Source organism: Strix aluco, chromosome 13 (assembly GCF_031877795.1).
Source record: "Strix aluco isolate bStrAlu1 chromosome 13, bStrAlu1.hap1, whole genome shotgun sequence".
Classification (NCBI taxonomy): Eukaryota; Metazoa; Chordata; class Aves; order Strigiformes; family Strigidae; genus Strix; species Strix aluco.
In genome coordinates, this window is record NC_133943.1 from 21,551,982 (window position 1) to 21,780,190 (window position 228,209).

General features: G+C 48.6%; 2 protein-coding genes across 14 annotated transcripts; one reads left to right on the forward strand and one right to left on the reverse strand.

The window, feature by feature from the left end:
* Window positions 1–3,064: 3,064 nt before the first annotated feature.
* NRG2 (neuregulin 2) lies at window positions 3,065–174,753 on the reverse strand. 5 transcript variants are annotated; one of them, XM_074839007.1, is made up of 12 exons: window positions 174,289–174,753; window positions 66,350–66,521; window positions 54,268–54,386; window positions 50,186–50,251; window positions 37,932–38,052; window positions 26,901–26,959; window positions 16,332–16,355; window positions 11,895–11,997; window positions 10,884–11,007; window positions 9,498–9,625; window positions 6,626–6,850; window positions 3,065–5,539 (listed from the first exon to the last, which is right to left on the reverse strand). In XM_074839007.1, the coding sequence occupies exons 1-12, from the start codon at window positions 174,716–174,718 to the stop codon at window positions 4,882–4,884; spliced, it is 2,229 nt and encodes a 742-aa protein (XP_074695108.1). In that variant the 5' UTR covers window positions 174,719–174,753; the 3' UTR covers window positions 3,065–4,881. The 5 variants fall into 5 exon arrangements, with proteins under 5 accessions (XP_074695108.1, XP_074695113.1, XP_074695110.1 ...); XM_074839012.1 differs by lacking the exon at window positions 174,289–174,753 and adding an exon at window positions 173,106–173,208; XM_074839009.1 differs by lacking the exon at window positions 50,186–50,251.
* Window positions 174,754–196,591: 21,838 nt separating this feature from the next.
* On the forward strand, window positions 196,592–217,830 carry PURA (purine rich element binding protein A). Of its 9 annotated transcripts, XM_074839014.1 has the most exons (5): window positions 196,592–197,831; window positions 214,486–214,551; window positions 214,639–214,695; window positions 215,769–216,063; window positions 217,267–217,830. In XM_074839014.1, exon 1 carries the CDS (start codon window positions 196,665–196,667, stop codon window positions 197,616–197,618), a length of 954 nt encoding a protein of 317 aa, XP_074695115.1. In that variant the 5' UTR covers window positions 196,592–196,664; the 3' UTR covers window positions 197,619–197,831; window positions 214,486–214,551; window positions 214,639–214,695; window positions 215,769–216,063; window positions 217,267–217,830. The 9 variants fall into 9 exon arrangements, with proteins under 9 accessions (XP_074695115.1, XP_074695117.1, XP_074695114.1 ...); XM_074839016.1 differs by lacking the exon at window positions 215,769–216,063 and having other exon boundaries at window positions 214,639–214,840; XM_074839013.1 differs by having other exon boundaries at window positions 215,769–217,830.
* Window positions 217,831–228,209: the final 10,379 nt, after the last annotated feature.

The following is a 228,209-nucleotide window of genomic DNA, read 5'->3' on the forward strand; positions in this document are numbered from 1 at the left end:
GTGCCAGTCTGCCATCCTCAGTTGAGAGTAAGTTGCAGGGAAGAGCAGGATCTTGCAAAGTCTCCTCTGGGCACCAGGAAGGAGCCCCAGAGCTATGACACTCACCACCCCATGGATATGGAAAGGAGTGGCAGCTGGCATTAAACAGCTCTTGGCAAAACAGCTAAGAGGGTTAAACTTGCACTTATTGACAATCAGCAGGTTGCCCTGATGTGGTGAGTATCTTACCTAGAAGAGGGCACTGAGAGCACCTAAAAATGCCTTGTTTGACCAACCTGCAGCCTCAGCTTGTGACCAGGAAGAAAATGCTTTTTTTCTTCCTCTTTCCTTACCTGGAGGTGAAGGACTCAACCATCCACCACTAAGAGAGAAAAGCAGCATCTCAGAGGAATTAAGCAGACATATCTTCTTCTCCTTCTGGAAGTACCCAAATGCACTTTCTGACACAGCCCCAGCCTTTGCCAGGCCCTATAGCAGGCAGTACAGCTGCTCCGGGTCTCAGACAGCATCCCCTAATGGTGCTGGTTCAGCGTGACCTTCCTGCCAGGCCCCTTCTCCTGGAAACACTCTGACATCAAATTCATTTTAGAGGGACTTTTTTTAGGGGGAGGCAGTATCTGACACTCCTCTCCTGCGTGCATCACTCCATCTGTGTCAGCAGAGCAATTCCCTCTCCTCTGGGAAGGGTGGCAAAGGCATCATACATGCAGAGCAGAGCTGGCAGGAGGCTTCGGTGGCTCCCCCAACCCGTGAAAATTGATGTAAAATATTTACGGCCGAAGCCTAGGAGTACACATGGCTGGAAATGAGGGGTCTAAAAATAAACCAGCCAGGGAAAAAGGAGAGAGAGACAGGCTTCCTTCAGAGGCAATTGGAGAGAAAATTGAAGTGGTGTAACTGCCTCCAAATATAGAACACAATTATGGGAATCAAGGGGCATGTTGAACAAGAAATCACCACAAGAAACTATGAGGCTGCCATGTCTCAGCAGATGCAGAGCATCACAGGTACCTGCAAACCATGGAGCTGTAAAACATCCCCCTGTATAGGGCAGCGCTGGGCACCTGCAGCTCCTTCTGAGGAGGGACCCAGAGAGCAGACCATGATGGTGATGCCGGTTGTGGGTCAGCTGCACTGAGCACACCCCGAAATTTGGCCACATCGTCGCTCTGCACCCCAGCCCAGAGCGCAGCAGCAGGAGGCCCAAGAGCTGCAGCCTTCTTGCAATGCAGATGCTGCTGTGCTAGCCCTGGGGGGACTTCTCCATGAACAGAGCTCACCAGCTCACAGATGCTGAGGAGAGCCAGGCAGGGAGATGGGGTTGCTTTGGGAACTCAAAGGCTCCCCATCTCTCGTTTCTATGTGGCTGGTTTCCCCAGGGATCCTTCCCCTCAGTGACCTCCCACACATGTCCCTTCCGGGGGTCAGGTGCTCTCTGCCCATTCCTGTCCATCTCACCACACTCCAAGAGCTGCTGAAGGAGATAAGTTGGGGGACCAACGGCAGTGGGGAGTCACAGCTTGTCCCAGGAGTAATGGGAGGGTGGAGAGCTGCACAGTACTGCTGCTTTCAGCCAGCAGGGCTTGGGGCTGTGCAGAAGTGGGGCATGATGTGTCCAAAGGTTACATGGCAAATGTCACCCAAATCATGACTTGACCCTAGCATACTTATGTCCAGTCCTAGACATTTAAGACCTCCTTTGCACATTGCTGTTGGGTCACATGGGCCCCTTGGCAGGAGGGCAGAATCCGTTAGTCTAACATTTTAGGAAATCAGTGTTGAGATGCCTTTATTTAGGGTGAAGTGCTGAGCCCTCTGATCTGGCTGGAGTTCCTACAGCATGTGGGATGGATGTTCGGGGTAGCCTGTGGCCAGTCAGGTCAGCTCCGAGGCAGTGGACATTCTGAGGGTGTTGGGGCAAAAGCAGTCCAGGCTGTGGGTGTGCTTAGCCTGGCCTTCAGCATGGGCATCATTGTGAGGACTGGGGACTTCTCCCATGGCTCTGTGCATTCCTATGGGGTTGCATCAGACCAGTGTGTAGCAGATCCTTCTTCTACTGGGTGAGTTCAGCTGGGACTTTTGCACACCAGTTCATCTCACTGAGCAGGAACAAGTGAGTGGGGTCCAAGCTGGACTGAGCCTCAGGAACTGTGCTTCCTGTGAATATACCATATTCTCAGTGATTCCCCTACATGGGGGCTAGCCAGAGACACAGACCTGCCATGGAAGAGCTGAAGAAGGGATCTATTTTGTGGGTGGGCAGATGTTGCACGGCAGCACAGCACTTGCAGAATTGGACCCAACACATGTCCATTATACTGCAAAAATCACTGAAATCAGTGCCAGCATGTGAAGCACCTGCCATGCATCTTGGCTTTTCTTGACAGAACACAAAGCTTCCACAGGTAGGGTGAAGGGGGAGCTCCAGGTCTGCAGGTGGAGAAAGAATGGCATCCCCCCAGGAGACTTGTGGGTAACATCAACTCACCTCAGTAAGCCTCAACTCCTGAGCCCTGCAGTGAAGGTCAAAAGTCTATGCCAGGTAGAAAAACACCCACCTCTGGGTATCCACAGGCAGAAAGATGTTTACAGAACCAGAGCATCGTTCATATGAGGAGAGGCTGAGAGAGCTGGGAGTCAGCCTGGAGAAGAGAAGGCTCAGGGAGACCTTATCCATGTGTATAAATACCTGATGGGAGGCAATGAAGAAGAGGGAGCTGGACTCTTCTTAGCAGTGTCCAGTGACAGGACAAGTGGCAATAAGCACAAATTAGAAAACAGGAAATTCAGTCTGAACAGAAGACCTTTTTTGCTTTGAGGGTGACCAAGCACTGCAGACATTGCCCAGAGAAGTTGTGGTGTTGCCATCCCTGGGGATATTCAAAACCTGACTGGGCACAGTCCTGGGCAACTGGCTCTGGGTGAGCTGGCTGAGCAGAGGAGTTGGACCAGTTGACCTCCAGAAGTCTATTCCAACCTCAACCTGTCTGTGATTCCATGTATGGTACCTGTCACAGCTCCCCATCTGACCCTAGATTGCCTGAGATTAAAGGACCCACAACTTGTTCTTTCTTATTTTATTTATAATATAAAAAATGTTCAAGTGTTAAACAGTCGAGAGTTCTGACATTCAGACAATCCAGAGCAAACTTTGACAATCATCTTATGACAAATTAGCAGAGTTTTCTATCTGACCCCATCATGGGTGAGGAATAGAGGGTTTAGTTACTTTATTGCTAAAAGTTAAATGAAATACACTGTCAATTGTTGTATTATCTTCTCAGTCACAGCTTCACCATGCATCCAATCTACAGTATCTGAAATGCAAAGGACATGCAGAAGTAAAAATATAAAAAGAAAAAAGTCAGGCTACAATGTAAACAGGTTTGCTGCAGAGAACTGAGGAGAGAGGGGCACTTCCACGGGGGATGCTCTGCTGCCTGGACACGCAGGACTGTCTCTTTGCGCCACAGAGCTGATGGCCAGAGCCGCTCCGAGTTTGGAAACACGACGTCCATCATCAATGGCAAGACGTGACGGTAACAACTGTCTTTACAACATATGGCACAGCAGTACAGAAGAATCCGCTCGCTGGGTTGCCCCATGCAGGGCCCTTCCCGGCCAACGCAGGGGCGACAAGCGGGGCCAGAAGTGCTCGTTCAGACTCCCACCAAACCCTGAGGCAGCATGGCTGGCAGCCACCTGGCACGGCATCCAGGGCAAGGCACAGCCATGCTGCACGGCGGGCCTGCCCTCTGGGCGTCCTCCCGGCACTGCCAGAGCCACGGCCAAGCATGGCACAGAGGACGCCACAGCCCCGGCAGCCCTACAGCATCACGGCACGAGACACCGTGGCCAATGCCGCGCTGCGGCTACGCCGCTCGGTCAAGGGGACGCCGCGGCCAGCACGGCACCAGTATGGCAATGGAGCCACGGGACACCGCAGCTGAATGGAGACCGCCCTGTTGGGACCACCATGCAGGGCCGTCTGCCTGCCAGGGCTGGCTTCAGTGAACTGGATTCAACCATACCTAACGGGGTATTATTTCACCACATTCCTACGGGTGTCTGCCTTGCTTGACTACAAACCTGTGACAACCCAACTTCAGACCCACAGGTGAAATGGCCAAAGGTTGAGAGCTATATTGTAAGGGCTGCTGCTGCTGCGCAATTTCATTTTCTCTTCCTACCTGTGTGGCAAAAGAAACATTATTTCTGCATTTCAGTACCGTGCTGTTGGGTTTCTTTTTCTCCTGATTTAAGTACAAGTATTTTACAGGGCAAGACAGATCCCCATGAGACATGATAATGGAAATGCTCCCACTCATGTCCTTGATGTGTGTTTAAATGATACCTTAAAGAATAAGACCATTAATAGCAGGGTACGGGGCAAAGTGGCGAGGCTGTTTTCTTCCAACAGAAGAGCGCCCTTGTGACAGGTTGTCTCCCAAACAAAAATCTATGATCTTAAAAATGCTACTGAAACAGAATCCTCGGCATGAATCCCAGCACTAGCATACAGCAAAAGGCACCACGATAGTTTTGTTTTCTATTTTTAAGTAGTCAAAAATTGGCCCACTTTTTTTAAACTTTATTGTTTGTTTTCTTTTCTTCTTCTTTTTTTTTTTTTTTTACTTCTTTTTTCTCGGAAGCTGTAAATCAAGACATTACATATAAATAGAGATTCCCTATAAAAAAGTCATTGTCGTTAGCTATTATAAGACAACTTTGCTAAAATGAAAATAAAACATTTTATTTGTTATATTTTTTCCCTCTTTTATATAAAATAAAAATATTTATTTTTGTTTTGTTTTGTCTCGTCTCCCTCCTCAGCCTCCTCCATGCGGGTTACGTCTGTGGGCGCGCGAGTCTGAGAGGCGCCTAGAGAGGATCCGGGTCCGGTTTGGGCGTCGTGTGCGCCAGGCTGCTGGGCCCGCTCTCCCCGTGAGCGCTGTGTCTGCTGCAGGAGTAGTGAGTCCGGCTGTCGCCCGGCCGGTGGAGCGGGGGCGACTCTGTGTGCGCCGCCTCATTGTTCTGAGTGCTTAGGAACGGGGTGCTCTCGGCCACCAGCTCCTCGTCAGACTCGCTGTAAGAGGCGCTGCTCAAGGAGAAGGAGTCCCGGACGGCTCTGGCTCTGTGAGGGATGTGCCCATTCAGTTTGGATTTTTTCCACCGCCTGTTGCTGCTGGCTGTTTTCTTTGGCTGCTCTAGCGCTGTGACGTACTCCTGCGTCGTCTCGTACTCGTCGTCCTCCGTGATGCGGAAGGGGCTGGAGGGCAGGCTCCCCATGCTGTCATTTAGGTAGGTCTTCCTTTGGTAGTAGCTGTCGTACCTCTGCGTGTCCTGGAAGGGGAGCTGGTACCGCCGTAGGAGGGGCTGCTGTTCCTCCACGCGGAAGCTGATGGGGGCCGCCGGCGGCAGGGATACGGCATGCGCTGAGTTGGGGGAGGTGATCTCGAAGGTGGGCACCTGCGTGGCCATCGAGTAGTGGAAGTCAACGGGCGACAGGCGTGCTGGTGTGGTCAGGGCTGACACGTACCTGAAAAAAGCAACACCTCTGTTTAGACACTGAACAACCCCCAAAACCTCCAGATGTGTCCTCTGCTGAATACCTGGTGCAGGGACCCATGAGGCCTCCAGTGCACCTGGTCCTGGAGCTTGGCATCTCCTGGGGAACCAGGCAGAGGGACCTTGCACCACTGTGCTGAGGGAGCATGAGCTGCTGGCTTCGGTGGGTGCTTGGGCACCATGCACTGTGCACCCCAGGACCGCCTCTCCTGAGGGTCTCAGTGGGCAATTCCCACCCTGCATCACTGCAAACCTTGCAGCATCTCCCAGCAGGCTGAGTCAAGACTTGCCAATTGGTGTCTCCGCTCCTTTCAGCTGCCCAGGCTCCCTGGCTCATCCGGTGCCTTTTTACCCATGTGTCTTGTGAAGTATGAGACGTCTGTACAAGCTGGGTCAGCCTGCCTGAATGGACCGGGGACAGGAATGAAAGAGCAGGAGATGCTGCCCCATGGACACATCCCACCGCCTTGAAGGGTAACTGCCTGAAAGTGGCCAACCAGGGTCGCCCACGGCTACCCACAAAGGGCTGAAGCAAGGGTGGAGATGAGCTTCTGTGCCATGAGGAACCAGACCTGGCTGCCTCTCACTGGCTGATGTGTTTCAGCTCCACAGTTGTGTTCTCCAGAAGGCTGGGTCACACAGAGCCTTCTCCCAAGGCTGTGCCCACATACAGCACCCCTTGCCACCCAGGACAATGCTGAGGATGAAGATCTTTTCCCCATATATTTGAGGGCCATCCCACCAAGCTGCACGGGGTGTGCTTTCAGGCAGTTTTTCTTTGCCAGTTGCTGACTGCAGCCAGGTATTTTCTGCTCCTCTCATCCCCGTGCTCCAAACCTACATTGCCACCAGGTGAGCAGGTGCAGTCCTTGCTGCTGCTCCTACCAGAGTGGCCTCCTGGAGTAGTGGCTTCCTCTGGTAGGACCAGAGTCAGAGTTTCTCCAGTGCTACCACCGGACTGCTGCTCTAGGGCTGGGCAGAGGCATGTTAGTGTATGGCACAGAGGGCATGGCTCGCCTCTGCTGTGCCAGGGCAGCACCACGCAGTGGGGTCTGACCTCTCGCTGTGTGGTGAGTCCCGCAGAGAATCCACTGAGTCACGATACTGCGTCATGGGCCTCCGCGAGTCCTCGATGCAGAAGGCGGCCCCGCGGCGAGCCCGTGCCTCCACGCACGCAGGGCTGTTGCATTTACTGGTTCCCACCGAGGACAGCATTATCCCAGACTGGGAATCTGAAGTCAGACTCTCTGTCCGCTCCAAGCTCCAGGTGTGGCTTTCATGTCTGTGGACCAAACCCCATATGGACAGTGAGCAAGGAATTCCCACTGACGTCTTCTCCAAAGAGCTGTATGCAGGCACAGCTCACAATCTGCTCTGCACTGGAGTCCCCTTTCTCTCTCTCACTAGGATACATCTGGCCAGGGATGCCCAACTTTCCAACTCTGCCTTTGATTTGACTTTCTTTGCTACTTCCTAGAGATATGATCAGAGGGTAAAGAAAGGCAAACCAGTGCATAACAGGTATTTATCACACCACCTCCTGACATCCAGGGACAGGATGGGACAGCCTCTGGAAGGAGGCCAGGGAAATTCTGCTTTGTGCTTGCAAAGTGTTCTGGGAGTGGAACAAAGCACTGGCCATGCCAAGGCAAGTCCACATAGGATCTTCAAATGTGTCATCTGCATGTCCAACTGACAGCCCCTTCAGAAATGCTACCAGAAAGGAACCAGAAAAAAACACTCAAAATTACTTTGCCATCAGCAGAGAAAAGCATACCAAAGGTACATCTAGATGCTCAGTTTCCACTGTTTTACAAAAGATTTTGGCAGCAAAACACTTTCAGGGTGCTAGACAAAAGCTATGTCTATACCTTGCTGAGCACTTGGACCTCCGCCTGCCCTAGTCTTGGTGCAAAGAAGACATCCCACAAGGACTTACCAGGGACACAGGGGGCCATGCACACAGCAGGGCTCCACCTGCACCACGGCCACCAGGCTGGCCCCTCTCCATGGCAGAAGTATGGGATCCATTAGAGCAACAGCTCTGAACTCCCAAACTGCACCAGATGGATCTGTGCCAGCAGAGGATTTTGGTTGGGGGTTTGCAGAGGAGAGCAGGCCTCGTTAAGACTTCCCAAGAACTTCTTAATTGTTGGTGGCTCCAGGCACATGCTTGGCTGCAACCACTCATTTATAATTTCAAACGGTGTCCTCATTAGAGGTACTGATCAAGTAAAATGGAGCCTGATTATGCCAGTAGTTTGCCTCTGGCATGACTTCAAGAAACACCTGCTTGCTGCACTTGACTCCGGAAGATTAGGTGGCAGGTAGCCAGGACCAGAGGCTATGCAAGGTAGGTGCCTCCCCACAGCTCTCGTGTGTTAATGCTGCCCTCCAGACACACCTTTTCGTCTTCAGGAGGTGCCCAGAGATGGCTCTGCAGTCCCAGGACTTTGAAGTGAGCATGGAAGGCCAGCAAGGTGCAGCTCTGCAGGCACAGGAGCCTCTGTGCACCTGGCCCAAGCTTGCACACACCTAGCCAGGGTTGGCCTGCAGCATACAAATTCAAAAAAAACTGGAAAACACCGTGTGCCTCACCAGGGGTAGGATTTTCCCAGACAAATGCAGTCATTCCCAGCAAGCCGTTCTTGGCTCCCTGTCTACTTGTTCAAGGTCTAGCCAGAGAAGTCTGGGGAGGAATTCACCTGGAAACCTAAGTTCAATATCGCAAGTTGATCTGATGCATTGTACACTAAGAGTACTAGCTCATCCCTGATGCATGCCCGAACCCTGAAGAAACCTGCCAGGAGCCATCTTTGAGCTTTAACTGAAAGGATGATCTTCAAGGCTTTTTCCAACCTAGACAATTCTGTGATTCATTGCTCCCTGGATGAATGCAGACATCAGGCTAATGAAGGACATCTTTTGCTTTATGAAATCAATGCAATGTGATCTATATGTCATCAGCAGGCTGTAGATATGGCCCCCTTGTACCCTGTACCTTTTCAAAGGCAAGTGCTCTCCTAGAGAAACACTGTCACTGAAAGAAGCACAAGAGAAGGAACCTGAAAATCCAAACCCAAAACAGCACAGGACTTTCTCTAGAGCATTTAAAGGACTTTTCCGGATGTCATAAAAATAGGGAAGCTCCATCAGCAATTTAAATGCACTCAAAACCCATGAGAACTTCAGCTTCTGAGCTATGTTGCTCTTCCCCTGATGGCTATTTTGAAATGTAAAAAAAAATGATGCCTCATCCTGTGTAGCAAGAATTATTGGTACTTTCCTGCTAGCCCCAGTGTTCCTGAGAGCTTCAGAAAGATTTCCAGTGAAAGAGGTGCCACCACCTCAGAGGCTGAGATTCTACCATAAGTTTCTGGACTGAGATAAATTGCACAGGAGTGTTTTTTCTGGTGAAAAACTATGACTCCCAAGTCAGACCCTAACTTTGAGGAACTGGCCAAAACATTTTGTGATATTTTGTGTACTTTGCCTTCCACAAAGCAAATACATTCTAAATACATCAAGCATGAAACAAATAACCTGTGTGTGCTTAATGAATTATTACAGGTGTCCAGTGTGGTTACAAACACAACTTGCAAAACCTTTCTTAGATGCATCCTCCTGTTTGTGTCTGTGCAAAGCATGAAAGCACAACTTCATTTCCTCCTAGTTTCCAGCTATGTCAGTACTGCACGTTCCTGCTGGCACCTCGCTGCAGGTCAAGGATCACACCTTTCCACACCTCTCACTAACTAGCTGTGCCCACAAAGAGCCGCAGTGTTAGCATGGCCTGTATCCCAGTGTAGTGCCAACATCAAGTAAAAACAGAAAGGGAGATGAAAGGAAAAACTTTCACTGGCTTTGAATCTCATAGCATCCTAAGGAAAACAGCAGGAGAAAGTTCAGGGGAAAATGGTATACATCACCTCTGGCTGGACGTTGGAGTGGCTGTGGAGCAGTGATGAGATGGGGAGCAGGAGTGACTTCCCGAAAAGGTTGTCTCTGTTTCCCTTCGGATCACATGCTCAGTGGCAGAAACATTCTTAGAAATATACTGCAAAATATGAAGAATAACACAGATCAGCCATCAGCTTGCCAACACTGCCACAGCCAAATTCAGCTGACTTGGTTATTTCTGCTGAAATCAGATGCGGACTGAGTGAACTCGGCAGCTCTGCACCCAACGGAAAGAAACAAGGAGGCTGGAAGCTCTTCTCTGCTCCCGCACTTTGAACACTGGAAAAGGGCCATGGCACGGGGACTGCAGAAGGGTATGAAGAGCCAAGGAGTTCCCCAGAGGATGGTGGTACCATGTGTAGCTACTGAGCAGAAAAACATCTCTGCTCACATGAGGTTATACACCCAACACAAGCACAAAGACGACCACATGAGATCTGCCAGAGATTGGAGTCCTGCAGAAACACCAGGTGTAATCCAAATATTTATGATGAGATACTCATCTAACAAGGGACACTAAGGTCTCAGGGGGATTCAGTATGTTCGGGCCAGAGGGCTGTGGTTCTTAGAAATTCCCTTTTCCTCTTCCTTCATGGCCGGGATTCACCCTAGCTGAATTTTAACATCAAAAGGGTGACCCAGCAGAGCTTGTAACTGGCTTATTGTACTCATTTCCATCAGTACTTCTTTTTTGTTTGGCTCTGCCTCCCCCTCCCTTTTTCTGACCCCTTTCAATGTCTTGGTCCAGCAAGGCACTTAAGCATGTTGATAGTCCATCCTATTGAGTTCATGGAGTTTGCTGGGAATCTCATGTGACTGAACTCACGAGACTGGCTGAACTGCCCTCCTGGATCTCATCCTAAATTCTTAGATCATTCTCACTGGTGTGACACTGACACTCCACCAGGACGTCCCACCTTGCCCAGGATGCAACTCTTGGCACAGGCAGGTGGGTTAAAGTGGTGCTGACCAGTTCACCATGACATGCTTCAGCACGGTGTGGTCACTGCGGTGACTCTGGGCACTGCTGTGCTGACCGCATTTGCCATGCTGCGAAGTGGGGCTTGACAGGGTAGCTTAATAAACTGGAAACATCTCTCTTAGAGGACAATGGATTCTTCAAAACAAGCCTGTGCCCTAGTCTCACCCTGTGCTTCAAAATAAAATCTATTTCCCTTCAGATGCTGGTTCTGGAAATGTTTCTATGCAGAATCTCATCTTTTTGTTCAAGTTTGTTAGTGTTTTGCTCCTCACGCACAAGCACACAGATGTGCAAGCATACACATCCATGTCAAATCCTCAGCGGAAAATAGGCACTCAGTAACATGCAGGGAGATGGAGACAAAAGGTCTTACATCGGCCATTTGGATTTCCTCAGGATCCAAACGTGGATGACTTGGCCCGTTCGCAAGGCTCCTGTTCTGATGGGCAGGGCACATGTTCTGCCGTAAGTGATTATGCATTTGTTTTCTTTGTTTCCTTTAAAACAGAAAGGAAAAAAATCTATTAGGAAGACTTATCTCATGGGGCTCTTTGGCCCTAGAGACACCTGGGGGATGCAGATGATAGAGAAGACATGTCTCGGACACACTTGATGTTTCAATGGTGTTTGTGGAAACCTGCAAACAGGAAGAAGCAAGGCATTCAACATTTGCCACCTTCTGCTGCTTTTTCAAAACAAGGTGAACATTTCACATCACAGGTAATTTGGGAAGCTGGGTCCAGTGTCCCCTTTTGCAAGACAAGGCCCAGCACAATGCAGTGGAGCCAGAGTCACCATGGTGCTGGGGGCAGAGGAGAAAAGCGGGGAGAAGGAAAGGAGGAAGCAGGTCCTGTCTTGGTTCTGGTGGCAAGGCACTTGACCTGTCCTGCATTAAGCACAAAGTGGCAAAGCCTGCACATGCCCCTGGAAGGGCATCCACTCCACAAGACATCCCCTGTCCTAGGGCACCCTGAACTGAGGTGAGGTACAGGGGTGCTGTCCAGGCAGGGAAGGCTGCCCCAAGCCTCTTGTTCCATCAAGATTGCTCTGAAAGTCCCTGAAATGTACCTAGCTGTGTCCACAGTGTGCTTCTGCTGTCAGGAGATGAGCTGCTGGCTTAGGGGCCAGCTTTTTCCAGTAACACAGCATCACCTGGCTGGGCGAAATGATGCTGAATCAGCAGATAAGCAAACGGTTCCAGGAAAACATCCTGCTCAGGCACAGCATGGTAGATGGCTTCACTGGCCTCCTTCATGAGACCTTCCTGGGAATACCACAGCACAACATCTCTTCGAAACAGCATTTGGGTGAAGAGCATGGAAGCATGAGCAGTACCACTCAGTAACCTCTGGCCAGTTGTTGTCTGCTAACCACCCATACTCACTTGGTTTTACAGTAAGCTACCACACAGACGATGCCCACCACAAGCAAGGCAACACAGATTCCCGTGATGGTTAAAACTCTCTTCTGGTAGAGCTCTTCTGCTTCTGCAAATGGAGAGAAACAAAGCAGTTACAAATGGGCTCCAGCACCGGGGATGCGTCTGGCTGCACAGGAACCAGCACTGTGTGTGTGTAAGATGGAAAACAGGGCTGGGTCAGACCTCCTACCAATCCACTGCCTGTCTCTAATAGCTGCCCCAAACCTGAGACCAGCTGGCCCAACCTTACTCACCCCTCAGGAGATCTTCACTCCTTTTGTTTCTCTGCACCTTTGCCCTCTCTTGCTCAGTAGCTCACCCCTTCTGCACTCAAACATGTTTCTTGTTTTCTCTTCTTTTCCCGCAGCATAACTCGGTGACTAATCTCAAAAAGCCCCACAACTCTCCTCTCCCTTCCAGCAGATCCCCCCTTCTCGGTAATTTAGTAGCCTACCAAGGAATTCCCCAAGCATCCCCCACTCACCCAGTACACGTATGCCTTGTGATGCTCTCATCACAGGCTCTCTGTTCTGACGGACTCAGAATGCCTTTTCCTTGCAGCGGCTGCATGCCCTGGAGCTCAGCAGTGTGCTAGAAACCACCGAGCAACAGGCCCCAAAGCATGTAGGTGCTGAAAGGGACATCCTAAAACAGTCAAAAGGCAGAATGAGGATGGAATTGTGATAGTGCATTAGACAAAGAAAAGGGAGTGGAGTAAATACAGTAACCAATTACAGTTATGGATTTTTAATGAAACCCTAGGAAGCAATTAATTCCATTGCACCAGGTAACGCAGATGCACACACAAAATTCAAGCAGCACGCTGCTGCTTCTCTCAGATATCGCCATTTGTCATGGACCACCTTTCAAACCAGAAAAATCAGTCACTTGCATGAAAACCCAGACCATGCTGGACGTGAGGTAATGCATTCACATTAATCAAAGCTCCAAGGAAATGCTAGCATATTGCTTGCAGCGTAACTCAACTACACCTAGGCAGCAATAGCACGGCAATGACACCTCTTCCTCTGTGGCTACACCAGAGCAGATGCTCTGGTGACATCCAGCAATCTCCACTGACCTTTGGTTCTCCAGCTGGATGACTGAGAGAGACTCAGTGTTCAGCTGCCATGAGCATTTTTAGTTCAGCATCTGCAAACGATGTCCTCATGCCCCCATACTATGTGTTGATGAGGTTATTGGGGTTTGTGCCTTCTTTAATATTAACGGAAATATTTTTTCATATAGATTAGGCAATAAAACTCATGCCATGGTTGCTGTGCTCAGCATGGTTCCCCATGCCACACTAAACACCTTGAATGGAATATATGATATACCCAGTGCTACCAAAGAACAAAATACAAAATGAGAAGAGAAACCGCTCTGGTCCCAGAAACTCCTGGGACTTTAGGAAAAAAGCAAGGGGGAAGCAATGAAACATTCCAGATAACTCAATATTCAACTCAATTTCAGCTTGCCATTTTAGGAAGGAAAAGGCATTTTTGGAAGAAAAAAAAAGGTGCTAGGAAAAATGTTTATCTCTTTCTAACTCTCAAAATGGGAATGAAGAAAGACTTGCTAAACTAGGGCTGAGAATGACAGCCCTGGCATGAAGATGCAAAACATAATCAGCAGAGCTTGCTTCACGACTGTGCTGCAAAGCTACACTTTAAAGGAATACGTTTCCATCCGTCTTGTTTGCGCACTGGCCTTTGGCTTCATGAGGTGCTCCGGGTGCCGGTGGAGTTGCCAGGAAGGCAATGTCTCACCATTCACTAGACAGGTGAGCAACTGAGACTCTCCCAGACTCCATCTCCACAGTGCTGTGGACCGGGAATGACAGGTCATGGGTCTCACTTGGGCTGAAATTTCCTGTGCTGCAGCAGCTTCACAGTCGGCTGCACCTCCTCAGAGCCAGAGCCTGTACAGCCTGTGACCTGCTCATAGAGGGGTGTTCGGGTGCTGGCTGACCTTACACTCCTAGTGTTTTACTACAAGGAACCAAGTGGAGATGGCATGGGGAAAGAACTCACTCTGGGGTGAAACACGTCCTTCAGTGGTGTGTGTTCCTTGCACAGATGCCCCATTCCAGGCATCAGCAACCATGGCAGACAAGTTTTCTTGCTCTTGCACACCTCTGGGACCTAAATTCAGCTGTACAGCTTTTTCCTTCAGACCCGAGTTTCAGAGATTTTATCAGAATCAGGAAAACCAGCCAGGATCATGTCCTGGTTACGGATGGCACTGGGCAAGAATTTTGCCACCACCCAGGAAAAACTACTTTTACCAAAAAAAAGGCTGGGCAGGTGGTCAGTTTTCACCATGGACCCAGCCAATTTTTTTGAAGATACTTCACCAGCTATGTTTGTGGCTACAAAGACTTTTTTTCCTTTGAATCATGGAGGAGGGAGAAAGAGCAAAGCCATAAAAACTATGGCTTTTTTTTTTTTTTTTTTTTTTTTTTTTACTTATTACCTACATGTCAGAATTTCTCCTAAGGCTCAAATCACAGCTTCTGTTGTGGTGATCATGTCAGTATGGGACCCTGACTCTGGCATGTCTGCCTGTTCTGAACCTTCACCTGAATTGCATGAGGAATGTTTCAGTTCATCAGAAATGCAGATTTAGCCTCTCTGTCTTGAGCTGACAGCTCTGCTATGTGAAGCAGTGAAGTGTGAGGCTGCGCATCACTGCTGCAAAACTAAAAACTAAATGACCTGCTGACAGTAATTTAGCTTGGCTCCTAACATCTCATTAAAGTTGATGCTTGATAACACAGTGTCTTCATGTTGCACAAAACCATCTCAACAGTGACAGAAAGAAAAGAAGAGAATGCACACTACAGTTTTGCATTTGAGAAGGTAAGATCCTGGAGCAGGACTTGTCCATTTGTGTCTCTATGCTCTACAAACACCAGGTCTTCATCAGCAGCATCGTCACTCTACAGCAGCAAACACTATGAACAAACCATGTGGTGCCACATAATGCCGACAGAATCACAGTCCAGCCATGGGTGTCACAGCAACGCATGAAAGTGAAAGACGAATGACAGAGAAGAGACGACTGCAGACTGGAAACGGGATGTGTGCGGTTCTGTGATGACATTAAGAATGGATGAGGAAAAGGACAAAAGGTCAACAAAAAAGGGATGTCAAAAATCCTCAATTTTAAAGTTTATTTAAGTGTATTAGCATTAGCAGCACCACTTTCTCTGAAACACCTGACCACAAAGTGCACACAGTTTCTGCAGCAGGGAAGAACTGCTTGGGGATACACACCAATCCCAGTGGATCAGGCATGCAAAAACCGGAGAAGACAAGTTTCTCCAGCTTCACTTAGTGCACGTCCCTCTACCTCAGGGACCAGAGAAGACATTTTAGGATCCAGAAGTGAAAGATTGGTGTTCCCATACCTCTAGCAAATGGAATTGAAGCATCTTCCTGTGAAGATCTGCTCTGGCTGGCACTGCTGCGTCAATGTTTTTAAGTGATAAAGATCAATCTCTCTGCTCTCATCTGGCCAAGCCCTCCCTGCAGTTGGCCTGTAAATTCAAGGGAAACCTAGCCTCAAGGATCTAATTTCCCAGGTGCTTATCCAAGAGATACTTGATATGTTTCTAAAAACAGACTGAGGAGAATGGAAGAAAAATAATAAGATTATGAGCAACTGGGCAGGAGCAGGTAATTGCCCAAAGGGGATATTTTTAAAAGCATTTAAGTTACTGTAGTGTTTTCCCAAACTTCAGCTTGCCACCATGATGCTCACCGTTACACCCTCTACTCTCATGGAAGACTACTGACTTCCCTGGGCTCACTGTTTTCTTAGACTAACTTATCTCATGCCACCTTTCTTGGAACAATTTCCTCCCAGTCAACAACTGAAATATGCTGCTAACCTTTGGGAGGAGGAATGGCAAAGCTCGCTCTGACCCTTCGTAGGAGCCAGTGGAGGTTAGTGCGTCTAGGATGGCGATTTCTACAAAAGCCCTGATCTTCCTAAAACTTGCCTTCCTGTTCCCAGAATGCCTGCCCGTTCCCAAGTGGTGCCTGCTGGCAACCTTTTGGATGGACACAAACTCCAGCTTTTCAGTTAAATACACAAAAGCATGTTAAATGAGGAGACGTATGGCAATTGTAACATCCCAGTCACGCCACACACACCAGGCTGCTGTTTGAAACAAAGAAAAAAGTGCTGCTAAAAATACACATGCATTTTTATAGGTTTACATTTAAATTTTGTGTTTTGTTTTGTTTTGTTTTGTTTTTTTCAATCCAAATATCTATCTTGGTGCCAGAGAAGAGAACAGAACAGCTGATTTTTTAATCATCCCATTAAAGCCATAAATATAATGTGGGCAGCTCTTAATGGCTTCTGATTAATAAATGAATGGTTGTTCCATACCCTTTAATTCAAATCCAAGATGCTCTGCCAATGCAGAAAGAAGACAAGGAAGAGAAAGAGAAAAAGAAAAACAGGTCTGTCAGAGATCTCTAATATACAAACACACACACTGTGCAGTTACAGCAGGTTAGCTTTTCTGTAGGCTCAGCAGCAGTTACACAGAAGACAGTGTATGCTTCAGAGCATTTCAAATTCCCACCAGAGCTTATACCTTATGTAAAGAAAGACCCAAACAAATTGCAGTGGAAGTTAATTATGAATTCTTTTAGTTAATTATGAATTCTTTTGAGATGAGCCATGTTTGTTAGTACCTGATGTGGAATTCACAGTTTAGGCAGGAAAAAAAAAAAAAATGAAAAGAAAAAAGAAAAAAAAGGTACACTTGTTCTGAAACAACTCCTGACAGGTCAAAACACATAGCGACTGCATGAACCTGGTAAAAACCTTTCATTCACTTTCTACAGGCAAAATATGCCCCGCGTGGTTTCACACGCCCCTCTCTGCCTGGGGGCCGGTGCACCAAAGAAGAGCACTGGGCAGACAGATGTGCGGGCACTTGCACGGGGCCCTGAGGCCTGCCAGCACAATTCTTCTGCCCGCGACCTCAAGTCTGGTCTCGGATGCACAGCGTCATCTGGCAGCGTTGCCTGTAAATCGCCTGACGGCACGGCAGTTGTGCGAGCACAGCTCTGGGCAGCACAGATCTGCAGCTGAACCACCGCTGCTGCAAGTGATGAGTCGCCCAGGCAAGGCAACGGATCCCTTGCAGATCTAAAAGTGCAAATTGCACGGAAAGTTTCCCTCAAGTCTGTGATCTTCCAAATTTCACTCCTGCTGTGGTTCTGCATTGTTTTAGAAACAACAATCATTCTGAAAAAAGCACAAATTGGAGCATCTGCTTTCAGATTCGTATTCATTACAAGTAAGATCGCAGTTCATCTTGCAGAGATAGTGCTAAGCAGTTTACCTAATGAATCAACAGCACAGTTATCCAAAACAGCTATCCTGAATTTTAGTAATTTTCCTGGTACAGGCCTCACCTAAAGATAGGTTTTCGTACATAAACATTGAAGTTCTCCATACTTACCATTATACAAAAAAGTGAGCTCTGCTGTTCCCAATCACCATACACACAAGATTATTTGCAGCTTGAAGATGTCGAGATTTATTTACTATATTGTTCATAGGAATTGCTTTTTGCTGCACAGAAATATTGGCTTTCTTTTGCAATGCTGCTCAAAATTTAGGTGGGGGGAAATTAGCACTAATCATCATGGAACATGTAAACACGTTTTCTAAAGCAGGTTCTTCTCTTCAAATCAATGCTGATGTTTGGGGGGTTGAGAGAGCAGGAGTTGGGTGGGATTGGGTTTTTTTTTAAATTTTGTATAAATTAAAGGCCACAAAACCTGGCTGCCCTCTGCTTCACATCTCACATTTGTGCGAAAGGAATGGCAAACTCCACCATCCGTTTCACAGTCGTTTTGTACAGGTTGCAGTGACACGGACACAATGTTGTGGGCAGCAGAGAACTGGACAGAATACATTCATCTTAAACCTCTTGGTCATCACATCTAGCCTTGACCTTTTCCTAAGGCGTGCTACCATTACACACCCCGTTTCACCTGACACTATGACAAATGCGTGTAGAGATACGCTAAAATTCATCTATATATCTACGCTATTGATCCATTTGATAGCTTCATACTGCCTATACTGCCACATTTCCTCCCTGTTCCAGGATTTGCTGCAACATCTACATCTACAAATGGGTGCAATTCAAAGCATTTTCATGGTTTTTTGCAAGCTCAGAAATGCCTGTGCAAACAGAGCTGGTGGGCAGGACCTGAGGAACTTTACCCTTCCCACTGTCCCTCTCAGATCACAACTGCAGTTTCTTTTGGCTCCCCAGCCCCATGGAGCAGACACAGCCAGCTAGCTCACTGGATCTTGGCTACAGGTTCCCTGAGCAGGAGAGAAACCATGCAGCAGCTGGAATGCATGTGCCTGCCTGTGCCTACACACCCACTGGTAGCTTTGCAGATAGAGGAAGTGTTACCCCAGCCTATGCTCCTGCATCTGATGTCCATGGCTACTCAACACTTCTCTATCATCATTTCAGGCTACAGACATTGCTTCTCTATCACCCATAACTGACACATCGAGTAGAGAGCCACTCTCCGCTTCCCCTGCATATTATTTTTCTCACATCATCAACCTTCTCTCTGAACTGAACTGCACACATCCTCCCTTGGTCATGGCAAGGAGCTAGGGCTGAGCACCCTGAACTGCTGTGAAACTCTCCAGAAGTGGGGGCATGTTTTTTGGAAAACCTTGTTCCAAATGTGCTTTCTGAACCTTTCTGAAGATGTTGGACTTTTAAGATAGAACCCATTCTTCCTAATGTACTCATCAATGTTAAGGAAACAATATCTAGTGGCCTCTTTAATGCATAACTTTGCAGTATTTACATTGCTTCTTGTACTTAAAGGCTAAAAGCTAGGCTCTGCTGTGCTGATCCCAAAGGAGACTGGACCAGTAGTTTGGAAATGTTCAAATACCTAACTACTGTATGTGTGACAGAAGGCTGTCCAACAGAGAAAGGCAGCGAGCATGGGAGAGTTGAAGAAGGGAAAAAGGGAAAATGTATGAAAGAGATTACAAAAATGTTTCATTTTCACACTCCTCATCTCAGGTGTAGCACACCTGCATGGGCTTCAGGTTGGATCCCATCACCCAGACTGGTACCACTCAGCTGTTCAAAGTAGGGCGTGCTGAATAGTCAAGGGATGCATGGACCTTACACTCAAGGCCCCCAGATGTTGGCATTCAGCTGAAGGGGACTGAAAGAAACTATTTAGTTAGATTTAGGTGCTACCAGTAGGGTGGGTAGTCTGTGGGCCCACTGTCTCAAATTTTGGGGTGGATTTTTTTCTTATCATTGGACAGAAGGCAAAGTCCTACACTTACTTGATCCACGGTGACTTTGTGACTGTGTTTTTCTCTATAATGTATTTTACCTGTTTTAAAATATGAACAGACAAAAACATTTAATCTAAAATATCCTTATAGAAGTAACACCTCAAGACAAGATGGGTCTCACTGAACTGTACATTTGCAGGATGCTTAAGAAGGAAAAAAGCCTTAGCAAACAGCTGTGAAAACTGGGCCTATGCTCATGTGGACTTCAGGTTGCCCAAGAACATAGTTAAGATGTTTGCTTACTGCATGCATTATTCTCCCCAAACACACTTGGGTCCCCCAGAGGGCTATCTGAGCATGCTCCAAGGCACAAAACTAAGTGGAGAATTAACATCTGAGGACCAGCAAGACTGAGTATTAATAATAAATTGTACTGACAAGAGTAATACTTGCTGCACCATGGTCCAGGCTTCCCCCAGGGAGCAATGCAAGACAGTCCTGTGATGCTGGGGACAGAGGACACTGTGCTCGTGTTAAGGGCTGGGCAATACGTGGGATCTCCAAGCACAGAAAGTCTGAAAACCTTCCATAAACTGCACAGCCATTTAGCTTGTCCAGTACTGTGTCAATAAAAATAACTTGGTAGGCCTCAAGAGTCCAGATACTTAAAAATAGAGTATTAGCAAGCTGCTGTGGATTAGCATGCAATTAACTTTAGGAGATCCCAAAGGGTAACCTGTACTGCTGTCCAGGGGAGAGGAATAACCCTGTTATGATAAACCACAGACACCCTGTAATTACCCAGCCACACCACAGCATACTCATCACCCTGTAATTAAGTGGTCAGCAGTTATCGTGTCACTGAAAGGAACCTGCAGAATGTTTGTGCAGTTTAAAATGCTGCTAAATATTGATTTAGGCTTCAGATGAGGAAGAGGTGGAGGAGGAAACAGAAAGGTAGATAAAAAAAAGAAGTATTCTTCTGCTTATCATTTTCATACCACGATTAACAGGTAGGAAACTACTGCTGAATAAGTGAATTTGAAGTGAAGTGAACAGAGAAGCTGAAATTCAGATCTAGACTTTCCCAGAAGAGCTTGCAGTGGTACATTTATTCCTCTGTCCATGGGGACACATCACCTCAGTGTGAGGAGCAAGCATCCAAAACCCACCTGTCAGAAGGGTCACTTTTACATGTGAGGGATGACCAGCACTCCTCCAGCTGCAACCTGGTGACTTCAGATTGAAGGGGACCATCCCTCAGAAAAATAAGAAGCCTCTCACCTGATAAACCTACACTGCTCTGCTTCCACAACAGTTCAGTTGGCAGCGTTGAAGCCAGGTTGTGTGCCACTGTGGGAGCACGCGATTCCGTTTCCAGCCCAGAGACCCTGATATAGACACTGCAAGTAGAAACAGTTTATGCTTTTCTGGCTGGAAAGGCTCTATGAAAGCAACTTCCTTGGAAAGAATGATGGGAAGTCCAGGACATCTGATCTACAGGAAATATGCTATGATAGGGCAGGAATCATGCTGCTGAGATCATTACACAGATCACACCCAGTGACGTTGAGGTGGATGCTCAAGAACAGATGGTTGTTCTCATCTTGGAAATATCCATGCTCATCATCTGTTGTTGGAAGGAATCCGTAATGCCGATGCAAGGGAAATGTCCTGCCACACAGCAAATCTATCAGGAGCCAGCTCCATCACACTATACTTTTGATGGCTACAGGGAGTCCTGGGAGATATATCAAGCTGGGAACTCAGGATGCACTTTCATATCAGCGTCCACTGCAAGCAGAATTGACCAGATAGTCTGCCACTGCAAGACTGATTTCTCAGCTCAAGCTCTTCTCTTCCATGTTTCCAGGGATCTGATGCCTGAACAAAGATTCTTAAGGGAGCCCAGTTGAAGAGAAAGCCTGCTCTCCCAATGGATAGCAGAAAATGCTGCTTTGTGCTTCCAAAGCAAACCAGTAGGAAGACTCCAACTAAAAATGAAAATTCGGTTTGTAAAGAAACCAAGAATGAAATATGGGGTAAAAATGGAGAATATGCTAGATTACATCGTATGTGAATGTCAGCTCTATTCCAGGATGTTTACAGGCAGGCTACAGACTTCAACTTTAATTAGGTCATAAAGTACAAAATGAAAACATTTCACTAAACAAGGAGATGGATGGTATGACATTTGTCCTCCAGATCAGTGACAATTATTTTGGGACATGAATAAATAGCAAAGTTAAGATGAAATTTCAGATTCCACAGACAAAATACAAGCATAAACATAAAAATTCATCCCAAATTTCTAAATTGTTCCATAAATCACAAGTGGAAAGAATCCAAATGTGCAGGCTTAGGCAAGGTATAAATGTTCCTGCCCACTATGTTTAACTTTCAGTATCTTGGCCCCATGAAGAGTGAAATAGCTGCCAGTGTAATTTACACAACTTTTACAACCAGCCAGCCTGGCAATTTTTTGGTAAACTTCCAGCAGGGTTTTACAAAGACCTGAAAAGTTCCTTGTAGAAGAGAGAAGATAGAGCTAGATCTTGAACTGATGTAGAGCAGGCAGCTATGAAATACAGGTGCCAGCTGTGTTGATTCTGGACGTGCTTCTGCCTTATGGAAGGAGCTGCCAGCCATAGTTGTGCCTATGAAGTTGGACCCAGCAGACAGCTGTCAATTGGGTGAGTCTCCAGTACCCGCTAGAAGCTCTCATATTAGGAAGACTTCTTGACTCTTCTGTGATATTGCTGAACTCTTCACCCACGTGTGCCAGCAGAAGTGAAGAGCTGACTGCAAAGGAAAATGGTTCTGGGTATTCATGCAATGGATTCATCCAGGCTGCGGATCAACAGTTTGATGTATTAAACTTCTGTTCTCAGTAGTGCATGGACAGCCAGCCAAAAAGACAGCTGTGATCTGTGACTCTGCAGCTACCTGTACCAGGGCTCCAGGAGAGACATCTGACAGCTAAACCTGTGAGTTTGTACTCAACAGCCTCCGCACCTCTGGGGGATGAGGCATCTCATCCTGATGGTAGCATGGGAGTTCAGTTAGCCAAATACACATCCTTGGGTGCCAAACCCTCTGCAGTGACTAGGAAGGGGGCCTGGGGTATGAATTTGGAATCAAACCTCTAACACAGATATCTAAAACCCCACTGAAAAAATAATGAAGGTCTGGCTGCACTATTGCTGCAAAGAGGGGGTGGGGAGAACAAGGGTCAGAAGATGAGTTCATGATGTGAACTCAGATTGACAGTATGGCTGGTTACTCCTTGCCTGCACATTCCATCCATTCCTTATGGCCAGGGTCAGGAAGGATTCCTGATTTAGGTCACATTTTAGAGTTAGGATCTCCTAGCCCTCTGGTTTCATTGGAGTTACATCATAACTGCAAGATCTAACTCCTGAAACTAGCAGACAATATGACTTTACCATCATATGTACAATGCAGTATATATATTAATTATATCTGCAACTATAATCGTGTGGAGGCATAGAACTATGAAGACCTTGATGTGACAAACATTTTAGTAAGATGATTTAATGACTCCTCACCCATGGAAGTAATTCTCTGTATTCTCATCTACCAGGGCATTCCTCTGTTTTATATTGTGATTGCAGACAACCACTGTCCCCTCTGTTCAATGCCAATAATTCCCCTTCAGTCTAAATTAAAACTGCTTTAAATGTTTCTTTAACGGCCCTCAGTAATATTGTACAGCCTCTGTGAGGCTTTCCTCTTACAGGTTAGTTAAAGCCTAGACAATGTGATCTTCTGACCTTGATCCATCAGCCAATTCCTTATGCATGGACGGAGGAGCCTGCACAGGGACCAGCTGAGATCATTGAAATTTCATACAGACAAAAGGGATCTAACCAGGCTTAAGTCAGCACATCTTAAGTCAGGACAGCTTTTTCTTCTCTGATATGTGCCTTTCAACTATTTTAATCTCAGTGAACGTGCAGTTGTTTGCTCTGACATCTCTCCTTCCATCCTTCTGGTAGGTTTTCTGTTCTGATGAATGTGGGAAAGCCATCTGTCATACTTCCTAAAACTGACCTATGATAAACAGGGTAAAGCTTTTAAGTTTCCCTGTGAGACCCTGCCCATACTTACTGAATGTGGGATTACTATGTGTCAGTGTCTCAAAGGCCCTCATCTGTGTTGCTGTTGCTTAGCAGGTTGTTGTCCATCTGCTGACTGATGGTAGCCAACTGCCTACACATCCCTAGCCACTGCTGCCCAGAGTAAACGTGCTGCCTTAGATCTCCTTAGGGTATGAGCCTTGCTAGAAAACAGCCCATCAGGGTGGCTTAGACTAATGCAGACTTAGCATAAAGGCAGGCTTAGAGACCCCATACAGTCAGGTACAACAGCTCTGCTCAAAGAAACACCGTGCTAGGCCAGAGCAATGTTGTCTGCACTACGTATCCATTTTCTCAGATAAGGAACAGTCTTGGCATGCTTTGTTTTTTTTCCAGTATTTCAAGACATTTCCCATTACATTTGCATTACAATGCAAGCAAAATAAAATGTAAACTCCATATAAGCAGACAGGAACCAACCGCTGAGATACTTGCTTGAATTCTGCTGTTGCAAATTCCTACCAAAAGCAAATGCTATTCATCCAAATAAGGGCCGAGCTAGGACAGACTGAGACGTCTCTGAGCTAGTCCAATAATACAATTCCTAGTGAGTTCCTCTGTACCAATCTGTTAGAAAATAGCAACAGTGTGAGTGCAACATAAGAAAAAAACCTCCATCTTTAACATTTCCTCTTCATTTTCAAGTAGTAGGGTATATACCCAGCACGTCTGGCAGTAGGCACTTGGTCATTGAGTTGTCACAGCAACACAGAGAAACATCACGTGGGAGAAAATCTATCTAAATTCATGTGATTTTCATCAACATAATTGCAGTTGTCTAGCAGGTATTTCAGAGAAGAACAAACCTCCAGAGCTACCTGTCACATACACAAAGATAGCCTGAACTCCTCGAGTACATGGGGAGTTTTACCTAAGCAAAATCTGAATAAGAGTTTAAACTGATGAGATAGGAAGCTGCTCCCAGAGGGAAGACACACACCTGGCATGATGCTGGGATGCTGTACCTTCTCCATCTCTGGCCCAAATTCAGCAAAGTATCTGCCATATCTTTTCAGAACAGCACCTTAAATTTAGTTCACTCTGCAGAGACTCTCACTCGGCCCTGGAATATACCTACTAAAAGTCATATTGTAATATTTAATTCTGATATTTAATAATATTAAAGAATCAGAAGGCTCCAATCTGAAAACCTAAAATACTCCAAATGCATTTAAAACACCCCCAGTGTAGGTGTCATTATTTACTATTTAAGTACCTGTCAAGGCTGGCAATGTTCTCAAAACATGAATCAGGACAGAGCTATTTTATTTCCAGTGGAAATGCCTGAACCTCATTTAATCTGTTTCAGCTTTTGACCTGTCAGAACCCATATGGGATGAAGCACTAAGTTTATTATAGAGCAACAACAACTTCGACTGTGCCCTAATTATTGATCAAAGTAGAAAGTAAGCCTTTGCACAGTCCAGAGTCAAGTGAAACACCTCTCCTATTCAGAAAGTGCAAGTTCAGTGCATGCTTTTCTGCAGTGTTTCTGCTACATATATTACCCAACTGTGACCTGAAAGTGAAAACAGCTATAAACACATATGAATCATCTTCTTAGATGATTTTTATCCAAGTTCAGACAGGTAACCTGGATTGTTAATCTGTTTTTACCTTACTATCCTGTGGTTAAAGCAGAATTGAGGTAAGTAAATGTACATATGCCGGTCTTAAAGTTCTTATTGTTCCTTTAACACATGAATAAAATTTAAACAAATTTCATTCCCATAAAGAGCTGGATTCTGCAGGCTGGGCAAAAAACACAATGCTGTTTACTCTTGTCATTAATGTTCTGAAAAGGCATTTTCCTGACATAAAACTAATTTTCACCCCTGATTTGGTTTTGCAGCATGGTAGCAATAATGTTTAAGCCTGTTGGATACCACCTCATGAAACATGCTATAAATCACCTTCATTGGGTGAGCATCCCACTGCTGTCTGCAGCCAGGGTCTCTGATACCATGGGCTTAAAAGCAGAAAGGAAACCCTTTAGCATCAGGTTAAGGATCAAAACAGAACATTTTGTTTTGTCAATTTAATAAGAGCTTACTTGGATGTTTTAGTCTGAAAAAATAAATCAATGGAGGTTTCAACTTTTGAAGCCAATTTGGAACAAAAGGCAATGTAAAAACATCAAGCTGTCCCAAGGGCCTCACAAAGCCTATTTGCATCTTGTCTGCATACTCTGTAGAAGGGAGTCTAATGGGAGCGCTTGCCAGCTATTAGCACGTGCTAATGAGACTCCTGCTACTGCCAGATCAGGATGAGGACTGCAGGATTTCTTACAGAGCGGTGGGAGAGGGGGTACTGGCAATCAAGGAGTCATCCTGGAGAGGCATTTCTCCTCTGGTTCCCACTAATTAAAGCCTCTTTTGTGGCGCTTTTAAAAAAGCCACTTTTTAAAACACCATTTGTGGGTGTCCAAATGGACAGCATGGAGGCAGGATAGGTCACACAGAGGGTCACCGTGGCCGATTTCCTGCACTGTAACTGCACCCCCTTTCAGGGCAGTTCTTACCCAGACCAGGACCCCACTGTCTGAGTATGGACCTGGAAAAATTACCTGCCTTGAACAAAATGAGCTAATGATGTCTATAAGCAATGTATCTCTGGAGACTTAGAGCCTGTAGGAACTGAAAACTAGAAACAGGGAAGCACTAAGTGCAAGGACTCTGGAGTATAGACACCCACTGAATAGGAGGTTAAAGGGTCAGTCACTGTGGTTAGGCACAACCCCAACTGCAAGGCTGTCCAACCCCGCAGGAGAGAGACAGGAACATCTCTGTGTCCAGAAGGGATACAGTCTGAGATGCCCAGTCAGCAGATTTAGCCTGCATCCTACGTGGTACTGAGGTGTGAGAAGCCCTGAGACAGTGGCAGCTACCAACGTGACCCCTGGGGCTTCAGGGGTGCAGGTTGCCCTGTCCAGCCCTCTGGGCCTGCTCCAGGCTCTGACTCTGAGCCAGCCTCCAACCACCTCACCCGAACAGCAACTGATGCTTACTTTAGCTTCTGGAAACAGAAATACAACCTCACCTCAGGGGAAATTTCATTACAGCCCTCGCTGTGATTTCCTCAGTTGGTACAGAGAGACTCACATACCCCCTTCGTGGGAAAATGCACATCTCTTGCACTGCACAACATAGTCCATCTTGAGACAGTAATGCTAGCAGATACAGCTTATCACACAGACTGTTCTCACACAGCACACCACATAACGTTGTGCCTTATTTGCATTTTGCATGAAAAGAGCAAGCAACATTAAGTTCAATCAGAAATGAAAGCAGAACCCATTCTATCAAATGGGGAGATAGTAAGACCCCAAATTCTCCTCTTGGACGCGATCACAGCTCCTCTTACGGCCAAGCAGAGCTGGGAGCGCACAAGGCAGGAAGAGGGCTCTTGGAGAACAGAAGAACCTGCTTTAAGGACACAACACAGAGCTACAATAACCAGGGAGAGAGAGAAGTAGAAAGAGACATACTGGAGAAGCTGACCATTGCGAAATGCTGACACCGGTCTCCTGTGAATTCGATGGGACACCTACCGGAAGAAAGAAAACCAGAAAGAGAGAAACAAGATAGCAAAATGACACCCAAACAGACTGAACTGAGGCCCCTTCTGATCCCTTCCACGGCTCCTATCCATCTGCTTTCAGCCTTCACCCTTACCTGCATCCCTAAGCCCTAGCCCAAAGCTGACACCAAGAGCCATTCCTGACTAGACCACTCTACATTCACCGCTGTGCCCGGGAGGTTTTAAGTAGTGTGGTGTATTTTTTGTCTTCAAACATACTTTGCTTAGGATCTGGCATGTACAATCGCAAAGGCAGTTTCTCCAAACATCTCTGTCCGAAGAATCCATTTGGACATCTGGAGGGGAAAAGGGGAGAAATCACAGAACATGTCTGGCACCATTCTTGAGGCTAAGGTCAGAAATAAAAAGTGCATTGTGATGAATGGAAAAAATAAAGGCTTTTACGCGCATATTTACTCTTCACTTTGCTTTAACCAGGCACCTGCAACATCAGCATTCCAGCTCTATTTTTGGCCTGGGTCTTCAAGCAGCCAGCCAAACCCCTCCTTTCCTCCTCTGCCTGCCTCCTTCCACCTCACCTGCTAGAAGCACCAGCTGGCAGGAAGATCGAGATGGGCTGGATGCTACTTTCAGAGACTGTCCTTGGAGCTGCTATCTAGACAAGACTGGCAAGAGGTGCCATAGAGCGGTGAGCAGCCGATCAGGCGACAGCGAGCGTTGTGTATGGCAAGCGTCTTCCTGTTATTACCCCAGAAGCACCCACAGGATGTTCCAGGGAAAAGGGTTACGTTGCAGTTAGAGAGAAAGCATGTGCAGAATCTCTGTGTTAACAGAGAGAAAGGGACAGAGAAGAAAGCTGAACCGAACAGATCTCACATGCTGCTCAACTGCGAGGCTCTCGGGCTATCCCAGCCAAGGTTATGTGATGGGCCAGGATGTGGCAGCTCATGGGCACGATGCTGCAGTGGCAGGGATGGTGCCCTGTGGACAAGGGCCATCAGACACAGGCCTCAGCTCGTGAGTAAGCTCCCCGGAGCAGCTCCCAGGCTGAGCCAGGTTTGGGGAGCACGGGGATGTAGGCAGGGGTGCAGCGGGAGGTGCTGTACCATGCCTGGTGCAGCAGCACCCACACCTCTGCGTTGTGACCTGCCACAGCTCCAGGTGAACCTGGGAAGTGATGGGAGCTCAGCAGTGGGTAGTCAAACGCTTCTCCCCCAGGCACCTATCTCTCTCCCTCACTTCACATCTTTTCTTCTGGCCTCTTTGGATAGTCCCTCAAAGTTATCCCTAGTTTTCTTGAAGTCCCAGTGCTTACCTGCCTGTCCCACAACACCCTCCCTCCCCAACCAACCTCTCCCTCCTCTGTGCTTAAGAGGGTTTTATCACTGTAGCTAGCGTCTTAATGTTTGATTTACAACTTCCCGGGATAAGTGGGGCTGCAGGCTCTGCACCTCATACTTGTCAGACCTTCCTTGCTCTCAGATGCCACCCCACAAGATCTCACTATCCCTCAGTGTTCGGCAGACCCCAGCTGGTCAACAATAAGGGACTGAAAAACACCTCAGCAAAAAGGATGTGGACCAGAGTTCAATGCTTTGGCTCCCTTACAGTCCACTGTAAAGGACAGCAAGCAGCCAGTGTCAGACAACTGGTCCCAAACTGCGCATACGGTGGGGTGGAGCAGGGCAAGTGCAGGTCCAGGTCCCACGTGCTCACTGCCAGCCCTGCATGGGCAGTGCAGATCTGACCTTCTCATGCCTCCCAAAAGTATGCTAACGCCTGCTCCCAGTCTTCGGACACAGCAAAGGGGATGAGGAAGGGATGGCTTTGATGTTTAATAAGACCAAAGCTTTGTAGTTCCAAAGCTTGTTGGCAGATTAGTTCTGTACTGTTGTTCAAGGGCTATGGCAGCATTTGTTGTTCTTGACAGATTTAGGTTTAGATGGCATGTCACAGATAGGCAATTCCAGTCGCAATAAAAAAAGTCAAGAAGGGAGATGAATTCCTGCTTCTCTCTACTTGCTTAAGGGAACACAGAGAGTTTTTGTCAGCAACTATTTAGTTCCCTTGGGGGAAGAGGTAGAAATTGGAGAAGTCTTCCCTATTCATTATGACCAGAAAACCTGATTTTTAATAGTTCTCCCTCATCATGGACATACACTGATCGGGGCCAGCAGGTGGGGATCACATGAGAGAGCACTAGGGGCTCTCAGCAGCCACACCAGCTGCGTAAACTAAGGGTACACCAGCCCGTCTGTCAGGCCCACAAGCATACACACTTCTCCAAGCTGGAGGGCTCCTCTCCAAATGGGAGAAGTGAAATTCAGCTGAGGTCTGGGGAAGGACTTGAGGAGGCACCAGGTGGCTGGGCAAAAGGCAGAACAAGGTGTCAAGGTCTCCCAGCTGTGGTGACGGACATGGCTGGTGCCATTCCCCCAGTGCACAGATGTCTAAACCCTGCCTGGAGACCTGCATTAAAACTCCCAGGGCAAAAGGCTGAGACATTTGCTGACACACGGATACACCACTGCCACAGGCTCCTAAAGGAGGCCATCTGCCCATGGGACAACCTGCTGTACTCCAGAAGTAGTATGAGCCTCAGTGTTGGATACTGGATGCTTACAGGGGACCTGCAGGTGCACCTCTGAATCCAGCATGATCCAAGGAGAAGATACAAACAATAAAAGGCTGCATAATCTCTCCATCCCATCTACTGTTGTCCTCCTCAACAGCTCCAAACCTGTTCATCTTTCCTTTAAAGAAGGCATTTCCCAGATCTCCAAGGCAGGGTGCCCCATGTCCAGGGGACATTTCACCTGCTGTCCTTCTCGCAGAAGAAAGCTTTGGAAGGCCCTGTGTGACTGATGTGGCTTGACACCTGATTTCTTGCTGGCTTTCACTGCAGTTTTGGTAGGTCTGCACTAAGCAAAAAATCTGGTGCACCCTCATTGCCCATGACCAAACCTGTTTTCTGTGCTACACAGCATCTGGGGTTTGGGACCTGTGCTAACACCTCCATGTGGGAGTGTGCTGGGCTATTTGTGCTCCCCGAACTGCTCAGGGAGAACTTCAGGGCATGGCTCTGCATGAGGCTCCACTGAACTCCCTAATCCTACACTTAAGTTTCTCAGTAACCAAGTCACTTTTGAAACTGTAAATCTGACCCTCTGGTCAGGTAAATATCTTTGAAAAATTCATTCTCTTCTCTCATATTTGAACATTCATCTTGGAGCAGAGGAAAGGTAGACATACCGGTAATGTCGTTTCAATACCAGGGAGCCCAGCCAGCTCCAAGGAAAGCCCAGCCCAAGGGGTTACCATCAGACACGAGGCCTGTTGACCTTCCCCGTGGTGAAGCAGAGTAGGCTGGTGCTGGGAAGTGGAGTGAAGAAGATGCCCTGTTGGCAATCAAAGAGCACAAACCTGAGGCAGCTGGGTGATGTGGACTCAGAAGGACAGCCCTAGGGAAGCATGACTTTGGAGAAACCTTTAAGAGATTTCACTGGGATTCGAACAAGGCATCCAAAACAGAAGATGGCTTCCCAGTCCTGACTGGTAGAGTCATGGACTTATTCACAGGGTCCTCAAGGGTATCCAGTTTAGCTTGCAACATGCTGCCCATTTGTCTGGGATCTGAGATTTCATATATGTCGTGAGCACACCGACGGGGCTCAGGAGTGCTGCAGAATGAAGCAAATGTCCTACCCACCTCAAAAAGAGGTGCTTTGTCTGAAAGGAGCTAAAACTCTCAGGTGCACATCTGCAAGAGGTCAGCCAAGTCTGGAACCTCAGTGTGACTGAAACTGCATGCCATTAAGGAAAGACTTAAGATTATGTGAAAAATGGTGGAAGTAAATAAAAACCCAGAGAAAGAAATTGGTGAGAAGTGAAAAAGCAAAACATAACAGTGTCAAAGAAGCTTTGATGCCATGACAGCTACCACACAGCTCATCTTCAGATCTCTGCAGTCAGCCTAGTGTGAGTGGGGAAAAGAGCTTTCCAGGGAAGGCAGTAGATAACTGTCTTCTCTGTGTCTAGGACAGCTTAGGCTTTTCATCTTTAGTTACTAGTGAATCAGCACTGGGAGAAGTGACAGAAAAGAAGCCCTCATGAGGATGAGCACCTCTGTCACCTCCCAAGCTGTCAAGACACATGTGCTGCTCTGGTGTCCCTGGTTCCTGATTCCTCACAGGCAGGGCTGCTGGCAGCAACAGTGACCAGGAGACCTTAGAAAGCATGCAGTCCTCATGGTTTCCTTTTTTTTAGCTGACTCATATGTCTAGGCTGATGAAGATGATTTCTTATTTATTACTATGGTTCCAGATGTGACTTCTGGGAAAGAAATTTCCAGCATGCATTGAACATGAGTTTCCCAGTCTGGACAGGAAGAGCAGTGGAAAGCACACCTTCTGCATGCAGAATCTGCTGCCTGTGGTGCAGGCTTCTGGGCAGCTCTTCTTCAGTGGCCAAGCATATGGCCTGAGGGATACACCTGAAAGTTAAGGCTCACTAAGGTTGAGAACCATGAGATAGTCTTTGATCATGGCATCCTTCTTCCTGTACATTTGGCCCTAGTCAAGAGGTTTTGGCTGGCACTCCCAGAAAAATGGAGTCCCTCCTCCTTTTGAAAACTCTTGCAGGGACGACACAGATGGTGGACTATTCCTGCAAATAGTACCTTTGGACTTCCTGGTCCACTCCTGGGTGTCACAGAGGCCCAATATGTCTCTCCTCAAAGGCCAAGGGAAGTGGACAAAGCTGTGTCTGTAGGAACAGTCTTGGGGAAGCACAAGGCTACACCAGTCTCTTGCAAACAGCACCTTGTCCCCTCTCTAGCCTGTGTGGAGAACCCCCAAGACTGCCCGTGCTTAATTCCATCCATCTGTGCCTAACCAGGTGCATGAAAATTAAAAAAAATAGCCACATCTGAAAATTAATTACTTGAAAATGCCATTGATAAAACTGGTCAGGGTTTTTCTGTCCGGATTCTGTTGTTGCTGGAAAATGTCCAATTCTTTCAGTTTTGACTGATTCCTTATGACTCTTTTTTACCCCATTTTGAAAACATCCACAAAATTCTGCTGTTGGGTTCAGGATGCATTGCAGTTGAGTATTTACATGGTAAAAAAAAACGGAGTAAGATGATCAGCCAAATAAAACATCTCAAAAATTACACAGCAAAATGGTTCGAATGACCCATTTCTATGTTGTTTGCAGAGCACTTATTTATGAAAACTGAGAAACTTTGACCTTTTGCCCTGTATCAGGGCAGAGCAATAATTATTGTTAATTATTATTTGCTACTATTAATTAATAACATCATTATCATAACGTTCCTGCTGGAAGCAAAACTTTTTCTGCCTAGCTGTTGATCTGAATCTTCCAAGGGTTGGGACATTTCCTTTGCTCCCCCGGATCTTAATTAAAGTGTGCCAAATTCGGTAGCTCTCATAATGCAGTCCAGGTTACAGAAGAATGTGAACGAGCAGGTGCTTCAAAATAACGGGATAAGGAGAAGCTGTAGCAGAAGGACACAATGCACTGATAGAAGCAAATGGAGAAATGTTTCAAGCATGTTGCTTATTTGTGCGAAGGGCTGAAAAAGAAGACAGTTCTGTCATTGTCCCCTGACCAGTCCCAGATGATCAGGCTCTGGAGAGCCCCAAAAGGCTGGACTCCACAAAATCGCTGATGGGAAGAAAAGAAAGCAACCAGAATAAATACAGAGGCCTTATCCAGAGCAGCTAATCAAGGCATGTTTGCTGTATGGTAGTCTAAACCTCAGAGACACCAACTTCCAGGCTCAGTGAAGACAACAGCGCAGCTCCAACTGAGCTGTGGGAGCTCAGCAGGATCCGTGCTGTTGTCTTCACTGAGCCTTGCTGTTGCAGGGTCAGCTTCCACACCCCGATGGTTCTCAAGGGTCTACCATACTTACATGTGCATTAAAAAGCACACATTTAACAAGATGCATAGATGGGCCACTTGAACCTGAAAAGGTCCCTGATCTCATCACCTAAGACAAACAGCATGCAAAACCCAGTGAATGAGTCCTGGCTGGTTCGGGAGATTTGGAACAGGATGTTGAGATTTTCACCACTAGCTCAACACTGGGGGCTCTTCATTTCCAAGGGCGCTGCAACACCTCCCCACAGAACTGCTCATATATTCATGGCAAAGTGACATCCCCGTGGTTGCGCAATGTGCAACTTGTGCTGACCAGATCAGCAGAATCACTGGGAGGGACGGCATAGCTCCTGACACCACAGGGGACCTGAGCAAGCTGTGCTGCAAGGAGGACCACGGCTGTACGAGATCAGCCTGATGTTCACTCCTTTGAATGGTGCTCTGCAAAAGCACAGGGGAGCTGGCAACGTGGCTGACCCTTCAGAATGATCCTTCCCCTTTCCTGGGCAAATCTGCAGGAAACAATATACACGGAGGAGGTAAGCAAATGGGCTTCTAGGAAGTGAACATGTCATTTTGTAAATTGGTGATTTTCATACATCAGCCACTTTGAAAATGAATTGATCATTTCTCTTTTGCTTTGCTTTGCTTTTTATTCTCTCCTAGGCTTTCACTTTTTGCCTGAGGTCCTGCAGGCTTCTGACCTCACTCTCTCACGTAACACAATGCCGTCAGCCCAAACGCAGAGAGTCTGTTTATCTGTCAGCATTTGTAAATCCTTCAGCCTGACTATTGCAAGCACAAGGTCCAACATGATGGGGGGGTATTGCTCTATGAAGCTCTTTAAGTCTTCTGATCCCATGCAATTTAGGAAGATCCTGGCCCAGGGAACCAGCCACTTCGATTACGTCAACTGCACAAAAGAGTCTTGAAGAGTATTTAAGTGGCCAGAGAAGGACTGTGCAATGATGACACTTGGCTTTGTTTCTTTGTTTGGCTGGGAAGACCCCAACTGTAGATAATGTGTGCCAAAATCTAACTGGGAAAAAGAGGCTTTATGCTGTGATACACACACTAGCACAACCCCATGGGCATGGCACCCAGCAATGAAAGGTTAGAGCAGCCTCCAACTGCTCTAAGTTGTGCCAAGAACCCAATGGGCTCCAGGACCAAGGCAGACCCAAAATCAGAGGCTGATAGCCACCCCAAGCGCTATGTTCAGCTGGACACAACAAACCAGACACTGCTCTTTTGTGTCCCAGCCCAACTCAAGGCCTTGAGACTTGCTTGTGTGCATCCCTTCTGCAGGCACTGAATTTGCTCTAGTCAGACTTGCCGCTTCCCTACAGTTATGGTGAGAAATCAGTCCAAATTGTAAGGCCCCTCTGAGCAAAATGGTCTGGAGAAGGGTCGAGAAATTCTTTCTGTCAACAAGAGCCTGGGGCTTTTTAATTTACTAGGGCTGTTGAGTTAATTCTGTATGTGTGTGGCTCAGTCATTTCCTGGGTTTATGCTGAAAATTTGCAGAATATCTGAGGCAGATCACACTTCTCCCATCTAACTTCCAGGTGGTCTGTCTGCAGATCAAGATAACAGCACAGATTTTATCATGTTCAGGTTTCCTTTGACACTGGCATGTGTAGAATTTACTTCTAATTAATGACAAAATTATACAAGCACACAATCCAAAAAGACACAATTTCTGGAACAGTTCCAAGTCTTTTCTGGGCTCTTCCCCAGTGCAAGAAAACGCATTGTCCAAGGTCTAGCTGCAGTGTATTAAAAAGGGATGGAGGAGGTGAGTTTACAGGCAAACAGTTTGTTCCTCAGCATTTAAAACACCAGGAGGAACACGTTTCTGGGAAACCTGTTAAAAAGCCAGCTGCCAATTCAGGTGGTATCTGTAACATATCAAGTATGAGCCACTTCAGGAAAAGAAATAATTTGAGAACCCAGCTACTCTTTTTGCTCCAGAGTGCCAGGAGTAACTTGTACAGAAAAGATCTCCTACACTTGTGGACAACTGCAAACAATGAAATCCACTCCAGGAAGCTGATTACAGGATGGTGGCAGGTAGCAAAGAAGAACACTCTAAAATTCTGTTTTCTGATAGCTGGTATTGGAAAGGCTGGTAACATCACATGGGTGCCAGGGTGCTGGAATCTCCTCAGCACTCAGTGAAGGAGGACTGCAAGCTGGCATATGGTGCCAGAAGACCCCCAAGGTCCTGCTGACTCTAATCAGAATAGCAAAGTGGGAACAGCGCACGGACACATGTGTTGTTCCTGGCTCAAGATGTTCATGCAGCTCTTTGATCTCCAAGGCATTTGAAGAGATTGTATGCAGAAGGACTTATCAATGTCCTCCATGCTCATGTCTCAGAGGCACGGCATGGCTGCAGGACCAAGTCTGGCTCCCATGTTACAGAGTTCAGAAATGCAAGTCAAAGCCTGCATCTTTGCCTCCTCTAGTTTCTCCTCTTGAATCTGTATCGCGGCATCTTTCACAAACCACAGCAGCAGATCTCCTGTCTTGGTGTAATGAGGAAGCTGTGAAACATTTCAGCATTTTGCTAGTTTGCAGGCAGACAAATGTGAAGTCTATTTATCCATCATCAGCCTTCCCCAAGAATCATCCATTTTATTAGGAAAGCCATTTTATGGGAAATACTATGTTCAGCTCAAATGCTTCTACATTCCTCAATAACTAACTATTGTCTTCTGGAGTCCAGAAACCTAAAATGACACCACTTCAAAAGCCAGGATTTCTTATCTTCAGTCTATGAGTTAATGATAAAATACTTAAGGAGAATGAACATCCAGGTATCTTCTCAAGCAGTAAGATCAGAAACGACTGTACTGTGTGGAAGGCACCTGGGTCCCCTGGGTTCCTGTTAACACAGAACTGTCTTTTCTGGCAGCTGAATAGTGACAGTGCATACCTTCAAAGCACATCCTTTTGGTTAACATTTTGCTGCCCTTCCGTACACACCCATTCAATTCCCATCTGATTTTAGCAATTGGTATCTTGGGACTCATCAGAAAAGGAAATAATTTTACTATCTGCAAGTAAGGAAGGCTTTCAAGTGATATGAAATAATTAGGTCTGTTTTGTATGGCATATAAAATCTTAATGGTATCCATCACTGAGCTTCCTCTCTGTTCATCAGCTATCATAGCAGCCTGGTTTGAAGGTAGACTGTTTCTTCACAAGGCTGGAATTACTTTGGTTAAAACAGTCTGTCTACTGAAGACACTTGATAACTACCATGTGTATCCTTCATTAGGAAAAATGGAGCCTTACCATTATAGCTGTGTATGGCAGGAGTTCAGGTAACTCTTGCTGCAATTAGAAATGTATCCAATTTGAAAAGTCTTGGTCTGGATTCAAGTTCTTCCCAAAAGAAATAGCCTTGAGATCTACGCTTTTGGCACCACGTTGGTAGAGATATTGATTCATACACTCCTCCAGGCGTCAAGGGTTGAGCCCTCCCCAGTATGGAAAGATGGGAACTGCTGGGGCTTCCTGGGGCTACAGCTGCAGCAGAATAGTGGCTGTGACTTTGATTCATCATGTGGGGCTTCCCCCATGTTTCCGATGAGGAACTCTGGCAAGATGAACTTACGGTGTCACCAAGAAGCCAATGGCAGAGACAACTACCCTGAAGCACAGGTCTGTGGTGTACAAGGGCTGCTCTCACTTCACACACATGGAAGTGGAGGACCACAGCATCTGGTTTCTGTCCCACCCAGCTCTTTTTATGTCTGAAAGGACAAGCCTGGGAGAACTGGAAGACACTGTTCTTCCTATGTCCTGACCACCACAGCTGATTCTGCATTGGAAAGTGAGAGCATGGGAGCTCAGCAGAATGCATTTCCACATGGTCTTTCCTACTGCTCCGTGTCAAAACAAAGGAGTACTGGGAGAAAGGAGGAGTTGTGCTAAGCGTAGTCCAGCTCACAACCCTTCCAGAAGGGGTGATGGTTCTGTTCAGCTGCATCCTTCAAGGCCTGAGGAGCTGAGGTGTCTAGTGAGCATCACACCACACAGTGGCAGAGGTTCTAGGCTGACATCCACAGATGTAAATACCTTTGGCTGTGCATCTCCACGGAGAGGCCTCTGGGCCACGCAGGGCAAAAACAGTGAGCTCTGGGCTTCTCCAAGCTAGGCACAGTGACACCTGGGTCCTCAGGTGAGCTCAGGAGCTGCGTCTGCTTGGTAAATGCACACCAAGGGCACTACCTCATGCTCACTCCACAGGAGCCGGGGGGGCAGGTACAGGTGTGCTTTGGGTACTTACATCTCCATCATTGACATTCAGACTTCACTTATCATTCACAGTCCCCATTAGGCTTGAAGGGTGAGCTGTGAGATGCTATTGGGCTTGCTGGCTGTGATAGGTTTGAACCAGAGGTGAAAAGGTCTCACTCACATCCCGTTCCATATCCCTCGGACTATACAGCCCCACTTTAACCTCTCCAAGAAATGTCATTTGAAAGATAACTTAAGTCTCCCTGTTTGGGTTTTTTTTGGCAGGTTTTAACATTTGAAGGGGAGAAATAAACAACCCACATCCTGCCACAAAGTGGCCGAGAGTGGTGAACAGATGTGTGCTAAAGCTGCTTCTGGGCCCATGAGGTGCAGACAGGAGAGCTAAGAGGCAGGTCTCAGCAAGGGACCCCCTCCAGTCACAGAGGAGTGAGGTGACTGTGCACTGGGGAAAGCTGCCCTGGTCAGAGGGGAGGACATGTCAGCGGGGGACGCGGAGCTTTGACCTAGCTCAGGGAGAGCAAAAGGGACCCGACCCTGGAGCTGCAGAGGAGAAAAGGAAGAAAGGGAAAAGAAACAGCCAGGACAAACATATTCTTGGAAAAGTGAATAGTGGGACTCACACAAAAAAGAAAATATGAACCCTCCTCCCCCACCCCTCTAATCTCCCTTTCTGAACCTGCACAGCTCAAACTGCAATTGCCAGAATGTCAGAGCTACGCCTCCTCCGGCAGCTGCACAGAGGTCTCCTCTCCCCCAGCCAAGTAATTTCCATATTGACACAAGAACTACACTCACTTACTTGCAAGACAGCTGATTAATCCCCTCGATGTAGTAGCATACACCACCATTGACACAATAGGACTTGGCTGTTTCATTGCATTTTCTAGCATGCCCGGACCAGGAGGAGAGAGTTGTGGTTACTGCAAGGGGAAAAAAAACACACACAAAAAGGGTATATTGTTATTTCCTTTGTTGGGCAATTCTGTTTTCTTAGATGATTTTCAACTAGCTAATTTGCCAAAGTAAAAGCCCCAGAGCTACAAGCCTCAGCCTGTGCCTTTAGACCCACCTTCACCTCTCCAGGTCCTGGGTCTGCGACTTGACCTTTCCTTTCCCAGCAAAAGTGGCCAAGTGAGTGAGGAGCTGAGGACACGCCTTCCTCTAAGCAGCCAGCATGTCGGGACAAGATCATATTTTTGGCAAGCTGTAGGGAAAAGTGTCCCTTTCCCACCTCTCCTTGCCCTCCCCTTACACATGCATGCAACCCTGCAACAGCAGACAGGCAGGAGGGTAGGAAGAACACGTGCTGCAGAGTCACAGAGTCATGGTGACATGCTGCTGAGGCCTGATTTTCACCATGATACTGGACCAAGATCCAGAGATACTGCAGGGGACATTTCACTGCTCCACATCTCTGGAAGGAAATAAGTTTTCAGAGCCAGAAGCAAGTGCCCTCATTGTCCCCGGAACAGGCCCAGCACAAGCAAGAACAGCTCCTTCTCTCCCTCCCCTATTTCTGAGCATTTCTCAGTCATGTCCCAATGGGGCTGCCTCAAGAGACCAAGCAGAAGTTCAGCAGAAGTCTGTCAGCCTCGGTATGTGCTAAGAGGAAGACAGCCAGCATGACGCAAGTTTCTTGGGATACAGATGCTTTTCCAAAACCAATTTTCTTTCTGGAGAAAAGCTTTCCAGTCATGTAAGGTACAAACAAAACTGACAGTACTCTGCAGAGTTTCACTGCAATTCCTGTCTCTGAATGACTCAGACAAACTTACAGCCCAGCACAAGAGAGCCTCCATAGGCAAGACAAAGGCTCTAGGAAGGGAAAAACCTTTTGTTAGAGCAACTGATACAGGTTACAAAAGCCAACCAGTTTTGGGGAATGCAGACCCACCTTCACATAACTGAAAGAAGGGCTGGGCACTAAAAACCATCTCCTTTTTCCAACTGAATCTCATTAAAGATAGTCCCCCCTTCTGGACTACCCACCTTGCTTATATCCTAACACAGTTACATCACCAGCAGTGTGGTTACTACCTACTTTCCAGTGCCTTTCATGCTCTACTTGAGGTTTCTGAGGAGATACCCTCCTCCATCCTGTTTTCCAAAACATGAACAAACCTCATGGAGAGGTTAGTGACTTCAGACCAGTTGCTGAAGACTGAACATCTCATTGACACAGGATTCGAGGAAGAAGGCTGGAGCCAGAGCCTCAGGCAGGAGCTAGTCAGAACCACGGGAAAAGCAGCTAGGCATGCCAGAGCTTGCCCTGGAGGGAGCTGGGGCTGCTCCCCACACCTCAGGCAGCCCCTGTGCCCATCCTGCCTCCGCAGCAGGCTCAGAGCCTGCCGCAGGTCCCTGCCCTGCTGCCTCGGGCTGCAGCCCACACTGTCAGAGCCAAGGTCTCCATTCTCACGCTCCGGCTGCAGCCCGGTGCCTGCCGGGCATGTCCAGGCTCTCACAGGTAAAGGAGGGCTTCCAGCATACTATGAAGCCTCTCATATATGGGTGATGCTTGGCACGCAAGCAATCAAAGAAGCTTGTTCTGGCTCTCTTGTTTTTAGGACTATCTCTGTCTGCATGGGGTCTATGTCTGTCTGAATGAGGAGTTTGCTCCTCAGGCTGTGCACAGCAGGAGTAGCCCACACTGTTACCTGCACACAGCTCAAGGCAGAGCCAAGCTTACTGTTCATTTTGCTTGAATCAATGCATTGTCCAGCCCCATTGTCTTCTGATCCCATAGGGATGTCAATGCCTTCCACTGTCTGACAGAGCTGGGGTTGTGCACCAAGCAGAGCTATTTCTATGCTTTGCCTGAATATCCATTGATTCTGGGGTTGTCTTTTCACAGTTATCCAGGGCAGAGCAAGTTGTTCCAAAGTTCTCTGCAAACCAGACATGTCAAATACTTCAGCAAAGACTGAAAATGCACATGGCCCTGGAACAGCAAATAGCTGCTCCCCTCCTAGGGCATGAAACGCCAGCCAGCTGGAAGTCAAATGTGCAGAGCAGTATACACATACTAGAGTGTGTGCTGGGTTTTAGAACAGATGATGATTTGACCAAGCCACCAAAGAAGTCCTTGCAAAAAACCCTCAAATATGAAAACTCCCAAACTTCTGTGGGGAAATTCAGCACTCCCTTCCAGTTAAGATTAATGGGAACTAGAAGCCAAAGCTATCGTAATGCCTTTGTAACAAGTCTGTATAACTTACACCTTCACAAGATAGTAGCACATTTCTTCTAAGGCCAGTGGAGAGCTGCAGGTTCAAGACAGAGGATCTTTGTCTGTGACAGCACCTGGACTTTCTTTGCAAGGCCTTTCCTTAACTATTGCTTGATCCAGCCACTTAAGCCAAGCCTTAACTAATACCAGATGCCATTTTAAAAATGAGGATGAAAGTAAAACCTAGCCTGTGCATGGGAAGCCTGGGGTTGTGCAGGCTGTTGGGCGAGTAGGAGCTGCCTGATCTGCTCTGCAGCTCTCGTGGGGTTGGCTGGGCCAGTCTTGTGGAGGCAGAAGCAGCAGCAGAGCAAGAAAGGCCCTGCTAGAGAAGTGTGAAAATTGCAGGGGAGAAGGTACACAGAATACAGACACTGTCCCATCAAACAGTCCCCGAGTGCTGCCCGGCCAGCACACAGCATGGGACCTGCTGAAAGCCGCTCGCAGGGCGGCCTTTGGTTTGGAGTGCTTGCACTGAAGTACCTTAAAACTGCACAATGAACAGGTCTCTGTTAAAGCTGAAAGCATGCTGTCAGATCAGGGAACACTGAAACGTCGTGAACCAATGCACTGGTGCAAACTGAAAGGCACATGGGTGAAGAACAAGCACAGGAAGCCGTCACCCCTGCAACCATCAAAAGTACCAGTTGCTATCAAGCAAAAAAATCCATCTGGCAAAGTCTCACATCATAAATCCTACAGGAAAGGATTCTGGAGCAAGCCTTCCCACAGTAAGGGAGAAACAGAGGGAGAAATAAAAACAGAGCCCAGCAACCTCCCCACAGAAAACACCTCAGATAACAAGGTACCCTTTCCACCAGCAAAGCTGGATGGGAAGATGCAATGCTGTGTGATGTTGTGATACCAGGGTGGATTACAGTGATAACCAGCCAGAGATTGCATGGAATTTTCATCCCATGTAAACAGTTTTGTTCCTTTTAAACAAATAAAAAAAAGAGACTGACATGAGTGAAGCTTGGGACATGCATGTTGTGCACTTCTAAAAAGAGAGCTGTCAACAGAGTTATGTCTGTCAGAAAAATACGTGGTTGATCAGTTCTCCTAGAAGCAGCTTGTTAATGTCGTTATCTTTTAAATCCTGTTTTCTGCAAGTACCGTGCCCTTTTTCCCAAAGAAGCACAAAGTGTTTTAAAACTGAATCACAAAATCATATTACTATGGTCCATTTGTTAGCAGCAATAATGTAGCAAAGGCTACAAAAAGAGGCAGTCAGCGCAGTTCCCTGCTGAAATACAGACCATTATAAGACTATAAACTGAGCAGTACTAGTCAAACCAAAGCCCTGACAGTGGCCAATAGGCAATGTTTAAGCATGAGCATGCAATGATTATTTTCTTCTGGCCATCTGGGATGAGCAGCTCAGAGACAACTTAAGTCAGCTGCAGTGTCTTTACATTTAATCGTCTTTGATGGACTTCTCTTCCACGAACGTGTCTAATTGCTGTTACAACAAATTTAATCTTGTAACAACCACAGTATTTGTGACAAGAGCTCCAGTGTTATGTACACAGTGTGCAAAGACACATCTCCATTTACTTCTTCTAAACCTGCCCCTTCCTGGCTCTTGCATTAGAAAAAACAGTGATCATCTGCACCCACTTCCCCTGTGCTACCTGTGGCTTTACAGGCACAACCAGCATCTCCTTCTCTAGCTGGAAGGCGATGATCTCTTTAGTAGCTTCTTATACAGAGGTTGACCCAGCTGCAGTTCATCTTTGTGCCATCTCTTGTTCTGTTTTTCCCTTTGGAGATGGTGAGACCATCCTGCATGCACAATATTTATGTCACCCTGGTTTGTTCTCTATTCTATTCACAGTAATTCTTAATGTTCATTTTGAGTTTTAATGTACCAAATATAGATCTTTCTCTATTATAAACCTGAACTCTCACTCCTGCATGGTGACACCGAGTCCAGAGCCTCCCAAGGTGCCTGACTGCTCTGGGATGTGGCTGCAGCTGCGACTTCACGTTCATGAGGGCAGTAGCTGCAACTAGTTTGGGAGCCAAGATAGACCTGACAATTCAGAGAGCAGCTCTGGTGTTGGGACAGAGGGAAGCGAAAGCCCTCACTTAGAAAATGTTAATTCTGCCTGGGTTGAAATGTGTCCCCCTTTGACACCATGTGGCTGCAGATCACAGTCAAGCACCCTGAAGCATGAGGCCAAGGGAGATTTCAGGGGGTTTCCACTGCACCACCAGGATAATTCCCATATTCACAAATGACTCCATTCAGTTATTTGATGTTTAGCTGTATTTCCCCATCAGTCTGGGCCACTAGATAGACCTTAACAAATATCTACCTGGTCCTGAGTCATCTGCGGTTCGATGACCGATGTTGGTAAAGTGAGCCTCACATACAGTTTATATGCAGTCATGCATGGTCATTCACCTCCACTCCAGACACCACTCAGGAGTGCCGGGTGATCAAGAAATGACTTCCCACAGCTATTTTACCTTAACTGCCACACGGTACCAGGCAGATTTTACTCCCTATTGACTAGTGTAGTAGAAGAAGTCCTTCACTCAGCCTCCAACACAACTCCATCTAGCCTAAATGACTTGGAAAGTTGTAAAATTACTGAGTTAAATGGAGTCTGAATAAGCAAGGGAGCTTATACCAGTTTTGGGTGCTAGTTGCAACCTGTGTGGAAGGGACTCCTGGGAAGGCAGTGGGAGATGAGGGGGTTTGTGCAGTAACAGCAGTCATGCAGCAGTTGCCTCCCCAATACTTCAGCGAATTAAGAGCAGGAAACGGAGTGTTCACAGGTCAAGCTACAGAACAGAAATGGTGAAATTAGACAAGTGGGAATAAGCAAGGTGCCCCTGAGACAGCCCTCTGCAAACACACAGGCAAACTGGTCACAAAGCTTCTGCAAGGTGGAAGAAGGCCTGGAGCAGTTCACCCACCAGCAAGTCAGATCTCCAGCTGGTCTCAGTGCCAGGGCTGAGAACAAAGCAGAAGGGAATAAGGAGGTGAGGATGGGGAAAGAGGGCTGCGTCTTGATGGATGTGATTGCAAATCTGAAGCCATTTTTTATTGTTACTGTCCTAGTCAGTGAGGCCAGTGTAGCATAAACATATGAGAGATTCAGAGCACTGTAGTCATTCAGAACATCTATTTTCCATTGCACGCCTAGGTTATTCAGGACGAACATCAATGACAGGGCAACGGAGAGGAGAGCCACGGGCACTGACATCGCCGTGGGGACTTCCTTCACACAATCCATCCACGCAGATTGTGCAGGGATTGTTACACAGTTCCTACAGTGCACATCGTTTAACTTTTGCAAACAGCTCACCAGCCTGTTCTCAGAAAACTGGTGAAATACTCCTCCTGCAAGGAGTTAACTAATGCAGCTTGGACTATAGTTAATTTTTCACAAACTACAGCTACTGTCGAGGAGAGCAGGGAGACAGCGATAGTTTCACTGCTCCTTTTTTTTATAAATAACTTTGACTGGTGGGTTCATAGAGTACAGACACTTTAATTCTCTCAATATTTAGACATTCAGTTAGACAGATGAACTCAGCTGGTTGGAGAGTGTATACAAATTGCCTGCTCTGTATATGCCTCATGTACTTACTGATAAAACACAGAATTGCTGAGGTTCCTCTCAACCGAGTTCATCCAACTGCTTGTCAGAAGAACATGGATGAGAAGGTGCCTGGCCAAGCTATTCCTTAGTTGTAGCACTGTAATCCTGCGCGAGCCACACTAAATCCATGATTTACACTGATGAATACACTGAGGGGCTGTTGATCCTAACCATTCTTTCTGTGGCAGATTTCTGTATGTCTGGTACGACACTCTCTTCTCTTAATAAACCTGAACAGATGCTGGATGCTCACTGCTGCTATCTGTACATAAAATCAGAAGGGCCTGTGCAGACTGGGGCTTGCCTGGCAACAGACTGGGGACTCTGGAGCTCATAAAAATTCTGTTCATGTGTGTTTATTCATTTGGAAATGACCCAGTATTTACCCCTGCATTTTATTGAAATAGATCCTGCTGCAATTATGCTCCTAGTTCCTGAGGGGATCATGAGGATCGATAGCTGCAGACTAGAAGTTCATCCCAAAATACATACGCCAGACTGCAGGACACTCATCTCAGAGCATTAGATATTGCTGATCAAAACAACACAGGCAGCACTCCCCGTGTCTCCGATCTGCACTGTTCAGGTGCTTCACTGAGGAGCAATGTTTCTGACTGCCAAGGGACTGCCTGCTTCCATAGGACAGGTGCTATTTCAGGGGCAAAGTCCTGTGTTATTATAAAGCTTCCAGTTGCTCTTCCAGGCCGATCTCTCCAGCTTTATGAAAGAGCTCTTCGTATGCTTTTCTCTACCACAAGGATCCCAGAATGCATGGGTTAGCACTGCAGGATTTTATTTTCCAAAATCCCCATCATCAATTGTAAAAGCAGAAGCATGCTACTTCAACGAGGGGATTTGTTCAACAACCTAAAACACCTTTTGCAGGGCCAGTGTCAGCATGAATGCTTTGCAGGCAGGACAGCTAAAGCCCAAGAAGTGAAACAACATGCCAGGATCACATGATGGAGTCAGACAGAGCAGATCTCCTGGTACATAGCCTCCTGATCTGAATGCTGGGCTTACAGCCTCAGGTCTTCCAGGGGACACCAGCTTCCATCCCATGCTTCACTCCATACTGCCCATCTTTGCCTTTAGAGTCACAATGGCCTGTCTTTACATCACATCTAGAGATGTGAAGGCTACTTGAAAAATACACAGTGCACAAAATAAGCAACAACCAGGACCTGACAGCAGCCAGGCACAACACAGCTCTCTGTGCAGACTGACAGTGAGATCTCCAACACATACACCTTCAAGGTATCATGTCTGTGTGCGTGCAGGCTCTACTCAATTATCAACCACACCTCCAGTTGTGGGTTTTAAAATATCTGAGTAAAGGCCACACCAGGACTTATTTTTAGCCTAATATTGAAAACTGGTCTATCCACACGGCCCTTGGTGGACTGACTTCTGTCTGTTCTACCCGTGCTCCGGGCTGGCCGGACACCCTTCAACTCCAAACCAACAGCACCACGCTCACGTTTGTACTATTGCTGGCTCCAGAAGAGCACAGTGCCTTCGGACTGGAGTGACCAAAGACTGACCAGCCAGTTATCGTGCAGGTCCTCTGTGATCACCCTGTAAAGGTCAGGCCAGACTGGACTTGAGAAAAGGTTTTGGGGAATTGGCTGAAGCTTAATTACATGGCACCTCATACTGTGGTATATGCTGAAGCTTCAATTCAGCTGGATGTGACTTACAAACCACGTCACAGTAAAGACATCACTGAGCCATTGTAAGCATCCAAGTCCACCAGGCCTATCTCACTTGAGAGACAGAAAGTAAGGAAAACATTTCCAACACCCAGCCACGCTAAGCATTGGAGAAAGTATTAAATGGGAGGGGGAGAGCCTGAATGAGTCTAAACCAATGAGTCTACAAACTTAATCCAATGACATCACCAAGATGACATCTATGAAATCTGTGGACCTGAACTGGTGTGTGGAGAGTTAGACTTAATTGGAGAAAGAAGGGCTGTTTCACCTACCCTCCCACGGGGATCTCTAAAGAGACTTCAGGGAGGGCTTGTGATCCCCAGTAGTTGAAATAAAGTCCCCCAAAATCAATCCAGAGAGCTCAGCTTCCATTCAGGTGCCTCACATTATCCCCCAATCCTCATGTTTCCAGCACAACTCAGCACTGCCTCTTCTGCTCTTTCTCCCTCTTTCATCTTCTCATCTGATCCCAAATCTTTCCCTGCTGCAGAGCACCCGTAGAGTGAGATTAGACAGATGTAGCCCTGCCAGCCTACATAGGCTGGTAAGTAAGGGCACTCAACCAGATCAGCTAGACAGTGACCCAGACAAAGGGCATGAGCAGCATCCAGGTGAGCAGCTGCAATGGTCCACATGTTGGTTTAGAGCATCTGCCCATTACTGGCAGATTCTCTTGTATCCTGATGGTACTCAAACCACGCTTCCTCCACCCAGCCTGTATTCTCTTTTTACCTGGTTGTTGAAGTCAAGGAAATAAACTAAAGGGGAACTCAACAGCAGAAAACAAGCAAATGGTATTACCTGTCCTTTTCAGAGATTTCAAATGTTATCTTACCTTTTAAAAATAAAACTTTGATAAGATTTTAATATCTCTGTCCTGCATAAACCTTCCATCTCAGAATGCTCTACAGATTGCTCTGAACTGTCTTCCATTTTGGCCTCCATCAAAACGTCTGTAAACTTTGACACTGATTCGTATTCTGTTTACCAAGCAGGTCTGTAGCCACAGACACCTGAACCTTGTTTAACTGCTTCAAGCTGCACAGTGACAGGATCACGTTACCATTTTGAGTTCTCTAGATGTTGACATTAGCATGAAGGACCTTTCTCTCTGCATCAGGGCACATGATCAAGTTATCCCATCCCTGCAAGTTCCTGCCTGTGAGCTGAGCCACTGTGACCACCCAACTGCACAATCTTAGCCTGTGACACCAGACATGTCTTATTTAACACTTTTTCACTATGGATGAGGCTACTGCAACTATCTCATGCTTAGTGACCTCAACAGGAAGAATTCTTGATAAGAGTAGTAAGCATGTCTTCTCTTTTGAGCCCCAGTGCTTTCTTCAGAGAGCATCTCTAGGGCTGCTCTAGTCTGCAATGCTCAAACAAAAGCATATACTCAGAGGAAGGTGTAAGACGCTGGTACCATGTCAAAATATGCAGCATCATGGAAACACTTTCCCAGACACCAGATTTCCTTTCTGAATCTGGCCCTCAGAGTCCAATTTGACCATGTGGAACAAAGCTGGTGTTAATATCAACACTACACCCCTATGACCAGGCTAGCACTCATCACACTCAGTGGTCCAGCTTGTTACATCTGCTAAATGGCTCTGGCTCATCTGAAGGTGTCCACACCACTGAAAGAAGCTGAATGGTACCCCTTGCTATGAACACACCATGTAGTGGGAGCACCAAGAAAACCGACTCTCTGTCTGGCAGGTCCCAGTACTCACCCCGAGTATAGGGTTGCATCCACACGGACTGGACAAGGACGCAAGGCAGATTTGAATCCAGACAGCTCTCAAAAAGCAGCACCGTCAGATTCCAGATCTCCCAAGTGTGCTGTCTTTAGTCCCAGATCCAGTCTGGTATCAGGGTTGTTTCCACACCAGAAACACCATGAGATCCTTGTGTTTCTCCATACTGTCATGAGATCTGTGAGGCCCATACCAAGCAGTGCCCCCACCAAAAAGAACCAGAGGTCCTGCTCCAGCCAGCCCATAGGCAAGGGGAACAGCAGCTGGGGAAGAGATCCCATGCACATCATCATAACAATGCGGGCATTTCAAAGAACCTGTGGCACCAATCTGCCTCCTGGCACTCTGCAGCCTCCTGTCAGATGCTAGCTAGGCATCGGAAGGTGCTGAGATGGAAAGCAGTGCAACAAAAAATACTCTTCCAGACAAAAAAAGTTACTCAAAAGTGGAGACAGAACACCTTGGAGACCTGGGTTGCATTTTGAGTGCTGTCCGGTGTGTAAAGCTGCCTTGTGTCAAGGATGCAGCAGTGCCTGTGTGTCTGTGGCTACTGGAGAAGAGGAGGAGGAAGGCAGAGGTGACTCAGAATGTGATAGGATTTGCTAGTAGCTACACTTAGAGGTGGTAATAACGGCTTTAACAGTGCTCTAAGGGGGAAATATGTGATATCCCACTCCTTTTCCCAAGGCAAGGGTAGAAAGGAAGGCCAGACCATCCAGGAAGGAACTGGGACCTTCAGGAAAAACACTAGTTAAAAACATAACACCAGGAGCAACAGGGCTATGGGGTGTGAGGTATTTGGGGCTACACAGAATGATGGGGTTTTATCTTGTCTAGGCCATGGGGAGAACACAGTGAGCTTCTTGAGGTGTAGGGTCTAACACACTTGCCCAGCCTACCTGGTAAGATGCCTGCCTTGCACCACAGGCCAAACAGAAGGGACCAAGCGCCGTGGCCAAGCTGTCTCTGCAAGGCAGTGTCTCCCAGGGAACTGCAGATACCACCAAGTTTGCATGGTGCTTTCTCAACACAGTGTTTAAAATCCAGTGGACCATTTACAATGTTTCAGTGAAACAATGAGAGGTGAGACAACCTACAGGTGCCAGACAAGCTTTTGAATACAGAGATTTAAAAGAAATGCAAGAATCTTACAAGGATGAGATACTTGTCAGCTTTCCAGATCATCACACCTCACAACATCTTCATTACCTCCCCACATGTTATACACATGTGCAATTCTATGATCGATCATCAGCAACCATAGATATCAGGGGGACTATGTGTTATTTAGATAACAATTGAGCAAGATCATAAAAAAGGAATGTGAAGGAAAAAGTCAATTACAACTTTAACTCTGGAGACTTTACCATCTTTTCACATCATTAATTAAAAAACAGACAATCAAGGATGATTTTCCCACAGAGGAAAGAAGTTTTTCAAAAGGAGAAACTTCTGTGCAAGCCACAGTTTCCAGTGCCAGTTTCCGTCCTATTGTTGAAATTAGGCTTTTAGTAAAAATAGCATATATCTAATGCAATGCAAATATGTAGCATGGATCTATGCTGGTGAACACAGAGGAAAAACCCTGGGGAAGGATGATATGGTCATTGCAGTAGTGGTGCTGCGTCTCAGCTTGATGTCCCCAGTGCAGTGGAAGGCTAAGCACAACACGAGCAAATTTTAAGTGCAGTTTTCTAATCACAAAAGATTTTGAAGGATACCTGGCTAGTCCCTGTTGTGACTGCAACCAGATTTCCTTTAAAATCATAAATGATTGAGCTTTCCAAGGAGGAAACATCCCCATAAAATCCGCAAAGTGGAATTGTCAACAGAGAGGCCCAGCCAGCTATGCTGGCGTGAGCAGCTGGAATGGAAATATAGCACAGATCTCAAAATAACCACCAGGTCCTCGGCTCGGCGGGTGCCTGCCCGTTTGGATGGGGTCCTAGTGGGCTGTCCAGCATGCTGACACTGCCCGAGCGTCATGGCGTGCCCCCCAGGGAGAGCCTCTCCGACACAGAAATAATGCACTCCACCAGAAAGAGCTGAACCAACGGCCAGGCACCTGGCTTCTAGATCCACACTTGTATACGTGCTTTGATTTTTATTTTTGTGTGCATTTGTGACAACTGAACAGGAGGGAATGCTAAAAAGCACTTCTGCCACATTAAACCAAAGTAAACGTTTTGCGAAATCTGTTCTTGCTTTCTGGAGACTCAAGTTAAAATGTGATGGCAAGGTGCAGGTGTATTTTCTGCAATTTTTTTACGACTTATGCTTAGAAGATGCATGTCTTTCTTCTTGCATTTCCTATAGCCTCTTTTGGTTTTCTCACCCATCCTCAAAAAAAAACCAAAACCCAAAAAACAAACCAAAAAACCCCCCCACCCCCTAAATCAAAGGCCGTAACAAGCACATCTTACAAGTATCAATAAACCCATGTATTGAACGAGCTGGGAATGCTTAAAATCCAGCTGCAATTTTAAGTAGCATGTTCTTCGAGTTACCATTGCAATAGTTACCAACCTCTCCCTCTCTAAGACAGACACCAGCAATATAAATCATATTTTTTAAAGATCTAAGGAAAGATCAGTGGCTTTGGGAGAAATCAAAGGGAAGTAGCAATTAAAGAAGATTCCAGGAGGCAATAAAGCGTTTATGCAAAATGTCTCATAACACCAAAACAAGTAAGGGGAAAAAAGCTATATGGGGGGAGCGGGGGGAGAGGTACTTACACTCTTCTTCCATAACAACTATTTTAGTTTCTGAGGCTGGTAAGACTTGTGGTGCTTTCGTTGTTCCTGGGGAAATTAAGGTAAGAAAGTAGTGAACAAAATATCTATTTTGCGCAGAGAAGAGTGGGCTTAGCTACTGCAGGGAGGAGGACAAGAGCAGGTGCTGCTGGGTGGGGCAGGCTGGGGTGGCTGTCAACATGTTAGTACTGGTTAGAGGTACTCTCAGATGGGTAACTGGGTAACAGAGGCAGATAAACCAGTGCCCCTGCAGGGGACGGCACGGGGCACACTGGCCCCCTGGCTGTAAAGGGCCTCAGCCATTAGGATCTCTGTCATGAGAAAAAGTCAGAAATGGGTCAGGATTCACCCTGCAGGAGATGAGAGAAACTGTGGGAGGATTTTTAGCCCTGAGGGCCATGAAAGTGTGAAGATAGGATCACAGAACATGACAGTGAGAAAAATGTGGAGTTCAAGAAAAGAGGTCATCTGAAGAACCTCCATCCCACAAGTATGTGCAGCTTTGCAGCACAAAGTAATGGTCATACAAGAGATGGAGGAACATGAAACAGATGGAGACCATGGCCCAAGGCAATACGGGAGCCGAGCACATGTAGCAATTTCCTCTTTATAAACCAGGATACTGGGAAAGTCCAATGTCCATAGTCACCAGCTCTACATAAGCCTGCTGACAGCAACAGCCCCTTCTGGATCAAAGCCCCTCACCACCCTCTAGATGCACAAAGGAGAAAGCCCCAGGAGCCTACACCGTGTGTGCAGCGCTCTGTCAGAGACGGGGTGAGAGACAACCATGAAAAGGTAAAAGCGGAAGGAATTTTGTATAAAAGTTTGATTTTTCCTGCAGTGTTTAGCAAAGGGGAGACGGGGTGTCAGTTAAGGAGGTGTCTAGAAATTTTCTGAGGAAGAAAAGAGTCTGAAACAGCCGCATTTCAGCTGCGCCCTCATGCCCATGTGATACCAGTATTAGACTACTCAATGAAGAGAACTGGGAAATGGGACATTTTTCTAAGAAAGAATCTAATTTACCATAAAGTAATAAAAATCTGAAAATAGCACCAAAGCACAATATATTTTGGCTAAGCCCAGAAACATTTCCTCAGAAACTGACACACTTCCAAACCTTTCCAATGAGAAAGCATTTATTTCTAAGCTGGGCATTTTGTGGAAATACCAGAACTGCAGAGGAGAGATGAGGCGATGGGTTTGGCTTACAGGCATTTTCTTTTTTTTTTTCGCTGCACTGCAGCCACTCTCTTTCTAAAGAAAATTTATCTTTAATGTGTTTTGGGTAATTTGAAACAGATTTGCATGGCTGAAAAGGTGCTCTTTTAAAACTGGTATAAACCAAAAAGTGGTAGTGGAATAGAGCAAAAAGTACTTTCAAGCAGCAACGCTGCCTCATCAAGCTAATTTTTTACCAGCGGTGACTGAATTTCCATGGGCCTGAGGGTCCCATCTGTGAGCTCCTTCTCTGCCAACCAGGACTCAAGTGGGCTCAGGAGCCTCTGTCTCTGGCCTCTGCACCCCTGGAGAGGAACAGCATGTTGGGCTGATGACACCTTGCTCCTCCACGATGCTCATCTCAAGCCTCAACACCTCAGGCCAGCTCTTGCAATGCCACCTCTCTACAGGGGCACACAGAGATGTCCCCAAACCTCGTGTCTCTGTATCACAAGATGTGGTGTTAGCTCTGGACTTTTTCCTAGTCCTGGATTCCCCCATCTATATCACAGGAACATTACAGGACCTCCAACAATACTGCTAAGTGTCAGGTCAGAAAGTGTGCTTCCAGCAGATGGTTCCAGAGCATCAGTCCCCGCCCAGCCTGCCCAGGACAGGCAGATGCACCAGGTTCCCAGGGACAGGGCAGCAGTAAGAAGCAGAATATAAAGCAGCAGAACATACAGAAACAGCAATAGCTGGAGTAAGCTTCTGGGAAAGAGGGGAAGGCTCCGAGGGCAGGCCAGCTCGCATGTCTGCTCTGATTAATTGTTATAAGCTGCTAGAACTTCATAGAGGACTGTGTTGAGATTTGGCCGCAATAGGATCAATGCTAAGGAGCCTGGAGAAGAATGCAGGGACAGAAGACAGCACATACTTGGATTCAGAGACAAGCAGATGCCCCGAGGAGTTTTCTACTGAAAGATATCACAGAAGAAGGGAGCTTGCAGAAGTGAGGAAAGCTGTCAAGGTCCCAAAAAGGCCCAGCAGTAAGGGAAGAGAGAGACTCTAGGACAGCAAGTGCCTGGACACAGATGAAGGCTGCTCAACTCTGGGTGGCTCCAGAGGGAAGTGAAAAAAGTGTGAAAAAAAAGGGTGACAGATCTGCAAAAGCCTACAGCAGCCACCATCATCTCGTTTACTTTTGCAAGGGACTACAACTGGCATTCAACTGCTCTCCTGCCAGGTGACCTGCAAATAGCAGCAGCAGCAAGGTGTGCATGCAGCTGAGAGGGGCAGGCCAGAGGCAGACTTCAAGGCAGCTTAGAAAATGGATTAACCAGGGCACTGCCACAGCAGGGCACAGCAGTCATTCTACTGGATCTGCAGCATCCTGCAGCCACAAGCTCCCACTAGGAAAAGGTACAGGGCAGATCTTTGGGTGTTTTTCAGGTCTCAATACATTTCTGGGCAACTCAGGTGTGCCCTCACACCCTCTGTGTCCTGAGTGAGAGCAACCACCTGCCCTTGGCAGAGGACATGCCAGACTCCATTCCTGTGGAGGAAGAGTTAAACTGACAAATGCTGCCACTATACCTGTGCAGGTGGGAAGGGGCAGTTCGAAGTTGCAGTGGCTGGATGTGCGTTTTCCTGGTGCCATACGCAGTGTGCAGGGTCAGAGCCTTGCTCTGCTCGATCACAGTCTTCCTCTTGTGAAAGGGGATTGCTAGTGACTGGGAAGGACGAGTGGAGGAGGCAGACGGGGCTCTGATGGCAGGCACACGCTGCCTGTGCACATTGCACATGGGGAGCAGGGGTTGCACATACAGCTCCCAGTCAAAACAGGAACAGTTTACATTGCAATGGGACAGCCAGAACGTGAGTCAGGAAAAAAAAAAAAAAAAAGGAGTGGCACTGCCTCAGTTAGCTTACTCTGGACCTTTCCTATCGTGATCAGAAAGAAACACAGCAGAGCAGTAGAGCTAACTTCATAGATGTGAAACATGAAGGCACGGAGGTCTGAGCACGGATGGCCTTTCTCCAGACCTTGCAGACTTTGCAAGCACTGGGTTTTTATAGGCAGAGTAACTGAGGGGGAGGCTATGTGATACGGCAGCTTTGCAGAATAAAAGATTCAGGACTGCAAACACTGCTGAGACAGAGGTTAATACAGAAAATAATGCCAGAAAGCAGCAGGAGAAGGCTACCTTCCTTCACATCTGACTAATGCTAATAAGAGCACAACAGATAAACTGGATCACACTGAAGGGCTGCAGAGCACAGCCCAGGCTCCCACAGCAGCCCATTGTGAGTGGCAGGAGGAAGAGCTTAGGAAACAGAGCTTGTACAGAATCATCCCTCCCCTAGTCACACCCTCCCGGCTTCTGGCAACCACTGTAGGGACTTTCTGAGCTGGAGGGTGCATCCAAACCATCATGTTAAGCAATATCATTATTATGACCGAGATAATAACAAAACCACCTAACCTCAGACTCCATCCACTGAGCTCTAAGAGATGGAGCACACAGTCTAGGATGAAAATCAGAAGCAACTTCACTCATCACAAAGCTATGGTTTAATTACTCGTCTTCTGGTGAGTTTTGCTTCTCAGAAATTCTTTAAAAAAAGAAAACATCAAGCCCACCAGCTTTCTTTCCTCTTTACCCCTTTTTAAAAAAAGACATTGACTGTAGGTTTATTTAAAATGTAAATTAACCACATTGCCAGTGACAGATAACAAAGATAAACATTTATGCTAAGCTGCATTTTTCTTATCTCCCAAGATTGTTTTACTCAATATCCTGAAAGCATGAAACAAAATACAAGACAGATCATGTGCAGAAACTCCTGCTTTCTGCATGAATGGTAGACAGCTCAAGACATTTGCTATCTTCTTCACTTACCACTTTTCACATTCAGGCTGCCTTTTGCGGTGTCTTTCCCTAAAACGTTCTCCGCTTCGCAGCTGTACTCCCCAGCATCTTCCAGCTTCACCTTGTTGAACTGCAGTCTGGAAATCTTTCTGTTGAAAAGTACAGCAGACATTTCTTACTCAATTGCTAACCATCCTCATGAATTGATAACCATTCCTGGCCCTGGTGCGCTGCCTGCTCTGCCACCCCTTCTTGAGAGGATGGGCTGCCTGACCTCACAAGCTGAATAGGCACTCAAGCCTGGTCAGGATTCAGATGAGACCCTTTCCAGTAATCACATCCACCATGATTTCCTAACTGAGCATCTCCCTCTGAACCCACTGCTCTTAGCATGTTGCCATGGTTTGGTCTGAAACGTCCTCTCATTTGCACAGAAAGTCTTGCGAGGGGTTGAGCCCAAGAGTCCCAGCATCACAGCACACAGGCTTTCTGCACGGGAGAAAAGCTACTTTACTGATGGACAGCAGGATCTGCCTGTGAGACGGGGCTGTGGAGATGAGACACATGTTCTGCACCTTCCTCAGCAAGGAGGCTGAGCAGTCCGGTGCCTCACCGGCTGTGTTCAGCAGTGCCACACACTCAAATGCAAACACCCAGGGGGTCAAGGGGGATTCATCCCTTTCCAGCCAGCAAATCAAAACCTTGTGTTTTGACCTAGACAGCTAGCTTGTAACTTTATCTGGGCCAACAAATAGGGCAAGCACTTCATCTCCCCCAAATACACACACTCCAAAGTACCACAGACATGTGGGGCTGAACTGCACACAATCATCTCATCAGCCAGAAGTGCCCAGAAAGAGCAGGAGATGATGTGCCCCTGTCAACTACCAACCTGTGCTGCGTGCCCCATGGGAGAGGGAGCAGCTCTGCGGCAGAGCTCTGCAGCCCTATGGGGAAGACAAGCATCACCTTTCCCACTGGCTGTGACTGATGTCTCATTCCTTGGGATGTCTCTCTGACTAATAGGTAAAACCTTTTGTGTCTAGTTTAACAGAGATCTACAGGAGCCTTCAACACACACTGAGTACCACTCATGAGACCACCGTGGGATTCCTACATTAAGCCCTCTATTTTACTACATTTCCTTCCATTTTAGCCATCTTCTCAAAAAACACTCTGTGTACTCTTCTTGTGAGAACACCCCTCTGCTTTCTACCCCAAGCTTTTATCTCAGGTCTGTGTCATACAGTCGCTTTATTTAGAGGACTGGAAACACTGCCAGCTTTAGACAGAGGTCCCAGTGGCCTATGTCGCCGAAGGCAAACAAAATTCCTTTTATGTGGAAAATAATCATTAGCTTTGGACATATTTGCAATGTTACATGTGTCATCCGAGAAGGACTTTTCTTTGGGCTGTGCAAATCATCGTCCATAGGAAGTCCTTCACAGAAGTGCACTGGCATCTTTTTAACACCCTGACATGCTGTTCTACTGGGAGGCACAACGCAAGGACACAGCATGAACATCTCACTAGTTATATTAGTAAATTAAAAGCACTTGGAGACAACTTGGTACGGCTCCCGGGATACTGGCGCTGCCCTGTTTTACAGGATGCGGTCAAGTGTTCAATTGCGCGAATTTAGGCCCCATGTGGAGCAATTTTTAAATGAATGTTGACAGTATGCAAAGATCTCTTGAATCCCTCTAATCCCAGGTCTCCCCTAAACCACTGTGCAAAGCCAGTTATTTGGGCCAACGTGTTCCAACATGGGTGCCTAAACAAGCAGGCCGATTCAGAGGGGTGCAAAGCTGCTCTGACTCCCAGTGCTGTACACTTCTCTGAATTTTCTCAAGTCTCTTAGAACAGCCCGTGACAGTCCTGGACATTGTGGTCCTCGCTGCTGTGATGTCTTAGGAGTCAAGCAGCGTCCAAGAGACAGCAAAGCATTTAAGGGCCTCCAGGTCCTTTTGTTGCCTGATGGCAGTTGGGTTCTGCATCTTGCTGGGGAGTTACGATGGGTGCCTGATGAAGAGGGTTGGCTTCGTTGGGCTGTAGTGCCCAGTCCAGGACCACGTTCTACTCCCTTCACAGAGGCAAAGGGGCGAGGTGGGCTCCTGGTACTTCTGCATGCAACTCCAAGTAGTCTGCCCCCAGCAGAGCCCAGCCATGGCTTTCTCTCAGCTGTCTCAACCCTCATTGACAGAATACACCATTTGTTTCATAAACCACCCCTATGACAGGCTTGTAGCTATTGCTGCAACGCACAGCAAAAAGGCAGGCAGCACGTGTTGAAAGCAGCTTGGAAGAGCAAGGCTCTAACTTAAAGTCCTGTAGAAAACACCGCCCTCACACACCAGCGTGCTGAGGCTATCTGCCAGCGCAGAGCCGAAAGCCTTAACAAACCCACTGCCTTCAGCTGCCAGAGGACAGATATTCTAATGATAATTGGCTGTATTGCAATCTCATATGCACAACACATTTCATTGTGTGTAGTAACTGAAAAAAATCCACTACAGCATTAGAATATCACCTGTGATGTGATCTTTTACAGATAAAGGGTTCTAAGTCCCAAAGATACAAATTAGTAAGTTTCTAGTGACACAAAAGGCTAACGAAAGGGGGCACGTTTGCCAGATTCATCTCCAAGAACAAGATGAGAGACATTTGGTCTTTTACCTGGAACTGGAGAGGAATGTGAGTAGAATAAAAAGCAATGTTGGCATTTATAGCATATTAGCATCAAGGTGAAACCAGAGGATTATTTTGTTTTAATGCACAAGACTGTTGTACTGTCAGAAAGAGCTAATTTTTGTTTTCCATCACAGTTTGTTGAAATTCTTCTGGATTGTAAGATCCCCTTGAAAAATCAAGAGCTTTTTCTTGCTTTTCATACCCCAGACCAATGGTGTAGCTACTCTTGGTCTCCACACTGTGCTGTATTATATTAGGTAACAGACTTGGGGGAGAGAGATGAAGGGTACAGACAAGGATCAGTTTGACTGTGGAGCATAACCACAGTAAAGAGAATTTCCCTATTCCAGGAAGCACTGAAAGAGCCAGAAAGATACCTTGTTTCACAGTATTAGTCATGCACCTTTTGATTCACATGGATAATGCCTGTGCACTAGAAGAACTGAACTGAAGGATGTAAAGGAGACTAGAGCTTGCTTGATCTGTGTGTGGCAAAGACAAAGATGACCAGTCTGCATCTGTTCTATTTTACTGTCTCCGAGTGCTACTGGATTAACTCAAAACTGCCTAGGAAATTGGTTTTTCAAGTTTGTGTTCTTCCTCCTGCTGCCCCTGAAGGCAGGTACTTTGTTGAGGTCTGAGGCGTGTTTTTACAGAAATACCAACTAGTAGCACACAAGGAATTACGTTGTGCACAGGAGTTTTGTATCAAGTCCCCTTCTGCCCTTCTGGGCAGCATGTCCCTTGGGGACGCCAGCCCCTGGGAAAGCCCTCCTGTGTTGGTTCACAAGGGTGCCTTGCTGCCAGACGATGCCATTCTTCTGGAGGAAGGCGCTGCCCTGGGCTGTTTGTTCAGTGAAAGGGCCAGGGTCACTGACAGATCCCATCATTTCACTGCAGTGCAACTCTGTTGACACTTCTTTACCCCAGGGGAAAATCTGCCTCATTGTCTTTTCTGACCCTCAGCACATATGACTTAGCCACGTACTAATTATCTCCTGTAGTGCTAGTGGAGGAATAAACCATGGGGAATATGTTGTCTGCAAGCTCTGGGGGACAGGATTCACAAGGAGACCTTCAGCCTGGCCAGAAGAAGATCCCCCAACATACCTTTCTGGCCAAGAGAAAAAGAGTCCCCCAAAAGGCACTTTGGAGCGATGAGTAAATCACCCTCTGCGGTACCAGACTACAATAGGAAATAGGGAGATCAGCCCTTGGTTGGGACCTACACAAAGATCCTGGCAAATTCTGGCTGGGAAGGCTGGGCTCCTCTGTTGTAATTCAGACATCTCAGAGTTAGACATCTAAATGTGAGCTTGAGCCCGGAGGCCTCCAGTATAGTCAGAGGAAAAGAAACAGGCAATTCATCTCAGCCAAGGAGGAACTTTTCATGACAGGAGTCATGCTCCCACCAGCACTTTGGTCAAGCTTGAATCATTTTTCCCCTCTTACCTACTGCCAAGTGGAAATAGGACCATCTTCCCAGGTCATCTCCTCGCAAAGCCATTCATCTCAGAGCATGTGAGCAGGAGAGCAGCTCAGAGTTCCCTATGGGAGTTTAGCCTCTTCTGCGTCGTTCAGGACAAAAATAGCTCTAGGATTACTACTGGTGTAGTATTTTATTAGCCTTCTAAAAATAGGGTGTCTGACACATAAGTAATAAAGAAGTCAGTGAATTAGCTGATGAAGAGAATTTGAAGACTACAGTATATGTGGCCCCTAAATTGTCAGCGAAGAACACCGCACATAGTAAACATACCTGAGCTCCTAGGAAAAGGAACTTCCCGAACATGACCCTTGCAAAGGACACACCGAACACATTGCTGTGGTTACCTATTAACTCCATTCCTCTCTATTTGCACAGAGCCGGTGGCAGGAAGCACACCGATACCGCAGAGAGCAGCAACACCAGCAATTGCTGTAACGTGTACTGCTTACACTCCTGCCAAAGGTTTAATTGATGCCTCTGTGCTGTCCTGGCATTCTGCACAGTGGTGCATTTGCCCTGAGAGAGCAGGTTAATGATTGGCAAGAAGATTCAGAATATCCAATTCTTCAGCTTACAGTCAAGAAGCGTTGTCCAGCAACCATCAAACATCAGGCAGCCCCACGGGTTGGAGCAGGAGCTCCCAGTGCCCTGGCCTCAAGGAACACATTCATCTTCCCCAGCACACAGTGGGATAAAATCAGGTAGAAGAGATCACTGCAGTGTGAAGCAGAGTGGGGACAGCCACAGCAAAGCACCTCTGTCGAGCAGGGCAGAAGTGGCAGCCAGGAGCATCCTGTCCCCTGCACAGCCAGATGGAAACCACCCTTATCTTCCCTGCGCTTCAGTTACAGAGCACCACGACAGAGCTGGGCAAGCCGGCTGTGCCTTGTGGTGCTTGGGAAAAACAAGTGGCCCTATGCTGGCTGCTACAGACTCTGGGGCATGATCTGGCTAGCTCAGGATTAGCTACAGAAACAGCAAATGAGAAAAGGATAAAAAATGCCCTCAAGCAAAGCAATCAAATAAGAGGGGGAAGGACCAGAAGGTTTGGACTTTTCAGCTCAGTCAGCATCCCTTCTGCAGTGGGTGAAGTCCTCCTTCCTCCTCCCATCACAGGATCATCTGCCCCACTCAGTGTTTGACCTGCTGGGACTGTGGGAGAGGCAGGCGTGGGAGACAGCTAATGTCCTTGCGGGTGCCCAGGATAGGACCGACCATCCCCTGACCCACTCTTCCTGCTCTCTCCTACCCCTGTCCCCCGACATTAAAGTGCTGTTCTAACCTGAAAAGCAGATTTGCCCCTTCTCTGCTCAGCAGTGCTGTTGTCTCTCTGTGCCCAGGCTTGGGACAGGCTGACTTTAAAAGGAAGACTCGACCAGTCCTCACTCTGCAGAGCTGACACTGACACTGGTCTGAGTGAGAGCTGGAGTCCCTTCTGGGTCACGCAGTGTCAACAAAAGGGGAAAAGATCGATAAGTATGCTCCAAAGAGCAGGGTCACTTGTGCAACCCCCTTCCATCCTCCAATTTGGCCTGGGGACACATCACTGAATTGCCACAGTTGTTCCCGCAATGGGAAGAGGTGTAAGGCAACAGAGGCAGCGTAACGCAACCACACACCAGTCCCTGGAGTGGACTTTGCGGCCACTCCGTTGAGAGGCAAACTCCTGTGTGCTGCTGCTCCTTGTGCCAGGCAAGTCTGTGGCAGCTGCTGGGGCGTGAAATCAATAAATACGTAAAAGCTGAGTTTTGGGTTAAGGCTGATGCACAGACCTGATGTCAGGGCAGGGTCTCCTGTACTACTTGTCCTGGAATTCAAGGCAATTGATCCATCCCATGAATGTTTCCTCCAACCCCAATGCCAGGATTTGAACTTCTTTGAGAAAATGTAGATCCTGGAGTAGTACTGAGGCCAGCTCAGAGCAGGTTCTTTCCATGCTTACTGTGCTATCTCACAGGAGCACGCTAGCAGCCTCCCAAGAGCCAGGAACCTCCCAGCACCAAATGTGGAACAGATACCTCCCTGTCCCAAAGAGCATAAGACCTCAATACAGAGATGAGACACCCCTGGTAGGTGTGCAGCCAGGACACTGTGCAGAGGTCTCACTATCTCAGCAACCAAACCACAAGCTCATTTTGTAGCGGGGAGGGAAAGAGAGGATCAGTGCTGCTGCAAAGGCGGCACAGAGGTCCTAGTTTGGAATTGGATCACATATTAGATGGAGGCTGATAGGTTGGGCAAATCAGAGGCAGGACCAAAACTTCAGGGATCGCTAGAAGCGGGAAGGAAGGCCTGAGAAGGCCTTTAAAGCAAAGCCAATTAGTTTTAAAGAATCAGGGGAGGAGGAGAGGGAGGTGCCATACAAAAAGCAGTTGTCTGGCGGGGGAGCCCTGTGCAGAGCACAGGAATTCAGATGAGCAGAGCCACGCTGCAAATACTCAGATCAGGAAAAAGCATTTGTGGGAACAGAGGTCATGGGAAAGGGATGGCACCTTCAGATGGACAGAGAACTACCCCTCCAAAACCTCTACAAAACATAACACCGCGGTGGCGCACAGGTTTGTGCAAGAGATTCAGTTACAGTTTTGGGGCTCCTTTCTGTTTGGAGTCTTTGGGATGCATGTCATTCTTTTCTTCCTAAGCCATTTTTCTGCACCTGGTATGTGTCACAGATACTCAACGGTGCCTGATCCATGAAGTATAAGGGGGACCTGGCAAATTCATGCCTGTGGGTATATAATGTGCTGTCCCAGATTAACTGCCTGCAGCCTCAGCCCTCACCCCAGCCCTCCTTCCCCAAGGCAAAGCATTTGAACTTAAACTGGATGAATGGGATTTCAGCTCATGTCTCAATGAGTGCTTCAACCTAATGTGTGACATTTTGCAACTGAAGCGGGCTAAGGTCTGTAGGGAGATTTTTTTTTTAAAGCAGCCACCATCACTGGAAAAACCATACAAAATTTCAGGCACATAAAGCTCCTTCCACCTCTAAGTCTGCACACACCATTAGTTGAAGCAGCCCAGCATCTGACTATAACTTGTTAGCCACTGTAACTCAGTCAAGTTTGATTAAATGCCCATTCCCTGAACGTCTTAGGAGCCCCAACTTGCAAAGTTTGTGGATTGTTCTAGCTCAAGACCCAACTGCTTCTCCTTTCAGTTCTCAAATTCCCTGGTTCAGTCCCAGGTGCATTGGCCAAGATGATGTCCATCATCTCCTTTAAAACAACAAACAGACAAACAAAGGAGATGCTCTCCTTCACACCCCCCTCCAATAAAGTGCCTTCAGCAGCTAAAACCAAATCCCAAATATCGGAGACTTATAATGACATCGTGAGAGTTAGCAAGGCAGAAGCTCCCCTGGTGATTATAACAACACCGGTGCTTGAGAAGAGTCTTTGCTTCAAGGCATCTGGAATTGCTCTTGCAAGATCCATTGTCAAATGAGCTTTTTCCTTTGTTTAAAAATGTCAGCCTGAAGACCCCTGCCAGAGTGGTGGTATAGCCTGCTTGGGTTCACTCTGGCTCCCACAAGGCTTCAACAAGTTCTCTTTGCCCCTCCTTGTCTCCAGGCTTAATTAGGAAATCATTTATCTTTATTGGCATTCTCTTTCCCCTGCTGCTTTGGCATTATTTTTTTTTTGCCTTCATTCCAGAGCAGTGAGCTGTACAGGGAAGACCACAGCCCCATTCATTGTGGGTGGGGAATAATCTACAGCAGGGAGCTCTACAAGGAAGACCCCAGCAATGAATCTGCCCCAACCAGCATTGCCTGAGGGACTACTGTACAGAAACAGGAGAGGAGGGTATCCCTTGGCTCCACTTACAGGCTAACAATAGGGATTCCTGGTGATACTGAAAGTAGGACACTACTCCCAAGGGATGTCATATGGTCAGCCTGTCCCAAACTGAACTGCCAACCCTCTCCAATCTAACGATACGCCTACTTCATCACCCCAGCAATCTCCCTTGGTAAAAGAGCACACAAAGAGAAGAGGCTGTAAGGACAGCCACAGCTAGGAGACTACCAGGCTCCTGGATTTCTTCTGACTCCAGCTGAAGATCTACATGTGTCAGGGCTGAGCCCCGAGCACATCCTGAAGTGGGGTAGGTTCTCTACACCTCCACAAACAGAAACTCCCTTGGCTTTCTCCACAATTGGCATTTGACCATTTACCAGGACAGTCAGAGAGTCAAAACTGAGCCTTAACTTCTTGGGAGCTAGCAGCTTCAATCAGATCTCAAGACACACTCAGCAGAAAACAGTATTGCTTTGGCAGCTCAGAGCGGGAGCCACTCACTATGCTGTACCTCCACAACTGCATGCAATTCTTTCTGGGTCATTTCTCTAGGTTCCCCATCAACTGTGTTTTAATTTGAGCCAGAGATAAAATTCCAGCCAATAATTTCTTCCACCTTAAAGAGAAGTTTCCTCTTCGTGCAAGCCAGGCTTGCCCCAGCCTGTTACTCATTACAGATGGAACATGCAGTTCAGAAAGGAGGAATCAGAATTGTTCCCCTCCCTCCAGAAAATATCCATTGAAAATACCCGACTCCTTTGCCTGATGGCACCAGAAGTTTTGGCGGTAAATTTGAAAAACAGGAGGGAAGATGATTGATGGAAAAGCTGAAGAGCTGGCCTACAGTTAACTGCTCCTCTCCTCCTTACAACATATGCTTCCCCTATTTTCAGAGAGATCTCCTACTCTAAGAAGGCCAGTGGGATCAGATGAAAACTTGATCACAAAAAAAGGGCTTCAGTCATGCTTTCTAGTTAGAGATCTCAAGGCTCTTTTAACACACAGAGAGGAAAGCTAGGCACAGAGTGGCACAGGAATGAGTCACAGAGGGCAACCATGTTCTTCTTGTCTCCCGTCCTAATCCTCTGCATGTTGTCCAAGGACCACAGCGTTCCAGGCAAAGAGTCTGACACAGAGCTGTGCCCAGCTCTGCTGGGGACTCACAGGGCCAAGGGAAACACCATGGACAACACCTCCACATCCTGGCAAGGCTCATTTTGCCTCACTCCAGCAGACAACTCTATTAGGTCTTTGGATCAAACTTTTAAAGAAGTGATCCTGTGCACCTGGCCAGATGCTGCATAGTCTGTGAAGCTTTTTGCCTTGTGTACTTCCTCTATGAAAGTCCCTCCCGAGTGTTCTATTTCTAGCCCTCTGAAAACCCCACTGTACTCTGAACTGAAAGGAAGACCTGAGGATTATCTGGAGACCAGTGTTATCTCTAAGTGGAGCCAGATGTATAAACCCCATTATTCTTGAATTAATCATCATAGAGTAAGACTTCCTTTCTGAGCTTTACAGTTTAGGATGCTTATCCTTCCCTGGAGTCCCCTCCTAACATGCTGGAAATAATGATGTACACCCATATCCCATGTGCAGTTTTGGATCCCTCTACTAAACTCAGCCCCACTACCTACTTAACGGAGATATGCAAAGTCATGAGGGCTCCCTCAATCCTCAGCATGCATGCACAGAGCAATTTTTAATGTTTATTGCATGCAGTCAAGATCAGGAGTCAATGCCAGTGAGCACTCTGCCCTTGAGGTGTTTTCAAGCACTAAGACCTAGGAAACGCAGTGGAGAGGAGAGTCTGAAAGCTGAGGATGCCAGATGGGGTGTGCACAGACCCAGCGGGATCTGCGTGGAGGAGCGTTCCTGCATTGCCGACTCCTCAACAAGGGGAAAACGGTCAACAAGGGGTTATCATCTCCAAGCTGTCCCAGCTCGACAGCTGCTTGAGTCTAGTCTCTGTAGTCAGGCCCCAGCCCCAGCCAGGTAACCTCTCCACTGAATGGCGTGTTTTAATGGCAGCAGGGAGCAGAAGCAGGGATGGGAGGCGATTCTGGGGGCAGAGCAGCTGGGGGTGCTTTGGGCTCACACCTTTGCTGGTGAGGGAGCTTCAGACACTGGAGGAGGCAGGTGCTCAGCTTTCTTTACAATGTTTATCCTTGGGCTTATTTTGCCATCAGGAAGCACTTCTAGCACGCACATGTCTTTGGCCTGTCACTGGCAGGCTGTGAGCCAACGTGTTGCCATGGAAACCGGTAAATGCAAAATTATTACTTGACAGCAGTGTCCTGAGAAAAGAGGATCAACCTTCTGCCATATGTTTATGTCCCTGGCCCAGAGAGTGCTTGCCCCCCCTGCGCCGCTGTGGGTGGGATGCCATCCTGTCACAGCTTCGTGCTGGACACAGGGTGCCAGGAGGCAAGGAAGAACTGTGATCTCTGGGAGCACAGCAGGGAAATGCTGCAAGAGGCACTTCTCACCATTGCCAGGATCCCTCCCCAGAGAGTTTTGCCGGGTGTTTGGTCTGGGGCTGATTGCTCTCTAGCTCTGAGGGAAATAGCTCCCCAACATCCCTGCAAGACCCCAGCACCAGGGAGCTCAGGGTCCCACAAGCTGCCTGCCCGCAGGGATGCAGCGTCCACAGGCAGGCTTCCCACGCCTGGCTGCAGTGCTTGGTGCAGACATTCCTCCAGGGCATCCCAGCTCCAGTACCCAGCAGTAAACAACTGCGGCCATGAGGCTGACAAGGGCCACAGAAATACTGAGGGCAACAGAGCAAAGAGGCAGGCAGTTCTGCCCCACCTCTGCTGCCTGCAAGCCCAGACAGCCCTTCCTGAGCAGACGGCTACGTACAAGCCTGTTATCCTGGATCTGCTGGTGTTTCTAGCCTAAGCCTCGCACTGACCACCTCTCTACCTCATCCAAAAAGAGCCATGAATCTTACAGTTATTACTGTAAGGAGGTCAACCATTTTGGGTGTGACTCTGAAATCAAAACCAAGAGAACTGAAATTAAATTAGAGCAATTGACAATGACCCATTCGAGCACTAACTGATTTTTCTGACTGATTTTTAGTGGCTTCTAATTTTAAACATTAATACTCTATCAAGTCCATAATGAGAAGAAGTGAGCTATTTTTCATACACACAGACATAACATATGTTAGCAAAGAATTAGTTTCGAATTTTCCAAGGGGTCAGGCAGTTGCAAGCTGATTTTGTTGCTGGTTAGGTCAGGATATATGAATGTAAGCATAGTTACGATTATGGAATAATTTTAAGATACATCATATGTAAATATTTGACCTAGAAAACCGTTAAAAAATCCATTTAAATCAATTTCCATTGAGAACCCTTTAGCTTAGTCACTGGGGCCTATTTCTCCTGGTGTTTTTGCAGTGCCTGAATGAGGCAGTCCCTAGGATGACACTCACTGAGAGCAGCTGCTCAAGACCTTTGCTGCGTGGGGAGTTTGGGGCAGCCACGATGGAGCTTGCCCTGGGTGCAGCGATGCAAGGTCTTGAGTGAGACAAGGCCTCAGTGGGTGACTATAGGCCCATACCAGATAGTATCGTGATGTGCTCTTTCATCCTTGCAGTTGCCTTAGATGCTTTTGAGTGCACCTAAATTTAGGGGAGAACAGAGCAATTCCTCCCACATTTACGCAGGCCTGCTGTTGGCTGGTGGGGCAACCGCTGAGTTTGGATAGCTTCTGCGTTCAAACACCGAATCACAAAGCAGGATTCACCCCTGGTAACCTGAGCTGCCTACAACCAGGCTACAGCTAATAGGGAAAGAGTTGTCTTCCCAGGTCACTGGACACCCATCTCAGATGATACCCAATGACACAGTTACCCAAGGAGAGCCCCATCTACAAACCCAGCATCTATCCTGTGCACTCCTTGCACCCCTCTCTCCACTACTCTCTGAGGAAACTGGGAATTTTGGTCACTCTCTCGGGCATGGTAAATGGACTGGGCATGGCCCTGTGACTCCAAGGAAGCATCGCAGTGTCGCTCAGCAGTGACTTGGAGAGCACAGCACCACTTCTAGCCAGACGGTCCCCCGGACCCAGACACTCAGCATTAGTGAGCAGAGGCAAAGCAGCCCCATTGCATACTTACTTCCCATTCCCATACTTGATCCGGATGTCTTTGCTCTTCTTCAGCTCTTTGCCATCTTTAAACCATTTGTAGGACGGCTGAGGGTTTCCAGCAGTCGCCTCACATTTCAGTGAAATCTTTTCACCGACATGAACGTTTGGGCTTTTCAGTTTCTTCAGTTTGGGAGGGACAGCTACAAAAAGAGAAACCAGACAATGTGAAACCTGCCTCTTTCAGAGGCTGCGCACAAGTGATGTGAGCCCACCAAGCCCCCTCCCGTGGGAAAAGCGTTTGCTGCCCCTGCTGCCGTGTGATGGCTGGAGAGGGGCTGCATGCCAGCTTGGCTACCCAGGTTCTACCAGCACACAGGTAGGGAAGGAGCACAGAGTCAGAAACATTCCCATGAGGAACAGAGGGAGCCCCTGGGTCTGGCTCGCTGTTTTCTCTGCTACACGTGGCCAGATTTGACTGCTCCATGGCTGTCCTTACTCATGTAGGCAGGACCTGCATGTCTTCTGCTAGCTTAGGGGTTTGCTGTGCTCTCCAGGCTCTCCCACCATGCCAGAGCCGCGGATGCAGGAGCTCAAGTTCTTTGGAGACTATTTTTCCCTGCATCCTGACATTGCTGCCGATGATTACCAACGCATACATGACCTCTGCCACTGCCAACAGGCATGCTGCCAGTCCCACAACCCCACCAACCACAGCCAGAGCATTTCGCTGCACAAGGAGCAGAGGCAGGTCACAGAGAGTGGTCCCCTGTCCCCCAGCAGTGTGTGCCATGGATGCTCTGTGCCTGCTGCTAAGATGGACGGTCATTCAGCTCGACAGCATCAGCAGCAGATCAACAGCCACTGAGAGGGGCTGCAATGAAAACCTGCACGTATAAAGGATGAAAGGGGAGGGACACCTATTCTTCATGTTGCAGTTAGAAAAATGAAAGAATAAAGCTATTTAAAATGGCCTTAGGACCTGCAGCATCAGGCTGGCCAGGACCTGCAGTGTCAGGATGGCCAGCAGCCTTTCCAGCCTGAAGCCTGGCTCTGCATGTGAGCTTTCATGGGTGTTTCAGAGAGGTGATTTTACCATGCACCTGGAACATGAGGCAGAGAGGGAGACACTTCTTATCAATCTCTGCCAGGCTTCATATTAAACCTGACAAGAAAGGATTAGCAGGCTTGCAATTTTTCTTTCAACTGACAGGTCTGCACTCTTCTAGCTCCCTTTTTCATTCTCAGCATTAACCTTAAAAAAAAAAATAGCAAGTTGCTGGTTTTGCCTTAAGAATGTTGGTAACAATGGTTTCCACTTGTCTAAGATGTGTTACAGATAAAGTATTTCCTCTGTCTAATATAAACAAATCATCTTCTAATTGCCTTGTGCATTCTGATCTTGCGATATGGAAGAGCAATCAAAGGAGGAGGAACTGGATGGGTTGCATTAGAGCAATCGCTGTTTTATAGATCTTCGCATGTCTCCATTCATTCTTCATGCCAAGCTAAGTTATCATAGGCCGGTTTTATTTAAAGACTGTTTTCACTGAAAGCGATCTTGCACAAAATAAAAAGCACAGCGATCATCAGGCATATGCTCGTGTGGTAGGTAGACTTTCATTTTGCTTTGTTTCATGTGCGGAGGGTATGAGAAGCAAAATTGTCCTTAATTGAAAAGATACAAACATGGACAGAAATGGAACAATTCAGGGTAACACAAATTGTCTGAGCAAAGCTCACACTGACTGAAATGCAAACCCAGCGATGTCTGCAAGTGTGAGAGGAGAGGTGCCTGGCAGCACACGGGTGGGTAACGCAGCAGGTCTGATCCCAAGCACACGGGACCTTATGCTGACTCCGAGCTGCACAGCTCCATGGGCACCAAGGCACAGAAGCAAACTTAAGATCCAGTAGTGCAAAGAAAGCATGTTTAGCACACCAAGGAAAAAAAATAATAAATCCCACCAACTATTCTTCCTGACTGATATTTTTGCACACTCAACCCTGCTGCAGGCTCCCTAGAAACCTGTGCCACAGGCAACAGGATGGGGAGGGCTGCACATGAGCTACTGGGGCAGGGACCACAGAAAAAACTTGGACAGCTGCAGGCAATTGCTTCAGGCTGCACACCAATGTCTTGCAGTGTTTCCCAGGTCACTGTGCTTTGGCACAGACAGAGAGACTTCTGAACAAGAACTGAGTTTTCCCCAAATTTCAGGAGCTCTGTGAAAATCCAAGGTGTCCTGGGTTTTGTGAAGCCAGTATTGCTGATCCTTGCCTGGAAATGGGTCACCCAGAAGAGCAGGAAGGCAATGAATGGAGAAGCGAGCTTGTCTCTTCTCAGAACACTGTGCACAGAGAGCCGGGAAGGTAAACAGGACCTTGCTTTTATAGGGGTCATTTTGGGGAATAGAGAAATAGACTCTGTCAAATATTTATTCTGTCTGAATGTGTGTTGGTTGGCTCCTGTTGTACACTGAGGTCACCCTGTACCATGTCAACAGTATACCTTAAATATTAAATATGCCTTAAATACTGGGAAGGTCCTGACCTTGGCATTGGTGCATCTATTATTTCCAGGCTTGTGGGCTGCACAATAATGAAGCAGGCAGCATGGCCTGGGAGAAAGATGTGTCAGCACTGTCCCTCTCCCCAGAAAATGCTGGCAAGAGCAGAGCAAAGCTCAGAAACCTGGTGATTGTTGAAGGAGAGGGCCAAGGACAAGCAAGAAACCTTCCAAGATCTCTATTCCTTGGTTCCTCCCCACCGACATGAATCACACCTCGTCCAAGCATATGCATTTCTTGCACCTTGTGCTCTTGGTCACCAGTGATAAATTACATGCCATTCCTAAAGAGGCAGGTCCAAAGAGACATATGCCATGCGTGGCAGAGATGGAGCTGACACTCACACAGGGCAGGGGCTCTACCTGCATCACACCCCTCCAGCAGAGTCCTGCCCAGAAAAAGGGAGGAGAACATGTTTCCTCCTCAGATTGCATGTTTTCTGCTGTCTTACTACAGGAGGGAACAGGACAGTACATTCAGCTCGCAAACCACACTTCATGGACTGTAATTCTCCAGTTGAATCAGACAGGCTAGTGAAAGGGGACTCCAATCCAGAAATATTTTGGACTGTGTCTGGGAAAAGCGCTGTGCACAAAGAAACAGAGCTGTGCTCCCTGACACCCAGCACATCTGGGCACCTTACTGCTACACTACAAGCGTGGCTTGTGTTTGGACAGCATCATGGGAAGAGCAGGCAGAGCCCCAGGCCTGGGGACACAGCACCCAGAGCCACGCACAGGCTGCACCAGTGGAAAGGGAAGCCCAGCCTTGGTCTCCTGGAAGAGCTGCTCTGGACTGGAAAGTCTCTCTTTATAATTCCTGCATCTCTGAGAAAAACACAGAAATCCTCATTTAGAGCCATTAACTGCTGGTAAGTCTGCTTAATGCCAGCCAAAGACCTTCCACTGTTTTTTATCCATATTGTTTAAACTGCAGCCCTTATTCCTAGCCTGAATTTCTCTAACTTTGGCTTCCAGCCAAGAGATCTCTCTGCCTTTCTCTGGTAAATTTGAATCCCATCTAGCAACCAGAAACCTCTCTCCTTTTTAGGTTCTTGTAAACTATGAATGAATCACCTTTCAACCTTCTCCAGCAGTAAACTAAAGTAGCTTGAGAGACCAAAGCAGCGCACAGAGTGCTAACACTGTAGTATGTCCAAGTTTTACATTTTGGTTCATTTTCAGCTTCAACATCAACCCATTTCCTATCTCTGTCCTGCCCAAATCACAGAGGTGCAGCTCAGAAAGTCATGTGCTTGGTTCAAACACACGTGAGGATTTTAAAAGTGCCCCCTTTCTTTAGTGCTCTGAACATTTTTGGTCACTTTTTCAAATACATTGGGAGAACAAAGTCACTAGCTTCATACATACCAAGATAACATACTATCCCTGGCAAACAGTCTCAGATGTATACCAAGCGGGATCCAGGTCCAATTTCCTCACGTTTCCACCAGCTCCCGGCTTCCCAGCCTCCTCCACACAGGTTACTGCTTCTCAGATGAGCCAGCACAGCTTTCGTCAGAGCCAAAACACCGAACCATGGCCACCCAAGTCACCCCGTCACCGTGGCGCAAGCTGAGCTGAAGCTGCCATTTCAGCTCCTCGCCATCCGAATCTCATGGCTCTGGTCTGCCAGCTTGTAGTCTCCTCCACAGCTAGTTCAGCCACACACACTGCTCAGCCACCGCTGCCGCTGGGTTCATGAAAATGGGGAGGAGGCTTTTGGCTGCGCTTGTCAGACTGAGGCTACAGGTAGCTTCAGGCAATCATTTAGGTCACCTTGCAATCCTGTCAACCCCTCCTCTATCCAAGTCTCCTCTCTACGGGCGTGAAGAACAACCAAACTCACAAAGCCTGAGGTATTGGACAGAAGAGGAAGCTGCGCTCCAGGCAATTTTCTAACAGACAACCACATCAAGAGTATGCTGTGCTGCAGAAGGGAAAGTTTAATTCTGCTAGAGCTGAGACCAACAATAAATACAGATTTTCTACAGGTTTTTGCTCACTCCAAGGTCAGATGAAACCCAAGCAACCATTAGATGCCAGCCTACACAAGTTGTGTAAGCCATAAGAATTAACCCTAAAATGTGCTGGGGCTGGGATCAACAAATGCACACAATTTCCTAACCTGTTTCAAGAATCATGTTTCACTAAGAGGCCTTTCTAGGAGAGTTTTGCCCTCTGACAGCAGTCCTGGCATCTACTGCCAAGTTACCACCTTCTCATGGAGAGGAGAGGGTTACAAAAGTCTAAAAAATTGAGCTCTAAATTAGGCCATATGAATTGCTTGAACATCCACCATAAAAGGACTTATAATTATACACTGCTTTAATTAATTCACTTCTGATTAAATTTGATATTACACTGAAGTACCTTGATGATAACAACATCTCTTTTACTTCTGGTACCTGAAAGCACCTTAGACCCTCAGCTCAAAACATCATTAATCATAAACGGGCAGAGTGCCCAAAGAGAGTCCAACAATGGAGCAGTAACAAAACCACATCCCACCCACAAAACATCATACATAAACAACCCCTCGGCAGCATAAAGCAGAAGCAAGTCCTCCTGGGAAAGGTGCTCAGGGAACTCTTGAACAGCCAGCAACACTAGCCACAAACACTGCTTCAAGAGCTGTGTCTTGCTCACTGTGGGAGATCCTCCAGAGTGGACAATCCACAGACACATCTGGGATCTCTGGGCAATAGACTTCATGAGTAGATGTGACTTATCTTCCTGGCCTCCTCCAGAGAATGCAGTGCCAACCACTGGAGGCTTCCCCACACTGCCTGGCACACACGGGTGGCAAAATGTTTAGGTAGGTGGATCTGGAGAACTGAGAGGAACAGGATCCTTCTGTGTCTGAGCAGCTGAGGAAGAAGGCAACTTAGCTTGAATTCCTATGGCCATGGAAAAGGGAGGCTGAAAAATGCTTTCTCACAGGAACAGGGGGAAATGCAAGGAGAGTTAGAACCTACAAACTCACAGATGATGCCTTGACATGCCTCCCTCAGAGTAATGGCTTTCAGCACACTCAGACTGCCCAAGCCATTGGCCCCAGGACAGCCCTTCCACACAGGTGCCAGGGCTTCCAGCCTCTCGGCTACTGTGCTGGGGTGGAGAAGCTGCAGGTCCAGCAGTGTCTCCAAGGGTCTGTGCTTCCAGTTCTCAACAGGGTAATCTGGACACCCAAAGAATGCTACAGGCACCTTGAGCCTTTCAGGCTCCTTGCCATTGAAGTACAGGATCTGGAGGCATGACACCTGCCCAAGTCATGTCTCAAAGGTCACTAAGCTCCTTCAGGAGAGTCCCCACCACTTTGCTCACCCACAGGAGTACAGGCCTTCCCTTTTATGTAGGGCACCTCAGATGGAAGGGTTTCAATCTTCTCCCAGATAGAAAATTCCAGAATTCATCTTTCCATGGGAAATGTTTTGCAGCTTCGACTTGCCCCAAATTCAAATACAAACTTTTGCTAAGGTGGCGACTCCTTACCAAACAGAATTTTTCCCATCTCTGTCATCTCTACTACAAGGTGAGGACACACGTCCCTGGCACTGGGCATCACCATACATGTCTGGAGACCAGACGTGTCTTTGGTGAGCCAACATACTCTGCACTGGGCCAATACATCCTACTTCTTGGCTAATGCAGCCCTACTGCTTCTGGTATGCTTGTTGCCTGTACTGTTTTTATCAGATGTGATGTTCCTTTGGCCTCTGTTTGCTTTGGCTTTTATTGGACAAGGAGACAAAACTGAATCTCAGCAGCAGCAGCAGCTCCTGACCACCTTGACTCTTTGACCTTTTCAATACTGGCTGCAAATGCCAACTTGTCAAAGAGGGACCTACTCGGAAGAAAACGCCCTCCAGTCAGAAGGAATGGAAACATAAGACCCACTTGAAAAAAAGCCTTGCTTAACACTTTCCATGCTCTAAGTGTTCGTCCTCCTTTTTTCTGTGTTTTTATAGAGAGGGTAAAGACGCAGTCACTGCTGTGCATCTAGGCAGGCTGTGGCATCTGCAGCTGCAACTCTGAACAGGGTTCAACTCTTTGGTGGCAGGGTCACAAGAACTCCTCTGAGTCTGTGACCCTCCAATGCCCCTGAAGGTAACAGGGCTGTATTTAACTACAACTGTATCTGAAACACGGGAGGGAGTGAAAGACCCCGGCTTTAATCAACGGATAGACACAACCTCCACAAACCACATGCAGTCCAGAGCCTGCAGGAGAGAACCTTGATGTCAAACCAACATATCGCCCTATACCAACCTCTGCCACAACCCACCAGTGGGTAACTACAAAACTGAAAAGATAAAATATAATATGGTATCTGTAATATGCTTTATGCTTTAGGCAACTTATATTTCCAATTTACGCAAAAAGGACGATCAGACTTTCTCACAGCTTTTAACATGACTGTCTTTGCACACTGCAGCAGCTCACTCAGATCTCTGCAGCCTGGTCAGGGGTACATGGCAGGTAAACCACAATGTCCAATATAAATTTTCAAGGGGAAGCATTCTGCTGTAGCCACTATTAGGCCTTTTAATTAACACACAACCATGTTTCTCTTACTAGATCTATGACAGTGAGGTCTCCACTGGGAGAGCCAGCACTAGACATCGTGGCTCACTTTGAGCATTTACATCTCGCATCCACTGTCCATGGGTCTATCTGTGCAGTAACTGCAAAGACACAGGCTTCAGCAACGGTTAATAACCTAAAGCTCTCCAAGGACACGGGAGATGCACTCTGTGCCTAGCATTCATCATGCTGCTGTGCCTTTCCCACAGAGGTACGCCAGCACGAGTCAGAGGCAGAGCTTTGTGTTTCTGGGAGAGGTCCCACTTTGATAGCTGGAGACACTAGGTATGACAGTGCAGGAGCCATTCCTCCAGGTCCTAGAGGGTCTGCTGAGAACATCCACCCAGCTGACTCACAGAGGACAGACAGTGTTGTGGAGAGGACCCAGATGACTGAAGTGTTAAGATGCTGAAAAGACTGAGATCAGCAGACCTGGGGTTGGAATGAAGCTTGGAAACATTGCTGGAGCCAAAATGGCTGCATTATTCCTCTGTACATGCCCCATAGCATCCCTACCATATAAGTTCTTTTCCCTTAACTAAGTTCCTGTAGCCCTCTATCTCAGGGAGGAGAAATGACTGCAATACCGATCCACAGCACTGTATATATTTAAAACTGGGAGTTAAAACAACAAGTATTTCCATGACCATTCCCATCGGCCAAAGAAAATTGACTGAAGAGTCACAAGCAGGTTTGCTGATTTAGGTTTGCTCTCTATAGGATGCCTCTGGCAGCTCAAATCACATGAAAAGGTGCCACAAAGCCATCAAGTTCACTCTCCTCTTATAAATACTGGCTCTATTTACGTAAAAGAGCAACTGATAAATTCCTCCTCCTCTGTCTTTCTCTTTTCCACACTTAATATTTAGTTATTCTTCTTTCAAGTGAAAGTTTTGAAATTGGTGTATGATTTGGTCCACAGCCCTAGGCTGAAATCTCAGCTCCACTGAAATCAATGAGCATTTGGCTACTGGGCAAGGATGTCTTCCCAATATCCAGGCTTTTCACTCAAATTGTTAAAGACAGCTAGGGTATGCTTTTATCACAGATTGGGCAGAAATGCTGGAGGTGCCCATGCACATGGCCACTCAAACACTTACCTGAATGACACAACAGCTACAAGTAATTCACATGCAAATAGCCAATATTAAAATCCAGGGCTGAAATGCTTGGATTTGCCAAACCTAGTACTCTATGAACACTAGCTGGTTTGCAAACAATGTAATTGGAGTAGAATTGCTATTGTGTTTGTTTGTTTTGAATATTTTTGGCCAGGAAGTTGTCCTGGAGGTATAGTTGAGCATAAGTGGTCTGGTGGAAAAATGTCATTCATTCTGTTCCTATTAAAACCAAAAACAATAGCCACACAAAGACAGCAGCGACAATTTCTGCTCTTCATGCCTCTAACAATGTGTTTTCAACCCTAAAGGCAACATCTTGTTTGTACCCAATTGATTCTGGGATCATATTTTATATAATCAAATATATCTTTGAACAAAGATATATTTTATGAACTGCTCAATTTCCAGATGACCTTGGAAACAGCAATTCATAAAATATAGCTTTATCTCTATCTTCACAATCAGCTAGAAAAATGGCCCACCCATACTCTATGGACTGCCAGTCAAGACCCAGCCAACAAATTAATTACCCAGAGCATCCAAAACTTTAAAATACATTAATTCTTTGTCTCAGTCACTGAACACTAAGTATAAATTACTTGTCCTAGCACCATGGTAAAGACCTGGGTAGCATCCATCATCTTTCAATCACCAAAGGAAAGTGTAACCCTCACCCCAGGAGACAAATCAATCTAAGCAAAAAAACTTGTTTCATTAAATGTTTATTACGAAATCTGTACATGAAACCATATATAGACCCCTTATGGTCATGGCAAAGCTAAAGGCTGTGTTTTGGTTACAGGGAAGGATTTGCTGATGTAAAATGGCCATTAGTGTAATAGCATTGGTTCTAGAAAGGGATGAAAAAAAAAATTTAGTGTTTTACAGTTCTGTCAACCACAGGAGTGTTTCTTTAAAACATGGGGGGGAAAAGCTCAGTTAAAGGGAAGCTGAAATTCTTTTAACAGAGACTGCCTGCACTGCCTGGGCTCTCCCAATAACAAGGGGACAGAAAACACACCATCATGGACTGGCAGCAGCACTGTAGGTAAATTTGAAAAAACAAGAGCTGCTGCAATGCTGTAGGTACAGAACAACCCCAACCACCACCCACCGAGTCCTTCAGATAAATCAGCAAGAAGGACCACTACAAACAGATAAATGCAACCACGTCTTTGTTTGAGTGAGGCACAAGGTTTACCAGGTAAACCTCTCTCTCTCTGCTTAGCCCTGTCTTGTGCCCATCAAAGTTAGGTGTAAAAGCGAAGGAGCGGGGATGCACTCTTAGATAGCACAGCACTTCTGGACATCTCTTTCGTCCTCTCTCAATATATTGCATTTAAATAGAATAAGGACCCCAGAGGTGTTAAATTACTGAGATGTGAGGCCTGAGGTCAGGAAGACCATAAACACAGAGCAGTCTGCAGCACCTCACTGCGGAGAGACTGTTCAAGCCCAGCCCACAATCTGCCACCTTCCCTTCCCCAGAAGACTCACAGGTGTGAGTCAGTTTTAACAAGTGTTTTTAAACATGCTTAACATTGGCAAGTGGGAGAAAGTCAGCAAAACCTGGGATCAGTTATGCAGATGTTAATTCAGGGCAAGCAGAAGTCAAGTGAAGGGCAGATGCAGCAGCCCAGCTTGCAACTTTTTTTTGATATTTCGACCTCCCAGGAAGTCCTGGGCCAGAGGACGTCCTGGGATTTCACACACCACCAGGTACAAACACTGCACAAAGTAGGACTTCAAAGAAGAAAGCACTTTAATGTCTGGACAAATAAATTCGATTAGCGGTCTCTAACATTGAGGCAGGAAGATTTTTTACTTTTAACCTATAAAATCACATTTGCTAGCATTCCGTGACAAACGCCAACTACTTGCAGTCTTAATTACAGTATTTTTTTCCATGTCTCTGCTTACTTTGAAAGTTCACCACTGTCTCTGGCAGGGTTTTGACAAATCCACCAGAGGGTATTTCCAAAACAGAAAGCCGTGTTTTTATCGGGATCACCCCACAAGAGACCTTGGGGCTTGCATTAAAGACTTGTTTGTTCTCTGTAATGTTATATTAGAAAGACTAAAAGTTTTTCTGTTAGTTCAAGAAATGCTTTAAAGCACTGGTACCAAAAGAACCTCAGACAGTGACCGCAGGTCTGTTTTTCATCCAAACACAGGAAAAGGAAAGAAAATAAAGATCATCCCTGAGACAGCTTTTTCGAGGCAGCCAGATACATCCATGCTCAAACCCACCGAGTGTGGATGGAATTACCACCCTATACTATAATATTCTCCCAACGCCCAGGACATCCTGGGTCCCTGCCGCTGCTGGAGTGACAGCCCACATCAGGCCGAGTTCTGCTCTCTTCTCATGTGCTGACCTCTCTGCTGCAATCAGCAGGACCCTTTGCACAAGAGAAGAGGCTGTGCTGCGAGGGGCCGGCTGCGCGCCATGCTGGCAGCGCCCGCGCGCTGGCCGAGCCAAGGGAGCGCCCCAGCCCCGCAGAGAAGGGGCCACCCTCCTCCGTGGGCTGCAGGGAAGCAGCTAGCTGTAAATTCCGTTTGGGACTCTGGGCACTGCCCAGTGGAGACACTAACACAGCGTGTCTCCTGCCTTGTCCAGAGTGTGGCTTCCCAGCATTGTTCTGAATAGCTCCGGACCCCCACTGAAGCACAGCGATGGGTGGCTTACACTGAAATGTCCCCCAACCAGGCTGATTTATGGTTGCCAGGAGTCTCAAGGATGTCAGCTCTTCCTGATTAATTTTTTTATCCTTATTTTCCCTCGTTTTATATTTGAATATTGCTTATTGCAATATTCTTCAGAACTATTCTCTGGAAAGCCATACTGGCTAATTTTTGGCTTGTAAATTGCTCATGAGCAGTTTGTGGCTTGTGTTTAAAAAAAAAAAAATCAAGCAACTCTGGCTCATTTTGGTTGGATAAAGAGATTTTGTGGCCTCCATCAATTCTAGTCCCTGACAGCAGTGACAGAGCTCTTATTATCACAAACATACAGTTGCAATTTTAAAATTTGCTTCCTGTGACTCTTCGTTAAAATTTAATCAACATTTTCTGCTTCCACAAACATTTCCAGCAGAAAGTTCACTTTATAGAATATTCATGGCCAACAAGTAAGAAGGAAGGTAAAAGAAATATGAGTTTGTGATGTGAGCAAACCCCTGTTGGTTGTCTAGCTACTCCACTGAAGGATTTAGGGAAGAGCAGCAGCAGAAGGTGTGACCCAAGTAATTTTCTAGAAGATATTGCAGAATGCAAGCAACCAAAACCAAAGACCAATAATGCAGCAGCGAAACGTGGGTGAAGAAAAGACAACAGGCAACATAGTGGTGGCCCAAGCAGAAAGACTATGCTGAGTTCACATGGATAGGGGTTTATTGGACCTGCTTTACATCTAGCTGTAGATCACAAGGTAGGAACTTTTGCCAAACTGGCCAACAGATCCTGCACAACACAAACAACTTAAGGTGAAAACCAGAATTCTGAACAAAAGATGGTTGTTGAGCAAAAAGCTATTAATAGTGCTGGGTTTTATCCCAGAAATGTTGCGTAAAGTGGGACAATTCACATCCCTTCTCTGTGCTTCCATTTCCTCTCTCAAAGATCCCACTTAATATATTTGGGGCAGGGACTGTCTCTTGTTATGACTCTGTGCTGTGAATAGCACAAGGGGAACAATGCTGCAGTCGGGACCTCTGGATGCCACCACAAATGCCAATTTTAAGCAGCAGTGACAACAAGCGGAAGGACTTTGGGATCTAAGGAAGACCTGAGAAAAGACAGGGCACAATGTGGAATTCATCTTGTATTATAAGCATGGATGGTTCTCATCTCCATACAAGAGTGACAGGGAAAAGCAAGGAAGCAGTTGAGCTAGACAGAAGGAAGAACACTCTTTGCCCAGGCACTCCAGCTTAAGCAAAATTCCTCCAGAGCTGCTCCTTCACTTCTGCACTCTCACTGCCCCTCCCCTTCACCATCTCCCCAAGCCATCCTTGAATAGCTCCACGCAGAAGACAGCACCCACCTACAAACCCAGAAAAGGGATGTTCAGGGGGCTGAGACACAGTATGAAAAACCTGATGGGGAAGAGTGGGGTCTCTTCTGCTGGGGAATATTTTTGTAGGAAACAGTCTAAATATCCTGTGCAGGTGACTTGCTTTCTGCTAAACATGTAGAAGGTGCAGTGGTGCTGAGGAGCTGCCCTGGAAACGCCTGGATTGATCTTTACCATCTTCAGCACCAACATGGAAAGGCCCAAAGACAGCAAATCCCAGGATTACAAGAATAACCTTGGAAGAACACTTCAGAAGTTGAGCAGACCACATCCCTGCCCTGAGGTAGGATCAGCCCTGCAACATCCATCCAACTCACCAAGATCCAGACACACAAACAACCTAGTAATACACATCTACACTGCATCCCACAGTGTGCCCCAGGACCTGGCTGACTTCAAGGATATATACATGATCCCAACCTCCCAACCTCTCCAACAGACAACACTAGATCCCCTCTGGGAAAAGGCCCAGGGTCCCTGCAAGACAGGCTGTTCCTGCAATGGGTACACTAGTTAGCAGGTGATGGGGAACCCAGCTACATTATCAACTGTTGAGACCTGTGAAGCTCTTTTGGTCCCCAGGTGCAAAAGGAATGTTCCACCTATTCCCAAAGATGTAGCCCATCTCTCCTTTTGTCTTCCAGCCCCTTACACTGCCCCTTCTTTCTGTTTTCTTCTCCTTGCCCATGCCAGCTGCCACCAATCACAAGTAACCAAAATTACTCATCTTTGTCCTTCCAGTCTCAATTCACCTTGGTTGTGAGATGCAAGATTTTTTTCCTTCCTTTGCAAAATCAATGATCTTGAAAACCTTGAACATCACTCTTAAGCCCCAGCCTCATCCTCCTTTCATTTCTGGAGATGCTGGCTCCCTCCCACACCGCACTAGAGCGCCAGGCAGCCTTGGCTTCATGAAACCAAGAGGGCTTGAATCATCCTCTCAGACAGGCACCTGAATATTGGTGCTGTTTTTCTGGTTTTCTGTCAGTTTGGGATGGCGCGTCAGGAGCTCTACTATCACACACAGCTCAGAAATACTTCAGTGCTGCTCCGAGGCTGTGTCGCTCTCCGGTCACACTCTCCCCCTGGCTGCAGGATGGAGAAGCTGAGCTCACTGTACTCACACTCGGTGAAAGGTGACTGCTCTTCACCCTCATGCCCTGTCTGTCCCTGCAGTGGCAGTTCCTCTACGTAATGGTCAAGCCTGAAACACCACGAGAACAAAGCCTTCCTGCTCACCTAGATGCTGCTCTTACAGGAGCCCGTACACATGCAGAGGAAGGATCCATCCCAGATCCACTTTTACAATGATGCTTCTGAGCAAGGACCCACACCAGTAGTTACCTGGGTCTCACCCAAAACCAGGGGATCATGAAGACTGAAAATCACAGTCAAGCGCAGCCTACCCTATTATGCTTTTCATCCCAGTTTTCAACTTGCACCCCTCCCTCTGTAATTTGGTGGTAAATAAATGTCTGTTCAAAATACCAGATAATTAACTGAAAGCGTCTTTGTGAACATGAACAAAAGCTAAACCGACACCTCAGACAGGATCACACATCAGCCCTGGCATATGAAGGAAGTTCTGAGAAACCTTCCCAGGTAACTAAAGATGAACAGATCCAACTTCCCAAGTACTCGTAATTGCTGTAGGAGCCCCAAGGAAATGCAGGAGAGGTTAACTGTGTGCAGCTCACCATGAAGGGCAGTAATTGGCAATACTTTAGCTCCCAACACTGCACTCTCCTTCACTCCCCTGACAATTTGACACACTGCTGTTTATCCTAATCCATTGTTCATGGTCCTCCCCACCCAGTTTTCAGTCCATGTGATGCTCTCCTGTCCCTACCAAATGGAATTAATTTGGGGTGCTAGGGCTCTATCAAGAGACTTTACTACAGTCTAAATGCTGGCAAAGTAATACCTGCTTTCATACTGATATTTTGGCCTTTTATCAGACACTCAGAGTAAACAAGCAAGCCATCACATTTTTCTGAGGCAGTTGGCTCGTAATCCCTGGCTCCCTCAGTGATCCTCTGAATAACCAGATAACTTTCAGAGGGAGATCCTGGTCAGCAAGGACTGTTTATCAACATAAACCTTATTCTCCTGGAAGTCCCCTCTACCTCTAACTTGTTATGTAAAGTTGATGCTGCTAAAACATTTAGCTGAACTTGGGTCAAGAGAAGATGGCTTTTGAAAGACTTCCAATGGTTCATTTGCAATAAATGGCTAAGGAATAAATCATTTCAGCCCTAATGAGTCCTCAAGCAGCCAATTCTGTTAGCAGGGCAACTCCAGCAGCGAAGAACAGGGGAAGGCTATGGTGACATGCAGGGACTTGTGACAAGCACAGAAAGCAGACAGAAAAGACCACCATGATGCAGAGAGGCTGCCATGTTGGGTTAGACCATGATCCTTGCTAGACAGGGACCTCCACTTCATGGCAGCAAGTATCACTTACTCCTTTTGAATAACTTCCCAGTAGGGAAGTCTTCTGCATTCTCTCAAGGACAGAGCTGTTTTTCTGCCCTGATGCCCAGAGGCTTACAACCCCCGCGTGCATTTTTACCCTAGTTAATCCAGTTGACAGCATGCCTATGCTTCATATAAATGTCTCTCCCTTTCTGCCAGTCCTGCTATGCTCTTGCCTTCAGTGACTGCAGTGACAACAACTTCCAGGGATACTGATGTACCAAGCAAAAACCAGCTGGGAGCAGTTGGCGATGTCTGGGCTTCCACCTTTGGCCTCAGCAGAGACATGAAAAAAAAGTGTTTAATTTACATGACTTTCTGTACTGTCATGGTGTTCCTTCTTCTTTCAGGGACCTCAGATTTCAATCCTGTGGGGTGCAAGCTCTTTCCAGGGCCCCTTCCCCCACTCCCAGGTCCTTCCCTACTCTCACACCATCCTTTCAAGAGCCACAGTAATGCTTCACATGGAAAGCACTAGTAGCCTTGCACCAGTGTGACTGGGGGCATGGGACCTCCATCCACCACCAGAAGTTGGGCTGGGGACCACCACCACACCTCCAACCCCAGTTCAGCAGGCACAGTCCACCTGTGGACCACAGCTAGCTCCCCATAGGACCATTTCCCCAACATCTCAGGTCTGGCATGGTGGGGCTGAGAGCACTGGAGGGGCGGATTTGAGGAGAAGGCTTCAGGAAGCTTCATGCTCTGGCATGTGAGGGCCACAGATGACAGCTAGGGTGGTCAGTCTGATAGCTCTCCGTGAGGACCATATTTGTTGTCTACAAAGCTAAATACCATACCTACATACAACTCCCATAGCACACCGCCCCAGCAACTCAGCCAGTTCACACGGACTGCAAGCGCAGCGTGGAAGAGCTGCTGATTCAGGGTAATGCATCAAGTTGAGTCCCAGGCTGCTCTGACAGGTTTGGACTCGAGCAGCTAATCCAAGCCCAAACCTGAGGAAGCGGGACTGTCAACTCAGGTTGGGCTGCACAGCCTCTCTGTTTAGGGTGGCCTCTCCCGAGAGCACCCAGAACCCCTAAGGTAGGCTTTGCTCTGAAGTGGTCCCTCTTTTCCGGGGACACAGGGAGCCCAAGGGCACCAGCCTCCTCCCTGCCACCCCCTTGTCTCCTCCACAGTGCTAACCAGAGCCAGCATCGAGAACCCAAGGCCAGCTCAGAACAGAGCTGCCACAAGAGCCTTTGGCTGCTCAGGTCAAGTACGACTGTTCAACCAAGTCCAGTCAGCAGCACAGTAAAAATACCTGCCTTTTTCTGCAGAATAAGAGGGTTTAAGGCAGGAGTCTGGTGCAGAACAGTTCTTTCCCTTTAAATTCACACCCTAGTCCAAGCATGTTTTGCAAGAGCCTCCCTGTGCAGACAAGCCCTGAGGCTTCAATGCAGAAAAACGCCCCTGCTGGGGGAAGCACCCAAGACATTTTGAGGCCAGGGCCCAGAGTATTACGATGAGGTGGCTGCTAAGCCTGCACGTGGCAGAAGAGATGGGGCAGGCTCAGAGACATGCAGTTCTCCATTAGCGTGAGCAGACAGTAAATATGTACAAGAGACACTCCGTGTCTCTTCCGGCCTGCAAATAAGACCACAGAGAAAACAAGTGGAAAGGAGGAGAGGACAGACAGATGCCACACACTCAGCTCAGCTCACTTGGAAATCATGAATTGCGCCTCTTCTCAAAATGGTGATACCGGATTAAATATAACGAGCTATCCATCTAGAGATGTGTTTGAGGCTTGTTATCATCTTTGATATTGTGACTGTTTAGACTCCAGAGAGGACACACTGTATGGCTTTGCCCTGCGATGACAATAGATAAGAGAAATTGGAGATTCCCACAAAATAAAGCAAGTACAACACCTGGGGCTTTACGGGAAATACCAGATTATCACAGTTCTGGTAATAAAACCAAAACTGTTGGCAGTGCTTCAGATTACTACTGCTTCTTTTTTTCTTTCTAACCCCCCCAAAATGAACAAGACACCTACCTAACCCTGTAAGAAAACCAGAGCTGTGACTCATGCCATCTCTCTCAAACACTGACTCAAAACATTACCAACATAAAATGTTACAACACATGAAATGAGCAATGGCCCTGCTAACACAAGGCTTGTTCTTAAAATTGCATGGCCTGCCCACATTTTCTAAATATAGGATAGACAAGGAAACCTCTCCAGAAGCACTAATAATTCAAACAACACACCAAATACATGCTATGTGACCAAGGTGGTTTTGAAAGCTGTTATCAGCATATTTCCACTGTACAACCTTTCTTAGCCACTCCTGCTTTCTCTTCTGACCATCAGCAGCAGGTAGAATGGATAAGCTTGATGACAGAAAGGATCAATTCCATGAAAGGCATCTTAAGAAAGTCCTAAGCAACAACAGCAGCATTGCAACTGCGTATCTGCAGATTCAGGAGGGCAGTCTTTACACCTGGAAGTTTACCAGTAGAAAAGCTAGAGCTATTACTGAAAAAAATTAAAGTTTGGGAGTTCTGTGGAAGCTGAGGTCACTTGCCCTGGGAAAGGTCTGCAGCACCTACACCATCATCAGAAGGACATGTCAGCATCCATGAGCCTGCCTTGACAAATGAGCTGACAGAGAGGAGCACTGAAGAGGCAGAAGCATACACTGTAACCAGTACGTAAGGGCTAGGTGCTAGGGCTACACAGTCCAAAATCTAGTGTGCCTTTACTGCTGCTTTATCAATACCAGTATCCAAGCAAGCGACAGAAAAGCTTGCTCAGGACACCTTCGTGTAGCAATGTTCTTTCCTGACTGCAGTGCAGACACCACGCTGGCTGGGTGAAGACCGTTTGCCCATGGCTGCCTCTTTCACTTGACAGCTCTTCTTGGTTATCAACAAATCTCTTCATCGTCTTGCCTGAAAGTGTGCAACTGTGAATCGGGAAAGCTGAGTCAGATCCTCAGCCTTGTGGTTAAGGAATGGGCTGCTGCAGTGCAGCATAGGTGCCTACGAGCCACCATGGCAGCGTGGGATGGGCGCTGTCCTTCACCTCCTGCCTCCTGAGGAAACTCAAGTGTTCATTTAACCATCATCCACAACCATTCCTCCAGATTTTTATCATTTTCTCCCCCCAGCTATCAGCATTATTTTCCAAGAGGTCCCTCCTGAAATCCACCCACTGAGATTTCTTCAGGAGGTCCCAAACCAAGATACCCAGGAGTGTACGAGGCCTCTCCCTTGATCTAAATGTTCCCACTTCAGACAGCAGAAAGGTTTCCTTATTCCTAAGTGGTCTCACTAGCCCTGCTGGACCGAAAAGGGGTGCCCAGGGCTCATCAGGGTTGACAGTGGGAAGGACACCCAGAAATAGGTAATTTGTGCTGCCTCCCATTTTCCTGAGATGACCTTTTTAGGGAAAAAGGTTCAGATTCTGGACAAAGACTATTCATACCTGGAAGGACTGTGAGAGGTAATCCAGGACTGAGTGGGAAATGTTCTTTCAAGTAGAGAAGAATCATGGACATTATTATACACACAGTGCTTTGGTACTGAGTCATCATTTCATGTAAGATCCAGGATAATTTCTGTTTTGTGCTGAATCTCTTTTCCATGATCATATAACTGGCATCTCTGCAATGTTAGGACCTCTTCTGCAATGCAAGTTTTAGCTACGTTTGTTACCCAACAGCTAGCCAGAGAGTTTATTTTAGCATTCATTAAATGTGCCTCTCACACAGACTCTCAGCACTAATACAGAAACCTAATCTCATTTACGGACAAATGTGAAGCAAAATACACTTCCATGCCAAAGAGAAGTTAATCACATTCCTTGTCCTTGCCCTTCAGGCAAAAGCCTGAATGAGCAGATGAAACATGCATGATCTCTGCAAGGGAAACAAACTGCTTCTTGGGTAGCAGCGATCGGGCAGACTCCTGGCCTTTGAAAGACAGCCCGTCTAGTTCCAGCACCCTGACCTATGGATCCAGGACCTGTTAGCAAGACTTTCTGGATCTGAATCACTTTACCACCTCAGTCATTTTCAGGCAACCAAGATTCATAGCACAAGACCTGCAATTTGCTCTGCTCATGGCAGAAGTCGCCCAGCCTAGCACTGGGATGTTGTGTGATGTAGAACTGATGCTGCTGCACAAGCTGCTGTGCCCACCATGGAGCAGGCATAGCAGCAGTGCAGGCTGGCTCTGAAAACCTGCTGGCTGAGAAAGCCCTGCCTTGCATTGCCAGCTGCCTACCCAAAAGGAAGCAATGTACCAACAGCAGTGGCTACTGGAGTGTCTCCCAAGCCTCTTCCCCCACCAGTATTCCTCTTGCTTCCACTGCAATGGAAGTCAGGCAGGTGATTTTTTTTTTTATTTGCTTTGTAGTGCAGCTGAGGCTTCTCTCCTGCAGAGAGCAGCAAGTTAGCACCGGTACAGCTGAAGCTGGTTACCTTGCCGTGCAGAACTGTGCTAGCAGCTGAAAGATCCTCCCTCCCTCTGCCTGGCCCAAACTCAGCATTCCTCTCTGCCAGCCCTGTCCCTCTCACCAGAGCTTGGAAATGGGCACAGGAGACAGGCGTCTGAACACTCATGCGGTGCAGGCAACAGGGACGTAGCCAGGCTCAAGGCAGCCCCTTTGCCTCACGTCCCTGGCCATTTTTCTCCCAGGAGCATCAACAGCCAGTTCCTTGCTGGGACCCAAGCTCATTTGCTGATCTGACTCCTCATATCATGAATGTGGGAGAGCTATTGATAATCTGGTCAACACCTGGTGCTCTGAGTAGACTCTACAAACCCACGCCTGCACACACACCACTTCTGGAGTAAGACCAGTCTGCCCACAGAGCAAGGAGGCTTCTCTCCAGGAGCACTTAGGTCAGGCTGAGAGGTGGGAAACAGCTCTTTTGGTGTGCTTTGAACCAGAGACATAGCTGTTGAGCATGGGAGTTTTGTCAATGGTTTGACTGGAGGAGGAGATGTACAAGAGGCATACAAGGAGCAACAGGATCAGTACAGGCTTTGACAGAGTGGTGTGCTAGCCAGAATCACACACCCCACCCCCCAGAGGGCTGGAGTGCATCAGGAACCAAGGGACTCTTGCAAAGTGCCATGGATTTCAATGTGGAATAAAAAAATTCATGTGAGCACAAACATATGTACACATGCACACACACAGAGCTTCAGAGTTGGAATAAAGTCCCAGCCTTCAAATCAAAAAGCTGTTGAAAGTGAGAGGGTCAGATGCTCAGCTGGTACATATCACACACACACCAACAAAGCCAGAGAAACATCTGCTGAGAACCTGGCTGATGGATTTTAACCTGATTTTACCCCTGAATTAAGAAAATGTGCAAATTCTGACACCAAAACCAGGTTTTCTCTGAAGGGCTTCCAAACATCAGTCAATGATGTAGGAAATCTGCTTCGAATTTTTGGAGTGTTTTTTTAAAAACACGACACTAAAGCACCTGACTTTAGTGTAGTTTTAAGGTAAGTTAAAGTTTCACTGCTTCCCTAAAGAACACTTTTTCTGTCCATCTCACACATTTGTAGCTGTCTTTCTGAGCTGCCAGCCACCAAGTCTCAGACTTGGAGAACAAATGTGGTTCCCTTCCCCTCCCTATCCTTACCAAGCATGAAAATTCAGCAAGAAAAATTGGGCTGTGACTTCCACGTGTATTCAAAAATTTAAGGGGATAGCAGGGATGAGACAAGCTGTAGAAGAGCTCCCTGACCATCGGACTCCTCAGAAGCACGATCATCACCATTACTGCATAGAGACAGGCTTGGATGGCTTATTGCTCTTCTCTGCAAATTAGCTCTCCCTCATATTGAGGAGCTCTTAGCTTCCAGACATGCCTGAACTAAAATCCTTTATAAGGACCGATGACTGAGTCTGCCAAGCCTAATTACCGGAGTTATTAATTACCTAAATGTTTAATTTTTACCATTATGACTTGTATCTGTTGTTACAATTTGGAACATCTCAAAAATGCAGCAACATAACACTGCCCTTGTCAGAGAGGAGACAATGCCAGGTCACATCAGTTCAAAACACAGCTTTCTGTTGGAGCACAGCACAGGAGCCAGCACCATATCCTGGCCAGGAGGCCACGCACGTCTGGCACTGCTCTGGATGCTCTCACAGGACGTTGAGGGAACCTGCAGTTCTGCTCTGATCAGGCCCTTGCAGGTCCAGTGAGAGCTTCCCTCTTGGGCAGAGTCACATCTCCCAGTCATGTGAGTTTTGTTATCCTGCCCCAGATAGGAGGTCAGTGCAACAGGCGATGCATGTCCGAGCTCCAGCCTGGCTGGAGAGGCCTTCGCCCTCCCAGTCCACCCCTGCTGCCAGCACGTCCCTCCACTCACTGGTGCGGGCAGATCAGTGGAGGGTGACTAGCGGCCAGGACAGCACTCACTGACAGAAACAAGGGCGAGTAGCTTCAGGCAATCAATGCTGAGCAAACTTCTGGGTGAACCAGGAGTGGTGGGTGGCTCCTACCCAGCTTTCCACTCCCCTCCAGCCTCATCCTCAGTGACATGATATGCAGCTTTCCCAAAGGAAAGCTCCGGGTTATCTCACTGCCTGGCAGCCTCTGCCCTAAACACGGTCTCCAGCACAGAGTGGATGACCAGCCTTTGCTGGGACTTCACAGTTCTGAAACTTCTCAGCCAAAGGAAATGGCCTGGATTTATGGTCCTGCCATGAGCTGCAAGCTCAGCTACTCTTGAACTTATGTTCTCCAAGTTCTCTTCAAGAGACACTCGGGTTTTTATGGAGCTTTGCTCCCAGAAGAAAACAAGCACATCCAAGCAAGAGCCACGTGTGACCCACAGTCCAATCACTGCCTATTGCAAGAGCATGGCCCCACTATAACAAAACTCCCAGGCACAGAAAATGGCACAGGGTCATGCAACCCCATGCTGACCTCCCCTTATGCACCTGAAAGTGTTCACTGGAGTCCAAGGGTAAATGAGGAGGGGGTGAGAGGAACAAGAGGCTCATCTCCACTCCTCTTGCTGCCTCTGGAGCTACGCAACTGAAGGAGGAGGATGCAGGTCCACACACTCACCCTGTCCTAGTCTCATCCCATCTTCTCCAGTCGGTTTTGAGTTCAAGCACTGCTGCAGTCCTGTTAGAGCTCAGTGCTGAGCCAAGACTGGAGATCAGGGTAGCACTCAGAGCAGGAGGCTGGCAGTCAAGATGCAGGAAGAAGGATGACAGATCCATGCTGCTCATGGCAACACAGCTTTCCTTTAGCCACTTTGCAGCTGGAGCCCATCACATTAACAAAGGCAGAAGAATGAGGTAAGGGCATGACCTCAAAGGTCGGCAGCCAGGCTGTGCTCAACCCCTCTCCAGATGTTCCTCCTCTCACCACAGACTGCCTTTCCCAGGTTACTTACACCCACCTCCAAAAAGGGATGGAAAATACCCAGGGCTCTGACTCACCAGCTTTTGGATCCATAGTGGGTTTACTTACTAATGTACCATTCTGCTCCATCCTGCCCCTCTGCCAGGATTCCTAGTCCCTGAGTCTGCCTGAATGGAGAGATGGGTTATTCCTCAACCCTGCTGTGTCTCTCTCCCATAACCCTTCTGTTTGTATTAGCACCTGAGACTATGAGCCATGGCCAGTGGAGGAACAGAGCTGCATGCTCATTTATCAATCCCTCCTTCTGTAGAGCTAGCGAGCTCCAGCAAAAAGACCAGAAAGCAGCTGGGACACATAACCTCTTCCTTTACCCCAGCATGAATCACTGGAGCTTGTGAGTCAGACCCCCTCCATTCCGAAAGCTGAGCAAGTTACTGCACGTTCACTGATCCATGGTAACTGGCCACATGCATGCTCTCAGCTACATGGCAATGGCAGCAGCAGTCCATTAGTTTAACCAGTGGAAATGATCAGTGAAAACATGCGTGTGGCCAGATCCTGGAGCACAGCTGATGTCTGGTACCTTGTGTGCATGGGTGTCCACAAAAAACAAAACTGCTACTGTAGGATATCCTTGTAAACAAATCTTTTGGCTAATGTTTCTACGAGCTCCTTAGAACTGGAGTCTTTCCTACAATCAGAAGACTAAGAACAAATCAAGAGCATGTTCACCCTGCAAATAGCTCACGCAGAGGTACCTTAGCCAGCAGCGAAGTAGCTATTTTGGTTGCACTACTGTTGACTATCTCTGATAGCATGAGCTTCCACCACAGAGCCTGCACCTAGCATCTGCAAGGGACTTTCACATCCCTCACCAAACTCTGTGTTAATGTGGCAGCATTCTAAAGTACCCCAGACTGGTGGACCTGACAAATGTACACCTGCTTCTGCTGCAATCCCACCACTGGTTCACACCCAGGGACACCTTCCTCCTTAAGACCTCTGGAGTTTCAATTGCAACACCCTCTACACAACCTTTCTACCAAATTCTGACTCATCTGGGAACTGAGGTCAAGCTGGTTCCTACTGAAACATGAGATACTCTCTGCAGAGACTCTTCACCTGCTCTCAGAGTAGTTTTCCAGCATTAGCATTTGCCACGGGCAGTTCAAGAGAAAGGCACAATTCCTGTGTTGCCAGCCTTATTAGCACTGAGGAACAACAAAAACCTTAAGCACACGCAATGTTTTCCTCACCACCAAGTAAAAATAAGAGAAAATGCCTGGAATTGCTGGGGAATTTAACCAACCAAATGCTTTACATTTCTCTGGTCTTGTCTCCCCAAGCGACCTCATGGAAGTACAGATGAAACACAGACTGTTTCCAGTCTCATAGACCTTCCCTTTCCAACTTGCTCCTCACCTACCCCACTATCAAGGCTTCCTCCAGCCCTTTTGCTTCTCCTGCCTGTCTCTCTGTGAGGCTGGTGCCTCCTAATCCACTGTCACAGCTCTAGCATTTGCTCACCCTGTTCTTTTCTGAACATTTGCACTGGCACTGGTCCATTTGTCCCATTTCTCCAAAGTCTACCCCAAATCTTTCAGAGTGCAAAAGGGCAGCTTCTTTTACACCCATGGTCTTGCCTCAGTGTCAAGTCTTTGATTGCCCCAAGACATCCAGTGTCCGACAAAGTACCATCTTCTCCTGCAGTGAGGAAATTTTCTTCCAGACCTGCAATTTGCCAGCATTGCGGGAGCATTATACATTTATCTGCTGGTCTGGTGCTACATTCTGCAGCTCACGTAGTCCCTGCAGGGTGTGCCTTCCACGTGTGTTGGGTGGGACACAGCCTGTCTGTCTCTCAATGCACGTTACAAACAGCTAAATGAGGGATTCTGATGGTGCTTCTTCACAGGTGGACACCATCTCCCTCTGGAGGCCTTCGCAGGCTGTTCCACTGGCTAGATCTGTATCTGAAGCACTCACTTTAGGACAGCTGCATCACTAGAGGCATAAAAATAATGTGTTTAGGTTAAAGACAGCCCTTGTCCTCAGAACAAAGCTAGTACTTCACATGAGATCAGCGATCCTCTTTTACACGTTCAAATAAACCAAACCAATTGTGTTAAAAGCCACTGCGGAAGAATCCTTTCCTCCCGAGTTTGAGAGACCTCAGGGGAAATCTCGCACCCACCATGGCACATTGATGTTCTTTCCAGAAACAACTGTTTCAGCTCTCCTCCTCTAAGAGGTTTTTCTGCTACTCTGATTCACTGGCAGTGAATGGCTTTACTACATGGGGCAATCCTCCCAGACCAGCTGGCAGGGCTGGGGAGATCACCCCTGGGAGTTGGAATGAGTGTTTTTCCATGCCAGAGCTGTCCTGGGGCTCTCTACAGAGCACTCCATGAAGGAATGTCTAAGGGTAGTTTCCCATGCAGACACCTACGAGCACAAAGGTAGATCATAGGTAACCAAGTTTGGCTCTCAGCAGCCAGTGACTGGTCAGGGATGCAGTGTGAAGAAGGAAGGCTTTCCACCCTGTTACCATCCCCTGAGCCTCCCCTGCACTGGCAATCAAACAAATGTTCCTATCTGGATCTCCTTTGTAGGTTCCTCTTCTGCCTCCTGGTTTCAGAGGGGTTAGCTCACCCTATTTGCTTGGAAATACTACAGCCTGGGAAAAAACATAGAACACAAATTCCCCTTGAAGTGTCCTGCCAGTTGCCTGATTTGTGCCAGGGCTGGGTTCCTGCATCAGCCCGAGCATGCTGGAGAGGCAGTCTGAGGTCCAGCCACAAGCTGAAGAAATAGAGTCCACAGGATAATCTGCTGCCTGAAGTGAGGGTTTATGTACCAGGACTGGGGCATCTGCTCAGAAGTGATCGGGGGAGGAACTCTTCTCTTCTAAATGTCCTTTTGGTGAAGCATTGCTGTGGTGCCTCTGAGATCGCATGGCAAAGGTGACCTGTGATGGGAAAAGGTGTTTGCAGGTTTCACCAATCCCAACCCAAGCCAAAATGGGATTTGGTTCGGAGACACCACAGACAACCAAGCGTCTTCCTCTGATGGACCCACAGAGCAAACAATGGGCACCCTCTGCAGCAATACAAGGCAAAGGAGTGGCCTGGATCTAAGAAATCTGGTTAGTAACGAATACAGACTGTGTTCATGTTGTGCAAGCCAAACCCAGAACCTTTCTTTTCTTTGGCTGAGATGCAGATGGGATCAATGCAATCACCCTCAATTCTGCTCTGGATCCATTAGTAGAGAGAAAGGAGGTTTGCACTCTGGCCAAAGTGTCCCATTGTGGGACTTACAGGTGATGAAACACCCTTACAGTGCACCTCAGCAGAGGACTAGGTTATCAGCATGAGTAACTACAGGTAAAGTGTCTTTACACTTTCCTTCTAGAGCAGTGAGCTACTGCAGGGCATTGATGTGGCACTAGAAAACAGCGTGGTCTGACCCCTCAGCTCACACCCAGTCCTTTTTCCCCACATGCAGCCCCCATGGCCCCCGTGCCTCAAGGCAGGTGGTTGCTCCCTCTGCAGTCCCAGCGTGCCCCATTCCCCCGCTGTGCCCAAGCCAGTGCCTCTCAGTCCCACCAACCCCTCCATGTTGCTCCCAGTGAAGAAGATGCCCACGATGTAAGCACTGCCCTGTCCCATCTATGCACTTTGGAGGCAGGGTCGTCCTTCCCATGGCTGCGACACAGCCCCCAGTCCCTGCACACTCCAGAACCCCTTGGGCAGATCCTGTCATCTTCAAGCAGCTGCTGCATCTGCTTGGTGGTTTCAAGCTCCCTGTCCTGAAGCTATCCCAAAAGTCTCCTCCCAGATCCCCCAGCACCAGCTACGTTCTGATGTCATTGGCAGGAGACCATGCAGGAGGGAAGCCTGCCACAGCATCAGCACCCGCTGCCACCCCGGCAGCTCTGGGGCAGAGCCAGTGGAGGAGCCCATGCCCTGGGCACAGCAGGGTGGTGGGTCTCTGTGCTCAGGGTAAAGGGATGAAAAAGAGTAGGGGCAAATCATGCCACCAGTGATGCCGGTGTGAAGCCAAAGCAATTCTGTTCAGGTCAAGAGCACTCACTAGCATCATGGCAGCAGGACCAAGAGCAGAATTGCATCCAGGTAAGCCAAGAGCTGAAGTGACAGACTCCTCCAGGACCCAGCTTGTAGCCTCTCTTAACACTGATAAAACACAAAGTCTGACAGGGCTGCTGCTTTGTCCAAATACATTGCCAGATAAACCACAGATAAGAAACAGCCAGGGATAATCCCTCCCTGATACCATGACAGAGAAAGAAATACCACTATGCTGCATTGCCACCAAACCTTCTGTATCTAAGACAGTTCTCTCATTGCCCCAGTTTGTAGTCCCCATTTACTCAGGAGCTGAACTTTATCAGTTAAAGGTAATCTAAATATTTTATCCTGGCAACATCTTAAATATTTCCTTGTTCATTCAGCAAGGAACAGTTAGATCTCCTCTAAGGAACAGCCTGATTTCATGAATCATATCAGCAAAGAGTGAAGGTTTATAGTCCATGTGTCTTTAACTACAACTCAATGCAGTTACCCCAGAAAGTGAGGCTGTAACTTAAACCTGATCTCTGAGTTGGTCTGTCCCAAGTAACAGTCCCTGTGATCCTCCAAAATAGTGGCTTTTGATATTTACCTCAGGAAGAAGCAAGAAAACAACAAACCAAACAGCAAAACATGACATACCAGAACCCCCAGAGAATTAGCACAAACCCCCTCAATTACCATATCACTGTGACAGGAACCGAGTGCTGCTGTTTTTTGTAAAAGCACATTGCCCTGAATTCTTGGGGCTTTGGGTATTAAAAAAAAAAAAAAAAAAAAAGAGAGATCAAGAAGAAAGCAGACCTATAACAGCATGAAATATGAATGAGATGCAGAGATTTGCACGCTTGCGTGGCAAACGCTCCCTATCATTTGCACCCTCATGCAACCCACAAGTACTTTCCTGCTGGCTTTCTGGCTTCTCTCTTCTTCCTTTAAGTAAAATTTGTTAAAAATGGGAAGTACCTTTTCCTGGGTCAGGTTCTCTTTCCCCTTTTTTCCCTTCTTTGTTCTTTTTGCTCTTTCCTTTCCCTTTTTTCTTGTTCTCGGACATTCTGCACAAGTGTTTACAGTCTCAGGAAAAGACAGTCCACACCAGATCTATATGCCCCACGACTGCTACTCCAAATGTTACTTGCCAGCTGCAACTTCCGACTGTTCTTATATTGTTTCTGACACCGACAACACCCACCACTGGGTGGAGAAGCAAAACTTTAACCGTTTGCTCACTGCTCCCAGTTGTCTGAAAAGATGCACTGGGTTACAGCAGGAGGGCAGGGGTAACAGTGCTACAGGATGGGAATAGCTCTCCTGAGAGTGTCTTGAACACATGAACTCTAGAGGTGGTTTTCCACTTGCTGATTCTCTCTCTGGCTGCAAATAAGTTCTGAACAGCCACAGAAATAAGTGTTTTGGGGAACTGCTGAGGTTCAGATCCCAGTGATATGTGAGAGGCAGTGGAGTCTGAAGAAAAGGGTAGAGGCTTGCAACCCATTCTTGTTCTGCTTCCACTCTGCAGAGGGATTAAGTTGACCTTTCTCCTCATATTGTTCCCACCGTAAATCCGAGTGACTTCACCTGCCCTTGCACCCAGCTCTTTTGCAGTCCCAGGAGGTCTTTCCAAAAGCTAAGAGTAGCTGGGAAGCCCTTACCTGCACTTCTCGTATCTGTCCTCCATCTCTGGGAGCTCTAGGTGGTTCATTAAGCCCAGTTCTCATTTGCTTGGGGGTTAACAAGGCTCTTTTCCACAGGTCCAACGTGTGATGAGTCACTCAGCCCAATCCCCTTCTGTGGGGCAGGCCATGCTGACATCGCCTCAAGAGTCCATCAGGATCCCCAGCTGGAAAGCCCCAGAGTACTGTCAAATCGTTCCCAGATGCAGTTAAGAGTTTCAAAGGCCCAAAGGAGCCATAAGCCGTAAGGCACTGGGTAGCACATTCAATCCAGTTATCCATGAATCAAATCCAATTCCATGTCCGTGAGTAAAGCATGTCCTCCAGAGAAGCACTCCCGCCTGGTGTATGGACATCAAGCAATGAACGAGCTATCAGCCCCCTTGGGATCTTCTCCCAGTGGTTAATCACCCTCATTGTTAAAAATGTCTGCCTGCTCTGAAGTGGAATATCTGGCTTCACTGTCCAGCCATTGTTTCTTACTCTTGTTTTCTCCTCTAGATTAAAAAGCCCTTCAGCAACTGGTATTTTCTCCCATGGAAGTACTTACACACTGTAATCAAGTTATCCCTCAATCTTTTTTTTTTTTTTTTTTGATAAGCTAAACAGATCAAGCTTTTTTCCATTGCTTGCTGTATGGCATTTTCTCCAGCTCAGGGATCATATCTGTGGCTATCCCATTTTGCAATATCCTACTTAAGCTAAGAACACAAAAACCAGGCGCTATTCCATTGTCTCTTGTGTACAGAGGCAAATACAGAGGCAAAATCCCTCCTGCCACCCGTTCCCAGCCTTTTAACCCCCAAGAGTCACATTCGGGCACTGCGCTTCACAAGGAAAATCTGCTTCATTGTGTTTCTAGTGCTGCTCCTACCAAGTCCCCGCTCTGCCACACATAGTCCCCCGCTCTCTAACTAGGAGGAATTTCCTGCTCCTTCACAGCACCACTCTCTGTGGTGAAGCTTCATTTTGTTTTAAAAGAGCCAGTGTGCCAAGCCACTCCGATTACCATCTCTAGCTTCTTTCTTCCCGCTGATGCTTGAAGCTGCATCAGTCTCTGTGTCACCTTGCTGATTTTACGAGCGTGTTCACCTTCAGGTTGCTGGTGACAATGATCTCACTAGAAACACTTCACGGAGCAGTGACTGCCTGCCAGCAATGACTTCTCGGTATGCACTAGTCCATCACTGCTTCACCTGTATGTGAGGTACATTAGAGAATTTACAACACTTACTTTCCAGTTTAAGCAGAGGACATCACACTGAGTACCGTGTATGCAGCCTTGCAAAAAGCTGAGAGTTAAATGTCAGAGAGCACCTAAGCAAACTTGCTTTGAGCTGTCAGATAAAAGCTACCGAGCCTGCTGATTTGGAGTTTGAGCCTCATAAACACTTTTTTAACATCCTCTGTGGTTTCTTGGTCACAGGACAGTAGTAGCCCATCATACTGTCTCTTTTCCAAATGCAGGTTAATAGTGGTTACTGACCAGTTAGTGTCTTCTAAGTTATTATGAATGATGATTTCCATATGGTTATTTCACTGTTTGGCTCATAACCATACTCCTCTTTGCTAATATGTTTCTAGAGTCCCTTAATTCTGTACTTGAGCTGTACTTGACAGGTGATTTCTCTTCAGATGCCTTTAGCTTGTTGTCTACACACCAAAACTCCAGATGCACATGGATTGCTACTTATTTTCCTCTTTTCTGAATTTGTTAATCTTATTACTGCTTCCAGCTGCTGCTTTCATTACTACCAAGCTAGGATAGCTATTAGCTAAATCTTGTCCTCTTTCTTGACTCTGAAATCTCAACTTTCCTAGCTTCTGCTCAAAGAGCTCCCAGTTCTTACTCACATCTTCCTGTGAATGTTTTAACACCCAATCAACTTCACTCAGTTTTCCTCAGCCTTGGGAAATCAGTTCCTTTGAAATCACAGGAGTGTCTTATATATATTTATGATTAGGACTTTTATCTGTTAGCTCATATGAATGAAATCCCATCATGGTCACTGGCCCCATGTCCACCACCAGTGATTAATTCAGCCATCCAGGTCAGTAAGGCAGCAATTACTGGACATAATGAGGTCCAAAGAGAGTTCCCTTGCTTTAGTGTGATAACTTAGTGCTAGATTTACAGAGTTTTGAGAGACTTCGATGTTTCACTGCTAGCAATAGCTCCCTTGACAGCACATGTCTCCCGAATGGATGTGTCTCATAAAAACCACATTTCCCTCCCTTCTTTCTTTTCTTCTGCAATTTTATTTTCATCTTGAAATATCTTTTACCACGGGTTCCTTCACATGCTGTGTTTTTTGCTCCCTCCTGTCATTACTGAAGATAATACTTGAGATCCACTCAAGCAAATCTGTGCCTTCATTTCTGTTAAAGACACAAAGGCTGTGTTTTCTTGGGATCATCTTTCCAAAGTGCTTGTGTTTAGCAGAGGTTTGTTAAAGTTAACAAGATGATGCCCTACCTTTTTTTCCTCTTTTTCAAATTAATGACTAATCAAAGATTCCCTATTGCTGAACAGTGCTCAGAGGGTGAAGCTGTGCACAACAATGCACAGCTCAGCTTCAGCAACAGAAAATGAAAATTACAAAATCTAAGAAGCAGAAGTGGCAGTGTCTGGCTTGGCCCCACTGTCCTAAACAGCCTGGGACATGTGATGGGAAGAAACAGCATCAGCGACATCTGATATGGGTATTTTTGTACCTTGGCAGCAATCACAGTCTCACCTGTAACAGATGAGGAATATTATATACGGATTAATTTTTGCCTTGGCAGGTGTACATCCCGTACATCTTGATATCTCATCCACCTGGCTGGCCCCTGTCCCAGGGCAGGAATCTGCCCCTCTAGATCCAGCTTTAGCATCACAGACATATGGAATACGCTCTCTCCTGAGCAATCCTTACACGCAAACAGGAGCTAAATCCAGCAAGCAACTTCAGTCCTCATGTGGCTACACTTATATAACAAAACCTACCAATGGGAAGGGTATTCCAGTTTGGTGTCCCAGGTGCCTCATCTGGTGGTCAGCATGTATTTTAATGACTGTGCTCTTGCGAGTCACTTACTTAATACTTCATTCTTAAATAGCTTTTAATGCTTATTGCTTTAAGCAGTCTCATGGAGAGTTATAACCTAAAACACTATCAACCTGTGGTTTTTCTAGTCTTTACAATTTCTGTACAGCTTTAAGCTTAAAAAAGAGGACACATGTAATGATATAAGAGACTGAGCCATACTTTAAGCACAGCTAATTCTTGCATGAAATCAAGCATACTGATTTTACAATACACTGCGAGAAGCAGGGCGAGTTTACCAGGCAGAGCATCCTTACCATTGTTATAATTTGCCTATGTGCCAACCTCACAAGTTGAGGAGGTCAGAACTGAGATCAGGTGAAAGAGAACCTCCCTACCTCTTCCCCCACACAGTACCCATCGCAGTCAGTGGCTGTAAAATTACTTTTTCAAACAAAAATCCCAGATCGGCTCAGCAGAGAATGGAGTCCACAGCTAAGAGTCACACTGCTGCATTGCATTCTGGTTTCTTTTCTGGGAGGATATAAGGCAGAGCTCCCATGCAGAACAGCAGTGTGCTCTCCAGGGGGAAGCAGGGCAGCTTGCAACAGCAAGGTCTGCATCTGGAAAAGAATTATTAATATTACACTCCCCGGACTGATGGAGATTAAAATAAAAGCACTGACCCATCAGTGCTACTTGATATTTGCTGAAGCCCAGACAGCAAGCCCACTCCAGCTGCTCCAGTCTCCAAATTTCAGAAGAAAAGTCAGGCACGCACGCTCCACAAACTTCTGAGGCTCTATTTATGACAGCAATCTTGGGAGCACAATGACCCATTTTACATCGTGGTGTTTTCAAAAGCTCTCGGTATTGGTTTAACTCAGCTCTCACTGGCATCACCAGGAGGTGGCCATCAACTTCTGGGGAACCTCTGTGTCACATCACATGGTCAGTCCTAGAACTGTCAGCTCCTGTTTAACAGTGGAGTCAACCCAAAATTGGTGGTAGCCAGAAGTATTTACATGTTATTTCTAGAGAAGTAGAATAAAAGAAGACACAGTAGAACTCTACCTGTCAGCATCCCTTTGGTTTAGCAAGGCAATCTGCTGGACACCATTTCTCCATGACCATCTTCCTACAAAGCACTGCAGGCTTGACAGAAAGACTACGGTATCACGAAAGCAGCAAAGCTCAGGCTCCTGACCCACCTTGAGCTGGAGATACACAAAATTCTACCAGAAGGTTCTCTGAAGCAAAACTATTGAAAAGCAGCACCACTTTCCTGTCATTGCAGTTCAGACAGCACCTCCAGGACCAGGGTAAAAACCAGATTCTGGGGGTTATCTCCTCACAACAAGCATCTTGTGTCAGAAGAAGAGATGTTGGCGCTTGCGGTATCATCAGCTCAACAAACACTGTGCTATAGGTTTGTCTGCTGGGACCAACAGGGGGGAAAGGTATTTCTAAACTGAAAATACCATCCTTCTTTTCGCACCTCTTGCTGCCACATCTTTTGTGGCCATGCAGGAAAAAAGAAAAACCATGCAACAAGTACAGCTATTTATATTTGTCCAATAAGGGCCCAGATAAGTTCCATCTGACCATCACCTGATGCCCCTCTTGCACAAATGCCAATTTGCCATGCTCATGTTTCACATCTGCACACTCCCAAATCCAGCCTTACCCCAGTGCACGTTCAAATGCAGCTCTGAAACAGGACAGGTCTTGTGGATGATTGATAGAGACCTGACCCAGCCAGCCCGAGTGGGATATTTCACATTGCATCTTCTTTTCTTATTCATCCTTAAGGAATGAAATCCTCATCTTGACATGATTTATTATGTAGCAGTTATGTCTTATAACCATATACATTTTTGCTCACAGAAGTGAGCATATATTATCAACTCGTATTGAAACCCATCTGAATTTGCTTCTGAAAGCAGGCAGGAAGACAGGGAAGCCAGTGTTGATCTGTCTCCTGAAGATGGCCTCTCCCCGCTCCTCATACATTCAGAAAGCGGATCTCTTGGATGCTGGCGATAGCAGAGACACTGCCAGCTTAGATAAATCCTAGCCCTTGTTTCCACCTGCTCCTTGCGGGTCCGAAGCAGGGCTAGAAAAGGCTCCACTACTGGAGAAGATGGGTGCTATGGGATGTCTCTGTGGGGTGCCTCACACAGGTGCCCTCACACAGCAGGCAGGTCAGTCACTGTGCTTTGCTGTTCGGACACTCCTGGTGACCATGAGTGCTCCTGGCCCACCACAGCCGTGACAGGCAGTCAGTGCTGAGCTTGGATGCAGGCTTCGTCCTTGCTTTGGAAGTGGCAGCACCGAGGGCTGACTTATCCTCACAGACCTATCCTCTCCTTCTCACAAATTGAGCTTCCAAGGCTGCTCAGAACAACCCTGCTGTGAAGCAGCCCAAACTCACTAACCGGTCTGCGACAGCTCCAGTTGTCCATGCCCATGAGCCAGCCCTGACACCTTACAAGCAGAAGTCAGCTCCTAGCTGAGCCAGCCACCCCAGTCCTCAGAGTGTCTGAAATCCTCCTGGACACTTTTCATCCTAGCTAGAAAAATCTGCCATTTCCCTCAAAACTTCCTCTTTGTTTCCATTTCCTCCTCCTGCCCCTGCAATCAACAGCAATTTCCATGTGAAACCAATGAACAGGGCATCCTCCATTCACATCTCCATCCTAAGCCTTTCAAGTATGTCTGGCCAGAAAAGGTCAGGAACTTTTGTGAAAAATTCCATGAATTCTTATGGTCTCTTTTTCTCTAGATGCAGCTCTGCTGAAGTGCTGAAGGCCCCAGCAGGTTATAGTCTCCTACAAAGAAATCAGAAAGTTGCTTTTAGGAATGTTTATATTTAAGTGATAGCATGACGCCTCTCCCCCTCGGCCCTTCGCCTGCTCTCAGGGTCAGTCTTGTGCTGGAGGATTGGAAGCAGAGGCAGAGTCTGTGCATGTGTGGACCCTGTGATGAGAGGCACTCGAACACCTCAGTTACTTCTCTGAGTGGATCTAAGAGTGATCCTCTGCTAAGGACTGTGCCACACCCATGTACAACCTAGAGAAGTCTATAGGAGGTAGTGCTTACATGGGATCACTCTAAATTGTGCCTCCCCTGATTCATCATTACCCCTTCCTGTCACAACACCCATATATCCATTAGTTCCTCAGACCTACAGCCTAAAGGTTTCTGCCCAGACCCAGGGGATGTTCTGCAAAGATAAAATGCATCCAAAGCCGCAGTCACATGGCCAAGAACAGAAGAGGCACATCTGATGTGTTAGTTCCCCCATTCAGAAGAGAACTTGGACAGAAAAAAGGTTGGACAGGAGAAACTGAGACCACCTGCAGCAAGAATAATCAGAAGCTGCTCTTGCAGTTTCTAGAGATCCGATCTCGGGCAAGAGGCTGCATGTAGGACATCTCAGATGTGTAAAAGCTCACAAGGCTCCATGAAGCATGAGGATTCCCAGGCTCATCTCACCATGGGTCCAGCTTACCTCTGGTTCTGTGCAAGCACCAGAGACTGCAGGTGCAAGCCCCTGCCAGTGACATACCCACCAGATCTCACTACTTGGAAAAGTTCTGCAAGGATATCAGCTGAAACAACTGAGCTCTGCCTTACAGAACTGTTTAAAACAGCAATTATAGATTACATCTCTACCTAAATGAAAGGGTTCTTCCCCAGAAATCTCTTCTGGAAACCTTAAAAGACCAAGAAAAGCAGATAGAGCATCACTGACTGCAATGCTGTGGGTGGAGAGCATGGTCAGATGGACAGGTACATTATGCAGGGCAGGTGCTGTTCTGTGTTGTATTTACCTGGTTAAAACGTGCCTGAAGCAACCAAGTAATTGGATCTACTGCAGATCTGGTGGAGGAGATGCTGTGGGTTAACCCTGGTGGGCAGCTAAGAACTACACAGCCACTCACCCCCTCCCTCCCACTCCCAGTGGGATGAGGGAAGAGGAAGGGAAGAATAAAAGCAAGAAAACTTGGTGGTCAAGATAAAAATAAAAAAAAATAATAACTATTTTATAAGTGAAGGATGAGTAGAAGAAGAGAGAAGAAAACAAAACAAAAAAGTGATGCAAAGGCAATCACTCACCACCTCCCATGGGCAGACCAATGCCCAGCCAGTTCCCAAGCAGAAGACGGCTAACCCTTTTATTGCTGAGCATGATGTTATATGATACGGAATTCTCTTTGTTCAGGTCATCTGCTTGGTTGTGTCCCCTCACAGCCTAGTAGACACACCCCCAGTCTATTCACTGGAGGGGCAGAGTGAGAAACAAAGGCAATTTTGATGCCGTGCAAACACTGTTTAGCAAAAGTTACAACATTAGCCTGTTATCAGTATTGTTTTGGTCAAAAACCTAAACCACAGCACGGTATGAGCTGCTATGAAGAAAATTAACTCTATCCTAGCCAGACCCAGTACAGGAGAGCATTAAAGAGTCCATTCAGGGAGGGTACAGATGTTCATGTCACCTCCCCGTGCCTGTGCAACGCTAGGGAACGCATTCCCCTGGGCAGGGTCTGCTGGCACTGACATCACGGCCATCTGCGCCGTGACGTGCTTCGGGTGGCCACAGGACAGCAACAGAGCAGGGCCACAGCTGCCAGCTCTGCTCCTCCTGCTCCAGGGAGAGAGATGGGCAGTTGAAGCATCTGCCTTTGTCTCTGCCCGTGGGAGAAAAGAAAGGGGGAGCTCAGGCAGCTTCAAGAATAGTTACATCCTCTCCCTGCATAGGAACCAGAGAAGTCAGGTGATGCTTCAGAGGGGATTCCTCCAGGATGTGTGGGGAAGAAGGCAGAGAGGGGGGTCCCTGGTGATTCCCAGAAATAACTCAGCATGAAAAGGCCTCAATTGACAGCACCGGCTACTCAGCCAGGTAAGATCAGCCTGCATGGATTTTAGGCAGCCCTCTGTCCCCCAGAGACATGGGAGAGCTAATCTGTGCCTTGCTCTAGGCTGCTTTTGGATCAGGGCTGTGCAGAGAGCATTTTTTTTGCATAACTTCTCTAATCCAGAGACAGAAGAGCCTGGGGGAATGGCTTGTGACTGCCGCATGGAAGTAGCAGCAAATCCCTGTTATTATTTTTGTCCTCCCAAACAGGCTTCCTCTTGTGCAGGTGTGGGGGCACAAAGTGCAAGAGGAGCTGTCTCTAGACTTCGATTCACTCCCTCTTCTCACTAGCCACTTCATATATTTGGCTCCTCTAGGTCAAAGGAAGGCCTCCTGCCCTCCACCAGCCAGTCCATCCTCTTTTTGGGTCACTGCCAATTCACCTCTGCCTTGTTCACTAATGCACAGTCCAGGCCACAGCTGGCCCCAGGAGGTACCACCTACTGCCACCGCTCCCTGCAGATGCCTGGGAGCGGAGCGCTCAGCACCACTTCATATTACAGATGGCTGTTGACTTGTTATCTGCTCACATAGCAGGGCTCTCTCAGAATTACTGCTTTCCAAACAGCTCCTTCTCATTACATAATTCTGCCTATAATTGTTCTTGCCCAAAGGTATTAGCTGTGTTTCTTGCAGATTATAGCCAAGACTATCCTTTTCTGCTCCATCTCGCCCTTTATTCTCTGCTCCCTCCTCACATTTGCATTACGCCTTTCAAGAACCCAACATGGGGGTTTTCCATGCCAGTCCCCCCATGTTACCACTAGCACGTTACGTAGTGGGGGGAGTGAGTATTCGCCTGGGCAGCATCTCCCCTTTCACCCTTGCCAGACGAGTGCTTGGTGTGGCCACTCCTCCCGCCATCAATCCTTTCCACATATTGCAAGCTATTCCAGCTAATTGGTGCTCCAGTCTCCGACAAGGTCTACACCACACCACAGCACACTGTGAAGGGTTATCCGCTGTCTTCCCCAGTCCACTAATTGTGTAATTATGCAGAAATGGCCTGTCTGGTACAATCTATTTCTCATACTCCCCTGTGGTGCTTGTTGCTTACAATGCTCATTATTCCTCTAAGTATTTGCAGACCTTCACCCTCCATCATATTTCCACAAATTGCAGTTCTATTAACAAGGGAACAATTCCTGAAGTCCTTGCAAACATTGTATTCATTTTCTCAACTGCTCCCTCCTTTCTGGTCAGGAGCAGATCTAGCACTGTCTCCAGGCTGGCTCAGACTCCCTTGCTGTCTCAGTTCAGCAAAGGTGCCTTTGCTCTTGAGTCTCTCCCATGCAGTTTGCTCATCTGCCAGACTCATGAGGTCGGGCTGTGCAGGACCTCAATGTGCAAAGCAAAGGGAGGTGTGCTGTCCTACGTTGACTGCCTGCAGGGTCCACATGCCTCACCCTCTTCTGTGGGTACGTACTGCTGGCTCTTTACTACTCAATCCATCCTGCAAGTAGCAGACAGGTGGGCTCTTTGCTTCATACAGCATTTCTCCCTGGTTCCAGACTCATCTGTCTGTGCAATTAAACACCAACTAAGGCCTGTTCTTCAGACTCAGCTTCCTGCCACAAGCATGCACTAGGTCTGAGCTCGGAGCACTCCCCCTCCAGAGAGAAGGAACCGATGCACGTTAGGATGCCCCCACCATTCCCTGCTTTCATCTGCCTAATGTGGCTAGCAGCATGCCTGGACAACATCAGCACCAGACCTCCCCAGTCTGGACCTTCTGAGCTGGAGGAAGGCTAATGGCCAGAAACTTGGCTGGAGATCCTGATACACTTCAAGGTGGCACAGCAAATGTGAGCCACTGATTTTTGGGGACAGGGCATTGGAGGCAGGCTGGGGAGGCTCTGGACCAAGCACCAAGTTCCCTGGGACTGTGGCTGGTCTAGGGCTATGCTGGAGGTGGGGGATGGCTGCAGGAGGCCAGGCCAGGCTGGTGTAAGTCAGCAATAGAGCTGGAGGGAGCTGGGGAACAAAGGTTGGCCCATTGCCTAAGACTCAACATGTCAGGAGACCTCCAGGCCCTGAGAAATAGTATTTCAGGGAATTTCCCTCTTTGCAGACAAGAGGAATCAGAGGAACACCAGGGCAGCCACCAGATGACTTCTTAAAAATTAAGAACCTTGTGTCAGCACCACCACAGACAGGAGTGGGAATGGGAGTCTCAGATCCAGCAGCTATTTTTTGGATGAGAGCTAGATGCAGTACTGTTGAGCAGAGGTACTGTGTGTCAGCATATTCCTCACAACCCTCATCCCTCAAATGAAACCTTAAGTGAGGTTGTGTGAGATCACCAAAGGACCAGGAGTAAAGGACAGTGGGAGACTGCACTAACACAGCAGCCCTTCGCATCTGTCTGGGCAGGTACACCAACCCAACAGTGAATGTTGTCAGCAGGACTTACCTCTCTCTTGTTGTAGCAAATGCAAGTTCTCAGAATCAACTGGGAGTTGAGGGAGCATTTAGGATGGGCAAGGGGATACTTAAGCTTGGTGGTAATAGTTAGTTGGGATGGTCTTTAGTTTTGGTCCATTTCTTCAGCTTCCATCCCTGGCCCAACTCTGCCCCTGAATATCCTCTCTGCCCTTTCCCAGCATCAGATGCTCAGTTTCTCTTAAACTTGCTGATGCTTCTCCCTCGTGTTTTCCTTCCCAGCTCCAAGCAGGCAGCTTGGTCCTGTGACACCCATGTCCTGAGTATGCACCAAGGCTGAAGGCACAGAACAGCTCACATGACTGAGACATCCATGCAGTTAGGAACCGATGCACCCTTTTGGAAGAGGTGGGGAGAGCTGGGCAAGGTAGGGCCAACACAAGCCTTCCAGGGGCACATTCACACTGTGCACCTTGTCTCCCAGAAGGACTCACAGTGCAGAAGTTGCATCACCAATGCCTGTTATCTCTGGGCACTTGAGGTCCCACCACAGTTCCTTGGCAAGCCACAACCAAAAGAAGCCAAGTGACACAGACACATAGAGATGAAATCTTGCTTATGTGCAAAGGGTGAATCTGCAGCATCAGCCCTGCAACTGATCCACTCCTTCATTTCATGTCCCCCACCCATCATGCCCCAGCTGCCTCCATTCCTTATGAACCACACATAACCTCCCTTCCTTGGAGAACCCTGGGAGAAGCCCTACAGGCACAGTTGTTGTACCTTGTGCATCACACCTCACAAATGGGTTAGAAGAACACAGCAAAACAGGGATGGTCATGCAACGGACAGGCTCTAACGAGCCTAGATGGTCAGTTGGCACTTAATACATTTTTGATCTCTTCCTCTCTGCCAGTCGCAGTGCCTGTGTAACCTGTACTTCTCACTCACTCCCAGAGCTATGCAGCAGATCCTGTGGGCGAGAGCTCATGGCAATAGTCCCAAGTTGATCATCTGCCCTTATCAGCAACAGCCCAGGGAAGGGGCTCAGAAGAGACCTAAGTGACCTTTCTACAAAAATAAATTGGAGTTTACTGCAGAGCTGGATGCCCTGGGCAGTCTGACTATTGGAGATATTCAGAGGAAACTTATGTCAGGCTTAATTTCCATTTTGAATTTCCAGCATAGCTTTTGGCTTATTTGACTTGTGCCACAGACACAGAGCAATAAAAAAAGAACTGTTACAACTGTTGATCATGATAATAGACCAAGTGTGTTACTAAGCCTCACACAGGGTTATCTCCAGCATAGTATTCCACAAGAGAATTTAAATGTCCCTATAAAATTTAATTTTAACCATCTTTCTCCTAGATATTTCTGAAAGGGGGTCTCCCTTGAGAGCCCTGGTGCTCTCTGCTTTTACTAAGTCTAGACATTTCATAAAGCAGTCTCTCCTTTTACTGTTCTGGGTTCCTCATTGTAAGCCAAGAGTTGATAAGACTTCACAAAAAAAAAAGAGGAGAATACACCAAAAAAACCCACTCTGACGCCATTTGGTCAGCTCAGTTGTAGATCTCAGCAGAGAGTTAATGGAGGAGAATGAACTTGCTGCTCAGTCAGACAGGACTCCTCCATCCTTCTTTAATGACAGACCAACTGCTTTTGTAACTACCCCCTGCAGATATTAAAGCTGAGAAAAATCCTTCTCATAGCAAACCACAAAAAGAAAAGAGTTTTTTCTGGAATGTCATGTCAATTAACAGGATGAATTTCTTAGAATTAGTCTGAAGGCTGCCATATCTTAGGCTTCTCAGGCTAGGAGACCATTCACAGATACACCTGGATGAATTATACATTGCAAATAAATTCACTGAAGAACTAGATATTCCTTCCTGTTTGTAAAATGTTTCTTAGCTGATCTTACCAGCTAAAGATTACAAATACATTTATAAACATCTGCTGAATAGTTTACAGGAAGAAATGTCAGGCTCTGACGCAGGTCATGTGTTATGATCTGCATTATGTCCACACAGCAATCAAAGATACAGTTGTCGCAATCACGCACATAAAGGCTGTGGGCTTTTATCTGACTAGCACAGGTAAGTGCATCAGTGAAGGGAGAGCTCAGGGCAAGCCAGAAACCCATGTACACAAAAAGTATCTGGTTCTGCGCTCTGAACAGGAGACTCGCACTGACTCCCCTGCAGCTATCATTTTTATATATATACAAACTTGCATTATATAATGTAGCACTTTGGCATCTCTCCTGCTCAAGATGCCCGTGTGCTAAGCAAAGCAAGGTCGCAAGTCCCAGCAGTTCCCGTAACCACCAAACACAGCCCCATTAATGATGACCTACAACTCTGGCAAATGCAATACTCAAGAAATTGGAGGAGGCACCCAAGAGCCCAGCCAACCTTGTTAGGCCTTTGCCAACAAGCTGTCTTAGACAAAGCCTTTGATAGCACTGCAGAAAAATAAGCTGGTTGACAAGTCTGCCTGATGTCCAGTGGCCTCATTCAGTCCCAAGTTTCATGATGGAGGCCCTTTGCAATACACCTCCTTGAGCACAGCTGAAATTGAAACAAGCAGGAGGGAACCCTAGGGAGAGGGCCAGGGTCTCAGGTGAAAGCCACAGGCATGATTCAAGTGCTCAAGCAGTGGAAAAGTGCTGCATAAGGACTAGGGAGGACCTTAGACTGGCACACTGGAGATTAAGAGGGTACAGGGCAGTGCTTGCACCTTTCTATGGTGCATCTTCTTCCTATGGTGTTAATTAACAGGTTTTGATCCCATACATTTCCCCCAATCGTGGGGAGAAAATTCTTCCCTCTTCCACCATTCCCAATCAGTCTTTGCTTTAGGAGTCTGTCTGCTATTCCTTGGTCTAACCTAATGAAGTGTTTTTTCTGCCTTCTGTGCCATAATGAAATGATAATGACCTTCTCTGGCAATCATTCAGCCCTGAATAACTTGATCCATAAGCAATGGAAATGCTTGTCCCATCTACCTCTGTTCAGAGCACAGCCAAGATGTTCTGCTCCTCTTCTCGGCTAAGGCATAAAACTTATAGTGACTCCATCACTCAGTCTTGTCCGTTGAGTTCCCCAAAGGTAAGCTGGTAATTTTAAAGGCAAATTCAGTGCGGATGACTAAGTTAGTAATGTCCATAAATAACTCAAGGCCCCATCCTGCTCTGAGACATCACACATCACACAGAGAAAAGCAGAGTCCCTCAGTGTTCCAAACCATGAGAGAGATTCCCACGGTTCAGAGCAGTCTCTATCCCTCTTGGCTCTTTCAGTTGCATGTGTCAGGGTAGAGAGACGGAGTCAGACGGACCAGCCCCTGCACCCCCCAGCCCTCTGGCATTACCCCCCCCAGTACTCCCACATTCAGAAATGGCTGACAAGCAATCCATCTCCCACTGGCTCTGGTCTTGAAGACATCATCAGCCCTTCCTGCCTGTCACATTCTGTGTTGCAGCATCTGCTTCTGCTACTCCTGGGACAGGGTGGGTGGACCATTGAGCCCAGACTTCAGAGCCCCTTCACAGCGTCTGCTACATCCAGGACTTGTGCTTCCCAATTGAATTTTTCTTACAGGAGGTCTTGCTCTGCACTGTCACCTCTACACCATGAATCACAACAGCTATATGACACACAGCATAGCAGCTGGAAACCAGTAGGGAACTCAAAGGATGATGAGTGTCCTCAGGTCATATGAGCTCAGAGTCACCGCAGCTGGCCAAGGTGGTGCAAAGTCCATGCTGGCCATTCCAAAGGGCCTGTTGAGATTCATGTCATCCTCCAGACATACTTGTCTCTCTTGTCTGTAGGAAGGGCCTAGGACACCTTAGATGACATGCGAAATGAAGTACTTAACCATGGCACTAACCAAGCAGGGTTCTCCACTTACGACATTTTGCAGGCAATGCTTGCCCACACCTCTATCACAGCAGTCCCATTTACAGTCCAGGGAACTGAGGTGATACCAGAAGAAAATCACGAATGTGACTTTCTCCATACAAAGTTCAGCAGGTGAGGGGCCAGCAGGGCCAGAAACACTCCTTGGCAGGCATGAGAAACACAAGTCAACTAGCACTCATGTTCCCTGGCTCACGCAGAGTGACTGGAAGTGTCAGAAGGAGCGGCAGGAACTCCTGGGCTGGGGAAAACTCAGGTGTTGGGTGGAGGACAGTGGGGAAGAGATTAAAATCATATACATGTTAGCCTAGATGGAGGATTTATGTACGGCACAGATATTTCTGTTTATGCCCACAGCCCAATTCCAGTATTTTCAAAAGTGGAAGTCAGTTCTGGGTGCCCACACCCAGGTACATGGTCTCCTTCCACTACTGCTGTGTTTGAACACTCACCCCAATGACGATCCCATCTGAGACTGTTCAAGGTAATTGTGAAGGATGAACAGACTTGGGTTTAAACACCTCTCTGCCTGTTACCTTTCTTCAGCTCCTAGAAGAAAAAGCCCTTAGAAAAAAGGGACATGGATATCTTTCTTCATTATTTATTTCATGCCCTATGCTTCTCTGGGAACTGACAGACTCTCACCCATCTAGAAACACCAGTTGCTTGCCAGCCCTTAGTGCTGCGTATTAGCCCCTCTCTATAGAATAAGGCTGGATAGTGCAACCTACAGTGGGATTTTTTTTTTTTTTTTTTTTTTTGGTACTTCCTAGCTGGCTTTCTTGGTTGTCTGTACAGAGAGAGTAACAGGTCAACCTCGTTAAGATGCCACATTTCTCAATGGCTCACCTCTGCTGAAGCCCTGGTAATGACTTCCGCACATGCCCTGGCTCCAAAGGTTAGGCATAAATCAATGACTAAGTCCCAGTATGCATCATTCTTCTAGCTGCTTGCTGGGGAATTACCCGTGTTTGATTTCTGAACTGTTGCAGATAGCCCAGAAAGCCAGACTTCATGGTTGAGCAGCTAAGCTTCTCAGGAGTCTACAGTCCTACTGGGAAAAATGTTTTAGAGCTCCACAATTGAAAACCACTTCTCCCAGGCTCCTGTTCTGTTAACTGCACTTTCTACCCCATATGTCAAGTTGTCACAATTCACACTTGGCAGCAGCCACCCGGCCCTGCTTGGGTGGTGGCAGGAGTAAAGCAGAAGAAACATGGAGCCAAGTCTTTTAAGGAACAGAGATGTTCTTGGCAGAGATGGGAAAAGAACACAAGACAGGCAGCATTCAAGCTAGAGAACTGTGCACTACACCAAGGTCCCAGCTGTGCTCCCTGGATCTTCCCAGAAGGACTAGTAAATTCATGCCCTGGAGGAGCTCTGACAGAGACCATGATCTAGCCCTTGATCCACAAAGCTCACCAGTATGGGGTGGCTCAGCTTTACCCAAGCAACCAGTGCCATTTGGATGGATCCCAGCTGTGGTACCTGTTGACTGTAGCCTCATCATGCCAGTTTGATATCCCCAGCTCAAGGACATCTCCATGGAGAGCACAGACATTCAACACTCCTAGCACCAGCTCTGCGTGCAAAGCTAATGACAGGCTTGCTAGGCACGTCTGTGTGCGCGTGTGTGTTCCTCCCTGGTCCAAGTGGTAAAGCATGAGAAGAAACCTTGGCGCTGGCCCAGAGACATCTGAGCTTAGTAGCAGCATTTGACGACAGATGTGTGTCTTGCAACATCGCTACTGAAGTGTCTTTTCCTTTCAAAGTAGGAATCATTTTCCCTCACGTAATAGTCCAGGCAAATATAATCCTATTAACAGGGCTATTAAACTAAACAATACTTGGCACGCCATGACCTAAAGAAACAATCCACCAACACCGGCAGCTTGTAAACAGCCCTATCCCTAAGGCAAAATGGGCATTTCCTATGCCCAAGTGCCCTCCTAGTCAGCAGCCTCCCACCCTGTTGCTGCACCAAGCTCTGCAGGACACCCAGTCATTAAACGTGTGGGAGGGAAATTAAGTAAGAAGCTGGTATCTTCATTAAAATTGTCTTTCCTGAGACAAGTGGGCCCCTTTCCATCCCACTCTCCCACCCTCAAAATTGACTTTACTTCCTAGCCCAATTAGCATTCACTCAAGTTTATACCAAGACAAGGCCTGGGTCTTTGCTGGCATCTCTGCAATGTCTCTAATCTCTGGGGTTTATAGCTCTTTTGCTCTTACATATATCAGAATTCCCAATCCAGTCATACCCAAGTTGAAAGCCTGGGCCCACATCTCTTTTTGGTAGGGCTGCCAATGAAAGTTCCTCTTTCCAATCTGGTTTCTCCACTGAAGAAGTCCTTGTTTCACTCCCCCAAGGATGCAGCTGGCCCAACTCTGCCCTTATTTGCAGCTGTGACAGGGAATGAGCTCTTGGCAGCACTGGCTGGGGAGGTGAGCAATGCTGGGATGCACAGGTACTCCACGTGCAGTCCTGGGCACTGACTCTGTAAGCATGAAAATAGCTATCATTTCCATGGTGCTGCAGCAAGTAGAAGAGCAAGGAGAAGAGTTTGGGCTGGGGAGCAATTTGGGCTGCATAAAGACTTCTAGGAGCATGAAATTATGCACTTGCCCACAGATGTGACATCCACCCCATGGGGTACTAAACTGCAATCAGCAAAGGAGGAAACCACAGAGACTAAACACCAATGTTGATGACCAAATACTGTCTTCTTATTGCTCATCAGAGCTACCCACACAATAGGACCTCAACAGATCTATGTGCTATGTAATCCTCTTGTCTCTAGCCTCCCAGCACTGTTGGGGTCCCCAGGTGGTTCTAAGGAGAAAAGACACACTTGCCTATCAAAGCATTGCTGGTTTCCTTCCCCTGCAGTGAGCTCAAAACAAGACTCTGCCTCTCTGCCCACACTTTACCCCCTGCCTCTGTATCCGCAGATGTGCCCAGCATACTGCTGCACTGTGTAAGAAGGCATCATCTCATCTGTCCCTTCCAGCACAGTTTGTCCTTCGACCCCTTGCTAAGCAGCTGTTCTTTCCGTAGGCTGAGATCAACTGCAGAGGATTCATTGGCAGAGATCATTTACCAGATGGGTGAGGGATGTTTTATCATCATCCCAAGCACTTCCACCAGTTCCATGAAGAGAAGCAGAGGTGTTCGTCCAAATTACATCCCTGCCTTGGCATGTGTTAGAGCTGGGGTTTCCAAAGAGATGCACCATCCTACCACTCTGCTTTGGAAGGAGATCTGCTCCAGCCCCACCAACCTGTGGAAATCAGATTCCCACTGAAGCTGAGGAAAGACAACCCAAAAACAACTGGTTATTTTTCAATTCCTTTGTTATTGTACATTACCTCAGAAACCTTTGTAAAATAAGTAATGCAAACAAATCTGGATCAGTTCTCAATGAACTGTGTGGATCTCCACAGAGTCCCAGCCAGGAAATCTAGACTAGAGAAAATGATGTATGAAGCAATATGGTTAAAATAGCTCATTATCACTTGACTCTTTCACAGTCCAGCTACTTCATATTTTCTCCCAGCCAATTTGGCTTTCCTTGTTGCTTCGCTTTATGGGGAAGGTTTTGATTATTGCAGTTTAATATCTCCCTCATCTGCTTTTATGGGGAAAATGTATTGGGAATTCCCCCTCACACAAAACTCCCGCACGAAGTGAAGCAAGGACAAATGGATCTCCAAGAATTTCTTGATCAGCTGCTTTCTCAAGGCTCTGATCTGGGCAGGATCTGAGATAAGGCTAAGATGAGCAGTCCTGCACTAAAACACTCGAAGGGATCCGATAGGATGAAGATCTACAAATCTGCCCCTATCAGAAAGTACAATCAAATTACAGGAATTCACTCAGGTAAACAAACAATCCCCAAACGTGTCCAGATATGCACAGGGTGATTCGATCCAATGACAAATAGACCAGATATGGCTCCAGCCACTTAAACTGACCACAGCACTTTTCACCCCCGCCTCGAATTCCCGGAATAACAGACATTCTGTGTTGTTCAAACAAACAATATTTATTTTGTTCTTACGTAAAATTGTATGGGTTCTGCAGATATAAACATAAGTAAACATTACCTCCTTTCCCCAGTGCTGTAATGCACAGCAGTATCACAGAGAGAGGAGGACCACTGTGCCTGCATTCACCTCCCACTTCTTCCCAGACCTTCACAAACAACTTTGCAGTGGTCAAGCATCTTGAGTTTTGGTCTCCATCAGACCAAGAACCTAAAGCCAATTTCACTTCAACGTATATCAGCACAGCTTGCTTTTCAGAGGTGTTGAACTACAGCAGCTGTAACCAGCATTTTCAGCATTTGACAGCCAGGTCACTTCAATTTATGTAGCTAAATATTTTAAAATATTGACAACAAACATTCTGTGTTTAGCCACCTAAAAAGAGAACAAGACAGTTTTCCTAATGAGAAGTCTGAGTTAGGCTCTTGGTGACAGTGAATAGAGGACAGAAAGAAGCGCAGAGCATTACAAAATGAAGAGCAGCAAGTGCATATGCTGGATTCAAGAGGCTAATTTATTTCTCTTTTAGCAAAAGCATTCAGAAACTCACATTTTTGTCTCTTCACAGATGGTGCTAAGCCAGATTGTCCTGCTGGAACCATTTCTGACAGCATCACTGAATCACCTCCATTAATCCCCATGAGGAAGCATGGGTAATTCTGAAAGGCTAGTGCAAGGCAAACCACAGTGGGGTTCATTCAGTACTTTATAAACAGTTTTGGAAAGCCGAGTTCAAGCCTACAAAGCCAAAGATCAGCTCAGGCCAAGGTTAAGAAAAAACCCTACCTAGGTGTCTGCCAGGAAATTTCATGCAACTCAGTTTCACCTTTCAACCAGCACTTTGGGAATTGCTGAGATTCACTGGAGATGAGGATCTAAGATCCATCTTTCCACAAATTCATTAACCCCAGGAGCAGGGAAAAAACATGAGAGAAAGTGATACTTGCAAGTCACGCTACAATTCTTCGCTGCAACACCAGTTGCAGGATGCAAAAAGAACAAGATTGAAGAACCAGTCATCCCGGGGAGGGTTATGAAATGAAGACCAATAAAGAGCACATCTAATCGCTCCCCAGTGCGGACCAACCCTAAAAGACAGCGATCTCTTCCAAAGCATCTTCCTAGAGGTTATGTGCTTGTGCACTTGTTCTCCGAGCATGAAGTTACTTGGGCAAAGGGTGGGAAACACGTGAGAAGAACTTGACTATATTACGTAAGTCCCTACTAAAAAGGGAGAGCCTTTCTGCCACCCTCTCACCACCTCGCAGGAAGCCAAGAGCTGCAGAGCCCCTGGAGCACTCAGCACTGGCAGGCAAAGGGCAGAAGGAATGTTTGATCGGGTGATTTTTGACTGTCACTGGGAATTTGCCAATCCCCCAGTCTTGCAGGGCTTGCAGCTCTCTGAATACACTGGGAATCAAGGACCCTATTATGCCTCATAAGCCTTAAGGATTTTGTCTCTTCTGAAGCCCCTTGCTACCCAGGTAATTTCATTACCTAAAAAGAGGAGACCTTCTAATGAATTTCAGATGCAACAAGCCATTGCAAAGCTCCCCTTCATCAAACCCTGTGTTATGACAATGGGTAAACCAATTGTCAAGGGTAATTTTAACAATATATTCTGGAAGAGGCAATAGCATTATGGAGAGGAAACTATGAAGAAGTTACAGAAAGAAGTCTGTTGTCTTTTCTCTCACAATTCTCTTTGACAAAAAGCAGTAACAGCAATCAGTGCAAGTAAAAATATTGCCACCTGGGGTCAGATTTTGGGGGCTGCATCCACTGAGAGCAAGACAGTGGAAAACACCCCTTTATCTGCCCTTGGTCTCTATTCACATAGTGGTTAAGAACCTGCTTAGACCTCAGAGCAGCATTTGTGCCTAACCATCACAGGGAGAGGGTACTTTTCCTGGACCTCCATTTTATTACAGCACAAGATGATTTAGAAACCTGGACTTAAAAAAAAAGATTTAAAGTCAGTTGATCACTGGGATTGAAGATACACCTGCTGGAAAGAGCCTGGGGACACAACAATAATTTCTGGGGAGAGCTGTACTGTTACCAAGGTACTGGTTTATTATGGGAACAACTAACAGCTCCAAAGGAATTCTGATTTCAGGTGGGGCTGTGTAGATCCAATGTGCTTACAGCACAAACAGACAAGGCAGAGAAAAGAAGGACTCAGCCTATGCTTTGGAGGGGAGGAATTAAAGTAGGGTATGCCTAGTCCCAGGTCATCAATGATATTTCAGTGTGGGATGTGGATGCTTGAGTCCCACCAAGTCTTCTGGCCTGACAATGCAAGTACTTTGTAGACCTGCTGGGAGTCAAGCACCCATGTCCCATACTGAGAGCACATGAGTGCACTGAGTGGTGAAGGTAGAGGTAGAGAGTGTGCAAGGGCAGTCAAGGGAGGAGTTAGGAAGTCTGGCTTGGAGACACTACGTTTAGCACATGAGGGAAGCACAATCCATTTGCAGTCCCCATCAGCTACAGAGCCAATCTGGAACTTTTTGTAAATCAAATCAAGCTTGACTTAAAGTGCTGCCAGCACCTTCTCCATGAATGGCAGCCTACAAACACCAAAAAGAAGTCCAGCCACCACACAGATGGAATCGCTAATGAACAGGAGAGCCACTCTGAGAGCGGCCAGCTGGCCAAACTCTAACTAACTAGCAACTGCAGCACTGGACACTCATAACAGCAGCCCCAGGAAGTTTTCAGCCCCAGCTCTACACTGCACATTATCTAGGCAGCTATGGCATGACCAAAGCCTTTCTCTAGACAGAGAAGTTCATGGTCCCTCCACTTAAGTATGGGGCTGAGTAGGCAATGCTGACTCAGGTGGTCCTGCAGGCTGAGTGCTCTAGAGCCTGAAAAGACTTGGGTGCCTGTTTTACACACTCTTATAGTGAGTTGGAGGTATGGCTGTCATGTTTGTCTGAGGGGTTGCTATAAATTGTTTATCTGGGCCTGTGTCCTTTGTGGCCTTATTTCCCCAGGCACACAGCGGGGAGTTTGTAAGTGACACAGAGCAAGGAGCAGCTGGAGCCAGTCTGGTGATCAGACCTCTCCCAGGATCCTCACCCCAGCTCTCTGCAGGTTACAACCTCTCTGCAGTTCAAATGATTGAGAGCAAAGCCCCAGCCTGGTCAGTCGAAGCAGAGCACAGCTTTTCTGCGTAAGTGGCAGTGGAAATGCTGTATACCACAGCAAGAGGCCCAAGTGATTTGTACAGACAGGAGGGTGGGCAGGCTGGGTGGCCCAGAGAGATACACGGGTTGCAACCTGTGAACAGACCCTGAGGCCATCCCCTTTCACTAAATAAAATTGAGGTGCTTTCTTGCTCCAATGAGAACTTTCTAGAGCTAGCAAAGTCCCATCTGTCCTCCCATCAGGTTTTGAAGCTCCCAGTCAGTTTAGCAGACAACCAGGGGAGCATCCCCTCTCCCTTCTGCAGGGGATCACAACTTGGCTGTCCTCTCCTCATTTGGGTACTGCTATGAGCTTAGGCCTGGGCTTCTGAACACTCCATGATCCTAAGAGACCCCTGATGTTTCTTCCAGCTAGATGACATTCACCCTATGAAAAGGGCAACGCCAGGCCCAAATTTACCCAAACTCACCTAGTTTCCCTTTCCACCATTTGCATAGCCAAATCCTCTGAAAAGCCAGGACTCTTAACATGTGCTTTCCAGATCCAGAGCTGAGCCACCTCCAACCCCTTTGTGCACGCTAACCCTCTAGGCTTGTTAGGAAACAGCTTTCAAATCACACAGAAAAATATAAAGATAGGGTTCTTGTCTGGTGCACCAGGTGAGGTGAGAGAGGAAGAGCTGGTGCAGGGAGCTTTCTTGATCTCAATAAGAAAAGCCCAACTGCAAATCCCTCACTTCACCACCTGCTTTAGTAAGATAGTATTAAAGAGAAATATTGATAGAGAGTAAATCTTACATCCCTCCAGATGGTGGGGGCCCTTCATTCATGCAGCATTGGACAGACCCTAGATTAATTTTCCTACCAGGCTGCACAGATCCTGTCCCTGGAGAGAATCTCCTTTTTTGTCATCTGAGATATTTTTTTTCTTACAAGAAAACAACTCTATTCACCATATGTTCTGTCAAACAGAAAGGATGTTCACATGAGAACTCCTTGTCGCACTGTTAGATAAAGGCAAGGCCATGCAGGTGGTGTAATCACCCATACCCAGTGGGAGCTGCCCACGGGCTCCTCCATCCCCATGAGGTGGCTGAGTCTGTCCTGCAGCCGTGGGGTCTGTGCAGCACAGCCCAGCCTGAAGGCCATGCTGGACACCCAGCACAGCCCAGCCCAGCACAGGCTGGGGTGTACTCAGGGTCACTGTGACATGGATCACTGACTTCTCCATGCACAGTGGTTCCTGATCAGGATCACTGCATTCACCCCTTGATCCACATGCAGTTTTCCTTTCTAAAAGAATGATAAGTTACAGATTATGTTAATAACATACAGGCTTCCCAAGCCCTAAGCATGAGATGCAGTAGAGCATACGTGGCATGTTCAAGATCACTGACTCCTCCAAGACGATGTCTTCCGCAAGGCTCCCAATACAAAACCTTACCATAACCAGCCATGCAACAGCAGGGTTCGGGGGCATTTCTGCTGAGTGCTGCTGAGCTCATTTTATGAGGATCATGCTGCAATTTATACGCTGTTGTGGAATTTCATTTGTCTTTGGCTGAATTTTCCATCTGCCTAAACATGCCCAGTGGGAGCTGAAGATGCCCACACAATTCTTGTAACGTTACACCTGAGTGACCATACCTGCAGCTCTGCCCAGCCACCTCCCATCCTGCTTCTGCTTGGCTGGCAGCGGTCAAAGGGCCTTTGCCTCTGCATCTGGGTTTGTGCGGGCATTTGTGCCCCCTTGCTGTTGTCTGACGAGGACACGCAGCTTGCGGTGCCAAGACCTGCTCCTTTCCAGTGGGCATCACTCCTTCAGCTCCCCCTGGCACAGCCCTGTGCTGCAAAGCTCAGCCTGCTAAACAATGAGATCTCTCTTCCACCACCCAAAACAGGCACCCCTCCTAGGGCTTTATTCAACAGAGCTAAGTTTCAGTGAGAAAGGGGGACACATAGAGCCAGATACCCAGATTTTGATCTCATTTGTCCGGGTCTAACAACCGCAGGAACTGCTTCACAAGTACAGAACACCCAGCAGAGCTTGCAGAGCAGCTCAGCAGCCTCTCCAACCCAGAGATACAACAGTTGAGCTGCTCTGGCTCAGAAGTCTTAACAAAGTCTTTTCTTCCTGGAGGAAGTCAATGTCAGTCTCAGACCTGCACTCACTTGAGACCTAACAACCCTTGGGTCCTAAGAACATGGAAACTGAGAGGCTTTTCCAGTGAGGACAAAAATATAGTATGGACTGCATGCTTGTACAGCTCACAAATGGGTGGCAACGTCACCAGTACTCAATAAAGAAGAAAAAACAATTTTTAACTGATCATTCAAATACACCTGAGTCCCCTTCTCCTTTGCATAAAAATCACTTCTAATCCTGACATCCGGGGCAGAGCTCTGATTCACACACATCCCCTTTGCAGCACTGCAGTCCCTTAGCTCCAGTTTACTAAAGGAGCCAAGCTACATTTTGTTCACATTTCACCTCCTCCTTCCTCTCCTCACAAGAATTTCCCCAGAAGGGAACCTGAGCTGCTGCATATACCAAAAGGCAGAAATCACCTTGGGTAGTCTTGGTTGGGAACAGCCACCAAGACACAGCTGCATTCAATTGACTGTGAATCATCAAAGCACCAAGATGAACAGATTTCTCATCACAGCACTTAAGTATCCATCTGTGGAACATGACTGATGCTCAAAGCGTCAAAGTCTTGGTGCTCATCTCAGCTCCTGCTCCTCAACAAGAGAGCACACCATGCAAAAGGTACACACACACACACACACACGCATACGCACAACAGTGAATGGCTCTCAGATCAGCCTCTCTTGAATCAATGGGACTTCCCAGAAAACATCTGCTTCCTATTGGGGCAGGTCCAGAAAGCTACCTGGAAAATGTGCCATTGGGAAAGCATGGAGAATTTTCTGCTGCTTTTTAAGGCAACTAAGCAACTGGAAGCAAGAGGAAGTCAGCAGCGATAAGCAGACAAGCATCTGAGAACCACCATTTTAATGAAATTTGCAAGCAGAGACTGTGATGTTATTCCTCATGTTCCAGCCAAACAGAATCTAAATGCTTCTGAGTACAATGAACACAAAAGCACCATGGGCCCAAAACCACACCATCACAGAGACCACAGGCTTGTAGCAAAGTATTAGAGGATGGGGCTTGGCAGGCAGGCACATTGCAGTTATTTTGGAGTTAATGTTGTGGTTCTTGGTGCCACCAGAAAAAGCAGCATGCATGAGTCCAAAAACAACGTAGAGCACTGCGGGCCGTTGGAGGTTTGCAATGGAGGTAGCAACTTGCTACAAAAATCCCCTCCTCCCCCAAGCAGGGTAGCAAAGGGAACAGGTCTTTCCCTGACCCAAGGTTGTCAGACTTCACTGCCATAACCCTGAGGTCTCTGTAGCAATGGCCTCCTGGCCAGAGACCACCTCGACTCAAACCTTCTCGGCTGCCTTGGACGGATGCCCTTGTTGCATCCAGGGAGATGTCACACATACATGCTGCTGGAGCCACTTCTGCTGGCAAATGGAAACCCTTCCATGTGGCAGCTGAGCCCAAGCGCTGCAGCTGTCACTCACTGCATGCATGACTGAGTCTTTCTGAGTAACAACTATTGATGTCAAATCAATCTCCGGGAGCCGGTTCAGCTATAAACAAGGCAAGGATCTGCTTACTGTGAGTTACAGTGGGGCAGAGCAGTACCATCTGACCTACAAGTAGCCCCACAAGCGGGACTGTTTGTAAGTGTAAGCTGAAGGCACTTTTTGCTTTACACCAACAGACATCTACTCAAGTGAAGAATCAGAAGATGAGCCAGGTACAGGGGCCAGACACCATCAGAGCCCATTTCTTCTCTTTTGTTACAACCATTCAAAATGGGTACCCTTTTATGGGAAGCCAAGGGGTGATGCTGATGCCAAATCAGTCAGGTGAGAGAAGTATCAGGGCTCTTTGTTTGTTGATACTCAGATATTGCCCAGGTGAAGTCTTCATTGCACACAGCCATGGTACCACACGGATCTGGTGCAGCCTAGAGCCCTTCCAGAGGTGCCAATGCCATGCAGAGCTGATGTGCTTGCTGCTGCAGTCCTGCCTAGAGCTGCTACGCAAGGCCCACCCTGTAAAGCACCAGCACCAACCCCGGGTTGCTCTCCCCAGCCCCTGGTGCCAGCCCGACCCTTTCCCTGGTGTGCATATCCTGGCCTGCATCAGGCTGTCTCACCCTGTGCGGCAAGCGCAGCTGTGTGTGTTTAGTTTACCCAGAGTGGCACTGGGGGTGGAACAGTGACCTTTCTCATGAAACTGTATGGGAAATGAAATTCCCTCTTTCAAAACTTTGTCATGTCTCAACTAGCTACTCTGCAAGTAATTTTTACAAAAGAAGGAGGGAGCTGTCAGCTGAGACCTGTCAGTGACCGAAAGCACAAATCACACTACCTCCCCAAGCCATGGAGACAAAAGCAAAGCACTTGGCAAGGCGACTGCTAACCCCACTGCCTTGGTGCCAAGCTACCCAGGCTGCCTCCTCCAGCGGGCTCCTTGGAGCAACACAGACGGGAGGAGCTGGCAGCCATCGTGACAGGCGGCAGGGGAGGGCTGGGAAATCAAAGAAGGGCCATTTCCACACAGAGAAACATTCCCGTGCCTTGAAGCAAGCAGGAGCTTGTGCCTAGAAGCGCATGTCCCATCCAGCCTGCCTTGCTAACGTAGCAGAGCTCATGTACCTTGTTGCTCTCATACACACCGCCTTAGCAACACCAGCAGAGTCAGTGCTGCTGGGTGAAGAGCAGCTCCCATCCTGGGGAGTAAAGCCACCCAAAGGCTAAACCCAAGGGAGGTCTGGCTCCTTCCCTCTTCCAGCCAGAGCAATGAGGCTAAAAACCTCCTCTTCTCCATTTGTCAGGATCCCCAGTCACAGAATTTTTAACTTTGTAATAGCCAAGCTGATGGCTTATAACTGCAAGCAGAACTGTTAGGAGACACTGAGAGACAGAAAAAAACCTTTGGCATAGGAGATCTAAAAACAAAGGAGCAGAGACTATTACCTTTATAGGAGAGGTCTGTCTAAGGAGGGGATTTCCCAAAGCATCACGCTCAGCCTCTGTTTCAAAAGCATGTGTTGAACAGGGTAAAAAATGCTTCTCTGCAGTCAGATAAATACATGCAGTGAAAAATCACCACCTCCAGCTTCATCTGAGCTCCAGGCTGTTGCTCATGGCATGCTGATGGTTTCATATCTTGGGGAAATCTGTCACTTCAAAGTCATGCTGTCATATGAGGAGTGAAAGGCAGGAGCAGCCTCACATTTGCATGCTGTAGCTAAATAAAGCAAGTTGCCAAGATACATTTACTGCTCTCAAAGTATGTTTCTGAACATGATCCAGGTGTGCATAGACATTAGACACAACCATTCATCCTTAGCGCTATGATGCATTCGTTGGTCATTCACACGTTGAGACCTCTCTTTCCGTTGCCAGGTTCTTGCTGGATTTTGTCCCACTACTTCTATCCCAGGTACCTGCATGCCGAGTGCAGAAACAAGATCACTTCCTAGCCCTCAAAGGGCTTAGGACTGGATTTTTCCAATCATCCAATAAAAATACAGCCTTTTACTCACTTGAGATCAATGCATTTGTGTGCAGAGGATGAGCAGCTTTACTTATCCATTAAGACACCCTTGGAAAGGTTTGGGAATCTTGTACTAGACTTTTAGAGGTTGATGGCACAAAATTCTGCTATGTCAAGGGGAGAACATGCCCTTTAGCTTAGGCCTGTCCTTTTTTAACAACTGTGCTCATTAGCATTAATTACTTGTCTGTAGCTTTTTCTTTTTTTTTTTTTAATGAGCTCTTTTGGGAGAGGATTATGAACAAAAGGAATTCCTAAGGAGTTAGAGACCCTCTTTAAAAGGTGCCTTGAAATGTCTTGGCAGTGCTAACTGAGGGTGGGTGGAAGTCCTAGCAAAACTTTTCCGTTCAGGTCAAAAGCGTAGTGACAAGATCCTGCTCCTGCAGCGAGAGTGGCAGGATTAGCCCCTTCCATCTTGTGGCACGGTAACATGTGATGCCCTAGACACATATTGAGTCAGTTCTGCATCATATCTGAACTCTGCTTGGTACACCAGCATCCTATGATGTAGGCCCAAAAATCTGCCCTCAGCATCTCTGTTCAGGTCCCAGAGCCTCAAGCTGTGGGTCCAGTCTGGGAAGAACCATGGCTATACCGACTTCTTGGAGTGCTTCAGCCACTTGCTCTGATGGAGCAAGGCACCTCAGCACTGCTGAACTGCACATCATTGGCATGGCAGTGTCAGGACCACGACAGCCAGGACCTCTGCAGTCCAGGCAGGGAACCCCTGCAGCTCATGCAGCAAAACAGAACCCTGTGTAAAAGGGATTATCCCGAAGGGAAATCTCTATTAATGACTACCACTGAAATTATTAGGCCTGGCAGTAAAATCCAACTCAGTCTTTTATCAGAGAGTCACTAGCACACTTCAGGTATGAATAGAGGTCTTCCATGCAGTGCCGAGGTCAGATTTCAGGTCACTAGGATCAGAGCATGAAGATGTTCTAGACTCGATTGGGAATTTCCAGGGAGAGATTTGGGACGCAAAGTTTCCAGAAGGTGGTATAAAAGGAAGATTTGATGAAAGCAGCACAGGCATTAGTGCTTGCCAAAAGTAAGGAAAGAGATTATCCAAGGCCTGGGTACTTAAATATGGACAAATTAGAATTTAAATTTGAAAAAAAAAAAAAAAATTGGAATTATCAAATGGGAAATGCGTTAAGGATCTCCCCAAAACCTTGGCTCTCTTCCACAGCACAACTCACCATGGCAAATTATTTCCCCTCCTCCTAATAAGCTCTTTCTCAGGCCCCTTCTTCACCCAGGGCTTGCTTTCAATTCATACTGTGAAGTCAAGCACTAAGCTTGCCCCCTTCAGTTCACTCCATTTACTGTCCAGAAACCAGAGAACAGTGCAGTCACATCACTTTCCACACAGCATGAGCAGTTCAGGTCATGCAAGACACAGTCCAGGTCTTCTTTTTCCCTGCAGGTCAATTTATTTCAGAATCTCTCCTGGCATCTCCCCTATCTTTTCCCACTCATGCCTTCCTCTCCCAAGAGCCCCCAGAGGTCACCCACAAGGGTCTCTAACAAGCAGCTCCACTGGTCAAAGTCAGAGAACCACCCTGTGGTCCCACCAGCCACTGCAGCTCTTCCATATATTCTTCAAATAGCCCATGAGCTGTGAGGTGGGGAACAAACTTGGGAGGTGAGCTGGAGTGTCACTAGCCCACTTGATCTAGGATCACTTAAATGCTCCCACCTGGACACTCAGGACACTTCAAGACAGCAAGCCAAGGGGTCTACACAGGCTTACCTTTTGGGAGGCAGTCAGCAACCCAGGCAAAAGCCTTCCTGCTATCTTTTACCTTTTAAGCTAGTGTTGGAAGCCAAGGAGTGGTGTTTTCTTTTCTCTGTACCTCCTACAGGTGAGAACTCCCAATGTGGATCAGATACCCTTTGTTGAATAGAAAGCCAATACAAGAGAATCAGCAGTGAACATATTCCTCCCATTTCTGGGAGTTTGCATAGGCTCATTATTATGTTAGTCAATACCCTAAGGGGGCTAAGAAAAAAAAAAAAAAAAATCAGAGGAGGTTTTCCAAATCACACAATGGCATGGTATTTACTGGAGGGTCTGAAGGCAAAGGCTGTGTTGTGCCAAACCAGCAGGGTCTGCTGCAATTACGAGCTTTCCCTGGAGATGATGCCTACCTCCATTCTTGTCTCTAGGTTCCTGACCCCAAATTCAGCCAGCACCCTGCACCCAAACCATGGTATTCACTATTGCAGAAGTAGCTTATAAAGATGATCGCTCAACTCCAGAACCCCCAGGGCAAGATGCCTTGTTTTGCCAGAGAAATCCAAAGGGAAATGAAGGGCCAAACTTACACACACACACACACACACACACACACATATATGTGTCCTCACTGCCTTCCTCCAGTCTGCATCAGGATCATCTGGTCTTTGCAGATCACATGACACCTCCAAATTCCACCTAGGCCAAGTTCCTCACAGCAGGGACAGCCTGGCCGCAGCAAACACTAACTGACAAACATGTGGAGTTTGTGCAAAAGGTTCAGCAGAGTTGCAGGGAGAGTTAACGCTTGCAGCACATCCCCTGGCAGGAACCTGCCAGATTCCCCACAACACCCACCCCATGTTGTTTTCTCAGCAAGCTGCTGGCAGGGCCCAGGCCAGAGCACATACTGTGCCACCTCAGCTAGGAAACACAACAGCCAAAAAACAGTGCCAGGAAGGTGTCATGGAGCTGTTCTGGAAGCCCAGACCTGTTCCTCCCAGATGATCATGGGAGTATCATGTTCTGCCACTCACAGGACATCATTAACAGGGATGCTGAGGCCAGGCCCAGTGATCTGGAGCCAGAAAAGCAGTTTTCTTCCATGGGCAAGGAAAGCTTCTGTTTCGTGGTGGTAGAGCTGATGTCAGTGGCTGGAGCAGCTGCAAAATTGATTCAGATTAACCTGTGTGGCTCTACAGCAGATCCCTCCAGCAGGAAAGCAAGGGTTGATTTGTCTCCAGTAACCAATAGGTGAACAAGGATCCACTGACACTTACTGGGGCTAAATGCTACTCAAAGCATGTCATTGAAGGGAACTGGCCAGGAACTTAAATGCTTACTCAAGCTTGTTGCCAGAGACAACTGGGTGTGAAGCAGGGAGCCCCCAAATTAAAGATTTGATTAACCTAGATGTCAGGTATTAGGGGGTCCAAGATTCAGTCAGTGTGGAAACAAAACCAACACGAGCAATCCCATGTAGGCCAGGATCCATGAAGCACTCCTTGCAGTAGCAAGGTTTCCACTATTAGACTATGCAGACCAATAGTAGACCAGTACCTTCAGCAGGGCACTTTTGTAGGTCTCTTCCAATCCCTCCCCACCCCTTCCTTTGGTTCTGTTCAAGCCTTTTGCTCTCTGGCAGAACTGCTCTACATTGAACGGCAGCTTTGGTGGTTGGACCTACATTCAGATAAGGAAGAACTCTGCATTTCTAGAAATCAGAAAAAATCATTTTAGCCTTTTTACCTAAGAAACAGGTCTAATTAAACTGCTTGATCTGTGCATGGATCTGTATTTCTCCTCCCAGAAACTTCTGACTCTCCTTTCTGATTTCAACTCTATTTAAGAAGATAGGCAGAAATGAAGAGATTGTGGCAGTCAAAGATCTGCAGTGTGAGCAACTGCAGAGGTAGAGAGCCAGGCACAAAGGCTCTCATGTGCCCAGGGAGCCTTTAACCCTACTACTCACTGGAGTAAGTGTGGCTGCCTGGAGGATGTCACCAGGATGTTCCAGAAAGGAGAGAAATGATGCCTCCACAAAGCTCCAAAGGATGCAATGTCTCTGCAGAAATGCCCACAGGCATTGAGGGTGATGGTTTTCCTCAAAAAAAGTAGCTGCCTAATGCCAGAGAAAAGGGTATGTTAGAGAGAGAAGAACAAGCTAAGGTCAGGAAAGAGCAGATGGAGGAAGAGTAAGAGAGAGCACAGAAGCCTGGGAGTGTCCTGGAGAGGAACAAGAGAGAGCAGAGAGATGCAAGCTGCTGTAGCTGTTAACTGTGACGCTGCTGTAGCTGTTAACTGTGACACTGCTGTCCAATAAAGCCCTAAACAACTCCACCTGATGGGGAAAGTTTCTTGAAGACCAATTGCAATGCTTGTCACAAATTAGACCTTCCTGAAGCAAGCCAGGATCCACTGGCCCCAACACTCATGAACAGTTTCTTCTAGGACAAATTTCTAGGTAACTTTCTTCCCACACCCACCACCTACACAACACACCAAAGTCAACAGAGCTACAGAAGGAGGGACTTGTGCCCAACCCTACAAAGCAATTTTTCAGTATCTCAGCTGCTAGCGTAACCATTGCAATCCCATGCAGCCAGCTGGCAGATGTACCAATGAGACAGACCTGCAGGCACGGGAAGAGGGATGCTGGGGCAAGAAACAGAGAATGCCATTTAGATGTCAGACTGGGCTCACAGCTGGGGCAACAGAGATATTAGCGTGGTCAGTGCAAACCTGTCAGCTCAGAACTGCAACAAAATGAGATGCTCCACTCTGCCCCTCCTCAGGGCAGCTCACAGCTGTGTTGCTTGCCTCAGTACTGACCCAGTGTCTATCTGGCCCCTGCAGAGTCCACAAAAGCTCCATTACCCATCCCAGACAAGCTGATGGCCTGGGGAACTGGTGGCCAGATCTGCAACCTGACAAAGCAGAAACCTACAGAATTACAGCATCTCTCCACAAATCAGGTCTGTTTCCCGAGAGCCTTCACGGGGCCTGCAGGACAGGTATCAGCATCTCCTCCACCTTAAAGGACCTGGGAATACCTGCAGTCCCCAGAGCAGACATTCTCCTCCCCCACGGTGTCTTCTTCTTTCTGGTTCTAGTCTCAGTGGGAGCACCTCTTCTGACACCTGCACTGTCAGCTCAGGTAACACTTTTCAGAGCCAGGCAAATGTATGCATGCACTTGCTAGACAGCCACGTTTGTGCAGAAGAGGGCTGTTTGGACCAAACAATTTCTGAGAAAGCAGAAAGAAATCAATAACACTGCTGAGAAGGCAGTCTGGTAAGCAGCCTCTTACTACCTCCTGACCAATATGTCAGGACATGTCCAATCCACTCTGGAACTTAATTCAGTTCAATGCCATTCTTACAATCTTCTGAAAGCTACAACATTCCCTTGCTTTCTCTCCTCAACCTGCTTGTTCAGCCTTGCCTTCAGTGCTGGGGTGATCTCCTCTAGTGAAATTTCTACCTGGGACAGTGGGACTCAGAGCCTGTTCAAATCCACTTGATCTCTTCCGCTAGGAAACTTCTGATGCTGAAGTATTTTACGCTAATTGCATGCAAGCCAGTTATAAAAAAAAAGGCAAAAGGTTATATATGACACACTTCAGTGTCTTCTACTTTTATAATGTATTTGATGACACCCCCTGGGGAAAACACTCCTGCACGAACAAGTAACAACACAAGAGAAAAGCATAAGTAGGGCAATCTGGGTATGGATGATAATTACTGACGCATAAAAATATATCATGAGATACGCTTAAATAACTTCACATGAGGCGGCAGTTCTAGCTTAGCAATTCCTTTACCATGATATCATTTTTGTGCTCATAGGCCAACTGAAAGTAGCTAAAAATCTCAGGACCAAATGGACTGAGGAGTCAACAGGGGTGAGTCTGTGTCCTGTGTCCTGTCACACTCTCACTGGCCTTGAATTTGGCCCAAGAAAGCTCGAGCTAGTTTTCCCTGTGCTTCCTCTTCTTGGCAAACCGAGCCTCAGTTCACCCTGCTGTAGCAGACTCCAACTCAACAGACATTCCCTCTTCACAGCTAACCCACGATTTGCCTTGGAATAAGAGACTGATCAAGGTCTTTGTACCAGAGACAACAACTTCTTTTGGTCCAAGCAAAAGACTCCCGAACTGAGATAATGTAGAAATCATTTATCCAACTCTCAGGAGTACAGATTCCCCTTACTGTAATGCCTTGGGAGTTTCTGGAACTAATTGTGCCCTTTGGGCTGGCCTGAAGAGACACATCTTGCATTATTGCTTATCACTATCCTCCTTCAAATTGTGTACTCATGTGCTACTTGACAAGCAGACACATCTCACTGAGCAGCAGCGTGTGAGACGACAGTCCCCCCGAGACATCTCCCAGCTCAACAGAACATGTACATGGTTTTCTTTCTATCTATATCTCTGCCAATGCACCGAGACTCATTCTCTGCACAGGTCTCCCGCAGACTGCCTGGAAAGTCCGATGAAAAGAGGCAACTTGAACACTGTGGTCTGCCAGCACTGGCCCCAGGAGATGCCACCACAAGCTCAGAAAGTCCTAGACAGCAAGAAAGGCTAAACAGGCATCACAAGCAGATGATGACTGGGCATGTCAACATTGCAGGCAGGAGGCCTAACAAGTAGGCAGGAACCCGAGCTCTCCTGGAGACAGCGCACCAGGCAAACAGATATGTGTTCTCCTCCAAGCTGCTGGATCCAGGACATGTGGAGAAGCCAGAAACAAAAGACAGGCCTGGAAACAGGGACTAAGGGCAATTAAAGTGTTTTATACCATTGCAGGTGCATGTGTCTTGCGTAAGGGTGAGCTGGTAGGGTTGAAAGACAGACAGCAGCCTACATACCTAAGCTTTCTACCTGAGCACCAATACCATGTCCCTCAAATCAAAGCACATATAAACATGTTCCTCAGGCCCTTGACTGTGTTTCTGGTATGTAATTTAATGGCTGAGCTATGCTTCAGCTTGGGATAAATCTAAGCTTCTTTGCAAGAAGGCTTGCTGGAGGTCTATAAAGTGCTTGATGCTGCTCCTGCCATTTTCCGTTCAAGACAATCACATCCTTCTTTAGCCCACACAGTTAACGTCCTTCCCCAGTGAGAGTTATAGGGCCCAAAGCCCCTCCTCACATCCTCACACACATAGTGAAAATCCCAGAATACGTTGTGGAGAAGCTCACAGGAGGGGAGTAAACCAAATACTCAGAACACAGTGGCAACCAGATTGTAGACGTCTCACACTGTTCTACCAGACTGGGAATGGCTATCTAGTGAAACAACCAGGAAACCATATCTGTAATGCTTCATACAACTCAGGTTTGCCTCCTGGAATAGACAGCAATGGTAAAGTTTGTCAGTCTTGGGAGAAAAGAAAGAAGTCCCTACCTACCTCACCAACTCCAAAATAGCCCTTTGTTGGGCTCAGGCCAGTCTGTATCTCTGAGCAGTTCTGCCCAAATTTTCTGCTGCCCACTGAATGTCTTTTCTGCCTGAGTCCCTATGACACTGTTATATTCCCTCCTTGCATAACATATATACAGTAGAAATACCAGTGGCTTAATCTGTACTTTCTACTCCTATTGTTCTCTAATGACCTGCTGTAATTATCCAAACTGAACTCTTCTGGCAGAGCACCATTTCTTAAGTGGCTCAGTCTGTTCCCAGTGGGCTACTGACCCTATCTGGAAGCATGTTCTTCTGGTGAAGTGTCCTAGGAGCCAGTGATCCTCTTAGAAGGGCAAGTCCTGCATCTCTGGGCTGAGATGGAAATAACTGCTACTGCATTAGCAGAAGAGGGAGAGCTCTCCCAAGCGTTCCTAGAGCTTCACACCCTGAGATGGAGAGAAACAAAAATACCGTCTTCCTTGACAGAGGGAAGAAGGGAAAACATTGAAAATACTTTCCAGGTGCCCTACTACAAGCACAGTCACGTTCAGACAGGAAGCTTCATTAGCAACCTGTTAGCTTTGGTGGGGTTCTGTGATTTGTTTTGTTTTTTAATAAGACACATTGCCTCTTTCCAGAATGGTTTGCTTTGGCTTCCTGTGCTAGTAAGCCAGGAAAAAAAACCAAAACCTTATCAAAATCGTGATCTTTTCCCCCTGGTTTCCTTTTTGAAATCTGCTGAAATGAGGTGGACCAACAGCAATTACCACCCTGTCCTTAATCCCTGGTTTGGATATGAGAAGTGAAACTGAACTCCCTGGGAGCCAGTTAGGAACTGGCTGAGCAGAGCTCGCACTCATCTTTTGAAAGCCAAGAGATCAGAAGGAGATTGATCCTCCATTTTCCCTCCTGGCAAAACTGCTATCATTATCAACAAACACATGGTGATTCAGGGACAAAGAGAGTCCATTTGAGAGAAGATTGTTACAACTGCTCATTTAATTTCAGATTCCTCATCATTGCAGTGGTTTTGTTGCATCTCCTGCACCCATTACCCAGGAATCTCCGATGATGGAGATCCCTCACCTCCCTGGTGACCCATCCTCCACCCTCCTGAGGAAAGAGCCATTGAAGGCACAGGGAGCCTTCAGGCTGAAAGGTCACAGATCCACATGTCTGTGCCACCAGCACAGAACAGCAGTCTGGGGCAGCCCAGGGCTCACTTCTGGACTGCCTTCCCCATACAAGCATAGCTCACCCTGCTCCCCAGAAAAGCAGCTGCAGCCTCTTTTGCCATGTGAACCCACAGGCTCTGGCACCCTGCCAAACTTTAGCATTGATGGAGGAAAAATAAGTAAGCTGCAGTGTTTAGAGATAGAGAGAGGATTAAAGCCTTTTGTGAGCAGCTAGTAACCCAAACCAGAGGTGCAGGGCAGAGACTGTGTGTCATGGCACCCAGAGTACAGAGTGGGATATTAAAGGCAGATTAGGATAATTTCACGTGCCAGACACCAGGAGAGACCTTGCAGTCCAAACATGCTTGAACTTGCTGATAAACCTGTTGCCTTCAGTGGTTAACCACCAAAGCAGGCTAAAAAGCTGGGGCCACAAAGCAAACACCAGGCCTGATAACAGGCATTTAATATTTATTAGTGCAGGGTTATAAGCCCCTCTCTCTATACTTCTACCTTTGCTAACAGCATCAGCCCTTCTGCCATCCCACCAGGAGAGAGGCCTTTCCCTGGTCAAATGGTTTGTGTCAGGCTGACACCAGACGCCTCTGTGTCTCACTGAAAGGAGCAGTTTTATGGCCAACTGCCAAAATTAGTTTATAACCTGTGACTGGTACCAGCAATCGCTATGTCTGACTGAAGGGAAAGTGCCCTGATCCCAGGTCTATGATTATATATGTCAGGAGAAGAGCTAACTGTATTATCATGCATACTGCTTTAGGGTAGCTCACATTATCATTTTAACCCCTCAAGCTCAAGACATGCTGCAAAGAGCATCTGCCCTGAAGTGCAGAGTGAGGAGAGCTGTGGACACACTGGGAAATACCTGTTCTATTGCTACCCCAGCCTGGGCGTCACACGTCAGTGGTCTCTTTTCATCAGATATAGTCTCCTCTGCAACTGCATCATTCTCTCTGGCCCTGGGCAGGTATTTCTGTAGATTTCTATGGCTTGTGGTAGAACAGCACTTTACATCTCCTACTTAACAGTCTTAAGAGCCAAACAAATGTTCATTGCTTACACGAACACTAAAATACTAGCCCTGTTTTACACATTCATTGTCATGATTAAATGATCTCATACCCCGGAAGTTAGTGACTGTATGCAGCCAAAGTAGCACTGAAAATAACTGGGTCCCTTAAAGGAGGAGCAAACAATAAAATGGCAGAAATTTTCTTTATGCTAGAGTTAGCATCAAGGTCAGATTCACCAGCCCATGGTCTATGGATCTAGAGGAATGTATTTCCTAGCACTTAGCACCTTCACAGGAACAGGATGCCACACAGAGATGAAGCAAGTGAAGGGTTGAAAACTACAAGATGAGTTCAGAAGCCTTCAATCAAGGAAAAGGAAGAGGGCAAAGGGGAAAATGCTCTAATGAAATACGAGAAAAATCTATTGTATTGAGTCATCATAGCAAGCAAAATGGGAATACTTTAAAACTTGCTTGGTGTACTAGAAAGGAGAATGCCGTTGAGTGATCATGAAATAAGAGGAAACTCACAGCAAGCAAACAAGGTCTGCAGAAGAACTTCAAGGAAAGGAAAGCGTTTTGGCAAAAGCAAGGTTGTGGCAGGAAGATGGACATCCTTGGGACAGTCAGCTCCATCTCCTCTGTCCTTTGCTATGGTAACGGAGATTGGACTTCCAAAACGAGTTGTTGGCACACAAGACCTGTACATAGTAGCATCCTGGTAGCACAAGGGTCCCCACCACTATTTCAGTCTCCACATATCCAAGATACAAATTACTAGATGCCCTATAATCACCACTGCATCCAGGATACTGGCCTGGATATCCTCTCACAGCATATCCTGGCCTGGCCCAGCTCAGCATCAGCAGGTTTTCAAAGAAAGCTACAGACAGTCCAGCCCTTCAATAGGAGATTATCTCTACTCATTCCACATACAATAAAGCAGCCTTTCTGATCCACTAACAGCAGCAGAGTAGCTAGTGTCTTTGCTAATCCCACAGAGCTGCACACCATTTCATTCCAGTCTGGTATCCATTACACTGAATGAAAAACAAGAGCATCAGTGCAGGGAAAAAAAGGCTTCTGGTTTGCTTTAGAAGGATTTCCTGGTTTAAGGGTTTCACCACAGGACTCCCATGCCAGCCAGGCATAGTAGTTACTTGTGCTACGTGATCTAAACATCTCCATGTCAAGTATCCTGCAATCCCCCAGCATAGCTAGAGGGACCTTGAGAAGTCTTCATTGCCACAAGGGAGATGTCAGCATCCTCTTGGGCAATAGCAAGATACATATGAAGAGCCCAAATGCCCTGCAGGTCATCTGGTCAACACAGTGGAAGGACCATAGTTTGGTTGAGTTTGACCACACCTCTGGAAGATCTAGCAGCACTACAGTAATGAACACTTGCAAGGTCATCTTTGCTCTGTGACGTGTATCAACTATATAGCTAGCCACTACATACTACAGGGTAAACCAGGAAGGACAAAACATTCATGCATCCCACATTCAAGTGATAACGAGACAAAAATAGCATTAAAGAGCCTTCTTTCTAAAAAAACAGCCTGGTAACTTTGCAGGGGTGGCTATAGCAGAAGCACAACAGGTCCAGACAACAGTATCCAGGAAGAAGCTAATAGAGGAGTCTCAGTTGCCATAGGAGGAGCACAAGGAACCTTGCATCAGTTTGCCAAATGCCCTGGAGATGATAGCTTAAAATAAACAGAAAGGCTTTATAAATGACCAGAATTATGATTTACTAGATGCAACAGATTGTCTGGGAGAATTCAAACTGAACCCAGAAAAGTATCAGCCTGTTCTGGAATGACAAGCAACACTGTGCTTCAAAGACATAGGTACTGTCTGCAGGGTCCAGGGAGAACGGAAAATTGAGACCTACAGAAAGTCCCAGCAGTGCAAAGAAGCAGTTTTGGGGACAAAAGGGCAAATTGGAACATACTGAGGACTATCTGCTGGGACAGGAACAGTGCAGGTGACTGATAGGCTTACTCTCGGGAGTGACTTAGTCTGGAGGACTGGGGAGAACATAAATGTGGAAGGCAACATTTGTGAGAGTGACTGATCCAAAGGGGCTGGGGAGCCTTCAGAAGGTTACCAGGAAAGTTGAATTGCTGATTTCAGAAAGGCAAACCACCATAAACTCTGAACTTTGTTATGAATATCTTGGAAAGCTGAACTACAGAAACGAAGAGCAACGACAGATCTGCTAGATTGTTACAGAAGCGGGCCTTGAACAAGCTCTTTTGCTGCCAGGGAAAAGGCAGGAAGAAAAGGAAGGGACCAACACAGCTGAATCATGAGATCCTTGTCAGAAAAAGGAATCGACACTAGATTAGATTACAACAGGCAACAGTTAAAAGCAGTCTCATGAGCACAAAAGGACAACGCTGAAAAGCCAAGACACTTAGCTTTGAAGGAACAGTGAGGGCAAGAAACTGTTCTAAGGCCATCAGTCGTGAGAGGGAGACATAGCATGTCCACCGCTCAGAGCTGGAAAGCTATTAGCTGTCTTGGATACATGTTGAAGGTTACAAAGACCAGTGTGAAAAAAAGCAGCAGCTGATGAAGCACAGCTATTATCAACTACAAGAGGACAAGACTTAACCCTCAGATAAGGCAAGAGGAGAGTAAGGAGTACTCTTCTATGTGAAGGTTTTCCAATGTGGCTGATAAGCCTTATCTCAAGGCACTGATGCAGGTTGCTGAGATTTGGGCTCCAGAGACAACCAAGTAGCCTTAGAAGGCTGCAGAGAGGGCAAATGAAGTGGTGCTTTACAAAATGGAAGAAAAGAAAATCTGGGCAGTTACAGATCCACTAACTTAGTTTTCATTACCATAAGCACTAGAGGCAAGCAAGGAAGGGTGCAGGAAGTAACACAACCTCTTCAGACCAACCCAGCTTACCTGGACAGCCAGGCAAAAGAACTTGTGTAGATGAGGAAAAACAACAGTTATGACTTCTTGGTGTTAGTAAGACTTCTGATATTTGTTTGGCAAGAGTTGCCTAAGCAAGTTAAGGGAGCTTCAAATGGCAATACGATGGGAGAACATCTAGAAAAAAAACATACTCAGAGAGTAGTCATAAATGGCTTACTGTCTGATGGAAGATGCATCAAATGAGGATTCACAGAGATGGGGCTTAGGTCAATCCTAATTAGCCTTTTTACTTACAGCCAGATAACAAAAAATGAAAGAGGCTTATTCATCATGCAGATGATGCCAGCACAGAAGAGGCTGCCAGTATATCACAGGACAGGCTTTGGATTCAAACCAGTCTCAAGTACTTGGGAGGTGCAGTCAGAAGAGAAGTAAGAAACAAGAAACAACTGAGTCAGTGTGAATATACCATGCCAGACTTCAGCAGGGCAGTCAGCCCCACAGGCAGAGAAGGATCTAGAAGGTATTGTGGGTCACAAGCTGCACAGGACTCCATGCCCACTGATGGGCATGGTGGGGAGGGGGCATGAGTCTCATGGGTTTTTAGTATCTCCACAGATGAAGACTCCACATCTTCTCTGGGCAACCCATGCCAGTGTTTGATCACTTGCAGTAGAAAAGGGGGTTTTTGTTCAGATGAAACCTCCTGTGTGTCCATTGCCTCCGGTCATGTCACTGGACACTACTGAGAAGAGTCCAGCTCCCTCTTCTTCATTCCCTCCCATCAGGTATTTATACACACAGATAAGATCCCCCTGAGCCTTCTCTTCTCCAGGCTGAACAGTTCCAGCTTCTCAGCCTCTCCTCATATGAAAGATGCTCCGGTCTCTTAAACACTCATAGGTACATTTTCCTTAAGTGCTCCCTAACCTGAGGGTAAGTCTTCCTTGTCCCAGACTTTTCCCTGGTCTCAGGATTTTGGGATTGCTGAAGGCTGGTCTTGCCAGTAAAGTCTAAAGCAAAGAAGGCACCGAGTACCCCAGCTTTTTCCATGTCTTTTGTTACCAGGTCCCCGGCACCATTCAGCAGCAGGCCCACATTTCCCCTAGTCTTCCTTTTGCTGCTTATGTACCTGCAGTATCCTTTCTTATCACCCTTCACACTCCTCACCAGATTCAACTCCAGGTCACCCTATCCCTGCAAGATCAGATAGCAACTCTATACTCCTCCTAGGTCACCTGCCTCTGCTTCTACCTCTTATATGTCTCCTTTATATGTCTGAGTTCAGTTATGAGCTCCTTGCTCATCCATGCAGGTCTTTGTTTGATTAATCTCAGTTATATCCCTTCAACTTTAGCTTACGTATGAACATTTGCTTCTTCTTCAGGTCCTCACCTAGGTCTCTTGATGGGAATAGCTTCATTACCCCAAGCCATGTTGTCTAAAACCAACCTCCAGCCACCAGCTAGATTTTTCTGATGTCATATGGATATTCAGCTCTCCATCACAACAGATCTTATATCAGCCAATTATGGCATTTTCTTGTGTTTGCTGTCTAAGTGGAGCAGATGGAAAAACCACAAAGGAAGTAGCGGTAGCTAAGTCTCCCCTCTTACCCTCTTCACCCATTTAAAGCCTTGCTGCGCAACATGGTATGTTTCAACACCTGCAGTGATAAATAGTAGCACAAACCAGGAACAACCACTTGATCATGTTTATCCTCAAGTGTTCCTTGGTCACATTGCAACCCACAATAGCATTCGTTAACAAGTGTTAGAACATAGTTACAAATTGCAGCAAACACAAATGCTCCGTCAGTGTTATTGCAGACTTCATTAATGATGATCCTTCGCATTTCAGCAACAGCCATTCAAGGATCTGAAAACATTTATATGCCTCTATGAGCCAAGTGTCACGCTCCATGTGTGAGCCAGATGTTCACAACATCATTTTACAAATGAGGGAATGAAGTTCACAGGACTGACTCCAGACCCCTTTCCTCCCACTGAGTAATCCACTGCCCACCAACTAGTCATAGGGGAATTATCCAATTCAAGGCAAGGCAGGATACCATTATGGTCTCTTTGTTTCCTTGCATTGTCTCTATTCCCTTGCTCCTCATTTTGTATTCAGATTCTAGGCCTGGAGGGGTACCTCTGAATGTGTCCACTGCAGCACAGCATGGCACAGAGATGAAACTTAGCGCTACTCAGTACAGCCATGCAAGAGGCAATGGTACCAGAATCTGGATAACAGAGAGCTCTTGAAGGAGATCTCCAGCAGCTCCATGCGCCAGACCAGACCCTTATAGACAGAGCAAGGCCAGTTAATTTGCAGTACTGGCAAAGCCAACTAAATCCAGCATCTGTCCCATTCCAGCCATCTCCACTGCAGAGCATACAGTGCCTGCACTTGTCAGGGCCCTGTCTGCCTTCAAAACTTTGCACTTCCAAGAGTCAAAAGGTCAAGAAAGTGATTCCCACTTAGCAAACTGACATTTTTACAGTGCTTAGCTCCTCCCTTTACCCCCAGACCCTGCTGACTGAGCAGGACAAAAGATTCCCTTGCAGCTAGAGAAACACCTATGTTTATGAAGCCAAAAAGACTGCAGCATCTCTCCTACATGCCTCTTGCCAAACCGCTCCACCAGCTGGGTCTCTGCATCATGTCAGTTTTTCAAGATTGAGGAAAAATCACATGCTGCTCCCTCTAGTGACAACCTGAGCACATTTAAGCAATCTGGCCACAACTCGCATCACCACTGCAATAGTTGTTTTTAGGCACAACAGGCAATTTTTTACACAAGACCCATTCTCTGGCATCATAATCTTTCTCTCATGTCTTTGGCATATCCAAACCCACCTTAGTTGCCCTCTCTAAGGCTGCTGTTCTGCAAGCACAGGTCTCACCAAGCTCAAAAGGCTGCTAACAGGATCTGCAGAGCTTCACCAGTCCTCAGTTAAAATCTAGTCTGAACTAACTGTGACCTCAAGGTAAAAGCACTGGGCGGCTGCGGTCACCTGAGCAGGGTCACCACGTGTACACTCTGCAACTGGCACTTGTTGATCAAATAAAAGCAAGTTCAGAAATTAAAAGCAGCTACACAACAGAGAACAGCCACAGCTCAAACCAGCATTCCAGCTCCTGCATTCATTCCAGGGACAGCAGTAGGTTGTTAAACCCAGGTCTAGTCACCATAAGCTAGAAACAAAAAGGGATATTACAGCTTCATGGATAAAAGCAAACTGAGCTGGGCAAAGAAAACAAATGAAGGGAGGTTGAAGTTAACACAGCTATTGCCTTTCTACTAATTATAGGCCACCAGATAGCACAAATGAAGACCCAGGGCTCCAGCTGAACAGGAGCAGCATGTACACCAAGAGACTGCATCCACCTCACTTCTGCAGACGCCGATGCAGGCAGCATAACAGCTCTGCACGGGTCCTTCACACTCATTTTTCAATCAAGAAGAAGCACAAATAGATAGCTGAAGAGGAGGGGGGTCATTTATTTCTTGAAATTTCCCAGTGTACTGGTTTTGGCTGGGATAGAGTTAATTTTCTTCATAGTAACTTGTAAGGTGCTATGTTTTGGATTTGTGAAGAAAACAGGTTTGGTACCATAGGTCTGTTTTAGTTATTGCTGAACAGTACTTACTCAGTGTCAAGGCATTTTCTGTTTCTCACACCACCCCCCCAACGAACAGACACAAGAAGTTGAGAAGGGACACAGCCGGGCCAGCTGACCCCAATTGACCAAAGGGATACCATATGACATCATGCTCAGCAATAAAAGCTGGGGGAAGAAGGAAGAGGTGACGTTTGCAATTAGGGTGTTTGTTTTCTGAAGTGGCTGTTATGTGCAATGGAGCCCTGCTTTCCTGCCAGTGGCTGAACATCTGCCTGCTGATGGGAAGGAGTGAATAAATACCTTATTTTGCTTTGCTTGTGTGTGCAGCCTTTGCTTTACCTATTACACTGTCTTTATCTCAACCCACAAGTTATCACATTTTTATCCTTCTGATTTTCTTCCCCCATCCCACCATGGGGAAGTAATCAAGCAGCTGGTGGTGCTGAGCTGCCTACCAAGGTGAAACCACAACACCTAGTTTCCTGGTTTACCTGTCTCTTCCACTGCAAGCAAATAACCTGCTGAGATACCAAACTCCCCTGGCCCAGGAACTCAGCCATGTGTGGAGAAGCAAAGTCTGGCAGTCCCTTTCAGGGCTGGCTAGTGCATGCACATGTACCTAACCGCCTGCACATCTTTCCAGCCCCCTTCCCCAGCTCTAGGTCATGTCCCTACAAACACTGACCTGAAGCAGGTGACCAACTTTCCCCTGCATGGGAAATAGTAACACACTTGCCCTCCATTCCCACTCACACCAGAGCCCAGGCCAGCACTGACCTACAGAAGGGAAGATGCAGGAACTGGGATGACAGTTACGCAGCAGCTCCCTGGCAAGGCACAGTGCAGGCAGACAGGCATTCCCTAGCCCATCCTAACCCTGGATGACTCTGTGCTCCAGGACTGGCTCCTCAGTCCTTGCACGTGCCAGTATGGCATAGACACACGCTTGACTTTATCAGAGAGACCTTCCAGGACCCCTGTGAGGGACCACTGTCCCCTCTGTCCCATCGGCCCCATCACACAGCCACACCCAACTGCAGTCAAACGACAAGCACTGGCAGGATAAAAATTAGATTTTTTGCTTTTTTTTTTCCTCTCCTTCCAGTTCCAGAATGCCTAGGAATGGCCCCAAAGCACCGACACCTCTTTCTGAGTTTGAAGGGAGCCTGAGAAAGCTGCTCTGAATGGGGAGAGCCATACTAACAGGGCCTGAACCCCTACGTTACCCACAGGCTGGTCAGGGCGAGGGGGAAGGAAGGAAGCATCACATAATTGCTGCCACCTCTCACCAGCTCGACAGTGCTGGCTGCTTCAATTCACATTATCTACCTTATACCAAAGAATCCCAGAACATAGAATGGTTGAACTCTCACTCAGTCCCCATGACATTGTCCTTCCCCCAAGCATCTTTCTCTGCAGTGCCATCCACATGATGGCTGCCTTATTCCCACATCCCCCAGAAAAACAGCCACCAGACAGGGTGCTGGAGGAGAGGCAGGATAATCAGAAAGGCACCAAGAGTAGCAGAGGCCTGGACATGGAGAAGGGAAGATTTTGAGGTTTGGAGGGAGGAGGCGTAGGGGTGTGGAGGCTCCCTGAGGGACACAGGCCACAGCAACAGGGAGCTGGCAACGGGAATCAGTGGGAAGGCCCCACTGCCCTGAGGGAAGCCATGTGGCCTGAGGGAAGGGCATGGGGCCTGAAGGAAGGACATAGGGCCTGAGGGAAGGGCATAGGGACTGAGGGAAGGGCATGGGGCCTGAAGGAAGGACATAGGGCCTGAGGGAAGGGCATAGGGACTGAGGGAAGGGCATGGAGCCTGAAGGAAGGGCATGGAGCCCGCGGGAAGGCCTTGGAGCTTGAGGGAAGGGCATGGGGCCTGAGAGAAAGTCGTGGAGTCTGGGGAGCTATAGGAGAAGGACGGGACATCTGCATGCCTTGTGCTGGAACAGCGCACACATGGGGAGGTTAGCAGCCACCACAAAACCCAACCTAGTGACACAGGCGACCCTTGGGGGAGAGAGTCTGTCCCGCTGAGACCATCCCTCCTGACTGCATGGCTGGGACCCTGCTTTGCTGCACACACCCCCCCTCTGAAGCGACAAGGCAGAGACTGGAAGCTTTGAGCCCAGCTGTGCCGCTGACAGCCATTCCCCACCCATCACCACAACTTCCAGAGGGCAGGGTGCTGGGCTCAGCAGTAGAGATGAAGAAGATCCCTGAAAAGAAGCTCCAGCCACCATGGGATGTGACAGGCAGCACTGAGACAGCAAGGCTGTCAGGGCATGTCCCAAAGGACAGCGTGTGGGACAGAGAGACAGCAACAGTGGCACCAAGACAGGCATGGACAGACATCTGTCACCTGCTACTGCTCCTGGGAGCAGTGTCAAAGGATGGCAAGGATGCAGGGTGTGGTTATTTAATGCCATTTAATTCTCAGCACTACAGATATTTAAAATAGAATAATTAAAATAATCACAGTGCCATGGCACCCCTGTGTCCACTGCAGACGGGAAGTCTTCAGCAGAGCAAGCTGGGTGTCCTTGATTCTTGTCATGGGAGCAGGAGATCATCTCTGCTGGACCGGGTGAGGAGACCAAACCAGGGGAATGGGGTGCTGTGCCACAGACTGGCACAGACAGGAGAGGACACTGTGTGCAATGTGCCAGCTACTATAGTGACAGGGCCAGCATGTGACATGCTGACTCCTAGCGAGGCAGAGCAGGAGAGCAAGAAACAGAGTTCTAGCACACCCGTGATGCACCAGCTCCCAGCAGGACATGTGAGACTCACTGACTTCTCATGAGGAACGGTCAGCATACACTACACTGGCTCCTAGCAGGGCAGGGCTGAGGGCAATGCGCACGCTTCTAGAGGGACACGTGGGACCTGTTCGCTCCCAGCAGGACACATGACATACTGACTCCCAGCCAGCCAGGGCTAACGTGTGACGCCCCTGCTCCCAGATGATGCCCTGACTGCCACCATGTGATGAACTGACCCCCAGCAGGACACTTGTGCTGCACTGGCTCCCAGTGGGGCTGAGCCCCATGAGATGCACCAGCTCCCAGTAGGACACAAGGGACTGACTGATTCCCAGCAGGATACATGCAGTGCCAAAACTCTCAGTGGGACACACCTGACACACCAACTCCCAGCAGGAAACAGGCAACACAACAACTCCTAGTAGGGCAGAGCCAGTGTGCAAGTTACCAGCTACCAGCAGAATAGGTGCAAAACACTGAATCCCAGGAAGGCAGAGCCAATGTGTGACACACAGACTCTCACCAGAGCATACGTGCTGTGCCAACTCCCATCAGGACACACATAATGCACCAACTCCCAGCAGGGCAAGGCCTGCTGGTGATACACCAGCTTCCAGCAGGATGCTTGTGATGCAGTGACTCCCAGCAGGACACCTGTGACGCACTAACTCCCAGCAGGCTATGTGCAGTGCAGTGACTCCCTGTGTGACACACACGATGCACCAGCTCCCAGGGAGACACACAACACACTGAGTCTCAGCAGGACACACGTGATGCACTGACTCCCACCGCGACTCTCACAGTGCACCACTTTCCAGTGAGACACATGCAATGCAATGACTCCTACTATGGCCGGGTCAGCATGCGAAGCACAGGCTTCTGGCATAATACGTGTGAAGCATTCCTAGGATGACAGGCACTGGGTGTGAGACACCAGCTCCCAAATGACACAGCAGGTCCCAGTGGAAAAGGGCTGGCGTGCAATGCACAGGCCCCTCTGTGCCCTGCTCGCAGTGCAGGAGAGTCGTGGGAACTGGCCCGGCAGAGGAAGGGTGCAGGGGCAGGCCAGGCTGTGTGGCTGGGGGGACAGGGACACCATAGCAGGGCTCCCAGTGCCACCTAGTGGGGACAGCAAACGCCCAGGGGCCACCCAGTCCTGAGAGCTGGGTGCTGCTGAGCACAGCAGACCTTCCCCAGCCAGGCCAGCCTCTCCCACCACCCTGCCAGACCTGTCTGCCTCCAGCAGCCACCCCAATCCCACACGCTGCCCTGCAGCAGGCCAGCATGTCCTGCCAGCTCTCCTCCCACACTTGCTCATCCTGGGCCCTGGAGATTGTATAAAGCACCTTCATGGGAGGGACAGAGGAATTTACTCCAGGTGCAGTTTGTTAATCACATCAAGTACAGTCCTGTCGAGTCACTGGGTTCCCATCCTGCATGGGGTGAGCACAGAGGGACCTGGTCAGAGATCCATAGCTTCTGCCCATGAGCTGCAGTGTCCAGAAAGCATTAGAGCCACTCTCCTAAGAGGATGTTTCAAGAAAGCCCCCAAAAAGTATTACATCTTCTGAGGCACACACTGATGCTCAATGCATTTTTTATCAGCACATCTACCTGCAAATTATCCTTCATCTGTGCACATTAACTCTGACACACACAGTCATGCATATACAAGAGTGCATCGCAGACACATCAGCCAAAGAAAACACTGGCACAGCAAACAGCTTGTGTGACTGCACGAGTTTTATTTTATAGGCTTTCTCCCCCCAAAACAGACCAGAGGTTCTGGGAGATGGAAACAGCAGATGGGGCCATAAAGGTGCAGTACAGAGCTGTGTGAAAGTTTACACATGGGAAGTCTAAAAACGAGTAACAAATGCAAATTTAACAGGGGGTGGGGGAGGAGGGGGTGTGAGTGGATTTGCAATCCTGGTGCATGTGAATGCAGTCTTTCCTTCCATCACTCCACCCAGCAGGCGACCTTCAATCTCTAGAGCTGTATCTCCACTCATCTACAGCCGTTTAATTGCTTGGCATTTTCTTACGTTCCATCTGCATCCTCAGTCTCTTCCTTCCTCACACGTCCTCAGTCTGAAAACAATCCCTAGGATATTAAAGAGAAAACCATGACACCTTGTGGAACAGATGGAGCCTTCTCCAGATAAAGGCACCCTCATGAATACTGGTGTGTCAACAAGCAGGTCTGCCCAGCGTAGAACAGCGCAGACAGTGAAAACAGACCAAGTAAGGCCCCCAAAAAATATCAGTTTCCAGTAGATGCCCTAGGTTCACCTACTGATAAAACATAGCCCCTCTTTGCTCAGAAGATCAGCTACCAGATTTTTGTTGGCTTTAATCATGATTAAGCTGAGCATCCCTCCAGGGAGTTTTTCTAGGGAACTCAAATCCCTGCAAAAATTAAATCAGCTGCAAGATGCTCTATTGTCTTCATGATCCACTCTGAAATCAAGGCAAAGGTGAGGCTAGAAAATCAGGCCCATCATAGTGATGATCTGAGTTAGGCTGGATCCCAAACACTTCTGCAGTAATACGTGAAGAGAAGAAATACATTCAAAAAGAGATGGCCACAGAGTTCAAGGCAACACGTGGGAAAGAGCTAACAAAACCTGTCATTATGGAGGCTATTGGTACAATCCAGGGCCTGGGCAAGCTAACGGGTTGGGCACATCTCTCCAAACATGAACGCAGCACAAAGCCAAGACACCAGATGAGCAGCTCAGGTATGCCCAGAAAGGCAAACAACATCCCCATGGGGTCACACTCTCCTGAGCCCCTGCGCCCTAAGACAACCTACAGCAAAAACCCTGCAGGATCCCAGTGAAACACCAGCTGGTCCCCAAGCACTTAAACTGAAGGCTGTCTTCTTCCCATGAACTCACCTCCTCTGCTCTCACACATCCCAGCCGCCAGCCTACTGCCTATTTTAAAAACCGCAGAATTTGGGATTGGAGTAGTTAAGTGAGCTGTGGTGGTCCAACAGGCTTCCTCACGACTAGTGTCCTCCAAGAGCTGCCCTGTCCTCCCAGAGCACCACGGTCTGAAAGAAAGGAAAGAGGTGGGGGCAAACATCAGTCTCAAAGCTGAACTTCTCCAACTGCTTAGGACCAGATCATTATTTTAAGAGCACTTACATGAGAGAAAGAATAACTTGGGAACTGCTAAGGAGAGACTTGGCTAGATCCCCTCCAGGTCACTGAGTGCACGCAGGGCAGCAGAAGCAGCTCCAGGCTCTTGGCTCTGTCAAAATTTGGTGGCAAAACTGAAAAATGTAGTAGAAGACATTTTCATTTTGCAAATTTTGCCAACCTGTCAGGACACACTGGTGGTGATGAGCTGCAAAGAGATTTGGGCAGGCAGTGAGGGGAGCTAGGCTTGGCGCAGGTGAGGATGGTCAGTACATTGTGGGGAAGGAAGGAGGAGACTGGGAGAGACATGAACATAGCAGGGCTAACACTGTTACTAGGAGAAGGGAGAAGACTGGAGAAAAGTGTGTTTGGGGGTGGGATAGTCAGACCCAACAGATTCTGAACAGCCCAAACGATCACAGCAATCAAGCCCCTGCTGGTGCATGACCTGTCCCCAAGGCAGAGAGAATGATGAGAAATACGTGAGGCCAGAGAGGCTTTACACTACCTCCAGGCCAGGTAGACCAGCTGGCCTTCAGTGCTGCACTCTCAGGCAAGCCCTGCTTCCCTCAGCAAAAAGCCCAGAGGGCTGGCTCCACCATGCTTGTATGTGACAGCTGGCCTCTGCATAGGAAAGGGTCCTTCAGCATGACATGTCATCATCTAAATCCCAGGAAAGGTATTAATGTCTGCCATCTGGCTCTAGAGAGGCTTTAAGGGTCTTGGGGAATGAAACAGGTAGCTCTAGATCCTAGAACCTACAGCAAAATAAGTTTGGGGTCTCAAACTAGACCCCTCCATGAAAACTGAGGTCTCCTCAGACCTACTTACCTAAGCAGGCCAGGGCAGTGCTCATCAGGGAGGCAAGAGGAATAGTTGGAATGGACAAGAAGGAGGTCTCAAACAAAGGTGTTTGGAGGGTACTGAGGTGTTGCTAAGTTCCCTCTGGGTATGCCTGCGCTGCCCAACAGCTTTGCTCCTTGTCTTGCTTCCTGGTCCATCTCTGAATGTCCAACCATGCTGCAGGGACAGCTTTTTACACATGGGCTCTAGTTTGGAGGAGATCAGTTCAGCCTCTCCTAGATCACTGCGCATGATGGATCATGCTTGGGTTGCCACACCTCTCTTTGAGATCACAGCAATCTGGGACTGCTGAAACCCCAGCAATTACTGATGGTGTCTCAGAGCCAGTGAGCACTACAAGAGGCCCAGAAGAGATCTGGGCCAAAGATGTGGTAGTGGTCATCCCCAAGCACTGTGGACTTAAGCCATGCTTCATCACGCGGCATGGGAGTCAGGGACTGCTCACAGAATGAACTCCCTTGGTAGTAGATGCTGAAGCTCTGTCTCCACCACTGGAGGAAGCTCAGGCATCTGTACCTGGCCTGTGGTACAAGTTGTACTGAGTCAGAGCAACAGTCTGCCAAGACTAGTGCTCTTCCCCAGCAGTGGCAGGCAACTTGGTAAAGGCTACAAGAAATGAGGTGAGTATGGAGTGATTCCACCCCTGACAGTGCCTTCCCAGCTGCCTGCAAACTGCTCCTCAGCCCACCTCCTGAGCTAGAGAATGTAGTTGCCCTGCAATATTGAACAGTGCTGCTCAAGAAGTTATGACACATTCTGGCTCCTGCCTTTCAACCAGGAGCGAGCAATCCCTGCATATCTCATCGCTAAAGGCCTCCTTGAAAGCTTTTCAAAGAGAAGTTGTATATAAATATCTCCAAGTTTAATGTTACTTTTAACCAGCATGCTGAAACAAGCAGCGTGCCAGGCTGTTCCACCTTTCTCTCTGCAGTACTGGGAACTTGCAGACAAAGAGTAGACCACCTCCAGATGGGCAGCAGAGTAGCAAAACCTGAGGCTGATGTCCTCCAAACTAACATGCCTAAACTCATCACGTCTCCAGGGGATCCCAGCAGTCAACGCTTAATTTATGTCTTCTCCATAGTGACCAGCAGCCAAAAAGGAGAAATGCTGCCCTTTACCTCAATACCTCTCTGCTCTGCAAATCACCAATGTTTGCCTGTCTATAAGCACAAACACACTACCTCAGACAACTCGCAGTTGACAATATTTTATTCTTGACTGTTGAACCTGCTACCAAGGTAGGCCCTTGCTCACTGCTTTCTGGGTATGAAGGCAAAGAAACATGAACAAAACTGCAGCTCAGCTTGAACTGTATTTTTTCTGAGCATCAGTCACTCCCTATAATTAATTAGATCCCTAAAATACACAAGAAACTAAGAAAAACAACAGCCACAAGGTAAGGTGACTGCGCTCTATCAAAAAAGCTTTTATCTCTATGCAATGAATAAATAACTCTGACGTAACTACACACAGCAATTTTTCATCAGATGTCTGAGTACCAAACTCCCTTTCCAGACCTACTCTGATACAGCTCTCAGCAAATGTGCTGATGGAAAACCACTGGCCACGTTCACAAATGTGTCTCAAATCTAGCATATAAATCCAGAAGAAACTGTTCCAAGGACCTACCACACCACCTCCTCTTTTTAGAGCAGTGCCACCTTGCAAGACTCAGCATCTCTCTGTGCACTTCATGGGTATTTTAGCCCATAGCTGCACCATAGAAAGCACAAATAGCGCTTTTTCAAGGACAGACAAGAGGTCAAAAGCTGAGTGGTTATTTGCAAAATCCCTTAGACATCTTGAGGTTGAAAAAAACCCCAGAGGATTTAAATGCAGCTTTCCCATGTGTATGGCCAACAGACTTAGTCTGTACCCAAACCAGTGCCGATGATGAACAATATTCATCTCCAGATTCCTACTCAGCTGGAGTCATAATCTGGTGATTTCATGTGCTACCAGCCTCTGACTGCAAGGCAATGCAAATTAAACAGGTTATTTCTGCACTAACAATCGACCCTTTTCGGGGAAGGCTTTTTCATATCGGGCAGCCCATATTGCCACTGGTTAATCAGGCTGAGATTTAAGAAAGCCCACTGTGAGATGACACAGATTGTTTCCTCCCTCGGGACCTGGCGTACACCACGGTCAGTGTGTAACTGGCAATGCCTGCAAAAAGAATCCCCATTATACACAACAGCTGAGTCCTCTTCTTTCTCTGCTGGCGCTCGGCCTCCACAGACCTGGACTAGGACCAAGGGGCTCCATGTGCTCAGCCATCCCACATGGTGACCCCTCTCTTTATTCCTCAGAATTCTTAAGTGGCCACAGCACAGTGGTGGGAAAGCAGGCACTGAGAGAGGGAATGTGTAGCTGTTCATACATCTCTTCTGCCTCCCATGTCAGCCCTGGAGACAGAGCCTTGTCTGGGTGTGGATGAAACCATCTGCTCGGTGTCTGGCAACTCCAGGCAGGCAAAGGACAGGGAAGGCTGCCGCGTCCAGCCGCCTGCCACCCAGGCAATTCCTGACTGTGCTGAGCAGCCAGAGCAGGGGAACTCCGGCCGAGAGGCACTGCCAGCAGGGAGGGGAAAGGAGCCCATTGCCCAGGACAGGTCTGGAACAGGGCATCAGGATCAGACCAAATAGTTCCAAATAGCTGAGACCTTTTGATCCCCGTCCGTCAAGGCCTCTGTGAAAGACTCAGCAGATGCCCTACAAGAGGCACTGGTGAGGGATTGTGCCTCCAAAGTGCCCAGGGCCCTGGATTTACCTTCCTGTCAGGATGCTGGAGCTAAGCAGTGTGCCTTCTTACATGGACTTCGCAGGGGTTCAGCAGCCTTATTCCAGTCTGGGTGTTAAAGCTGCTGTTGAGATGCAGAAATCAGGCATGCAGGACACTCAGCCACACATATCTCCAAACCCACCTCCATCCCAGCGGGGGACATAGGGTGTCCCAGGCAACAGCCTCATTAGCACCATCACCACCCCACACCTCAAGACACTTCCAGCCTGCCTGGCAGCTTCTGCCTTTGGGTCCCTACCCTGAAGCTCAGCTTGTGTCTAGAAAACACTTCACCTAGATCAGAACCTGCTATTACTCCATGCCCAACACCTCCCTTGATTTAACAGACCAAATCCTCAGGTTGTACAAATGACCTTGCACAAACACTGCAATTATGACTATCAATGTGAATGTCTTCATCAATCCATGCCCCCAGCCCAGGACCTGCTCCAGATTCTCCTGAGTTACATTTGATGCTGCACCTTGCACCAGGCAACTATGAGTGGAAGGTTGGACTGGAGCCCTCCAGATCTCATTCCACACCTATTTTACAGATTATTTACCCCTCCAAACATAAGTTTAGGGAGCAGTCTCTTGCCAGCCGGGAGATCTTGAACGCCATCCAAAACCTCCCAGCATCTCTCACAGGACTGCCTTCAAGAGGTATGGGGCAGTCCCTTGTAAGAGGTGATGCCTTTTCAGGTCCCTCCAGCCCTTTGGCCCTGCATGTTCCCATGCCAGGGCATGGCTCATCGCTTCTCTCAGTTGGTCATTCTGAATCCTCCATGATCTCTTGTGATTCCCAGCACTGGTGCTCATGTAAGAGGTTACAGCTAGCTTTTAACAGGGTTCCTCATCTCATAGCAGCTTAAAGCATAAGGACCCTCCATGCATCTGGGTGAAAGTGGAGATCAGGAGGGCTACAGAACTGGTCTGCTATGGCAGAGCCCCTGCAAACCTCCAGGCCTGTGTCCAGACCCACTGCTGTTACAACTTATTTGAGCACTGTCTTTCATGCAGCCACTCATTAGCGTCCCTCTATGGGATATCTCTGCAGCCTGGAGATCAAGACAAGCAAAGACCATTTTGTTTGGCAGGTGCGCAAGAAGTCAACTGGAAGTCGCAGCAAGCTCTTGACAATGCTACACAATGATAGCTGTCCATCATTGGCTTCCCCATCCCTGGAAAACAATTCCCATGGGAAATCACACAAGGAGCAGAAAATGTACTTTTAGAAGAGAAAGTGTCAGCAGTTTTTCCTGGAGACATTGCTTATGATCATTGAAATATATATATTTATGGACTCCGCACATGAGTGTCTACACAGGCATAAATACAAAGCAGACAGCTGTGTGTCCAACTGTTTTCTGTGGCAAACCGAAAAAAAAAAAGCATTGGTATCTTGGTGTCAGCTCTGCCAAAGCAGAGTTGGGTAGAAGTGATGGAATGAACAGTACTGGGCACAAATACACAATCCAAATTGCAGAGGGGCTGCTTCTATTTCCCATGCATTTGTAAAACTTAAACAATCCTTTAATAATTAAAGGAGTTAGGGATGTATATTTTTACCACAACTAAATGTATCCTGGTTGTTTCAGCTTGCAGAATAAGAACAAGACATGTAGGAGACCCCAGACTGGTTCCCAGGCTGCTCCTGCATCCCAGACTGGTTTCCTAGATGCAAGTGGGGCCTCAGGAGATCCCACACCATCATGCCCAGCCAGACTCTGCAGGGGCGAGACAGCCCCAACAGGGAGAGCTGGCTACACAGGAGCCAGGAACCAGCAGGAAAATAACGGGGCAGAACAAAACTGACAGCTTCTCTCACCTCCTCCAAACTGGGGAGACGAGGGAGTACCACAGGGTGGAATAAAAACAAGGACAAGTGTACTTGGTTTCTGAATGTCCCCTGACTTCACCTCATCAGCTGTGCTACTAGAAACAAATGCAAGGGAACGCATTATTATTTCCAGGTATGATTTTAATCTGAGATCCCCTTTCAACACAAAGTGGTAGTTGTGTTACAGTCGAATATCTCATCTCAGGCAGATTTCTCCACAACACTGCGGCAAGAACAAGCTTCACCCTAAGCAGGTTAGAGTTGATATGGATCATTCCAGACGACCATCATGGTCCACCATTAATAACAGGTGCTGCCTATTAACCTTAATAAGACAGGTGATGCTAATAACTTAATCAGTCCTTAATTAGGTTCTGGAAAATTTTTAGGCATAGAAAAAAAAAGCCATTTGGGCCAGCTTGAGATACTAGCCTTCATCCTCCCTACTTTGGTTTCCCCTCCATGTTTTTCTAAGCCCATGGGGAAAAGCCACGTCAGGCTCAGACCAGCAACTGTACGGGAGCTGGCAGACATCGTCATTTCCTCCCCAGCTGAGCTGGCACCACGTCAGAGCTGTCACCAGGTCTCTCCTGTCCCACTTTCCTGCAACTGGATATCACTACACAGGAGCAAGGGCCTTGGAGACTCTGGGACTAACATGCGCAGTTTTCTAGGACAGCATGTTCTAGTTGTGAGCTCCAAAGAGCATGTTGAACACAACGGAGAATCAGCTCCTGCCCGGGGGCAGTTTGTAGCACCACCAAAGTCAGCTCTAGGCCACTGCTCTGTCTTGGCCACAGCAAACTGCTCCTTCTGCAGAGCCCACTGGCAGAGCTTGGTCCCTCCCAGGGATGCTCTCCCTCCTCCAGACCCTCCAGAAGGGAAGGACTCTGAAGGCACTCACCATGGAGAAGCCATCTCATGAAAACCTTTCTGTGCCTCAGCTTCCTGACCTCCTGCAGCCCTGTGCTATGAAGGGCAGAGAGCAGACCTAGTCTGAGCTTTCCACAGCCTTCCCACACCTCTCCCAGGGAGTCCAGAAGACTTGTGCTGGGAGAGGCTGTTGCTCTTTCCCCGCACCGCTCACCTCCTGTGACGGGATTAGAAGGGCACAGTTTGATAAATACTCCGAGACAGTCATCCCACTATGGGCTGCCCCTACCTTCCCAAAAGAATACCTTTGGGGTTTAGGGTTTTTGCTGGGTTACAAGCACCACAGGACAGCAAAGGGTGACCACTGAAGAAATGTTCAAGCAAGTCCTAAGGCTCAGTCTTTATGTCACTGAGCACCACGGGAGTCTTGCAGCTGCTATTAGCTGTGAGCTCTCAAAAAACAGACACTAAGTAATAACAGTACTAGTATATTAAACTGCACAAGGATAATATGAGCATCTGCACTCTCATGCTGTTACAGACTCCTTGACACTGTTTTATCTGGGACGAAATAACTCCTGGTCACAGTTCAAGGGCTGGCATGGCTAAGAACCATTCTCTATAGGTAAACCTTTTTCAGTGATTGTGTCCAATAGCGTGGACACAGGCTGCATGTTGGCATCTGTACCAGAGAACAATCTCATAGCAATGTAGCTATTTGAGGGATTCTGAGATGAGCCATGGCAAGAGATGTCCAGTACCCAGCGGGACAGGAGAGCCAAGTTTTCCCCATTGTCCCCCAGTACTGCGAACCACATGTGCTACAGACACACAACAGAGCTAGCGTGCAAGAGAAACAAGAACTGCCTATCTGAGCAGCCCAATTCCTTCCTCAGTTTGTTTTATCTCCAGCAAATAAAGCATTACAAAATTAAGTAGATCGAATAAAATGCAGGTCAGTCCATCCCTCACCCTATCCTCCAACAGCAGCAAAACAACAGCCGGCTGGAACTGGCAGTTAAATGGGTATCTGAATGCATGTCGCAGCCTAAAATCCTCACTCAGTGGAATGAGGCCTCAGCATCTGACAAGGCCACTGACAAATTGCTCTGTCACCTTGGAGCTTTGTCAGAGGCTGTCTGTGTTGGACACAAGTCTTCAGTAGAGCCTGCATGGGGAGACAAAGGCCCCTTTGCACTGGGCTCAGCCAAAGATGACCAAAAGCGCATTAAGACTGCTCTAGCTTCATCCCTTCTTCCAAGAGACCCTTTGCTTCATGACCTTGAGGTGAGCCACTCCAAGACTCAGACTGCCTGGCTGACCCTTCTGTGGAATCAGGTGAAATCTTTATCATAATTGAAATAATCAGTTATTTCAATTGATTGCCCTTCCCCACCACACCTCCACCAGCTCTCCTACACCCCGCTCTCCTGCTTCCTCACATGTGCTGCCCCTGTCCTCTTCCCTCCTGTCTTGTGATCTCCTCCCAAAGACGCTGCCTGAAAAGCAGCAGGAAGCAGAGCAGAGACATTTCCAGTGCTAAGAGCAGAGCACAGAACCACCTCCAGGCAGAGCTCTGGCAAGCACCTTGCCAGAGCTTTCACTGCAGACCCTTCTGGGGACAGCAGCAATGAGAGGTTTTCCACCTTGATGGCAGGTTCCCAGCCTTCCCCACTCTATCCTTATTGTGCGTGAGGGAAACTATGCCAGTGCACCACTGCTCAGAAGCTAGGATGTGAGACAGCCACCCCACGGCTTCTGCCTCTGCATTGCACAACGGGGGTACAAGCCCCAAGTACAGTCCAGCTGCATCCCAAATCCTTGCCTGCCAAGACCAACAAGCCCTGTGATTTCTGAGTGGGCGAGTTCTTCCAGACACCACAGGGAGCTCAGCAACATCTCACTGACATCCTGGGAGTTCGTTACCCTGGAAGATGAAAGTGGTCTCTTTGCAGCAGGCTGAGGGCAGCTGGAGAAGCTGTCAGCCTCCTACCCCACTGCCAGGCCCTTGGCTCCCTCAGAGAAGCCTGCCTGTTTTGCCAGACACTGCCACAACCTGGCATCCTTGGAGCTGTGAAGCAAAACTGATCCAACGACTCGCCCCAGCTGTTGATGCAGAGACAGAGCTGGCGATGACAGCCAAGGAGCTGCCCAGGCCAGCAGGATGTTTTCCATAACCATTAGCAACCAGAGCCGTCGGGATCAGCACCATCTCTGTCCATCAACCTTGGCCTCCTGTCCAGGCAAGTCAAGAGGAACAGACGATGTCTGTGAGACCCTAGAGGTTCCCAGCATGGTGGATTGCAGCCTGTTCATCTTGCATGCTGCCTCATCACACTCGGTCAGTGCTGAGGAGCCAGCTGGCCAGCCAGGAGGCATGCTGCTGCACAACGAAGCCTTGGGACAACAGACTGAGCTACCAGTGCTGGACATTGATACCCAAAGCAACCACACCATGGTCTAACAACTGGCAGCAAGCTTTAACTGGGAGAAACCTTGGATGAGACATGCAAACGGGGAAAATGTTGGGGTTCTCCTTGTTGCTAACCCACAGTAGTGCAGAACTGAGAGCTGGACACTCTCAAGCTGGGGGGTGGATTTCAAGCACACAGAAAAGATAATAAATAAATGCTGGGATGTTTTCACTCATCTCCTGGTGGGATGAGCTTTGCTCATTCATATTCGCAGGCTGTCTCAGTCACTATAAAACTTCTACAAGGAAACCAAGATTCATGTGCAGTCCCACAACTCTTGGGGCTTTACGAGAAACCCTTGTGAGCAGCCCCATCGCCATTGCAGCAGCTCCTCAGGTGCCGGCCCAGGTGGCGAACTCCTCTGTACAGTCCAGTGCCCCTGACCCGGGCCAGGCCAGCCACACATACTGCGATTTCCTCCACCATCATAAATCCCTCTTAATTCCCTCTAAACTGTTCCTTGTCTCCATCAAAGTGCAGGTGGGGATTAGCACAGTCCAGTGGAGCGGGGACCGCAGGCAAAGTGAAGGCAAAGCAGGACTGGCCCTGCCTGTGGACAGGCCTCCACCCACATCCCTGCACCCCTGCCCTGATTTCATGGCTAATCCAAACCCATCACAAGCTGGGAGTGGGGCCACCACAGAGGCTGCCATGGCATCAGCCTCCCCTGCTCTCTCCCAACCATATCACTCTTTTCCCATCCCTTTGCTTGTCTCCCACCCCATCCCAGCCACCATGCTCCTCTGCACTGGGAGCCAAAATTACTTCTTCTGACATCTTCCTGACCCACACACCAGCACCCGCCTGCTCCCATTCCCCCGCTGCATCTTGCCCAGGAGGCTGAAAGCAACCCAACAGTCCTGGGGCTTTCACATGCTGGCTTCAGCCTGCAATGCAGCATCTGCACACAGATCTGGGGGCTCATCCCTCACACCGGCTGAAAGGAGCACACAGCAGGAGAGACCTGATATTGTTTATGCGGGAGGCAATAGGAGATGGCTCCAGCCCCCTGTGCTCTAACCATTCAGGAGTAACCATTTCCTTACACGGTAAACCCCAAACCCTTCATCTATCTCCAGATCACTCCCTCCTCCAGACTGCTGCTGTGTCCCTCACTACCTCTGGCATGACCGTGGGAACACACCTTCTCCACTGACAGGGGAACAGCACCAAATAACAACAGCCTTAAATGCATAGTGGTACTTGCAGTCATCCCTTGCAGTCCCATGACTCCAGGAGTTAGAGATTCACAAACACAGGCCAAGTTTTGGTGACAGCACAATCAGTTTGATAAGAACAGTTAAGATGCCAGACTAGCTCCCTTTCTCAGTCCCTAGTGCAGGAAGGTTCGGGACCTCGGGGGCTCTGCTGAAAGCAGAGCACATGCTGAGGCTGAGGCCAGGATGAGCCGGAGCTACGTGGGGAGCCTCAGGTTCCGTGATGGGCAAGCACAGCATCACACTGGGCTGGAGCCTGGGGCACCCAGCTGCACCAGTGGGGTGAGCAGGGGGGGTGTGGAGGAAGGCACTCCACATTTCAGGAGTGCTTCAGCAGCAGGAGTGTGCTGGTCCTGGCCAGGAGACCACCGTGCATGGAGTTAGCGATGCATCTATACCCTGAGTACGCCCCTGCCTGTGCTGGGCTGGACGTACAGGGCTGGGCTGGGCTCAACAAATCCTGTGGCCACAGGAAAAACTCAGCCAGCTCCTTGCTGCGGAGGAGCCCACGGGCAGCTCCCACCCGGTCCCGGCGACCATGCCACCGGCGCGGCCCTGCCTTCACCAACAGCGCAGCCAGGAGTTCCCGGGAGAGCATCCTTTACGAATAGTTTTCTTGTAAGAAAATTATATAACGGCTCGAGTGACCAAAAATGAGAGCTTATCTCCATGGATGGGAGCTGCTCTGAGCCGCGAGAGAAATCTATCTGCTGATGCTGCAGAAACACGGGGTGCCCAGCATCTGAAGGGATGTAAGATTTACTCACTGTATATACTCCTTAGTCTGTCATATTAAAACTGCTATTTTATTGAGACAGTTGTTGTTGGGCTTTTCCTGTTGAGAACTGCCTCGCTCTCACCTCACCCCCGCGTGGTGCAGAACAGAGAGGACACCCAGCCTCCCTGGCGAGCACAGGCAGCAGCAAAACCAGGGCTCAGGCGACGCGGGGCTGGTGGACGGGGGCACTTGAAGCACGAAGGGGCAGGGAAGTGAGGGACTGGGGGACAAGAAGCTAAGGGACACAGTCCCTGGTGGGGCTGGGCCGAATCTCTGCAGCTCTGCCTTTGGCAGCCGGGACTCAGCACTGCCTGCAGAATGTTCATTGCTGTGTATTGCTCTCCCTTGCCATGGTTTGTCCGCTCCGGACACAGGCACAAACCCGACTGCAAGTTCCAGCCAAGATGTCCCGGTCCATGCCTGGACCACTCTTTACTCATTGGCCAGCCCTGTGCTTAGCAACGACCAATCCCAAGAGGCTACTGGGTAGGAAGATGCTGGGATTTCTGCCCCGCCCCCCCCCCCCCCCCCCCCCCCAGCCTCCAGCACCGATCATTTCTGTCTCCAGAGGAAGTCTGTGGCATAAACACACGGACATACACACACTAACTTCCCCAGGGCCCCTGCTTCAAGAAAGGAGCATCCCAGGACCATCCCCACATCATTTTACGCTGCAGCTTCCACTGCAGCATGATGTGTCCCCAAGGCAGGTCCCAGATGAGAACACAGATGTGGGGGATCAGAGAGGAGAGGAATAGCAGCATCCACTTACAGCTCCCCCACAAAGCCTCAAGGTTGTTACATCTTACCCTGGCTGTAGCTGGGACTTTACCACCTCCTGTTGTGAATCGGGGATACCCCCTGGTAACATCAGCCAGGGCTTTCCCTACTGCAACAAATAGAGCCTCAATGGGCTCCAGAATGAGCACACCCCCCCTCCCCCACCTCCACATACCAAGAACATGTGAAAACAATGTGCTGCAAACCATTGCCCACAGAAACAAAACAACTGAGCCTTTCCTTGTCACTTCCAGATGGAAACTGCAGAGAAAAGGAGCAGGGTCTGGTGCAAATCCACAGCAAGGCACCTGGGGAAAGAAACGACCTGCCTCCCCCCACTTCATGAGGCCAGTACCATCAGTCCTCACTGCAACTGAGAGACTTGAACCTCCCCAGAAAGATCGATCTGAGGACTAAAAGACTTTAAAATTCTGCCTGCTGCCTGACAAGGGGTTAATATGTTGAATGCGTAGGGGCTGACCTTGTGCACAAGGTGAGGCAGGCCAGCAGGAGAGACAGGGATGAACTGGTGTTCTTCTAAACCCTGGTTAACCTCCAATCTCTTTTCAGCTCTGCAAAGAGTTGAAATTAATGAAAACCCAGTGAGGACCCTGTCAGGAGGTGGCAAGCAGGGCCTTAGCTGTCCCTTAGCCATGGGGTTTGTCGCCTGGTCACCAGGACACCTTCTCTTTTCGGTGGCACACACCCTGCAACCCCAGCTCTGAGGGAAGGGACGGAGCAGGGAGGGCAGGAGTGGGACACGCTGGCAGACTAACAGTGGCTTTCATTCCCAGCACAGTACCCCTCTGGAAAGGTCCCTAGAAAGCTGCTTCTTCACAAGAACAGGGCATTTCTCAAAAAGCATCCAATGCATTTTGAATTTCATCTCACAGTAGACGGATGACAGTGGGGAGGAGCTCAGAAAGCAGTTGGACATGGGCATGAGTACATCCCTCCTGGCCTGTCACTCTGGCACACAGGCACAAAATGGCTCCAGCATGGTCATGTGAAGGACATGCACTGGGGTTTGTCCCACTGCTGGGCTCCAGAGCCAGAGCCATAGGCAGACCCTGTGTATGCATGGTGGCCGTCACCGCGAAGCATTACGATGAGCAAGCCACAGGTAACGGTACTGCTGCTGAGCAGCCTGCCTGGTGGGGCACGGGAATGAATCAGCTCCAGCCTCAAGCCTCAAAGCCAGCCTATGCATGGTGAATTCGGGCCTGGGGACCTTCCATCCTGCTACACTCACAGAGCCCCAGCACTGGGGAGCGTGCTGCCACAGGCTGCTGGGATCTGCTCTCCCAGCCAGACCCTCCATCAGGTGACAGCACCAACCCATGGAGCAAAGCCTAAGAGCAGAGCTCCAAGGTCTCACACTCTCCATGGCTTGGCCACCATGGCCAGGCTTCCCCAGCCAGGCTCTCACAGGCCGATGTGCTGCTGGAGGGACATAGCCACTCGGATGCAGTCCTCAACACACCCAAATCTGGAGGCAAGGTTCCCTGGGGTGAACCAGGATGTGGGGAAGCATCCTGGGGTGACCAGCAGTGGGTCAGCAAGAAAGAAGCAGAACAGAGGACCTTGGACCAGCCTTGCCTTTTGGCACTATCAGAGAGGAGGGTGTTTTGCAGTGGTCAGACCTAAACTGATGCTTTGACTCCCTTTTCTCACCATGCCAGCACGGGACTGGGGATCTCACTGGGGCATCTGCTGTAATGAGTTCAGCTCCGGCAGTTAAAGTTAGAGCTCACCTTGGCCATCTGTTTAATGCCTCTTTAATTTAGTCAGACGGCTCATGGTAACTTTTAAGGACCTTGTTGCTGCTCTCAGATCTCAGCAGCTACGACCGCTCTGCTGACAGGCATCCCAGGCTCCCTGAAGCGTCTGTCGTCTTATTAGCAGAGCCTCCACTTGGGATTTATTTTCCATCCAGAATTTAAGCTGAATTTATGTATTAACTAAAGACTATTAGTGCCAAAAATAAGTGGAATGCCACTTGCTCAGCAACACAGGCCTTACAAGAGACCACGTGGCACAGCCAACCCACCCAATCGCAACCCCAGAGAGGCTTTTTATAGACACCCACGTCTGATGGAGTGCAAGTGATGCTTGGCTTGCTGCAAGCTTTGCTCTGCAAGCATCTGATTGCAGGGGGAGGGGAGGGAAATATCCCTGCATCCACGGGCAGGAGGCACAGTTCCCTCCTCTCTGTAAGCAGCCAGGTGGAACTAGAAATGGTTTAGGAACAGGTAGTGGCAGAGGTGCCTCGTTGCCCGGCTATAAACACCCGCGCGTGCAGCATGCAGCTTCTGACATACAGCGTGTGTGCTGCTGAGTGTCTCAGTGCAGTATCTCAACATCAAGGGTCCTCCAATTCCCTCTCAGCAAGACTGTTCGAGGGAGAAAAAAGGTCACCCAACATTGTACAGTTCTAGCTGATGGTGGCTTCTCTGTTTCCCAGGTTGTCCCCAGGGTATTCTTCCTTTGAGTACACCCTCCTCCAGCACCGAGCTGGAGTGACACTGATGTGACTCTGAAGGTTTCTCCAAGGATTCTGACCAATCTCCACTGTAGGGGATGTGAAGCTACAGCAGCAGTCACAGCACTCTTGCTACCAGCAGCCCCAGAAAGCCCACACTGCACAAGGCAAGGTACAGAAGGGTCAGTGGCAGCTGGAGGGCAGCCCTCACATACCAAGACAACCATAGGCACCTGCTTGGCACAGCCTCTTCCCTTCCACTGCTCCCTGTCCTACTTCCCTCTGAACCAGCCATCTTGCACCCTTTGCCAAGCCAGACTCAGCTGCTGAGTGTGAGATGGGCAGCGGCCAGCACGGGTTTGCTGGTCTGGTAGCTCTCTGCAGCACATCTGGTACATGGGGCTGGAAAGGGGCTGCTCTGGCCACGATGCAGCATGAGCAGTGCACAGACAATCCATGGCCCATGGCTTGGGCCAAAGGAGCACCTGGGAAAAGAGGTCACAGGCTTGCAGCAGAGGTCAGCAGGGCTGGGGCAGGCACAGCTTGCCTCTTTGGTCCAGCAGCTGCTTGCAGAGGTCTGAACAGCAGCTTTAAGGCCATCAGCTGGACCAGAAGCTCCAGGCAGGCTGCTGGACTCCACTCTCCTGCTTGCCCCAGAACACGGTTTGCTGGCAGAAGCATCACTGTGCTCACAGTCCCACCACAAGTAGGATGCTTGCTCCCCAAGCTGCAAGGCAGAGAGGCAGAAAGTCCACCCAGCAGCCTTCCCAACAGCCATTCTCTGCTGCTTCGGTCCTGTCATTTCTGTGTCACTGATCTGTGCAGGAAGACAGAGCAGGGAGAGCAGGCGATAGCATCTGAGAAACAGAGAATGGGCAGGTCTGCAAACAACAAGCCCAGCACTGGGCCTCACTTTGCAAAGAGTTTGTGAGATACAATCCAGTCTGGCAAAGATGGCAGAGCTGCTCTTCATCCTGCTTTGCCCAAGATAGAACCTGGACAGAGCTCAGCCCACTGCTGCTGCAGCCCCAAGTTCCCCAGGTACGGTGCCCAGCCATGCTGCTCCGGTGGTTCCCGACCCCCAGCCCCGCTCTCTGCGGCCTGGCCCCTCTGCTGCACGTTCACTTGAGAAAGACTTAAATAAAAGCATAGTTTATCCTAGGAGTGTCCGGGGTGGGCTACAAATAGCAGCTTGGAGAAGCAAGCCAAGACCAGTCAGGCCATGTGAAAGAGGTTGCTGCAAGCAGAGGGGGCTGGGCGGGAAGCTGGGCTCTGGGGGTACAGCAGTGTCTCCCTGGGACACGTGTTGCCAGGTTTCAGACACAGCCCAGGGAGTTTGGTTCTCAGCCTTCCCCGGACAGTGGTAAGCTGAGGGTCCCCTAGGAGGGTGTCAGGCATGGCAGGAGGACAGTATTCAGGAGCATGCACAGGTCTTTTAGACTCCTACCTGTCCTAAGTGCCTTTGGGCAAGGACAGGCAGGGCCTTATAGCGCACTGGATGAGACCTACAGGGAGGGAGAGAAGGGAGAGCAAGCTGTGAGTATATTCTGGAATTGATCCAGAGCAGCCTGGGTGATGGAAGCTCCAAGGAGTCAGTGCAATGGCTGCACAAGAGCTCTTGCATGTGTCCTTGTGCATCATTTTGACAGCAGTGGGGAGACTGCTGTCCCACGAAGCTGAACAGGGGAGATGTTACCCCTCCACAGCACTGGCTCTGAGAGGATGGAGAACGTAAAGACAGTGTCCAAGGCCAGACGAGCATGGTGAGCGCACAGGAGCAGTCTGGATCCACGCTCTGCAGGCAGATACAAGGCTGCCTGACCCTATTGCTCCTCTTTTATGGGGAAACCACCACTGAATTTGCCAGGAACTGGGAGACACACAACCAGAGTACTGGCCCCAGGTGCCTCCTTGGCCAAGGGTCTGTGGCACACTGTTACAGACACTAATTCACAGCCCAACACTCCCTGGACAAACCCAGGGGGATGCACATATCCTCCAAGTCTCCAGCTGACTGCAGGCCTTTGGTTACAGACAACTGAGAACCACACAGGTCCTGGGGTCCTTCCACACACAGTCACACAGTGGTCGAGGTTGGGGGGACCTCTGAACATCATTTGTCCAACGCCCCTGCTCAATCACAGCCACCCAAAGCAGGTTGACCAGGATCATGTCACCAGCTTTTGTATACCTCCAAGAGATTCCACAACTCCCCTGGACAACCTCTGCCAGTGCTCAGTCACCTTCACAGTAAAAAAGCATTTCCTGATGTTCAGAGGGAACCTCCTGTGCTTCAGTTTGTGCCCATGGCCTCTGGTCCTGTCACTGGTCACCACTGAAAAGAGCTGGGCTCCATTCTCTTTGCACCCTCCCTTCAGGTGTTTATATACACCGTCAAGGTCCCCCCCGAGCCTTCTTTCCTCCAGGCTGAACAGTCCCAGTTCTCTCAGCCCTTCCTCATGAGAGAAGCTCCAATCCCTTCATTGTCTTGGTGGCCCTTTGTTGAACTCTCTCCAGTATGTCCATGTCTCTCTTGTACTGGGAAGCCCAGCACTGGACACAGTACTCCAGTGTGGCCTCACCAGTGCTGAGCAGTGGGGAAGGATCACACCCCTTGACCTGCTGGCCAGGTCCTTTATCTAATGCAGAGCAAGATACCATTGGCCTTCTCTGAACTTGGTGTCCATGAGGACCACCCAGGGCCTCTCCTGCCAAGCTGCTCTCCAGTTGGGTTGTCCCAGCATTATCGGTGCCTGGGGTTGTTCCTCCCTAAGTGCAGGACTTTGCTCTTTTCCTTGTTGAACTTCAGGAGGTTCCTGTTAGCACATTTCTCCAGCCTGACAACATCCCCCTGGATGGCAGCACAACCCTCTGTCCTATCAGCCACTCCTCCCAGTTCAATGTCAGCTGCAAACACTGAGGGTACACTCATCCAGATCATTAATGTAGTTGTTTAACAGTGCTGGACCTAGTACTGACCCCTGAGGTACGCCACTAGTTACTGCCCTCCAACTAGACTGTGTGCCACTGATCTCCACGCTCTGGACTCTGCCATTCAGCTGTTTTCCATCCACCTCGCTGTCTGCTCACCCAGCCCATACATCAACTTGTCTACGAGCATCTTAGGGGAGACCTGTCAAAGGCCTTCCTGAGGTCCAGGTAGACAATGCCCACTGCTCTTCCCACGTCTCCCAAGCCAGTCATTGCATCATAGAAGGTGATCAGGTCAGACACAACAGTCTTCCTCTAGGCAGTCACAGAATTATCTGACTTTTCACCTCAAAAATCACTCAACTTCCTACAAAAATGTCTGTCTCACCAACAAACTCCTGCAAGAGGGAGACCTAGAAGGGATGCTGAGAGCCGTTCCCAGCAGGCAGGTCCAACCTGTGTGTCCCACATATTTAGTGGTGCCAGACAACTTCATATTCCCACTTCTCATCCAAATACTGAATTTCCGGGAAATTTCCTCCAAAAATAGGTCTAAATGGGAAAAAAAGGTCATTGAAACACCTTCAAGTTTTCAAACAGGGTGCAGCCTCAGAGAACACTGCAGAAAAAGGAATCAAAGCCATCATTAAAAACATGTTAAGGTTTTCTTAGCTCAACTGCAATTATTGCTCTGAAAGCTGAGGATGTACGATAGAGAAGAGTGTGTGTGGGAGGGAGGAGAGGAGAAGGGGGAAAAGAGAAAGACAACAGCATCATGGAAGGAAATTCAACACTGCCAAGTGAAAACCACTGTGACAGGCAGAATTTATTTCCTTGCAGAAGGGTTTCCCATGTCATCCGTTACACAGGGAAGAAATAAAAACATTATTTTGAAGAGCATCGGCCATGAAAGTAAGACTTCAAGCTGGTGGGGGTTCCCTCAGATGCTGCAGCCAGCAGATTATCCCGATGTATGCCATTTCCCCACCCTCCAACAAAAGATAAGTTTAGCCCAGCATAAAACTGCTCCACATAAAATCCTGTTGTTAGCCTCGCTTTCCGGAAGGTGTGTGTCTGTTACAGTAAAGAACTCCAAACCTCCAAGCCCCACTGCTGGGCAGGTTTCAGCCCCAGGGACAGGGATGTGTCTTCCACAGGCTCCACGCTCACCCCCTTCCCACCAATCTGATAACTGTCCTGGGAACGTCATTTGTCTGGCAGGTTGCTGGTTCTGGTTTTTTAATAGGAGAAGCCCAGTGCGTGGTTCTCCCACGCAGGCACTGCCCATCACCGTGACCACTCTTCCCTCCTCAAATCGGGCTGCCAGTGTGCAGCGTCTGGGAACCTGTGCTGTGGCATGAGGTTTCACCTCCCGCAGCAGCAGGCAGCAAAGCTGGCAGGAGCCACTGCCTGATGGGGCACTGCTGACCCTGCTCCTCACACCCTTGGTCCAAAGTCAGCAGCTCTGCTACCAGCTCTGACTGCACTGCTGGGATCTCTGGAAAGGCCTCTGGACCAGCCCATTTAAGAAATACTTGAGTGAGACAATTGGACTCTGCAGCCTCTTTGGGCCAGAATCAGAGGCTTGGCAGAGCTCATCTGTGCTGTGCTTCAGGTCAGGTTTAACCTGGCACCCCAAGGGCCCAGGGGGTGAAGTGCCAAGGACTTTTTCGCCTGCCCAGAGGAGGAAGGGGCTAGTGTTGCTCTCCTGGCTCTGGGATACAGCCTGACCACCGAGCAAGTGTGAGGGGTGGGAAATTCCCTGAAGGCAGAGTGATGGGAAAGGGCACTGAATTACGAAAGACATGATGGGAAAGTCTGCGACATGTCCCCTCCCAGCAGGTTCACACGATGCTTTCAGTAAATCTTGTGCAACATAAGGAAACAGCCCAGATGGAGATCAGCCCTATCCACAAAGCCTCAGCATCCCCCATCCCAGACATGAGCCCTGCAGGGACCTCTCCAGGGGCAGCAACCTCTTTCAGATCCCAACCTACACCAGAGCACACACAGCCACACGTCTCCCCATGCGTCAAGAGCAAAGGACAGAACAAGACCTCTTTTTCTACCTGCAGAGCTGCCCAGCACTGTGACTTGAGGAGCCACCTCCAGCCTGGCAAAGGAGGCCCAGAGCTCAGCACCTGCAGCCCATGCAGCTGCCCAACATCCAACACAGGCAACAAGCATCTTCTGTCCTGCAGCCACCCAGGGCTGCCTTGGCACCAGCCACTGCAGGAAAACCATAGCCACTCTCCCCAGCAGGAAGGTTTCAAAAGGCCACAGTTTACCAACGGCACCTTTCAATGTGGCTATCTGCCCTTCTGAAGTCAGAACCCTCTTCATGTATTTATGATTTGGGAGTTACCAGCTCCTCTGCTGGATGCTTTAACATCTAAATATGAGGTTTGCTGATCACCCAGTTTCAAAGTTCACCACAGAAAGGTATTTCCTCTCCTTGCTGCAAGAATCATCCGGAGCCTCCTTCCTGCAATGGCCATAGTTTTATTCATGGTTACCAATCTGATTACAGTGACAGCATGTGCTTTCTTGGCAAATTCAGCTGGTTTTTCTACAGGTGTATCAACACCATGGGTAGGATTTCCCCCACTTCCTTGCACCTGCGCTGTCCCGGTGTGACAGCTCTGGTCTCTGCTTTTGCTCTGATGACATGGAGCAGAAGGTGATTCAGCCCGCAGTGCTTGGGAAGGAAGGAGAGGCCTGAAACCGTCTGCAACCTGAGGCAGGAGGGCTCCCAGATTAGCTGCCTCAGCACAGGCAGAGAGTGCAGTTGTCTTTCCTCTCACCAGGGAGAGTCTGCCGAAGTAAACATGCACACAAAATCCTGCGTGTCTGGGCTTGGATCACCTCCCAGTAACAGTCACTGACACGTAGCATCCCAGAGGGCTGGCGAATGGGCCCTGATGGCAACTCTCCGGGTCATTTCAAGCCCCAAGACACAGCCCTAATCTCTCCAGCTCCATGCAGCAGCTACAGATTTGCAGAAGTTTGCAAGCATCAGCAGACCAGCCACTCAGCCTGCCTCTCCCAAGCATCCTTCCATCACAGAGTGCATCACAAAGCTGCTCAGCCCTCTAACAGCTTGGGAAATCCTCTCCATGCCATCATGCAGCATCAAGTGCCCTCAGGGATCCATGCTCGCCGCCAGCACTCCCAGCTAGTTCTGAGCACCAGAAAAACAGCCTGGGTGCCAGAAGCCTGCATATCACCACGCAGTGGACTGACAGAAATCATTTCTTCACACGTCACAGCTCCCCCACGCAGACGGAGAGTGCCGCTGCAGATCAGAGGCAGGTTTGGGGACCACAAGTTTATGTCTTTGTGGATCTAACACCTTGGCTGGGAAATGGTCGGAGCGAGATGGCCCACCGAGAGTCAAGACGCTGTTGGCCGGTACCAGGCAGGCCCCTTGCAGACCCATTCCAGGAACAAGTCAGGGCTCCTCCACCCCCAAACACCCACTCAGACCCTCCCAGCTGCACAGAGTACCACTGCAGGGTTTGCCTCCTTTTTAGCAGGGTCTGCCACCTCCAGGGAGGAGCAGCTGGCAGCAGAGACAGCCCTGCACCCAGGGGGATGGAATGCTCTGAGGTCCATCAGTGAAAGGCACTGGAGGAAGGGCAGGGTTTCAATTACCATTTCTGCTAATTACCAGCACTGACACACTGATATGAACCCAGCACACTAACAGTTTTTGCCTGCTCCCTAGCAGAGTGTGCAAAGCAGCATCCTTCCTGCTCGCCAGGCAGGGAATCACGGTGTGGGGATGCTAAGCAGCTTTCCTACGATCAGTGGCACAGATGGGAACGGAACCAAATCTCCAAGCACAGCCCCCTTGCCTGCATCAGCTCCCTCCAGAGCATGAAGCCACACAAACACACCTCTCTGCAGTGCGTGCATCCAGCACAACTGCACAGACACAGGGCTGACACGAACACACACAGTTGGCTTTTTGTGCTGCGCTCCCCATGCAGAATGTCCGTACACCAGAAATGGGCTAAATACTCCACAAAGCTCCTTCTCTGGAGCACGGTCCAGGAGAAGGACATCAGGCTCCACAGAGGAATTACTGATCAATAAATGGAGAAGCATGTCACTGCCTCCCTGCAGAGCACACCCCTTCTGGGACTGAAACCACAGCACTGCTTCGGGCCGTACTCTGCCTCTCCCCACTGTAGCCCACCCCTTCTGGCTATGAGGCATTTGGGGAAATGCAGAATCAGCAGCTGCACCCCAACCATGCTGTACACACAGGCATGGCTTCTGGGAGCCTGTGTGAGCCTTCTGCCCTGTGGCCCCAGCAGCACCCTGAAGTGAGGCACTGTGTGAGAAAGGACCTTCTTTGGGTGGCCCCATGCCTGCTGCTTCCCATCACCCTGATTCTTGTAGGTATAGAAGAATTCCTAATTTCCATTCAAACCATCCTACATCTACTGCTATGTCCTACCCAGTGCCCAAAAACCTCAGGGCCTTTCCCAGCATCTCACCCGCCTCTGATCCCCCCAAACCCACCAGAACACTTTACCCCTCTAGGTTTTCTCCCTCCTTGCCTGTGAGTCCATTTGGGCTCTAGGACAGCATCAGGTCTGGGGCTTCTACAGCATTTGCTACGACCTGCAGTTGCTCTTGTGCCTGAACATCCAACAACAACAGTCATCCTACAGACCCAGCCTCTCATATCCCCTGTGCCAGGAAGACCAGATGAAACCACCAACCTAGGAAGAAAGTGCGCCAGAGAAGAGCAATCCTTCTGTGCCACAGAGCTCCACCTTGGCTGCATCCTCATTTCCTGTCATCAGGACATCTTTCTGGGAGTGTTCAAGATCAGGGAAGTGCTGGGGTGGTGGGACACTCATTTCATGTCTGCCCCATCTGCTTGGGGCCCAGCAGCACTGCTGGAGGCCAGAGAAGCAGGGTTGGGTGTGCAGATGCTGGAAGGGGCACTACCTCCTCCTGCCATGTATACGGAGCGTGCCAAGCCAAGCCAGAAGCCACAGGAAGGACTTGGCAGGGAAACTCCTCCAGCTCCTTCTTGCTGCCCCAGCTCTGCAGGTTTGGGGATGTGTCTGTGGGACTCAGGCTCTCCAGCGCTATAAGAAAGGGTCTCCAGGTCTCCTCAAAGCCAGCAGGTAGCACTCTGCCACACCGAGTCCCCCCAGGACAGGAATCTCCACTTCATTCCAGCACAGAACATAAATGTGCAGCTGCCTGGGCAGGCAGCAAGTGTCCCACAGCTCCATAAGAAGAGGCCCTGATGTTCCCTAGGTCTCACCAGGCTCACCAGGCAGCTCCCCATGGAGGGCCAGCAGCACAAGAGACAACCTGGCAGCCAGGGTGGGAAGACAGCTCCTTCCCTTTCCCCAGTAGGGATACAGGGAGAAGGCAGCTGAGACCCCACATGGCAGGGGATTGTTCCAGGGCTGCTGATGACTTCAGCTGGACTCCCAGCAGCAACTGCCAGCCTGTCTCAAGGCTGAAAAGCCTAGGGGAGACTCAGCTGCTCAAACCCCCACTCCTCCTCTCCTCTGCACCAAGCCATGCAGAAGGGCAGCTGAGGAAGAACAGAGGGGTGGCGGTGAGAGGGACGGAACACTCTGAGCAGCGGGTCCGGGCAAGGGCCAGAGGCACCCATTCCCATCATTGCTGGTACTATCATCCCACGGACCCACCGGGAAGATCTAACCCCCAAGCAAGGCATCCTGACAGCCCAGTCATGCTCCCTGTCATACCCGCAGGGCTACTGAATGTGTTGCTAATTGTCCTCCACACACCCACACACCTCTGCATGATGGGAAACGCCACATTACATTGGGAGAGGCCGACAGTAGAGGCCGTGCCTGATCCTGACCTCACCTTGGCTTGACCCAAGTGCAGCCCCAAAGTAAAGCGGATGGTGCGGCAGCGGGGAGCCAGGGTCCGATGGGGACAGGCTCCAGGCGAGTGCAGCAGCCAGGAGTGGTGCATTGCTGCCAACTTTGAGACAGCCCAGAAAGCAGAGCTAATTCCAGTCCCCACCCTCTTGCCAAGCCATCTGCCTGTCCTGAGACCACCGAGAGAGGATCCTGAGCAGCATTTCATTATTACCGAGCCATTACGAAAAGTAGATGAGCAGTGATTGATTATAATGAATGCAAATACCTGCCTTCTGACCCCAAATTGGCAGGACTGGACAGCTCTCCCACTAAGTAGTACAGCATGTCCTTCCACAGGCTCTGCAAACCTTTCCCATCCTCCTCAGCATTTCCACAAGCCATCAGGCACAGCACTGCCCATCCAGACCTGTCCTAGAAAACCATCACATCCAAGATCTGCTCTCCATCAGCCCTGGGGCCCTGCTCTCACAGGCTCATTTCCAGTACCTGAACCCATTGGGAAGGCTTTCCTGGAGTCCTCACCTTCATCAAGAGGGCAAAGGACAGTCCCCTCACACCAGGACAGGGTGAGAGTGGGGATCAGCAGGGTGAGAGCTGGGCGCTCTGTCACAAGCATGACACATCCCCGCTCACTGAGCACGTGTGTCCCTTCCTAGAGAGAGAGGTTCTGTGCCCAGAGGTGACAGCAGTCAGCTCTCCTCCAGGAGAACATGAACCATGAGGCATTCCTGCACCAGGGCACGCGCTTCAGCCTGCAAGTTGCCCTCCATGGGCCAGCAAATAATAAGTGACAGGAACACAGGAAAGGGTGGCACTGTCCTGCTGCAGACAACAGGGCATGGGGCAAGTGGGGGGACCAGCAAGAACCACTGCGGCCACCAACCCCAGCCAAGAGACCTTAAAGGACTGCCCTGGCCAGGGAGAGATGCTGTGAGTAGAGGCACCATGTCTCTGGGCTACATTATCAGACAACAGAGTGGGAACGGACCTGAGCACCTATCTAGTCCCTAGTTTCTGATCCTCTGAGCAGGCTATCTTGCCTGCCTGCAAGGAGATCACCCATACCAGGGTCATTCTTGATGGGTGTCTGCCCAACCTACTGTCAAAACGCTCTGCTGATAGCTCCCACCCAGCTCCAGACCAGCTACCAGGGACAAGGGGATAACTCCTTGCAGAGGGGCAGATACCTCCAGTTTGCAGTTCCCAAAGCCTTTTTGGGACTGTTGCCATCTTCTGGCCTCTTTTCCGCACACAACTTCTTGCCATCAGCCCACCCAGCTCCATCCTCAAAGTACCACCCAGCCAGGGCCATGCTCAGACCATGCCACCACCGTAAGGCTCGGTCTGGTTCCAACCCTTGATTCACACCAGGGAGCACTTCTAGGAGGTCACCCTTAGGTCATGGTTTGGACTGCAGAGATACCTTAAGGGAGCAATTGCTTGGGGTAAGACCCTGAGACAGGAAAGACAAGAAGACCTGAGAGGATTCCCTGACACAGGCAATCAGCCAGCAATGCCAAGACATGGCTACAAACTCAGAAAGAGCTGGCTGACCCTGACACGCACAGAGACAAGGAACCTCTACTCAGCTGAACACCAGTGCCCTGGGTCTCCAAGGCAGCACCTCCTGCCCCCCTCCAACACACTGAATCTCTTATATTCTTGTTTCCTTTTTCTTCCCTAATATGAACTCTCCCCCTCCCCTAAACAGCGTCAGTATTGTCTGCTGCAACTTCCATACAAAACTTCTCCCCAAATCCACCGAGCACATAGGTGATCCTCCCCCTACCCCACCACATCCTAGGTTTCCCTGCCTGGAGTTATACAAATTATTTTCATTCAAGCTGGAAATCATCTGCTCCCCTCTAGTACCGCATGTTCTAGGGAACCTCATGTTTTCCTCCTCCAGACCGGTCACCCTCTTATCCAAGATGGAGCTGGACCGTGGGGCTGAAATGAAAGCAGTTCTCAATGACCCTTCTGGCCAAGCTTTGCAGCACACAGCCCAGCACCAAGCTGCAGCAGCCAGGCACTGGGAGCACGGTCATTTGGCAGAGAAAGAGCAGCACAGTGATTCATCTTCCTTTTGATCTTTAGCCTACCCTTGCAGACTCAATACTCTGTCCCCAAAATTTCTGGCAGTTGGCAGACTTCTCCACCTCCCCCCAGACCTGAGAAGGCAAGCGCTGAGAGGTGCTGGCACCCTTTCGGGGTTCAACTGCTGCACACCCAGTTCAGTAGGCGAGCAGATGCCTGGCTGCCAAAGTTGCCAGGGAGATGAGCTTCCTCCGGAGCCTCCCCTCGCCGCACACGTCCGCCCGAGCTCCTGCCGAGGACAGGCGTCCTTCGCCATCTGCACCAGACAGAGCACTGCACAGCGCAAAGAACACCTCACCAGGGAGAGGGGCAGAGCCTTCTCGTTCAAACGGCACCATTTGGACATGAAAGAGTGGTCCAGCAGTTTGGGAGGATGCTTGCTCACATCCTGGCAGCCTCCTCTAATCAGCGGGGAGAGCAGAGAGAGAAGCAGGATTCACTGACATCTTTGCTACACCCAGCCCAGCTCCCCACCAGCGCACCCAGCACTGACCACGCTGCTGCACCTGGCACCGAGCGGGCACAGGAGGACTGACAGAAGCTGCCAGACAGCTCCAGCACCTCCCAGCTCAGCGGAGGCACTTTATCACTCCCCAGCGCTTTATCACTCAGGCTCCTCTGCAGTGAGAATTTCTCAGACAACCAGAGTCGCCCACAGGCTTGCAGCCTCACAAACCTGCTGCCTACCACAGATTGATCTCCCGTAGCTCCTCCTGGCCAAGCACGCCACTCATCTCCGCCTTTCTCGCTGCGCCCACACCCTGCCCTGCCAGTGGCCGGCACAGCTTTCTGGGAGAAGCCTATGCACTGTTCCAGGGCAGCATGGCTCTCCTCTACACTCAGCAGTGTCATGCAATGACTCAGGAGGGGAAATGGAGACGAGGCGCACTCCAGCACCAGCATCCAATGCCCTAAGGCTGGCAGAGCAGCTCCTCATAGGAGCCATGCCGCGCTGGTCACGGGAACCGGCAACTCCGTCTGATCCTGCTGGGAGAGGCACCCTCACCCCAGCAGTACAGCACCAGAACTGATCCCTTCTTGCAGGATTTTGGGGTGTGCCAAATGCTTTAAGGCTCAAGGCTCTGGACATGGTCGATGGTGCATTTTGCCTTACACGGCCCAAATCAAGTGGGGAGCTCAGCTGCAGCAGAACATGGCTCCCTTTTTGCCTGATGATGGAGTTTATTGCCTCTGTGCTCCCAAGCATGCACCAGCTTCTGATCCAGATCCAAACCCAAGTCAAGGTGTTGCCTGTGATTTAGAAAGGGCGTTATGCTTCAGGGCTCATATCTAAGGGTTATTAGCTAGCAAAGCACAAAGACAGCCACCAAGCAGCAGCTGGTGTCCAGGGGCTGTGCATGGAGAGGTACTAGATATAGAAACTAGCACTGCTGGGATCATGCAGGAGCCTTTTTAGTCTCCTCTTACTCACAGAGATCCTTGGGGAGATGCTTTATTTAGTCAAACGTTTCTGAAAGGGCGACTGAGAAATTAGCCAGTCTTTGCTCCATGCATGGCACATGCCTGGGAGTGGACAACCTCCGTTGTTTCAGGTACAGCTAAAGTCACCTGGACCTGCAGCACCAGCCAAGCAAAGTTTCAGTTGCCAGGTCCCCGTCACGGCTGGATCAGCTGGGAGACAAGGAGCTGACCTGGCCACGGGGACCCAGCTACCCGGGGTCCATTTCCAGGCCAAATCCTGTGTGCCAGCTAACCAGGAGCAGAGAGCACCCGGAAATGTGCCGTCCTTGCAAGGGGTAAAAGCTGTCTGCAGCAAAGTGACCGTTCCCCATCTGCAGAAACTCAAGGCAAGAAGGAAGCAAGTTTTCACTCTTCTGAGAACCTAAGGAAGTGTGATTTTCTGAAGGTGGTGAGAAATAGTTTCAGACAGCTCTAATTAGTGGGATGGCGTGTGAGAAAATCCAGCTTTGCTGCTCCCTGCTCCACAGCTGTCCTGGGGTGAAGGGAGATCACCAGCATCGGTGGCTGGAGTCCCCCCGCACCCTTCCCCTGTGCCTGCCTGGCTTGGAGCAATCCCAATGATTTGCAGGATAGTGGAGAGGGATATTTTTGTATGAGCTGCTGGTCCAAAGTTGCCAGTGCCATTTCAGGCAGCAACACCTACACCGCAATCCAGAGGGCTGTATTTTCCCGCGGGCACTTCAAATCAGGCCTCCCTCGTCTCCTTGCAAGTCAGCTGTAACCAACCTGGCTCCCAGAATCAACATATAAACAGCTCCCAGCATCGTGTGGCCACCAAGTCCAACACCACAGCTCCACCATGTTCCTGATTCCCACCGAGACCACGGCACCTTCTGACCCAGAAAAAAAAGACCTCATCTTACAAGAAGTATCTGCTGCAACAACAGGTCCTCTGCCTGCAAATCTTCCCAGGGATCTGCCACCACCAGATTACTTGCCCAGACTAAGCTAGATAATCCTACAGACAAATTGCGTACTTTGTCCTGGAACTCTGCAGCATTTTCGGTGAGGTGCTCCAAGAGATGTACAAGCTCTAATTAAAGCTACTTTGCAACTTCCAGCATATGGAGGCAGAAAGACATTTGTTCCTCTGTGAAAGCAGAAATCATATCCCAGACAGGTTAAATCCCCACCAGCAAGAGCCCCTCCTGTATACAAAATATCTGCAAATGTATCTTTCGCACAGGAAACATGGACTCATATAAAGCGGAAAGCAGATGATAACACGAGTGACCCTTAAAGGGTCAGGACCACAATCCCCTTCCTGGATTCAAATCAGGAGTGGCCCCAGCAGGGCTGCCGTGCCACACAGCTACCCCACCAGTGAGAGCAGCACCATGCCTTGCATCTATTTCTTCCTCCTTGATCTGTGCTTGTAGGCACAAAAGAGATGAGAGACCATCCCAAATTAAGGAGTTAAAAGATGTAAAGAAAACAGACAGGAGGAGAAGCAATAACAGGAATCATTATGTAACAGTATGAAAAAAAACAGTAATACTCCTGATGCAGAAGAGGTTTTAAGATGGGCAAGTGGGCGGTGAGACCCAGAGGATCCTGGGCCTGGAACCAGCTGGTCCCTGTGTGCCAGGGGAAGCAAACCCACGGCTGGGCAGAGATGCAGAGGCTGCAAACCTCAGGGGTTTGTAGGTAGGGAAGTTCCAGCCCCAAGAGCTTGCCCAGCAGTGGGATGGCCAAAGTGAGAATCCCCCCTCCCTGGATCCCAGCATGGGGGGGCAGACACGGAGCAGTCCGGGTGAGGCCCCACACACATGCCAGCCGCACAGACCAGTTTCCCTGTTCCACCCCCCTCACCCCATATTACCCTTCCCTCTCCTCCTGGCTCTGCCCAGCGAGGGTCTGGGTCCCGTGCAGAACCTCACCACCCACTTTCTCTCCCCCAAGCAGAGCTGTGCAAACAGCAAACTGTCCCTTGGAGAGAGACACGGATGCTCTGACCACAGGCCTAATCCTGCAACACACCGTGAACCTCAGCAAGCAGCAAGAGCAGAGGACACGCAGCATCTCGGCCTGGGAGAAGGGTATGAATCACTAGAAAACAGACCCAGGCACAGATCCAGAGCAGGGAGAAGAAGGTCCTGCAAGGCCTCCATCTTCTGGAGTAGAGGGGATTTGAGTGATCAGAGCCACACGGTCCCCCTTCACCCACTCAGAAGTGGCCCCAGTATCTGTCCCACTGGCTCCATTATATCCCTTACAAGGCTGCAGCCTGGCTGTCCCTCAGAGCACACGTCATGCTGGACACTTCAACCCCTGCCAACTCTGGAGTTGTCCACAGTCCCCATCTGCAGCAAGAATGGGAAAGAGCCCAGCACCCTTCCGGATCTCCCCTCCCAGCAGAAACCAAGGAGCAAGAAGGCAGACCATGGCCTGCTTTCCCACTCCACACACCTTTCCAGCAGCTCCAGTGCTACGAATCAGAAGATCCTGCCACGAATGTCACCTTCAGAAGTAACCTCCCAGCTGAACCGAGAGCGTGAAGTGCTCGGGGAACCACAAGTTCAGCAGGCTGAGGCTCCCGTTTAATCTTCATCGCTGAGCCAAACCGCAGTTATGACAGTTCCCAACCACCAGCTTTTATTTTTCTTTTGCAATCTGCCATAGAGCTCTGCTGAGACAACGCTCCCGACAACCTGCAGAGTCCCTTAGCCAAGGAACCTATTCAGACCATCAAAGATACAGAAACAAAAGCATCAGCTCCAAGAAGGTGTCACGGGCAGAATGACATCCCTTAACTTGTTGTTACATCAGCCTACACATTAACACTTCGGGCCTCATCCAGGAAGCAATGGAGCAGCCTCTGTTCCTCTTAAAGTCATACCCTGCTGCTCAGAGATGTGCAAGTTTGGAATCCTTCCTGCTTTAAAAAAAAATAAAAGCCACGTACCTTTTGCTGTGCTTTCACCTGATGATGAGACCACAGTCCTGAGAAATTCTCCATTTACCTTCCTTTTAACTCTGCAACAGCTATTTCACTAAATCCTCCATGTCCATGATGGCCCACATACAGATGCACATGAAATTAGTGTCTCCCAAATTAGTTTTTTTGTATGCAGTGCTAGCCCATTTTCTTCAACATCATATTCTGATAGGCAAGCTTCCACCTTTCTCCCAGGAAACACAATCTTCTAAATTTATCTTTTGGATAACTAAAAAGAGACAGGTCTGGCTTTCAAAACCTGGGGTCAGCAGCCCCAAATAGCAAAGTATTTCCCCCAGAAACACCTAGTTAATAACACAACAACAACAAAGCAGCTCACATATGTTCATTACAGAGCTAAGTATAACTTGACAAGGCACCTTGCTTTTAATGAGGCAAAAGGCCAATTAACCTGATGAGGAAGTACAGCATGCTGTCCCTGCGTGGGGAACCTGGATTCCCTGGAGATATGCCCCGTATATCCTCGTAACCCACCGAACATGGGAGATTCAAATCCGTTTCTGATGGCACGGCACGGTGCTCGGAGCTCTCCGGGTTAACACCGGCCTTCTCCAGATTTGGTGACACAGTATCTGAGCATTCAAGCCGGACGAAGGGCCAGCCTCACATTTTTGTAAGCTCAGATCCTATCCCTGGGAAAATGCAGTCATTGTCTTCGCGCAGTCCCCCACCGCCCAGCCCATCGCAGGTATTCGCCCTGCCGGAGGACAGCAAGGAAAATCCAGGCACAAAAGGAGTAAGGCTCCAGCAGGCGCTTCCCCGTGGAAGTCATTTCATAACGGCGTGTCCAAAGGTGGTGGCGGAGCAGCGCGCAGCGCGCACGGCAACGGCGCGAGTGCGCGGCCGGGAGCCCCCGAAACGCGCTGAGCGAACAAAAGAAAACCAACTTCCCGGCGGGGGGCCGGTATTTCGAAGGAGGCAAAACTTCCCGGCACTTAGGGCACACCTGGAGAGCCAGCCTCTGCCCCAGGCCCCGCACCCCCCCCGAAAGAGCCCCTCTCCGCATCCCTCGCCGCGCCCGGGGGAGGCCGGCGGCGGGCAGCGCCGCTGCGCGCAGAGTTAACGGAGCCCCCGCCGCGCGCCGGCAGCGGCTCTCCCGGCCGGGGCTGCCCGCCCTCACCGAGGCGAACGGAGGGAAGCGGCACCCGAGGCGGGGGCACTGGAAAACCGCCGAGCCCGGGGGCTCCAGAGGCGGCGCCGAGCGCAGCCGGGCCGCGGGCCCTTCCCCGCCCGCCCCGCACCGGCGCTCGGGGCTGCGCTACCGGCAACGGCGCCGGGGGGGGGGGCCGGGGCAGGCCGGGACCTTGAGTCGGGCCAGCGGGGACCCCGGGGCCGACGGGGTGGGGGGAGCGCGGCTACGGCGGCCGGGCCCGGCGGAGCGCGTCGCCGCCCCCCCCCCCCCCCCCCCCGCCCCTGCTGCAGGCGCGGCTCCCGGTGCCGGCCGGGGGTTCGGCGGAGGGGGGGCGGGGAGGCGATCGCGGAGCACCCCTCCCCAGCCCCGGCGGTACGGACCTGTCGCCCCGCGGCCGCCCGGGCCACGGGCCAGCGCTCCCCGTCGCCGCTCCATCATCGCCCCCCCCCCCCGCCCCCCGCCCCCCGCCGCCGGTGCCGGCGCCCCCCCGGCCGCCGCCCCCCGCCTCCGCGGCGCGGCCCGTACCGCAGTCGGCGCAGAGGATCCGCGCCACGTCCCGCTTGAGGTTCTTGCCGCTGGTGTCGAGCGGCGCGAAGGCGGTGCGGAAGACGAGCGGCTCCTCGGTGGGCTCCAGGAAGAAGATGTAGCGGTGGTTGCGCTTCACTTTAAAGCAGGGCGCCTTGGAGCCCACGCTGATGAGCTGCTCCCGCTGCAGCCCGCCGCTGTTGAGGGGCCACAGGTCGAGCACCTTGACCAAGACCCCCCCGGCGGGACCGGCGGCTCCGCGGCTGTCATTGCCGCCGCCGGCGGGGGGGCCCACGGACTGCACCTTGCCCTCCAGCACCACCGCCGCCGTGTACGCCTGGTCCTGCACCGACTTAAGGCTGGGCGAGTAGCAGGCGAGGGAAACGCCGAAGAGCAGCATGGAGAAGCCGGGCGCCGGGTCGCGCCTCATGCCGCCGGCTGCCGCTCGCTCCCCGCCGGCCCTGCGGCGGCCGGGCTGCGGGGCTGCGGCGCGGCGGGCGCGGCGGGGCGGAGCGGAGCGGCGCGGCGCGGCGTGGCGCGGGCCCGCGCGGATCCTCCTCCGAGCGAGGGAGGGAGGTGGGATGCGCTCACAGCCGCCCCTTCCCCCAGGATGCTGACCCCCCCACACCCCCGCCGCAAAAAAAAAAAAAAAAAAAAAAAGGTGATTCCCTGCCCGGGGACTCCCCCCCCGGGGATGCCCGCTGCAGCAGAGGGGATCCCTGCATCACTGTCTGCCTCTCCTGCAGGGCCTGGGGGTCCCCGGGGATGGAGACAGATCGTGTCGCCTCCATCTCAGCCATGGAGTCAGCCCCTCGCCAAGCCCCCAGGCACTCACAGACACCCCCCCCTCGCTAAGATGCCGTCAAAGATGCACTGATTTGGGGGCGGCTGCAGGTGACACGGGGCTTCTCTGATGCGCAGGGCCCAGGAGCCAGGGGCTTCCTCTTTGCCCGATGTTTTTATGGAGCTGGGAGATTTGTGCCTGAGATTCCCCGCACACCTGAAGAAAAGGCATTAACGCAGAGACAAATGGAGTAAGGTAATAGCAGAGGAGACAAAGCCTCCTTTCATGCCCTGATCCCTGCTGTCTCTTTTTAATAAACAAGTGCTCTTCCCCTGCAGTGGTTTCCAGGAGGAGTCAGTTTAATCTCTAAAAAGTGGCTTATTTGGGTTTATTTTCAAAGCTGATCCTGAAGCATCTGTACTTGCAAAGCCTCACTGCCCAGATGCCACAGTGTGGAAGGGAGCTGAGATGCTAAATTAGCAGCAGAGGATTTCATATCTGCTATTGCACTAGATTCTGCGTTGAAGGGGAGCGGCCGCAGCCCCATGGCGACAGAGGTGACCTGGAGGCAGGGAGGCTGGGCTCGGCCTTCTCTGAGGCAGCGGGTCGGGGTGCACAGCCCTGCCTGCGCTGCAAGGGAGACCCAGCCCCCTGCCCCAGTGGCTTTTCAGCCTCAAGGGAATCCCTCAGCACACCCTGAAGGATGACAAGCGCCAGGTCTTTGAGCACGTTGGGAGAGAAGAGGAGCACAGATGGCAGGATCAGGGTTTGCTCTCCAATTAACATAGCGCAGCCAGAATCATCAGGAAAAATGGGAAGGGAGCAGAACTGCGGTGCCCAGCACAGGCACCAAGCACTGCCTTTCCTCGTGTTGCCCTGGCTCTGCTGCCTGGGGCAGGAGCCAGCATTGTCCCACCGCTGGCACACAGCAGCACAGCCCCACACCCCCCCCAAGCTCTGCAGCCATGGAGTGGTCACGGCTCTGCACTGCCAGCCCTGACAGCTGCTCTTCCCCCTCTCCGGGGAGCCCAACAGCTCTGCCATTGCAGGACCGCGATGCACCAGAACCAGCACAGTGTGTTAAAAGCAGGGCTTGGGGAGCATTTCTTACATGCATTTTCTCTTGCTAAATGTGATTCTGTGTGGCTTTCTGCTGTCAGGTGTTTCCAGAAAGCTTTCTCTCTCCCCCTGTTTGGTAACCATGCAAAACTGCAGAGGAACCCAGGCAGAGGCACAAGGGCCCAGAAGTGTTTCCCACGGCAGAGGGAAGGGCAGTATTTTGGATTCAGGAAGCTGCTCGGCGTAGTAGGGAAACCACCTGACCTCTCTGCTTTTGACACAAATCTCTGTGGAAATGCCCTAACATTTTGCTCAGAGAGCAACACAGGTTCTGCCTGAGAAGGAAGGAGTTATCTGACAGCATAACGTGATCAGGAGCTCCTCAGCTCTACCCTGCCCCTCACCGGAGAAGAAGGTTTAGTGCCCCGGCATTTGAGTTGCTGATCCTTGTCTTCCCCCTGTTTGCAGGTGGAAATCCCAGCGGAACCACAATGGCCAGAATGGTTCAAATGGCTGAGAGAAATTGAGCACAAGATACCTGTGAGGCCTCTGGGGCGATTTTGAAAAGTGAGGTTTGTCTCTGGGGCATTTTGGAGTCCAGGACACTTGGCCCCATAACAGGGCACTGGCCATGTCTCCTTTTAGCAGTATTTTTCCTGCTGTTCAGCCTAGCTCTTGTGAAGACAACTAGTCTTCATCACCAGAGACGCTTGCATTTCTGTTATCATTTGGGAAATGGTTGAGGACTAAATCCCTTCTCTGCTGCTTCTCCCATATAAATGGAAAATTGTTCTTTTCTGTAGGTCCTTGGGCATTTTGACACATGAAATGAATAAGGCAAGGCCCTGGATACAGTCACCAGCCCAATATGAACACTAGTTTTGAGACAATGAAGCCTAAATAACATACTTTTAAAAATATCTCTCTTCAATTACCTCGCAAAAACTTAACATTTGTTCATAGAATAACAGGACTACTGAGGTTGGCAGGGACCTCAAGGAGGTCTGTGGTCCAAGACCCCATTCACAGCAAGGCCAGCTGGGGTGGGTTGCTCCGGGTCATGCTTGAACCTTGCTGGTGAACCTGTTCCAGGTTTAACCACCTTCCTGGTGAAAAAAGCTTTTCCTTATCTCTAATGGAAATTCCCTGCATTCCAACTTGTGCCTGTTGCCTCTTGACCACCCTCTATCTGAGAGGCTCTGCCCCTCTATCCCCTCTCCCAGGAGGCTGCCGGCAGCACCAAGATCTCCTCTTCTCCAGACTGAACAAAGCCAGCTCACTGAGACTTTTCTCATACCTCCTGATCTCTAGCCCCTGACCTCTGCTGCTCTCATTCCAGTCTGTCAATGTCTTTCTAGTGCCAAGAAGTCCCAGTCTCAACTCAACCTCCAGCTGGGATTTCCAATGCCCCATAGAGGGGAGGGATCCCTTCCCTCACCCTGCTTGTTGCACCCTGGCCATACAGCAGGTTTTGTGGGCTCTAGGAGAGGTTCTGTTTATTAGGGTCAGCAAGGGGCCAAAAGATTCCTCCAATGTGCTGGTGTCAGATGGCTGATCCTCACCTGCAAACCACGCCGGAGTTCACCACAGGTCCCAAAGTGACAGCTGGAGGGAGAAGGTCCCAATTCATCCTGAGAGGGCTGGAGGACATTCCTCCTGGTGGGATGCTGGGGATGCGTAGGGAGATGGCCCAAAGCGTGCAGGGACAAGGCTGACCATCATCCACTGAGGGCAGCAAAGCCAGGCAGGAGGTGGTGTGGTTTTGCTGATAGGGAAGTGCACAGGGCTTACTTCTAGCGTGGCCATAGACTGGTGATACCGGGTCGCATCCTTTTCTAACATCTGCCCCCAGGCTTTGCATTGCCTGGTGGCTCAGGCAGTGATCTGCGAAGGGTCTTTCTCTGCATCTGGGCTGTGCCATGCATCACCATGAGGCCTCCTGGCCACAGTGCTCTTTTCTAGAAAGAGCTCAGAAGAGCAAGTGCGTGCTGGGGCTCAAGGGTTGTGCCTTGTTGTAGGTCAGGGACTTGCATTGGTTTTATCTGCACGAGAAGATGGACAAAAACCTTTGGGCTCAAAAGCCAGTTTGCCAAATAGAACTATTTAAATCTCACCTTTTGCTTCTAGATGCATTTTCTGCAGCTCCCATGTCTGTTCTCCAGCTTCGTCACCATAGTTGTTAGTTAACATCATCCTTGCTTAGTCTCAAGGCTGACACATATTTTCAAATTTTCACCCTGTTTAAGGATGGTCAAAACTGTGGCAAATTTAAATACTTTCCAGCTTCTTCTCTCTTCTGCAAAATCCACTGCACCTTTCATAAAGACACTTTGTATTTGTCATCAACCAGAAGCCAGACCTCTCTGCATCTATCCATCTCAATGCAACTGCTCTTGAATGTTTGTGTCTCTGACCCATCCATACCCCTTCACTTCTGGGATTTTATTTCTTCATTTCCCATATTTTTCCTTTGTCAGCCAGCAAAGTCAGTTCATTCTGCATACAGGCACAAGCCGGTATCCCTCATGAAGACTCAAAATTTTCAAAAAACAACTGTTTCATCCCCCTGTTGCTTTTATTTCTCCAAAGCTTGTCTTTCCCCTACCTCCCTGCTGCAAAAAACATCATATTTGCCACCCTGAAAGGGAGATGGAGCATTTGAGCTCAGCCCAGATTTCACTCTGCCTGGAGGATGCCAAGATTTCAGCAGCACCATCAGAGGTTTTTACCCCTCAGACAACTGCTGCAGGGGCTGTTTTTTCATTCACCTCCTTTAATTTTGCTCCTGCAATTTCCCAGGGATGCCTGAAAAACAAAGCGCTTCTCTGTTTTCCTCTGGTCTCTGTTTTCCTCTGCCAGGGGAGCTCCTGGCACAGAGCCCTGTCTGGTGACAGATGCCACGAAGGGCAGTGTCCCAAGGGATACCACAAAGGGCAGTGGTCCAGTGTCCCTCCCCGCCTCAGGGAACCCTGCAGTTCTTCTGCAAGGAAAGACATTGACGCCCAATGGCACAGGCAGGCGGGTTGCACATCTTCAGTATCTTCCATAGGTTGCAGATCCTCAGCCTCCTCCACCTTAGTTGAAGAAACATTCCCGCAGATGCAATGTGGGTAAGTCCTGTCAAAGAAATGGGCTTTTGGTATAATGAGGAACACAGCATCTGCCTTTCCACCCCAGGGTATTCTGGATGGGCTGGTGTTATCCAGCATGGGGCTGTGCTAAGCTCTTCCCTGCTTCGGGCGAGCCTCAGAAGCATGCATGTCCCTCCATCTCCCCCAGACCTCCCCAGCACCATGTCTGTCCTGGTCCCCTGCAGGGACTCTGGAGCCCTGCTGGTGTGAAATGGCAGACTCAGGAGACACCTACCTGTACCCCAGCCAAGGGAACATAGTTTCCCTTCCCTGTGGGACATTTCTTCCCTGTGACAGTCAGGTGTATTCCAAAGGCTTAGAAACATGCCTGAAAACCAACAAATCCAGTGCAGACAGGTTTTTTCCCACCTCAGTGTCTTCTCTGCAAGGATTCGTCTCGTTCAGCTTGCGGCTCTCTAGCAACAGGAGGTACGTAGCCCATGGGGAACATCAGTACCTGCCACACAGGGCAGGAGCAAGCCCTTCACCAGGACACACAACACTCCTGGCACCAGGGAGATGCTGCCACAGCCTTGGGTGAAATGAGAAAGGCAGATGATAAATGATGAACTCAGCTATGATATGGAAAAAGCAAAGTCCAGCACTCAATTTGAGACTCCGGTCTGCAGATTGACTAAGCAGGACCATGGTCAAAATAAACCATATCTGGCAGTCCTTCCAGGTAGGTAAGGACTGGGATGGAGAGAGATCTCTGAAATCTCCTATTCCATCGGCCTGTCAAAGGCTCCAACAAGCAGCACGGCTGCAGCAAAGGAAACCAAGACCCATCTCAGGAGTCCTCCACCAGCAATGTCGCCATGGTCTCAGCGGTTTCCTCAGCTTACCCCTGCCCCATTGTGTTCCCGTGTCTCCTGCCTATTAACGTCACCTTCCGGACCAGTGCCAGCAGGGGAAGGCAGAACTGAGGGATGTAGCTGTAAGCACCAGTGCTGCCTCTCCCAGAAAGAGACCATCATGGAGTGGAGGCCTGAAGCAGCTACCCCTCCTTCCCTGAGCTGTGAGAGCGCTGTCCTACTGTCTTTCTGTGAGATGTTCAACAGCCCAAAAAAAAGTTGGGCACATTTGCTGTTGGGAGACAAATCAGTACTTTACTGGAAAGTAAATCTTACCTATCCTGAAAAAGCTTTTCCCTCTTGGCACATGGCAGTCAAAGGGAAAAACAAATCAAGAGCAAATGGTTTCTATTCTTCACTGGAGAGAAGCTATTAGGGTTGCCTCCAGCCCCTTTGTGACATATTAACCTAGGTGCAAGGAAGAAAAAAAGCCACTCATCTTCTGCGGAAATGTGTGCCCCTTTTATTTGCTGCCCTCCCCTAGAAACTCATTCACTCCCTGTCCACCCACACAAGCAAGAACGATGAATGAAAACAAAATATAAACAATTCAGCCTTCCCTTTTTCCTCCCAGCTTCCAATCAGATGTTTCAGTCCATGCCTTAGTACCCAAATTTTCCATGTTGATCATTCTGATGGTGTGCCTATACAGCCTCGGGTCACTGTGCCTCTCCCACACTCTTGTTTCTTAGATATGTACATCTGCATCCAACACATTTATCAGCAGCTCCAGCTCTGGGAGGGTTTCACACCACTCAGGATGGAGGACACAGAGGGGAGCCTGTCTCTGAAGACCAATTGCTGTGCCATCACTGCCCACCCTACCCAGGACCAGAGGACTTCTCTCATGAGACCAGCAGACACAGACACCAGCAGAAAGCTGCTGATCAGCGAGGCAACACTTCTTGTCCCCCAAAGGACAGTGCTGGCCAGGCACTGTGATGTGTCACCAGAAAGGTGACACAGAGGTGTAAAATGGCACTGGCAGGGGCAGTGCTCCCCACACAAGGGTGTATCTTCAGCTCCTGGGCACTACAGCCCCCAGTCTCCAGGCCACCAGTGAGAGACCCCTCCATCCCAGAGACTCCCCTGGGACTGGATTTCTCTGCCAGCCACTCAGATTTTTCTCTCTCTCTTCCCTTCTCTCTGCATAACCTCCTTACAGTCCTCTGGGTATTAAATAACCATTACAGTTATACCAGTGCATCAGGTATGTCTGTGCACCTCCAAGTTCCCTTCACAGGTAAAGTTCATATCAGTTACGTGTTGCCTCACGCATAGCCTGAGTCAGGAGAGCCTCTATTTGAAAGAACTATAAAGAAATACTGTGAAGAAGAAAAGCGAAGAGCAAAATCTCCAAATCACCATGAAAAATGCAATAGTTGAAGCAGCCAGCTATTGCCAGACACGATATACCATTGCAAAGGTAAAAACCAGTGCTGGTCATAAAATCCTTGATATGGTTTTGCCTTCTCTAACGATGCTGCTTGTCTAGAGAATGAATGATGCATCTCTAGAGGGCATGGATGCAAAACTGAGAAATGGGTGCCATCACAGTGATAAAGTCTGTCCTAAGCTTTAGCATTTTAAGTGGCGAGGGGCTCCAGGTCATCTGCTGCAAGATTGTTTCTTGTGGATTCAAAACCAGTTCAGCTCCTGCTTTTGGAGGTGGCATCTCAAACAACACTTGTTTAAATTTTTGCTGTGAAAGCAGATGAAGCAGCCTGGAGAGCTGTGGGACAGCAGGGAACCTTCTCTCTGAAGCAGCACCATTGTATTGACAAGAGAAACTCTCCATGTACAGCCTCACCAGTTCTGCTCGGAGCACTTCTACCTCACTCCAACTTTTCATTGAAAAATAACAACATCAACTAGGGGGGAGTACACATGGATTTTGCTCAGCCAGAAACTACCATTTTTTGACCAACAAGCAGTGTATCACAACACTGGTGAAAACTCATTCACACCAAGCTCCTGCCAGAGACACAACAACATACACAAAGGGCCACCAAGTGATGCTGGCATGGGAGCAGCCAGGCCCAGCAGGGGTGGCAACTTCCCTTAATATTGCACTTTAAGCTCATAACGAGACCCCAAATTCTTCCTGGCGACTGCATCTCACAACAGAGCAGAAACTCTGAGCTGTTATAGCATCAGCCAAGCGTCACGCAGGAGGCTTCAAATGAAGTCAACGTGGCTGTTAATCCAGCTCGTGCAGAGGTTTCATGTTATAAATGTCCACAATCAGCACCTCTTCTCCCCCTCCAGGACATCCCAGAGCTTTGTATGGGCAGCGCTTTGCAGAGATCGAGGCGCTGGCTAAGGGCTGTGACAAATGCATCAGCACTAGTGTGGCCAGCAGGGACAGGGAAGGGATCTTACCCCTGTGCTCGGCACTGGTGAGGCCGCACCTCGATGACTGGGTTCAGTTTTGGGCCCCTCACTCCAAAAAGGCCATTGAATGACTCGAGCGTGTCCAGAGAAGGGCAACGGAGCTGGTGCAGGGTCTGGAGCACAGGTGTGATGGGGAGCGGCTGAGGGAACTGGGGGGGTTTAGTCTGGAGAAGAGGAGGCTGAGGGGAGACCTCATGGCCCTCTACAACTCCCTGAAAGGAGGGTGCAGAGAGGGGGGATGAGTCTCTTGACCCAAGGAACAAGCACTAGGACAAGAGGGAATGGCCTCAAGCTGCGCCAGGGCAGGGTCAGACTGGCTCTTAGGAAGGATTTCTTTGCAGAAGGGGCTGTTGGGCTTTGGAATGGGCTGCCCAGGGCAGGGGGGGAGTCCCCATCCCTGGAGGGGTTGAAGAGTCGGGTTGACCCAGCGCTGAGGGATCTGGTGGAGTTGGGAACGGTCAGGGTGAGGTTCATGGTTGGACTGGAGGAGCTTCAAGGGCTTTTCCAACCGAGGTGATTCTGTGATTCTGTGAGATGAGGCTGATGACCATGGGGCAATGCTGGCAAGTTTGAAACTGGGGGGGTACATGCATCCAGCGAAAAGCTGATGAAAGCATTTCCATGAAGACAACAGCAAAATATATGCATCATTGAGGTGAACTGGGCTGCTCAGATCCTCTGACTGAGTGCTGAGGGTTGTCTGCAGACTCAGAAAAATGTTTCTCTCTCCCACTTTTGCTGGTTTTGTGATTTTGATGTAAAAATATGTTCAGTGGGTACATATCTTATTACATGTGTAGGAAACACAGAAAAGAAGGACTTGAGGTGCCACCACAATAATATAGACATGGCTCCTTGTCTGGCTTTGTCCTTAATTCCTTGTTTAAATATTGTCTGCCACCGTTTAGCCAAGAGACCTTCTCCGAATGATTTCTGAGATTCAGGAGACTATTTCTGCAGCAACAAATTAATGCTTGCAGGCACCCCATGGCTGGAGAACGCCCTCAATATTACAGAAGTGGTAACGTGTTTAATGATTGAAATAAATAGAAAAGCCCAGGAGCTGAGGTAGTAGCATCTAAGCCAGTAGCATCTAAGCCCTGTACTGAGAGGTTCAGAAACCTTACGGCAAGATTAAATACAGGTCTCACAAACCAGAACAACAGTGCTTTTACTGAGAAGATAATCAAGCCCTGGAGGAAATTACACGATATAAAGCTTCGATTTAAAATAAATGTGAAATGAGTTGGTGGATTCGGGACCAGTTCCTTATGGAAAAGCTTTCATGTCAGAAGAATCACTTGATGAAACTGGCTTTTTAATTAGCAGTTTCAGCAAGAAGCCAGGAGGACCAAAGGGGTGCTGGAGCCTCATTTCTCACCTTGCCATCCTGCCCTTTGCAAGGAGGGCTGGGATCAGGAGAGGGGTGGGCTGTGCCAGGCTGCTGCATGTAAGGGGCAGGATAAACCCGGAGCTGAGACCTGGTTGCACCACATCAGCATGCACCTTCCCAAGAACATCCTACACTCCCCAAAGTCAACACCCAGGGCAGCAAGTGCTGAATCCAGGCAGGAAAACCACAGACTGGGCCTGGGCACAGGCTGTGGCTGCACAGAAGGAGCAGAGCCACAGAAGCACAGAGGGCTGTCGGCTGTCTTGGGTCCTCCCCAGCACGCTGCGTGCAGGCTCTGCTCTCGCAGCCTGGCGTGCACTCCAGTTGATGCCATGTCAAGGAGCTGGGTACGGAGATGAAGGCTCTGTCCGGAGACAGCTCCTGCGAACATGTTTGCCTTGGCTTAGTTATCTGTTGCCTTTTCTTTCCTCTCTTTTAGTCTGCTTTTTCACTAAGTATCACCATGGGATTTTCACTCCTGCCTGTGGATGAATTCAAGTGATCCCACACCCCTTAGAGCAGACTCTCTCTCTGCCCTATGAATTGTTGGTCGGCTCCTCTACCCCAGCCACATCTCCTCCCTGCAGAACAGGTTTCAGTACTTCCCTGCAGACCAGCCTCTCATTCTGCACCCACTGGGGGACCAGGCTGGAGCCACCTGGCACTATCCAACCCAGGGCATCAGGTTTTAGGTAGTAAAGTCCTGAATGCAACCTCCCTGCTGGGATGCTCAGGCAGGGAGGCTGGATTCCACACCCAGGGGCACACCACGGCACTGCCCCCGTCCTCACCCAGCACTCCATCAGCCAGCTGAAGGGATGCAAATTAAAAAAATAGAGACCAAGGGTTTTTTTCCTTCTCCTCCCTCTTTCTTTCCTTGCTTCAGATCACACTGTAATCCTGTACTTTGCAGATTAGTTGTGTCCTTATGTCTCCTTTTCTCAATGAGTTAATGCAAATGATTTTTGCTCCAAGGTGGAGTGTGAAAGTCTCCCTCTGTGCTGAGCTTGAGAGCAAAATGCAGGGCCCAAAAGGCACATGAGCTTCTGCTTCCCTGGGGAGTGATGGGTTGAATCGGGCTCCTAAGCCCCTCCAAGCATCTGAGCCTCAAGTTTCAATTTTCAGCTCCATTTTCAGCTCCCTCTCCTCCCTGCAAAGTCTGTTCAACAGCAGTGGGAGGTTACAAATAGAGCAAGGCAGCTCATCTGCTGCATCTTGCTCGTGTGATCCGTGGGCATGCACGTGCACACGCCGGATCCTCCCCCCACAGGCACTTCACAACTTTATCCCTGGAGTGATGGCCACTCATCTTTCCCGGTCTGTAGCTCCCTCCTCAGCCCTTTGCTGTGCACGTCCTGGCTGGAGCTGAGGACACAGGCAGCACCACATGCACCTGCACTGAGATCAACCCTGCAAAGTCAGGGACAACAATTTGTATTTCCTCATCCAAAATTCATCATCTGGGAAGGCTGCCATGCCAGCTCTGCCAAGACAGAGGCTTCAGTGGGAGTCTCTGCTTGCTACAGGAGTGAAGGGGTACAGACATCACCACTGCTTACCTGGTCCACGGGATACTGTTACTACCTGCTCTGTCCTCTCATGAAATGCTGGTAATAAAGGAGCACACATACGTGCTCGCTGAGTCAGGAACACGGGGACTAAGAGGAGGGATGATGGGAGGTGGTCTCATTTAGTTTGGCCAAGAGGAAGCTAAGGGCTGAATTAATGGTGGCCAAAAACTACCTGGAGGGCAGGTACAAAGGCAACACAGCCTCCTTGGTGGGTCATTGCCCTCTAGTGCAGCTTGGGATGCTTAGGCTGGACATCCAGATGATTTTTCTTTCCTGGCAGGTGGTGTATCCCTACAAGAAAACACAGCATGGGGGCAGGGGTCCTCCATCATTGGGGGTTAATGAGGCTAAGCCAAATGAGACCGTCGTCATCCTGACCTAGTGCTGCTGACAGTCATGGTGCAAATCAGGCACTGGTCAGGAGCATCCCAGGGCTCCCATCCCACTACCCCTCCTAGGACCCTATGAGCTCTAACCAGTCTGGCAAGGCTATTTCTCAACCCCTAATTGAGGGGGGGAAATGCTGGCTGCCTGTGGCACAACACACAGCACTTAACCCCTACCTGTTCCCCTTGCAGGAGCCACAACTTCTTCATGCAGGGAAGCAGTGAGGACCTGAGTGAGGCTCCCACAGCCCCTCTAGAGCAGGGCTCCTGCACATCCCTCCCACCTTCCCAGGCTGGGGATGGGTGGAGAGCCGGCAGGAGCCAGAGCCCACAGGGAGCCATGGCCCCAATCTGGGGGGAGCAGACCTTTGCAAGGCCCCCCCCCAAGCCTCTCGCACACCCTCTTCCTCAGGGATGTTCCCGGCTTCTTCCCAAGGGGGACTGGGCTGGGCAGGGGGAGAGGTAGTGCGTGGGTCTCTCTGGTCTCAGTGAGAAAGGTCTGACAGCAAATAGCTTGATAAAATACCTGGTTTAATAAAGCAGAGTAGAAAGAGAAATATCAAGAGCAAGTAAATCTTACGCCCCTTCAGATGTGGGGCACCCTGCATTCATGCAGCATCAGATGGACCCAGGATGGATTTTCCCACAGTGCTATGCATATCCCCTCCCTGGAGAGAAGTTCCTCCTTTTTGGGTATTAGATATTATATATCCATATATTTATTATACTCTATATTATTATAATATAAAGTATATTATACTCTATATTATTATAATACATATTATATATATAAAATAAAGTATATTATATATCCTTCTTTTTATTCTATCTTATTAAAGCAGCTATTTTATTAAGCCATTTGTTGTCAGGCCTTATTGAGATGCAGAAATAACCCTCTCTCCCACCTCACCTCACACCCTGGTGCAGAACAAGGTCTCCCTCACACATGCCAGAGCCTCTCCCCTTCCCGTTCCAGACCCCGGCACTGGTTTTGGCAGAACAAGGGCTGCCACTGCTGTGTGGGCTGCAGACTGTCCCACAACTCTCTGGCAAAGCTGGTTTACTAATGCTCCTGTTTTGTAAACAGTTCTCTCTAACACAAACCAGGTGCTCACATACCGCAGCCTCTTACCTGCTCCATCCCAACCTTGCAAGATCAGAGCACTGTGTCTTCCCACCTGTACCACACAGTATTTGCTAAGCAGCTGTAAAACAATTAACTGAATATAATTATTGAGAGGATGTTCATGTTTCCTGCATACTTACACACCACTTTATCTCAATCGCGGCAGGGCTGGTCTATAATTTTCTTCTTAATGAGTTCCCAAAATATTCCTGTAAGCAATATCCTCAGTTGTAAACCATGAAAACAAACCAGCCCCTCTACCTAAACACACTGTGAGAGGTTGAAACCACCTTAAGGGTCGCTGGGGAGGGAGCAGGACTTCTTGCTGTGCCAGGTGCATTTCTCCTTGGCTCCAGGTGATTCCTGCTCTCCCCAGCAGCAGGATTTGGGGGAGCCATGGATTTGCTGTGGTTTTCTCCTCTTCCAGGCCTGATTCAGTCAGCTGTTCTTCTTGTCCCATCCACTGCACAGCTTGCACAGCCCCAGCTGGGACATGCTGATCTAAAAGCACACAACCAGCAGACACCCTTGGAGCCCACCACCGATCCAAACACACCCGAGGTGCTGAGGAAGCTGCCAGGGCAGACAGCTGCCATCACCCCTCCAGGACTGGGGCACAAAAATGTCCCTTTCTCTTACACAGTCAGCCCAGCAAATGCCACCCTTTCTTACTCCAATCCCCCTCCAGGGAATTGGCTCATAAAAGTGAAGCTATTTACTTGCTGACACCATGCCAGAGTGGACCCCACAGCCTCTTTCTCACTGTGAGAAACCACAGTATCATGAAACCCCTTTATAGAGTTTTTCCCATGGCATTTTGCAGGGAAAGGTAAAAATATGTTGCCTCCATGGTAAGGGTCTGGCTTATGGCCCGAGAGGTTTTAAATTAAACACCCCTTCAGCAAAATCCCAAGACACCGAGACGAGTTATGGGACAACATCCTTGAGCTGGTAGTCTCCAGCTATGCCACAAAGAGCAGGCGTCCCAGGTTTTCAAACCCCAGCCAGGTCTCAGCAGGACAGGAAGGAATCCCACCAGCTTCCAGGGCCACGACGATGCTCCAGAAAACATCCCCAAAGCAGTTCTGGAAGAGGTGAAGGCAAACATTAAATAATTAATAAATAAAATTAGATAATCTAAAACATTTCCTTGCTACAATGCAACATTTCTCAATGCTGCCCATGGGAAGTCACTCGCAGACAAGGAACAAAGAACTTCTCTCCACCTGGCGTCTGACTCGTTCCTTGTCGCAGCACCTACGCTGGAGATGATCATTATCTGAATGCAGCAAGAGGTTCCATCATAGGGACATTTAAACTCAACAGCATCAATTACTGGCAATCCAGTAACGAATCTAAGCACTTGTCTGTTCTGCATGGGTTGATCTGCACAGTTGGAGTTTGCTCTTTGTTGTGTGTGAGTATTGGAGAAGTTTTTCCTTTCAGAGCCATGTAAACAAAACCCCACCGAGGATGGGGAGTTGGTGCTGTGCCATGCTGGCAGCAGCCAGCCCACCTGAGAGCTGAGGACACTGTGTCCTCTCAGACTGGGAACAGGCGGGTTAGCATCCCATCTCAAGACCCAGGCATCTGCTGCCATGTCAATACATTCTGACAATCCACGTTTTATGCTAAGCAATGATTTCATCATCTCTGTGAGGGATTAAATTGGTTTAGTCCTATTTAGCTGATTTGTGATATCTGGCTGAAAGCACACGCTACAGAGTTATGCTGATGCTTCCTTGCATTTTTTTTTGAGGGTGGGGAGGCCTTTAAGTCCTTGAGTTGTCTTGTTTCACGCAGTGTCCCACCCTGCATCCCAAAAGCTATGACATCTCCTCCAAGGTAATGGGGAACTTGTCCCTCTCTGTTCTCTGGCACAAAGAGTTGGGCTCCCAGCTCACCATCACACAGCTCTCAACTCAGCACACCACAAAATGTCCAGATTCATCTGATGCTTCAGATGCTTGCTGGTGCTTGGTTGGGAGGAACCACGGCCCCTGAAGATCACCAAAGAGCTTCTGGATATGGGGAAAGGAAATGGGTCCATTTTAAGGCCTGAGTCTGACACCACAGCACGCACTCTGAAAGCCAGGCAAACCTCAGTGGATATCCCAAAGCCACTGGCCACTTCTGAAAGAAAAAGATCTATTAAAAGTTGGAGTTTTAAAAGGAAAAAGAAAGCCTTTGGGTCTGGTATCCTGTCTCACAGCATCCTCTGCATGGCCTCTGCAGGGAAGGCTGTGGATCTCAGTGCTCCTGTACAGTTGTGAAACATCATTTCTAGAGAAGAACTCTTTTGGGGAAAAAAAAAAAAAAGTCAAATCATCCTTTTCTTGACAACTGCAACACTGTGATTTGCTCCAAATCTCGTTTCAAAACTGCAATTTGTTCTAAACCTTCTTTCTCATCCTCACAGATTTTGGGGTTCCTTTGGCCCCCAAGATGGAAGTAGTCAGTTAAGACAACTCCATGCCCCCCCTCTTTGCCTCAGCTCCATGAACAACCTCCCTGTGAACAGGGCTGGGTACACTAAGGGACTTGAGGAGGTCAGGGCAGACAGGGTTACTGCAGTACCCTAATAAATCCCAGGTTCCCTAAGGGAGTATTTTGGCTGGTACTTTGAGAAGAAAGACATTAGGTGATGGATAAATGGGCTGCTGAGAAGGTATGTCTCTAGCAGCATGATCTGGACAATACCGCCAACACTGAGGCCCCAGAGGATGGTCTTTATTGGCAGCTTCCTCTATGTTTGCTGCGTGTACAAGCACACCTTTTAAAAGCAAGGAGGGATGGAAGCAGGGAGGCAGCCCTGCCTCCGATTTGGACCCTCAAGGGCTCTAACCTCTACTTCTCTACCAGCTCAAGTGTGGTACTACATTGCAAACATGCTGGCTAGGAGCTGGGAGAGGCAGTTTCTCGGTGGACAATAGGAAGCAGTGTGTGGAGACAGCAGTCATCACGAGGGAGACTGACTCCTGAACTGCAAACATTCCACCGCGTGGGACAAGGTGTTAGGGCCTGGGAAGTGCTAGCAAGGAAACCACAAACTCACTACAGTGACAGCGCCTGGAGCATTCGTTAGAGAGCCACAGAGAGCCAACAGGACAAATCCGACTATATTTCAATGTTCCTGGGGGATGAGGTAGCCCCACAGGGAGCTTGGCTGCAGCAAGCCACAGGGCACACAGATGCCTTCCTCACACGTCCCTGGCCACGAAGAATCATGGCAGCTCTGACCAGGAGCTGTGGCAAAGCAACGTCCGCCCTCCAGTGCCAGTTGTCTCAAACCATCCAGCAGGATCAGCAATAAAGACCTGAACAAATAGTCTTACCAGCACCAGACCATGGTCCAGCCAGGGAGAGGTCTCCACAGGGTAGTCCCTGTCAAATTCCACTTGCACAGGCAGGTGGCTGAAAGACAAGCTCAACCACAAGCCATTTTCACAAAATAAATTGTGTCCCCTTGCCATCCCTAGCTGTCCTGGACCAGTAGCAGAGCAAGAACTTAGGGACATGCACTGACTACAGGAAACCTCCTCCACACACTGTCAAGTTAATGCCCTGTGCTCCCACTGAGACAACACTGCAGACAGAAAAACTGGAGGAAAGTAACCCCACAAGATGAGTAGCTTTGGGCTGGCATCTGGGTACCATCCTGAGGTTACAATGGTGAGGGACGATGGGTGAGATGATGAGCTTGCATGGCTCTCAGAGGTTGTCTGAACGCTGCAGAAGGCTATTTGGATGCAGGAACACATGAAGGACATTTCAAAGGATTGTAAATATCTAGTCCATTATTTTGGAGCTGCTTTTTAAGGAAAGGGGGTTTAAAGTAGTGGGAAAGAATCACCAGCATGCAAGAAGCTGCATCTGAGAGGGGCTGGAGTCTCAACCTCAAAAACCAGATGTGGCAATAGGCCAGAAAGCTCCCTCGACCTGGAGGAGGTGTGGCAGTTTGTCTGGACCGAGGCACACTCATACCTGGAAGTCTCTAGAGCAAAGGCTCCTCTCCACATGGTGTGGAGAGCAGAGCATTTTGTGGGAACCTGCAATGGCTGGACTGCTTCTGACCACGTCAGTGACCCTACTTGGTGTGATCCAGCAGCTTTTGGAAGCTGCAAATTAATGGCAGGATAAATCAGGTATTCTGGCACAGGAGCGGGGTGTGTCTCTATCAGGCAGGGCTGGGAAACCCAAGAAATGCTGCAGACAATGCCTGCCAGTGCTTTCTAAAGCACACTTTCCAAAAACGTGCCTGGAGGGAAGGGATTCATAGCTCACAAACCCCAGCGTGCCCATAAGCCCAGGAAGAATAGCAAGACCAGAGAGGCAACTGGCAGTTGGCTTGCTGTACAAGCCAAGGACCTGGAGTCACGGCTGCAGGAACAGCACCCCAGGACCACCTGGACACAGCTCTGGAGACACCAGCAAGGCAGCATGAGAACAGGAATCGTACAGCAAAAGACACAGGAGTGCCCTCATCCTAATAAAAGGACGAGCCAGCGCGTGCACCAGGAGCCAGAGACAGCTGTACCACCAAGCCAGCTATGCTCATCCTCCTGGACACCCCTGGGGACTGACCATCTCCCCAGGCAACGCTGTGGGCATGGGAAGAGGGAAGGGAAGCACGAAGCACAGCCAGGCATCGCACCGCTTCGATTAGAGGCAAACAAGCCAGCTGGATACCAGGAGTCAGGCTGCTGCAAAGCGGGGTGAGCGTAGCCCCGTTCCACCTGGGCTGTTGGACCAGGGCATGGTCACGTTTAGGGGTTGCATAACCTTTGCTAACTACTGCACATGATGCTGGGCTCCACTCCTTTCTCCTCCTTAGGACACAAGGAGCAGAGAGCCCTGGTTTTATCAGTTGTTGTCACTGAATGCAGCAACATTAGAATTTGGTGGCCATTTGTTGCTGCTTTTCAACACAACAGCAGCCAGCTGGATGATGTGGGGAGCTGGAGAACCATGCTTCCCTCTAACTTCACTGGGAACCAAGAACTGGAAAGGATCCTCCCTTTCTGCAGGTGATGACACCGCAGAGTCCTCCATGGTCAGAAAGAGAAAGAACTGATGAGGGTGAAGCATCTTCTCACCATGAGGGTAGTAAGGAGATTTGCAGGCCAGTCAAGGGAAAAGAGGAAGCATAATTGGAACACGCCATCATGAATCCCAAACTTAATTCACTTGGATGACTTGGATGGGACTTCATGCGGTGTTTAGAAGAATTAGCGCTTTATCTTTGCAGACCTAAGAAACAAGAACTTGTTCTGCCATTGTGCAGTCACCAATTCCCTTTCCCCCCCCACCCCTTTTTTTTTTTTTTTTTAAGAACAAGCAAAAGAGGCATCTTTACAGCTCATTATGGGAACTGCAGCTGGACAAGGAATGGCTGGTATGTCCTCAGATGTCAGCCTCTAGCAGGTGGCCAGAAAGACACAAACCCTGTACCCAGGGGCAGCCTGGATCCAGCTGTGCCCCACGCCCTGGCAAGGCGACCCCTGGGGTAGTGTCCCTCCAGTATCCCCACGGGGGAAACCTTGCCTCAGTGCTCACCCAAAACAGATCATCAAAGGAACTGGAGTGACTTTTTTTGAGAGAAGCGGTTACAACTGGAGGGCTGTAGTTAACCGTGGCCAAGCTTTTTCATTGTTATTTTACAGTTGCTTGATGTTCTGAAAGATATTTAGAAAAATGACTTTAACTGTCCTGTGCCAAACTGGGTGAGGGCGAAAAAAAAATGAGATTTGGCAGACATGTTATTCATTCAGCATGTAGTTTGGATGACGTCCAGTGACTACCACAGGAGTTTTAACAGATCTGGGAGACTAAAAAACATTCACAAATAATTTGATTTAGGGTCACTGCGATTTCTTTTTATAAATAATTTTCATTGAGAAGTATTTTTTTAATTAGGATCGACAGACCTAATAGCAACTCTATTGTGTGTACAGTTCATCGTTCCCATCTTCGTAAATGACTTACATATGTGGTGTGCTAGTTTCTTGTTCACTGCACACGATGGGGCTTGTTCACAGGGCAACCAACGCCTTGCAGACAGTGCACGAGCCATGCTGAACTCCTCTCTCCAAAGGCATGCTCTGAAGAGGACCCAGATGGAAAGCAAAGGAAGCTTTCACCATCCTGTTATATGCTCCAGTTCGGGGGCTGGTCTAAGCCTTTGCACAACTTCAGACATCCCCACACGGCTGTAACTGCCTTCTATTTGCTCTGGCTCCAAGAGATGCAACTTTGCTTGGATTGCTTTATTTCTCCAAGCCCCATCACAGCTCAGGAAATACTCTGGACCAGGATATGCTCCCTTTTCCATGGTGGGAGAGTTGAACAAGGACTGGAACAAGGCAAAGATCTGACACATTCTGGCAAAAAGCTGTGTTCAATGGCACGTCTAAACTCAGTCGCCTCCTAATCCAACAGATTGCCCAACTAAGCCTCAATAGATCTGGGAAGACCGGAGAATTTGGACAGCGGATGAGAGAAGAATGGCTCAGCAACTCAAATGTATCTTTCTTGGCAACATCCTCCGTGTGTGACAGCCTTTTCTTTGACTTGCACAATAACAATTGCATCCCAGCCACTTTCGTTACTAATCTTATCTGTTGTTTGAATGGCTCTTAGATTCCCTCCTGTGATTAAAAATGTTTGTACAAGTTCTTGGAGTCAGCAGAGTTGTTGTTTTGTAGCTGAATAACAGGCTTCGGCTCCAAACTTTGAGATGCTCACTGTAATGATCAGATATGTTCTTAAAAGCCCTCCGAATTGGGTTTCGAAACAAAAGGCGTATTGATCTTAAGCCTGAAATCCCAGCCATGACTCTGAAAACCTTCTCCCCCATCTTTCAGAGGAACTGAAACTGGTGCGATAAAGGATGACTACAACAGCGAAAGATAGGAGGATTTATCTTATGAGAGGAAACTACCAAAAGCTGGTCTTATTTAGACGACCAGAACAGGGGCTGAAGGGGATATAATTGCTATTGAGAGACACGTGGAAGGGGAGAAAACCGGAGAAAATCTTGTGAAAGCTCCAAGTCACAAGTTGTGGAGCTGTAAAGAAGCCAGTGATATATTCAGGCTGGGGATGAAAAGATTCTGATTTTCATAGCAAAGAGGTCTGGGACGGGTTTCAGCAGAACCCACAGAAGAAGCCCAAAGAGAAGCCTGATAAACATACGGGACATACTGATACAACTGCAACAGCAAGGGAGGGCAGCACGCGACCCCGGAGGTCCCTGCAAGATCCCTGCCCAGCCTTTGGCCATCAGTACCTGGGTGAGGTATGAAGAGATTGGCTCCTGCATTTGCCCATTGCCTTTGTCCATCCTGTTTCGCACCTCGCCTCGTTCAAGCAGTCATCCCAGGCTTGCCTTGGCCACGTTATCTTGTTTTAGCACTGGGCAGACCAATGCGGGCGCCTGCGGCGCAGCCACGCCCAGACACCCAAGAGGGACTGCTGTGGTAGAGCTCCCATTGAAAAAAATTACCCACTGGGAAGAAAAAAACACGTTTTTTGCTTTGTTCTGCTTACTTAAATAAGCAAATGCCCGTATTCAAGCCAAATTCAAACTCAAAACCAGAGTATGAGGTAGTTGCTGTGACTAGCAACACAGAATGACGCTGGGCAAGCGCGGTCCCACCAACGCTGTCCCACCAAAGGTCTGTGCCCAGGATCACCAGTATCCCCCTGGAGTGCACCCACTCTGAAAGCAGTAACGCTGGCCTGCACTGGGGAGGAAGAACAACCTCTGTGGCTGGCTGCACTTGACCAGCATCGTCACCACCAGCAATTCTCACCCCACCGCAGTCAAAGACAGACCAGCCACGTGCTTCCTGGGCACCAGGTTTTCACCAAATGCATTTCCTCAGCAGTTATATGTATTCTCAGTTCTGCCGCATGAATAAAGCAGTGGTTTAGACTCCAAAAAGATACCTGCTGGCATTAGCAAGAGGTGTCACAGTTAGGCCTCAGTTAAGCTTGTTTAATTTCATTTGTCTTCTGGATAAAAAGAGCAAATTGAGAGAGAGGAGGGAGTGCCAGAGCACCAGCCCTCAGCCTGCCACCGGGGCGAAGCCGGCCTGGCTGCGCAGTTCTGATGCCGGGCACCCACCGGGAGAGGTCTCGCTTTGGGCAGGCTGAAAATCAAACGTAGCATCTGCAAAGCACCGAGCATCCCGGGCGCTCAGGGCACTTCTGCAAGCTGACATGACAGCTTGCAAGCTGCGGCTCCCCGCAGCTCCGAGCCATCGCTTCTGTATTGAAGGGAAACTGTTTTCCTCTCTATTTTTGTTTTTGTTGTTGTTGTTACCCATGGTGTCACTAATAACCAAGGCTTTAATCATAACGATGGGGCAGGCTGTGGGTTCCTCCCGTAATATCCAAGCAGCATCTAAGACACGGCGATGTCTTTGCAATTTTCTCTTTCTCCTCGATGAACACACACGTTGTTTCCCCCAGCGCAGAGCACATCCCGCAGGCCACCACGGAATCTGCCTCCGTAGCGCGACAGCCCTGGGTAGCACTTTTTGGGATGCTGAGGGTAGAGTGATGCCCTCCACAGCAGTCAGCCCCCGCTGTCCTGGAAGCAGCAGGCAGGGAAGCAGGCGAGGAAGAGTCTGTCAGCCAAAGCCAGCCTGCCAGCCCGCTTCCTGGCCCACAGCACCGGGGGGAAGCGTCCTCACTCGGGCTGGAGCTGGCCCGGGATTCGGGCTCGGTAACACGGGCTGTGAGTGATCTCCTCTAAAACCCACCAGAAAGCAGCAGTTTAACAACGAGCAAACTGCCCCCTGCCCGCACCTCTGCCTGCCGGCAACTGCCCTGCCAGCCCGGTCGCCATCCCCGCGCCGCTGCGCCGCCGGTCCACCGCCGCGCCACGGAGGGTTTAATTCACTTCAGCAGCAGCAGCCCCGAATCAACGCCCGCCCCCCCGGGAAGCCCCCGGCCCCGTGCCGCCATGCCGAGCGTTACCGCGGCAGAGGGGCCGCCGCCCCGGGGTGGGGGGCACTGGCGGACCCCACTCCTCCCCGGTCGCCCGTGCGGTTGGTTTCCTCGCGGGAGCAGGCGGCTCCCGGAGCATCCCGCGCGAGGAGCCCGACGGCGTTGCCCGGTGCCGCCAGCAGCCCCCCGGCGGGCGGGAGCCCGGCGTCCACCCCGGGCTGCCGGCGGAGCGCCGCCGGGAGCCGCTGATGCAGCGGCGGGGGGGCCCGGCGCGGCGCGGCCCGGCGGGGGGGGCGCGGCCCGGCGGCGGCGCGGGGGTGCGCGGAGCGGAGCGGAGCGGAGCGGCGCGGTGCGTCCGCCCGGCGGCGCGGCGCTGCTGCCCGGCTCGGCGGGGCGGCCGGCGTCGGGGGCCGCTCTCTGCCGCCTTCCCGCGCCCTCTCCTCGCTCCCGCAGATCTCGCGAGAGCGGCCGGCTGGTGGCCGCGGGGGCTGTTGCAGCAGCGGCGGCGGCGGCGGGCGGAGCGGCGGCGGCGGCGGGCGGCGGCCGGGGGCGGCCGAGGAGGAGGAGGAGGAGGAGGAGGAGGAGGAGGAGGAGGCGGAGGAGGCGGCGGCGGCGGCGGCGGAGGCGGCGCAGGGGGCGGCGGCGCGGGGGGGGGGGGGGCGCCGGGCGAGAAGCGGCGGCGGCGGCGGCCGAGGCCGAGCGGCGGCGGCGGGCGGCGGCATCATGGCGGACAGAGACAGCGGCAGCGAGCAGGGCGGCGGCGGCGGGGGCGCGGCGGGCGCCGGGGGGCCGGGCTCGGGCGGCGGCGGCGGCGGCCCGGGCGGCGGCCTGCAGCACGAGACGCAGGAGCTGGCCTCCAAGCGGGTGGACATCCAGAACAAGCGCTTCTACCTGGACGTGAAGCAGAACGCCAAGGGCCGCTTCCTCAAGATCGCCGAGGTGGGGGCGGGCGGCAACAAGAGCCGCCTGACCCTCTCCATGTCGGTGGCCGTCGAGTTCCGCGACTACCTGGGCGACTTCATCGAGCACTACGCGCAGCTGGGGCCCAGCCAGCCCCCCGAGCTGGCGCAGGCGGCCGACGAGCCCCGGCGGGCGCTCAAGAGCGAGTTCCTGGTGCGGGAGAACCGCAAGTACTACATGGATCTGAAGGAGAACCAGCGCGGGCGCTTCCTCCGCGTCCGCCAGACCGTCAACCGCGGCCCGGGGCTGGGCTCCACGCAGGGCCAGACCATCGCGCTGCCGGCCCAGGGCCTCATCGAGTTCCGCGACGCCCTGGCCAAGCTCATCGACGACTACGGGGTGGAGGAGGAGCCGGCCGAGCTGCCCGAGGGCACCTCCTTGACTGTGGACAACAAGCGCTTCTTCTTCGACGTGGGCTCCAACAAGTACGGCGTCTTCATGCGGGTGAGCGAGGTGAAGCCCACCTACCGCAACTCCATCACCGTCCCCTACAAGGTCTGGGCCAAGTTCGGCCACACCTTCTGCAAGTACTCGGACGAGATGAAGAAGATCCAGGAGAAGCAGCGGGACAAGCGCGCCGCCGCCGCCGCCGCCCCCCCCGCGGGCGCCGGGGCCGAGCCGCCCCCCGAGGCCGAGGCCGCCGCCGCCGCCGCCGCCGCCGCCGCCGCCGGGCCGCCCGGCGCCCTGCTGCAGGCCGAGGAGCCCGAGGAGGACTGACCGCCCGCCCCCCCGGGACGCGGACTGGCCCCGCCGCCGGCGGGAGGGCGGGCGGGCGGCGGGGCGGGGGGGCGGCGGCGAGAAGCCCTCCCCTCTGCCCGGCGCCCCCCCCGGCAGCGCCGCCCGCCCGGCGCCCCCCGCCGCCCGGCAGCAGCGCCTCCGACCCGCCACCCATCGCTGGATGTTCCTCCACTTTACCCACCGTATCAAACAGTAAGCAGCTGCTAAAACAAAAAAAAAAAAAACAAAACAAAACACACAAAAAAAAAAGTCAAAAAAAAGTAATAACATTATATATGAACTGTGTTTCCTACTTGATTAAAAATATAAAGAACTGAGTGTTTATTTCCCTAATTAACCGAGAACTTTTGTACACGTTTAAGCTATTATTATTAAAAGTGTTTGCAAAAATGGTCAAGATTATAATATTGCTGAATTATATAAAAAAAAAAGTCCTTTTCATGTTGAGCTAACATTTGACTTTAGCACAAAAAAAAAGAGATATTTTAGAACACGTAAAATAATATTTTTAGTTTTTTCTTCTCATTTTGTTACCAAATTTCGAACCTTACATGGAGGTTACTATAGTATATTTGACACCCTATATACCTGTGATTAGAGATGTGTATATATATATGAGGGCTAGGCATGCTGTGTGTCTGAGCTTTGTCTAAATGTTATGCAGAAGTTTGTAGAGTTAAAAGGTACGTAGGTTTAATTCATGCAAGGTAAACAATAAGTGCTCTCTTTTATACAATATGCATTGCATCTGGACCTTAAACATATAAAAATGGTCAGTGAAACTTCTGTGAACATGAAGAAAAATTATTAAAAAAGGCATTTAAATGAAATTTGCTAACTTGTGATTTTTACGTTTGAACCAAAGTTATTCAAATAGTAAAAAAAAAAAAAAAAGAAAAGAGGAAAAGGAAAAAAAAAAGAGAGAGAGAGAAAAAAAAAGTAAAGAATTTCCTCCCATAATATTTTTTTCTGCACCTGTTTGGTTTACAACTGAGTAGGCGTATTGTCATTATTGTGTATATGAGATGTACTTGTATTGTTCATAATATATTTTTTTTATTCTGTGTACTTAAAGTACTTAACCTGGCGTGCAGCGGTTTCCAGTCAACCTGTTTTGGACAGCAGGTAGCGAGTCTTTCCATGTCGCCACTGGCACTAGCACTATCTCCTAAACTTGTGCGAGGTCCGAACCTGTGCTTTGGTCCCTGCCATGCCGCGAAGGGCTGCGGGCCTGTTAGAAATCAGTGCGACGCAATTGCAGAGTAATCCTACTGAGCCATGGGGTTCGGAGTTTTCGTTTAAAAGTGAAAGCCAAGCCGGTGTGTGTCTGTAACGGATTTCCATGTAGCTGTGGTGCTAGTTATTACTGGCTACATACCTGGCGAGCCTAGCCGTGCCCTTCCCTCCCTGTCCCAGCCTCCTCGCTGGCGTGCGTGCTTGCGGGCTCTGGTCGAAGCCTAGGGTAGGGAAACGCAGATTTGTCAGAACACTAATGTGTCCAGGTGTGTTCTCAAATTGAAATTTGTTTGTAATAATAAGAAGAATAATAATAGACTTTTACAGGTTGTTTTTGTTGTTTTGGTTTTTTTCTTTTAAAAAAAGTTGGTGTGCTTTTAATTGACTAACTTCTTGCTGCTGTATAGTAAAATATTAATATATTTTTATCATTAAACTGCTGCATGACTATCATCATTATGAGTGAAGAGAAAACATTATAAAAAAAAGATGCCTTAAACAGTGAAAACAAAACTTTTTTTTGCTTTCTTTTCTTTTCTTTTCTTTTCTTTTCTTTTCTTTTCTTTTCTTTTCTTTTCTTTTCTTTTCTTTTCTTTTCTTTTCTTTTCTTTTCTTTTCTTTTCTTTTCTTTTCTTTTCTTTTCTTTTCTCTTTTTTCTTTTTTCTTTTCTTTTTTCTCTTGGCCAGAATTCAGTAGACGGTGTTTCAGAGAAACTAGGATCTTGTTCCGCTCAGAAGTTTTTTTGGGATGCAATCATTTTTCTTAATGCTCTTGGCAAAGTTAGCTGTCTGGTAGACCTAGCTGCTGCACGTAGAAGCCACCACCTGTACGAGCAGGAGCTGCCTGTGCTTTACTGGTGGTCAAGGATGGAGTTTCAGAAGGGTGGGGAAAAAAAAAAGAGCTTGTTTTAAAGAAGTTTATTTCCTGCTGTCTTTTTATTTCCATTTGAAATTATAATTCCCTTTTTCTTTTTCTTTTTTTCTTTTTTTTTTTTTCTGAGATGTACTGTAAGTGTCAAAACAAGCTGTTTCCATTGTACCATGCATTATTTCCCTTTAAAGAAGTTTGCTGTTAGTGTTCACAGAAAGTTAAATATGAGATGCCAGTAGTGAGGTGTTTCTGTTTCTTTTAAACAATCACTGGAAATGTTTAAAATTGCTTTAATGTGCACTTTCCTCTTTCCCAGTAGTAATGCAAGCTTTCAGAGTGCGTAATGTGACATTTGAAATGGTTCTCAATTGCATGTAAACATTTGTCTGATAACCTGCTTTTGAATCGGAGGGTCTGGATGGGCAGTTCCATCGATTATTGTACTTCAACTGTGATGTGTGCGGGACTGCATTCTCCATGCTGCTAGCCGTAGTTAGGAAATTAATTGCTTTGGTTTTGCTACTTGATTGATTGTCTCGGTCCTGCTGTTCACTCCCCTCCCAAAGTTGTCGCGCTGCCGACGGACGCGGTCCGGCGCTCGTCGCTCCGCGCTGCTGCCTTGTGTCCCCAGCAATCAGCAGCGGGAGGCGATGAGAGCCCGGCAGTGCCCGTCCAGCCCCTCCCGGCTCCCGGCAGCGGCGCTGGCCCGGCGGGCTACTGCCGGGGGCTCCTGCTCGCCCGCGCCGCCCGGATCCTGCCCGGGATCCGGCTGCCTGGAGAAGCGCAGGGGCCGCGCGGGTCCAGTCAAACCAGTACAGCCTGTAACAGCCCACTGGCAGTTTTGTGAACAGTGTCTGAGAACTTGTGGTCAGTTTTTGTCTCGTTTTGGGTTTCTTCTGCGTGTTTCGTTCGGTTTTGTTTTGGTTTGGTTTTTTTTTTTTTTTATTTTCCTGCTTTTAACAGATGTTATGTATGTTCTAGGACTTTATGAATGATGATCATGAAAGACTAAAATGACTGTAAAGGTTCGTGGGATTTCGCTTCTGGTTCTGTTATTGTTTTGATTTTTTTTTTTTGCCTTTTTTTTTTTTCCCCCTGGAGGTGCTCGGTACTTTACCAAGGCTCGAATATCTCAGTATTTAAAACAAAGTACAGAAAACCCTGTTTAATGTTAGAAGAAGAAAGGTATATTTGACCATATGTGTTGTTTTAAAAAGAGACAGTATGCTCAAATGTGCCAAGATAACCTAATTCCTGAGAAGTATGCCTTATATTTTCCTTGATGATATGCTTTTAAATGTCTTGTAGAATAGGTCCAAGAGCATGATAAAAACTACTTTATAATGACTTCATGCAAGAAAACTTGAAATTCATTGCAATACTGACATTATTTTATTTTTAAGTCAAAGGGACACTGTCAAGTAATTTACCGTTGAAATACAGCCACCCTTTAAGTGGTTTTATGCTAACGGAGAAATGTCCTCCAAATTAAAAGTCCTTTTTTTTTTTTTTTTGGTTTAAAAAAAAAAAAGAAATTGCTCTGTCTCTGAGAAGTTAAATAAAAAAGAAAAAAAAAAGAAACAGAACGAGCCGCTGTTGATTCCTGCCTCTTCTTTGTGGTCCCGCTTGCGATGCTGCCGCAAGAGCGACCCTCCAGCTGCCCGCGAGCAGGAGGCGACTGGCCGGACCCGTCCTGGCTTTAGCTCCAGGCCCGTGGCCAGGGTCAGGGCTTGGCCGGGCAGCCGTGCCAGCCATCAGGAACTCAGCTGCGGGCGCGGACAGGGCACTGCGCTGCCAGCCAGGTGTACCCATAGGCGGTGGAGAGCTTTTTTGGAAAATTCAATTTTTAAAAAGGAAAAAAAAAAAAAATACTTGACAGTGTCGCTTTCTTGCGTATCCCTCGCAGGGGTTGAAATGTGCTGGGTGCTCGCTGAGAAGCGGTTCGCAACCTGTAACTTGTCTGTTGTACAGCGCAGAGGGGCTGCCCGGTGCGGGCAGCGGGGGCCAGGCAGGGACGATCCTATGAGCAAGGCAGAATGTTGCCAGTGATTTTAACCCCTGCTCAGAGCCGACCAATAATTTCTTTTTTTTGGGAGCAATTACTTTGTTGCCTTTAAAAATAGCACTGTAACCACCTTTTTTTATGATTAGCTGTAGTATAACCTTTGTCCCTTCAAACTATGCAAGCTATGAAATGTAAATTAGGGATCAGTTAAAGATAGTTGATTATATTCAATCAGATGGCATTCATGCACTAACTGGAGTATATACAGATAAAGCTATTAGAGTGACTTGTATGCTAACAGCAAGATATAACATACCTACCTATTCTAAAAAAATGACTATTAATATTGTATAACAGGACTGTGGGGGTTGGGAGGGGATGTTATCTCTTAAAAGGGGATTTAAGATTTTTATAACTGTTTTTTCCATCAAACTTTAATATTTTTGTCAAATTTTTAGGTATTTAATTTGTAAAATAGATTTTACTTTGTACTGGCGTACAGAAAATAGGGGTTGATTTAAAGTTTTTTGAAGCCAAGTGATCAAGTACATTTGTAATAAAAAGTCAATGGATCTATATCAGTCGTACTCACTGTTTTCATTTCTTGTACGTTCTAATGCAGTGGCGCTGTATGTCTCCCAAGGAAAAAAAATTGGGGAGGTGGGTGGAAGGAGAAGGCAAAAATGACAGCATTGGTGCTGCAAATTGATGCAGCTTTCCATACGCAAGTGGCCCGTGGTCAGTGGAGATTTGGTAGATACGCATTTTTACTGAAAAACACGGTGCACTTTTTGAAGACGGGTTGATGAAAACCTGACGTTTTTGGCATGTGTTCACTTCATGCTTCCACCTTGGTGCCCGTAAACTCTAAAGCCGCCCTTTGGGAAGTGTGTTTCCCTGGCACTTAAGAAAAACAAAACCAAACAAAGCAAAACTCAGATTTCTTCTAAGGTGGTGAACTACGGCACTTCACGTTTTTGCACCTGCACGCTGTCTCCCTCAAATGTCTGCCACTTTCTTCTTTTCTCTAAGTTCAACCGGTTAAACTTTTTTTTTTTTTTAAAGTAAAATTACTGAGTGTTTTGGATTGAAGACTTCAGCAGATCCACCGAGTTTGGATCCAACACCTTGCAGAGCACTGATATAATTAGTTTTTGTTTGCTTGTTTGCTTTAAACCCAGACCTGCCATTTCCTGTTCCAGGGCATGTACCAAATCTGATTGACTTGTCTGTGGCAGAAGTTGTGGGAGCTAGAAGTGGAGAATCCTGACATTAATGTACAAGAATGCTAAAACAGGTTTACATTTCAGGGGGCTCTCATGAAACACAAAAACTCAAAGTGTAACTAGAACCAACCAATTTCCTGGGCTTTGCTAGTCCAACAGGTAGAAAACGAGTCTCAGGTGAGTTGGAAAGAAGGCAGCAAAAGCAAATTCTTCCACAACTGTGCAATTTATTTGCTCATTCAAAAACCTGCTGCTTCTTACTGCCTTGGTTTGCTTTTGGAGAGATAGGGCTCTGCCTAAAGCACTGGAAAGTTTCTCTGTTAAAACAACACTGTCAAGAATTTTTTATTTAATTGCAAATTTAAAATCCTGATTTGCACCTTTTTTTTTTTCCCTTTTTTTTTTTTTTTTTGCTTTGCTTTGCTTTGTCAGGCTTACCTAAATTTTCCTTTTATTTTCTTACTATCCTCCTCTGCTGACTGCCTACTCCTTGTTAACTCAGCTTGTGTAATTGAAGGGGTACTGTTCATGTTGGTGTTTGGACTATCTGGAAGAGGAGTCCAGGGTAGTTTTAAGTTCTCGTGCTTGTCTTTGTATTTTTTGCACATGCACTTCTCTCCCTGAAAGTTTTACTCTTTTTGGCTTTTTTCTATAACACGTGAAGATAGGTGAAAGGATCTGAATTTTTGGTAGCAGAACAGAGAAGCGGGCTGCATGCAAAGTGTTGTCAAAATGTTTTGACAAAACCGACAAGGTAAACAAGAGAGTTCCATTTTTATTCTTGATTCCTTCTGCTGTTGCCATCTCCTGTGCCACTTGCAACAATGAGAGATAATTTCAGCCCAGAGCTTTTTTTCAAGCCTGTGGTTCCTTTTACTCTGCTCACTTGCACATGATTTATCTCGCTGGCACTGCAAAATGTTGTGTGTGGGTTGTGAACGTGGCAAGGAGATACGTATATATAGTTTAAAGCTAGTTAAGGTTAATCTAAACGGACTTTCAAAATGATAACCTTTTTTAAAAGCCTGTTTTAACCAGAGTCTACTCTTTGGGCCTGAAGTTCATGGCATTTTTTTTCTCTCTTAAGTGAGATCTCTTGCGTTGAAATTGCTGAGGGTGGTAGCCTGATGGCTCGGGAAGGATGTTCCTCTCGTGTGACAGCTGAAGTTCCTCTTCGGAGTTGGGCTGCCCGCTCTGCTCCCATCAGCGATGCCGCCTGCCTGCTCCTGGCCTTGGGTCCACTCTGGGAGTTTCTCTTAGCCTGCCTATCCTTCTTTTTTACTTTTTATCTCTTCAAAGCATTTCAGTTCCCAGTGGGGCTGTGTTTTAGCAGCACTACAGTCTGGGGGAAGGTCAGAGTACATAGCGGTCCGCAGTGCATCCCACTTCTTGTGAAATCAAAGTGGGCTTGTCGTTAATGCAGGTCTGAACAGCTGTAGATAGCAGAGAGAACGAAATGCCATCATTTTTAGGGATTCACAGAGTTACTTCTCCAATGGAAATTTTATTGCAATTTGGATGGCATAAAAGTTGCTGCTGGAGAAGTACGTTGGAAGGGGCAAGACGAGCAGGTTTGCTTTTGCACATGCCTTCCCGCAGGCAGGTATGGTGCTGCTGTCGCTAACAAAGACATTTCCTGAGCTGGTGGACTCAGGCGGATACCAAGCTGGGTGAAAGGAGAAGCTCCTAGCAGTCGCAGCAGAGGAGGCATTGTCCGTCTGGAGGGTGGGAAAAGGCTTTCGGAGCAAGGCAGGAGGACTGGGCTGGCAGAGGTGGACAGCTGAGGTGCACCTTGGCCGCCGCTCGAGTGCTGCAGCACCTGAACTGGTGTTCAGGGTGGAGGGTGGGTGGTGCCACTTGTAGAGAAGCACCTAAGAGCCAGGTGACAACAGCTCTGGCAGACCCTTTGCCACGGGTGGCCGAGGGGTGCCAGGCAGCCGATCCCAGGGGAGCACGGGTCGGTGGGGGTGTGGGGCTGAGCTCCCCGCCTGGGGTAGCTCTGCTGGCCCAGTCTCTGCAATTCGGTGTCCGTCTGTGGCTGAAGCCAGACAAGCAGTTGTGTTTTTTGGGAGAGTCAGAGCATGTCTTGCCTGCCCCTATAAAATTAGTAAACAGTTGTGTAGCCTGTTTCAGGCAAAATATAGAAGAGGGAGAGTTGAATTCACACGGCGAGGAACGAGGCATGTTTTCACGGAAAAATGTCAGCTGGAGATTAAGTGAGAAAAGATAAAGATAGAGGACTTCTGGCCCTGCTATCTGTCTTTTGAGTGTTGACTGATTAAAACAAGTCAGAGCAAATGGCTGGATATCCCTGAACAATGCTTCACTGTCCCTCTGCAGATCAATACTGCTGGCGCTTTTTTGCCTGAAGAGGGGGTCTGGTCTTTTTGCTCTGGAAGGCGCCACGTCCAGCCAGGATGGAGCCCTGCTCAGGCTGGCTGTAGGTTTTGCCTGCATGTGGGTATTGCCTCATTTTGGGTGACCAGGACCTTGCAGCAGATGTCCCTGGGGTGTCTGCGGTAGCTTTGCAGCTCAGGTCAGACGTGCACTTCTGCAGCGAAGTGCTCTGCTGTCCCTGTGTAATGTACCTTGGTTTTATCATAGAACAGAGCACATGACCTGATTTGTTTTGGGTTTAACTAAGCCAAAAGACAAGCTCTATCAACCGGTGGGAATAGGTTGGTCAGACCAAGCTAGAGCTCGTGGGAGAGTAAAATCCCCGAAACACAGATAATGTGACTGTTGGGTCCTGAGCAGTGACTCGTTTGCTGTCAAACTTGGCTCTGGCTGTGCTGATTGCTCGTGTAGATGTAGCCCCAGGTAAAACAGGAGACCACCTGTGTAGACGGCTGGCCATTTATGCCCCTTGTTGTCTTGAGGCTTAGGTTCATGACATGTGGTATACTTCTGCTCCTTTCTGGATCAGCCATCAGCTGGGAGAGCACTTGCTTTGAACGGGCATCTTCTGGATCTCCCCAGCAAGTAACTCGGTCTTAACTCGGATAATTCCTTGGCTTTGCTGATCATCATTTGGTTTGCTGTCCATCCTGTCGTTATCTTTGCAAAAATACACACCTTAGCCTTTTAAGCTTAGGCCATGTTGGAGATGAAGTGAAAAGAGGACTGGCTGCAATGCTGGCTGTGGGAGTTTGTGCTGAGCCTTTTTGGCTGTGGTGCAGAAGGGTTTTTTTCTTGAAACACTATCTTGAAATATGCAGGAAGCGAAGAAAAGCTTCATTCTTTCTATCGCAGATCGGAGAGGTGAGAGGTGTGGAGTTATGTCTGCAGCATGGAAGGTTGCGTCCCTCTTGGCTAGCGAGACCTTGGAAGGAGGCGGCTCTTGTGGGAGCTGATCCTCCGTGCTGCCAGGAAGCCAAAGTACATGCCTTGGAGAGATTTACTCAGCTTCTCAGGGAAAAACCTCTACACGTTGAAATGTCATCCCAGTCAGTATGTTGATTTCTATGGAGAGCTGCTCATAAAGGTGGCTTGCAAATGGCACCTGAATCCCCGCGACCACGTTGGCCCCAATGGGTTTGGATTTTGTACTGGACACAGTGCAGAGACCCCGTGGCAGCCCCCGTGGGTGACCGTCTCCATGCAAGAGATCATGTCTCACTAATGCATGTCAGTGGTTTTGACTGTGAGGTGGCACTTGTGGGAAGGTCTGGGAGCTGAGCCTGAGCTCTTGGAGGCATCTCAGAGACATCTCATCATCCCACTGGACCGATGCACAGTTGCTCGAGGGTGGGCCAGCACAGGGCGCTTCGGGGCTGGCATGCAAGGACATGGGAGCTGTGAGGTCTCTGCTGCAGGGCTGACCCCCACTGGGGTGTTTTCAGCTCCTCTGTGTCATCATTTGTGCTGGTGCTGAGACGAAGCTGCAGGCTTCACACAGTGGCTGAAGGAGGCTAAATCCATATAAGATATATGCCTGAGTAATTCATATCGGTGAGAGTTGAGAGTGGAGAAAACGAGAAGTGGTGTTTTTTTCCATTGCTGATGAATGTCTTGATGTGCGACTCGAGCTCAAATCACCAGGTCCTCATCATATCTGCAGTGCCCTCCAGCTGGTACGTTAGCCCCAGTCAAAGGCTGGGGTGGGTTTTGTTCTAACTGTGGGTGGAAAGGCGTGCTGTCACGTGCCAGAGCGCAGGACAGCGTTTGTGCATCTTGGGCAGGACCTCTCCGCGTAGGACATCTCGGAGCAGCACTATCATTTGAAGGTTTAGCCACGTTGGTTTGAGTGTCTTTCTCTCCCCCAGGTTGGGTTTGCTGTAGTGTCTCACTAGGGAATATGTTTTATTTCTCCATGCTCTGTCCTGGTTGCACAATAGTTTGTGAATGCGATGCAAGCTGCTGGCTTTATTGTCTGTAGTCTCCCGAGGTTTGGAACTTGCTTTTCCTGGGCTTGCCTTTTGCTTAGGCATCTAGTATTGGGCAGAGGAGCTCAAACCAGCACCTCCTTGGGAGTGTGCATCAGCGTGTCAGCATCAGCCGGTCCAGACTCCTCAAAACTCACCTGGGGGTCAGGAGGTGGGTGCAGGGTTTTCAGGGGCCAGCTCTTCCGCATCAGTCCAGCGGAAGCAGGTCCAGCTGTCTCATTTCTAGGCAAACTGTGAAGGCTTGCTGATCTGTCAATACTTCAAGAAATGCCGGGGCTAGGAAGCGTGGATAAAGGATTTTGTGAAATCTGGTATTTAAACCTCCCACTCAAGTGATGCTGAGGAGAGCTGGCAACGTAGCATTGGCTTATCAGGAACTGTGTGGGCAGGTCAACTTAAGAAAAATGTTGTGTGAGCAGCACCAGAGGTGAAGAAAAGAAGCCAGTGTCTTGTCAGGTGCAGAGTTATAAATGGGGTCAAAATTTCTTTTTATTAAAAAGATTATTTTATTTAAATAATAAATGACAGTAGGATCACCATTGCTAGGGGCTGCTGAAGGGCAACGAGGCAGGTTTCTGAGCAAAATAGGGACTACAGGCTTCAAATTATTTTCTAGCATTAATAATTCTGAACTAAGCACTGCAAATTCATGTAATTGTCATCTCTGCTTTTATGCATGCAAGCAGTTTGATTTGTGGATAGATCTTCTGACAGTATTCAGAGGCTCATTCGATCTTTAAAAAAAAAAAGTTGGCTTCTGAGCTTCAGCTGTCGATAAAAGTCCTGGTAAATGAGTCCTTGCAGGCTTCTGCAAGGCCATATGTAGCTTATCTTGTCCAAAGAAAGTCTCTAATTGGTGCTTTAAAGTAATTAAAAAAAAGACTCCATTAACAGTCAGTCTATTTTTAGTTTAAAGATGGACTTATATGGTCATAAAGTAAAAATCCTAGCTTAATTATGGAAATCGAAGAACATTGCGCTAGGAGCTCCACACACGAGTGCAGAGCGGACACGCTCTAAGAGTTACTATTTTCTGATAAAATACTGTACAGTGCAACAAGTGGAGGCGCTCCAAGCTCCAAAAGTGTTTTGAGGCCAGTGTTGCTGAGCTGGTGAAGAGATGGCATTAAATCATCTGCAGGTGGTCATGGTCTGTCCTCACCTCGGCACTGGCTGCCTTGCCTTTTATTTGTGGAAACTTGACTTGCAACTGGACAGGATTAAAGGGATGATTTATAATTTAAGATAACAGAGTTGTCCTCTGTTCTGGAGATTCCTCTAGAAGCTGGGGAAGTGGCTCTGGGAGGTTTGGATGGCAGAGGATTTGATCGTGGGAAATAGAGGCTCTGCTCCCAATGATGAGGAGGAGATCCATCTGATTGCCTGTTGAGTGGACATGTAGATCCTAGAAGATAGCAGAGTGCTTGGGGCAAGCCTGGGGCTGTCACCCTTGAAGCTGAGATACTTGGGAAAATTGGGTGCCTGGGAGGAAGACAAAATTTAGGACATGGTGACACCTCTTCCTAAAGACGTAATGCGTGCCTGGGAAGATGACAGAAAGTAGGTGAAGTTGAGAGCCATGACTTTGCAGCGTGGGCTGGTTTGCACCTCAGCCGAAGCATCCCTAGACTGGTGACGCAGAAAGTGGACAGGGTTTTGGGAGGATGGACTGAACACAGTGCTGGTGGAAGGCTGAGGCTGTCCAGGCTTGGGCAAAGGTGCTGAACAGGAGTGCTGGAAACAAAAACCTCTGCCCATTTCTCCTGGAGGACAAGGAGCGAGTTTTCGGCGTGGGGTACGAGGAGGTTGAGAGCAGAGTTGTGTACGTGGGAGGAGCAACCAGCTGTTGGGCTGCAGATTGGGATAAGAAATGGGGATGTGGTCCAAACGAGAAAAATGTCTGTAGACCAGTGTGGAAACATGAAACAAAAATAGTTGTTGTAGATTACTCAGTGGTGTAAAAAGACCTTGGCATAGCTGCTCTGATTGAAACATGGTGGGGGGTGATGAAAATCATTACGATACTGCATTACCTGCCATCAACTATACCAAACAGGCATGCTAGGTCATAAAGGTGCGAAGGAACACTAGATCTAAAAAGTTGCTGTAAAATCTGAGAGGAAATTGGAGTAGTGATGACCACACAGCCAAATTTATGTTGGATATAAATCCCGTATTTTAATGACACAGAGGTATTAGGAAATTTCCTATTCCAGACAAGAAGGTGGTTATGGGTTTCATGGGGCTTGTGAGAAAACCAGGCTCATGCATCTTCATAAACCTGTAAGAAAAAGTAAATTCAATTATGTCTGTGCTGTCTGGTCAGATTGTTTGGGAAGAAGATGGCTACCATTTTGGTGAACAAACATCTTGATTTACTTAAAGGATCATTTCTTGTAACAGCCTGGTATAGAGTTAGCCTTGATTTAGGACTAAAACGTTAAGAACTGGTTCAAGATATAATTACCATTGAGTCATTAAATAGCAGTGACCACAGTACAATTACAAGTTCAGCATCCTCAGGGGTGGAAGGCGCTGGACTAAAAATGAGTCTTGTGTTATAAAATATTGCAGAGGAGAAGATCAGAAAAATAAAGTCCTTAAACTCGTCAAGGCAACCCCATAGATACCTGGAAAGGTTACAGATATCCAAGTTAGGCAGAGTAAAATATTTATAAAGTTATGAAGTAAAATAGTTATAAAGGAAGGGACTTCTGGCAGGACTTCATCAAAAGACAGAAGTCCAAGTCTTGCAAAGTAGACTGAAAGAGCCATGGTGTACAGCAGGTAACCCATGATCTGGAAATTAAGCAGTTTAGGAGGGACTTTGAAGATCTGTTGGCCTCAGGGAGCAAATGCTATCTTAGGGTATATCAGAGAGAAGGCTGGGGAGAAAATCTGAGCATGCAGGACTGAAGGCACAGTTAATTTTCTGCACTACTTCATACTACTTAAGTGACTTCTCCATGTCATTCTGGAGCACAGGGCATGTTTGAGAGCCTACCTATCCATCACATCGTCCTTTTGGATGATAAAGATAAGGAGCCTCCCTCTGAAACTCAAGGGTTTAAGGCAGAGATGCTGGAACAAAGTAGTAAAGTCAAGTGGAAGAGCAACAGGTGTACCAAGGAGTTTCAAAAGAGCTTGAGACTGAAATGCTACAGCAAAAATAGGGCTGTTAAAAAATAGCTTAGTATTCTCCATGACTAGATAACATCTTAATGTCAGATTATTATTTTTTTAATTAAAGTATTAAACGGTGCACTGGGAATTGCAGATCAGCAACCCTGAACTCCAGTTTGAGAAAGAGGAACTAAAGTGCTCTAAGTCTTCAGTATGTGATAGGTTGGAAGCAACATACTTTCTGCAAAAAAGGGGGTTGGACTAGGTGGCCTTTGAAGGTCCCTTCCAACCCAACCATTTTGTGATTCTATGATCAATCTTGTTTTCTGGGTAATCTACCAGAATCTTTGAACATGTTGACAAACAGTAGGGGGTGGAAAATCAACTGATCTTTATTTGGATGCTTTAAAAGGTTTTTATCAAGTCCTCCCAAGAAGGTAATGAAAAATTATGCTTGTAATGAGAAGAGAAATATCATAGAGTCCTTCTTTGGTTGCAGCCAGTGTTGATCACTTAAGCAGCACAAAGTGGACAAAAGTCTAGTTGGAGATGGTGATCAAAGGCTTCCAGGTCTGCTTCTTGAGTAGATCTTCAGTCTTTGAGCAAATTAGTTTCCTCTGGAAAACACTGATTCATTAAAACCAAAGTTGCCCGGTGGAGAAGAGTTGATTTTCATTGAACTTTCCTGGTTGCTTGACCGAAGAGGAGAAATAAGCCCAGAATACTGGGTAGCATGGCATCTAGGTTTCTCCTGTGATGTGACACCTCCAGTTCAAATTCCTACCCTGATCTTGACTTGTGGATCTGCCAGATCCCAGAGCATGCCTCAGCAACTAATGTTGTGGATATGTTCTGTTTTCTTTTGTTTTTACCAAGAAAAACCTAAAAGGTTTTGGTTTTGACAACGGGCAGACAGGGAGGGAGTGGGGAGAGAGGTCTGGTCAGCATTTTCCAGGTCTCATCTAGCTCTGTTCTTGAGGGAGCGTTGTCCGTGTGTGTGTGTGCGTGTACGTCTCTTCCCAGGAGACTGGGAGGACCCATAGCAAACTGGTGTGAGCTAGAGCAATGCTTTGCTGCTCTACCTTAGTTTTAGGCTTCTTAAAAGTCTAGAAGTCATGGCAAATACCCTTGCTTCTCCCACCTTCCCTGTCTTCAGTAGATCATGGTACCAAAGAGCAAGTGCTTTGACAAGTCGTAAATAGGAGCGGGTTAACTGCAGGCACCTCAAGGCTTTCAGTTGGAGTTGGTGTTTGGCTGTAAGAATCGGCAATGGAAAGAGCAGAGTGGTTGGTTGATACTAGAGAAGTGACTTCAGCCTGGCCACGACTGGAAGATTCAGAAGAGCATGATAAGGTCTGGGACGGTGAGCATGCAGCGGTGCAGGCCGACCCTGGGAAATGCAAGGCAATAGGCAGGAGAAAACAAAGTAATTTTTAATGCTCCAACAATATTGCTAGGCTTTAAGTGATTTGCTCATTCCGGAAGAATATCTGATTCTGGGTAGCAAAAGCAACTGATGTGAAGGTGTATAGACCACCATAGAAAATAACTGCGTGTTACAGATTTAGGTGCTCAGGTCTGAGAGGCTGCTGTGCGTGAACTCTCCTGTAACACAGTTCATTAGACCCCCATGGTGTCCTTGTGCTGTTTTCCCTTGGTAACCTGGTCGTTGTCACTGGCACAACCTTTGTCCCCTCCCCCTAGAAATACTAATTTCATTAGATTGCTCACTTCTAGTTAAATTATACCAGCTGACTTTGAAGTACTTAATATAAAAATGTTGTGATATGCTTGCATGATAGTTACTTGATATAAGAAAAAAAATCTCTTGTGCTCTCTCTTTAGGAATTTGGGCTTTGAGTTTCATTGGGGAGTGTTGTACATACCCAACTGCACGGGATCAGGCCCATCTCTTTTTAAAAATGTATTTCACATCTGAGATTAGAAACGTTCTACAAGACAAATCAGAAGATAAAGTTGACTGTTACAGGCTCAGATGATAATAGTGACTTGTGCTAAAAGGCTGTCCATCCACATAGAAAACTGCACAGCTGCTTCTGTTTAACTGCTGTCAAAGGTCTGGCATCTTGCTAATAGTATTTTTTTCTAAATGTACTGAGTATACTTGCCTTTAAATCCTGTTAGGTACAGATAATTATTGTTGGTATTCTGTAAATTAGCTCTATACTAGCATTCACATTGGACTAGGCTTAATATTGTGAGTGTCAAAGATGACTTGAAAAAGGAAAATTAATTTATACCCTTTTAATGAGGTTCTGCCCCGTGTAGGGGGTTGTTTGTAGAAGTACCAGGAGTGTACAGCTGTCTTCCCCCTTTTACTTGCTGTGATTCTCTGCAGGAGAACATACAGATTTTAATCTATTTTTCCATCCTTTGCAGACACTGAGATATTATCACAGTGAGGTCCATGGAAAGACCTAGATAAACCTGGCCATAACGCAGAGATAATGCATCTTTTCCATTTTTTTTTTTTTCTTCTGCTGCCCATCAGGCCTCTGAGCTGTTTTTTTTAAATGTAAAAAATTTAAATTGTTTGAGTAAAAATCACTTCCCTCATCTGTCCGGTGTGACATCCTCTAATATTTGTAGGTCTGTTCAGGCTGGATTATTTGTGGTCTTCCAGAAAAGGTAGACGGGAGTGGAATTACTAATGCCAAAAATTGCCCACGGCAAGGGAGGGAAATCCTTGTTTTCAAGACAAAGCCCATCCGGACCCTTTTCAGACACCCCGCAGCACACCGCCAGGGTATAAATACCTACTTTTTCTTTTCCAGGTGATCTTTAAGGCCAGGTAGCAGCAGGCAGGGTCAGTCTGTTGGGTGGATGGGATGGGGGTCCTGCCCTGCGTATTTGGCCTGCTTCAGCATCAAACCCAATGTTTTTTAGGCTGGGCTTTTGTCCTCCAAGCAGAGCTCGGCCCTGGCACAGCCAGCCCTGGGGTTGTCAGTGCCGTTTGGCATCCCCGCTGTTTGGCGATCCTTGCATCTTCACAGGCCCGAGACCCCCAGCATCGCCACGGGGATGCTGCCCGCGCATCACCCAGCCACTCGGTGTGCATTTAGGGAGCTACATGTGGTTGGCTTTCACTGTGTCCTCAATTTTGATCCCCAGGGCAGAAAAATTAGGACTTTCTCAGTTAAAGAAAAAACAAAAAAGTGAAGCAAAATCTCTGGAGAGTGGTGTTTTCCCGCAGTAGTGACAGCTGTTCACCACCCGCTTCTGTTCAGCCATGACCCCTGGTTCAGTTCTGCTGGGTTTTTAGCCATCTTGACCTCATGTTTGCAAATATTATTGGTAATATAATGCTCTATGTACAAATGTCTGTGTGGCTCATGTGTATGTTTCTGTGGTTCAAGTCAGCCACAGACTTCTGGAATTTCATTGTACTTTGGTTAAATGTTGGACTTTTAACTCTTCTACTGTATGGCTTCTTGATTTCTCTTGTCCAATGTGGACCAACTCTATTTTTGGAAATAAATAAGCATGTAAATAAAATGAATGGGTTTATGCCACTTACAAGAAAATGCTTTATTTAAAATATACACTCAGTCTTGTATATTTTATGGTATCTCAGGGAGTGGATGAGGCTCAGGCACCAACAGCACTGGTGATGAGATACCATATTATGTACAAATTCATTTCCAAGTGGTTTTGGAAGAAGACTTTCCATCTCCTGAGCCAAACCCCCGTAGGACCAGCCTTGCGGAGGGCGGGGGGAGAAATCCAGAAAGAAACGCGTAGTTTAAGGGGGAGTAAAGGAAAGAAACACAACTTTCCTCTCAACACAAGGCTTCTGGTTTGAGGTGTCTGGGTGCCAAAGATGCCGCTGAGTGTAGGGATGCTGCGGGGCAGTTCTCGGCTCCTGCCCAGGAGCACGTGGAGATCAGGAGCACGATGACTTCTTTTTTTTCTTTTTTAACTTCTCCATATAAACCAATATTTACCAGTAATCCTGTGTTTCTGTTTTTGTTTTTTGGCAGACTTTTACCAGTAAATATCGGTTTATTCCTGAAACCAGAAGCCCTAAACATACCTTTGTTAATAAGGTCAGTTGTCATTTTGTCTCTCTCGTTCCCCGCTCCCCCCCAGTACAACCTGGCAGGTGATTGAAAGGTACCAAGTTTTCTTTCTAGTTTTCCTGCTCTGCATCTCTGGGAACTGGAGCCCGCAGGACCTAGAGCCTTCTGTTGGTAACGTAGACCCGAGTTTACAAATTATTCTTTTACCATTTTAAAGCCTGCTTTTAAGGACAGAGGTGTTCCCGGCTGCCCACTACGGGAACTGGTAGAAGCCCCTGCAAATGCATAAATTGTTTCACCTCTCTGAAGCCTGCGGGTAGGTCTCTCACAATCATCTCCAGGCTTGGGGCTGAGAAAATAATTTATCCAAAAATATACACTAAAAAATGCCATTTCTATTTTACAGTGAGCAGGACTGGGGGAGGGAAGGGCGGGAAAGGAATTTGAAAATTTTTTTTTTCCCCCCCGTTTTTTCTGATTTACTGCTAGAAAGCAAGTGTGACGTGGGGAGGAGGGAGAGAATCTAAGCGTTGCCCTGCCTAAACTGGTTGTAAACTCTTCCTCCAAGGCTGGGAGAAAGGGCAAGTAAAAGGTCTGATCCTTAAAAGGACATTGCTAGGTGTCTGGACCCCAAAAGCAGCTGGCGCTTTTTAATGACGGGAATTGCTTTAGGTCATTTTTTCAGAGTTTTGGTTTAAACCAAGACAAATTGACTTGGGAGCGTTGAAGCCTTCTTTTTTTTTCCGCAAGTGTTTGCAACCCAAACACAACAGCATTATGCTAATACTCAAGAAACAGAGAAGCTGGCAAGGAATAGAAAATGAGTTGACTGCTTTGTGACACATGGTCCAAGCCAATTTTTTCTCCCAAGCAAACAAAATGCAAAAAAACCCCAAAACAACAACAAGCAAGAAGAACAAAAAAACAAACAAAAAAACCACCAGCCCCAACCACCCCAAAAAACACAACCTCCCAAAAAAGCAAACCAAAGGGAATCTCAAATGTCCAGTCTGGTTTTGTCGTACATGGTTGTTGAGAGCGTTTTTTGGCATAGCTGCAACCTAACTATGTCCCTTTAAGGAGCACCAGTGGCTAATTTCCTCCTAATGAACCCAAAAGCTGAGGTTTTTGCAGTTTTTGAGTGCAGATCGAAGCATCTGCAGCCTTAGTTGGAGTCCAGAATGAGGGGAGCCCTTCCAGCTGTGCACTTTGAGCTGAAAACTACCTTTCCTCCCCTTTTGCAGCCTGGGTGGTTCTGATTGCTGGCAGTTCTGTAATACAACTTTAATCTGAGCAATTGAGGCTGGTCCTACATTATCTTCAGACGTCTTTCGGAGGACTCCTGTTACCAGTTTGGTACTCAAAAGCTACACCCCACCATCAGAAGTCACTTTTTTTTTTTTTTTTTCCAAAGGCAGTGATAGATTACCCTCTCTAGCTCTAATGGAAAAACGATAATTGCAATGCAACTTTCTAATAAATTGTTCATATATTCATAATTCCGTTGCAATCCCAAATTGGAGAAGAGATCTGTTAAAGGTATATATTAGTCTAGATTTTTTCTTATTGTAAATACTGTAATTTTATAATACTGTCAATATTTTATTAACTTAGAAATATTTAACAGAGTTTAAACTATGGTAGTTGATTTATTTATAGGTTTATGTTGCAGCCAATATTGCATTACATTCTAATGTAAGATTAACTTTCAGCATGTAAACTTTGATTCAATATATCTTTGGAAAGATTAAGAGAGAAGACTCTCGCTCTTAATCTGTAATACTTATCCCCCAATTCCCAGTTTGGAATTATTTAACAAAATATTAGGAGGTTTTTAAGAGCTCATGAATCTAATAACTGCAGTTGGATTTGAAAACTTGAATTTTGAAATGTACCTGGCTCTTTCATCCTGTGAACAAGTTTGCTTCAATATCTAATCTATATAGTACGGAAGTCTTTATTTTGAGCAAAGGGACACTGTCAGATCAATTTTAGATTCTTGTTTGGGGGCGGGGGGGAGCAAAACTCATGCCAAGTGCATGTGTGTTTAATCGCAAGGGGAAATATCCCTTTTTTGTTGGTTTGGGTATTTGGCTGGAAGCATTCCTGCAGCAGTTTGCATCCTGGCAGCCAGGGCACGGGGTGGAAATCTGGCTGCTCCGAGGAGTCTCTCTCCCGTCCTGGCGAGAGGCGAGATGCCCAGCAGTGCTGCTGCGGTCCTGCCATCCCTGGCACCGACTGTAGTCAGAGCTCTGTGAGATGGGTAAAAGTGCACAAGGTCTAAAACTTGCCAATTTTTGACCAAAGTTTTTGCTTTTTTTTTCCAAATCTCTCTCTCTCTCTTTTAGCCTGATGGTGTCCCTTTAACAGCATAAAGATATTCACGTTCTCTGAAAAACCATTAGAAGTGATTTTCTTTTTAAGGCAGGGGAGAATTGGTCTGTAATATGTTTGCAACGTAACTTGCATAAAAATACCAAATATATATCAAGGGTTTTCATGGGAGTTGGTATTTTTTGAGTGTAAAAGTTAATCTTTATTAGAGATGTGCCAATCTATACTGCTTTATTGTAGTGTTGTTACACTTAGGCATTTCAGTTAACTTACGAATATATACTGTAACAGTATACTTTGTACAGATTTATTTAAAATTTATTTGAAAACTGAAATAAAGTAGGCAGAAAATAAAGATATTTATTTTTCATTTGACTATGTAAGAAGGTATCATTCTTTTGGTTTTAGTGCACTGGTGTACCAAGCCTCAGAACCACTGCTTTCTCCAGCTCATAGGATGCTTTTCCAAGACTGTGGATACGTGTATGTGTACTGCTGTGTTGATAAGTAAATGCCAACGATGGAGTTCGTTGCTTTTATACATCCCAAAGAGAAGTTCTCCACCGTTCATTTTCTGTTTTCTGACCGAAAAGGCGTGTGTTTGTGAACAGTGTTCACGCAAGTTCTGCCATCCCACACTCACATCAGCTTATACCAATGCCAGGATGGGAGGATTTGCCTGCGTACCTTCCCCAAAACACCCTGGTCCACAGTGGCATCGTCAGGGAGCAGTTCAAACGTGTGTCCTTTGGGCTTTGTGTAAAGCAAATGCAGAACAAGAAAAATTGAGATGTTAAATCCATTAGAAAACAAATTCCTTATTGTACAGTAGTATGGAGATCTCTAGTCAACCTGCCATTAATAATAGATTCTTATTTTTTGAATGATCTATTTAAAAGAACAGCAAGCATTGTATTTGCTAGTAAATCTGAAGTGTTTACATGGAATTACTAAATAAATTATTTGATCTAAGATGGCTCTCATCAGTGCTGATTTTTAATGCTGGAAATTGATTTTGGCAGCTGCTTTTTTAGTTCGTGCTGTTCTTTAAAAATCTTCCAAAGCAGGTTTTTTCAATGCATCCTCGTGTTTTAAAGTAGGTTCTAAGGAAGATGGAAAGCATGTCTCTCCCCGCGAGGTCTGACAGGAGTGCTAGCTAATGTTTTCCAACCCTCTCCACGTCATGAGACTGCCCCTTCCTATCCCAAACCACTGATGACATTGCTGAGCCAGAGCAGGATGCTCTGCACCGAGAGCCCTGCGGCAAATGGTACAGCTTAGCTGCAGCTTTCGCTGGTCTGAGTCCTGGTGCATGTGTGTGTATATATATATATGTATATATATATGTGTGTGTATATATATATGTGTATATATATATATATATGGGGGGGGTAGTAGAAAGCGTTGGGGTAGAGGTAAAACATCATCCTTCAAGGTAACGAGTTGTCCGACTCGGTTCCAGCGTGGCTTGGTCCTGCCTCCCGCTGTGCCGAGCCCCGTGCTCCCGGCCCCCTGAGCCTGCCCAAGCCCCTCAGGTCCCCTCGGGCAGGAGAAGCTGGAGCTGACCCTGCTTTGGGTCAGCACTGAGGCTGAAGGAGACTCTGGGGGGCTTCCAGCCCCTCGCAGCAGCAGAGGACTGGGGTGCTCCCTGCCGGGGGGCTGGCTGGCGTGGCTCCCGCAGCACTCCGGGGGCGCAGGATGGGACAGGGGGGCTGCAGCCCGGCGGGGGGGTGGCAGGGGTCTGGCTGCAGGCCACAGACGTGCAGTTGGAGGGAGAGGCTGGATGGAGAAAGCCCTGTAAAAGGAGCAGGCAGGAATAGCAGGCAGGCGTTGCAAATGCCGAGTCTGGCCACACTGTGTCTCCCTCCAAGCACTGCATACACTTGTTCTTTCTTAGGCGTTGGAAACTGGGGAAAAAATGAAACTATAAGCAATGCGATCTATCCCCGCATTTCTCATTTCCCAGGCTTTCTTATACAGCATTCTAAGTCACCTAATGTTTTACTTAATGCTCTCAACACTAGCTCTCTGGTTAGAAAACCCACTGAACACTTACATTATGCACTATCTGAAATTTTTTTTGGACCTGGATTTCATGCTTCATATTCAGGGCAGGATTCCCGTCCTCCCCGTGTGCTCACACCACGGTGGCACTGCTGGCTGCTCCGTGACTCAGCTGGGGAGTGCTGAGGCCAGACCCCACTGCAGGCACACACCCGCGCCCCCTTCCCACTCCTCTCACCCTGGTTTGGAAAGGTCCAGGATTTCAGTTCCCTGGCCCTGCAGTGCAGTCACAGAATCACAGAATCGCAGAATTGTCTAGGTTGGAAAAGCCCTTGAAGCTCCTCCAGTCCAACCATGAACCTCACACTGACTGTTCTCAACCCCACCAGATCCTTCAGCGCTGGGTCAACCCGACTCTTCAACCCCTCCAGGGATGGGGACTCCCCCCCTGCCCTGGGCAGCCCATTCCAACACCCAACAACCCCTTCTGCAAAGAAATCCTTCCTAAGAGCCAGTCTGACCCTGCCCTGGCGCAGCTTGAGGCCATTCCCTCTTGGCCTGGCGCTGGTTCCTTGGCTCAAGAGCCTCCTCCCCAGTTCTCTGCAACCTCCTTCCCGGCTCTCCTCGAGCCTTTCAGCCCCAGCTGCTCGCCGATCACAACATGCTGCACACCGTGCTGCTTCCATTGGAAATAATTCTGCTCTCCGCTTATTCTTCTGAATGATGCATTTATAGGCATCTTTTTCTCATATGAGAGCTAGCATGTGGTTATGAGTAGTATATTCCTAGTAATTTGCTTTCTGGTTTGTGGGGAAATTGAGCACACTGATAAAATGGCTACATTTATCTGAGTAACATCAGGAAACTTATTTGGGACAGATGTTTCTCCAAGCTGATTCCTACCAGCCCTGGCCAATGGTTGGTCCTTCAGAAGAAGTTGGAAACAGCTGCTCTGCACCTTGCCGAGCCATGCAAAGCCCTTATTTTGGAAGAAAATATTTCCTCATTAGCTTTATTTCCCATCCCCACCCCCCACACACACTCCCTTTTTAGCATGAGGAATTACAAACAAAGCTCAGGAAATGATTCAACCCACTGCTGAGCCTCGCAGCTCTAATGGGGCTTTAATACAGGGGCCAGGAGAGATTAAGGTGGATGGCCTGACCCACTCTGGGGACAGGCCTGTAGCTCTGGTCCCACTGCCTCTGGTGGCTCCTCTTCTCATTGTAATGCTCAAAACAGAAACCAGACTGAAACATCGGACAGAAACAATGATCACAAACTTGTGTTTTTAGTAATTGCTTGCATTTGTACACTCCAGTAACTCAGATTCAGAGCAACTTGAACCAGCTTTGCCTCATATGATGGCTTCCAACCAAAACAATTCCTTAGATGCTGGCTTGTTTGGCATTGCAGAGAACCTGCCATTGTTTCTGGAAATGGCTGAAGTAGGTTATCCAAGAAAACAGAAGTGCCGCAGGGTGGCATTTTCTGACATAAGAAACCAGAACAGGTACTTTTGCTGTCACCACCACCACTGCTCACATGGAAAGGTGACTCGAAAGCCAACTGATAGCTCCCCAGTACTGCCATGTAGGTGTTTGGAGTAGAGACTGCTCTTAAGTTCAAGAAATGCATAATTGCAACGAGGAGGCATAAACATGAACTTGATCCATGTCCAAACAGCTTCCCTTTCAACCCAGCAGAGCATGGTAACTGTAAAGACATAATTTGAATTATTTCACACCAGATTTGTTTCTCCAAGTCTAAAATAAGGAGATGCTAAAAGCGGGGAAAGAGGAGCTTAAAAGGGAGAAGCAATACATCAAATAACATCAAATAGTTGTTCAGATGGGAAACCAACCTGATCATTTGTTGTAGCTACCCACAGGAGGGGTAGGAGAGGCTGGCCTCCTACTGTATTTTATTTTATAACTCACCTAGCATTTAAGTTGGCCTGGGGATCAAAAGCCACAGCAAAGACAGATGGTGATTTCTGCTGTCGGGCAAGGAGGAGAGTAGTGTGACTCCTGGTGAGCTCTGGACCTCCCAGATGAGCTGGTGCACAAATGTCTCTGGCCACTCTGGAGTTTGACAAGGGTGCTCCTGGGCAGCTGCCAGGCAGACGCTGCCATGGGAAGCTGTCTTCGTGTTGCAGTGCAGCAAAAGCCTCTTAGCACTTACACCGAGCACTTGATGCCAATGGATGCCCAGAAAAGCTTCACCCTCAACAAGGATGCCTTGAGAGAGCTGTAAACACAGAGGGAAAGAGGAAGGGGCTGGTTCTGAATGGCAAAGCCCAGCCCATACAACAGGTGCTTGGTTTCCATGCACCTCCCTTCACTCCCAGAAGTGTTTCCTTGAGCTAGCCTGCACCTATCACACCCGGGCTGCCCAGAGGGAGGAGTAAACACTTTGAGGTTTGACCCAAAGAATGGAATTGTACTAAAACTGAAAGTAGGAGTTCCCCTGAAGTGCCATCTCCCTGCCCTGTGGGGTGAGACGAACAGTAACTATAACTGTAACCTTCACTGCAGTTTGCATCCCACAAAGCATTTCCAGTTGAGGCTATTCACCTTGGTCATGAAAATGAACCTGCCTCAAGTGTCTGTTCCAGGAACAGCCATGGAAAAGCACCTTACAACACTTTCCACTGCCGCACCAGCCGGGGGGCAGAACGGCCTCCAAGCAGTAACAAGAGCAGTCGGTGGCCTGACGTGGTTGCTGGGCTCCCCGTAAGCACAGGAGTTGCTGCTTTACCCCGAGAGTGAGCAGTCCCTGGTGTTAAGAGGATCTTTGAAGCTTTTCTGAGTGCAGGAGATCAGATTTATCTCCACCTGTTAGTGATGCTCATGCTCCCCCTCACTTTGCCAATCAAGATAATTCATCTGGAAGACCATGTTGCTCCTCAACAAAAATCACCTCTAGCAGCAATAGCAACAACTTCCCCTCTGACTGGTGTCTCCCCACCCTGTATGTGTTTGCTCTGGCTCATAGCAGATGCTGATGTCCCCAAAGACCTTGTGATGAAGACATTGCTTTGACCAGCAGCTGCAAGAAGGGAGCTTGAGAGTTTAATGGAGGGTGATACTGGCATGGCCTTTGCAACCCCTGGCTGGAAGAGCAGCCCAGCCATGGCTTTTTGGGGAGTGGGAGTGATTACCTAGTCCATCCTCCTGAAACAGCTGTGGGCACACAGCTGTTAGATGTGGGACTGCTGGTGGGAACATCTGGCAACCACCACTGCCCATCCCAGGACACTTGTCCTCCTTAAGGCCATCAAGCCTTACTGCCAATGTGTTGGAACAAACCTGGCACCTCTCTGGGCCACAGCAGGAGGTGCCAAGGGGAATAGGCAGGAAAGAGACCTTCTCAGCCCCAACTCATAACCTGCTCTCGCATCATTCAGCACCCAGTGCCATTGAACTGGGAGCATGCTGGGCAGGATGCCTGAGCTCTGCTGTCCTTCATGCGGACTCATTCCCCACAAGCAACATGGTCTCTGCCCTAGTTTTGCCTGTAATGGGTAGTTGGTTGCCAGGTGTATGGCTTGAATAGCCAACACCTCTGAGCTTCTCAGAAGAGCCCACATGCTAGCCAAGCCCCTCTGGGGAGGAGGAAATGAACCTCAGACTGGAGAACCGGTGGCCCATGTGTCTCCCAGCTGTCCAGCCCCCACTGACAGAGAGAACTCAGCCTTCCAGGGATGGATCAGGAAGCCAGATGTAGGATAAATTTCTAGTTCTTCTTTTTGCTTCACATCATAAATGTGCCCAGTGAGGCATCTTGTGGACTCCTTGGTGTGATGGCCCAGCACCCCAGCTCACCTCTAAGCCTGAGTTTGGCAGCAGCCCAGTCCTGCCAGGAACACATGCAATTCAGGTCTCTTGTCAAACAAGCAAACCTGCGGCAAACAGCAAATTTCAGCCTGTGCCACAGCTCCCTGTGAGCAGAATGGGTGGCCTGGCCCTATGTGCTCACCGCTGACCTAAGCTGTCCCTTGCAGATTGTTGGAAAAGATGCAGCCCAAGCCCTGGCGATGGGCAGATAGACAGATAGCCACCGCCTGTGGAGCCAGGAGCGTCGGACCTGAATGAAGGCACCCGGATCACTGTTACTGGGTGAAGCTGGATGCACTCGGGCACCTCCAGGTCTCTTAGGAGAGTGATGCCTGAGGAAGAGGAGGATGAGGAAAGCAGTGCAGTGGCAGCCCCACTCCTGCTGGGACCCTCTGTGGTGCAGAGCTGGGTTGGGGCCCCTGGTCCAGTCAGAGCAGAACTGGCTTTTTGGCTTTTTTGCCTTTCAGTTGTGCACTCTGAGGTAATTTTGCCCAGACAGTTCCCTGACACAAAATGGGAATCAGTAATTCAGAAAAATGTAAACCATCTGTTGAGCAGCATAACAGCAGAGACCTCTTGGATCATTCACATATGTGAGCTCTCGAAAAACCTGCTCATTTGGGCAAAGTAGAGTTAGCTACCATTTTTTTTTTTTAATGACACTGCTATTTTGAAGGGAATAACTCGCTGATTCCTGTGCATGTCCAGCACACGGGCTTTGATCTCAAGTAGAATGTTTATAGCAATTATTTACAGCACAGAAGTGCAGGCATGCTGCTGCCCCTCCATCAGCATTTGGGGTGCTCTGGGAGCTGCTGTGCTGGGAGGGGGCACCCACTGGTGTCGGCCAAGTGCAGCAGGCTCTGCCACGGGACGTGCTGCCCTGCCGCCTCCACACACCTGTATTTTGCCAGCCATGGTTTAGTCAAACCTTTGCTCAGCACCTTTCCTTTGCCATAGCCTAAGAGGTCTACAGGGCTGTCCCAGGTCTAAGGGGACTGTCCCGTCACCAGGCTGGAGGAAGACCATTTTCCCAGGGTGCAGAGTGCAGCCCTCCTGCCGTGTCCCAGCATCTAACCAAGAAGCTTGGCTACAAAATGCTTCTCTTGCTACTCTAGGAAAGCTGGTTTCCTGCTCAAAACAATGTGGTGATTTTCACCTTAAGTCCACACAGGAACATTTGGCTTAAATAGCTTTGAAATGAGGTAAAAGGCTGGTTTTTTTCACTTGCTTTAGTAGCTAATCCTGAGCAAACCATGTGCAAAACCAGCATTTCTAACCTCAGCCACTGGGTGCCCAAGATGAATTTGGAGAGGAGAAGAAAGGAGACCTGCAAGGTGCTCAGCCTGGGCTGGGAGGTAGGAGGAAATGGAGGCAACCTGGGGCTTTGGTGCTCAGAAACATCAGAGATGGGAAAAGAGATGCCCCATGAGGCTGGCACGTCCCTCTCCTCCAGCCCTAACAACCCGCAGGCTTCCCTGCCCTCACCTCCACTCCCAGCTGCACTCCTCACTGTGAGCAGCTGGATTTCCTTCTCCTGAGGTGCTTGTGTCTGGTCTGACTCTGCCTCCTTTCATCTTTTCTTTAATCCTTTTCTTTTTTCTGTCTTTTAAATCTTTGTCTCCAATTTCAGCATCTCTAAAGGGTGAGTGAAGCTGACCACTGTGTTCTGCTGTTAAACAGCTATTTACTAGGCACCAAGCCACACTATTGTGAGTATTGAAAAAACACATATCAAAGCTTTTCAGGGTTCTAATCCAGCCAAAGCACAAAGGATTGGGGATTTTGGCAGTTCCTGGGCAGTCCTGAGCACCCAAAGGGACATACAAAGCCAACGCATGTGTGCAAAGATCCACCAAAGTTCTGTCTAAACCCAACAACATCCAAATGAAACTTCATTACCATGACAACCCTGTGCCTGGCTCCTCAACACCTCCCAGCAAGTACAGGGCCTCCCTTTTGCTGCCCAACAGCTTTTGGCTGGCACAGAGGTTTTTCACCGGTGCTTGAAGACCACAAATGGTGCGATCACTTCAACCTAACTCCCCCAACAAAAAGGCCCTATCCCAAATGTGATGCACTTTATTTCTGACCGGATCTTCCACCTGGCCCTAACACATTTAATGGTTGTGAGATGAAATAAGATGCTCATCTATTTATATAATTCCCAGAGAAAAGTAGAACTCAATTTACAAGGTTTATGTTTGCTGTACTCAGGTTCCAAGCCTGGGGAGAAGGATGTGATAATAATTTCTACACAGCCTTTTAGATTAATCAGCTATAAAATACTGTGGGTTTAGTAGGCAATTCTTTAGTAGTTGCACTGGTATTCACAAAAATCTTGGGTTCAGCCCCTCTGTCTCCTGGCAGTCTGATACAGAAGCTTTCAGGAAAACATAGGAGAACTGATTTACCAGGAGCTGCACTGGATGACTCTGGAGCTGAGGCTCTGTTAGCCTTTGCTGCAATGGTTTAACCACTGATGTGGCTGTCGCCTCCAGCCCATGCCATCACGTGGCACCACCGCCACACCTGTGGCTCACCCAGGTTTGCACACTTGTGTGCAGGTGGGGGCCGGGGTGGCCAACTGCTCATGGTGCTGAGGCCATGACTTCCCATGGCAGGAGAGGCACCACCTTCCCTCTTGAAGGTAAATTCCTGCAGACAATGCAATATCCCAGTTTCTCCTGGGCTTGCTCACAGGGAAGCAGGGCATCTCTCCTAAGACCATCCAGTACCTTTTGCTGCCACCCCAGCTCACTCTCTTCCAGAGGGTAAGACTGCTTCAATAAATGGGACCTTCTGGTGAGACCACTCTTGCACCAATTCCCAGCAGGATTTAACTTCCTGAGGTTCTCGTGTGGAGCCAAGAGCAGGGGCAGGCAGTGCCAGGCATCCTGCTCCCACCAGCCTGCCCTTATCACCCCAGCCCCAGGGCTCAGGGTGGCTCAAGGGGGCTGGGAAAGGGCAGGGCCTCCCAGCAGTGCCCACCACAGTCCCATTGAGGAGACCCTGTAACATTGCTCTCAGTACCCCAGTCCTGGGGAAAAGCCAAAACTACCTGAGCAGTAGGACAGCACACCCAGCACCACAGCTTTGCAGGGCGAAAGAAGTCAGGGCGCCTCCAGGAAAGCTGAGATGCAACAGCACCCCCAAAATTGAAACCCCTACAGGCAGGGCCTCCAGGACAACAGGTCGCAGCCCCAAAATAATGCTCTGGCTTTGCTGCTGAGATCAGTGGAGGTGCCTCAGGACAAAATGGGGTCCAGCACCCAGCATGATGTGTCAAGGACAACACACAGAAGTAGAGACAAGGCACTGTCAAAAGAGGCATTAATTAGTGCTAATTGCAAGTAATCAGCCAAACCTGAGAGCAGGAAGGAACCTAATCCTGGCAAAGCCCAGAGCTCCAACCGGAGTGAGGAGGGCATTCGCTTGGCAGGTTGTGGTGGGAGAACCTCACAGATGGGAACCCCACGCAGTCTCCCCACACCCTCACTCACTATTCCCATATCCCATCCAGACAGAAGTGTCTACGTGCTGCAGCACATGTGTGGCTCTCACAAGCTGCTGTCCCACGTCCCTTGGAAGCAATTCCCATAGCCACGAAAGTTCACATTACGCATCTAAGGGGAGACCTCATCACTCTCTACAGCTCCCTGAAAGGACGTTGTAGAGAGGTTGGTGCTGGTCTCTTCTCACAGGTGATTAGTGACAGAACAAGAGGGAACGGCTTTAAACTGCAACAGGGGAGGTTCAGACTGGACATGAGGAAAAAATGTTTCCCAGAAAGAGTGGTCAGAGAGTGGAATAGGCTGCCCAGGGAGGGGGTGGAGTCCCCATCCCTGGGTGTGTTTAAGGGTCGTTTGGATGAGATGTTGGGGGATGTGGGGTAGGGGAGAACTTTGTAGAGTAGGGCTGAGGGTTGGACTCGATGATCCCAAGGCTCTTTTCCAACCTGAATGATTCTGTGATTCTGTGATCTTGGGAAATCCTGCTGCAAAGCCTAGGATGGGCCACAGATCCTCCCCAGGCTTCTGGCTACTTCAAAGGCAGGAGAATCACCAGGGAGATCATTCCAGGAGATGCTGGAAGATGCCACATCACAAAGCAAGCCTTGCTCCTGTCTTCCCATCACCCTGGGCCCACCCAGGTGAGATTCTCAGTGCACATAGGTGAAGCCTTGGGGCCCTTCTTCTCCCAGTGCACTTAAATTCATTTTCTCCAGGTATCTGGAAAAGTCAAATAATAGCATTTTCAACACACATCTGCTTTCTGTGATCTGCAGTCTTCTTTTTCCCTCTAGAGACCACACTCCTTCAGTCCTCCATCACCTACACTGACAGCACTTTCAGCTTTTGCTGCTTTTGCCCCAGGATCCTCATGAAGCTCTTTGTGCTCAGAGCAGATCTCCAAGCATGGCACCAGGACCTGCAGCTGCACTGTGACCCTGGGCATCCCACTACTGAGCCCCAGGATGCCTCCCTGAGACAAATGTGGGTGATGAACAGGGTGCTCTGGTTTGCTCTCAAAATGAGGATGGAATTTTTTCTCTTTCATCCTTGTAACATGATTTTCCACCTGCAGTACATGCCTGTCCTCACATCTTGCAGACTTTATTCAGCACCAGATCCTCATGGATATAGAGGAGCTCTCAGAATTGGGTTTGAAATCCTACCCAATTCCTTCCTTACCCATTCCCTGTGATTTCTCCTAGAAGACGGATATTTCTATCCCTGCCCAGCTCTGCAATAAAAATCAGGGCACAGATGCACCCAAGTGAGCATCACAGCAGGTGCTGAGCCAGGATCCCTGCCAGGGCTGTGACTCTTGTCTCCTCAGCACTCGTGATGAGTAGCAGGCAGGGCATATTCAGAGTGAGCAGGATGGAGGTGTAAAAGATCTCCTCTCCTCTGTGCCAAGCCCTGTGGGTACCACACAGGTCAAAGCCCAAAGCTCACCTTGCCAGACTACACAGGGTGGAGACCCACTGGCAGACCTGTCTGAAAAAGTCGGGAAGAAAAGTTCAGTCCTCTGAATCTTGCTGGTAAATTCCCATTCATGCATGATTTCTCAAATGCCTTTTGAGTGCTTTCCTTTGCTCTCTGTGCCAGCAATGAGTCAGGCTTGGATGTGCATTGTCAGGCAATCCAGAGCTGGCCTCTCGCTAGGAAACACCATTTGTTCAGCAAAAGCAATATGGAAGTGCCCTCTGGTGGTAATTCCCTATGTCACTGCCTGGATTTCCCCCTCTTCTTTCTGCTCAACATCCCCCTGGGATCTTTGCTGGGATCTCTGCACCGGTGCCAGGACAGTTCCTGCTCTGCTAGCCCCCACGCACTCACAGGTGCTTCGCGTCCTGCTTCATTGCCAGGTTCTGCAGCAAAATGATCAGCGTGTCCCTGATTTCATTCCTGCTGCGGGCCAGGACGGCCCCGGGAGCTGAGCACTTGGCCTAGTTTGCCACCCACGTGTTAGCTCATCCTTCATGGATGAGTCCAACAGCAG

Coding starts and splice junctions, on each gene's coding strand:
- PURA (XM_074839016.1), top strand. CDS start 196,665: ATGGCGGACAGAGACAGCGGCAGCGAGCAGGGCGGCGGCGGCGGGGGC.
- NRG2 (XM_074839007.1), bottom strand. CDS start 174,718: ATGAGGCGCGACCCGGCGCCCGGCTTCTCCATGCTGCTCTTCGGCGTT. Junction 38,053..50,185: donor AGTTGTTATGGAAGAAGAGT/GTAAGTACCTCT, acceptor TTCCCCTTGCAG/TAACCACAACTCTCTCCTCC. Junction 5,540..6,625: donor GACTCACCACACAGCGAGAG/GTCAGACCCCAC, acceptor TGCTTTTTTCAG/GTACGTGTCAGCCCTGACCA.